This window comes from Lucilia sericata, unplaced genomic scaffold, assembly GCF_015586225.1.
Source record: "Lucilia sericata isolate MDLA Ls3-8-SP2 unplaced genomic scaffold, ASM1558622v1 Contig000357F_arrow, whole genome shotgun sequence".
Lineage (NCBI taxonomy): Eukaryota > Metazoa > Arthropoda > Insecta > Diptera > Calliphoridae > Lucilia > Lucilia sericata.
The window spans coordinates 1-255,000 of record NW_023994377.1 but is presented as its reverse complement, the minus strand read 5'-3'; the positions used below and the strand labels follow the sequence as shown (position 1 = coordinate 255,000).

Here is a 255,000-nt window from a genome sequence, read left to right as displayed (position 1 = left end):
ATATGAAAATTGTGTCTCCAATTGGATTTTCAGGAATTACTAGAGGAAAAAGTAAGAAGTAAGGTACCATTGTACCTTACTTTTATGAAGAAAATCTCGGGTTCAACTTCATTCTCAAAATTGTATTCCGTCATAAGGGTACTCTCATACTAAATTATCAGACTTCCCACAAATAAGTCAATTTTAAAGTTGATGAAAATTTCCTTAATAACACAAAAACATGAATGGAAATGTTAATTGTTGTAAATATGTATGCATTCCTATAGTATGGGTTCATTGTACGATTTGTAGGAAAAATTGCATTGTAATCTATTTGAGGCCATAATACTAAAAGGAACCAAGTAACAACTGGAAACATTGTTTCTCAAGTGTGAAAATGAAAAATTTACAAAAGCAAATAAAATAAACTGAATAAAAGCAAAAAAGAAAATAAAACAAAGCAAAGAACAGAACAGATCAGAAGTAAATAGAATAACACAAATGTTAATAAGTCCTTTAACCTCTTTTTCAAAACCTGAGATTATTTGTTGAAAGTATGTATGTATTTCCCTTTTAAATTTTATTTCCTGTATTGAGTAATTTTAAATTTTGTTCTGTTTTCAATTTTAAATTGAATGAAATATTTTTACAATGAATACTTTAAATGTTGGAACAATCGGCGTATGGGTATCTCAGTATCTGTGTGTATTTTTAACCTCTAATAAAATTTAATTGTTTAAAATGTTTTATAAAAGTGTTTTCGTTTGCAAGAGTTTGAGGGTATGTCTGTCTGTCTGCTCGAGTGTGGCTATTGAATGTATGCCATTTCTATTGACAAATCTGCGGGTACTTAAATACTTATAGTTCCTCCGTCCTAATGGAGTGAGTGTGTGTGTGTGTCTCAGTGTTAAGTAGCAAAAGTTACTATAACAGTAGCGGCAGCCCCTTTTACTCTATTAAGGATTCCCTATTTGCTTCTATGCGACTATCATCCACCACATAATTTTTCTTTTTATTGAATTTAATTACTTTAAAGCAAAAAAAAAACTGAAAAGAGGTCGTCATTGCCTCCGGTTTTTTCGAATGTAAATTGATGATCTTAATTGTTGTTTTTTTTTTGTTCGTGCTCGTAATTTGGGCAAAGGTTTTGCACGCGTCGTTAAAAACGCATATTGTATCGTGTAAGAAATATGCAGGATCTATTAAATGAAATTTAATATAAATTAGTAAGGATAAGGGCAGGATCAATAAAATTGTGCCACCGTTATTTATGATGTTAAAAAGAGGAAAATTGAAAATGAATCTAATAATTTAAGGCAATTGTTAAAGGAAGTCATGGGAAAAGTTTTATTAAAACAACATAAACCTAGAAACTGAGACAACTGAGAAACTGTCTTCCTAATCATAATGTATAAAATGGATTGGATATGGCAACAACAGAGGTTCATATTTTTCCGAAAACTATTTGGACAATACTTGATATAAAGGAGAACTAACCAGAAATAGTGAACCTTACGTATAGGCGTCAAAGTGGTTTTGTTGTCGATAGAGTAAAATAATCCAAAGAAAAGGTCTTACTCATCGAGAACACAAAGTTATAAGTCTGGTATACTAATACCGGGACAAAAGAACGTCTCATTCGACACATTTAAAATGTGAGCTGCAATCGTACAGCTCATTCTCATCGGAAAATCACAGTCACTCCTCCGTGTGATACCTGCTGTCTTTTTCGGCAACCATGCATCAGTCTTTAAATCCTCATACCGCCATTTAGGTCCAACAACAGCTACCACATCTACCCCAAAGGGACTAACAAGACAAAGTCCAAAACTCTTTCTTTCAGGCCATCGGTTCGCATAATACCACATTAGATTTGTTCTATAGCTTAATCGCATGTCAACGTTCTTTTCCCAAGATTTGGGTCCAACCACAGACACCACATCTACCCCGAAAAGAGCTCTCCAATAATATCACAAAGTACAAAAACTCTTTCTTCTAGGCCATCGGTACCAATGGTACCAGATAAGATTAATTCTATGGTTTGATCGATCCAAGAAATAGCCGAGGAGTTCTAGTTCAGTTCTAGTTCAGTTCAAGTTCAGTTCTAGTTCCGTTCTAGTTCAGTTCTAGTTCAGTTCTAGTTCAGTTCTAGTTCAGTTCTAGTTCAGTTCTAGTTCAGTTCTAGTTCAGTTCTAGTTCAGTTCTAGTTCAGTTCTAGTTCAGTTCAGTTCTAGTTCAGTTCAGTTCTAGTTCAGTTCTAGTTCAGTTCTAGTTCAGTTCTAGTTCAGTTCTAGTTCAGTTCTAGTTCAGTTCTAGTTCAGTTCTAGTTCAGTTCTAGTTCAGTTCTAGTTCAGTTCTAGTTCAGTTCTAGTTCAGTTCTAGTTCTAGTTCAGTTCTAGTTCAGTTCTATTTCAGTTCTTGTGGGATAGAACTTCGAATAAAATTACAACGATCTATAATAAGGACCAACAGATTGTAACGTTTTTATTCACTAATAGGAAATGTTAATCCGAAACAAATACATTGTTGCAAAACTCTAAAAATTACTCCAACACTTTCATATAAAACCACACAAAAACTACTTTCACTTGTCACTATTGAAATTCGATAATATTTTGTAAATAATCCTATTCCCTACTTTTCACACCAATCCTTTTCCAAAAACTCCAAAAAACAACATGATTAATTCCTTTTTCTTTTCATGAAAACAAAAAACTAACAAATCATTTTAGTGGTAAATCTTTGACAAATACTGCTGATAATTTAGTATCGAGTTACTGAAAAAAAATTCAAAATTCTAATCTAAAAAAAGGCGTATTTGTTTTCATTATCAGGCCTACAAACATTTCACAAAAATGAAAAACAACGATTAACAGAAAATTCTCTTAAATAAAAACAAAAGAATAATTATCCTTTGAAAAATATTCTTAAAATATTTCCAAGAAAACACGTGTACGAACACTTTTTGTTTTCAAAACTAAAAATACTTCGTACAAGTAAATTAAAAATAGTTTTTATGTTTTTCTTTTAATTTGTTTTTTGTTTGGCAGGCATGCAATGTTGCGGTAGTCCTACTAAAATTGTATTATCCTTTTAATGTTGAAAATACATACAGTTGATGATTTGTTTTTCGAAAACTCTTTATAGAATTCAGCTGAGGTTAAATGTTTGCTTTTTGTTTGTAGTTGTTGTATAAAGGATGGTGTAACGTATACAATGAAGATAATGATCATCATCATTATTATGATCACCATCCTGTTTTTGTGTATCTACTGTGTTGTACTTCTTTGTGGCTAATTCTTTTTGACTCTCACTCTCTCTCTCAGTTTCTCTCTGTAGAGAACATTTATATGGAATTACACTTTTCGTTATTATTATCGCTCTGTGTGTGTAAGTAAGTGTTGAACATTTCAGAAAGGGTCTCCGTTTAAAGGCTTAAGAATCCAATGATGAATTCTCCGAATATCCTCATGTGTTAAGCTAAGATCGCCCTGAATTAAAATAAAGAAAAATCACACAGACTCTAATTCACAATTATGGATCAGTACTGAATTGGATTTGGAAATAATTTCATTATTTTTAAGTTGAGATTTCACAAAGATTGCCATATGCGTGTTATTGTAGTAGATCATTATCCCCAAGATCATTATTGCCGAGTTCTAGATCATTTCAAAATTACTTCAAGACTTCATACTTTCTCCTACTCAACATTATACTCACACCTTTATCTAGGTTTCGAAAAATGGTAATGACATTTCATATTCTTAGCTGTTCTATTACTCTCCTAGTTTGTACGATCACTAGTCAATATGGTGTTGCCTAAAGATACTTATCTCTATTTGAGCTCAACAGAGCTTTATAGCCGATTTCATAATTTAAATGTTTCTATCCATTCTAGCACTCCCTTCGTTCTAAATAAACTTTTACATCAAACTCTCAAGTCTATTTATCTTGACTATGGTTGCCATTCTTTTTCATTAAGTTGTAGACAAATCTAGAAAATCTCAATAGATTTTCTCGATCCTATTCAGAGATTATTAGAAGATCCTGGAACAGAATAAAATAATGCAATATCAAAACTCCACAACCATCTTGCGCAGTTAGTGAAGGAACCAACACATATCTCATGTGTTGAAGGGTACCAACATAATACCCTCGATCTTTTTCTCACTTCACACCATGACAAGTATGAAGTTGTGTTCTTGCACCTCTCGGAAATTCGGATCACTGCACCATTTCCGCCTCCTTTTCGGTCTCTGAACATCGCAACGTTTCCCAAACAACTACGAAACGCTCAATTTTTATCTATGAAAAGGCTCGTTTCGCAGAGGTCGCTCTACGTAATGGTGTCATTATATTCACCATTTTGGCGAAAGTAAAGTGGTGGCTTTAGATATTTACAAGGGGTTTGATAGAGTGTGACATGGTGCACTTGCATTTGGTGTCGGTAATAACTTCACTCGATTTATTTCGAGCTTTTTCAGAGATCGCACTATACGAGTTGTTATAGATGAGTTCAAGATTAAAGCAGCGGTACCGCAAGGCTCCGTTCTTTCCCCTAACCTATATCTTATCTTCGATGGACTAAACCCCTTTTTTAACTGTCGAAAGAATCATTCAAGTGTCTCGGTTTTTTCAAACGGTATAAAACATATTTCATTCCATCTGATCTTCTTATTATTTACACCACTTATATCCGACCGAAAATGATATTCAACTCTCATGTATGGGCCGGAGCTTCGAAGTCTATTTTGAAGCTACTCGACCGCGTAGAAGAGAGGGCTGATGTACTTATCGATGTCAGTAGGGTATCCAACTCTATTGATTCACTGGATCGCCGCCGCAACGAGGGGTGTATTTCACTGTTTTTTCGATACTATAATGGAATGTGGTCCCCTGTAATTAGGGAACTCGTTCCCAATATCTATACGTATATTTTTACTCAGCACACCACTCTCATCATGAACACACCCATTTGTGGTCGATGGGCCAATGGATCGCACAGCTCATTACAGGGAAAATTCATTCTTCAGCCGCATTGTGTTCGTATGTGGAACAAACTTCTTGCAGAAGTATTTCCCGCCACTTTCGATGTGAAAAGTTTTAAATCAAATGTCCACAAACACTACTCCCTCCCACAACCTATTTTCCTAGTTCCAGCACAATGCACCTGTCATCCCCTGGTCCAAGAACGAAAAAAGATTTCGTTTCAGGATCTTATGACAATCTTTGAATACAATCATGCATATAGATCTATAAGTGATTTGTAGGAATTTGGAATTCTCACGTCAGGTCACTCTACCATACTTAATTGCCTGGGAGAAATCCTAGACAATATTGACTATTGCGCTCCTGGACCATCTCTTGAAAAAGGTTTTTCAGTTCTGATTCAACACGTTGCAAATATGAGCGAATCGATCCTCCGTACTGGGTCATTTAAGATCTATACTGATGGCTCCAAAACAAAAAACGCTTTAACAGAAGTTTTCTTCAAACTTCCTTATCAGTGTAGCGTTCTTCAGGCTGAACTATCAGCCATAAAACAGGCTGCATACTGCCTCATGTTCTATCGAATATACAAACATTAAAACGAGATGGCGATATATTCCACAATAGGACTGTACTGGATTTCAGGCCATTAACAGATATCTGGCAATACCTTTGCGGATTCCCTTGCGAAATGAGGCTCCTCACTAGCATTCCGCTTTCAAGTTGAAAACGCTCGAAACGTGATAATTTCCACAACAACGGAACATTATTGCAGTGGTAACTGGCCAGTGAAAATTTGATCATGCTAGAAGACAAAGTATTGACTTCTGCAGAAGCTGCCAAGATAAAAAGGATGTGAATATAACACACTTCATCTATCAATACCCTGCTCTGGCTGGACACGACAGGCAGCAATTTTTTAAACGACTTAACGGATCCATCCTTCATTTGTGCGACAAAAGGTATTTCGGATAGGAATCCAGAGTTTTTCAGATCAAAGTGTTCTAATATCCGACCATTCTCTCTTTACGAGTGTCAAAAAGGGATATACATGATGACCCACATGTGCCTCCAGTGATTTAACATATAACCACTTTAATGTACAGTGCTTTAGTACATTTTTGGGATCTTGATCGCTACATATAAGAGAGCATAAAAGATAGCTTCGTCGAAACATTCATTACAGATCGGCTTGGAATTAACTATTACCAAAAGTTTTTCTTGTTACTTTCAATAAAGGAAGTTTAAATGAAATGCAATTCTCATTAGCCTCCATTTCACAAAACATTTTCGTAGTTCCAATTCATAGTGTGGTATTTCTAAGCCGATAGCTAATATAGAGAGAGAAAAGAGAAAAATTAGGAAGATTTCTTAGATCTCATTCCTATAATCAATTTTCTTTCCAAAATCTCAAAAACAATATATTCTCAATTCTATCCTAGAACTTTCAAAAACTACCTTAAGTAGACAACACTGTTGCAAGATCATCATTAGTCTTTCAAAGTTTCTATGGACATATTAAATAAGATTTCTATTGCTACGTTTTATTTGATCCCCTTTCTTTGCTTCATTCTCTAGACTCCGCACTTTTATTGTTGTTCTTTTAGATTGTAATATTTTTTTGTTTAGAATAAAACACAAAAAAAATCTTTTAACTTTATGACGTTTTGACTCAGCATGTTTCTTTTATGGTTGAATTCATACACACGCACGATCACTTTGTCCCTTGATTTCCCTTTGTATAACAATTCTGCGTCTATGTGTGTAAGGGAACGTGAGTGTATGAGAGTATGTGGGTATTTGGAGTGAATGTTCGTTTGAATCTTTTACTTCTATAAGGTTGAGGATCAGTTTCTATTGTTCATATATGGTTTGTGTTGATTGTGATAATGATGATCATCATTATGTTCTTCATTATGATGTAGATATTGTCGTGTGTAGGGCAACATCCTCATTGTTTACACTCACTCACATTTACGCACGCACACTCTTACATTATGGACTCTTTTCTTATCCAGTTTACATTTTCTTTGTTTATTGTCTGGAATACATATTTTCTTTAGATTTGTTTTTATTTTCCTCTCTATCTTTTCCTTCGTTCCAACTTACAGTTTTCCTGTTGTGTAGGAAACTATGATTTGTTTTTTGTTTTTGTATTTTCTTTTTCTTCGAGGTTCAATGAACTTTTCCTGATTTTCTCTTAACTAGACTTTATTTTAACGTGGGTCCTACACGTGTGTTTTTTTATGATGAAAAGGGTTTTCTACTGCTCTTCATAATTTGTTTTTTGTTTGAATATTTAGAATGTCATTAAAGAAATTTAAATGTTCATTTAGAAATTTGAAAAATTAAATTCAATTTGTAATCCCTGGGAAAAGGCGAAGCAATTAATGGTTTTGTAATGAATGCGTAAATGCTATTTAGAGATAATAGATTGTTCAAAGGATTTCAGATTTAAATATTAATGCGGTTAAATTGCTAAAAAATTGGAGGCAGGAATGTTTAATGAATGTTAAGGGATATTAACATAAATCAGTTTCCTTGGCAAAATAGAAGAACACGATTGATTTTGAAATAGTAACTTTTATTTTAAACTTATAATAAAAATAATATACATATGTACCTTGACTATCTTAATATATAGTGTACAGTACTACGCGCGTAGGATGCTCGGAACTTTAGTGGACTATCTCGATGCCATAATATGATCAAAATTATAGAATCACAAGAATCAGAGAAATGGATACAATATAACAAGCGTGTAACATTTTTAGACGATATCTGACAAAACTATTTAGAAGTAACTACTACCGAATTCGATACCGATCGAATTCTAAACAAATTTTATACTTATGTTTAAGTTACGAATGATCTATACGAACGATTATAGAATTTAAAGATTGCCAAAAGAAGATGTTACTTGATTTTAGTTTATTTCAAATTCTGTAGGAGTGCTTTAATCACTTGGATTTTTAGTCAGATCCTTAACATTTGCTTCAAAACCTACTTGGTTTAAATATTAGCTTGAGCTCCGTCAAAAGTGAAATGACTTCCACATCTGTTCTAATTCAGTTTTGTTAAGTTCTAGTTCAGTTCTAGTTCCGTTCTAGTTCAGTTCTAGTTCAGTTCTAGTTCAGTTCTAGTTCAGTTCTAGTTCAGTTCTAGTTCAGTTCTAGTTCAGTTCTAGTTCAGTTCTAGTTCAGTTCTAGTTCAGTTCTAGTTCAGTTCTAGTTCAGTTCTAGTTCAGTTCTAGTTCAGTTCTAGTTCAGTTCTAGTTCAGTTCTAGTTCAGTTCTAGTTCAGTTCTAGTTCAGTTCTAGTTCAGTTCTAGTTCAGTTCTAGTTCAGTTCTAGTTCAGTTCTAGTTCAGTTCTAGTTCAGTTCTAGTTCAGTTCTAGTTCAGTTCTAGTTCAGTTCTAGTTCAGTTCTAGTTCAGTTCTAGTTCAGTTCTAGTTCAGTTCTAGTTCAGTTCTAGTTCAGTTCTAGTTCAGTTCTAGTTCAGTTCTAGTTCAGTTCTAGTTCAGTTCTAGTTCAGTTCTAGTTCAGTTCTAGTTCAGTTCTAGTTCAGTTCTAGTTCAGTTCTAGTTCAGTTCTAGTTCAGTTCTAGTTCAGTTCTAGTTCAGTTCTAGTTCAGTTCTAGTTCAGTTCTAGTTCAGTTCTAGTTCAGTTCTAGTTCAGTTCTAGTTCAGTTCTAGTTCAGTTCTAGTTCAGTTCTAGTTCAGTTCTAGTTCAGTTCTAGTTCAGTTCTAGTTCAGTTCTAGTTCAGTTCTAGTTCAGTTCTAGTTCAGTTCTAGTTCAGTTCTAGTTCAGTTCTAGTTCAGTTCTAGTTCAGTTCTAGTTCAGTTCTAGTTCAGTTCTAGTTCAGTTCTAGTTCAGTTCTAGTTCAGTTCTAGTTCAGTTCTAGTTCAGTTCTAGTTCAGTTCTAGTTCAGTTCTAGTTCAGTTCTAGTTCAGTTCTAGTTCAGTTCTAGTTCAGTTCTAGTTCAGTTCTAGTTCAGTTCTAGTCAGTTCTAGTTCAGTTCTAGTTCAGTTCTAGTTCAGTTCTAGTTCAGTTCTAGTTCAGTTCTAGTTCAGTTCTAGTTCAGTTCTAGTTCAGTTCTAGTTCAGTTCTAGTTCAGTTCTAGTTCAGTTCTAGTTCAGTTCTAGTTCAGTTCTAGTTCAGTTCTAGTTCAGTTCTAGTTCAGTTCTAGTTCAGTTCTAGTTCAGTTCTAGTTCAGTTCTAGTTCAGTTCTAGTTCAGTTCTAGTTCAGTTCTAGTTCAGTTCTAGTTCAGTTCTAGTTTAGTTCTAGTTCAGTTCTAGTTCAGTTCTAGTTCAGTTCTAGTTCAGTTCAGAGCGATCGTTGTAAACCTTCTGTGGAAATTTCCGATGACTATTCCTGAATACGATCATGCGATTTGAGTCTGTTTTAAATATAATCGATCTCACTTCGTTTATGATCTTTGTCCTTATTTTTGTTTAAACACCGCCGTTCGATTTTAAACCCCTTTATATACAATATCTGTAAAGCTTGGTGATCCACAGATAGTAAGTTCTCATAGCGTTAGGTGGTACAGTGACTGATCTGATGCTTTTCTAACGTTGTGAGCTGTTTGGGATTGACCAGAGATATAATATAATCCGAAAGTCTAAGTAGATTAAAACGATAAAATTGATAATTCAAAAGAAAGCCACTGAAAATCTGATTCTGTAGAGTATATCTGTTAATTAAAACTACAACTATAAAATCGCCTTAATCTAACGACATCTCAGGGGGGTGTTCATGCCACTATGTTGTGACATCAGTAGCAATAAGTGGCGAACACCCCCTGAGTGAGTATTGCCTAGACAGATCAGAAGCAATAAACTATACATTGAAAAGCAATGTACTTTAATTTAAATGACAGCATTTCTGTTTAGCTGGTGACTCAAGACTGCGGGTGTAAATGCTGGTATGCGCTACTCCTACTATTATTTAAGAGGCAATTTTAAGCAATTGATCGATTCACACATACAACACATCTTTGAAACGAAAAACAAGGGAAGGGTGAGATTTCTCTGTCATACAAACTATTAAGACTTTACAAATGAAAGTCCTTTTTGTGTGCCAACAACCCTTGAAAAACAATTATAGACTGAGTGTGCGTGTGTTAGATAGAAACAAAAATAACTTCTGGAATTTATAAGGGTGCTCTTGAAGTCTTGAACATAATACGGTTGTTTGAGAATACATGACTTTCGGTTTCGAATATATCTTGCTTGATTTGCTTGAACTGTATTGAAAAAAAAAAACTTTATGTGGGTCCTTTTTTCTTAATTTAAATATGAAAATAGGAAATTTATATGTAAAATATACCCGCACTACTAATAAATACATTTGAATTTCAAAAAGAAAGTCCTGACGGTCTCACACAAACTAAAAGCAAAAGGATAATAGAACCCCTATGGCTTAACAATCAGGAGGATTATTTATTAACAACAAAGGTCAATAATCAGTTGTCAGTTATTTAACATTAAGAACATAATGATAAACGAATATTTAATTTAACAAAATGTTTTTTATTTTAAATATGTAATAAAATATCCTTTTGTTTTAAACTTCTTTTTTTTTCTTTATCTAGATCTTTTAGTTCATTTTTCAACCACTACCAAAATCAATCAAATATGTTGTGCTTAGCTGTCATTTCAATTGAGTGTTTCTTTGCTTGAGTGTGTGTGTTTTGTGTAATAATTGTTAATAATAAATCAATGTTTCTTTTAAACATTTAGTTGTTTTTGTTACATTTATTTAACTTTAAGATAAATATCTTGTAGTTTCTTTAAAATTTCAGTTCTTTTCTTGTGTTTTCTGTCTCATTGACAGGCAGATTGATATCATTATTTCTGTTTTGTTTTATTTGATTGTGTTCTCTGAGGACACAACTGTTGATTATGAAATATTATCAGCAAATATTGAGTTATTTTTTATCTTGAAGTTTGATTAGTCTGACGAATTCCTTTATCAAACATGCTGAACATTTAAGTATCCTGTTTATTTAGTAATGTTTTCTTTATTTATTTAAATATCCTGGTATTTATTTCGTATTTCTTATCATAAGAACATTTTTATTAGCATTAAGAAAACATTCAAAGTCAAAGATAAACGATTAGGGCCCTTATTGCTTGTTACTTTAAGATCGGTTATAAAATTCTATGTTAGCTTAGGGTTTTAAAGGGACTACTACTGTTCGTTACTAGTGTGAGTGATAACAAAATAGGACGTCAACCAACAGCCAGTAGGTTATTGGGGGGATATCAAACGATAAGGTTCAAACTAAGACTGTATTTGGTTGTAAAAAGGCTTAAGCGAATAGTCTCTCAGGAATAAACTTTACATCATAAGGGTACTACGCCACTCGGGCACCAGATCACTCGGCAGTAGTCGGCAACGAAAGAGCGAATGTTTTAAAAGAGCGCATGTTTTAAAAGGAAGGGAGCTGATGGAAGTTAACCTACTGAACGCAAAACCATAAGGGTACTACGCAACTCGGGCACCAGATCACTCGGCAGTAGTCGGCAACGAAAGAGCGCATGTTTTAAAAGGAAGCGAGCTGATGGAAGTTAACCTACTGAACGCGAAACCGTTCGATGCAACGAGAGCTGAGAGAGAATCCTATAAGGCTACTTGGCTGGTAGAACAACAAATATCCCATGGGGCGACTGTTACGAAGGCAGAACGAGGGACTTCCTCAGAATAAGCATGTCTGAGGTTAATATGATGGTAATTATTATAATTGGGCACACAGGATTACGGGTACAACTGTACAAACCTGGAAGTGTGGATTCAAACGAATGTAGAGCGTATTGAGAGGAAAGTAAAACTCTGAAAAACATTCTTTGTCATTGTCAGGCTTTCGTCGAACTTGGATCTGAATATAGTATGTTCACACGGCATCTCTGCCAGCAAGACGAGGGAACTCCTCAAAATAAGCAAGTCTGACTTTAGCATGACGGTACGTATACTGAGTGGCGCACAAGATTACGGGCACAAGTGTACAAACTTGGAAGTGTGGATTCAAACGAATGTAGAGCGTATTGAGAGGTAAGTCAAACTCTGGAAAACATTCTATGTCATTGTCAGGCTTTCGTCGAAATTGGATCCGAATATATGTTTACACGGCATCTCTGCCAGGAGAACGAGAGACCTCCTCAAAATAAGCAAGTCTGAGGTTAATATGAAGGAACGTATTCTGAGTGGACACAACTGTACAAACTTGGGCGAGTGGAGTCAGACGAATGTAGAGCATGCGGAGGGGAAAGTAAAACTCTGGAAAACATTTTATGTCATTGTCGGGCTTTCGTCGAAATTAGAACCGAATATATGATCGCGCGATGATGGTATGTATACTGAGTGGACACACAGGATTACGGGCACAACTATACAAACAAACACGTGTGGATTTAGACGAATGTAGAGCATGTGGAAAGAAAAGTCAAACTCTGGAAAACATTCTATGTCACTGTCAGGCTTTCGTCGAAATTGGATCCGAATATATGTTCACACGGCATTTCTGCCAGGAGAACGAGAGACCTCCTCAAAATAAGCAAGTCTGAGGTTAATATGAAGGTATGTATTCTGAGTGGACACAACTGTACAAACTCCTTTCTGTGGAGAAAAATGTAAGCCTAAACTTCACTTTGGCCAACAAGTCCAGAGATTTGAAAAAGTCTTAATACATTTTTCCAAATCTCTAATAATTATGAGGTGACGCGTAGAAATTAGAAAAGTCTCAAAAGTCTTAACGAATGATAAATGAAGATATATCGCATTTGTAGGATTTTCTGTGAAACTATAATTTTATATTAGTTGTAATCATCTGAGGTCAGTTGGTTACAGTTCACCCTTGTTAAACTTCTACGTCACGATGCTCAAGGTCTTCCTCTACATCGAGCTTTTATTGGGTTCCATGTTAGTGCTTGTCTGGCGATATTATTTAAATGTTTCTGCAATGTGTGCTCAATTAATGTCCCCTTCTTGCAAGCAATATCTTTTTCAATTGGTAGTATTTTATGTATTTCAGAGTTAGAGATCCAGTTATGGAGCCACCATATACTTAGAATGTTGTTTAAACTGCGGTTTATGCCTCAAGCGGATAAGAGTTATATTACGCATCCGTATAAAAGTGTTGATTAACATTGTATTTGAAAATTCCCATTTTCTATGGATTTGATAGCAAATGGCTCCTTTTACTTTAGAGGGCCTAATAGCGATATCGTCCTTATTAAGCCAATCTTTTGTTATTTGAATATCACGATAAGTAAAGTTGTAGGTTTCTTCCATAACTCCATTTGTAGGTAAAATTGCGATATCATCAGCATACGTTGAATCATTTAGATGTTTCATATTTATTGGATATCTCTATTTGTCTGCTTATCGATACTTGAGCAGAGTAACTGATCTATTACAACCAAAAATATAAGAGGGGGAAGGTTACATCCCTGTCGAACACCAACTTAAAGCATTATGGAGCATTCTACTCTGCAAGCCTGTACATTGTGCCCTTAATATATTAGCAACTTAGTCTTGTACTCTCTTTCATATGAGGACTCCCCAAATTCTTTGATGGCTTTGCGGCCTCCGGTAGGTTAGTGGTTAGTATTCTAGTCTACCAGTCCGGAGGTAGTGGGTTCGATTCCCACTTGAAGCACTAGTAAAAGAAGCGCACAACAGGTCCGATAGAGGCCTAGGTGTATTTCTTTGGATTTGATGTATGTACATCCTTCTTTCAAACTAACCAAGTGGCCAACGAGGACTGTAGATACGGGGTCACCATGCTGGTAAGTTCGAGGGTAAGCACGTTTAGTCAAGAGTAGCGTCAGTACTTCTTTGGACCGGCTAAAAATGTCGTCTGTTTCCCCACGGTGGAAACCATGTTGTAAGGTCTTTTCGTCTAAGTCTCTGAGGTACGTACCTTCTGATTTTGGTTAGGAATAGTCACTTTTTGAAGTTCAGATGATTCTTGGGAGTGTTTTTTTTTTATTTACTACAACTAGTCCAATAGTTCAACTAAACCTTTTGAAATATTTCCACATTCCTTTCAACATCTGCTGCTGCACAAGTTTTATACAAATTAAAGATATTTGTTAAAGTTTTACCCTTTCTAAAGTAAAAACAAAAATGTTTTTTTTTGGTTTAATTTTAAGTTTAACACATTTCGAAATGCTACAACAAATTCCCTAATGATTTTTGTTTATTTGTTAAAATGTCATCGAAACACAAAAGTACAACTTTTTTTATATCTTTCAGAAAACACTCCTTTCACATTTTGTATTTAACACTACAAACACATGTATATTTACTTAAATAACTCCAGATACATTCACTCACACTAGAGAGTGTAGTTATTATAGTAAAATGAAAATTATCATACAAATTTGTCAACAGTTTCAGTCATATTTTTAAAGAAATTTATCATCATATTGATGTCTTTATTCCCATTTCAAATGACAGATGGTCTGAGTTTTTTAAAGTTTAGAAAGATGGAAACTTTGTAGGGGATTCGAAAATGCTCTACGAATGCTTAAGAAACTGTTTATTAGAACTGGAAAGGGATAAATAGAGACTTCTCGAAGTTACAGCTATACATTTGGGTCAAACATATTGTTATTTTAATTGAATCCGGAAATCCCAATTTTATAACCTGTAGTCCCAAAAAATATGTACTTGATACCCACTACTCAATACTTAAACAGCACTACTGCCTATCTGAAACATGTATCAGCAACATGTATATAAACTGCAAGTTTCCCAAAGGCCAAGCATTTAAAACCTGACCTTGTAGTGTCCCCTTAGGGTCGTTCTTAGCCATAAATACCATCTAAAACATGTACAATAAACATAAATATTTTTCTTTCAGTATTTGTCACTTGTTCTGCAATTTATGTGCTGGAAATTTTTTTGCATTTACTTTTTTCTTTTCGTTTTGTCTTCATTTCTTTGGTTTTTCAAAGGTTTTTCTTCAAAGACCCTCTAATTTTCTCTCGTATTTAACACTTGAATAACCTGGAAAATGCGGCATAAATGAACACAAATGCAGTTTATGTTATTTGTTTTTTTCCTTTTCTTACGTTTTCGAGTTGTAGGAATGAATTGAAAGGTTTTACATTGAGCCACGGCGTATGAGTGGCATGCAACGCAAAAGGCTTTTGAACTCTTTTTATTGTTTGTGAAAAATCAGTTGTTTGCGCATGCGCAAATGTGGTAAGAAAAATGTAGCTTTATGAGTGGAAAAAAAACAGAAAAGAATAACAGATGCACAAATATCTATGAGTATTTATTTATGTAAAAAACAACTGGGGAGAAAATCTTTTAACCAACAACGATTTACAAGGAAATTATTGTGTGAACATTTTACTACATTGTATGTACGGTTAGAGTAAGCGGGTACTCGTGTGCCCTCAAAGGGGTATTGACTTAACATTCGTTTTCTTTTGGTTGATTAGGTGGTAGATCTTAATTTCTTGGCAATAATCAGAAAGTAGAAGAAGTAAAAAGAGGATTTGATCTGTGTGTAAAATGAAAACAGTGAATCAATAAAGTTGAGTGTCTAAATCTCTTCGATAAGTACCTTTGGCCTCTCCATTTTTTTAGTTTTAATCCAGTCGGAATACTAGAGTTTAAAAGAATATGTTTGGCATAGTTACTAATACTCTTCCAAGTTCGATGTGTGATTGCTTTTCGGCAAAAGGAAGTTACTTTTGAATAAAACAGCTAAGACGTTATGTTTCTTAATCGGGTCCATCAATGTTTGGTCATTTTGAGTGAAAAATTGTAGGTGAAGAACTAGCATTATCCTTTACTATTTTGACTTTTTTTGACGTTTCTAATTCTATCTTGCGAATGACTCGAAAGATGTTAAGCTTAAGTTTGCCAATGCTTTCTAGATTATTCGCATAACATCTGACTTTATCATTGAACCCAGTGCACAGAAGATCGGTAATTTTATGAGTAGTGCGATTTTTATACAAACCTTCATTACTGATCTTTAACCATGACAATGTCAATAAGAGATGACTGGACTTCTACAATCGAGAAAATTTGCGAAAATCTGGTGGCATATTATAAAATCTTTTAGGCGAAACACCCTTACCTTGATGGAACTGCAGTACCAGTTATTCGACTAGTGTCCGGCCAGAGAAGTATAGAGAAGACTACCATGATATAAGGCGGTTGTTCACGTAAAAGCATATCGGAAGTTATGCAACAGAGCTGGAATAACACAAATTAGCTTTGTTAGGGTTCGTCTGTATAGTTAGTTAGTTAGTTAGTGTAGTTAGTTAGTTAGTTAGTTAGTAGTTAGTTAGTTAGTTAGTTAGTTAGTTAGTTAGTTAGTTAGTTAGTTAGTTAGTTAGTTAGTTAGTTAGTTAGTTAGTTAGTAGTTAGTTAGTTAGTTAGTTAGTAGTAGTAGTTAGTAGTAGTTAGTTAGTTAGTTAGTTAGTTAGTTAGTTAGTTAGTTAGTAGTTAGTTAGTAGTAGTTAGTAGTTAGTTAGTTAGTTAGTTAGTTAGTTAGTTAGTTAGTTAGTTAGTTAGTTAGTAGTTAGTTAGTTAGTTAGTTAGTTAGTTAGTTTTTTAGTTAGTAGTTAAGTAGTTAGTTAGTTAGTAGTTAGTTAGTTAGTTAGTAGTTGTAGTTAGTTAGTTAGTTAGTTAGTTAGTTAGTTAGTTAGTTAGTTAGTTAGTTAGTTAGTTAGTTAGTAGTTAGTGTTAGTAGTTAGTTAGTTAGTTAGTAGTTAGTTAGTTAGTTAGTTAGTTAGTTAGTTAGTTAGTTAGTTAGTTAGTTAGTTAGTTAGTTAGTTAGTTAGTTAGTTAGTTAGTTAGTTAGTTAGTTAGTTAGTTAGTTAGTTAGTTAGTTAGTTAGTTAGTTAGTTAGTTAGTTAGTTAGTTAGTTAGTTAGTTAGTTAGTTAGTTAGTTAGTTAGTTAGTTAGTTAGTTAGTTAGTTAGTTAGTTAGTTAGTTAGTTAGTTAGTTAGTTAGTAGTTAGTTAGTTAGTTAGTTAGTTAGTTAGTTAGTTAGTTAGTTAGTTAGTTAGTTAGTTAGTTAGTTAGTTAGTTAGTTAGTTAGTAGTTAGTTAGTTAGTTAGTTAGTTAGTTAGTTAGTTAGTTAGTTAGTTAGTTAGTTAGTTAGTTAGTTAGTTAGTTAGTTAGTTAGTTAGTAGTTAGTTAGTTAGTTAGTTAGTTAGTTAGTTAGTTAGTTAGTTAGTTAGTTAGTTAGTTAGTTAGTTAGTTAGTTAGTTAGTTAGTTAGTTAGTTAGTTAGTTAGTTTAGTTAGGTTTTTAAGTTAGTTAGTTAGTTAGTAGTTTAGTAGTTAGTTAGTTAGTTAGTTAGTTAGTTTGTTAGTTAGTTAGTTAGTTAGGTTATTAGTTAGTTAGTTAGTTAGTTAGTTAGTGTGAGTTAGTTAGTTAGTTAGTTAGTTAGTAGTTATTTGTTAGTTAGTTAGGTATTCGTTAGTTAGTTATTAGTTAGTTATTTAGTTAGTTGTTAGTAGTTAGTTTAAGTTAGTTAGTTCGTTAGTTAGTTAGTTAGTTGTTAGTTAGTAGTTAGTTAGTTAGTTCGTTTAGTTAGTTAGTTAGTTAGTTAGTTAGTTAGTTAGTTTAGTTTAGTTAGTTAGTTAGTTAGTTAGTTAGGTTAGTAGAGTTAGTTAGTAGTTCGTTAGTTAGTTAGTTAGTTAGTTAGTTAGTTAGTTAGTTAGTAGTAGTTAGTTAGTTAGTTAGTTAGTTAGTTAGTTAGTTAGTTAGTTAGTTAGTTAGTTAGTTAGTTAGTTAGTTAGTTAGTTAGTTAGTTAGTTAGTTAGTTAGTTAGTTAGTTAGTTAGTTAGTTAGTTAGTTAGTTAGTTAGTTAGTTAGTTAGTTAGTTGAAAATTGTATACATCCAAGAGAGTTAGAGTCATCTGATTGAGAACAAAAATTTTAATTTTTAAGAATTTTAAAAACTTTAAACATTAGGAGGATTATGATGTTCTACTAAACAACCAGAGAAAAACTTCGCATTTGTTGATGATCATACTGCAATATAAAAAAAGTTTTCTTTTTAAACCCTATTCTGGGTGATGAGTGAATTGAAATGACTTGAGATGAGATGGTTTACCAAGCAATTTGTCTTGCATGGCTTTTTAAACATGCATTAAAAATGTAAATAATTATAGAAAATTGGATGTGAAACATGGTGTTGCATGCAACGAGTCTGGCAAAAAGAACTTGGTAAATAGAGGAAATATGTCATCTTAGGAAACACAACCACAATAAACCATGACTAGGATGGATGAATATCAGTTTAGATACACATTGCCACAACCAAAAAAAAGTATAGAAAACAGAGTAAAACAACAGTGAGAGTAAGTATATGGCAACAATCGGCATTTTTGTGTTACAGAAAGGGGGGAAATAGTTGAGAAGGGAACTCTGGGAGGATTTTTGAATGACTAACATTTTTAATTTATATGTACTAGCAGCAAAAAATCTAAATGCTACAAATGGAACTGTAATATAATGCCACAAATGCTACAAACCAAATGCCAGTAGACGACATAATGGCTGAGCTTGATTTGAAGCTTTTAAACTCTCTTCCATATTCTGTTGCATGAATGAGCCTGTGTTTAGATTGTTGGGAATGCGATACTAACTGGGAGGTATTTGAAGCAACAAAAAAACCGTTTTAATTCTTATAGTTTTTCTTTTTTGCTCTACGCTTCACATTTTCATTTTATAGGATGTGTTTTATTTTAATTTGATTTCATTTCTGCAACATGAGCCTTATTTTGCAACATGATTATACATGTATGATGACTATAACGATGACGACGTTGTAGTTTATGTAGCAAGACTGATTTTTGCTGTTGCATTACGATTTTCTGTGTCTGAAAATGAAATCATTTTGAAGTTGTTGTTCAAAGCTTATTTGAGCTGCTGTTGTTTCTTGGAAAGGATTTCTTCAATTTTGATTTCTTAGTTACACTTTTCTTTTCCTTTTTTGCCATTGTCTTTATTATTCATATTACATATACTTATGGACACATACATTTGTATGTATATATTTTTTAATTTGATGATGTCGTTGTCATAATCATGTTGCAGTTAAGTTTTGTTTCCAACTTCAAATATTTTGGAATTTGTCTGTCCATGTTAGGGTTTTCCGTTTGTGATACTTTTTTGGTTTGATTTAGATTGTAACTAGAAAATTGAAACACGCATGATTACTTTCACACCAAGATCATCTAAGTTTGGAATTCGTGTTATTCGAAGATTAAGGACATAGCGTTGCAAAACAACTTAAAAATTGAGGAGAATTCTGTTAAAGCTAAAATACTTAGCGACAAATATTATTCTAGTTCTTCTTTATTAAAGCGGTTCTGGACTACATTTCTAGGAAATTAATGCCAATACAATAGTTAAAGATATAAGGCAAGGGGTTAAGATATGTTTTGTGTGGGCTCTTAAGATTGGCTCCGCAGATTATTCCTTGATTCACCACTAAGCACTATACTGTATTATTATGGTGTACCGGATCAAAGGAACACGTTTAACATGAACCCTTGGTTACTGACTGCTGTATTCCAGAATTCAGTATGTTGAACTAAAACCTAACAAAAACTGCTATTGGGCTATCGTTAAAGTCGCACCCGTCCCGATAAAACCTGACAAACCTTAAAGCTATGTATGTATGTATGTCACACTTAAGTTTTATAGGATTAGTTGATTTTGTTCTGATCAGTGTTGGTCCGGCTCTGAGTCCGCAAGGTCCTGCATCAACCCTTGAATGACCTCCAAGGAACCATGAAAGTCAACTAAACTTACATAACGGCTTTGAGTTGTGACCTATTAAAAAATGAGTTTTTCCTGTAATTTTCCCTTATGTAGGAACACAGAAATTGACCGGAAGACTTTTCGGCTGATCCCTAATATAGAAGTTGGGAAGCAATCAGACATAGAATATGAAATCGATCCCTGCGTGATAAGAACGAACTCCTTAAATCTTCAGAGAAAAGATCAGTAAAGGACAGCTGGTACAAATGACAAATTAATGTCGAGTGCTTTACGTGAACACCGGCCGTATTGGCCTATTTCACGGTGGTCTTTTTCAACCGTGACAACTCACCATCGCTCCATTTTGTTTAATGGAAGTTCCGGTCCAGTATACGTGCACTTTGCTCAAGTACTTGAGTTATCTAATCTGTGACAATTGCTGCCCCGTTGCTTAACTTCCGAGATGCAAAAACATCACTTCCGTTTACAACCACACAGATGGGATGGCCTCTGGTGAGTCGGCAACAACACCTAGTGACGTAACTGGTAGAGTACGAATCCATCAAATAAGCCGATACTTTGTTCTTATTTACAGAGGGCACACTGTGGGAAATCTGGTATAAACAGAGTTTGCTCTGAACATACCTGGACAAGGAAGGAAAATTCAATGGTATCACTTGTATAAGATACCTTTCATTCATCACCATTCAACCCTGCACACTTCTCATTTATCCGACACACTTATAAGAGAACAACATACGACAGACTCACTATAGGTATACGGACGGATGAGTTCCGTGTACCCCTACATTCATCCTGTATCATATATATTTAGCGCCAACTCATTTCCAACGCTTAGTCCCATAATCACTCCTCTGGGGTATCTGTTGTCGTTCGGCAACAGCGCCGAACTTATCCCGAAATATAGATATCACCGTACATCAGTCTTTTAACCGCCACTAATTCTTCCCGCGAATTTGGGTTTCAACTACAGCCACAACGTGGATCCGAGGAGTAAATTGACATCACCAGTTCATAGTCCAGGCAGATTGCAATACATCAAGGGCGGATACAAATGACAGCATAAGCAGATACCAACTCACTCATATGTATAGAGACATATGTATGTGTCGATGTTGGATGTTGTAACAAGCCTCTATGGTGATCCGCTAAAGCATGCATATCAATCTCCTAGCATGGTCAACTATTATATAATGTCCTATCTACACAACTGCCCTAAACGCAATCGGTCTCGTGAAAGTTTCTTTAAGGCTGACGACCTACAGTCACGTGAAACGCTTGATTACTTGATCGTCAATTTTTACATTTATGGAGGCAAAACTAATTTTAACAAGTTGACGGTATTATCACCACATAAGAGAGTAGCACTAGGTTCCATACGTCATTATGTTAAGTTTAACTGTCGGTACAGATTAAAAGTTTTCTTTACCCAGTTTTGCGTTTTGTTGTGGCTGAAATCTTAGTCTAAATTACGCTTCAAAGATCGTGTACCATCAATTTTAGTTTCTTTCTTATGCTAGACTTAAGTCCCTCGTACAGATATCGGACATGTTAACCCTAAAAGAGATGTTGCATTCGTTATCCATACAATTAATTATGCTTTAAGGAAAGATATATAATTTTTGGATTATTTAAATTTAATCGGTTTGCAATTCGATTTGACCCGTATAAATGGGTCAAATATGTATGTCAGATTGTTAATAAAGTTATCTTGGAGCTATTATAACGACTCAAAATGGGCCATAAATTACTTTTTTCAAATTTCAGAACACAATATCTCAAATCGCAGATTTGATAGAGATAGTCTGTTAGATTCGGGTTGAGTTGGGTTATCTGGGTTAAACATTTGTCGGTCTGTGTTATTATCCATAACGAGGAATCTTCTACCTCACCACAATGTTCAGCGCGGTGTAATCCTTAAGAAAAGTATAACTTGGTCTCAGGGTTTCGATTTTTTTTTTTCAAATTGTTATCCTGAGACTTTTAAATCGGAACTATAGTTATAAAGCATTGATAGTAAATTATCATAAATAAAGTTGGATTACAAAGAGTTAGGAAAATGCAGTTAAGACTTCTGATTTCTGAAATTAGGCAAACTAACAATGGCAACCCCTAATAATTCAGACTAAATGAATTTTTCTTTCCTTGTTGTCATCCATTTTTGTATGCAACCAAAAAACATGCATACAAACTTAATGCCTGACTGATGGATGAATGGATGAATGTTCATTTACTTGTATAGAGATGGATAACTGGATAAATGTTTTATTAGCTGTTTTAAAATCATATGAAGCTGGACAAGGCATACATATACTATAACAATTTCACTGGCTTCTGGTTATGAAATTCAATTCCTTAAACATTTAAGAAGTATTTAAGTTGTTTTAATGTTTAACTGCAGATTTCTCACTTGTAATTTTTGAACCATTTATTTGTTTCTTTTCTTTAAAAAAAATTTTATTTGTAGTTTGTGTTTTATTGCGCCTTGTTTTGTTGTCGATGTTGCAATTGTTGTCATTTTGCTTCTGTTGTATATATATTTTTTATAGTTTTTGGTCAGAGCAGGAAATGAGTTTTACAAATAAAATAATTAGTTTAACAAGGAAATGCATGTTGTGGCATCTTTATACCATTTAAAGATATAAAATATATATTTTTTTTGATAAAAGATTTAAAATCTTAATTAAAATTTAATTCTAGTTTATCTTAAGTTAAACTTTTGTTAAACAACAGTTGTTGTAAGTGATAAGGATCTTATTGGTTTATAGGGTTTATAAATGGTATAATGTGCGAAGAATGGTGATTTAAAATGTGTTGAAAGATTAATACTTAAAGGGCGTTACAAAAGGAATAAATTTACAGAGTTACAAGTGCATGTTCTAGTGTTGGAATGAATACATTTCGACAACTTAGCATAATTTCGGTTTTATAACCGATCGATATAACTCCAGATCAAAATGTCGAAACAATATATTGCCCTGTGATAAAGTAAATTTAAAAGCAGACCTGAGAAAAGCTGGATGGATTACATACCTCTAAGAAGTCTTTTCCAGGCCACAATTGCGTACTCTCCGACATCAAAACTTAAAACATGACAATGAAAATAGTCTATAGAAACCGATTCGTTCAAGTATAATGGTATCGTGATACACAGGCTTAAGAATAATCCAGTTTATTAGAAAAACTTTGGAAGTTCCCTGCCAAATAATTAAGGAACGCTTCCCCCAATGGTGGAAATCAGAACTATGTTGGGAAACATATAGAAACTTTGTTGGGAAACACATAGAAACTTTAACATTAGACAGGTTTTCTCATTTTTAAGTCAACTAGCTTCTTAAAATATTTTCGCTCTACTACTCCCTTAACTATATTCCGGTCAACTGGGAAAAAATTTGACAAGAGACGTCATTAAAATGCGAAAGATTCCATAAAAGTCTTTCGCATTCTTATGACGCCTAGATTTTCCTCTTTTGAACATTAAACCTTGGAGGAGCATATAAGGCATCAACTACAGCTGGATGGATTACATACCTCTAAGAAGTCTTTCCCAGGCCACAATTGCGTTTTCTCCGACATCATAACTTAAAACTTGACAATGAAAATAGTCTATAGGAACCGATTCGTTCAAGTATAATGGTATCCTGATACACAGGCTTAAGAATAAATCCAGTTTATTAGAAAAACTTTCGAAGTACCCTGCCAAATAATTAAGGAACGCTTCCCCCAATGGTGGAGATCAGAACTATGTTGGGAAACATATAGAAACTTTGTTGGGAAACACATAGAAACATTAACATTAGCTACAACATATCATGGTCAATTAAGTCAACTGGCTTCTTGAAATATTTTCGCTTTACCACTCCCTTAACTATATTCCGGTCAACTGGGGAACAAATTGGGCAAGAGACGTCATAAGAATGCGAAATATTCTTATGACGTCTAAATTTTCCACTTTTGAGCGTGAAACGTTGGAGGAGCATATAAGGAATCAACTAGAAGTCACATCGCGGCTTTCAAAAAGTCAACATGCGCATAGACGTGTATGCCTATCTTAAGGATCGATCTATAGAAACAGTTCTAAACGAGATTCTAAGAGTTGCAGAAAGATTTTTCATATTAACACTGTACAATGTGAGAACCCCCTCGGGACATGTTCTATTCATGATTTTCCCTCATCTGGGTGTCATTGCAATCCGGGGGAAAACTGGTGCTACTAATACCTATAGTCTGCCGGAACTATAAACTGATAGAGTCAAATGTATTCTTTTGCTTTCCTTAGAATGATTTAACCTGGCGTCGAACCAGGGAACCTTGTAATGTGGCACCACGGAAACCGATAGCCTACTGGGTAGAATTCCCGACATTGTCTTGTCTCGGTTATTGGAGAGGTCCCCTCGTGATGTACATGGTGGCTGTAGTTTAAATCCAAACTCACGGGAAGAAAATATTGGTTAAAAGATTGTTAGAATGTAAAGTCTACAATTCGGGATAAGTTCGGTGCTGTTGCCGAAAAGACAACAGATGCCCTACAGAGCAGTGACTGAGGGACTCTGCGTTGAAAATGAGTTGGTGTCAAATATATATCATACTGCATAGATCTAGGAGTATGTGGGCCTCACCCAATGAGTATGTCAGATGAATGAGAAGTGTTCTGGCTTGAGTGGTGATGGATGTAAGGTATCTTATACAAGTGATACCATTAAATTTTCCTTTTTTGGCCGCGTATTTTTATGGTTTACTCTGTTCAAACCAGATTTACCACTGTGTGTTCTCTGTGAGTAAGAATAAGACGGCTTATTTGATGGATATGTATTTCGGTGTACCGATTACGCCTGTAAGTGAATATAGGTGAAAGTCATTCCATCTCATCTCGGATGTTAAGTAACGTAAAGGTTCGAGATTAGATATCACGAACCGTCAAAAATAGAACTACAACTGTTCACTACAAAGGCTCAGATTCCAAGCTTTAATCTGCGGCCAAATTTCCATCAGACAATGCCAAATATCTAGGTATAATTCTGTACTCTAAACTGTCATGGAAAAGTACAGTTTTGAACCAACCATGTGACTAAATATTTATATAACCCCTATTGGATGTTGATAGATAATTCAGCGTCAGAATACCCTTAGAATCTGTACATACAATTCAAAAATAGACTGGGTCTAACATCACCATAGAGACTACTATGACAATGAGTAGATGTATAGGCTATTAAGAATGGGTTATGGAGATTTCCGATGAGAATTCTGTTGAAATTCCGCTGGGATTCTTTCTTCAAAAGGCTGAAAATAGATGGAATAACCACATGCTGAGTGACCAAGCAAATTTGGCTATCTCTCTCTCAATGAAAATCATACTATGGAACTAATAACCCGTAATTGAAAGGATATATCGGGGTTGCTTGAGGTAATAACAGGGCATTGAATGCTAGATAGACATGTAAGTCGTCTTATGATCATCTTCAAGGAATACTGAGAAAGTTACTAAAATAGGAAAATGGAAGAAACTGTCTAACCCCTACTCTGTGAATGCCCGATACTAATCCCCAAGAGAAATAGATTCTTTGGCAACTACATAATATCCAACTTTGATCAGTTACTATCAGGGTCTAAACTTTATGATACTGAGATTTATCTCGGCTATAGACTGGAACCAATATATGTTTAATATGTATAAAAAAGATTCTGAATACATAAAAGATTCCAAATTCCTAAAACATAGAGGAAGTATTTCAATAAGTAGGTGGTCTTTTCAAATGTCAAGTATATCAATCGAAACAAATAAAAAATAGTTGGAGTGAAAGTAAATATAAATTTATACACAATATCCTTAAAATTCAATAAATCCAAAAAATTTTCATTGAAAATTCCCCATATTATCTAAAAATTAATTCTTTCACAACACACAACTAAATAAAATATTCAAATCATGAAGTAGAAATCTAATAAAATAAAAGTACAGTCCATACCAGACGACACTATATGAATACACAAAAATTTACTTAAAAGGATACCCTCGATCGTTCGTATACATACGAACCTTTTGGCCAAATCAAATAAAATAACAAGTAAAGAGCGATAAGAGTCCATAAAAGATGGAGAAGAATATTTAATCAAACAAATGTAAGGTAAACAACATTCAAAAGAGAGAAAAAAATTCTGAAAAAAGGAATCACAACATTAAAAAAAGGAAAAAAGAAACAACGATAAAAATGATAAAAAGGACAGACAGGGATGTGTGCAAAGAACAGGCAACACAATCATTCCATTAACTCCAATCTTTTCCAACCAGTCATACATCCATATATTCAATCACAAAAACCAAATTCTGCTTTTATCCTCTTAGACGGACGACCCTATATTTGTTAGTTGGATGATGATGATGGTTGGTTGTTGGTTTCTTTTTGTTGTTGTTGTTATTTATCTTGACAAAACGATCCCAGTTTTGTGGATATAAAAGCAACACGTTTAACCATATAAACACTACTTCGTATGCCATACAAGATTTTTATTTTATGGTAGAAGGACATTAAAAACGCCAACTCATGATCAACACAAATATGTGTTCAGATCAATGAGTGTGTGATTGTGATTTTGTCTTTGTATTTGTATAAAATAAATGAGGATTCGAAACTGCACAATATGAACCTTCAGAGTCAAACTGGTTTCTTCTTGTGTTAGTCAACAAATAAAACAACAGTCAACAGAAATAAGAAACTCCTTTGGCCGCAAACAGCAACAGGAATACGTTTCTTACTTTTGTTGGCCGCTTTCAAACCAGTTTGTTTCGTTTACTTTTCACTTTATTATTATTCATTTGAGTTTGAATTCATTTCTGTTTCAGTTTATGTTTGTTGTGTGCCATACAATACCAATATTATACAATCTTTACCTGCGCTTACAACACACATTCGAGTGGACTAAAAAATATCCAGCTCGAAGGGTCCCCAAGAGAAGATTTTTACTTTTTGTCTGGTTTTTGTAAGAATGTGTGTGTAAAAGTATTTTAGGCTGTTTTTCTTGGGGAGGATTTGAGGACGTTGGTTGTTTATTTCAAAAATAAAAGAATACAACTTTTGTATCTTTTCTTTATTATCAATATTGGGGTAATGGGTTAAAATATGTACGAGGATGGTGCAAGAAATTGTAATTGACGATATTTTGATTCCTTTATTTATAATAGTAAACGTAACGCTACTCCGTAATTTCGGTTTGGTAGATGAGGGACAGTTGTTCCAACTAGGACAACGCACGGGGACTAACTAACTAACTACTACTAACTAACTAACTAACTAACTAACTAACTAACTAACTAACTAACTACTAACTACTAACTAACTAACTAACTAACTAACTAACTAACTAACTAACTAACTAACTAACTAACTAACTAACTAACTAACTAACTAACTAACTAACTAACTAACTAACTAACTAACTAACTAACTAACTAACTAACTAACTAACTAACTAACTAACTAACTAACTAACTAACTAACTAACTAACTAACTAACTAACTAACTAACTAACTAACTAACTAACTACTAACTAACTAACTAACTAACTACTAACTAACTAACTAACTAACTACTAACTAACTAACTAACTACTAACTAACTAACTAACTAACTAACTAACTAACTAACTAACTAACTAACTAACTAACTAACTAACTAACTAACTACTAACTAACTAACTAACTAACTAACTAACTAACTACTAACTACTAACTAACTAACTAACTAACTAACTAACTAACTACTAACTAACTAACTAACTAACTAACTAACTAACTAACTAACTAACTAACTAACTAACTAACTAACTAACTAACTACTACTAACTAACTAACTAACTAACTAACTACCTAACTAACTAACTAACTAACTAACTAACTAACTAACTAACTAACTAACTACTAACTAACTAACTACTAACTACTAACTAACTAACTAACTAACTACTAACTAACTAACTAACTAACTAACTAACTAACTAACTAACTAACTACTACTAACTAACTAACTAACTAACTAACTAACTAACTACTAACTAACTAACTAACTAACTAACTAACTAACTAACTAACTAACTACTAACTAACTAACTAACTAACTAACTAACTAACTAACTAACTAACTAACTAACTAACTACTAACTAACTACTACTAACTAACTAACTAACTAACTAACTAACTAACTAACTAACTAACTAACTAACTACTAACTAACTAACTAACTAACTAACTAACTAACTAACTAACTACTAACTAACTAACTAACTAACTAACTAACTAACTAACTAACTAACTAACTAACTAACTAACTAACTAACTAACTAACTAACTAACTACTAACTAACTAACTAACTAACTAACTACTAACTAACTAACTAACTAACTAACTAACTAACTAACTAACTAACTAACTAACTAACTAACTAACTAACTAACTACTAACTAACTAACTAACTAACTAACTAACTAACTAACTAACTAACTAACTAACTAACTAACTAACTAACTACTACTAACTAACTAACTAACTAACTAACTAACTAACTAACTAACTAACTAACTAACTAACTAACTAACTAACTAACTAACTAACTAACTAACTAACTAACTAACTAACTAACTAACTAACTAACTAACTACTAACTAACTACTACTAACTAACTAACTAACTAACTAACTAACTAACTAACTAACTAACTAACTAACTAACTAACTAACTAACTAACTAACTAACTAACTAACTAACTAACTAACTAACTAACTAACTAACTAACTAACTAACTAACTAACTAACTAACTAACTAACTAACTAACTAACTAACTACTAACTAACTAACTAACTAACTACTAACTAACTAACTAACTAACTAACTAACTAACTAACTAACTACTAACTAACTAACTAACTAACTAACTAACTAACTAACTAACTAACTAACTAACTAACTAACTAACTAACTAACTAACTAACTAACTAACTAACTAACTAACTAACTAACTAACTAACTAACTAACTAACTAACTACTAACTAACTAACTAACTAACTACTAACTAACTAACTAACTAACTAACTAACTAACTAACTAACTAACTAACTAACTAACTAACTAACTAACTAACTAACTAACTAACTAACTAACTAACTAACTAACTAACTAACTAACTAACTAACTAACTAACTAACTAACTAACTAACTAACTAACTAACTAACTAACTAACTAACTAACTAACTAACTAACTAACTAACTAACTAACTAACTAACTACTAACTAACTAACTAACTAACTAACTAACTAACTAACTAACTAACTAACTAACTAACTACTAACTAACTAACTAACTAACTAACTAACTAACTAACTAACTAACTACTAACTAACTAACTAACTAACTAACTAACTAACTACTAACTAACTAACTAACTAACTAACTAACTAACTAACTAACTAATAACTAACTAACTAACTACTAACTAACTAACTAACTAACTAACTAACTAACTAACTAACTAACTAACTAACTAACTAACTAACTAACTAACTAACTAACTAACTAACTAACTAACTAACTAACTAACTAACTAACTAACTAACTAACTAACTAACTACTACTAACTAACTAACTAACTAACTAACTAACTAACTAACTAACTAACCTAACTAACTAACTACTACTACTAACTACTAACTACGACTAACTAACTAACTACTACTAACTAACTACTAACTACTAACTAACTAACTAACTAACTAACTAACTACTAACTAACTAACTAACAACTAACTAACTACTAACTAACTACTAACTAACTAACTAACTAACAACTAACTAACTAACTAACTAACTAACTAACTAACTAACTACTAACTAACTAACTAACTAACTAACTACTAACTAACTAACTACTACTAACTACTAACTAACTTAACTAACTAACTAACTAACTAACTAACTAACTACTAACTACTACAACTAACTAACTAACTAACTACTAACTACTAACTAACTACTAACTAACTAACTAACTAACTAACTCAACTAACTAACTAACTAACTAACTAACTAACTAACTAACTCTAACAACTACTAACTAACTAACTAACTAACTAACTACTAACTAACTAACTAACTACTAACTAACTAACTAACTAATCTTTTGTGTAGCCCGTGGGTTAACCATAACAGGTTTAGTTCATGTATGAAAACAACGGTTTCGTTGGTCTGAGGTTTAATATATCCTTCGGGGCAAGTGTCCGATCCAGTATCATCATCATCTATGTGTTTGGACCCGTCAGTAAACCAATTTTTTTCCTCTAACTAACTAAACCACAAAGATCCTATGCGATGACCCTAACGAAAGCAGGACGAGGAGTCTGAGGTTAATATGATGGTGCATATTTTACTACGTCAGTAGTTTATATGAAAACTAGCTTACATGACAAAGTCGGTAATAGAATCCGTAATGGTTACTTAAATTCCGTCTAGTATAAACTAAAATGATCACATTACATGCTATGGGTCTAAAACAAGTGCCACATAACCAATTCTCCTGCAATTGTATTTATTGGAAAACTACTTCCTAGAATTAGACAAACTTCGAGCCAGTAAACAGGATGTCTGTTTGAATCATTCTTAATCTTCACAGACGCTACGGCAAAAACTCACGTTGTGAGAATTTTTCGAAAAATGTGATATATTCCGATTCCTTAAAATCTGTAAAATTATAACAATACTTTTAAGCGTTATTACTGATAAAAAACCTCGTACGTGATCACATACTCGTATTATGGAGACAATTCCTCCGATGTATATATAAATATGTACATAAGTACAAACATACATGGAACGAATGACTACATTCCCATTAACGAATCTGTACAATCCTTTCGTTTGCTGGGGATCATTCTGGATGATTGCTTGACTGGCTGGTTCTTTGTTCTTTATATTTGTTCTTTTCTTGGATTTTTTTCTTATATTTTTTACAAAGATTCTTCCTTTTTTATGTTTTAATATTTGACTTTTGTACACAAAAGTCATTTTAAAGTACCTACTTTGGGTTGAAATAAAGGAATAGAAGGAAAAAAAGTAAAACTAAAAGAACACAGGAATAAAGTATATTTACCTTGTGTAGTTTATTTAAGTTTTGTTTAAGTCTTAAATAAATAAATGATGAAATATCGCACCCATGTGTGGAATAAATTTTATTTGATTTTAGTCTGCCGCTAATACGCTGTGTCCCTTCCTAGATATTTGTATGTGTAGGTTTTAGAGATTTTAAAGAACAATTTTTTATAAAAGATTGGACTTTGATTACTACTACATAGACTCCAAAATAAGTGAAGAAGTTCAGGACTAGATACGGAATTAGATCGTGGTTTAACGCTTTATATGAATTTTAACTGTAAACTTGGATCTGAACTAAATGCTTAAGCAATTGAAAGACCATTAGATAAGTGCTCGGTTAATGTCCAATCCATAATACATATCTCTACATCTAGAACATTAATACATAATGTATTTCGTAGCCTTTTTGAAAAAATAAAACTTTGATGTATTCATAATTTAGTCCCAGCTGTTCTCAAAACTGCTGCACGAATTCCTTTAATAGTTTTTTTAGAAACATTTAATTTATTCTTTTTTCCTTTCCTACATTAAAAACATCTTGATTTGATTTTTATTATGCAGCTTTATAGATTTGGATCAAATGCCTCATAAGTATAAAAATTGTTTTTGAAATGTTTAATGAATCAAATTGACTGTTTTCTAGAAACGGAGCAGAAATTTTGAAATAATCTTCTTCTCCACATTAACAAGAAATCAAAATACATACAAACTAACCCCATCTCTATAAAAAAGAAACACATTTAAATTAACGTTTAAAAAATAAAAACAAAAACACATTAAAGATTCCTTGAAAATCCTCTTGAGTTTGGTTAAATCAAAACACATACACTAACTCACTCACACTCACTCATAACGTAAGTTTAAAATCTTAATAAATACACAAACAAATCTTTAACGGCGACAAGAAAATTTCAAAAGAATTACGAAAAAGGGATACGCGCGGATCGACAACAACAACAACAGCAACAAAGAATAACAACACAAAGTCAGCGAACGGATTCCCATAAATGTTGAAAGTTGTGTGAGATGACGAGAAGTCACATGATAATGATGATGTATGAAGTTTGTAATGATGATCATATAATACATTTTACAATATGAAAATTATTATTGTGATCATTATGAAGTTTATTGTGAAATTGAGGATGATGATGAAATGTTTACATTTCCTTATAAGTTTTTTTTTTCTTGCATATACAACTAAACACTTAACTGAATTTGGTTAAAGGTTTTGCACCTTCTGAAATCTTTAGTTATATATATTCTGAAGTTTTGTGGCTGCTTTCGTGCTGTTATTCTCTGTTAAGCTCTATTTGATTAATCATGATCTAGTTCTAGTTCAGTTCTAGTTCAGTTCTAGTTCAGTTCAGTTCAGTTCTAGTTCAGTTCTAGTTCAGTTCTAGTTCAGTTCTAGTTCAGTTCTAGTTCAGTTCTAGTTCAGTTCTAGTTCAGTTCTAGTTCAGTTCTAGTTCTAGTTCAGTTCTAGTTCTAGTTCAGTTCTAGTTCAGTTCTAGTTCTAGTTCAGTTCTAGTTCAGTTCTAGTTCAGTTCTAGTTCAGTTCTAGTTCAGTTCTAGTTCTAGTTCATTCTAGTTCAGTTTCTAGTTCAGTTCTAGTTCAGTTCTAGTTCAGTTCTAGTTCATTCTAGTTCAGTTCTAGTTCAGTTCTAGTTCAGTTCTAGTTCAGTTCTAGTTCAGTTCTAGTTCAGTTCTAGTTCATTTCTAGTCAGTTCTAGTTCAGTTCTAGTTCAGTTCTAGTTCAGTTCTAGTTCAGTTTCTAGTTCAGTTCTAGTTCAGTTCTAGTTCAGTTCTAGTTCATTTCAGTAGTTCTAGTTCAGTTCTAGTTCAGTTTCTAGTTCAGTTCTAGTTCAGTTCTAGTTCAGTTCTAGTTCAGTTCTAGTTCATTCTAGTTCAGTTCTAGTTCAGTTCTAGTTCAGTTCTAGTTCAGTTCTAGTTTCAGTTCTAGTTCAGTTCTAGTTCAGTTCTAGTTCAGTTCTAGTTCAGTTCTAGTTCAGTTCTAGTTCAGTTTCTAGTTCAGTTCTAGTTCAGTTCTAGTTCAGTTCTAGTTCAGTTCTAGTTCAGTTCTAGTTCAGTTCTAGTTCAGTTCTAGTTCAGTTCTAGTTCAGTTCTAGTTCAGTTCTAGTTCAGTTCTAGTTCAGTTCTAGTTCAGTTTCTAGTTCAGTTCTAGTTCAGTTCTAGTTCAGTTCTAGTTCAGTTCTAGTTCAGTTCTAGTTCAGTTCTAGTTCAGTTCTAGTTCAGTTCTAGTTCAGTTCTAGTTCAGTTCTAGTTCAGTTCTAGTTCAGTTCTAGTTCAGTTCTAGTTCAGTTCTAGTTCAGTTCTAGTTCAGTTCTAGTTCTAGTTCAGTTCTAGTTCAGTTCTAGTTCAGTTCTAGTTCAGTTCTAATCTCTTTCTAAATTGTTTTAAATTTTTGTGAATAGACTTTCAATCATAGGCAATATCTTCTATATTTCCAATAAAACACCTAGCTTTTATTCAAATATCATCGACTGTTTCCTTACAAATACAAATGCAAACATTGAAATTAAACAAAGTGAAATCTAAAGCCTCCCAAAGAGTTGAAAACAACTACAACATCAACAATAACAAAAGAAGAAAACAAAAAAAAAAACAACAACAGCGAAAAGACTACGCAAAGAATTATTTCGATTTCGATTCCTGTTGCTCCTTTACAGTTGAGACGAGTATTTACACAATTTGACTTTGTTGTAATTGTTGTTGTTGTTGGTGTTGTTGCCGTGATACTTTAAGCTGCTTTGGGGTATAGGAACGAGTATCTGTTGGGTTGGTATGTATCTGGTTGTTCTGTAACAGGCAGGCAACAGGCTGATAGGCAGCCAGGCTGGATGACTGTTTCTTATTATTATTGTTGTTGTAGTTTTTGTTGTAATGTAAGATCCCAGGCGGTTGGTTCTCTATGCCATACAATTACACACATTCATACAAACAAACAATATAAACAGCAACAACAACAACAACAAAAAGCAACAAGTCACTTGAGAAAGGGGGAGATCGTAAAAATGCATTTTACTGAAAAGAAATGAAAAGGATTGTATGGCTGCCTTATTTTTCTGGTATCTTTCTTTCTTTACAAGAAAAGTGGATGGATGCTGTGTTGTTTGGATACACGTACACACACACACATACTTACACTCTGTGTTACATTACATCCAGAGAAACTGAGGTAACTTCAGTACATTGAACTTGTTACGTGCTGGATGAAAGAAAAAAATTATAAAAAAGAGATACAAAACATAAAACTATTTCAACACAAAAGGAGCACACAACACACAAGTTTTTCTTGTATAGATTTTCCTGCCATTAACTCAACTCTATCGTTTGCAAGAAGAAGGCATGTGTACGAGTACCAATGCCATAACTTGCCACATTGTTGTTGCCATTCAGTCATTCAGCCTGCCTGCCTGTTTTTCTTGGTTATTATCCTCTTTTCTTTTATTTTTTTTCTATTTTGTAGAAAATGATTTAAGTAACGAAATCGCCTGTATTCCCTTGAAGCCACCTGGTTGGGTTAAGTAACATTGGTAAAATAAACTATTAACTCAAGTACAGGAAGGAAATCATCAGCTGTTAAGAAAATTGTATCAAGGAAATTTAACTCTTTATCTTTAATAGATTTTCAATATTTTTCATAATTATTTGTACTTTAAATAATGTTAATGGAATTTATTCATAGATTTAAAAAAAATATTATATCTTTTTGTCAGGGGTTCCAACATGGTTACTTACATGGAAGAGTTTGCATTTCCAGCTACTTTTAAGGAATGTTTCCCAACTATCCTGAGAAAAAGATGGGGCCTTAAACCATACTTTGTGCACTGGATGTACACCATGGTCATAAGACCTATTTTGACCTACGGAGCTTTTTGGTGGAGAGTGGTGGATACCAAGACTTACCTCACTATTCTAAACAAGGTACAAAGATTAGCATGTCTTGCAATTACTCGCTGTTTGAGCTCCACCCCTCAGGCTAGTCTAGAGACGATGCTGAATATAACTCCTATTGATACATATATTAAATGCATTTCAGCTAAATCTGCTCTAGGGATGATTGGGCCGCGAACACTGTCTTAAGGGACGACGTGATCTCAATCTATACTGATGCCTCAAAGACAGAAAGGGGCACGTAATCGTGAATCTTCTCCGAAAAACTAAATCTTCTACTGTCTCTTCGACTACCAGACACCTGCACGTTCCTTTAGGCAGAGATATATACCATCTATACAGCCACGAGAAGAATCCGGGAACTAAATCTCGAAAATTCTACTATACATATGTACATACTTGGACAGCCTTGCATTAATCAAGGCTCTTAACTGTTATTAAGTCGAAACGTTTTCTCAATTGTGTTCAATCATTGTTAATATGGGTTCCAGGACATGAGGGCATCCGGGGATATATCTGAATGCGCAACAAAAGGGTCGTCCCTAGACTTAACCCTTGCGCAAAAGGATATTCACACTCTCGTCAGGGGATTGATAGATAAATGGGCTTTGAGTGAGACGGAACTTAGGTGGTCAAATACACCACTTGTACAATATCGAGACTGCTCTGGCCCACTCTGACAACATATAGGGCTATCTTGTCTCTTAGTAGGAACTCGATTAGGCTTCTAACTGTTATAATTACTTGACACTGTATGATTGGACATATGTCGGAACGTATGGGCTTGGTAGAGCTCTTTTCCATGATCTGGACTGTTTCAGAGTTGCGTCAATAGTAAACATAGTCGGTTTTATTAGAAGCACCGGCTGGTTTTCACGGAGATGGAACGAACGAACCAAGTAGTTAACGAAATTAGGGAGGGAAATCATTCTCTCAATATTCGGGAAAAGCAATTCTAACGGTATCACAATGGGCCATAAGGCCTCCGAGTGAATTCGTTTAATAGCGAGCAACCGAATTCCTAAGAGTTCAAAGCGAATAACTTCTAAATCAGGGCAATGATAAAGAAGGTGTTCGTTATATGGTAGACCAAGATTCTTGCATGGTTACCAAGTATACAGTGCCATGATGCAGGTAGGCTCGTTGTGCCATCTTTCCTGGGAAATTCCATAGAACCTTTTGTCGAGTCTTTGTTTGCCAAATCGGACATTGATGCTTCCATTTTCGCTAATTAATCAGCTGCACAATTGCCCCTCAAATCCCCGTGTCCCCGAACCCATTTAAGTACGACTGTTAAATGTATCGCCATCCTATTTAAGGATGCCCGGCATTCCTGGACTAGTGTAGATGTAGTATATACAATTAGAGATTTGATGGCAGCTTGAATATCAGTACTTAAGCGCTAATTATCTGCCCAACAAACCAAACCACCCCCGCGGCATGTTTCCTTGATGATAGATCCCATTTTGGAGTATTGCAATCCCGGGGTAAAGATCCTCAAGTCTGCCCACAGGCCTTATCCTGGCTGGTCAGTTGGTGGCTGTGGTTTAAACCCAAATTCGCGGGAAGAGATTGTTGGTTTAAGGGCTGATATACGCTACATATAATGCGTTGGCTGATTCACTTTTCTTTGGATTCCTGTACCTGATCGGTATTTCTTACCGGTCGTGTAGTAGGGAGCCGGTGTATGTTGGGGAATTGTCAGATTAGCGTTCAGTAGTTGCCTGTCATTCCGTAGAAAGATCTTTATGATCATGGAAATGGAACTGATGTAAAAATTGGTGAAAGATTGGGAAAGTCTCCATATATTGGAGACTATATGTATGCCTTTTTACGCTTCGGGGAAGTTTCTCGGTGCTGTTGCCATCTCAACAGGATATATTGATTCATACTACGCGACTATTTGTCGGGGCAATTATTGGGTTCAGTTGACTTTGGAAATTCTTACATCCTTTCTTACAGATCGGTCCATGAAGAGGGATTCTGATTTATTATCTTGGATATTTCGGGCTACCAAATACGTCTCTAGGTGCTGTTGCCAAACCAACAGAAGCCATCTCAGTAGTGTGGTTGAGCGACTTTATGAGGTCCAGGAATGCACTGGGGTGAATCTTTAGATGATGAGAACGTTTGTAGGAACAGAGCATTTCTCATAACATCAATAGGGTGATTTCACCTGATGTTGGGTCCGCCCTTTCTATTGATTCTAACCAGTGATTGCCTTTTCCTTTGTCTGGGTTAGATTGAGCTTGCTCATGACACCTGTCCTTCCCCAAAGGGACTACTATGGCAAGAGATTAGATCAGCAAAGTGCTGATTTCTTCATTGAAGAATTCAGTGTCGATACTAGACCGTTCTTGCTTGCTCATGACACCTGTCCTTCCCCAAAGGGACTACTATGGCAAGAGATTAGATCAGCAAAGTGCTGATTTCTTCATTGAAGAATTCAGTGTCGATACTAGACCGTTCTCAAGGCTACCCAGTGGATGAAAAAGACCACCATAAAATAAGGCCCTAGGGCAGGTGTTCACGTATAGCACTTCGACATTCGTTGGAATCCAGTTTAGCAATGCAAATAGAGATTTGATTGATGTTGTTCTTAATGATACTGTTATAAGGATTGCCATTCTGCTTAGAACCTTGTCAAGGCACCATAGATATTGGCCATTGGTGTCGATTCGGACGATTGGCCGTGCTTCACTTGTTATTATAAAGCGATTTCAGGAAATTAAAATAAATCCGAGATTTGTAATTATCTAGTTATATTTTAAGTCCATAAGAAATCCTCTGTAAAAAAAATCTATCACAGCAATACATTACAATGTAATTCTTAGTGACATTATATTGCTACTTAGATAGTTGCAACATAAGTAAGAACATTTTTATAAAGAAAAAAATTGCATAAATTCAATTTACGATCAGAGACCTCAATTCTATTATACACACACATACACTTAACTCAAATGACTCTATTTCGCTCACCGTTCCTGTACACGAATCTGTTGTCATTAGAAATTGTATCTATGGATACATTTTTATATCTTTTACTCTTTTTTCATCTTTTGCGCATCTTTAGTGGATACGCATACATTTTACGATCACAAAATGTTGCTACCACAAGAGCGGCTATTGCTGCATAGACAAAGGAACAGGAATTTTTCGATCTTTTTGACTATTTTTAGAGTTTTCTCTGTTTATGAGTTATTTTTTATTTTTCGTTCAAATTTTATTATTGTGTTTGCATTTTTTGGAAAATTTTAAATTTTCTTCTATTTGTTTTTAGGTGAAATTGGCATGTGCCACCTATAGACTAGAGTTTGTATGTGTATAGCTTCTGTTAAGGTGTGTGTGTTTTCTAAATTTAAAAGGAATTTTGCTTTAAAAATAGTCTTGGTCATATTTGAAAAATACCAGATGCTGTTTAGTTTAGCACATACTTATGTATATAATGAACTTAATTTCAAAATGTATTCTTTCTTGTACATCTGAAAAGCTCTTAGGTCCATAGTTCATTTTTAACACAAATAAAATAACTAAAGATTCCTTCAGATGCCGTCAAAAGATTCCTTTTTGACGGCATCTATCAAAAGTACCGCAATTTTCACGGATGTACAATTGTCCTACTTTTATGTAACTGGTTAATTTCACCTTGTTCTTTACCGACTTTCTTAAAATGACTCCTTTTTTGGTGGTCTAAATTTAATGGGACAAATGTTTTGTTCTATTTAAAAAGAAACAAAATAGCGAAAACAACATTAAACTCTTTTTGTATTTTTTGGAACATAAATTGAAATTTATCTAAAATTACTTTAAAGAAAAAAGAAGTCATTAAAAATGTTTTTACACATAACCTTTGTTTTCCAAGTAGTTATGAATGGATGGAACTCGTAAAAGTATATTTTTATGACATTAGTGTTTTTCTTAAATGGTTAATGTTTTTTTCTGGATTTTAAGAAATTGTACTTGTTTTAAGGAAATAAAAGACATAAAATATGAATGGGAGTACAGGTGAGAGTACTTAAGCTACTGTTTAATGACTTTTTTGTTGGTTTTCAAAAGAAACATCACCAAATGAATTGATCTTAATCTTGCTTGGAAAGAAAACACTTGTTGGGTTTGAGGAAAATGTCAAAGTTTTATTAGTTAGGTTAGGTTGATAGAAGGATGTATAGTACACTAAATCCGAAGAAATATAAACACTGTCACGCCTTTTCATAGCATATTTTTGTTATATAGTAATCATCATTCGTCTGAGTCTGCATGCCCAATTTGGTATAGTTTGTGCCCGTAATGCTGTGTTTCCACTCAAAATATGTACCGAATAGTTAGTTAGTAGTTAGTTAGTTAGTTAGTTAGTTAGTTAGTTAGTTAGTTAGTTAGTTAGTTAGTTAGTTAGTTAGTTAGTAGTTAGTTAGTTAGTTAGTTAGTTAGTTAGTTAGTTAGTTAGTTAGTTAGTTAGTTAGTTAGTTAGGTAGTTAGTTAGTTAGTTAGTAGTTAGTTAGTTAGTTAGTTAGTTAGTTAGTTAGTTAGTTATTAGTTGTTAGTTAGGTGTTAGTTAGTAGTTAGTTAGTTAGTTAGCTTAGTTAGTTAGTTAGTTAGTTAGGTAGTTAGTTAAGTAGTTAGTTAGTAGTTAGTTAGTTAGTTAGTTAGTTAGTTAGTTAGTTAGTTAGTTAGTTAGTTAGTTAGTTAGTTAGTTAGTTAGTTAGTTAGTAGTTAGTTAGTAGTTAGTTAGTTAGTTAGTTAGTTAGTTAGTTAGTTAGTTAGTTAGTTAGTTAGTTAGTTAGTTAGTTAGTTAGTTAGTTAGTTAGTTAGTTAGTTAGTTAGTTAGTTAGTTAGTTAGTTAGTTAGTTAGTTAGTTAGTTAGTTAGTTAGTTAGTTAGTTAGTTAGTTAGTTAGTTAGTTAGTTAGTTAGTTAGTTAGTTAGTTAGTAGTTAGTTAGTTAGTTAGTTAGTTAGTTAGTAGTTAGTTAGTTAGTTAGTTAGTTAGTTAGTTAGTTAGTTAGTTAGTTAGTTAGTTAGTTAGTTAGTTAGTTAGTTAGTTAGTTAGTTAGTTAGTTAGTTAGTTAGTTAGTTAGTTAGTTAGTTAGTTAGTTAGTTAGTTAGTTAGTTAGTTAGTTAGTTAGTTAGTTAGTTAGTTAGTTAGTTAGTTAGTTAGTTAGTTAGTTAGTTAGTTAGTTAGTTAGTTAGTTAGTTAGTTAGTTAGTTAGTTAGTTAGTTAGTTAGTTAGTTAGTTAGTTAGTTAGTTAGTTAGTTAGTTAGTTAGTTAGTTAGTTAGTTAGTTAGTTAGTTAGTTAGTTAGTTAGTTAGTTAGTTAGTTAGTTAGTTAGTTAGTTAGTTAGTTAGTTAGTTAGTTAGTTAGTTAGTTAGTTAGTTAGTTAGTTAGTTACATGTTTTTAATTTCTATGGAAATAAACTATTTTCATTATAGCTGTAAACCATTGAACGCCACTTGATACTTTTAAACCACCACATTTTAACACTTCCATTTCAAAATCAAACCTACATTAACTCTTGAAAACTCTCACCCATTTCACCATGACATTCTGGATCTTATTTCCCGCGATTTGAAAGTTGTGATTGCTTAATTTAAATTTAAAATTTTTCAAATGACTATTCAGCTCCAAGCTGCATGACGACTATTATGGGAAATAAACAAAATTTTTTTAGTAAAAAATATAATACAAAAATATCCTTAAATATCCTTCTTCTCAGCCACAGGTGTTTCATGTTGCTTTTCTTTATTCAATTTAGTAGTTGTGGGTTTTTTTTATTTTAGGGGTGTTTTTTTCATTATTCAGGTGCTAAATAGCGTGAAATAATATGCAACAATATTATTTTTTTTAACTGCTGGGAAAATATTACACACAACTTGTTCTACTTTGGGCAGGTTGTCCTTAATTTTCTAATCAGGATATAATAATGTTGATTTTATGGTAATTATTTATGATTTTTCATTTTAAAAAAGGATTTTTTGAAAATATCACACACAAATTAATAGAGTGTGAAGATTTTTAGAGGCTTTGAATTTAATTCTTAATTTTTATTTACAAAATTAACAGGATTTAATGAAAAATTCACACAGAACTTAACGGAGTGTGTAGAGAGAGGTTTTAAATTTAATTTTTAATTTAAAATTGAAGATCCAAGCACCCTTTTGAGTTAGATTTGTTTGTTTGAGTTTGAGGAAACAGGTTCATGATTCTTAGATAATTAACTTCCGTTTTAGTTTTTGGTTTGTTTTTCATAATTTTATTTGGTGGGGAGAAATTTAATTTTGATTTTTGATGTTCATGTGTAAAAAACACCTTGTGTTTTGTGTAAAAAAACTAATTGTCAAAATTCTGGTTGTCATTTGTATGAAAATAGTATTTTTTAAAAGCGGATGTTCCCAAGATGATTAATTTTGTTATTAGTAATGAACGCAATGATGATGATGACGTCAATGATGACTTTGATAGAATTATCTTGAATACTGCGAGAAGCTATCGTTGTTGCTGGATTTGAAAGAAACGGATGTGAATAAATATAATTACTGCAAGGAAATTAAATTTTCTCAAAACTTTGAGAAAAGTGTAATATTGTGGCGTTTGACGTAAAGAGTAGAATAAATCTGTATAAGTATCAGTTAGATCTGATTCCGAGTTGGAAGTGTTCCAGTATGCCCGGGTGCGATTTCGATCAGAGGTATCTGGGAAAGTCGTGCACAACTGGCCGAAAACAACAAGCAACGAAAACGAACGAACGAAAACGAACGAACGAACGAACAACGAATAACGAAAGAAGAACGAACGAAGAACGAACGAACGAACGAACGAACGAACGAACGAACGAAGAAGAACAAGCGAAAACAAGACGAACGAACGAACGAACGAAGAACACGAACAACGAACGAACGAACGAACGAAGAACACGAAAGACAACGAACGAACAAACGAACTAACGAACCAACAACGAACGAAAACGAACAACGAACGAACGAAACAACGAAAGAACGACCGAACGAACAAGAACGAACGAACGAACGAAAACGAACGAACGAAACGAACGAATCGAACGAAACGAAACCGAACGAACGAACGGAACGAACGAACGAAAACGAACGAAACGAAACGAACGAACAACGAACGAAACTAACAACGAACGAAGAACGAAAGAACTAACGAACGAAACTAAACTAACTACAACTAACCTAAATAACAACTAAACTAACTAACATAACTAACTAAATAACTAACTAACTAAACTAAACTAAACATAACTAACTAACTAACTAATTAACTAACTACCTACCTAACTAACTAACTAACAACTAAAACTAACTAACTAAACCTAATACCTAACTAACTCTAACTAACTAACTAACTAACTAAAACTAACTAACAACTAACTGACTTACTAACTAATATGCAGTTATATTCAATAATTTTTCTCAATATCATATAATTTCCATTTTGTAACTTCTTTGCAACATATTTCTTAAATCAATTACGAATTCAGCTTAAATCAAACAAATTTTGGGTTTAATTTCCTCATCTATATATTCGTTCATCTATACATATACATATATGTATTCGAGCTTAAGTCTAACCGAAAATGATCAAAATAAAATAGACTGTAAAATCACTTTGTCCCTAAAAACAATTAAATTCGATTTTTGGACCCATACTAGAATTAATTAATTACTATTGATACTGCTCCGGATTGGAAAGATCCGGAAAGATCTAGCCCTGGACTTTTAAAATACAAAATACTTAAAAAAAATCTTTAAAATCTTATTAAAGTTTTTTAGACACAAAACACCAAATTATTTCAAAATTTCTTTTCAATGTTATACATACATATCCTAATATAAAAAGTCATATCAAAAGTACTTTTAGACATTAAAGAAATTGTTACCAAAAATGCATTAAAAACTAAAGAAAAAAATGTTCTTATCATCCTAAATAAATAACCAGGTGTTTTCAAATAAATTCTATTCACAAACAATAGAGTTAAACAAACGATAATAATGTAAAAAAATCGTGAAAAGGATAATTGACAGCAAATACAAAACGTTAACGAAAACGAAAAATCCCAGATAATATTTTTAGTTTTTTTTTTTTTTTTGTTAAAATACGACAGAAATATGTATAAACGTTAAATCAACGTCACAACTATAAATATCCTTGCGCAACTGCAACTGCAACTTTCAATGTCTGTGAAAGACCCTTTTTGCTTGGGTTTATTTTTATGTACATACATATGTATGTATGTGTGTGTAAAAAAAACACATTTACTCAAAAAAAAAAAGGATTCACTGCAACATCCCCCGTCTTAATCAACTTGTTGATGGAGTTAAATGATCAAACCAGCAACAGGATTTTTTTACTCCTTTTTGTTGTTGTTTCTTTTAGAAAACCCACTATAAAGCAACAGTCTGTAAGTCAACCAACCAGCCACATACAGTGAGTCAGTCCAAGAGGACGATGACTTGGAAAAAAAAAACGAAGTTTGAATAACGATTGTTTGTATTGGGATTTGTTGAAAAAATCGTGTACAGTAGAGTGTGATGAGTGTCCCGCCACGCCGTTTATCTTTGGGTGTATAGATGTGTATTGGTAGTGAGTGGGGGTTGAAAAAAAGAGTAAATAAAACAACAACAAAAACACACAACAGGAGTTTTTAAAAATAAACCAGAAAAACTTGTTGAACTTGTAGGGAGAATTGTTTATGGCATATAATAAGTACAACAACAAACATGTATACCACAGGAATAATCATCATACAACCCCGCTTTAGTCCGAGAGTTAGACAGACTTATAATGGGGGGATTTTTTATGTTTTATGATCGTTTTAATGGAGGGAGCAAATAAAATCCTTTTTTCGTTGATATTTTTGGATATTTAATGCGAATGAGGGTTAAAAATTAAAGGATTTTATTTTGAGTTTGAGAATAAAAACATGAGAATTTGAACCAGAATCTCACAAAATATGGGAAGAAATAAGAAACATTAATAGAGGTTTGGAAATGTCCAACTTTAAACGTAATGTAATATTATGTTGAGGTATTATAAACTATTTTTAAGACTTCAAGAGTGAGTTACACACAGAAAGAAGTCAAAGTCTTTCAATTTCTGATATAGGATCGCACTGATTTTTTGAGGGGACCTAAGTTTAGAAACGTTTTATTTTACAAATAAGTGGATTACCGTTACCATCGGTTGAATAGGAGCCAATTGGTGACTCGCCGAAGTTTATTACATCAGGTATAATAATATTTTGTTCTAAATATTTTAAAGAAATAGCATCTGTACGGAAATATGGGAACAACAATTCAAAATTACATCTTTAAGATCCAACAAATCTCCTGGACTCGAGTGCTCCTTGACTCGACACATCAAAAAGTGCAATAGTTAGTGTCCAAAAGTGTCACAATGTCAGTAACAAATACTCCATATATCGAGAAAAAGCTGGTGTTCAAAATATCCCTGAGTTTAGAAACCCTAAGCCTTGTCGAAGGCCGGCTAAACAGGATATTTGTTGAAGTGAAGCCAAAGTGCAACATATACCAAAGATAGGAGGAAGTAATCCCGCAATATCATACTTCTTTTTGAAGTCCCTCCGTTTTATTATAGAAAGCCTTGAACACAATTGTTCAGTGAAATATGACAAGTCCGTAAATGCAAAGGAGTAACTCGCAAAGTAGTCTGATCACTTTTGGGTAGTATGTATGTGATCGAGCCAGCTCTTGCATAAGTCAGTTGTAGACTGATCAAATAACGTTTCAAAGTGTCCAATAATGATGTCATGAGCAGCAACATTGGAGACCTCTATTAGAGCAGGTCTTTAATCAAATCCTAAGATATACATCTAGGCCTATCGGAAAATTGTCCGCTCTTTTACATTGAAATGTTATTATTCGATGGTCGCAAACTCAGTTTCCTGGACTTAATTCCCTAAAATTTTCCAATCAATGTTCATAAGCGATTTTGTGATCACAACAAAATCGCTCCCAAGTTATATATGTAATTTCGACAAAAACCTAGCAATGGCCAAGAAAGTGTAATATTGTCCTCTCCACAAGCTCTCCACATTCATGTGAATTCGACCCAATTTTGTATTGTGGTGCCCGTAATTCTGAGAATAAATATCATTCCACAAACCTTATTCTGAGGATGTTTTTCGACATCTTTTCGTTAGGGGTACCCAATAAGATCTTTGTAGTTCCACCCACTGTAACATTATTCAATTAATTAAAACATTAACTCTTGAGGATCACATCATATTCTATGGCGGATTATTGCCAAGCAATCAGTCGAATTGTGAATTCCTCATAACATGATTTAATAAACTTAAGAAAGCTTCCACCACAATTGATCAGAGAGAGAAATGTCAAGTCCTTAAACTCTTAAAATGCTATAACTTATATGCACAAGATATGATGTTGCATAAGGACAGCTGTGGACTGACCAATAACCAATAAGTAGTCTGAAACTATAGTACAATATCTTGAAGTTTTTAAGATGACACTTCTTTCTTATCAGACAATCTGATCTATACAAAATTGTGCATAGCTTGAAGACGTTAACTGTAATTTTGAAGCTAAAGCCAATCGACACTCATTTTGCTCTCAGAACACAAGCGCCAATAGAGGATCAGACGCTACCATATTTTGCTTTTAGGATAGGTTTATAGCAGAATGTACATCAAACCCTAAGATATGCACCTAGACCTATCAGAGCTGTTGTGCGCTTTTTCATATTGAAAACGCTGTTGGATAAAACCTTATATAATGATTTATAAATGTGTTATAAATCATTATATAAGGTCGGTTTTTACATTTATAAGGATAACTTCCTCAAGTTCCCTTCCCTCTACAGCAAGTACATTCGACCTTTCGTTGCCGATTATTCCCAAGTCACCTAGTAAGCCTTACGATGGAAATCTTACCTCTGGAAGAGTATTCGGTTAAGGCTCTCTAACAGTCCAATACGTTCTTATATTCAACTCTAATACGGCCCCAAACTGCCTTATGGTGGTAGGGATATATATTAACCTCTGTTATCATCAAATTTGTGCGATTTCTGGGTTTTCAATATAGATCATTTTGTCTCCCAGTTTAGAGCCATCCATGTAACTACGATTTCCTACGGGAATTTGCTCTAATGTTTCTCTTGAATAGTGTTTAGAAAATTCCCGACAAATTTTGTGTAAGTGATCGGTCAATCAGTCCAGTAATATTGATGACATTTTCTATAATCGAATTTGGTCAATTAAAGTTAAGAGGCAACTAGATATCAGTTCAAGATTTCAAGATTTTAGAGAATCTAAATTCCAGAATTATTTCTCTATTATATACTCAAGAGTATTCAGATATTTGACACAAACTAGTATCAGCAGTAAACTCTATAATAACAGCATTTAATATGTATATACCGATCCATGAAACAGATCCTTAACATTGCCCTATAGGAAGAGTTTTCGTTTAAGTAAATCCTCTGTTTAGGACATGTTATATCGTGCAGATGAAAGATTCTAACTAATACTTTCACAAAACGGCGGACAACTTTAAAAAGAATTTAACTTCAATCCCTTAACTGTCAAATATAAATGACACATTAGTCAGGGATTAGACTAAAATCAAATCCAGCTATCCATTTATTTATTCCTGTATGTTTGTCTGCATGTTGTTGACATTTATTAACAATTCCTTGTTGTCTTCATAATATTCAAAAAACGGAGACCAAACCACAGACAGACGAACCAGCAAACTATTTCTTTAATACAGTGTATATTATGAAAAGGGATCACACGTTCGTCATGGTCACATGGGCTGGGCTCCACGAAGATGTTGTTGTTTGTTTGTTTGTATTTTGAATGCTTTTGTTTAAACAATATGTGCCTTTGAGAGTGAGTATGTGTTTTTTTGTTTTTTTGTGAAAAATATACACTTTGGAATGCAAATTGCAAATGAAGTAATATCCTCTGAATTGACTTTAAATCATACTCAAAATACTTCTTATATATAGTAACAACCAGTCAGTCAGTAAGCCAACAATCCCATCAACCAAACTCTATCCAAGTGTATACAATGTTGCCTTCGACAGCACTCTTTGAAAGCAATCTTAACCAATGTTTGAGTAGAAAGAAATAAACCAAAGTTGTAGATTTGATTTTTTGTTTTTGTAACGATCGTTAATTTTAAATTTTATTTCTCCCCCTTTTTCCAGTTTCCTTTCTCAATATAGTAAAGTTGACTTTATGTACAAGAATTAAGGAGCCCAACAACAACAACTGCTTGCCACTACAAGGCTGTGAAAGAGCAGTCATGAACAGCACCCTGTGGGGATTTTAAATAAAACGTACAAATGAAATAAATTCCTTTGATAGACATTGACTTGGAACAGCTCATAAGAAGGGGGTCACATACACACATAAAACCCAAAACTATTTTCGAAAGCAACAGAGGGAAGACAAAAGCATATAGAAACGATTGCTACATTAAGGGACGTGTTTCAAATGCACGATCGAAAGAGAAGACACAAAAATAATCCAAAAACAGAATGAAGCAAATATGATCAAGGATAATTTCTTGAGTGTTTTTGGTAACTAAAATAAAATGCATGTATGTATATTTAAGAGGAGTATCGTATACATGTGAGTATAGAAATATGTATTTTTAAGATACAATTTGACATGAATTTTTAAAAATTATGGTTAAAAAAATCTCTGTTAAAAGTAAAATTTTCAAGGGTGCTTTCGTATTACGTGCAGGCAACTCTTGAAACTTAGTAAAAAGGGGTTCTTAATATGTATATAGGAATTTTAATCTTAACTTTTGTTATAAAAGATTTTGTATTAAATTACAAATAAGATTATTCTGATACGAGATGATCAAAAAGTCTTAAAATGCTAAGAAATTTGTTTACATCTACTTTTGTGTGAAAGTATACCAATCAGTCTATAATGTAGTTGATAGTCTAGTCTATAGTCTAGTCTATAGTCTAGTCTATAGTCTAGTCTATAGTCTAGTCTATAGTCTAGTCTATAGTCTAGTCTATAGTCTATAGTCTAGTCTATAGTCTAGTCTATGTCTAGTCTATAGTCTAGTCTATAGTCTAGTCTATAGTCTAGTCTATAGTCCTAGTCTATAGTCTAGTCTATAGTCTAGTCTATAGTCTAGTCTATAGTCTAGTCTATAGTCTAGTCTATAGTCTAGTCTATAGTCTAGTCTATAGTCTAGTCTTAGTCTAGTCTATAGTCTAGTCTATAGTCTAGTCTATAGTCTAGTCTATAGTCTAGTCTATAGTCTAGGTCTATAGTCTATCTATAGTCTAGTCTAAGTCTAGGTCTATAGTCTAGTCTATAGTCCTTAGTCTATGAGTCCTAGTCCTATAGTCTAGTCTATAGTCTAGTCCTATAGTCTAGTCTATAGTCTAGTCCTATAGTCCTAGTCTATAGTCTAGTCATAGTCTATAGTCTAGTCTATAGTCTAGTCTATAGTCTAGTCTATAGTCTAGTCTATAGTCTAGTCTATAGTCTAGTCTATAGTCTAGTCTATAGTCTAGTCTATAGTCTAGTCTATAGTCTAGTCTATAGTCTAGTCTATAGTCTAGTCTAGTCTAGTCTATAGTCTAGTCTATAGTCTAGTCTATAGTCTAGTCTATAGTCTAGTCTATAGTCTAGTCTATAGTCTAGTCTATAGTCTAGTCTATAGTCTAGTCTATAGTCTAGTCTATAGTCTAGTCTATAGTCTAGTCTATAGTCTAGTCTATAGTCTAGTCTATAGTCTAGTCTATAGTCTAGTCTATAGTCTAGTCTATAGTCTAGTCTATAGTCTAGTCTATAGTCTAGTCTATAGTCTAGTCTATAGTCTAGTCTATAGTCTAGTCTATAGTCTAGTCTATAGTCTAGTCTATAGTCTAGTCTATAGTCTAGTCTATAGTCTAGTCTATAGTCTAGTCTATAGTCTAGTCTATAGTCTAGTCTATAGTCTAGTCTATAGTCTAGTCTATAGTCTAGTCTATAGTCTAGTCTATAGTCTAGTCTATAGTCTAGTCTATAGTCTAGTCTATAGTCTAGTCTATAGTCTAGTCTATAGTCTAGTCTATAGTCTAGTCTATAGTCTAGTCTATAGTCTAGTCTATAGTCTAGTCTATAGTCTAGTCTATAGTCTAGTCTATAGTCTAGTCTATAGTCTAGTCTATAGTCTAGTCTATAGTCTAGTCTATAGTCTAGTCTATAGTCTAGTCTATAGTCTAGTCTATAGTCTAGTCTATAGTCTAGTCTATAGTCTAGTCTATAGTCTAGTCTATAGTCTAGTCTATAGTCTAGTCTATAGTCTAGTCTATAGTCTAGTCTATAGTCTAGTCTATAGTCTAGTCTATAGTCTAGTCTATAGTCTAGTCTATAGTCTAGTCTATAGTCTAGTCTATAGTCTAGTCTATAGTCTAGTCTATAGTCTAGTCTATAGTCTAGTCTATAGTCTAGTCTATAGTCTAGTCTATAGTCTAGTCTATAGTCTAGTCTATAGTCTAGTCTATAGTCTAGTCTATAGTCTAGTCTATAGTCTAGTCTATAGTCTAGTCTATAGTGTAGTGTATAGTCTAGTCTATAGTCTTGTCTATAGTCTAGTCTATAGTCTAGTCTATAGTCTAGTCTATAGTGTAGTGTATAGTCTAGTCTATAGTCTTGTCTATAGTCTAGTCTATAGTCTAGTCTATAGTCTAGTCTATAGTCTAGTCTATAGTCTTGTCTATAGTCTAGTCTATAGTCTAGTCTATAGTCTAGTCTATAGTCTAGTCTATAGTCTAGTCTATAGTCTAGTCTATAGTCTAGTCTATAGTCTAGTCTATATTCTAGTCTATAGTCTAGTCTATAGTCTAGTCTATAGTCTAGTCTATAGTCTAGTCTATAGTCTAGTCTATAGTCTAGTCTATAGTCTAGTCTATAGTCTAGTCTATAGTCTAGTCTATTAGTCTAGTCTATAGTCTAGTCTATAGTCTAGTCTATAGTCTAGTCTATAGTCTAGCCTATAGTCTAGTCTATAGTCTAGTCAATAGTCTTCCTCCCAAAAATTTCTTACAGTGTCTTCGATATATGTTAGAAAATATGTGTGAACTGTTTGTAAAAACAACATACGTTTTTACACAACATTAACTCCCATTGTTCCTTTTTCTTCTGACATTGTCTGCATATTGCACCCATACGGAGGGAGAGAGATACCTTAAATAAATTACATTTTATCTAATAGTATACGAACGAACAAGTTGAATACGTACTTTTATTGTATCAGGTGTTTTTTTTTATTTTCATCTTCGTATCTTTAGATCAATCTATAATCTATTGACTGTTCAATACCAAATATATTAAGTTGATTAACACACAAAATAAGATACATTGACTCTGAAATATTTTTAAATGTTGAGATCCAAAATATTTAAACAATGGTAGGAGAAAAAATCTTTTAAAATAAAATCAGCTGGTTGTTAATTTACTATTTGATCGTAGATTCATGCACAATACATAAGTAGACTTTTGTTTGTGAGCAAATAATTTGTTATTATTGAATGAGTTTATTGTTTAAATGAAAAAACTTGTTCATAAAATCTTTACTTTGTTCGATAATAAGTTTTTACTAAAAAAATCGATATTAATATGAATCTAGGGATTTAAAAGGCTGAAAAGAAGTCATCCTCTCCTTTATTATGAAACTTAATAATTTACTTAACTGGATTAAGGATGTCAGAAGTTCTTCTAAATCAGAAACTTCATTCTATTCATACCTGCAAATTGAAAAGTGGGAGTTCACAAGAAGTTCCAATGTTTATGATCTGTTTTCCGTGAAGTTTCCATTTTCTATAGACTAGACTATAGACTAGACTATAGACTAGACTATAGACTAGACTATAGACTAGACTATAGACTAGACTATAGACTAGACTATAGACTAGACTATAGACTAGACTATAGACTAGACTATAGACTAGACTATAGACTAGACTATAGACTAGACTATAGACTAGACTATAGACTAGACTATAGACTAGACTATAGACTAGACTATAGACTAGACTATAGACTAGACTATAGACTAGACTATAGACTAGACTATAGACTAGACTATAGACTAGACTATAGACTAGACTATAGACTAGACTATAGACTAGACTATAGACTAGACTATAGACTAGACTATAGACTAGACTATAGACTAGACTATAGACTAGACTATAGACTAGACTATAGACTAGACTATAGACTAGACTATAGACTAGACTATAGACTAGACTATAGACTAGACTATAGACTAGACTATAGACTAGACTATAGACTAGACTATAGACTAGACTATAGACTAGACTATAGACTAGACTATAGACTAGACTATAGACTAGACTATAGACTAGACTATAGACTAGACTATAGACTAGACTATAGACTGACTATAGACTAGACTATAGACTAGACTATAGACTAGACTATAGACTAGACTATAGACTAGACTATAGACTAGACTATAGACTAGACTATAGACTAGACTATAGACTAGACTATAGACTAGACTATAGACTAGACTATAGACTAGACTATAGACTAGACTATAGACTAGACTATAGACTAGACTATAGACTAGACTATAGACTAGACTATAGACTAGACTATAGACTAGACTATAGACTAGACTATAGACTAGACTATAGACTAGACTATAGACTAGACTATAGACTAGACTATAGACTAGACTATAGACTAGACTATAGACTAGACTATAGACTAGACTATAGACTAGACTATAGACTAGACTATAGACTAGACTATAGACTAGACTATAGACTAGACTATAGACTAGACTATAGACTAGACTATAGACTAGACTATAGACTAGACTATAGACTAGACTATAGACTAGACTATAGACTAGACTATAGACTAGACTATAGACTAGACTATAGACTAGACTATAGACTAGACTATAGACTAGACTATAGACTAGACTATAGACTAGACTATAGACTAGACTATAGACTAGACTATAGACTAGACTAGACTACTATAGACTAGACTATAGACTAGACTATAGACTAGACTATAGACTAGACTATAGACTAGACTATAGACTAGACTATAGACTACTATAGACTAGACTATAGACTAGACTATAGACTAGACTATAGACTAGACTATAGACTAGACTATAGACTAGACTATATGAATTTATTATAGAAATTTCAAATGGATTGACTTATATGTAGGAACCCTACTTATTTCCAAAGTGGTAGGGTAATCCTAATAAACTTCTAATTTCAATAAAGACCAGAATTGCATGGAAATCACATCCATCATTTGGTTAAAGCAAAGATAAACTTTTACCAAATCTATAGCCTTTGCAGTTATAACCCAATTACTTGCTTTCACAAAATAAACATAAAGTAACGCTTTATTAATTAAATCAAATTACCGCTTAAGTGTAACAAAATAAAAATATAATTTTAAGCTGTATTTCCGCTACCGGTATTAAATTTGTTACGTTTGTACCTTCCAAAGGAAATAAATACATGCACGTGGAAGTTGAAGAAAAGAAACACAAAATGTTCATGTCATAATTTCAGGCCAACTAGTGAATTTCACAACATTGATACAACAATAACAACAAAAAGACTCCAACCAAAAACTCCTGTTTAATTGTTGACACTAAAAATCGTGTAAAATACAAAAGGCAACAACTGCAGGTAAATGTTGCTCTGCTTTTTTAAACGTAATCGTTAAAAAAATCTGTTCCAAAACTAAAGAAAACACTGCGAGTAATAAAGGGCAAAGACCTTCAGTCTTCAGTTCCAATATGATTGTTGCTTTTGTGTTTTTTTTCTTTCATGGTTCTCGTTTTTGTCTTTTGTTGTAGCAAAATGGGTTTAAAACAGAGAAATACTCTTACACGTGTTGGACATTAAATTTATTTACCTTTTTTCCCTCCATCTTGCATAGGATGTTTTTAACAGTGTTTTTTTAAATTTTTTTCTAAAAAACAACATAATGTTCTGTGTTTAAATACAATTTTGAAAGTTCAGTTTAATTTTAGTTTAGTAGTAGTTTTTGGAAAGTCCATAAAAGTTGAGAAATTTTTATGTTAAATTTCGAGATGCATTTTTTTTTTGATTTACACGTGTGACCAAATGCAACTAAAGGTCAAGTGAAGACTTCAATCAGTGAAATATGTACTTGGTTTTGTCAATCAAATATTATGTTACTTTATAATTGTCCAGATGCATTGAACAAAAGTGACCTAAAATAAAATGAATGAGTCAACCTGTATGAGTTTAAGAAGTAAGAAACCGGAAAATTTATATAGAAACAGATATATGTATATAAACAAATAGGTCAACTTACAATTATAACTTTTACACACAAATAAAAAATATCCTAACACAACAACATACCCCTCAAGTTATTCCATTACTCTTTTCCCACTTTAAATAAACAATGTTTGCAACATTTCCTTAATTATGATCATTATTGTTCACATAAACAAAACGATTAATTAATTGAATGAATAAATTAATTAAATAACAACAACGGTATTTCGCCAATGCACAACAGACATACAAACACACACACACATGCATCAGGCTCCTCTCACCCCAAACAGTTACCTTGGGATCAATCTATACAAGTGTTGTGAGAGCGTTTACAAATCGAAATAACTCAAATAAAATGGAAATTCTCTTTTTAACACTGTATATTTTAAATCACTAGTAATTAACTTTGTATAACGTTAATGATATTAAATTAAATACAATCAATTCAAATGATAATTATAAAATTATGTATTGATTGTAATTGTAATCATGTTCATGTGTATTGATTAGTTTTTATGGTGAAAACAACAATTTCGTTTCGCCACCATGATCATTTGCATGGCACTTGTTGTTATGTATTTTTTAAGTAACCCGTTAGTTTTGGTGGCTATAGCCGAACAAGCTTTTTATGTGGTTTTGGATGAATTTAAAAGTCCTAACCTAGAGTTTTTATCCAAATCTTCACTATTTCTCTGTTTATGCAACAATTATCCATCAAATTCTAATGGATTGTTTTTAACCCATACGGTCACTTAAATGAAACGGTGGGTACGATCACAAAAATCCTATACGGAAGCTTCCTAATAAGTTCCAGGTTAGTATGATAGTACGTATTCTGAATGAATCCACAAAAGTCCTATACGGAAGCCTCCTAATAAGTTCCAGGTTAGTATGATAGTACGTATTCTGAGTGAATCCACTGATTTATATTAGATTAGCAGGTTGTCCATAGGCAGTCATCACTGGGGAAACGCTTGCGTTCATTACGTTAATCGCATTGTGATACCTTTAAAGAGAATGTATTCAGCGTATTAGTATACTTCGATTCGATTACTCTGGATTCTGGATCGGGTTAAACTCAAATAAATCCGTTAGGTCATGCAGAGAATTGCTACTTAGCAGAATCTTTAGTATATGCTAAGCTAGAGCGGGACATTGTCAAAGGAAGTGAGTGATGCTCTCCTCTTCGTCTTGATAGCTCCTTCAGAAATCATTACTGAGTAAATTAATGTCGAAGTGCTTTACGTGAACACCTGCCGTGTGGTCTTTTCAACCACTGTGCAAGCTATTGTAACGACTCACCACCTCCCCATTGTGCTTCTTACACGCAGGTGGCAATTTACGTATATGGAAGTTTCGGTCCGTGCACTTAGAGACATAACCGGTAAACTGAAGTATGAAATAAGCCGAGACTTTGTCCTTACTCACAGTGACACACTGTGTTAAATCTGGTATGAACAGAGTTTACTCTGAACATACCTGGACAAGGAAGACAAATTCAACGGTATCACTTATATAAGATACCTTTCATCCATCACCATTCAACCCAGCACACTTCTCATTCATACGACACACTCATAAGAGAATAACATACGATAGACTCACTCTTGATATACGGGCGGATGATTTCGTATACCTCCTGTATCATATACAATTAACACCAACTCATTTCCAACGCTTAGTCCCACAGTCACTCCTTTGTGGAGTGAATTTGGGTTTAAACCACAGCCACTACGTGGATCCCGAAGGAACCTCAACCAACTGACTAGCCAGAACAAGTCCTGCGGGCATCTGGCATCGGGCATCTGGCTAACCAGAGAACCAGATTATGTGGTTCTCTGGTTAGAGCCCAAATCATTCCAAGGAAAGTCCGAGAAGTGAATTGACATTACCAGTTTATAGTCCCGGCAGACTAGAGTCACTGGTAGCACCTCTTTACCCCAGGATTGCAATACACCAAGATGAGGGTCTTTCATCAAGGAAACATGCCCGGGGATTACTGGGTAAGTTTAGTCTTCTTTCATGGAGAAAGTCGCGTTCATAACTGCGTTAAGTTTCGCAGATTTGCTTTCAGGCATGACAGCTACAAGATCCTTGCCAGTTTACCGGTGGTCTCAATCGATGTAGGTCTTCCTTTCAACCTAACCTAAATTCATATACATTTTGTATACGACTGTGTAACTTACACAACTTTTAAAATGTTGTCTATAAAAATAACTTGATCTCGGGGGAACCCAATCCCTCGGTACAGTACCTAATCTAATCCTAATCTAATACATGGCTCGTGTACTTTGTATGAGATTTGTATGTGATTTTTCTGTTCATTATGTGACAATGGGAGGACAAACAATCTTAACCTTTAAATACAGGTGACGGTTCAGACTCGGTACGAAATCCAAATAAGAATGAAGTAGAGCAAATGGGGTATGAGGTGAATGATAACATATCTAAGCCATATACAATCTGTTATCTGAGGTATAGAGGATTAAATTGAAGAAGATGTTCCATAAAATCTTATGAAGTCAATCTCAACACGCTCCAGAGAATAAGCTGATTACTGAAACAAGGTATAAATGAAGGCTAACCGACAAATCAACCAAGAAGCGCCTAAAACGAGGAAGCAGGAAGTTGGACACTGCAGACGTGCTTAAAAACAAGGATAAAATCACCATCTCACCACAAGAACATTGGAAATTCTGTTATCGCTAGTGATGAAAAAGGCACCGACATCTTGGCTTGGGCATCTTGCAGGCTGCAGGGTAGGGGTTTCTCTCGTTTATTTAGTGTTAGGTGTACTAAGCGTTTACAAACATATGTACTACCTATAGTGTATCAATAAAATGTATGTCAGATACTGTTTTTATTAAAATTTTTGCCCATTTAAAAAAAAATTCTCTTGTTGACGACTTGCGTATTGTATTAAATAAATACAACATCATTCTAGGTATAAATAAATAACATCAGTGATGTCAACTAATCCAAAACTATAACATAATTAACAATTTACATGAAAGGATTTTCTATAGAGATTTCAATGCATAATGAAATGATAATACATATATATTTTATAGGGACTACTAGTGATATTTCGTTTGTTACAAACGGAATGACAAAATTATTTTGTTTCGATTAGGTTGATAGAACGATATCGAGCGTTAGTTTGGTGTAAAATTCTTATATAGCGATTTATGAAAGGAATTATAGTTCAATGTTCAGAAACTAAGTTTCCTGAACATAATAATTTATAATTTTTCAATCAGTATTCCAGAAGGATATAATTTCTGTAATAACATCGCTCCCTATGTAATTGGTTCTAATTTCGTTGAAAGCCTGCAATGGTAGAGAATGTGTTTCAACATTTCTTCTGTAACCGTTCGTCCATTTTTTTATTGTTCTTCCTGTAAACCTTTGTATCCACTAAGAACTTATTTATACTGAAGAGGCTTTTCCTTCTGCTTTAGTTGTGGTGAGCTGCCCCATAGGATTTTAGCGGTTCGAGACAATGTTTTTAATTCAACACGAGTTTTCATTAGTAAATGTTTCTTCCTTTGGGAAAGGCCCTTTACAACAAGTACATTCGCTCCTTCATTGCCAATTATCCCAGATTGATCTGGTACCCATATGATACAAACTTCAATGAAGTTTTACATACATATGTATAACCTTATCGGCCAATATTGCCCTAATTGCCTTCTGGATGTGGGAAAACATTTAAAGATCTGTTGGTCTCATCAACATTCATATATCGATCAATATATTCCCATCTTTTTTGATGGAATGTATAATCGTTTGTACCATAATAACAACAATTTTAAGGCACTAACTAAGAAACTAATTTTCATTATATCAAAAGCGCTAAATTGGCAAAAGATCGCATTTTTGTTAACCTAAAAACAATCTCTTTTTCTTTGTATTTTTATTTCTTTTAGTTTCGCTCAAACTCTCTTAAAATTACGACTCAAAAACAAACCCTCTTTAAAATTTACTCACTTGTTGTAAAATTCTCTGTTTTGGTTTGAACGCAAGTCTCCATTACAAAAAAAGCTTTTATTTTTGTAGAGTTTCCTACAAACTCTCTTCTAATTTTGTTGGATTTTCTCTTTTCATTCATTATGAATGAGTGTTTTTTGTTGTGGTTGTTTTCTTATAAACAAGTCAAAAGGGGTTACAAATTCTGTCAAAAAGCCATTAGAGAACGAAATATATAAAACAGGAACGCCTTTTAGCACGCATTTATTATGGTGGAATATTTAGTGCTGCTGCTGCTTGTCTAATACACAACAACAAGGCGAAAATTACGACAACCAACATTAGCAGCAGCAGCGAAAACAGCGGTAGCAGAGATGCCAATAACAACCACTATTTTTGCCTGTTGACTACGAGTATTTTTTATTTATTAATTTTTTAAGTTGCATAGTGGGACATTTTTCTATTGTATTGTAGTTGTCAGCGCAATGAAACTGACTCCAACAAATCAATGCGTTAGATTATATTTTTGATCAATAGGCTAGTCCACTGACTGTCGATAGGCTCGTCCGTAGTCTACTCAATATGCCAATCCATAGACTAATCAAAAGGATAGTATATAAACTGGTCAATAGAATAGACTATAGTCTAGTCTATAGTCTAGTCTATAGTCTAGTCTAGTCTAGTCTATAGTCTAGTAGTCTAGTCTATAGTCTAGTCTATAGTCTAGTCTATAGTCTAGTCTATAGTCTAGTCTATAGTCTAGTCTATAGTCTAGTCTATAGTCTAGTCTATAGTCTAGTCTATAGTCTAGTCTATATTCTAGTCTATATTCTAGTCTATAATCTAGTCTATAGTCTAGTCTATAGTCTAGTCTATATTCTAGTCTATATTCTAGTCTATAGTCTAGTCTATAGTCTAGTCTATAGTCTAGTCTATAGTCTAGTCTATAGTCTAGTCTATAGTCTAGTCTATAGTCTAGTCTATAGTCTAGTCTCTAGTCAAGTCTATAGTCAAGTCTATAGTCTAGTCTATAGTCTAGTCTATAGTCTAATCTATAGTCTAGTCTAATCTCACTCAATCTATACTCTAGCCTAGTGTATAGTCTAGTCTATAGTCTGGTTTATAATCTAGTTTATAGTCAAGTTTATGGTCTAGTCTATAGTGTATTCTATAGTATATTCTATAGTATAGTCTATTGTCTGGTCGGTAGTCTATTCTATAGTCTAGATTGTAGTCTAGTCTAGCAATCTTTGGAGAAAATGGTGTCTATATTCTATAGTCTATATTCTAGTCTATAGTCTAGTTTATAATCCAGTCTATAGTCTTGTCTATAGTCTAGTTTATAGTTTAGTCTTTAGCCTAACCTATAATCAAGTCAATAGTCTATTCTATAGTCTAGTCCATAGTCTAGCCTATAATCTAGTCTATAGTTTTTTCTATAGTCTAGTCCATACTCTAATCTATAGTCTAGCGGAAAATTAGTTTAGTACTTTAAGTACTGAAATAAATTTCCATGCCTGGTATGTTACACCACTGTTTAGGCTCAGCTTATGGCAAGCAACACACTGTAACATCATTATCATCCTCAACCATTAGAATGTCGATGATGATCATGATCATCATGTAGTTGTTTATGTTTTTTGACGCTGTTAATAACGAAGCAACAGTAAAAAGGGTTCTTGAACTTAAAAGGGGTCAAAACTTAAGTTTTAAAGAAGAAAAAAGAAAAAATAAGAAAATAAACGGAGCTTTCTTGCATTAGAAAAGATTTGTTATTATAGATAGAAAAGAAAAAAGGAGTTGAGTTTATTTTTAGTAGGGGTCTTGTCTGTCTTATTGTTGTTGTTGTTTTACCTATTCATTATATTAATATCTGTTTGCGTCTTATGGTTTTGATATTTCTTTTATTTGTTAGTGATAAGAAACTTTCTTTTTTATTACATGTTGATTTGCTGAGGATTCTATTACAGAATAGATAAAATGAAGACAAATAAAATATAGTAGATCCATATTGAAATTAATAATAAACTGATATTTTTAAAAACAACGATAAATGGATTTTTAATTATAAATTAGGATGATATTCAAAAGTCGCCATAAGCTAAGTTCGTAGGTATCATCATAAAATCATAAAGTTGTATGAATTTGATAAAGTTCCCAGGAAAATTGTTTAACCCTAACAAAGATTTAATTAACCCTAAATAATTACCGTATTTTTTAAGCACTTAAATTTTTTGTCTGCACACAAGATGACAAATACCACCACAAAAAATCACAGAATTTTGAAGATATATATTTGACTATTGCTCGTTCTGATTTAAAAGATGTAAGTTAAGTTAGGTTGAAGATAGAATGTATACTATATCAGATCTGAAGAAATACACCTAGTTGACTGTCAGGTCTCCTTTACATTGAATATGCTGGTGGGAAAAAACCTTATATAGTGCTCTATAAAGGCATTATCGTCCGATGTTCATTTCTCAAAGTTTTCTGTATGTTGTTCCTTAGAATTTTCCAATCAATGTAATATCAGGAATGTTAATTAGATCTTAAAATATTTGGATTAAATTTCGACGAAAGCCAGGCATTCCCCAAAAGATCCAAATGTTTCACTATCCTCTATGAATCCGTTCGTCCACTTTTTACTATTTACTATATTACGAAAATTTTTCTATAAAATCATGACATCACTATCACCAAACCATCTAGTCGCTCTCAATATAGTCTTATAAGATTTGACTATCTACAACTATATGTATCTGCCATAAAAACTCCTTTATATTCTAGCTTACGAACTTTTTACACAGCGCAGTCACTGTTATCTAAACTTCCAGCCGCTCTAACTATAGCCTTATAAAATCCGCCGATCTGCGACTATCATAAAGTCAAGTCATCATCTAAATTAATCATAAGGTCGAGGTTAAAGACCTATAGATAATATCTTGAAGATGAACCCTAGTCTACAGTCTAGTCTATAATCTAGTCTATAGTCTAATCTATAGTCTAGTCTATAGTCTAGTCTATAGTCTAGTCTATAGTCTAGTCTATAGTCTAGTCTATAGTCTAGTCTATAGTCTAGTCTATAGTCTAGTCTATAGTCTAGTCTATAGTCTAGTCTATAGTCTAGTCTATAGTCTAGTCTATAGTCTAGTCTATAGAGTCTATCTATAGTCTAGTCTATAGTCTAGTCTATAGTCTAGTCTATAGTCTAGTCTATAGTCTAGTCTATAGTCTAGTCTATAGTCTAGTCTATAGTCTAGTCTATAGTCTAGTCTATAGTCTAGTCTATAGTCTAGTCTATAGTCTAGTCTATAGTCTAGTCTATAGTCTAGTCTATAGTCTAGTCTATAGTCTAGTCTATAGTCTAGTCTATAGTCTAGTCTAGTCTATAGTCTAGTCTATAGTCTAGTCTATAGTCTAGTCTATAGTCTAGTCTATAGTCTAGTCTATAGTCTAGTCTATAGTCTAGTCTATAGTCTAGTCTATAGTCTAGTCTATAGTCTAGTCTATAGTCTAGTCTATAGTCTAGTCTATAGTCTAGTCTATAGTCTAGTCTATAGTCTAGTCTATAGTCTAGTCTATAGTCTAGTCTATAGTCTAGTCTATAGTCTAGTCTATAGTCTAGTCTATAGTCTAGTCTATAGTCTAGTCTATAGTCTAGTCTATAGTCTAGTCTATAGTCTAGTCTATAGTCTAGTCTATAGTCTAGTCTATAGTCTAGTCTATAGTCTAGTCTATAGTCTAGTCTATAGTCTAGTCTATAGTCTAGTCTATAGTCTAGTCTATAGTCTAGTCTATAGTCTAGTCTATAGTCTAGAATTACAATTCAAAGTTTTCTTATTATAAGGCAAGAGATTTTTGATTTTTGAAAAATTCATATTATTTTCAACTCTTTATAGCACTCTTTAATTTATAGCACTCTTTAATTTCCTTTAAAAAAACTTGACCCTTAAGTTTTTAATTTATGATCTTTTTGATGATCATCATCATTATCATATACATACATACATATGTACGTGTTGCTCAAACTATGAATTATTAATGAAATTTTAAATCAAAAACACCTGACTCAAACCTAAAAGAATGTGATCCCACACTAAAAGTTAAAATCAAAACAAACGTTTAATATGGAATGGCAAAAGACTCATAAGTAAGCGGACTATGAGTTTAATTAATGAAAATACAAGTTAGAAATTTAGCTATTTTAATTATAAAAGCTTAGCACAGGTGAATAAAAATTTTAAAAAGAGAGGGAGAGAGAGAGAATAAAAAAGAGAATTTAGAAATTATTATGTAAATTTTGTTTATTTCCCAAAATTTCTTTTAATTTAACGATCATTAGTCAGTAGCTGTCTATACATGCCCCAGACTGTTTAGAAATTCCAGAATAATAAATAAAAACTTTAACTGTATATGATTTTAGAAGTATAGCTGTTTCCTATTGTAATATGCCTTAAATTATTTATAGATTAGATTTAGAAAACAAAAAGTTATTTAATCATCTTGCAGCTGCAGGTGTCATCAATTTTAAATTAAACAATAACAAACACAAAAACAAAAAACGTGGGTAAAAAGTGATGTGATTTCTCATTATTTTTAACTTTAGGAACATTTTCAACCGTTGTAGTAGCAATTGTTCCAGTATTTTATTATGCAAAGATATTTTTCTAATTTTTTCTAACATTCAAACAAGTTAAATTCCTTAAGATCCACTTAAAGCTTAACGTTTGTCCATTAAAAGCACAGCAAATCATTTCGAAATACAAATAAAAAGCTTCCAAACAGCCTTGAACTGCAAAACCTTTCAAATTATCAAAAAAAAATATAGAAAAAACTCATCCGCAATTGAAATATAAACAACTACCAATACAACAATCTATTACAACAACAAAGAGTCTCTTTACTATATAAAAGAATTGTTGTAATAGTCAGGCTTTTTAAGAAATACAAACAAATACAAGCCATCAAAATTGATCTTTTGTACCCAGCCGGCTTGTGTCCATATAACTTTTTGAATGGAAATTGCAAAAAAATCAGAGATGTCCTAAGTGCATTTAGAATTTAGTGCCGGATTTATTCCTTAAAACTCCATGAAATTTTACAAAAGTGAATGGTTACATATTAACTGCTGATAACGTTGAATCTTATCTAATTGGCATTCGAAATGGAACTTCTTTATTTCATTCAATTTTCTAAATCCTAATTCAGTTCTAGTTCAGTTTTAGTTCTAGTTCAGTTCTAGTTCAGTTCTAATTCAGTTCTAATTCAGTTCTAGTTCAGTTCTAGTTCAGTTCTAGTTCAGTTCTAGTTCAGTTCTAGTTCAGTTCTAGTTCAGTTCTAGTTCAGTTCTAATTCAGTTCTAGTTCAGTTCTAGTTCAGTTCTAATTCAGTTCTAGTTCAGTTCTAGTTCAGTTCTAGTTCAGTTCTAGTTCAGTTCTAGTTCAGTTCTAGTTCAGTTCTAGTTCAGTTCTAGTTCAGTTCTAGTTCAGTTCTAGTTTAGTTCTAGTTCAGTTCTAGTTCAGTTCTAGTTCAGTTCTAGTTCAGTTCTAGTTCAGTTCTAGTTCAGTTCTAGTTCAGTTCTAGTTCAGTTCTAGTTCTGTTCTAGTTCAGTTCTAGTTCAGTTCTAGTTCAGTGTTCTATCCCTCATAGCGCCGAAACTAAAGCATTTGTTGGAGCCATTTTTAAAGTAAAACTAACCATACTCTATGGCTACGTCCATATCCAATCGGACCAGCGGTTAAAAAATGTTAGATTTATTTCCATGTAAAACCATTTTGTACAACTTCTTATAAGTTGGCACAGAGATTTAACAAAAACTTGAAAAGTTATTTCGACGTTGAAGTTGAGAATCTTAATAGAAACAAGATGATCTACCATTATATATTTCTATTCTACTCCCCTTCATATCGATGGCAAGTGTCAGGAAATCCTATAGAGAGCAGGAGTTCAAGCTCATCGATGAAAATTTCGAGCATATAAATCGGCTAAAATACCAGGAATTTCGTTTCGATGTTGGACTGTCAGACCAACGATGGTCTGGATAAAATCGCATGTCTGTTGGTCGGCTTAGACGACTCATCCGCATATTGAACATATTGAAAAATCCGGTATTGTAGAACCCGTATATTGCACGAAAAGCATCCATGCACCTGACTCTGAGTCTGAGATCCATTGATAGCGCATCTTTTGATAAACGATTAAAAACCCCGTTACATGTCATGTAAAGACACTTTACCGAGACCATTGTAATTCATGTTAGTTGCCTCCAGATTCCTTCCAAAGGTTGGACATTTCTTAGCTGTAAAAAACATCATATAATGTAAAGATCCGTTTGTATTCATTATCGTTTTAACTCTTCGTCTTATAATCATTTGCCATTTAGAAATGATCTTGTATGCCAGCCAATATGTCTGTCTGTCCGTCTGTTATGCACTGGTACTAGTGCATCTCAGTCTCATCTAACAACGTTAACATCCGTCTGGGCAAAAATTTCAATTTCAGTTTCATTTGCAATAAGTTGTTGTTCTTGTTGTTGTTAGTTTTTTCCAGTTTCATTTTATTCTTATTTGATTTTAAGCAAAATTATTTCGATAAAAAAGTTATTCTTCTGTATGGTGGGCGTTTTCTTCAGTTCTTATTTTTTAAAAATTCAAACTACATTAAGGAGTACAACTTTAATGGCATCGTATACAACCGTAAATAACATGATTTTGCTGGCATTTTCACTAAAATCGTTTGTAAACTACACAGCTGAGGCTGAGTTCTTAGCAGGGAGGGAAAGAATTTATTCATTAGATCACACCAGTGTAGACTAGACTAAAGACAAGACAATAGACTAGACTATAGGACTAGACTGGTGGACTAGACTATAGACTACACTATCGACTAGACTGGTAGACTAGAGCTATAGACTAGACCGTAGACTAGACTATAGACTAGACTATAGACTAGACTATAGACTAGACTATAGACTAGACTATAGACTAGACTATAGACTAGACTATAGACTAGACTATAGACTAGACTATAGACTAGACTATAGGACTAACTTATAGACTAGAAGACTATGACTAGCACGGAGACTATAGACTAGACTATAGACTAGAGCTATAGACTAGACCGTAGACTCGACCGCTAGACCTAGACTAGATAGACCGTAGACTAGACGATAGACTAGACCGTAGACTAGACTATAGACTAGACTATAGACTAGACTATAGACTAGACCGTAGACTAGACTATAGACTAGACTATAGACTAGACTATAGACTAGACTATAGACTAGACTATAGACTAGACTAGACTAGACTGTAGACTAGACTATAGACTAGACTAGAGACTAGACTAGACTAGACTATAGACTAGACTATAGACTAGACTATAGACTAGACTATAGACTAGACTATGACTAGACTAGACTATAGACTAGACTAGACTATAGACTATAGACTAGACTATAGACTAGACTATAGACTAGACTATAGACTAGACTATAGACTAGACTATAGACTAGACTATAGACTAGACTATAGACTAGACTATAGACTAGACTATAGACTAGACTATAGACTAGACTATAGACTAGACTATAGACTAGACTATAGACTAGACTATAGACTAGACTAGACTAGACTATAGACTAGACTATAGACTAGACTATAGACTAGACTATAGACTAGACTATAGACTAGACTATAGACTAGACTATAGACTAGACTATAGACTAGACTATAGACTAGACTATAGACTAGACTATAGACTAGACTATAGACTAGACTATAGACTAGACTATAGACTAGACTATAGACTAGACTATAGACTAGACTATAGACTAGACTATAGACTAGACTATAGACTAGACTATAGACTAGACTATAGACTAGACTATAGACTAGACTATAGACTAGACTATAGACTAGACTATAGACTAGATAGACTAGACTATAGACTAGACTATAGACTAGACTATAGACTAGACTATAGACTAGACTATAGACTAGACTATAGACTAGACTATAGACTAGACTATAGACTAGACTATAGACTAGACTATAGACTAGACTATAGACTAGACTATAGACTAGACTATAGACTAGACTATAGACTAGACTATAGACTAGACTATAGACTAGACTATAGACTAGACTATAGACTAGACTATAGACTAGACTATAGACTAGACTATAGACTAGACTATAGACTAGACTATAGACTAGACTATAGACTAGACTATAGACTAGACTATAGACTAGACTATAGACTAGACTATAGACTAGACTATAGACTAGACTATAGACTAGACTATAGACTAGACTATAGACTAGACTATAGACTAGACTATAGACTAGACTATAGACTAGACTATAGACTAGACTATAGACTAGACTATAGACTAGACTATAGACTAGACTATAGACTAGACTATAGACTAGACTATAGACTAGACTATAGACTAGACTATAGACTAGATTATAGACTAGACTATAGACTAGACTATAGACTAGACTATAGACTAGACTATAGACTAGACTATAGACTAGACTATAGACTAGACTATAGACTAGACTATAGACTAGACTATAGACTAGACTATAGACTAGACTATAGACTAGACTATAGACTAGACTATAGACTATAGACTAGACTATAGACTAGACTATAGACTAGACTATAGACTAGACTATAGACTAGACTATAGACTAGACTAGACTAGACTAGACTAGACTATAGACTAGACTATAGACTTGATTATAGACTGGACTATAGACTTGATTATAGACTGGACTATAAACTAGACTATAGACTCCATAAATGCTTATTCCCAAACGAATTAATCCTTTTAACGAACTGGACCTTTGCACTTATTTCTAAAAAAGATCTGGCAACTGAAATGCCGCAAAGAAAATATTTTAACCGAATTACAGTTGAAGTTAAAAGCATTAAGCCCTCATCGTGGTAGGAAAACACACAGAAAAAAACACCTTAAAAAGCATTTGAATATAAATCGTAAAAAATGTCACCTTTTAGCATGGGAAAATATTCTACGAGCACAAACTATTTCTACAATGGAAAAGCACACAAAAAATGACTATGGAATAGCAAAGAAACAAATGGAAAAACAAAAAACACAAAATCTGCTGGAGAATTCATACATACAATAACTAGCGCGAGTATTTCTCAACCTCAATCATCATGGTCAACCCTAATTGCATTATCCAATCCAACCAGCACCAACAACAAGAAAAATCCAAACCAAAACAAACTGTCCAATCATTCATTTTTATCCATGAGTCGTCCGTCGACATTGTCTCTGCTGCAAACGTAACGAAATGAACAAAATTGTCTTTTATGCCGCTGCTCATGCGTGCTTCTTGCCCAAGTTGGTCGGTCGGTCGTACGATGAAGTTGTTAGACTGTGTTGGAAATATTGTGTCATAGATACAAGTACAACTTGTAGATGTGGTTGCTAGTGGTTGAGTGTGTATGTACATTAATAGTAGAATTACAACTGTAGTATGAGTACAGCTATTTTTGCGGTGTTAACTCATTACCATGTCATGTGAAAAATCCATTCATTCTTTTTTTGTAGATTTGTTTTGGGCTTTTTTTGTTTGTTTGTTCGTTTGTTGACTTACAACAGCGCTACTATTACTATGAAATGTTGGGAATACGAGGGTGAATTGATAAATCACTCTGGTTTAATAAGACAATCATGATATTGTCTCTTGATCCATATAAGGTCCCCTCGGAGGCATGTTACCTTGATGAACATTTCCCATCTTGGTGTTATTGCAATCCCGGGGAAAATAAGTGCTAACAATACCCCTAGTCTGCCGAGACTATAAACTTGTGATGATCCTTGGAATGATTTGACCTGCAGGGCTTTGTCCTGGCTGGTTAATTGGCTGAGGCTTCTTCGGGATCCACGTAGTGGCTGTTGTTTAAATCCAAATTCTTGGGAATGGAGGTACAAACCGGAGGGTAAGGCTGTGGATTAATAAAATGTTGGATTTGAGCTGATAATTGAAAGATCGAATGAAAGTATCTAATTGATGGGGACGATTCAGTGTTGTAATTGTGGTCTGGTGCTGGAGTTGATGGTTGTGAGATGGTTGGTAGAAACAACAGAGCCATCTAAGTAATGCGGATTAAAGCGGTTAAGGAATGCACAGGCGTTAATCTTTGGATGATGTTATATAATCTGATGTTGAGTACGCCCCTTCTATTGGCTCTAAACCAGTGATTGCCTTTTATTTGTCGGGGTATTTATTAGGCTTGTCTGATGATACCTGTCATTCTGCACCGGGACTTCTATCGCAAGAGATTATATAGCTCGAGTAATTGAGCAAAGTTCTTATACATGGAGCCGCAGAAAATTGTCACTGGCGTGTAAGAAAAACAATGGGACAGTGGTGTTACAAATTACCACGTAAATTCAACATATTGACCCATATAGAGGTAATATTCGTAATAGCCTTATATAAACCCTCCCTAATGTGGACGATCCTATTAATCATGTTGTACTCGAAAGAACCACATCTTCGAGATAGTATAGATCATGTTAAAAAATCTTAATCTGCTGCCATAAAGATTGCACGTTCGTCTAGCATCTTCGAATCTGAGACCGGAGGGATGTAAGTATTTTTTTGGGAAACTATTTGACAAATGCATTTCCCCGTGTACTCTATACAAATTGTACAAGGTGTCCTATTTTTTGGGATGAGAATGAATTAGAATACTTATTACGTAGCAGCTCAGAGCCTTGATAGATTGAATACTATCCAAGCCGATATTACTCATCAACGTTTCGTACATCACTACTTGGTCCCTACGATCGTTTGGATCTGCCTACCCTGATAACAGTGCTGAAAACCCAATAGTGTTCGTTTAGCACTCAGATCGTCAAATTGCACGATGAATCTTCTGAGTTCAGAGTTCTTTTAAAGCTTTTGTTTTCGTGGACTGGATGAAGCATTATTCCAGCAGATCTGATGTCTCTTTGTCGTATTGATATTAGCCGAACCGAACATTTCACATTTACCAAGTTAGCGAAGAGTATTTGACTTTAAAAGTCAGTCGCAAAGTATAAATAGTCTAATAGCTGATTACATTTATATTAAATTTTACTATTATCAAACACTTATCAATTGACCCTCCACAAAAACAAGTGGTAGATGTGAAACAGAAACTATAAAAATAAAATAACCATAAAGAACTACAAATAATGAAAAAAATACAGATTTGTTTCTTTAATTTCATCATTGTATGGGTAAATACCCTGCAGTTTTAAACTTAACAGAAATCCAGAACTATCATTAGTTCCACTAGTTACTCCAGTAGTTTATTTTAATAACTTAAATAGTGATTGCAGCATACTTCCCGACAACAATAGATTTATATAACCTGATCAGACATTTCCCCTAGTTTCAACTATTTCATAACACTGCAGGGTATTTAAATGCATAAATATGTGTTACTAATGCCAATACATACAGCCGTTAGTGCTCTGCGAGCAGATTCTTAATTCAAAAATTCTCACACATAGAAAGACCATTAGACGACACCCTCTTCTATGATTTTCACTTCATACAGTTTCTTGTTAATTATTAATTTGTTGCGAGGTTTCAATAAATTTTTCCCTGCACCCACCACTATTTCCCACCATTAATGACCATGGTGTGGTAAAATTTATTATGACACTTTCGAAGTTTTGATTAATACAAGTATATATTTTCCTATGAATTGAATACGCAATTAGTTTTTTTTTTTAACTTAGACATTATTATTGAAAATTTTCTTATGGACTATAGTCGAGCTAGTAAAATAGAGCCAGACTGTAGTATACACAAATCCAGACTACAGCAAAGAAAGGACGACAGTTCATAGCAGAGTAAATCGAACAGATTACTTACCGGCCTATATACCAGACTGTGGTTAAGTCCATGGTCCAATTAAGAGCTTAGATTATTATATAGTATACACGACCGAATATAGTCTAGTCTACAGTCTAGCCTAGTGTATAGACTAGTCTATAGTATAGTTTATAACATAGTCTATAGTATAGTCTATAGCATAGTCTTTAGTCTAATCTATAGTCTATATTCTAGTTTACAGTCTAGTCATTAGTCCATTCTTTAGCCCCGTCTATAGTCTAGTCTATAGTATAGTCTATAGTCTAGTCTATAGTCTAGTCTATAGTCTAGTCTATAGTCTAGTCTATAGTCTAGTCTATAGTCTAGTCTATAGTCTAGTCTATAGTCTAGTCTATAGTCTAGTCTATAGTCTAGTCTATAGTCTAGTCTATAGTCTAGTCTATAGTCTAGTCTATAGTCTAGTCTATAGTCTAGTCTATAGTCTAGTCTATAGTCTAGTCTATAGTCTAGTCATAGTCTAGTCTATAGTCTAGTCTATAGTCTAGTCTATAGTCTAGTCTATAGTCTAGTATAGTCTAGTATAGTCTAGTCTATAGTCTAGTCTATAGTCTAGTCTATAGTCTAGTCTATAGTCTAGTCTATAGTCTAGTCTATAGTCTAGTCTATAGTCTAGTCTATAGTCTAGTCTATAGTCTAGTCTATAGTCTAGTCTATAGTCTAGTCTATAGTCTAGTCTATAGTCTAGTCTATAGTCTAGTCTATAGTCTAGTCTATAGTCTAGTCTATAGTCTAGTCTATAGTCTAGTCTATAGTCTAGTCTAGATCTAGTCTATAGTCTAGTCTATAGTCTAGTCTATAGTCTAGTCTATAGTCTAGTCTATAGTCTAGTCTATAGTCTAGTCTATAGTCTAGTCTATAGTCTAGTCTATAGTCTAGTCTATAGTCTAGTCTATAGTCTAGTCTATAGTCTAGTCTATAGTCTAGTCTATAGTCTAGTCTATAGTCTAGTCTATAGTCTAGTCTATAGTCTAGTCTATAGTCTAGTCTATAGTCTAGTCTATAGTCTAGTCTATAGTCTAGTCTATAGTCTAGTCTAGTCTAGTCTAGTCTAGTCTAGTCTAGTCTATAGTCTAGTCTATAGTCTAGTCTATAGTCTAGTCTATAGTCTAGTCTATAGTCTAGTCTATAGTCTAGTCTATAGTCTAGTCTATAGTCTAGTCTATAGTCTAGTCTATAGTCTAGTCTATAGTCTAGTCTATAGTCTAGTCTATAGTCTAGTCTATAGTCTAGTCTATAGTCTAGTCTATAGTCTAGTCTATAGTCTAGTCTATAGTCTAGTCTATAGTCTAGTCTATAGTCTAGTCTATAGTCTAGTCTATAGTCTAGTCTATAGTCTAGTCTATAGTCTAGTCTATAGTCTAGTCTATAGTCTAGTCTATAGTCTAGTCTATAGTCTAGTCTATAGTCTAGTCTATAGTCTAGTCTATAGTCTAGTCTATAGTCTAGTCTATAGTCTAGTCTATAGTCTAGTCTATAGTCTAGTCTATAGTCTCGTATAGTCTAGTCTATAGTCTAGTCTATAGTCTAGTCTATAGTCTAGTCTATAGTCTAGTCTATAGTCTAGTCTATAGTCTAGTCTATAGTCTAGTCTATAGTCTAGTCTATAGTCTAGTCTATAGTCTAGTCTATAGTCTAGTCTATAGTCTAGTCTATAGTAGTCTATAGTCTAGTCTATAGTCTAGTCTATAGTCTAGTCTATAGCTAGTCTAGTCTATAGTCTAGTCTATAGTCTAGTCTATAGTCTAGTCTATAGTCTAGTCTATAGTCTAGTCTATAGTCTAGTCTATAGTCTAGTCTATAGTCTAGTCTATAGTCTAGTCTATAGTCTAGTCTATAGTCTAGTCTATAGTCTAGTCTATAGTCTAGTCTATAGTCTAGTCTATAGTCTAGTCTATAGTCTAGTCTATAGTCTAGTCTTTAGTCTAGTCTAGTCTAGTCTATAGTCTAGTCTATAGTCTAGTCTATAGTCTAGCCTAGTGTATAGACTAGTCTATAGTATCTTACAGCGTAGTCTAAAGTCTAGTTAATAGTCTACTCTATAGTCTAGTTTATTACCCAGTATATAGGACTTGTCTGATATTCTTTCATATAAAAATTATCTAAAATACTTTGAAAAATCTATTAATTACAGGATCCTAATATTAGAGGAATCTTTTTTTATATAAAATGTTAAACTTTAATAATCCACCACCTGCTTTTATCCACAAAATAGACCTCAGATTTATGATACAACTCATTATTAAAAATCTATTCTAAAATGCAAGTCACACATAAATTACAACAAAAAAAAACACTAAAATCTAAACTTGGTTTTTATAAAAAAATGTCACACATTCTAACAAACATAGCATAGGCTTTACAAGGTGGGAAAAAATCCTATAAATTTCTATACTTTTTGTATTAATGTTGCTGTTGGCAAACACCCCGTACATACAAAATATAAGAAAACAAAACGATCATAAACCGTCATAAACAAAATTATCAACAGGTTCCCAAAAAGAACTGAAATAAAAAAAATGAAAAAAGTAATCAAAACTATACAAAAGGCTACAACAACAATAATGTATCTGGTAGTTTGTTAGAAATGTTGAACTTCTAGGTTTTGGTTTAATTGTTGTTGTTGCGTTTTAAGGTGTTTTTTCACACACAAAAAAATAAATCCCGTGAAGGTTCATTCAACAGGTTCATTGACCCGAGTAGGGGTTTTTTGTTTTCGTTAAATTTTTTAGTTGTTTTAATTGTTTGTTTTTGTAATTTTTCTACTTTTTTAGTATTTTATTATGTCTTCTATATTTTGAGTTCCTTGGTGCTTAAAAGAAGAGGACTTTTTTGGTTACCAAAAAAGAACAGGTCTGAAATATTTTGCTCGGAGGCATAAACACTATTGAAGTACTTCTATAAAACTTCAAAAGGAACATTTCATTAAAAAGAGAAATAATTGTTGCAAAACAATTTCGTCCAATGAGGGATTCAAGACCGTATAAGCAGATAATAATTGCAGATATTTAGAAATCGTAAATCACGTAAATTTCCAACTTTTCTACGCTGATACAGGGTCTCGACCGAGAACATGTATCTTATGTCACAAGAACTTATAATTTCTCATCACAACAGGATTATCCACATCGGATGCAAAGGTGCTGAAGCAAGGTCGTGGCAACATATACTTTGCATCTGTTTACCTGCCTTTCGATTCTCCGATACTACCACCAACGTCGGATCTGATGAAACTGGTTGAAGAGGCACAAAGGAAAAATAAGAAAATTGTAATTTCATGGATTTCCTAAAGACTTAATCACATTTAACTTAGGTAATAAAGTTACCTTTGTCAATAAAATCATAGAAGAAGTATTAAATATAAGTATATGTTCAGAAGAGCTTATAAACGAAATTCAGGATTGGAAATTTTCGGATGAGCACTCCTTTTCTGACCATCGGTACATAAGATTCAAAATACTACGGCCGCCTACAAAGCCAATAAAGTTTCGGAATAAGTCTAAAACTAATTGGACAATGTTTGGTACCTAACTAAAGAACCGTATATGTCAGGACTCTTTTTCAATGTCGAAATAAAGAGAACAGATACCAAAGTAGAAATGCTCACAAGTGCCCTTGTTGAATCATTTGAGGACAGCTGCCGTCTGCCAAAGCGGAGATCTGCCCATGAGAAACCCTGGGTAACAGGGAGATCAGGAATCTTGATAAGACTATTTAACCGGGCACGGCGTAAAAGACCGCAATATACTGGGATGAGTATTGTAGTAAACTTGGTGAATATAAGAAAATTGTTCGAAAAGCTTAACGAGACTCCTGGAAACTTTTCTGTGAATAGGTAGACAGCGTAAATGACTTATCGAATATAAAAAATTCCTATCCAAAACTCATGTCCAACCGGAATCTTTGGTTAATGACACGGACAGGAGGCTGGATGATATGGAGAAAACAGTGAAACTCCTAATGGACTCTCATTTCCCACCCGGTATATCGAATGACATAGATGAACCGATAAAGGGACGGCCGAGGAAGGGGCGGCTAACACGGAAATTGTAATTACATCTGATATGGTTAAAGGGGCAATCAAGAGCTTTGCTCCCTATAAAGCTGTAGGGCCGGATGGCATTTTCCCGGCACTTTTACAGATGGAGGCGGGACTGGTTTACGTACATATATCTGAGATATCCACTGTATATTGACATATACTCCCATTAAATGGCAGGATGCAAGGATAATATTTATACGCAAACCAGGGAAACCATGCTGCTTGGGTATAAGTGGTGCCATACTTCAACCAAGGCTCTGGAAACGTTGCTAGATATTCTACCCATTGAAACATGTTTAAGATATGAGACGGCGCTTACATCCGAACGGCTCTTTACTTTAGGCGAACTGGCCAAAAGCGGTTACTGGACACAGTGGAAGGTTATACACAATCATCAGATGTGCCTGATCGCACACCAGAATCAGAATATGTCGGAAGCTTTGAAATGCTGATCCCAGATAGAAAGCGGAAAACTAGAGCAAATACCAGTAGGAATCCGTTGTTACACGAATGGCTCTAAATTGGGGGATAAAGTGGTTCTATATTGAAGACCCAGAAACAGAAATATTCTACCGTTTACCTAATCATAACACAAGCTTCTATGCAGAAGTCCGAGCAATAATGGAAAATTGAATTAGTCTAGTCCATAGTCTAGTCTATAGTCTAGTCCATAGTCTATTCCATAGTTTAGTCTATAGTCTAGTCTATAGTCTAGTCTATAGTCTAGTCTATAGTCTAGTCTATAGTCTAGTCTATAGTCTAGTCTAGTAGTCTAGTCTAGTCTATAGTCTAGTCTAGTCTATAGTCTAGTCTATAGTCTAGTCTATAGTCTAGTCTATAGTCTAGTCTATAGTCTAGTCTATAGTCTAGTCTTAGTCTAGTCTTAGTCTAGTCTATAGTCTAGTCTATAGTCTAGTCTATAGTCTAGTCTATAGTCTAGTCTATAGTCTAGTCTATAGTTAGTCTAGTCTATAGTTATTAGTCTATAGTCTAGTCTATAGTCTAGTCTATAGTCTAGGTCTATAGTCTAGTACTATAGTCTAGTCTATAGTCTAGTCTATAGTCTAGTCTATAGTCTAGTCTATAGTCTAGTCTATAGTCTAGTCTATAGTCTAGTCTATAGTCTAGTCTATAGTCTAGTCTATAGTCTAGTCTATAGTCTAGTCTATAGTCTAGTCTATAGTCTAGTCTATAGTCTAGTCTATAGTCTAGTCTATAGTCTGTCTATAGTCAGTCTATATTCTAGTCTATAGTCTAGTCTATAGTCTAGTCTATAGTCTAGTCTATAGTCTAGTCTATAGTCTAGTCTATAGTCTAGTCTATAGTCTAGTCTATAGTCTAGTCTATAGTCTAGTCTATAGTCTAGTCTATAGTCTAGTCTATAGTCTAGTCTATAGTTTAGTCTATAGTCTAGACTATAGTCTAGTCTATAGTCTAGTCTATAGTCTAGTCTAGTCTATAGTTTAGTCTATAGTCTAGACTATAGTCTAGTCTATAGTCTAGTCTATAGTCTAGTCTATAGTCTAGTCTATAGTCTAGTCTATAGTCTAGTCTATAGTCTGTCTATAGTCTAGTCTATAGTCTAGTCTATAGTCTAGTCTATAGTCTAGTCTATAGTCTAGTCTAGTCTAGTCTAGTCTATAGTCTAGTCTATAGTCTAGTCTATAGTTTAGTCTATAGTCTAGACTATAGTCTAGTCTATAGTCTAGAGTCTAGTCTATAGTCTAGTCTATAGTCTAGTCTATAGTCTAGTCTAGTCTATAGTTTAGTCTATAGTCTAAACTATAGTCTAGTCTAGTCTATAGTCTAGTCTATAGTCTAGTCTATAGTCTAGTCTATAGTCTAGTCTATAGTCTAGTCTATAGTCTAGTCTATAGTCTAGTCTATAGTCTAGTCTATAGTCTAGTCTATAGTCTAGTCTATAGTCTAGTCTATAGTCTAGTCTATAGTCTAGTCTATAGTCTAGTCTATGGTCTAGTCTATAGTCTAGTCTATAGTCTTGTCTATAGTCTAGTCTATAGTCTAGTCTATAGTCTAGTCTATAGTCTAGTCTATAGTCTAGTCTATAGTATAGTCTATAGTCTAGTCTATAGTATAGTCTATAGTCTAGTCTATAGTCTACTGATTTCACTGATTTCAACATACATACAGACATACATCCATATGTATATACGGACTGACCAATGGCTAAATGACTCGGACTATATATAGTTTGTGCTTTCCTAAAAGAATATTGGAGACATTACAAACGGAATGACAAACTCATATCTCTCACTAAAGTGATCCCAACTATCACAGTTCCACCGTTACATTCAAAAAATCAAACAAATAATTCCTTTTAAAAATTTCAATCATTTTCATAACATAAAAAATCATTTAAAAGATCTCCTTTTATAACGCTATAATAAAACAATATTTGAAAAATAAATAAACTCTAAACAATTACAGTTCATAAACAAAAATATTATGCACCCTCTACTATTTTACGCTTTTGACTTTAATGGCATTATTTCCTGATCATTTCCGTCCCTTTGTTAAACTTACTTGCCTAAACAATAGCAACAAATATGAAAACAAAACTCACCTCCCCCCATACTGATGAGTGCAACAATTTCCTTTCTAAAATTCAAATAGTTTTATTTAAACATTTCGTTAGTTAGTTTTTTCAAAACAATTGAAAATAACTTTAGACCCAAGTGTCCGGAAATGAGATGCAAATTTTATGTGGGATTCATAACAATGTCCTGCTTACACGTAAATAACAATTAAATGTTAAAACACAAATAAATTTATAAACAACCACCACCAAAACAACATAAGAAATTATTAAGCCAATCCAGCCCATTTATTCGACATTTTCTTTACTCCCTTAATAAGTTTGCTTTAGCGGCATTTAAAGAAGAATTGTATTTTCCAAAAGGGTGTTTTTTTCTTGTATGTTCTTGCACTTCTTTAAGACGTTTAAGGGAAGACCAGGATCTTTACCATTTTTATCGTAACGTCTTTAGGCCAAGAAATTTCCTTGCTTGGCTGCTTGCAGTTATTTTTCTAACGAATTTTCTTAATATGTGTGTACGTATGTTTTTGTTTAATTTAAATAATTATAATTGTTAATTTTATTCACTTGTTTGTGTCATTTGTATATGCACATGTAGTGTGTGTGTGGGTTCGTGTGCATGTAAATTTAGGGTGTTATTTAAATGAGTTTTTGAGGAAAATTTTAAGAAAACTTAGCTTATTTGCAGGAAAATTCTCAGGTGAAATTTTCTTTAAGAAAATTTGAAAATTTATTTAAATATTTTCCCACGTTTTTTGGTTGATAGTTATAATAAATTACAAGTTTTTGTGACAACAATTATATTGTACAGGTGGCTGAAGAATGTGCCTTTTTTGAGAATTTAAAAAATATATATTTTTGGCGGAATTTTTACGATTTCAGCAGGCATCTATACAAGTGGTCACGGAATATAGTTTAAACGGTCATAATCTCTCTTACAAGTTTCATGAGAGCAGGTCCATAATTAACCCTACTTCCCTATATAAGATCCCCTTCGGATAATGACCTTAATTGGCTCATAACTGGCAAAAAATTCCAGTATAGTAATAAAATATGACATAATCGAGTTTTATATCAACCGATATGCCTACCAAATTGTACAACGATCGGACCCTAATTGACCCTATCCTCCATAATAACTAAATACTATTCCAGTGGTAAACTCTGGATCATATAGATATCAGGCCAATCGGTGATAATCGCCAATGAAAGTGCGAATAGTATACATATTGCAGCAAGAGTAGGACGAGATGCATCCTCAGAATAAATAAGTCCGAGGTAAGTATGATGATACGTATTCTTACTGGACGATCGATTTACGAGCATAATTATATAAAATTGGACAAACATGCAGAATGGACAGTAAAACATTTATCCGTCTTCGGCAAGCCTCCATCGCAATTAGATCCAAATATCTTGGGTATTATAGGAACACTGATTCTAATTATGATTCTAATTGATTCTAACTATATCCAGGAATCGGAGTAGAAGTTTACGCTTTCCAAACAAAAGATAAACAAACTGAAAGGAGCTTACACCAGCCTAGACTATAGACTAGACAATAAACTAGACTATAGACTAGACTATAAACTAGACTATAGACTAGACAATAAACTAGACTATAGACTAGACTATAAACTAGACTATAGACTAGACTATAAACTAAACTAGACTATAGACTAGACTATAGACTAGACTATAGACTAGACTATAGACTAGACTATAGACTAGACTATAGACTAGACTATAGACTAGACTATAGACTAGACTATAGACTAGACTATGGACTAGACTATAGACTAGACTATAGACTAGACTATAGACTAGACTATAGACTAGACTATAGACTAGACTATAGACTAGACTATAGACTAGACTATAGACTAGACTATAGACTAGACTAATGACTAGACTATAGACTAGACTATGACTAGACTATAGACTAGACTATAGACTAGACTATAGACTATACTATATACTAGACTATAGACTAGACTATAGACTAGACTATAGACTAGACTATAGACTAGACTATAGACTAGACTATAGACTAGACTATAGACTAGACTATAGACTAGACTATAGACTAGACTATAGACTAGACTATAGACTAGACTGGACTATAGACTAGACTATAGACTAGACTATAGACTAGACTATAGACTAGACTATAGACTAGACTATAGACTAGACTATAGACTAGACTATAGACTAGACTATAGACTAGACTATAGACTAGACTATAGACTAGACTATAGACTAGACTATAGACTAGACTATAGACTAGACTATAGACTAGACTATAGACTAGACTATAGACTAGACTGGACTATAGACTAGACTATAGACTAGACTATAGACTAGACTATAGACTAGACTATAGACTAGACTGGACTATAGACTAGACTGGACTATAGACTAGACTATAGACTAGACTATAGACGACTATAGACTAGACTATAGACTAGACTATAGACTAGACTATAGACTAGACTATAGACTAGACTATAGACTAGACTATAGACTAGACTATAGACTAACTATAGACTAGACTATAGACTAGACTATAGACTAGACTATAGACTAGACTATAGACTAGACTATAGACTAGACTATAGACTAGACTATAGACTAGACTATAGACTAGACTATAGACTAGACTATAGACTAGACTATAGACTAGACTATAGACTAGACTATAGACTAGACTATAGACTAGACTATAGACTAGACTATAGACTAGACTATAGACTAGACTAGACTATAGACTAGACTATAGACTAGACTATAGACTAGACTATAGACTAGACTATAGACTAGACTATAGACTAGACTATAGACTAGACTATAGACTAGACTATAGACTAGACTATAGACTAGACTATAGACTAGACTATAGACTAGACTATAGACTAGACATAGACTATAGACTAGACTATAGACTAGACTATAGACTAGACTATAGACTAGACTATAGACTAGACTATAGACTAGACTATAGACTAGACTATAGACTAGACTATAGACTAGACTATAGACTAGACTATAGACTAGACTATAGACTAGACTATAGACTAGACTATAGACTAGGCTATAGACTAGACTATAGACTAGACTATAGACTAGACTATAGACTAGACTATAGACTAGACTATAGACTAGACTATAGACTAGACTATAGACTAGACTATAGACTAGACTATAGACTAGACTATAGACTAGACTATAGACTAGACTATAGACTAGACTATAGACTAGACTATAGACTAGACTATAGACTAGACTATAGACTAGACTATAGACTAAACTATAGACTAGACTATAGACTAGACTAGACCAGAATTCAAACTAGACTATAAACTAGACTATAGACCAGACTATAAACTAGACTACAGACTAGACATCTATCTATCTAGTCTTACCATTTTCAAACTATAAGATCGGTGCTAAATTTACTTTTCAAATATTTATAAACTGACTAATATTTATGTAGACTATTTTCACTCTTAATCTAGTTCTATTAATTCTAATTTACGTGTGCGAAATATCAATTATAAACATAAATAACTTCTCATTAGTACAGGAACCATAAAACAAACAACTCCTAACATGTTTAAAACTAGCAATGAAAATATTAATTAAAACCTCAGCAGCAAATCGTTGTAAATTTGCAACGTCCAAATACTTTAAAAACATTGATAGAAATTATCTTGCTGGACAAACCCCCAAAATAATATTTGTCATGCATTAACAAAAACAAAACTCTAGTAGATAATGTGGACTAACATCACCAGTACAGTGTCTTCTTCCATATATGTGTGTGTATAGTAGTTGTAGATAAATGATCAAGAAATCGTCATCGCCTTGTTGATGATGATCATCATCATCATTATGATCATCATAATTATTATAAATTTAATAGTCCAGCCACATACAAAAAGTTCAACGAACTGAATCAAAACATTCATAGACGTGCCCAGATTGCGTCCACGCGCGTGTTTTCTTTCTTTATGTCTGATCTCTATTTTGTATGTTTGTTTGTATGTTCGTTTTCCTTATTCTGTCAGTTCTAGTATTCCATTCCAGTAGAGTAATCAACAACATGCTAGGAATTAAATAAATTAAAAAGATAACAACCAAGAGTACAACTTAAACCGGGTGTGTTTTGGGGTAAGTAATAGAGAACAATAAAGAGAGACAGGGAGAGGGAGTATACACGATTTGTTAATAAAAAATTTAAATTTTATTCTGGAGGAGCCCAAAGGAGCTTTTAAATTTAAATTCTACAAGTATGATCGTGGTTTATTTTTTGTTATTAAATATTTGTTTTACATTTTCTTCTTTTTTTATGATTTTTTTCTTAAATTAAATATTCAAAAAACGTGTCGTTTTGGGGGGATTTGGAAATGTGTGTTAATTGTAACACAAATAAACATTTCTGGAGTGGGTACAACCAGAGTTTGTTTGACTTATTTTATTGTTATAGTATTTGTTCGTTCGGCTGGCTGATAAGCCTCAGTGATTGTGAGAGGATCTGGTTTTCTTGTTGTTGTTTTCAATTTAAAATAGAGGGATCTTTCTGTTGTTGTTTATAAAATTGTGAAATTTTTTACGTGGATAAATTGTTAAGTGATTTAGGAAGGTTTTAATTTAGCCTATAGGAATAACTTGTGACAAACTCTTGACTAGACTATAGACTAGACTATAGACTAGACTATAGACTAGACTATAGACTAGACTATAGACTAGACTATAGACTAGACTATGGACTAGACTATGGACTAGACTATGGACTAGATTATAGACTAGACTATGGACTAGACTATAGACTACGCTATAGACTAGGCTAGATCACAGAATAATTTTGTTGCAAATTTGCAATACTTTACAACAAACCCTCGCAAAATGAAACATCTCTGTAGAAAGTTGTAAAATACAAGTCCAACAATGAGGATTCTTTAGTGACTGCATTTTTTTAATTTTTTTCGAAAGAATCCCATTATTTTTTGTTTTCAGTCTGTTTCCACTGCCATAGAGGGAAGATTTCCACATAGCCAGTTGCTAGAGCTGCTCATGTTTTTATTGTTGTTTGGACTCTTATGGACAATGGGATCATATAAATAAAGGAAAAATGTGTATAAAAGAAAACTAAAGGAGAAACACAAAACCAAGTGGAGGAATTGCAATTTCAATTAGCTCTTATACGGGCGTGTGTGTTTTATTTGCTTCCTGTCAGGCCAAACATCCAGTCAGCAGCCAGCTAACCAACCATCCAAGCAGCCAAATAATCAAACAGTCATTAATTCAGTCATCTAGTCATACATGATAGTAACCATCAAGCAAAGTTGACGGTACTTTTGTTATTTTTTCTTTTTTTTTCATTTTCAGTTTTGGTTTTTACAATTGTTATTGCCAGCCTGGATGTCTGTTCGTATGTCCGTCCGACTGGTTGGCTGGCTGGTTGCCAGTCCATATATACAAATTTTTGCATGTGTGTTTGTTGGTTAGTGTGTGTGTATGATTGGGACGTGCTTGTCCATAGCCTGGCGGTTGATCACTGTTGATTATCATCCACTTTGTCGTATTCTTGACTCGATCGCCTTTATACACTTTATTTTACTTCACTTACAACAAACAACTACAAGTGCAACAACAATACCTACTTATTCAAACATTTCCTTTTGTTGCTTTCTCTTCATCAGCAATACACCACGAAAAAGAATTGAATCTCCTCAATGCAATTTTTTTTGTTCTTGCCACAACTTGAATCATGATCACTTTTTTCCCACTTCTTGTTGTGCTTTTTCAAAATTTTCAATTGTTCTGATTTCTATGTGTGTGTGTGTGTGTATGTGAATAACGACTCCGTGAGTGTATGTTAGTTTATGTGGTTGCACTGTAAGTGCCTGGAATTTCCAAGTGGTTGAATTTGTTGGTTGCCTTTGTAGGCTCCTTTTCGTGCTAGGGAGTTCACAGACCCTTATTATTGTTCTACGTACTCAACAAAAAGCGAAAAGGCAAAAAAAAAAATGCAATAAAATTACAATAATTTCAAAATGTGTTTGTAGTTGTGATGAATTTTAAGTAACAAGGGAGTGGAGTCACTTCATTCATTCATTCCACACTCTTAAGAGGATAAAATTTATGATTTCAAACTGTTACTGATGACAAACAAGGAGGGCATTCAGATCGAGTGCATGCATTTGCTGACTGTCTTATGGAAATACTTATTAAGTAGTTTTTAATTGAAATTCATTTGATTTAGAATGAAATATTTCGTATAATAGAAGAATTTTTATCAGGGTTGTTGCATGGGGCTTTGAAGATATGTTTTATGCTATTGGACTTGTTCATAGGTCAGTTCAAAGACTAGTTAATATACTAGTGAATATACTAGTCCATAGAATAATTCATATACTAATTCAAAGATTATTTTGTAGTCTAATGTATACACTAGTCTTAAGACTAATCAAAAGAGTAATCACTAAACAGTATATAGAAAGAACCATGAACTAGTCGATAGACTAATCATTAGAGTAGTTCATTGACTAGCAAATAGACAAGTACTTTAGTCAATATATATTTATATGTATATTTATTAGTCCACATTCATAAACCGATTCATAGACCAGTTCACATATTAGCCAAAATATTAGTCTATTGATTGCTCCATAAACTAGTCAATAGACTAATAATTAGATTAGTCCATGGACTAGTCAATAAACTAGTCCATAGTCTAGACTAAAGATTATTCCAAATAATAATCCGCACGTAGTATATATTCTAGGCTATAGACAAAAGATTAGTCAATAGATAGGAGATCGTAGTAGAAGGTAGTTAGGACCGTAATTCGAAGACCTTATAGGACTGTAAGAGTGCCATAACCGAATACTCTACTAGTGGTAAGCTTTAACACGATACCACTCGAGGAACTAGACAATGAAAGAACGAACGTAGACAGGGAAGGAAGCTTAAGGAAGTTAACCTTAAGAATGCAAAATCGAATTAGAAACATGGGCAGGAGAAGCCCATAAGGAGTAATGGAACGAAAATCATACTTTTATGATCTCAAAGAGAGAGCCTCCTCAAAATATTTAAATGACTTTCTAATCTCAGTTCGATTTCTCTTAGATTCCTAAGTTCTTAAGAGTTTATAGACAAAAATATAGTACATTGATTTGCCGTACAAACCGGCCATAATAATCGCAAAAGTTGCGGTATTTTACGGGATCAGGATGTTAGGATTAACATCTACAGGATTGTAAGTTTAGAATATTCGTTTAATAAAAAGTGTATAGATAGTTTAGAATCTAGAATATCTAAAATGTAATTCCTTACTTTAATCAAAGTTTAGTTCCTTAGAATTCTTCTAAAGTTATTTAAGCCAATTATAAAAAAGTAACCGTTCTTATTAACTATGTATGTATAGACTTTAATAAAATTTTGTGTTAGTTTCCATGTATAACAAATTTGTATCATCATTGTAAAAAATAATTATGTTCATTATAATGTTAACTACCCCTTAAAAGGCTCATTTATCATTCCCCCTGCAAGGTTTCCGATATCTTCCACCACCACAAGAAATAGAAGCAACAATTTAAATATTCAAATGATGTTCACACTTGAACTATTAACAGCCAGTGTTTACAAATTTTACCTGTAGAGTTGACATGACTCGCCTAAACGCAGGCTCTACAGTGATTCTTTTTGTTTTACTCCAGGGCATTTTATGTAACGTCTTTTTTGGAATAACTAGATTAGGGATGAGTTTCAGGGTTGTTTTTTTATGTTATGAAACGTCTGCTTCTTTTTTAATTACCATTTAAAGGAATTGTTAAGCTTCGCTGAATTAGTTGTTAGAATGTCTGTATAAATTTGTTTATAGTTCAGGTGTTCAACAAGGATTTATGGAGAGGATCATCATCATACAGGTGTCGAGAAAGTACACTTAGACAATTTTTAGACATTTTTCTAATATATTTGTAGAACATATGTTGCACTGAGGCTTAGAGAAGGTATGTTTTGGGAAATAGTTCGGTATCTCGGGAAGATATCTATCTGAATTTCACATAATCAGAGCAGATGTGGGTTCGACTAACTAACTAACTAACTAACTAACTAACTAACTAACTAACTAACTAACTAACTAACTAACTAACTAACTAACTAACTAACTAACTAACTAACTAACTAACTAACTAACTAACTAACTAACTAACTAACTAACTAACTAACTAACTAACTAACTAACTAACTAACTAACTAACTAACTAACTAACTAACTAACTAACTAACTAACTAACTAACTAACTAACTAACTAACTAACTAACTAACTAACTAACTAACTAACTAACTAACTAACTAACTAACTAACTAACTACTAACTAACTAACTAACTAACTAACTAACTAACTAACTAACTAACTAACTAACTAACTAACTAACTAACTAACTAACTAACTAACTAACTAACTAACTAACTAACTAACTAACTAACTAACTAACTAACTAACTAACTAACTAACTAACTAACTAACTAACTAACTAACTAACTAACTAACTAACTAACTAACTAACTAACTAACTAACTAACTAACTAACTAACTAACTAACTAACTAACTAACTAACTAACTAACTAACTAACTAACTAACTAACTAATAACTAACTACCTAACTAACTATAATATACCCACTTTTTGGTCAGACATTAAACTTGAATTTCAGAAAGTCGACCTATCGATCCTTGATCCCAGTGATCAAGGTATTCATTTTAAAGTAGTGTGTTGCACAGTAACTGTATCTGGTCGGCCTCACATTCCATTTTCGTGACACCGTGCCCTAAATTTGGAAAAAAAATGGTTGGTCATATTTATTTCAAGTTTATTTACTGATGTGGAGAACTTCAGAGGCCATATTCTAATATAGCTCTATCCTTTAGAAAGTTATACTTTGGTGTCTGGGCTATAAACTAATTCTCAGGTATATTCACTAATTTGTGGACTAGACAAAATACTAAGCGAAGCTGAATCCTTTAGAATATATGTAATACGTTGATTTCTGATCTCCACTACTAACACAAATCTTGATTAGTTTATAATATATAGAAGGTTATCGGATTTACCTTTCAAATATATAGACATATAATGTTTTATATATTTTTTAAGTGTACATCATGATCGTTAAGTTATCCTAAATGTTCTAGGTCATCAACTAAATACAAAAGTAACGTCTTCAGTTACTTGACTTTTTTGTTATCTACTATGGCGAAACTAACCCCCTAAACGGGACTATAGGAATTATTTGAATAATTATAATAAAATTTAAATTACAAAGAACATAGCTGAAGTTGCAAAGCAAACGACCTGTTTGAACAACTTGAGCAACAATTCGGGGTTGTAGATTCATTTACCAACTACTCTAAACACAATAATGTTACACTTGATGGATTTTTCAAAAATAATCACTGTTGAATAAAGAAGGAAATGTTAACAAACCATTGTCCATGAAATAAAGTTAAAAGTATCCTGTCTACACAAGCAGCCAACCATAAAACAGGATGCAATTGAACGTTTAGGAAATATAAATAAAGATATAAAGAAAAACCAAAAAAAAACAATTTCAACTTGTTTGATTGAATGTTAAATGTTTTCAATAAAAATAAATCATTTCCTTTTTAGTGTTTATTTAAAAAAAAAGGAAATAAAAATAATTGTTTACTCTTTGATATTAGCTCTTTTTTTTTTGAGAAAGCTCCTGGCAAAAGTGCAACACTTACGTTTTGCAAAATAATTATGCTAAAATAACTTTAAATTATTTATTTACATTTCTGTTTTGTTTTTCAAAATTGTGTGTTAATAGTTTATTTTCCATTGAAATTACAAATGCCGTCAACAAATACAGAAACAGGGTCAAAACGTATTAAATTTCCTGTTTGCAACATGCAAACGTAGAAAAAAAAGTTGCAAAAATACAAAACAAAGAAAGTGAAGAATTGGCCAACCTAAGTCTAGTCTGAAAACTATAGACTTAACATTTTAGTGTGTCTTGGCACACAAAAAATTAAAGAAAAAACATAAAAAAATACGCACATAAACAATAAAAATAATTGACAAGTATTCATTTTGTTTTTTTTTCAGTTTTTACACTTCTGTTTTTCTTTTACCAAAACGAAATAAGGTGTGTTGTATGCCACATTGTAAATGCCACAGCCTAAAAGAAGAAAAACTTCAGTCAAATTCTCCGTAAATTCAAGACTTTATATACATAAGTCGCACTTGTAATGCAAATTATTTAGGTTTAGCATTGCAGCCCGTTGAGAACTGCCGTATGATTACACAGGGCAACGAATTTTTAAGCCAAAGACCAAAGTATACCTTTCTAGGGGATTGAGCAGCTTTGTATTCGAATCTGACCTTAAAATGTATGCATTACATCAGTTCTTTTTTCAGATAGCATGTCATAAAGTTTGAAATACTGCTCTGGGTTTCGACATTTTTTATATTTTGTTGGCCTGTGTTATTTATATTTGGGTTCTATAGAGGAATTAGGGAATTCTGAGCCCAAACATCAGGAAACTAATTACATTTTCCAATTTCTATAATAGTCAAGTTCAATATCCTTGATCCTTATAGGGAATTTCCCCTTATAAAGGGAATTTCAGAAAGTGGACCTACATACATATGTATATATGGTTCGATCCTTACCACATTTACACACATCTACGGAAAAATCAAAATCTATTGATCAAAATATACTTTTTTAAAGGAGTTGCACTTAATCCGAATCTGGCCCACGTCACCTCAGATTTTCATGATATCGTGCCCTATCTTTCGTTCTTCTTCGGAGGCCAGATTCGGAGACCACTACAGGTCATGCTGCTTAGGTATAAGTAGAGCCAAAAGCACTACATCAACTAAGATATTCTTCTTATTGAATCGTATATACGGTATGAGGCTTATCGAACGTCTCTTTTAAATAGAAGACGTGCCCGAAAGCATGCCAAAATATGTGGAAAAGTTTGAAACACTGATCCCTGATAGAATATAATGATCAAGCGGAATATTATTGCAAATATCTGTAGGAATCCATTGCTACGCGGATGGATGGCTCTTAACTGGGGGACAAAATGAGTCTGGAGTTCAACTTTAAAATCTCAGAAACAGAAATATACCAACCTCTAACTAATCACAACAGTATCTACCAGGCTGAAGTCCGCTCAATAACGGAACAAGGGGTTAATATATTTACCAACAATCAGAAGGTAATTGGAGCGACATCAGGTGGGTGATAATGTTAAATCTAAGACCGTTTTGGGATGTAAGGGAGAGAGCAGTCTTGCAGAGATAATCTTTGTGTCATTGGGACACACGGACATTAAATAATCGGCAACGAAATGGCGAATGTACTTGATTTAAAAAGAAGGGAACTCGAGGATGCAATTGAATTAAAAATATAAAAACCTGACTGCGCCTCCTGCCTTTTGTATATTGGCATCAGGGTTTACAGAATTAGAAAATAGCATGTTAGGCAAGAACCCCTACATCATCATCCTCATCTGTTAAGATGATAGTAAAGTGCTAAATATTGTGGATATGAATATGCTTTAAAATGTTAAATAACTTTATAACATCTCAATAACATCTCTCCCCAAACGCCATTGATTCAATTAAATTTTTCTGTGTTAATTCGTTCTTTTAAAATTCCATTTCAAACTTTGGCTTAAACTAAAATCTAATTTGAATAATACAATTTATTTAATTTATTTGTTTACTGGTATTTAATTGAAAACAAGTTTGAAATAACCTTGACAGATATGCTCACAAGGCGCTCATAAATCTGTTAACGGATGTCTTGCATTAGATTTGTCAGAATGAAGTAAAAAATAGAAAAATTAATCAAATATCATACTCGTACAGCGAAAAGGAGACACACACAACAAAATCGACTAAGGCAACGAGAATTTAGGTGTCAGCTACAGATTTTAAATAATAATATGCAAACATGTTGCAAATAGAAACAACAACAACAACGGCAATAAGAACAGTAGATAGACAAACTGTTAGTCATGACAAGTCTTTGAAGAAAAAAATATTAAGAACCAGTTGACTGTCAGTCAGTCATCAAATGTATTAAAGTCGTATAAGAATCGTATTCTTAGGCCTAAGAAAAAAACAACAACAAAACTGCCACAACATGTTGCCAACAAAGTTTAAAGTATTAAAATCAAAGTGCGTAATACTCACTCTCTACTCATACGTAAGTTCTGTATGTGTGTTGCAAAAAAAAAAAACAAATAATACAACGTCAGAGCTTAAAATACAACACTGTTCGTCTGGCGACTATAAAATTTTTGCCACATTTAATTGGGTCATCAGTAAAAGCCATCCAATCCAGTCGGTTAGCCAGGCTGGCCTGCCAGGAATATAAATTGAAGAAAATTATAAGTAATAAAATCAGTAAACATGTCGAGTAACAGGGCATATCTGGTCATTTAATACCCTACATAGCGCGTAAGGTTGTGCTAAAGACTTATTGCGACTAGAGTAGTCCGTAGTTTAATGACTTACAAATTAATGGGTTATATACACCTTAGGCGTGCCGAATATAATAGTCGTCTTTGAGCAGGACGCTTCGATAACCGAATGTTCTTTTACACTATTTTGAATATATCGTTTCTTTATCCTGGCAAATCCTTCATCTAAGAGATCTTTCCGTTCTACATATTTTTAGAATTGAAAAACTTTGAGTATATTGGTCTTTGACTTCTCTAAAGGATTATGCAGCGTCGAATCTGTATCACAAAGATACGTCGAAGAGAAAACGGTTGGACTTGCAGATGACATAATGTATTTAATAAATAAAGGGGCTATTATGGTCTCGAATATGGCCAAAAATTTATCAAAATACATAACATGATATCTGGAAAACCTGAGGTCAGTTTCGGATTCAGAGTTGCTCATTACTTTAAAAAAGTATACTTTGGACGTTAGGTTTCGATATTTTTCAAATTTTGTTGGCCTGTGGTATTATTCCTAGTCGATTAATCCTGACTTAAACGTCCAGACTAAAAACTGGGGCTTTATCAGACTCTTGTTAAGTTCCACATTTCAATATTTGTAGGAGGCTGTTGAATTAGCTATGGTGACTTTTGGTTGTATGTAATTGAGGGGTATTTCTTCTTAGGATGCATCCATCCATCTGATCTAGGTCCTTTCATCAGAGTTTTGCACACACTATGAACGGATTTTCCTTTTCCATGTTTTCTGTAATAACGTTAGAACTCAAATCCCAAAACCGATTATCCATTTCAATTGGAATATTTCTTATCAATTCTTAACGAGATCTATAGAACCTATTTTGGACTTTTATCTGAGGAAATAATGTTTATTAATAGGCAAGGGAGTCCCTTTGCAGTAGATAGGCAAATAAGATGCAATTGTCCCAGTTCAACACGTTACTCATGATAACCGAGATTATGAGTTTTTCACAAGCTTTCCCTCTAGCAGTATGTGATCTATACACGGTCCGTTATTGGAACATAATGAACTTTTAGCATAGACTCACACTTCTGAATAATTCTTGTTTAAATCACAACTGACAGAATGTCTGCATACACGAGAAATATCATACGTTTTCAAGGACTTCTCAACACTCCTCAAGACTCCAACCGATGTTTCTGTTAACGTTAAGGCTAACATCCATCCGATTACAAGGATATTTACTTGATATAGGAAATAGTGCAGCCAATGACGCAAATTACTCAAAGAAAGAGAACTTATGTCATCAGAAAAGTTACTCCATTGTGGATTTATTGGTGTAAGAGATCAGTTCTACTTATATTTTTTCATTTTATTTTGTACTATTTCCCTTATATTTGGGGGAGGAAAATGGGAAAGATTATGGAATTACAAACATCTGGGATGCCAACTTCTTTTATCAACCAAGTCTACCGTTCCATTCGTAGCGCCTGGTTGTAAATAAGGAATAAATAAGAAATCATCACCACGATCATCTTAAAATTTAGAATGCACAATTTATACTTTTTAAAGACTTTGGAATTAAGAAAAAAACTGGAGACAAGAAGACAAACCAACAAACAAAACTGGCTTAAATCCCTGACACGCAGTAAACCATTAATGTCCTCCTTCTTGTTTTACTTAGTTGTTGGTTGCTGAAATATCTGTTGTTGTTGCCATTTGCGGTCACTGCTGTTTGAGAAGGAGAAATTGTGCATAAACGCACGTTTAAAACATTTTTCACAGCAATGCCTGTATGCCTGCCTCAAGCCCTTCTATCTCCTGGGTTTCTGAAGTACATACTTAAGTGGTATCTTTATTTATTTATTTTTGCAACTGAACAAATCATCAACTCCTCCCTCTCTTTTATGAATTTTATGAAATGTTGTCGTTAATGTAGTTGTTGTTGTTATTATTTCTTTTATCAGTCATTTGGAATGCATTGAATGTATTGGATACAAACGTGGAAATGTATGTGTAGATATGTATCTATGTATATATCAGTGCATTTGTAAAGTAAGTATTACATTACTTCTTAACCTCAATTCATATTTGCAGTCATGCCGATTACCACGAAGCCAACAATATTTGGTTGAAATACATACAAATACACAAATACTTACTTACTTTATTATTTACTTGTCTGTATGTGAGTACATTTAAATATATTTTTTGCAAACTTGGTTACAATATAAATGTAAGCCTAGAATTGTTGAGTGGATTTCTTTGCGTAGCTGTATGTATACAGTATCCTGCAAAATTATGTTTACATTATTTATCTTGTTTCTAAAACATTACCGATTAGTGACGTAATCGCTAGACCGGAACACAAATCCATCAAATAAACCGAGTACTTTGTTCATAATCACAGAGAACACACTGTGAACATACCCGAACAAGGATGGAAAATCATCAATCGACCCTGCAAAATTTTCATTCATCCGACACACTCATTGTGAAAAATATCCGACACACTGACTCTTGGTATAAGGCTAGGTGAGGCTCGCATAACCCCACGTCCATCTCGTATCATATACATTTGACACCAACTCGTTGCCAACGCTTAGTCTGACATTCACTCCTCTGTGGGGTATCGTGTTGTTGGGATTGTTGTTGTTTCGGCAACAGAACCGAACTTTTCTAAAATTATAGACTTTACTTTGTATCAGTCTTTAAATCAACGTTCTCATCCCCCGAATTTGGGTTTAAAACACATCCAGCACGTGCACCCCGAAGGGACCTGCCCTGCGGGGTACCGGTTCCTGTGGCACCAGATTATGTTATTCTCTGGTTCGACCCCAGGTCAAATGATTCCAAGGAAAGACCGAGGATATATTTGATCATCACCAGTTTATAGTCCCTGCAGACGAGAGATATTGGTAGCACCCCGGGATTACAATAAGACCAAGATGGGGGAAGATTCATCAAGGAGGGCAACTCACCCAGCTTAACATGTCAGAAACACCACCTTCGCCAATGGAAACATATTTACCAGTTACCAGATAAGGAACTCAGATCAGACAAGAGATAGAACTTCTCGCACTACGACAACATCAAGGTTCGCAAGTTCCAACAAGATAATACTCCCAAAAATCCTGTTCAAAAGATCGATTTAAGAAGCATTAGGAAAAATCGTATCATCCTGCTGTAACCAAAGGACCATAAGGTCCATTGAAGAGAATAAAACATTAGAAAATCAAAAAGAAAAGAAGAAAATTTATCATTCTTCGAATCCCAAAGGTTTCAATATGGAAGTTATACCGAATCAGTTCCCTTAAGAAGAAGAAGAAGAAGGTAGGTAGGTAGGTAGGAGGATGTATACTACATCAAATCCGAAGAAAAACACCTAGGCCACTATCGGGCGGGCCTGTTGTGCACTCCTTATCATGAAAAAAAGGGAACTAAATGAATTATTTTTCAGTGATTCATAAACTCAGTTTCCTGAAAGTAATTCCTAAGAATCTTCCAATCAGTGTTAGTCAGGAATGTTATTTCCGGAATAACATCACTTCCAAGATACTTGGATCTAACTTCGACGAATGCCTGGCAGAGAAAGTGATCCAGAGTTTCACTGTCCTCTCAACATGCTTTACATTCGTCTGAATCCACACGTCCAATTTTGTATAGATGTGTGTCCACTCAGAATACGTACCATCATACTAACTTCAGGCTTGCTCATTTTGAGGAGATCTTTCGTCTTGCTCTCATCAAGGTCACCCCATAGGATCTTCGTGGTTCTACCCACTGTTTCATAAGGGATTCTAAATCTCTCTATAAAATCTAGTCGTAGAAATAACTGATTATCCGAAAAAGCCTGGTATGTAGACTGTAAGGGTTTAGACCACCAATTGTCCTCAATTTGTCACATATTTTTCATCCATTTCAACTTTAGATTCTGTTTCTCTGCATTTTCTCTATCCCTATTAAAGTTATATAGGTATCTTGGTTGCCCACCCATAAGATAGGTGGATTCACACTTCTTTCTTTTATTACAAACTAACTTGCTTGATTACAAGTTCGTTCGTAATCTCATTACATTGGACATTTCAGTTCCCTGACATCCGATACCGTCTAATACTTAGTACACAGTCTCACAATGTTCCTAAGAGCATTTCTAAAATCTACAACCAGGTACGAATGTAACGTATGACATGCCAATGATCTAAGAACAGGAGTCATAATCGATATCAGATCGATATGATTTCCTATCAGTTCCTTCGCTTTCCACATCGCTAGGATTTATGCTTGGAAGGCACTGCATTTGTCAGGGAATCCGAAAGATCTATTTATATCAGTATCAGCAATTAAGATACCAGTATTCCTGCCGGTATCCAACTTAGACACATCTGCTATAATTTAAATGTCAAAATAAAAAATAAACGTACAAATACTTAATGAACACACTGTACAAAAATACAAGATTGTTAAAAATGAATTCAGGCAGAATTATTTGATCGAAGGTGACGCAATGTTCATTATTATAACGGATCCTTGTTTGTTTTATTGTTTCTGTTTAAAAACAACAATTCTCTGCACCTACTGACACACACTCCCATTTAAAACCACAAATAAAAAAACTTTCCTGAAATGAAAAATAAATATCTTATTTTTAATAAAATGAAAAAAACATCTTTAGATTTTTAAATTTTATTTCATGTTGTAATGGACTTAAAAAAAACCTGATGACATTTAAAATTCCTAGAACCAAATACAATTAAAATTAAAAAAAAAAACACACAAAATGAACATGTTGCAAACTTAATAAAGTTGCTACAAATCTAGATTTATCTATTACAAAAAAAAAAACAAATCCTTAAGAGCAGCCAACAAGCTTCTAAAGAAAAATTACAAAATGTAACCTCAGCTTGGCATTATGCATCCAAAGATCAGTGACCTTTATGTTGTGGGAAAAATCTACTTGAAATTTCATCACAGTTTAGAATTCAATTCAATTTACTTTAATTTTTTTTGCAGTGTTTTGTTGTTATTGGTTTGTTTGTTTGTCTGTCCGTCTTTTTTGCCTGTTTATGCCACCTTCTTTTTGTAGATCAGTGATCTTTTAATCATCATCGTCTACCATAATTCAACTCTCAATTTCCATAAACTGTATTTTATTTTTGTTTATTTTATTTAGTTTTTTTCGTTTGCAATTTTTATATTTGGGTAACGTGCATCACGTTTTGTTGTATCTCCAAAAAAAAAATAAACTCTAAACAAACCGAACATATTTCTTTGAAAATTTATAATTAATATGGTCGATCTATGCCGACTTTGGGATTCTTTATATTGTCTAAATGAAAGCTTAAAACTGATTTTAGCATATTCGGTTTTGTTCGTACTATTTTCAGTTGGAAGTACATTTGCCGAAGAATAATGCATTTCTCCACAGAAGTATGTTTATATTCCCCTAGTCAGGGTATCAAAGATATTTGCGAATAGGCAGGGAACTCTGGTGAGCCATCTATCAATACTTGTACAACATTTGGTTCAGTGTTCCAGTTATGGAAAAATCAATAGTTTTTGACCAGTCAATAGACTAGTCCATATACTAATCGACAGACAAGTACATAGTACATAGATCTTTAAGTGGACTAGTTCATAGATTACTGAGAATACTAGTTCATAGATTAATCAATAAACTAGTTAATGGACCAATCCATGGACTTGTAAATAGGCCAGTCCATAGCATAGTCCATGGACTAGTCTATAGACAAGTCCATTTACACGTTCATTTATTAGCCAATAGGCTTAGTAATAGACTTACCAATTGACTAGTTTAGGAAATATGCAAGTCAATGGACTATAATAAATATATAATAAAGTCCATAGACTAGAATAGATAATAAAGAAGAGAACTGCAAAACAAGTCTTTTAATCTCAAAAAGTACTTTTTTCATAATTCATAATTTCATGTCTAACTATAATACTTCCATAAGGCTCCTACTGGATTATCCTATAGCATCATGATTTCGGTAATCACAAAGAAAATCAGAGGGATCTACTTAATGGATCATACGGGAACCAAAGGGATTATAGATTAGATCGAATTAGAAAGGAATATACTTATTTTGGAATATCCAAGAAGATGTAGAAAATGGCTAAAATTATTGACAGATTTGTATTGACTGAAGACAAACATCATCAAAGGCATTAGATCTGAGGGGTTTCTAAATCTTTCTGAAAAAGTTGTATCAATACGTATGAAAATGAAAAAACGAGTTTACACAAATCTACAGACGCGAAAATTCTAAAGAAACCGAAATAAACCGAAATTTTGTCTTCGGGAAAGAACTCTGTACATTGATTTTAACGACTTAGGACTGAAACTATTTGATAAAACTGAGAATCAGACTACTTGTTAAACTGAAGATGCGAATTGGGTCCATACTTATACCATTATATAGAGTCTGCAATGCAGTTTTTAATTCCATCCGGGTTTTGTTGTGTATCTTAGGGGTACGATTGTGTCTTCGTGGGTGGACGAGATCAACTCTTTGGCTTTCAGTCGGCTAAAGAATAATTACGAGGTAACAGCTACTGAAGCAATCCGATTAGATGAATCGATCAGCTATATTTGGCTAATACCTCACCTGAGTTGATGTCAGAATGATAATGAATACATCAGGAGTATATAGACCTTGTTACATCTATACGAATGTATCGAATGTTTTCTCTTGCACATGTCGGATGATTAATAAGTGTGTGGAATCATTTAATTTCCTTCTTTGTCAGGGTATGTTCAGTGTAATCTCTATCCACACCTGACTTACCACAGTGCGTTCTCTATGAGTAAGATCTTGTCTTTGGTTTATTTGATTTGTATTGGCGAATCATCGGAGGATATTCCGGCTACGTGTTTGAAACGGAAGTGATGTTTTTGCTTCTCGGAAGTTAAGTAATGGGGCAGTATACCGCCATTATAATGGTCAGAGATTAGATAGATAATTGAACTCGAGCAAAGTACTTGAAATTGCAAGTCTCAAAAGACTGTGTTGGGTCGTGTCTACCTCACCCTGTGGTTAGAGTACCATCGTGAAATAGGCCTATGATAACTTTGTCATATTTAGAGCCTAATCTCGACAAGGGTGATCTATATTAAAAATTAGACATACCTGAAGTACCTTAAAAAACTTGACATACCCCAGATGGGAATAAAAACTCCAACTGTAGGGTGCTTAAAAAAAAAGAGTATAATTTGTAAAGAAATCAAAACACAACAACCAGACAATAAGACTCTACGTCTCCGTCGTCGTCGTCTGGTCGTATCATTGAATGTTTATGAACTTGTGCGCGCACTTGATCATCATGTTAAATTTAATGTTAATGTACACAAGATTGATCATACAACTGGTCAAAAAGCTCCACCAAGCCAACAAATGCAGTTGGTAGTAGAATCAAACTGCGACAAACAGAAACCAGTACTGAATAGCAGTCCATCGACAAATATGATCACTAGACGCGTCTTGAAATCGACAAAACATGCAGTGATCACTGATCACTATGTGATTGTATTTTAGTGGACAACTGGCGATAACGATTGCGAATCTACGACTATTTAAAACACGTATTACATAATATTCCAACGATAAACGATGAGAATTGCTAAGCGATTTGAGATAGAAGGATAGACAAAATACTTAATGGATTTTATTAAATATAAAATAAATAAATATTAAATTTTAAGTTTAGAAAATCAAAGGGGTATTGTGAATTTAATAATGTATTGATTTGATTAAATTTACCTTCGACTTTAGTACCCTGCGTGACTTTTGTTTAATTATAACTATAGTATATATCGTGACTTTTATAATAAAATTTTGTGGCATTTAGTACAAATTATATGTTTAATATACTATGTCTTTTAATTGTATACACACATCTTTAATGGGGCTGATCTATAATTAAATTAAGGCAGATAAGCGGTTTTGGAAAAAAGTCTCATTCTTCAAAAGATCTATAAAACCAAATTCGGATTTAGCAATTTGCTTAATGGAATGGGTTTTTTTTGTTCAGAATTCTTGTTTGGTTAATTAAAGTGGTAGTTTACAACTCTCAAACTGTCAAAAAGAGTCATAAGGACCTTATTTTGACAAGACCCACAACACTCACGTAGTGTATCCGCTTAGGAATTTAATTATCTTGACAGCTAGGGCAGGAGATTCGGTAAAAGATAGTTACCTCTTTATTCTTGTCATAGCAGTAGTGTCAAAATTCCTTAAAGGGGAGGCCAAGCCGACTTGAATGTCTGACTAGCACCCAGTGTCTAGTAATTACTGCCAAAAACTTTGATATATCCAATCTCTTTTTGGTTATAAGTTGCCTAGTGCGTTTTTCATTGAAAGAAAGCCACATTATCTTGCCCTCCCCACATGTGTCTAGATTATTCCATATATATTCAGCATTTGAAAGATGGAACCTGCGGATGCTACTTTTGATAAATCACAAATGATGTGCTACTCGTTTACATAGTAGTCCCTATGCGCAGCGACCCAAACTTTGGTGTCTGACATTACCATAGTTTGGGTCGCTATCAGGCTATCATTATCGCATATATTTCAGCCTGAGAGGTTCTCAACCAAGCTTATTCGCTGAAGACACCATAACCAATGCTGCAGTTCATTTTAGAACCATCTATATAAAACCTAGTTTTGTTTTCGGTCGGTAAGTTACCCATATACCTTTCATTTCAGGAAGGAACTCTGACTTGGAAAACTTTATCAAAGTCCATGAATAGGGTAGAATAATCAGAGGGTTGGCTCAAGATTGGCGACACTAGACTTTAAATTCTAGCATGTCCATATGTTCTTTATCACCAATATCCAGATGAGTTAAGTCTCCCTGCAATACAGGCAGTTATGTCCGTTATAAGAAGATCTGTAGGTAGAATATACAATATAGGGTTCAGAGCATCTGAAGTACTAGTGCTTAGAGCACCTGTTATTCCAATGAATAAAACATCTTAGGCTAAATGTATTTGGCGACCGTTGCTTTCCTAACTCTGTGTTGGTTTGGATTTTCATAAGAATTTAGAGTCTAGGATCACTCCTTCGAAATCTAAAGAATCTAGCCTATAAATTAATCCACCTTAAAAGGGTTTCTACCTAAAATTACCCTGATGTTCACATTAATATTGATATAACCCTGACAAACTGTTATTGGTGGCTATACAAAATTCGGTATAGTCGAATATAAGACTCTTACTTGTTAAATATTCGATATTCGAAAACTTTTTCTAGTTATTAACAATAAAGCGTATTTTGAGCAGGGCCTTAAATAGGAAATAGGCTCAACAATGGCCCTATCTCTCCAATACAAAACTAACCTTAAGCTCCATTGAGCTTTTAATAGAACGATAGAGCCACATCGTAAAAATATACTTTAGTGGGAAAAATGGAATAAAAAAATCAATACAGGTTTTAAAATTTGTATACATACCTACATATACATATATGTATATGGACTTAGTACTTTATTATGACTCTGTATTAAGTCTACGTAAAGTAAGTTTTTTTGACATATTGCACTCTGAAATACAATTTAAATTTTTAAAATTGGGCACTTAAAAGTTTTAATTAAAAGATATAATTTTATAATTATTCTAAAGCAAATCTTAATTAATAAAAATACAGGCCTGTCACAGAATTCATTCCGATTAGAAATTATTGCAGTATTTTGTTTCTTCAGAAAAAAGAAAAACGGCAACTTTTCGGAATTAAAACACTTTCAATTTCAAAAGTGGAATTGAAAGACGTTTGTAATAACACTTTCCATCGGAATAGAATTCTGCGACGGGCCCGATGGATATATATAAAATTTAATTTTTTTGTTAAATATTCAATTATATTATTTTTTTATTAAAGTGCAATACACTTTTGCAAGTAACGGCATATGAATGTTTCAAAAAGTATACACGTACATAGATTAAGTATAAATCTACATATAAATACAGTAATGGACAAAACAATTATATAAAACTTTATGAAATTATTTTTTAAATACCGTTTATACCTAAAGTTTTAAAACATTTTTAATAAAAAATAGCTTGTAATGAAATTTAATAAAAAATTTCGAAAAATATAATTTCACCTTGTTTTACCTCCCACTGTTTACATGATCAGTCGAGTCGTCAGAATTTAAAATGACATGATATGAAAGTAATGCATTGTATTGTATTTAGCTTTTTTTCGTGTATTAAGATAGAAACATTTGATAAAACCATTAAGTGCAACAGGTTTACTAAAATATAAAACATCATTTAGAATTTAATATAAAGACGGCAGTTCAAACGTTTATAACGTTCCTTTACTTAGCTCCAATTAAAAAGAAATCTCTAAATATATTACTCGGATTTTTTAAAAATTAATTTACAATTATGTTGAAATATTTCGATTTAGAAGAAAGTTATTCACGTTTTCCCGAAATTAAACGTGAAGAAGTACAAAAGGTCCAACAATGGATACATGCCCAACCGCATATGCCCAATTTGAACGAGCACACCGTTTTACTAGTCTTCTTTGCGTGTCGTTATAGTACAGAATATACGAAACAAGTTATCGATACAAATCTAACATGTCGTACTCATGTTGAGGAGTTTTTTGCAAATTTGGATTGTGAACGTCCTGAAGTTAAGTTGTGTATGAAAACTATGTGGGTTTTTAATAAATATTGAAATTAGGTTCCTTTATAATAATTTGATAAAAAATTTTAATACAATTTTAGCTCAATTAGTCCACTACCGAAATATACACCAGAAGGTTATGGAGTCATTATTGGTAAACTTGCTGACACGAATGCTTCCAATTTCAGTTTTGCCGATACAATGAAATTGTAAGTAGTTTTATTATAAACACAATCAAATCAGATGTTTCAAAATTATGGAATGGTTTATAGTCAAGATAAGTCTATATTAGAGACTATAGATCGGTCTATAGTTAAGTCTACTGGCTGGTCCATAGTCAAGACTATAGACTGATCTATAGTCGAGACTATAGACTGATCTATAGTCAAGACAATTGACTGATTTATAGTCAAGTCTATAGAATGATCTATAGTCAAGACTATAGACAGACCTATAGTCAAGACTATAGACTGATTTATAGTGAAAACTATAGACTGATCTATAGTCAAGACTATAGACTGATCTATAGTCAAGACTATAAACTGATCTATAGTCAAGTCTTTAGACTGATCCATAATCAAGACTATAAACTATCTATAGTGAAGTCTATAAACAGATCTATAGTCAAGACTATAGACTGATTTATAGTCATGCAATAGATTGATTTATAGCCAAGACTATAGAGTGATCTATTGTCAATACTAAAGACTGATCTATAGTCAAGACTATAAACTGATATATAGTCAAGTCTACAAACTGATCTATAGTCAAGACTATAGACAAATCTATAGTCAAGACTATAGACTGATTTATAATCAAGACTGTAGACTGATTTATAGTCAATACTATAGACTGATCTATAGTCGAGACTATAGACTGATCTATAGTCAAAACTATAGACTGATCTATAGTAAATACTATAGACTGATCTATAGTCAAGACTGATTTATAATCAAGCCTATGGACTGATCTATAGTGTAGACTATAGACTGATTTATAGTCAAGCCTATAGACTGATCTATAGTCAAGACTATAGACTGATCTATAGTCAAAACTATAGACTGATCTGTAGTCAAGACTATAGACTGATTTATAGTCAAGACTATAGCCTGATTTATAGTCAAGACTGTAGACTGATTTATAGTCAAACCTATAGTCAAGACTATAGACTTATTTATAGTCAATGTTATAGACTGATATATAGTCAAGACTATAGACTGATCTATAGTCAAAACTATAGACTGATCTATAGTCAAGACTATAGACTGATCTATAGTCAAGACTATAGACAAATCTATAGTCAAGACTATAGACAGATTTATTGTCAAGACTATAGACAGATCTATAGTTAATACTATAGACTCTTTTATAGTGAGGACTATAGACTGATCTATAGTCAACACTTCAGAATAGTCTATAGTCACAGGGTTTACAGAGGCGTCACGATCAAAAAACTCTTTCTATCTCTTTCTACACAAGTTTCATACTTTTTTAAACGTCAAAGATGACACCTCCGTATACTTTGTGTTATAGTCAAGACTATAAACTGATCTATATTCAAGTCTATAGACTGATTTATTGTCAAGACGATAGACTGATTTGTAGTCAAGACTAGTCTATAGTAAAAATGCAGCTACTTTCACTAAAAAACATAACCTGTTATTTAACATTCACAGGACAGTTTGACATTTAAATTACTATTTAAATAAATAATAAACAATTATGGAATAATTTAATTTGTTTCAAAAATTGCATTTTAGTACATACATACACACATATGTAGATACGTATGTATGTATGAACATTTAATTATTAAATACAAAGATTAATTATATATCTAATCGAACGAGTATTTTTGACATGCTAGATTTGTTAGAATACAAAAAATTTAACACGCAATTGCAATTTAATTGAATTTGATAAAAAAAAAATTCTTAAAAGTATTCTTAATTTAATTAAAGTTAATAAAAAATACTTTAAATGTTATTATGTATTAATATAACGATTTTGTAAAATTATTTTCTTTTAATTTTTTTTGTAGATATTGTCTAATATTTGATGTTTGGGTGCTGGAAGATGGTTTACGTCCCGGTCATATAATTGTCATCGATCTTAAAGGTTGTACACTGGGTCATGTGGCACGTGTTGGCTTATTGCAAATGAAAAAGTTTTTGTTCTATTTACAGGTAAGGTATTGTGTATTCCTTTAATTGGACTTTGAGATCCTGAGCAATCGGAATTTCTTTCGAAAGTGTTACAAATTCGAACAGTTTTATTTTCGAACTGAAAGTAACATTCTAATCATAATGCTAATTTTAACATGATATGAATGTACAAAATAATCGTTATTCCATTACATTATAGGACGCTGCTCCTGTACGTTTGGTGGGCTTCCATTTTATCAACATTGTACCATTTATGGATAAAATTTTAGCCTTAATGAATCCATTTATGAAAAAAGAACTGCTCAGTATTTTACATTTACACAATACTTTGGAAGATTTTTATAAATTTGTGCCAAAAGAAATTTTACCCCAAGATTACAATGGACCCGAACCGGATATGCTTAATATGAAAGGTTAGGTTTTTGTTACAACTTTATTATAACTAAAATTTATAATATTCATTTTACAGAGGTGTATTATCAAAAATTACGCGACAATCGTCAGGAAATTTTAGAGAATGAACGTTTACATCGTATTAATGAAAAAATGCGACCGGGTAAACCTAAAAATGCTTCTGATCTATTTGGTATAGAAGGTAATTTTAAGAAATTGGATATAGATTAAGTACATTCTAATTTTCCGAATGTGAAATATGAAACTGTGTTTTAATAAAGCAAAATATGATGGGGTGTTTGAAATGTTAAGCAGGGTTTCTTTAATTAAGTAAATTTGGTTTGAAATCGGTTGAACAAGAGCCGAATGAATGAAATTGTGTTCAAATTGCAGCAATATTATAGAAAATAGACTATATTTATAAAAGAGAAAAACTACGACCACAAATGATCATCCCAGATTTTGGTTAATATTGCACTTTTCATGAAACCTGTGGACGTAGTGAATCAGAATTGTTAGAAAAATTTAATACGTAGAGTTTTTTTGGGAACCCAGGACCACATTATATTCATAATAGCTGATTGCCATGCCATATTAGATGTGCCTTGACGATTCTTGTTTTTTTTACTAGACAATAGGTTTCGACGTTTGCGAGTAATGTAGAAGAGATGAATGGCCCTAACAATAGTGGGCCTTATTAGTGGAGGAAACTTCTTAACTATATTAAACATAGACTGACTCTTCTGGTGGCATCTCCGAATAAACTTATGCATTATCATGAAGTTTAGTTCCTTGACCTAATAAACATTTGTGACAACATTTTGTACGCTCTTTGATAAGTTAAGTTTTACCTGTTTCGTGGTCGCCAAAAACTTCAGATTAGGCGCAATGAAGAAATTTTAAACTTTTAACGTTTTTGTTGGACTATGTTGGCAGCAGAATGTTCCAAAACAGTGTGATGAGTATGACAAGTGTCGTGAATGAAATCCCTTAAACTGCCGAATAAATCAGTCTGAATTTTGCTGCTAAAGCTTAAGAAAACCTTACATGAAACTGGATCAAATCGCTTTATCTTAGTAGCCAATTCATATTATCTCCACGAGAGTTGACGATGTCCCTAATGGCTCATGCTGAATGTTCAGTATCGCATAAATTATTTGCACGTAGCAACGCACTGTTGATAACAAGTTGTTTGTGTCAATATCATCCAATTCGGGCCTATTAGACAACTCTTTACTTCTTAGATCCAAATTTATACACAACAGGTGGTAGATAACTGATTATGTATTTCGGTTGCCACTTAAGTTGCGTTGCCAGTTGCCAAATTGATGAGATTACTGAACGCTTTTTGATCAATAACTTGGAAGCATTATAATAATGAATGTTTTAATTATTAATAATATTCGTCCAATGAGTTTTCGGTTGATTTGAGCCAACGCAATTGAAGTTGCCATACATAATCGACCCATACATTTATTGTTGTCTCTTGTAAGAATCCACTGTTTTAAACATGGAATCGTTCAACTGAATATAATTAGCAGTTATTGGACTACTCGCCCTTGGGAGTTTATATTTTTAATTATGGTTCTACACCGTTGAGATAAAAGAAAAAATATTGCTCCACTTCAACAAGACGAAGATCTTTCACCATCTACGGAATGGAGTGAGATGGCATTGATTGAAGTGTGAATATGGTTTTCGACTGTACTAATTGTCAACCTCCAAGTACGAAGTTGCAGCTGATTATTGTATATCGTTAAGTGGCGAGAAGATGTTTTCTGGCGTTCCTCAAGAATGATTTCAACGACGGTAAAATTTTTTGTTTTAAGAATATCTCTAGGCAACCTGTAACGGTCCTTAGGGCAGCATTTTAACCGCACTGGAATCACCAATCCTTATATAGACATATAGAACGATTGGCAGTAAGCATCAAAAGGCCAACAATATTAGAAAGTTTTGCTGTTCTTCCGGAACTTTAGCTTATGATTAAAATAATAGCATTTTCCAGACTTATATATGTATATTGTAGATCCGCTACGTTATGGTGCACCGTCCTTCTTTGCGGTTTATTGTGACATCGAACTGTTGATCATAATCAGCAAGTTATTATTTTCATCTTCGAGTCCCAATGCTTTAAATTGATCCAAACTACGGATTACGTAAATTTCACAGAATTTCCTCTCAGCTTCTTATGTTTTGAAATTTTACGAGACATTATTGTTGTTGCGATAGTTCCACTGTTATTGAGCGTTCATTTCTAAAAAGTATGCAGAATTACTGTATGGAAACTGAAAAAACTATGGGGACTGAAGTTTGAAGTATTTATTGATACTCCAAGAAGTGTCAGCAAGATTTTTAAGCACCTATTTAAGAACTTTCGGTTGATGTCTGCTGCGTGAGAGAAAAAGTGAAGTTGTCGTAGACACCTATGGAAAGGATAATTTAATCATTTACGTACGACACCATTGGGACTTCACAAGGTGATATATTTCTTATATATAAGCGGGTTTGTTTGGTTTTAAAATAATACTAATAATCACACCTGAACACAGCTGAACATGATTGAAGCTACAGTCTGTAAATTCTTTGAAAACATGAACATTTGTTTAACAAAGTTTTGTTAAATACCACATCATTTAGTTTAAAATTAAACAAAATATATTCGATTTAAATCATAATAATTAATATAATTTATAGTAACGCTTAATCTAATTTTAAAGAAAACAATTTTATATTATAAATATTTTGAATTCATTTCATTTATTCTTGATGCTGATAACCAATACCTTAATGATAAGGTACTGTATATTCTTTTTAATTTTGTTTTTTTTTTTATTATTTTAAAGTTGTTTCATTAAAAGCTTATAATAACAGTTCTAGCTTAAATAAAATACATTAGATATTAATAGTGTGTATACGCATGTACGTGTGAATTTAAATTTTTAAACAAGAAAATAAAAAAAATGTATGTATGTATATGTAGTATGTACAAAGTTATAAATAGTTAATGGAACGTTTATGATATTTTTCCTTTTGAAATAAACACAACTTATAATTATAAAACGTATGATAAAATAATAAGGGGCAATTTTGTAGATGACACTTGCAATAGAGAGATAGAGATATTAAATCTTGTGCTTCAAGGCAATTTTTATACAAATTTTTAATAACAGGATCTGATTTTATTTTCATGCTCATTAACATATTGTTAAAACGTTTGTTTTATCATTCGTTTTATAAAAACAAACTGTGAATTTCTTTCAAACCTTTAAGTTAATAGTTAAATATAAAATAATAACAATAAAATTATAAAACTAATTACTTAATTAAATATTATTATAAATTATATATGTACAAAAAAATGCTAGCGTTTTTTTCAAAGAAAAATCGTTGCATGTTTCTTTTTTCTCATTTTTATGATTCTATACTTTTTTTAAATATTTGTATTAACATACATAATAGTTTATAATTAAATGAATTATTTACAGTGAAGTCAACACTTTTGAAATTGTATGCAGTTAGCCGGCAAACGAATTTTATATCACAATTTTTTATTTTATTTTTTTCACATATTTAGAGTCTGCAATAATTAAGTAATATTTAGTGGCTGTTATATGGATGCTACCGTTGCATTTATGTTAAGTTATTTACACATGTTAAAAAGTTTTTAATGATAACGTATTTGTGTTTTTTGTGATTTATTTGTCATTATGGAACCCACACTGTTGCCAGCAGAGCGTTGCTGTCCTGGAACTTGTGGTACATTTGCAATAGGTGCTGCTATTGTTGCTGAATTTGTAGCAGAATTATTGACGTTATTGCTGTTACTGTTGCCATTATTGGGTGTACTGCTCATTACCCAACTATTACCCTGCTGTACAATCGTATATGTTTGTGCATTATTGCTGTTGGCAGGTGTTGAAATGGGCATCTGAAAGGAAAAAAAGAGTTTTTGTTAAATAATATTACAAGGCAATGTTATGGATGGATCAAAATTTTTTCAAGTCGAGACTTTAGATGGGACTATGATCAAGAGTGTAGTAGGGACTATAAGCAAGAGTGAGGTCGGGACTATTGACTTGAGTAAAGTCTTGTGTAAAGACTTATACTATAGTCGGGACTATAAGCTAGACTATAGACTAGACTATAAACTAGACTATAAACTAGACTATAAACTAGACTATATACTAGACTATAGGCTAGACTATAGACCAAACTATAGACTAGACTATAGACTAGACTATAGACTAGACTATAGACTAGACTATAGACTAGACTATAGACTAGACTATAGACTAGACTATAGACTAGACTATAGACTAGACTATAGACTAGACTATAGACTAGACTATAGACTAGACTATAGACTAGACTATAGACTAGACTATAGACTAGACTATAGACTAGACTATAGACTAGACTATAGACTAGACTATAGACTAGACTAGAATAGACTAGAATAGACTAGACTAGGCTAGACTAGGCTAGGCTAGACTAGACTAGACTAGACTAGACTAGACTAGACTAGACTAGACTAGACTAGACTAGACTAGACTAGACTAGACTAGACTAGACTAGACTAGACTAGACTAGACTAGACTCGACTAGACTAGACTGAACTAAAATGTAGACTAGACTGAACTAAAATGTAGACTAGATTACAGAGTAGACTTCGGACTAGACTATAAAAAGTCCATAGTCGGGAGTAAAGAAAAGACTAGACTATACTAGGGAATCAATACAAGTCTATAGTTGGGAGTAAACTAAAGTCGGACTGCAGAAAAGACTAATGTCTAGACTATAGACAAGTCTACAGTAGGGACTATAGAAAATACTGAAGTCGGTACTAAAGAAAAGACCAAGGTTGGGACTACAGATTAGATTATATTCGGGACTATGGAGTAGGCTTTTGTCGAGATTATTAACTAGACTATAGTCTGGACTACAGATTATACTATAGTCGAGAGTACGGACTGAACTGTAATGGGGACTATAAACTTTAGTCTGTAGTATGGACTAGACTGTAGTCTATACTATAGACTAGGCTATAACCGGCACTATAAACTAAGTCATAGACTAGACTATAATCGAAATTGTAGACAATATTATAGTCAGGACTACACATTAAACTATAGTCAGGATTATAGAGTAGACTATAGTCAGGACTAAACTAAAGTTGGGACTATAGACTAATATACGCTATACAAATTTCTGTTAAATTCATTTGCGTTCTTTTATATAAGTAGGTATTTGAAATATATACATGTACACATACATGTATATTCAATACATATCAAACCGTTAGTCAGATTGTTTACACGTTTTTGCTATTTCTCTTCTCTCTCTCTTTAAGGTTATCAGTTCAATTATTTTTACTATTATGTAGCATTGTTAGTTCTACTCTCAATGAAATATTTGTGTACGTTATTTTTATCATTAAAACTTACCGGTGCACTAAAACGTTGAACCGGTATACTGTATGTTGTATTACAACGCAATGTTTGATTATTTAGATTATTTGTTACCGGTCTTAAATATGTATTCGTTGGTAGTTTTAATACTTCGGTATTCGAACGTGACGCAGAGGCTGGTGTGACTGATGATATTGTTGATGACATCATATGATTTGCTGAATTCTTAGCACTATTACCCTTCTCTTTCTTTTGACTAATTGTTGTTGATTTATTAAAATTAGCCGATGAACTCAATGTTATGGTGCTATTCGATTTAGTGGGATGATGACGCTAAAACAGAAATAAATAAATAAAATGTAGATAAATTGAATTTTACTAAAGCTTACCTCTGGTGGTGTTGTATTTGTGGTGGCATTGGTAGTTTCATTTAGACCAACACGAGTTTGTGCACATGTGTGTGAATGCCGTGACCAGTGCAATTGCTGGCAAGGATAATCACAGTATGAGGTGTTCCAACAACAATAGAAATTTGCTTCTCTAAAACAGTTTGCACACCATTGTTTGCGTTTTGTCTCCTCTACCGAACGTATACGTTCCATTTCACATTGTTTGCGTATTTCAATTGCTAGTCGTGTCTTTTCATTCTCCATACTTTTACGCATTTCACATAACATTAGATCAGAAGTACGTTTTAGTTCGGCAATTTCTTGTTCATATGCCTGTTTACTACGTTCCAATTCCATTGTGAGCAGAGTAACTTTTGCCTGAAGACTTGCATCGTCTCCTTGGGCCATTTCACCCATTGTATCTTCCACAACCGATATAAAGAAATCCGTTAGCTGAAAATTGAGGAATTTATATTGCTTATTATTTGAGTTTATTGCAAAATTTTCATAATTTTCAAATTCATTGACTAGACTATAGACTAGACTAAACTATAGACTAAACTATAGACTAGACTATAGACTAAACTATAGACTAGTCTATAGACTAGACTATAGACTAGACTATAGACTAGACTATAGACTAGACTATAGACTAGACTATAGACTAAACTATAGACTAGACTATAGACTAGACTATAGACTAAACTATAGACTAGACTATAGACTAGACTATAGACTAGACTATAGACTAGACTATAGACTAGACTATAGACTAGACTAGACTAGACTATAGACTAGACTAGACTAGACTATAGACTAGACTATAGACTAGAATAGACTAGACTATAGACTAGACTATAGGACTAGACTATAGACTAGACTATAGACTAGACTATAGTAGACTAGACTACTATAGACTAGACTATAGACTAGACAATAGACTAGACAATAGACTAGACAATAGACTAGACAATAGACTAGACTAGACTATAGACTAGACTAGACTAGACTAGACTAGACTAGACTAGACTAGACTAGACTAGACTAGACTAGACTAGACTAGACTAGACTAGACTAGACTAGGACTAGACTAGACTAGACTAGACTAGACTAGACTAGACTAGACTAGACTATAGACTAGACTAGACTATAGACTAGACTATAGACTAGACAAAATCTAGACTAGACTATAGGCTAGAAGACTATTGTCGGAAGTATATTTTAGATATTGGAGGCTATAGTTTTATCGGTAAAATATCCCTTTCGCTTACCTTATGGACATTTTCCACCAAACGTTTGCACACAGGTCCCGCCTGCGATGGAAACATAGGATGACCTTCTGATTGTAGCGGGCCACTTGGTCGAGCTGCTAACTTTGGCGGACCCCTACAAATAACATCAGTAATGGCTGAGGCTAACGTCGGAGTAACCAGGCCACCTAATAGATGTGTATCTGTAGAAGGCTGTTGAGTTGCTGGCGAAGAAGAAAGTGTTGAAGTATTATTTGCATCAGTAATACCATTTGTTTGGGGTGTTCCAATTAAGCTGCTGTTGGATAAACCTGCTAGAGGCGGTGGTGTAGTCATAGTTAAGGGATTCAATGTCGTTGGTAACGGTGTGGATGATAATGATGACGACGATGTCGTTAATGGTGCCAGTAGAGATGTCGATGGTACAGTTATAGGGGAATTTCTAATGGCGCTAGAAGAGACTGATGATACTGTTGTTGTAGAGGTTTTAGCTTGTGCCAATATAGAGGGTGTTGTTAGACTGCCAGTTGTTCCTGAAACGGTTATTGTGGCAGGAGAATTGCGTGCTGTGGAATTGTGTGCCATCGTTGAGGGCACTGACTTGGAGACTGCTGTTAAAGGCGGTACTGGTATGGAACCAATAATGATAGTGCCCGCAGATGTGGAAGCACGATTTGTGGCCACATCTACCGGTATGGCTACCATGGTATTTTTCGACATTGTTCTCTTCTGATCCAAATGTTGGCCGATTGATTGTGAGGGCATTTGTGTGGCGGCATTTTGATTATTGCTGGGTCTTAGTTTTTCCATGGGCGGAGAATGTTGTGGAAAAGATTTCTTAGCTCTAGGCTGTAGGCTAATATCCGATTGTTGGAATGATTTGTTAGATGTTAAGGATTTTGGAAATGCTGAGGCTGGTAGTGGACCATAAGGAACACCCTTTAAAGAGGAACGTTTTGTATTACTGCTGTTAACATTACTAGTACTGTTAGTATTATTAGCGGTAGTTGAGTTGGTACTGTATATATAATGTTGATTTTTAGATAATTTTTGTATTGTAGTATCACCCACAACTCGTATATCCCCTCCTGCTGTGGTGGTAGGAGTTTGTTTATCATTAGTATTGCTGCTGCCACTTTGAGTAACTTTAGTTATTAAAGTCGATTGATTAACTGTAGTATTTGCATTTACATTTGCCTCCTCTTCATCTGTTAAAACCTCTTCTTTAACTTGGGTTATTAAACCAATAGTTTCCTCTTTCTCTAAAGGTTTTTCGTTAGTTTTGATTTCTGTTTTATTATTATTGTTATTCTGTTTCTGTAAATTATTTTCTTTTGGATCTTGTGACTTTTGTAAATTTTCATTGTTATGATTCTTTGCGGTTTCTTTATCCAATGTTTTATCTTGCTGTGGTTTTTCAGCTTCCTCCTCATTTTCGGAAAGAACTTCCTGTTTAACTTCTACAAATGGCACTAATCCCTTTAGAATATTATTAACTTTTTGATTTTCTCTTGCCTTTTCCTCTTCACTTTTTTGTTTATTACCTTCTTTTGGCATTTCTTTAGAATTATTCAGGGAAATTTGTTCTGGACTATTGGAATTTTGTTGCTCTTTAGCTACTTTCTTTATAGTTACTCCCTGCTTATGTTTCACTAAACTTTCCATAACTTTCTGTGTATTACAAGTTGTTTCTTTTTCTTGTTTTCCGATTTCCTTTTCATTCATTTGTAATTCTGTCATAGATTTTGCATTACTTTCGTTGGCACTAACACTGTTTAGTTCCTTTGCTACTGAAGTCTTAATAGTCATTATGGGTATTTTAGGTTCTAATTTTGTATGTTTAGCTTTGGGCTTTTCCATACCTTGAGCTTCTGCTTTACGTTTGGCATTTAATTTGTTAACATCTTCCTCCATGGACGGCTGATCTTCTATTTTTGTCATTTTGGGTAAAGGTAAATCAACCGTTTCCTCCTCATTTGTTTTCTTGGAATCGCCATTTACGGACTTTCGTTTTAATATAACTGTACTTAGCTTCGAAGAATTGCTATCATCAGAACTAACTTTTGTTACAACTTTATATTTGGGAGGCGATGTTATAGACTCTTCTAATTTCTTAATATCACTGCTGTCGCCTGATAACTTTTTCTTCTTATCCTTTTCCTTATCTTTATCCTTGTCATCACTATCATGAGTGTTGGTAGGTAATTCTGGCGTAGGTGAGGCTTTTTGTACAATAGACAAGTTATTATCGGCAGTTTTATAGATTTTAAACTGTAAAGGAGGTTTTATTATCATGCCTTGTTGTTTTTTTATAAAATCCTCTACTCCCGGCATCATTTCGGCCAATTGTTTCATTTCTTCTGCTGGCTCATAGGGTGTCTTAAATGGGGCATATTTAAAACCTCCCACTTTTGTTCTAATTTTTTCCACATGCTCTTCCACTTCCTTAATACAATCGGCCAATTCTCTAGCCGCCCTCTTGCCCGTAGCTGTATTAGGATCTTGTTCAGAATAAAGAAAACAATCCTTTAAGGGCACAAATGCCCTATCGTGCTCGCCAAAGAAACGTACATTTATTAAAGAGTTCTGGCCCAAACCCATAGCTTTGGCCGGCCAATAGGGAAAACCCTTTAGCTTAGCCCACAATAGTAAATGGGGCTGTGAGCACACATCGACAAACCAATCAGTTCTGGTATTAGCATTTAAATAACATTCTGCACAGGTTTCAATTTCATTGGCTTCCTGACGACATATTTTAAATATTGATTTAGCCGCTAATACAATTTTTGTATTATCTGTAATATAAAGGAAAAATAAATAAATTTATCTTGTTGCTAACTGGTTTTACGTTTAAACTTACTGCGACTACTTAGTATGTAGGCATTGTGTAACATCCACTTAGTTTCATTAACAAATTCTTCGGCACAACGAAATTCTTTTGCTTCGATTTTCGCCTGCAATTCTGTTAATGTTACCGGATTTACTATGTATTTTTTATAAATTGTTGACTCCTCATAGGGCATCACAAAGTTATAGTGCTGAAATGAGAATAAATAATAAGTATGAGCTAATTTATAATAGAGAAAAAACAAGATTGTTAAAGCTACTTTAACATTGCTTGAGTACTGCAGCAAGTAGTATTTCTTTCTATGCAACGATTTGTGACTATAAGGCATTAGAACTTTTCAATCCCATCTACTCTCCTAGGACTGGTTGATAGTGTCACATAAGATGTATGTCAGAGATCATCCAGTAACGTCCTCCCTCATGTCCCTTCTTCTTTGGTCTATATTCGAAGTTTGTCTTGGCAACCATCACAGACTTTTTTCAGGAACGCAAACTCAGGTTATATGTTTCAAAATCCTCGTTACCGCTTTTCACATCTTTTACCAAAGAAGTAAGGATTCGCCTAACATCTTCGTCAAATTATCTCAGGGTTCACAACCCGAAAACATTAGTCCTTAGCATGAACCAAAAGGTTCGTAATAGAAATAAGGTTCTTAAAGCTCTTGGGTCATCGATAAGAAGGCGATTGTAGCGACATATAAGGCAATTGGTCTCTCACTTATCAATTATGCTGCTCCAGCTGCTCCTCTCTCCTCAGCAATACCCAGTGTTAGTAAGCTTTAGAAGCGGCAAGAATAATGCACGAATTTGGATCACCTACATGAGATCAGCTTACTGTCAGTAAGACAACATAATGAGTTGTTGACCAGACTGTTGGCATGCCATCTGCTTAGTCACCCCGACCACCCTTAGTCACACCGACCCCCCTCCCAGGCACATCCGGATGAACTTCCCACACTTTTGCTGTCAATTGCAAGCTCCCGAAAAATGTTGTATCTAATGGCGATCACTGAAGCCATTAACGGCTACATGTGCAACAGATTCCTAAATGAACTACCCCCTGCGATATCAGATTTTGAGAGACAATTACCCAGCATTCGAGAACCATCTTAGCGCAAGTAAAAGCTGATTGGTGCACTTTAAACCGTCTCCCTGCTTGTCATCAAAGTCCTCACGACAATATGCTTTTATTTGTCCCGCTAGGTCTACAAGTTTGCGCCGCATAGTCCTATGATTAAGACCGACTGAGGTGGTGCATTTTCTCCAGCTCCCCCCTCTACCCTCAGACACACAAAAAAATCAGCAATTCAACTCAAAAATGATTCGAAACTGATCATTAGAGAGGCTAATAACAGTATAAATTATGATCCGAAAATAAGCGCATAAAAGACTCGAATTTGATTAAAAAAAAATAAAAGGATCGAGACTCTTCTGGGAATTGTTCCTGTTGTAATAATTCGTCTATTGCCGATAGTTTTTTCCTCAAACAGTTCACTAGATTCAAGGCAATTTTCCCAATTCGGAAAGTGTACGTTGTCACTCATTGATCTAGATTAGGTTCATCAGGCTGTAACATCACACAAAGTGTCACAGATACTCTTGGGTCCAAAAGGACGCTTGTGCTTGTTTGTAAGAGAATAAAGAATATATACAGAGGGAGGAGGAAATGTAGAAGACTAATAAAAAACCGAAAGGATAAGAGGGAGAAATACGTTCTCTCTTATGCAAATACGATCCCAAGACAATCAGTTCTTAGCACCGGAACAACTCGGAGTTATACGAACAACGATCAAGAATTGTTAACTCAGCACGAGCGAGTTTACACGTGACAGTGCTACAGTAACAACAACAACAGAAGCAAAATAGTAGGAGATTGAACTAGAAGAAAGAATCGAATTAAGACGGTAATTTTACATCCCTATTAAGTATGATTTTATCGTCATACGCAATACAATAACATTCTTCAATTAAACATTCGACAGATCAGAAAAATAATCTATCTTAAATAAGTTTGCTAATAGGAACTAGTAAACTTATTAAAAATATATGTATATTACGCACAAAACACTTTCTTTTTGTGTAATATTTAACAATTTAAATAGTTTTTTTTTATTTTATGCTCTTCTAGACTAGATATTATAGAGTTAACACTTTATGAATATAGGCTCTCGATATTTTTCTATTAGAGATAATTTCAATTTTGCATAATATCATAATTTATATTTAACAATAATCTTTATATTACGCTATAGTTTTATAGATAAAAAATGCGTAATATAATGAACACAAGAAAAAAATATGTAATTCTTTGTTCAATTAAAATAAAAAATAGCAAATAAACATAACCTCAATTTGCTTTATACGTACATATACTAAAATTACAAATTAATTATTGACATGAATGTAAAAGTACAAACAAACATTCACGTACGAGTGAATATGTTTGAGTTTATGTGAGAGTAAAAGAAAAAAGAGGGCGAATTTTAATGTTTTTGTTTGAGAGCAATTTGTATAATGAGAAAAAGTAAAAAAAGAGAGTTATAAATAAAGAAAATATATATAAAAGAAATCGCTAATTAAGCAAACAAAAGTAGGCATACGTTATTTATACAAATTTATTAATTATTTATGTTAAGGTAGATACTTTTAGTGTTAAGTTTTTCTTTAAGGTTTAATTTTTGCATTAGAAACTACAGAAACTAAAAATTAAGTAAGAAATATATTTTGCAATATTTTTTATATATTAAAGTTTACGATTATTATGTTTTAAGAAAAACATTAAACACATTTGTAAACAAATAAAAAACATATGTATGTAACAGAGGTGCTGTTAAAAAAAAGCATTCTCTTTTAGATAGTTTTAATAACAAATCTCTCAAGGACAAAGTTTTGCAAATGCTATCATTTTTTTCCAACATTAATAGAAAATCATAAAATTTGAAAACCAAATTCAAAATAAATACATATTTATTTTATAAACAACTTACCCCTTTAGTATAACGCATACGTTTTAAAGCAAACGATAGTAATTGACTTAGCAAATCCAAAGATAGTTCATTACGTCGTGACCTTTCAATAGATATTAAAAAAAGGTTTTAAAAACAAAATTAATGTTAATATTAGGAAATGCAATTTACCTTTTTGGATTATTTAACATATTATCAACAGTGGTACATTCGGGACACAACCATATATTATCAAATTTATTAATTTTAACACAGGCTGCATGAAAACTACGTATACATTTGCAGCAACACAGATTCACTTCGGTTTCGTGGCATTTCCAGCAAAAGCTGTCGTAGCCGGGCTATAAAATAAAAAAAATTAAAGAAAAAAATATGACGTTTGTTAAATGATAAATACAAAAGAAGAAGAAACAAGAAGATGAACATTTAAAAAATGTATTTGTTTAAATTTATATCGCATGAATCATCATGGGGAGTAGATAATTTGTTTGCTGTTTCTTAATTGTTAGTTGTGAAATTTAAATGTGAGAATAAAATATAAATTTTCGCAATCTTAGCAAAATTTCTGAAAATAATATTACAATACAACTTTTATGTTATTGCTATTGCGTCAACCGGGCCATTACAGATAACATCGAAATTCCCTATTTACTCTGCTCAATTGAATACCAACAAATCTTTTGGAATATTAAACACTTACAACAGCATCTAGGTTAAAACCTAACAGATCTCACGCACATGCGAGCATTACAGACGACCAAGCCAACCTTCTAGAACAGGCATGGAAAATCGAAATTTTTAAATAGAGAGAGATTAACTTCATGTGAATCTGGCACATTACTTTCATTATTAATGAAAGTAATGATGAAGGTTCTTCTCTAGATTCTTTTGTCATGTCATGATCCGAATCTGAATGTGCATTCTCATTCATTATCTTTTTCCTTTACTACATAATCATTTAAATTGACTTATGATTCCACTGTCTGGTTTATACAATTATTATATTATTGTATTATAGACTATAGACTAGACTATAGACTAGACTATAGACTAGACTATAGAAAAGACTATAGACTAGACTATAGACTAGACTATAGACTAGACTATAGACTAGACTAAAGACTAGACTATAGACTAGACTATAGACTAGACCAAAGACTTGACTATAGACTAGACTATAGACTAGACTAGACTAGACTAGACTAGACTACTATAGACTAGACTATAGACTAGACTATAGACTAGACTATAGACTAGACTATAGACTAGACTATAGACTAGACTATAGACTAGACTATAGACTAGACTATAGACTAGACTATAGACTAGACTATAGACTATAGACTAGACTATAGACTAGACTATAGACTATAGACTAGACTATAGACTAGACTATAGACTAGACTATAGACTAGACTATAGACTAGACTATAGACTAGACTATAGACTAGACTATAGACTAGACTATAGACTAGACTATAGACTAGACTATAGACTAGACTATAGACTAGACTATAGACTAGACTATAGACTAGACTATAGACTAGACTATAGACTAGACTATAGACTAGACTATAGACTAGACTATAGACTAGACTATAGGCTAGACTATAGACTAGACTATAGACTAGACTATAGACTAGACTATAGACTAGACTATAGACTAGACTATAGACTAGACTATAGACTAGACTATAGACTAGACTATAGACTAGACTATAGACTAGACTATAGACTAGACTATAGACTAGACTATAGACTAGACTATAGACTAGACTATAGACTAGACTATAGACTAGACTATAGACTAGACTATAGACTAGACTATAGACTAGACTATAGACTAGACTATAGACTAGACTATAGACTAGACTATAGACTAGACTATAGACTAGACTATAGACTAGACTTAGACTAGACTATAGACTAGACTATAGACTAGACTATAGACTAGACTATAGACTAGACTATAGACTAGACTATAGACTAGACTATAGACTAGACTATAGACTAGACTATAGACTAGACTATAGACTAGACTATAGACTAGACTATAGACTAGACTATAGACTAGACTATAGACTAGACTATAGACTAGACTATAGACTAGACTATAGACTAGACTATAGACTAGACTATAGACTAGACTATAGACTAGACTATAGACTAGACTATAGACTAGACTATAGACTAGACTATAGACTAGACTATAGACTAGACTAGACTAGACTAGACTAGAGACTAGACTATAGACTAGACTATAGACTAGACTATAGACTAGACTATAGACTAGACTATAGACTAGACTAGAATATAGACTAGACTAGACTATAGACTAGACTATAGACTAGACTATAGACTAGACTATAGACTAGACTATAGACTAGACTATAGACTAGACTATAGACTAGACTATAGACTAGACTATAGACTAGACTATAGACTAGACTATAGACTAGACTATAGACTAGACTATAGACTAGACTATAGACTAGACTATAGACTAGACTATAGACTAGACTATAGACTAGACTATAGACTAGACTATAGACTAGACTATAGACTAGACTATAGACTAGACTATAGACTAGACTATAGACTAGACTATAGACTAGACTATAGACTAGACTATAGACTAGACTATAGACTAGACTATAGACTAGACTATAGACTAGACTATAGACTAGACTATAGACTAGACTATGACTAGACTATAGACTAGACTATAGACTAGACTATAGACTAGACTATAGACTAGACTAGACTAGACTAGACTAGACTATAGACTAGACTATAGACTAGACTATAGACTAGACTATAGACTAGACTATAGACTAGACTATAGACTAGACTATAGACTACACTATAGACTAGACTATAGACTACACTATAGACTAGACTATAGACCAGAAGACTTTAAGCCTATTGCATCGAGATCTCAGTTATGCTACTCTGGTTTCAAATTCAAAGCTGCCCTATACGAGGATCGGTCTAACGTATCCTATACACAACTACGTAAATTTTCTTCGTATATATGAAGATCCTTCCTAACATGACTTAGGAGAACAACCATCAATGTAATGTTAAAGTTATTAGGCCTCCTCTGGTGACATGACAGGAAGGACACATTGTTCAAAATGCCATAGCATTCCTTGACTGGGGGAACCTACCTGCAATCAACTAGCTTTGAATCTTTCTCCTCTGGTTATAACTATGCGATGGTAGCCACACTGAATCGGGCAATCGTTTTATATATAGCAAACAAGGTTTCTTTGTGGCCACCTTATGACTACTTTGAAATTTGTGTGTGATTCCATTGGACTGAGCTGAGAAATTAAAAAGTCTGTTAAAGTTGATCGCCACAATGGAAATGGTATTGCGCATAAAAAAAGCAGCAAACAGGCTTTGATATTACAGAATAATATTTTAAAATAAATATGTTTTAAATTCTTGGTTCGTTAATAACCACTCTTGATTACACTCTACATGGTATCTGTTGGTATCTTTGACTCTCACCCTAAAATTGTTTTTATTTCATGTCTACACTGCACTAACTTACTACAACACTACCTCAACTCTCTATTACCCGCTTATATTTTTGTTTTCATATCCTTTCAGATATCACAACGAGACCATAAGGACCCACGTATGGTCAATATTCCTTAAAGGTTTAGTATTTTTTTTTTTAATTCAAATTAAAAAAAAACTTATCAATGAAACTTTTCTAGTTTTTTAAGCTTTCAAAGAGCTTTTTAAGTTTGCGAACAGCTTCTTCAGAAAAAAGTTTTGGAAGAAAAGAAAAGCTTCTTAGGAACTCTGATTTATTTCAACAATTTCAAAAATAACTTCAAAAGCTTTTAAAATAATCTCTAAATCATGAGGACTTATAAAAATATAATTCTACTTTTGTTCAAACTTATAATCAAGTTCGAAGAATTTTGAACGTAGTTTAATAATATACGTTTTTTAATATATGATAGAAAATTCGAACTTATGTTCGAAAAATTTTTAAAACTTTTAAAATAATTACAAAATCGTGAAAATTCATGAAAACATAATTTTGAAATATTTTGAATGTAGATCATAAGCTTTATACTATATGTACGAAAATTTTAAATTAAATTCGATAATTCGAACTTATATTCGAAACAATTGTAAAACTGTTAGAATAATCTTAACATTCTTACGTGTTTATGGAACAGAATCTAAAATTTAATGGAATTTTATTTGAAGCTAAAAAGCTTTTATAATAAAAATTAAACTATTGAGCATTTTATGAATCCTTGAAAATTCCTTACCTTAGGTGCCGGTTGCCAAAGCGATTTCAAACGTGCTTCCACCTCATCATTATCCCCCAGCGTGGCGTCGCCCAATGAACTGATGCCCATCAGTGAAGCCTGGCTTTCATTAACCGACTCATCATCGGCCGGTTCATTGACATTTTCTCCCAAAAGCTGTGACATCTGTTGCTCGTCATTTTCCGAACTCATCTCATATTTATTACGTTTCGAATTACGATCTTTACTACTACTTTTATGAGTTTTTTGTTGTGGTTGCTGCTGCTGCTGCTGTTGTACTGCACCACCAATGCCCGTTGTTGTACCTCCTGCAAAAGTTAGTTCATTAATTGAGTTAGGAGTTTTTCTACCATTTGACATTGATTTACCATCTGAACGTGAACGTGATCTTGAACGACTACCGGGATTTTCGCACGCATGAATGACACGTTGTAGAAATTCCATTTGTTTTTGAGCAAATTCCGAGTTTTCTGAACGCATATTTGTTCGTTTGTGTATACGTTCCTCTGAGGGCCATTTCTTAAGTTTTTTATGTGAACCCGTCTGATTTAGTTCAGTATTGTGCATACTTTTGCTGCGAGATCTTGGCCTTAAATGAGAAGAGGAATCTGCATCACAATCACTTTCCTTAAGGGGCACAAAACGTTTGCTATGCTGACGTTTACCCTGTGAAGGACTAATACTATGGTATCTATCATCTGGATGGACTTTTTCCGGGGTCAACTGATTACTTTTTCTCACTGTTGTTGAATACGAATGTTCCGCCGTGGGTGTTGTATCCTTAGATCTTACTTTACGCGGTTTTTCATTCGCTACTTCAGTAACAAATTCTGTTAATATTTTTGATTCATTTACTGATCTTTGTAGTGCTAAATATTCCCTTGACATGGGAGTACTACTGCGCGGCTGTAGTTTTGCGTTCCCTTCAATTTGAGAACTATTTAAAGATTTTTTTGTTTTAATTTCTGTCTTATCATTGGCTACATCTTTTGATGTATTGCAGATTTTAATTTTCTTAATCATGCCATCATTACCCTGTACTATTAAAGGGTCACTACTTTTATTATCGGCTGTAATATGTTCTACATAGGCTTGTGAACTCTCTTGAGCAAATTCATCACACATATCTTCCTCTTCATCATATTCCAAAGAGAAATCTTCATCCTCAATATGATGATTGCCTACATGTGAATCTGGCACATTACTTTCATTATGATGGGTGCGCGAGGTTGTCGTTGATGAAGGTTCTTCTTTTGATTCTTTTGTCATGTCATGATCCGAATCTGAATGTGCATCTTCTTTAGATTCTTTTTCCATTTCATGATCTGAATCTGATTGACCATCATCATCATCATCCTCATCTTCATTGTCTTTTTCCTCTACTACATAATCATTTAAATGGACTTCTGATTCCATTGTCTGACTTATACTATTACATTCTTCCACATCTTCGGCTTCTCCTAAAGCTTCGTATGTTGGTTGTGGTACTGAATCAAGACTTTCATCTGCCGTTCTATCGATATTGTTTTCCATATTGTCAATGTTTAGTGTAAGAAATAATCTGTAAGTTAAGAGTAGAGAGAGAGTAGTGTGAGATTAGAAATTATAATTGCAATTTCTTAATTATTAATTAAATTACATAAGTTTCGAAGGTGTCGTGTAGTAAGTAGTTGTTGCAGAAAGTATTTTGTTTCTATTATAATGTCAGCCCACATTAATCCACTTTTTTTCATAAGTTTTCTTTTATATTCGCTCGCTCGTAAGTGCAATTTGTTATGCAGAGACCACAACTAAAATAATGCCGACATACGAACGTACGAAGAAGAATGTTATTGAAATTATAGGTATTATAATGTACCGACCGAATCGTGGGTTGTCAGTGTTTACGCTTGTTCTACACTACGAGAATGTACTAACACTACAACTAGAGGAGTGAGTACGAGTGCAAACAACCAGCAACCAACAACATCATCATCATACATCAACATTATTATACTCAAAAGAAATGAAACGAACAAACGAATGAATAAACGAACGAATGAACGAAAAAAAATATAAATAAAACAGCAAAAAAAATAATAAAAACAAAATTTGTAAAAAGTAATATACAAAATAAATACGCAAAATGGGAGCCAAGCAATACCAACCAAACACAATCTTACTCTGAGTGACTGCCTGACTGGTCGTGGCTCGTTGGCTGTTTATACCAATACCAAGAGTAACAAAAACAAAAACTACCACATGGCATACAAAATTTGTAGACTTGATAGATAGAATAATAATATTCGTTTGTAGTATTTGTTGTTCTTGTTGTACAAGTATTTGGAGATTCTTGTTGAATACTCTTTTGTTTTTAGTGAGAGCTTAATATAGAATATTTTTTTAATTAGTTGTTGGTAGTGGAGAGTTAATTTTCTTTTAATTATGATAAAAAAAATTTCGAATTTTTGTTAATTGTAAAGGAATATTTTTTGTATCTAAAATTTATTTAAAACAATATCATAGGTATATATTTTTTTAAAATATACAAAATTCAGCTTACTAAATTTCTTATTTAGATAAACACAGGATATGTGTTAACGTTTAGTATTATATTACAAACTTTTTTCTATAAAATTTTGGATTTATTATTTTTGAATTAAATTATTAATATGTATGTACTTTATTATTTTCAAAAATTTCTATATATCTCCCCCTCCTGATAACCTTTTGAACTTTTTGAATATATTCCGAATCTGTACCAGTTTATTTTGTGATAACTTTTGAAAGCTTTTTTGGGGCTTTTAAGCTTTAAAGGTAGAAAATAAATTTGAACTTAATTTCTTAAACTTTTTAAAAATAGAAATTTTGCTATAAAAACTGGGAGCTTTTAAAAAGTTGATGAATTCTTTAGGACCCTTAGTATAGGGTCTAAAAAAATATTCCTATTTTTATAACCTTCGCCTTCGTACAATTTCCACAATATAATTATCCGATCCTGTCCGTATGTTTATTGAAACCAATTTTCTAAAAAATCCAGATATCCTAGCGAATCAAACCTTCAATAATTCGATCAAACATGCTTTCTAGACTTTTGTTTTTGAACATTAGCAAAATCGGAAAGATAGACAATATTTATATCAAATGAAAGATATTCATTTAGAAAAAGTACGAGAAAATCTAATTTTATAAATTTTAATTCAGTTTCAATCATATTTTTAAAGACTCAAAAAGTAACAATTGAAGAACAAAAAGTACCAAAAAATTCACCGTCATAAGTTTTCAGTCTGTTATCAGATTAGACTATAGTCTAGTCTATAGTCTAGTCTATAGTCTAGTCTATAGTCTAGTCTATAGTCTAGTCTATAGTCTAGTCTATAGTCTAGTCTATAGTCTAGTCTATAGTCTAGTCTATAGTCTAGTCTATAGTCTAGTCTATAGTCTAGTCTATAGTCTAGTCTGTAGTCTAGTCTATAGTCTAGTCTATAGTCTAGTCTATAGTCTAGTCTATAGTCTAGTCTATAGTCTAGTCTATATAGAATATAAAATATTCTACAAAATATGAAGTTTTAAGTAAATAAGATAAATTTAGCCGGTTTAATTTTTAATTTTTTTAATTATTTTTTTATTTTTTTATTTTGTGCTAAATTAATGTCCAAATTTATTATTATTTTTATATACAACAAAGTAGTGGAACAAAATGTAATGCGTCGTGATCTTCGAAGGATATGTGTTACGCATAAAAAAAAGAATTTGTTAAAAAAGTTACGAACTATAGCAAATATTTGATGTTCTATGTAACTGATACCAATTGTTCTAAATTCATAGCCGCCACTGTATATACATTCAGTTTGTCCCATGAGTTATAAAAATAAAATGGCAACATATTGTTTTTATTATGAATAGTCCAGATGGATATTATTATTATTTGTAATATTTATATCTTATTCGTATACATAACTGGTATTGAAGGGTTTCGATGTGAGAGCGCAATATTTTATAACATGTGAGCTTCAATTTCTTTCATTTAGAATGAACTATAATAATTATAAAGACATACTTAAAATCGCTTTTTCGCATTTCTCTAATAACTTTGGACTAATGACAAAGACATTTCAAAAATATAATGCCTCGATCCATATCTCTAGGGCTCTGACCTAGGTTAATAAGGATATGTGTTTTGGGGATTTTACTTATACATATTTTAACAATTTGTGTAATGAATATTAATTATGAAGGGACCTACATATTTGTGTAATATTTGAAAACCTTTATTTTTAATTTTTAGAATGTTCCTTAACAAATGCCATGTGCTATACATTGTACATACTAAGTACATATGTACATACATATGTATATTCGTTCATACGGGAAATTTGTATTTCAATGTAACTTCGGTAACTTTTAGCATCTCAAAATATGATGCTAACTACAGAAGTTACAGAAAAAATTTTCCGACATAAAGCAATGTCAAATGTGCTTTTTGGCGAACATAATTTGTATTGTGATGCAATACTACTAAATTTATAAACAAACCCCTGTTTTCTAAACTTGTTAGAACAAATATCAAAATCTAACCTAAAAACGATAATTACAATACAGAATTTGTTTGTGGACATGTGAAAGTTTTTTTTAATTAAACATAAAGATTTTGATAATACCACAAAAATTAGCTAAATTATATAGAATAATTGTAAAAATCTTTTAACCAATAAACTAAAGGTATATGAGATTTGTTAGGATTTTAAAAGTCTTAAGTGCTTTGTCTAAGGAACCTTTCATAAAAACGAAATTGTGTGCTAAAAGTCAAATTAACAAGTTAAAATTGAAAAGTAAATTATTATTTAACGAATGCGAAAAATATTTAGACGACAGACAGTCAGATAATCCGACTTATAAACGAAGACCCCTCCATATACCTACATTAATACCAAACAAATGTTGTGTGTACAACAAAATTTGTAGTCAAAGATACTAACCCAACAATGCGACAATAGCGACGACCACTTACTCACTGTTCATATTGTACTCTGTTACATGTTGGCATCGTTGGAAGAGTGCAACCAACAGAGCACAGATTTGCCCATTAAGATATAAATAAAAAGGAAAAACAATAAAGTTTAATTTTAGTAAAATTCAGAGATAATGAGTAAAACATACCTTCTAATTATATCATATGGCCTGTAGAATGTTTCCAATAATATTGAAGAACACTTCCTTGGCAAAAATAAAACTCACACGTCTTAAAATTCCTTTACAAGATGTGGACAAGAGTTCTTGTCTTAAACTTGTTAATCAATAAAAACGTTGCTATCTACTTCACTTTAGCAACTTTTTTCACTTTAATTAATTGTAAAAGTTTGTAATTAATTGCGTGTATCTATCTAAATAACTTTTGTGGACCAAAAATGAACCAATAAATACATTTTTCTACGTTATTTGTCGTCTTCAATGGCCATTTGCTTTTAAGACTTTTGTGTGTTGAATATTTCCTGTTTTATGTCTTTTCTGCTGCTTCTTCTTCTTGTTCACACTCTTCTTGTTTTATTTGTATTTTCTTTTTCATTCCAATGTTTTCTTCGTTTTGAACGAATTTATTGAATATTTGCAAATATTTAATTTATTTTTGTTAATTTGCAATTTGGTTTTGTTTTTATGCTTCTTTTTGTAAAAAATTGTTTGTTTTATTGTTCAAATTTACATTTTATTTAATATTATTAAAGAGCAATAATAGAGTTCAAATACGATGCTGTTTATAGTGCAGAGACCTGCGCCGACCAAAACTTAACACGGCGTTTTACATTAAACATTTCGGCTGCGGCTTAAAATCCATTTTCTACATTTTAATGAAATAGCGGTTTTTATTGCAATTTTGATTCATTTTAACAAATATTAACGGATTTATGTAAAAAAATACTTGTTATTAAGGCGGAGCATGTACTTTGCTTTGTAATGTGCACATTTAATTACTACATGGCATTTAATTAAAAAGAAAACCAAACAAAATTTTAGTTGACAGACAAATATTCAGCATATTGAATCTTTCTAAATAAATTAAACATTTTCAATGATTTCTTTAAAATCTTAAAATTTGAATCCCAGATGTTTAATATAATCAGGATTGGCATCGCTAAACCACTTCAAAGTGTGTGGTGAATTTTCATTTAGCGATGTTTCACCTCAACGAATTATGGTAAAACTTGCAATATATGGGAACATAATCCGAAGCTATGGACTGGTTTAACTACTCTATGGTCCAATCTATGGACTAAGGATTACTATATAGTCTAATCTATGGATTAATATATTTTTAGTCTATGGACTGGTATATAAATTCGGTTTTTGATAGATTAGTTTATTGCTATGGTCCAATCTATGCACTAGTTATAAGTTAGTCTGTTGACTAGTATATTGTTTAATCTCTTGACTATTCTTCTGACTAGTTTATCGACTAGTCTATGGTCCAATATATGAACTATTCTATGAATTACTCTATAGTCTAATCTATTGATTAGTCTATTAACTACTCTGTTGTGTATTGACTACTTATTCTATTTGAGAAATAGTTTCAACAAAAGCACAATTTCTAACATTTTTATCTTAAATCGCACCAAATAAATAAAAGAATATTTTAATAACATCTGTCAAAAATTTATTTTATATTTTTATGTAATCATTTAAGTAAATTATGTACTACATTGTTATAAATATTACAGAGTAGTTTGGAATAGCTAAAAAATGTTTTCCATAAAATATTTTGAAAACAAAAGAAATAAAATAAAATTGTTTAACAATAATATGTGTGTAAATTTAATAGTGATCACAATTTATTGTTGTTGTTCATTAAGCACATTATCATAATAAAATGTTTATACTAATGAAAGGGTATTAGGATTTTCTTTAATAATTTCTTGTAATGGCTTAGTCTTCTCGACAATTGATTTTTATTATAGGTATAGTAAACTATAGTGTCATTTGTGTCATTGTTTGCTTCTAGAGTTCAACGTTATTTAGATTTGAACCAGACGATGAGGGTAAATCAACATCACTTGGTGGTATAAATGTTCCTTTACTCTGTACCGATTTGTTCTTTTCACTTAATTTCAACATTTCACTGCGTAATTTCTCCAATATGGCATGATTTGGTTGATTAATGGCAGCTTTACTTTGTAAAACGGTAATTTCTTGTTCCTCTTGTTTCTTTTCTTTAAACGTTTTAATGGAATTATTGCCATACAGGCGTAACAGAGAACCCCAAGTTTTAATGTGTGGATGTAAAATCTAGAAAGATGTTCAAAATAAATTGGTGGAAAAAAGATATGTATACACATTTTTTGTTTAGCATTGTGTATAGTTAATTTACCTGTAGTATGGCTTGGGAGGCTAGCTGTTTACCTTCACGTTTATTTTTACACAAAACCTTTGCGGTGTGTTTACCCACAGTCATGGTGAATTCATTCTTTTTGTTGTGAGTACGATTTATTTCATAATTTATTTGCACATCTTCGCCTAAACCAAAGTTTCGTTGCAAACAGGTCAAGAGTATGGCATGCGGAGAAGGTTCTGTGGTTTTATTACAAAACTCCGTAACGCGAGGATCTTCTATTCGTATGTCATCGAAGACCTGCAAAAAAAGATTAAACAACTGGTTACTTATCATATTACAGGTAAAATCCGTCTCTTGACTAGTCCATGGTCCAGTCTACGAACTAGTCTATGCATTAGGCTATAGTCTAGATTATTGACTAATCTATGGACTAGTCTATTGATTAGTGGGTCTATAGATCAGTCTGTGCACTTGTCTATGGAGTAGTCTATGTACTAGTCCATTGACTAGTCTATTTACTGAACTAAAGATTATTATATAGACCTGTCTATTGATTCGTTTATGTACTAGTCTATGGTTTAGTCTGTGAACTAGTCTTTTGACTATTTTATTAACTTGACTAGTCCATGGTTCAGTCTATGAACTAGTCAATGCATTAGACTACAGACTTGATTATTGACTAATCTAGGGACTAGTCTATTGATTAGTCTGACTATAGATTAGTATAAGTACTAGTCTATAGATTAGCTTATGTACTAGTTGTTTGACTAGTATAGTCACTAATCTACGGATTATTCTGTGAACTAGTTTTTTAAATAGTTTATTAACTAGTCTGTGGATAAGTCTATAAATCGGTCACTTGACTATTCCATGGTGCAGTCTATGCATTAGTCTATTGACTAGTCTATGAACTAGTCTATTAACTACTGACTATTCACTAGTCTATTGACTATTCCAAGGAATAGTCTATGGACTAACTACGGACAAGTTTATGGTCTAATCTATGGTCTGGTCTATTGATGCTGTCTAGTCTAGTCTAATTCTAACGCTGGTTTCTGTCAATAACGTCTTACTTAATATATTCATTTCACTTACCGATAAATCTTTTTGATTACTTTTCGCCACCGCACTTTTATCCTGTTTCACACCGGTTATTTTATCCTTCATTTCGGGTATTAGAATTTCAAGTGTTTCTCTGGCTGCCTCGGACTTAGCCTGTCGTTTGCTAGTACCATAACCAGTACCATATTTTAAATCATTTATTGAAACAGTGGCAGCATATGGTGTGGCAGCATTTTCCAATTCTTTAAACTCATAAGTGGGTTGCTTCTTCAAAGCATGCTGTACATATTCGTGCAAAATACAAACATAACTTTTACCACTTGGATTCATAATCCATTCGCGACGAGCGCGAGGATTTGATTTACCATCACCAGGTACTAGAACAGGAAACTTAATGAGTTTTGTACCATCGGGTAAAGTGGGTCTTTGGATATTTTTAAGATTTTTGCGATTTTTAGTAAATTTACGTCTAGCATTCCAGGAACGAAAACGTAAAACGCGTATAACGCGAAATTTGAAGAGTTTTTTGCAATATTGATTAAATTGGTCGGGTGTAAGAGATTCTTTTTGTATGTTCTCATTGACCGTGACAATTTTGGCAGCTGGTACTAAACTACGTAATTTATCTTTGTCAAGAGGATTGGTTGAGCTGTCTTGGGTTGTGGTGGTGGTGGTGGTGGTATCAGTGGAATTTTCTTTATTACCATTTTTTTCTGATAGAGTATTTGTAGAAGTTTCTGATGAAGAAGTGGCTGCTGGTGTTTGTGTGTTAGAGCTAGCGTTATTATTTGCAGTAAAACCAAAAGGGCAACGTGCTGGCGCTGAGTTAGTAGTACCTGCTGTAGTGGATGAAGTAGTTGTCACTTCTGTAGATGTAACTTCTGTTTGATTTGCTTCTTTTTCAGCATTTTCTGCTTTTCTTTTTTCAGCTTCTGTTTCCTCATCTAAAGCTCGCCGATAGTTAAGACAGGGTATAGAACCCACTGGTATGGCATGTTTCTTTTTTATTTAAAATAAAATCATGCTATTAAAAAAAGAAATGTTAAAATGTATATCACAATTTACCCTGGCACTTCCGGTACCCAAAAAATATGGCCTAGCTGTGGTTATAACCCTAGTCTTTTTATGTAAGTACAAAGGCATGCCACTGTTGTGTGTGACTTGTACCCAACCTTCTGGCAGTACTTCAAAATGATTTATACGTTTTTCTTGTTATAGGAAAAGTTAAATGTTAAAAACTCCTTAGATGTTTTTTATGTATTGAGTTCATTTATGTTTTACCTACCTTCTAAGACAGTTTTAAAACGTTCTTCATATTTAGGTTTCTTGGAACCCTTTAAATCGTCTGGTAAATTTTCATCTAGCAAATGTTCAATTTCTTCATCATCTAAATCCAATTCTGATGATTCATCTCCACCATCATCCTCGCCATTCTGTTGACCATTGTCATCGCCAATTTCACTGCCATTATCTAAATTTTTATTTAGTTTTGTTAAAATATTAGTGGTGGTTTATTTTAAATAATTCATTTCTCGAAATCTTATCTTTTTGTAAGCTGATAAATATGTTTAGAAGATGTGTATATAATTGCATAAGGATAAATATTTGAATAGTTGCATTGAAAAAGATAAAAAAGATTTTTGCTTGAAGTGTTCAAAACTTTGAAATTAAATTATAAAAAATTAAAAATGTTAAAATATTATTTATAAAATTCGAAATTAAAAATTTTCCCATAAATCTCAAAATTTTTATTAATTTTAAAGTATTTTCCATGTTTTTTTGATAATACATAAAAACTTCTTAGGATATTTTCAAAAATTCGAACTTATATTCGAAAAATTTTTATTATTTTGCAATTTTCAAATTCATAATTTTACAAAAAATTTAAAATTTCCATAAATTGTAAAATATATTCGAGATTTTTTCATATTATTAGCTTTTTAGGGTATTTTTGAAAATTCGAACTTATGTTCGAAAATTTTTTTAGCGTTTAAAATAATCTCCAAATTATGAGAATTTATAAAGACAAAATTTTATCTATATGTATTTGTGTTCAATTTCTGATATTTTTCATTTTCGAAATTAAAAATTTCAAAGTTTTACAATTTTGTTTCATAATATAAGTATTTTAAGATATTTTCGAAGATTCGAACTTGTGTTCGAAAAATTTTTTAATTTTACCTATTTCTAATTTTCTGATACTCATAAATTGTAAGGTATTTTTATACGCGTTTAGAGTGTTTTCGAAAATTCGAACTTATGTTCGAAATCATTTTAAAACTGTTAAAATAATCTTTAAATCTCGAAAATCTCGTATTTAAGTTTGAAAACACTAAAAATGTTTTATTTTTGTTAAAAACTACAAATAAAATTTCAGCAACAAATAATAATAACATTTCGTTCTCAATTAGAGGACCAGGGTCTTAAGCAATAACAAGTTTTTTAAACATTACGCAGAAATTTCATTTAAAACTCTTCAAAACTTTTTTTTAATATTTTTATCTTAAAAGTCCCCAATGTTTATCACACAATTATACCCAAATATTCACCTGTTTTATAATGATAAAATGGTTCGCTTATGTCCATACGCAATATGGGTAACATACGCATTTTAAATAAATTTTTTACTTAAATAAATTGTTTAATTAATTATAATTTTGTCATGCACTTTTGTAAAAAAGAGAGTTTAGATTTACGCATTTGTCTTAATTTTTAAACTACATATCTAACGAAATTCGTTACACGATCTTAATCTTTAGAAATCACACCTTTAACTGAAATTTACTTCATTTGCTAAAATGTTTTTACACAACCAGCTAAAAAAGATACAGCCTCTTTAGTTAATTTCTTATCTTATTATTGTTAACAAAAAAAACACAATTGTGAATTTATTTGAGTTTGTGTGTTTATATATAACAAATGAATGCAGGCATGTTGATATAACGATAAGAAATTTAGATTTGATTTCTCAAGATTTATAGAAACGATAAAATGTAAAAATATTAACAAAAACAAAATTATTCGTAACAACGGAAAAAGTTAAACACAAACAATTAAAAGCATTTAGATTTTAAAAAGCATTTGTAATGAGAAGTTTTAAAGAGTCTACAAGTTCTAATTATCGAATACAGAGGGATTCACACCAACTTCTTGTATAAATTCACTGCGATAGTAATCTTTGGTGTTAAAATGGTAATTGGAGAATATTGATAATGCTATAGTCCAGACTATGGTAAAGTCTATAATCAAGACTATATAAAAGTCTATAAACTATTCTCTACTTTATAGAACTATCTATAGTGAAGACTATAGAACATCATTAGAAAAGTCTATAGTCGAGATTATAGAACTGCCTATAGTCGAGGCTATAGAACTGTCTATAGTCGAGGCTACAGAACTGTCTATAGTCGAGACTGTATAACAGTCTATAGTCGAGACTGTAGAAAAGTCTATATTCGTGACTATTAAACAATCTATAGAACAGTCTAGAGACTAGAGAGACAGACTACAGTCTATAACAGTCGAGGCTATAGAAAAATCTATATTCGAGAATGTAGATTACTCTATATTCGTGACTATTACTCTACACTCGGGACTATAGAATAGTCTATAATCAAGCCAATAAAACAGCCTATTGTCTTGACTATACAGCAGCCATTAGTCAAGACTACAGTTTTACTTGCACATTATAGATAACCTAGCATATATATTTAAGCCCTCTAGATAAATAATCTGCTAAACTCCTTGCATGGTAAGTAGTTACCCAATATTATAATTATTTCTAATCAACATGCCACTTAATCTTTAATTTGAAAACATTTAATACAACTTACACTCTTCCTCATCGTCCGAATTAGAGCCAACTTCATCGAGAACTTGAAAATGACGCAATTGTTGATCCAAACTTTGACTATTGCTATCGTCGTCAGCACGATTGCGCATTTCTTCAATGGCACTCAGAGAAAAACCCGCCACTTTCATGGCTTTGGCATGATCATCCATTGCTGAAGATGGTGATGTTTGTAATTTGATTTTCTTACTCTCCGGTCCGACCATATCAGAGCTAGCCGCTTGTTTCTTATTGTTTGCTTCCGGGGCATCCATTATTTTAGTATTAATTTCCAGAATAACTTAAAAACTAACAGTTTCTTTTTTTCTCTATTTGTATTTACTACTATAAATTAAAATTACGTAGCTTATGGGATAACTCGTTTTTATAGCCAATTATGATTAAATCCAACTTAGTTTGTTTTCCTTGAATGCTTTTCGGATAAATGCAAAAGCATAAAAATGGATTAAATCAAATTGATTATGTTCGAGCACCCTTTGACATTTTTCTTTTTTGTTAAAACACTTTATGTTGTATATACATACAAATTAATTACTTAATTATTTTACTAATTTTAATTACTTTAGTTTTCCTGGCGAGTCTTATTGATTTTTGTGCAGGTTTTTTCTTTGAGACGAAGCCACTTTCACAATGGTTTTTGATATCTTATAATATTTTGTTTAGATAAAATCGACATAAAACCTATTGCAAAAGTACTTCACTTTTTTCGCTATACAGATTTCATAAGTATATTATGTTTATTTAATTTATTTGCAAAACTTAAAGAATCACTTAATAGCCAAAAAGAATTGTTGCTGCCGTACGCAAAAATGTTCAATTATTTTTGGTTTTTGCCAAATGCTAAGTGTTGTCAATATGTTAACAAGAAAATATACATTTTAATTGTATCTGAAGTTTGTAAATACATTAATTGTCAACATTTTTACAGTCATTTAATAAAATTCAAAAATAAGGAACTAATTAATATAACAAGTACATTTTAATAAAAATTAAATAACACAATGGATATTATTAAAATAATGTAAATTCTTTATATTAAAGCAAGTTAGTAAGCCACACTTATACTTGGAGTATGTTCAGTGCACAACACCACCAACAAGGAGAATTTAATACTATTTTTGTTTTTAGCGCTGCCATACTAGTTTTTTAGTAAAAAATTTAGAGATATATTTAATTAATTTATATTTACATATTATTAAAAAAAAGTCACAAGTTATAAAAAAGTGATAAAAATAAGCTTTTAAATTGTTTGAAATATTAAATATCACCATTTTTATTGAATGGTGACATATTGAGCACAAACAAAAACTGGCCGAACAGCTGTACTGGTTTGTTTACATTTTTATAAACAACAACAACAGCAACGTTGCTATTGTAGTCACCATGAGATTGAATGAAAAAATCAAAATCCTGGGAAAACGTGTCATCCTGGTACCTTACGAAGCCAAACATGTACCCAAATACCACACCTGGATGCAATCGAAAGAATTGCAAGAACTAACAGCTTCCGAGCCCCTAACACTGCAGGAAGAATATGATATGCAACGTTCATGGCGTGAAGATGAAGACAAATGTACATTTCTCATACTCTGCCGTGATACATACGATAAAACCGGATATGAAATTGAATCTTTGGTAGGCGATACCAATCTATTTCTAACCATAGATCCAGACTCCAATGAAAAAGTAGCCGAAGCTGAAATAATGATAGCCGAAGCAAGGGTACGGGGAAAAGGTTACGGTTGGGAATCTATGTTGTTAATGATGAAATATGCTCAACAAAATTTGGCCATCGATAAATTTGAAGCGAAAATTGGCATGGACAATGAAAAATCCATTAGAATGTTTGAAAAAATGCAATTTAAAGAAGTGCGTAGAGTAGAAGTTTTCCGCGAGGTAACCCTAGAAAGATTGGTAACGTCCGAATGGATAGAATGGTTAGATGATCAAGTAAAATTGGAAATAGAAGATTATTTAAGTTAATATTAAATAACGTGATTTACTGTTTATTATCATTTAATAAAAAACACAGACGATGTATGGAAAATACTTATATATTGCTTTGTTAACGGTAAAATAAGTTTTGTTAAAACATTAGTTTTTAAAGTTTTGTGAGAATTAGTTCATTGTAGTTCCTACTTTCTGATTATTCTGGACGAGGGACATTGTATCAGAAAATAAGTTTCCTAAAAAGAAATGTTGTAACAATTTTAAATCGATTAACCCATCTAGTGACCCCTTCCGTATTAATAAAAGCCTTTTGTTTATATTGTTATATATTCAAATACTTGTATTTGGTTTAAATCCAATTGAAAAAATAGAAATAAACAAGTTAATTTATTGTTAAAAATTCGTTAAATAGTTTTTTTCTAACAAAAATTAAATAATAATTTAATGAAAGTTAAATAAAAAACATGTATACAAAACTTTTTTTAAATTTTTACAAAATTTGTTTAATAGCAACTTGTGTATTGTTGTCTTTTTTACTTTTATTTTAATAAAAAATAAAAAAGAATCATATTTTGGGGTTTTTTGTTTTTGTTTTTAATTATAAATTTAAACTTTTTTGTTGTTTAAGTTTACACTTTTTTAAAGCATTAATCAAAGGCATTATTTTAAAAATAATAAACTAAAATTAAACAATAATTAAATAAAAAAAATATATAATATATGTATTATTATGTTATGTTTGCATGTATGTTTTGAGTTATGTATCTAAGTATGTACGTATGTAATTTTTGATTAAAAAAACTGAAACTTATATATTTTCTACGTTTTTAAAGAATCGCAAATCATTTCCTTTCAAATTGCAAGTTAAAACAACAACATTCGAAAAGAAGAATCTCTTTTGTTTTTGTTTATTACTAGACATTAGATTTAGTTCCTTTTTTAGTACTTAAATTCTAAGCAAGAGCACGAGGGCCGTCTATGGGCATTGCATGCAAAACTTCATCCAATAATTGTAGAGCACGATGCAAATGTACCTCAATCCAACAAGGTGTTTCTTTGATCGATTGTCGTGGATAATCAGGTCCCCAACCCTTAACAAAACTTAAACGTAAAATGCATAAACGTCTTAAATCATCGACACCTATGCCAGCGGCCGCAGAAATATCTAAAATATTATATAAAAATACATATTTATTTAAGTTGTAAGTTTTACGCGTAAAAATACTAACTTCTTGGTGGTGCTCCCAATTGCGAACTTGGTAGACCGGCAACAGCGGCTGCTTGAGCGGCAGCAGCTGCCTGAGCATTACTAGCTAGTGAGTGCATTTGCTGATGACATTGTCGCAAATCAAATACCTAACAACAAACAATTGAAATAATTAGTATTCATTTAGAAGTTATCTTCACCAAATTGTTTTAATAATCACCTTTATACAGGCAGCAGGATATATTTTATGTACAGCATCACCAGGTGTACGACCAGCCTCACGATCTAAATAGTAACTTTGTACAAATACAGAATTATCGCTAAGACAACGTAACCAAACATCACCTTCGCCACGTAAATCTAATTGGACACCCTTACCAATGTGTAGTCTAATTAGAAAAAGAGAGAAACAAGTTTCAGTCAGAAATATTGAAAACTTCCTACTGTTTTTACATTTACCTTGCCCTTTCCGATTGCTCCTGACGATGCACATTACTGAGTGCACCCAAACAAAAGCGACTATCACCGGAGGGATCCACATAACCATCAACTTTAACATTTGGTTTGGCAGAGGGTACTTTAAACGTTTCACCCACTTGAGTGTCTAATTCGAAATAAGCAATGGAACACCAGTATTCGGGAGGAGGTTGACGTGACAATAAACGTGGTGGTTCTTGGGGTGGCATAACGTTTATATTGTTCCCTGTCCGAAAAGAGGGGAAAATAACACTTGTCAAGAATGAAATCTAAGAGGAAGAGTATTACTTACAGTAGCCTCCTGGTAGTAACGTTCTGGGATCTGGCGGTTGCATGGCCTGTGTGTAGGTTAAAGTACTTGATCCTGTCCAAGTACCAGCGGCTGGTGCATTATTACCTGGTACTCCACCCGGAGCATTCGATTGATTAGCATTTTGAGCACTATTACCAGACACTTGTTGGCCATAATTTGGTTGACCGGGCGGTTGTCCAGAGACATAACCGTTTTGTTGCATATGAGGGGAGATGGGTTGCTGGCCGCCGCCACTGTTGAGGGCAGCATTAAATTTGGCTTCCGCTACATTGGGTATTTGTGAAGTTGTAGGTGAATTGTAGTAGCCATCCTGTTGTCCTCCGTTGGGGGCCCCGCTTTGAGGACCAGACTGTGGAGGCTGTTGCATACCTAGACCAGTAGGATCGTTGGGAGAATTCGTTGGACCATGACCATGTGGTGGACCACCATGACCATTGCCTTGAGGATTCTGAGGTTGTGGTGGCGCCATAACAGCACCTGGGTTCATGGATCCCGCCATTTGCATAGCATGACCCACTGCTTCAAATAAAGTTAAGAAAACAATTGTATAAATAAGAATATTCTTTGAAAGTTGTAAAATTATCAAAAAATTAATGTAAAACGAAACTTTTAAAGAAAATAAAAACAAAAATCTGCCTTACAAAGCGAATGTTGTTGAGTTTGTGCAGTATGTTGTTGTTGCTGCTGCTGCTGTTGTTGTTGAGTTGCGGTTTGTTGTTGCTGCTGCGAACCGGGAGGTTGGGATTGCTGTGTAGACTGCTGTAAAGCCTGTGGTGGCTGAAGTCGCGGCGGTGGTGGCACCATCCAGGAATTACGTACTCCACCACCGCCTTCATTTGGTTCAATTTTTGGTATCGCACGCCCGGCCACAGCAGCAGCAGCGTACATAGCAGCAGCATTCATGTGATTTGGATCAGTAACTAAATCATTATCATAATAAAAACAACATAAATAAAAATCAAAACAAAAATTTAACAAAATAACAGAACTAAAGAAAAAAACTCGATAAAAAGCTAAATGTAAATACCATTAGAAAAAATTGACGCACCTGGTCCTGGTGGATAACCATAACCGCCACCTGGTGGTCCCACCATTTGTGAGGGATGATGCTGTATTGTGCCAATATCATTGCCATCTATATCCATGCCACCCACCAATGGTCCAGCTGAGTATTCATCTTTAACGAGACGACTTGGTCCCGATTGTAAACTAAGACCAGATAAATCAATTCCCGGCGATACAACACGCTCATAATGATAAGGATTAACACAAACTGAATCACATTTGAGATCAAAAGCGAATGCACAATATTTAACATGTTTCAATTCATTTTTATGCAAATCCGGCCAACGCCATATACGAGCATATATAACATGCGGGAAGCCCTTGCGACCAGCAACCTAAAATTGTTAAAAAATAATGGATTAACCAACTTTATGTGAGCTCATTTATGGTTAATATTAGGATCTTCGAAAATTTTAGAAAAATTACAAGGAATTTTAAAATTTTGAGAAAAACAAAATTAAAAGCCTGTTAAAGGAAGTACAAATTAAATATGCATTTAAATAGTGCCCTTAAGTAGGCATTACACACGCATTCAAAGAATGCTAACCGAACGTGATCAGCATAAACATAAACATATGCAGTAAAAAAGTACCGACATTAAATAAACAAACAATTGGAAAAATTATAAATAATGTTTGCTACTTTTAATAAAACATTCTTTTCGAAAAATTATTTACAGCGGGGATGGAAAATTCAGTGCTATTGTACTTTTTGACATCGAATTATATCTATCACAGGTTCCCTAAGAAAAAGTGTATTTTAAAATGTTAAACGTTTGTTAAGTAGTATATAGAGTAGTTGGTAGACTAGTGTATAAATTAGTCAGTACACTAAGTATAATACATATGGTGATTAGCAAATGAATCCATAGACTATTCCTTGTTCATAAAAAAGTCAATACATCACTCCATATACTCTCCATAGACTAATCCTTAGACTAAATAAATCCGTAGTCTATTGACTAATATTAGTTTAGCCCCTAAATGATACTAATTAATTTACTACATATTCCATGGATAAAAAAACAGAAACGTAATAATTCCCCTTAAAATCTCCTGTAAAACATTGAATGGAAATTCTAGACATAAATGTATACTCTACCCCTCTATTGGAAGGAAATAATAGATTTGTGTTGATGTTTGTAATATATAAGTAGATTTTTACTCCTTCATCAATTGCCTGAGAATTATTGATTGCCCATAGCTTCCTTAAAATCTCATTTACTGAAATCATTACATTACAAAATAAAGATCCAGCTCCGAAAAAACTACTACTTAACAGTATACAGTATCATATAGTCGAACATGATCGTTTATAATTTCTCACTTATTTTTATTTGTAGAATATTTTTGTCTAGACAAAATGATCGTGCAATACGATATGCACGCATATGTACAGATGATAAGAAAACGTAAAATAAATAGTATTTAGAATTAAAATACTACAAACGGAAATGCTTTAAATGATTGATTGAGTCAATATACTGCACTCTCTCTCACCTGTAGACGTCCATCTAATGTTCGCTGTATGGTAACACATTTACTAGGATGGGCCCCATTTGTGGTAATGGCAGTGATAAGGGAATCTAATTCATCGCGTTTTTCTTTTAGCTTTTTCACCAATGACTCAATGGCACGCTTGGCAAAGCCTTCACTTTCACCGCCCTGACGATGACACATCAATGAATGGACAATACTAAGACAAGCATCTGCTGATGTGGGTGCATTAGAGGGTGGCGGCGGGGGCATTTGTACAATATCACGTACTAAAAAAGATAAAAAAATTAAACTGTTCGCCCAGATGTTTTAAATCAAGCACACAACATCACTTACTATCTTGAGGACCCACGGCGGCATACATATGCCCCGGTCCCACACCACCTGGACCTACGGGAGACACTCCAACACCTGGGCCACCATTTGTAACGCCACCAGCACTACTACCAGGCATACCCACCATGCCTGCGTAGTCCTGGGGCCCTAGGCCACCACGGCTATCCACTTTGCCGGCGTTTGTATTGTCGCCGTCACAATAACTGTAGCCCGTCGAAGCCCACAAAGTGATCTTGTTTTCTTACTCTTTTAATAAAAACAATACAATGTTTACACTAATTTCCTTTCTGCCAAGTCTTTTTCACCAATTATTAAATAAAAAATTAAACACGCGAATAACAGAACAAAACAAAAACTTGTCAAACCCTCTCCACACTTTTCACAATTCCACACACACACTCATACACACAATTTCCAAAGTTTGTTGATGTCAGTCTCAAACAAGAAAAAGGAATTTTACAATTTGTTATTTCTTAATTATTTTCGCTTTACAATTGGATTTTTCTTTTTTTAATTTTCCGTTTTATTTATGCTTTGTTGTTATTATGCTGCTGCTGCTGTTGTTGTTATTATTTGTTTAGTGTTGAAAGAAAAAACAAAATAGACAAAGATTAGTCAAGAATCTGAAGCATAGAAAGAAATGGAAAAAACTTTTTTTACACATACACAAATTATTATATGCCGCTCTTTTTCGCACTTATACTTTGATAGGATTTTCTTTGTTTTACACAATCTCGCAAAAATCTATTTTTATGCACAAATTAACGCAGCTTGTGGCATTTTCCTGCATTTTCAAACAATTTTCCTTAAATTTTATGCACATTTTTACACAATTTGTTAAACAATTCCAATAGATTTCACAATTTCCTGAAAATTCTTTGGGGCTTCATCATATATGGTATAAAAAAAATCCAATTGGTATAAATTTCTTTTCACCTCTTCCTCCTAACAGGTTTAATTTAAAACACTTTTTAACTTTATTTTATGGTAAAAATACAAGTAAATTCTATGCTTTACGTAAAGTAGTTAAGGAAACCTTTAAGGAAATTACTTTTTATTTAATTAAACTAGAATTTTTATAATAATTTTGCACAATTTTTTTACAACAAGCGGCCAAAGACCTGCGCCGACAACTATTAACGTCGTCAGACACCCAAAAATTCGGCGGCGACTTAAAGACGGCAGTAAGCCGGCAAAATCTTCAGCTTTGATTTTAAAATTTTCAATGTATCGTCACAAAGTATACAGAGGTGTCACTTTTGACATTTAAAAAAGTCTAAAATCAGCTTTTGTTTGATTTTGAAATTGTTTGGTGAGAAGAGATATATAAAATACAGCTAAAAAAAACATTAAAATCGTTTTGTGCGAAAGAGAGGGAAATAGTTTTTTGCTCGTGACGCCTCTGTATACCCTGTGGTATCGTTTTCCATTATTACATTTGAAAGCCATTTTTGTGTATGTTTAAGCCGGAGGTCCACATACGCGTCAAAGTATTATGCGCTTTTCATACCTACTTCGCGTTCTACGCGTTTTAATAAATAAACATTAAATAAATAATATAAAATGTCAAAATCAGCTGACATGTTCGTGCGCCTTCTGTGACGCTTATAAAAGTAGGAATTCTACGCGTCAAGGCATCCTACGCTTTTGTGCTTGTAACTTGTAGCATACAAATACATTGATTCTACTTTTTTGACAGACGCATAGAATGCGAGAAAAAGCGTATAACGCGTGGTGTGGACCTCCAGCTTTAAGCGCCTTGGCGACACATCAAATTGGTTGACAAACGTGTACGTAAAAAATTGTGTACGTAAAAAAACTCACACCGCATATATACTTACCGTTTGAGTCAACAAATTTGATGTGTGGCCATGTCGCTTTAGTCACTTTCAGAAGAAGATCTCATATGATTTTCAGGTGAATTATGCTTCGATTGTCATAAAATTTGGTAGACATATTTACTTTTTTGAGAAACTTATTTAAAATGAAAAAAACATTTACTTTTAAAAGGTTTGCAGTAAAATAGAAGCATTATTAAGTTGATATCTTTTGTTTTGGAGTTTAGACTAATTTTGATATTATGTAAATTTTTAATAATAACTATTTCCATCTGTAGCATTAAAAATCTGATTTTAATTATGGTTTATATCGACTTACCGCCTCTTTTTGAACAAAATTGTACATGACTTCGAATTTTCGACAAAAATAGAATACATTCAGTGTTGTTAAGTTATCAGGACTGTTATTTTTATTATGTGGTGTTTTACAACACTAAATTAGTACACCATATGTTTTTGACAGTTGTGACGTCATAAATAAGCTAATAAAAATAAACTTACAAAACTACTCAAAAAAAAAAAACTTAAAACAATTTAAAATATTTTAAAGGAAATGTTATTTCTAGAAATTTTTAATAAAATTTGTTCATAATCAAATGTGTATAAATGTTTGCTAAAAGGTATAGTTGGGGAAAATTGATAACATATGAATTTAATTGATTTTGTGTGCCATAACCATTTCTACAAGTATAAATTTTGCTTTCTTTTTATTAATACAGTTTACAAAGCATACGGCGAGTTAGTTTATCATTTGCATTATTAAATAACGTACACAATAATTTAACGCGCTCTTGTCTAAAGCCAACAACAATAGCAATTGGTGGTTATCAACGTAAATTTTGTCATAGAACTGTGTGGACTTTTGATTACAGTTTGCCAGAGATAACATTAATTAACAAAACATTTTGCATCATCAGCAGACGCGTGTCGTCACAGTTAAGTAGTGGCTCTAAGAAAATGTTAAATTATTTGCCATTTTTTACTTGTGGTGAAATTGTTGCCGGATTTGGTCGTGGTTCCAAAGAGTTGGGCATACCAACAGGTTAGTTTTACAAGGATTTTTTGTTAATAAAACTTAATGTCAATTTATGTAATATTATAAATATTATTTACAGCTAATTATCCCCTGGAGGTGGTTAAATCTCTGCCAGACTGTTTTAAGCCTGGTGTTTATTTTGGCTGGGCCAATGTTGACAATGGACCTGTTTATAAAATGGTCATGAGCATTGGTTGGAATCCTTTTTATGATAATAAAGAAAAAAGTATAGTAAGTAGTAAAATATTACGTATGTATATACATGTTGTTTTAGCATGAAATGTATAATTAAATGATTTGGCAGATTCACGTACATGCAAACTCAATATGACACTCAAGAATTTATTGATGAAAATATACTTATTTGTTTGTTTTCAATTTAATAGATACAATCATTCTTCCCCCTTATGTCGTGTTTATCATATCGTATGTAAATGTGTGGTTGTAAGTCTATTACCCAGCGGTACTATAAGCAGTCTATGTATCGCTTTTCGATGTAAAGTTTTTCCTTAAATTTCTAACTAATTAGTTGAAGAAATTTTTTAATTTTTGGGACATTTGACATAATGTATTCTTTATAATACATAAATTGACTCAATTGTCATTTTAGTGTCCCCAAGTAATCTAAAAGGTAATCACTTGAAACTTGTTCTTTCTACACTTTACTAAGTTGTTTTATTAACCAGCAGTAGTAAGATATGGCTGTGTATATTTCTATTGTCTATTCTATGTCGAAGGGTAGTGTAATTAATAGTGGTAGTGTAAATAATGCTATAACCAGAGTTGATTCGGAACAGACACTCTGCTCTGCCGGGAAATTACATTTTATAAAGAGTTACCAATCTTATCAATTAAAAGCGTGACAACATTCAACTGATATTGTTAATTTCCATAAGTGTCATTTTGCAGGAATATTAATTTTTACATTGCAATATATAGTAAGATCGATTGTTTTTTTTACGTAAACTTTTATCTAAGACGTAAATTCAAAATTAATGTGAAATTATTTTGAAGGTTATGGTTCTTACTTTAAATGTGACAAAAATATTTTGAAATTCTTAATGTAACAAAATTGTATTGAAAATTTTAAAAAACCAATTAATAATTTAAAGTCAGCAGTTTATTAATTAAATGTTCTCTAATAGATTCTACAGATTGACAGTTACGTGTTAGAGTTATTATTTCTTCGCAATTTTGTGAATTGGTATAAAATATTTTTCTATAAATAAATTGAAAATAAGTTATATAGTGCAAGTAATTGTATTATCAATACCTTTTACTACCACAACTTTTTAAACCAATGAGCAAGTTCATTATCTTTTAAGATTAAAGCAGTTTCCTCATGATATGTTATCTGTTGCGATTATTTTCTTTCGTTCCTGTCCTTGACTTTTAAGAGAGATAAATTTTAAAATATTGTCAGCATATTTGTAAATACAAACTCAGCTGTTTTTAATCGTAAAATATCAAAGTATATATATGTATACTTTGTGGTAAAATGAAAGTGTATTAAATATAAAGAATTTTTGTAATAAATTCCATATTTACTTTTAAATTATCTTTACTTTATTAAAATATTTCCTCTAATGCCTACTTCTTCTTTTAGGAAACACACATTTTACATGAATTTAATCGTGACTTATATGGCTGTTTACTTAAAGTTTGCATTGTCGGCTACTTGAGGCCAGAACAAAATTTTAAATCTCTAGAAGATTTAGTTGCCTGCATTAAGAATGACATAGCTCATGCTGAAGATGTACTCGAATCGAATGATGTTTATAAAGAATTAGAAAGTCATCAATTTTTCCTAGAACATAATCACCAAAACAATGACAATCATATAAATAATACAACTAGTAAAAGTAATAATAGTACATAGAGTGTTTGTGGTTGTAGTAATGTTTTTTTTTATTTTTATTTAATTTATTTTTTTTTTATAATATTACCTCATAATTAATAATTGGTTTAATTTAATTTTAAATTTGTTTTAGTACTTAAGAACTCGTTTACACCTATTTTACTTTATTCTTTTTTATTCAATTATACTATTGTAAATGGAAAAATAGTGCATATATATTTGTAGATAAATACATATTTGTGAAACAAATTTTATTTGCATGTTTAATTTACTTGTGTTATTTTTTTAACCAGTTCTCAAGGAATACGAAAATAGCAATACATTTTCCTAATTCCCAATCGGTTGTTGTTGTAGCAGCGACACGTGTAAAGTCGGTGTGGCTGAGTTGACAATCCTTGGTCGTTGTTCGTTGAACTCCGAGTCGTTCCGGTGCGAAGAACCGATTGTCGTGGGAACGACACTGATTCCCAATCGGTGTTGTATGTGGCTTACGGCCTTACGTGAATCGATCTGACTTACGTACGACTTACTTACTGTACGGACGGACGGACGGACGGACGGACGGACGGACGGACGGACGTACGGACGGACGGACGGACGGACGGACGGACGGACGGACGTACGGACGACGGACGACGGACGGGACGGACGGACGGACGGACGGACGGACGGAGGACGGACGGACGGACGGACGGACGGACGGACGGACGGACGGACGGACGGACGGACGGACGGACGGAAGGACGGACGACGGACGGACGGACGGACGGACGGACGGACGGACGGACGGACGGACGGACGGACGGACGGACGGACGACGACGGACGGACGGACGGACGGGACGGACGGGACGGACGGACGGACGGACGGACGGAAGGACGGACGGACGACGGACGGACGGACGGACGGACGGACGGACGGACGGACGGACGGACGGACGGACGGACGGACGGACGGACGGACGGACGGACGACGGACGGACGACGGACGGACGACGGAGGACGGACGGACGGACGACGGACGGACGGACGGACGGACGGACGGACGGACGGACGGACGGACGGACGGACGGACGGACGGAACGGACGGACGACGGACGGACGGACGACGGACGGACGACGGACGACGACGACGGACGGACGGACGACTTACGACTACGGACGACTTACTTAATCGACTGAACGGACGTACGACGACTTACTACGACTACTTACTGAACGACGGACGACTACTTAATTACTACTACTACGTACTACTGACTTACTTACTTACTTACGTACTTACTTATTACTTACATACTTCTTACTTACTACTACTTACTTACTTACTTACTTACTTACTTACTTACTTACTTACTTACTTACTACTTACTTACTTACTGTTCTTTTTTTACTGTCAAACCCATTTATAACGAACTGCGGGGGACCAGTTAAATTTGTTCGTTAAGAGGGGTGAAGTTATTGAAGATCCAGTGTCATTTTCCGCAATTAAACTAATATGAATTTATACATTTATTTCATATTCTTCATAAAAAAAACATCACTGATTTTATTTGTTCACATACATATTTTGAACAAATTACTGTTTTTTTAAACAAAGCGAAATAGTTTCTTATTTTAACACATACTTTTGAAAGTTTGTTATAGGAAACTAGGAAAAATTTTATGAAATTGTACTTGAGGGGCTGAAAAAGTACGAGGATTCGTGATAAGAGAGTTCGTTATAAGAGATGTTTTTTGTATGAAAATAGTTATCAAAATATCGGGACTTGAGAAATAGTTCGTAATAACCGAGAATTCGTATTTTTAATATTTTTTTATTAAAATCCTTTTTCCGTTTTGTTTGGGATTTTTTTTGGGGGGAATGAACATTTTTCTGGCAGCACTGTTCTCAACACTATTTTTAATTTCCTACGTTATAAGACCGTTAATATAAATAATTAATACTGGCAACACTATATTCTTAACATCATTGCCATAATGAAAAACCTTACACGAATGTCAATGCTATTTGCAACAATTTAAATTTGAACCAATCACACAACATAAATTATTAATGTAAGCACTTAAATTTATAATAAAATAAAAGAAATCATTCACATGTACATACATATGTATATATACAAAAATTATGTATTACTAGAAAGTAATAGAGATTTGTCCATAAAAGAAAAAGAAGAAAACTATTTATAGATTAACAAATAAAGTCAAGGGCAACAACAAGAGCACCTAACAACAGATAATTAACAGCGGAGAAGATATTGTTTTTGTTGTAGTACATATGACAGGCAACCCTTTAATTGGAGTTTTGATAGTTAGGGAAAGCAGTGTTGCAAAGTAAAGTAATAAAATAAAAACGGAGTAAAAATATTTAAATAACAAGTAGGATGATGTTATCAAAATTAAAAAGTTTAATGTTGAATTATTTTTAATTAAATATTTTATTTTATTACTTTAATTTAGTAAAATAAATAATAGTGTTTACTACTTTTTAGGTTTTTTCTTTACTTTTTGCTACATGTGTAGTTTGTATGGACAAATGTGGTGTTGGTATTAGTGTGGTAGACGAAAACGAATTTATACGAGTTGTTGTATGTTCCGATTTCATTCTCTTTTACTTAGGGAGTTTGACAGTTTTGGTTGTGGGATTAATTTTTTATATAAAGAGTTTGACAGTTTTGGTATAGATTTTCATGAACAAAAAAATTATCAGCTGTTAACATAATTGAAACTTGTACTAATTCGCCCTGGTAGTATGAATGCGCGTGCGAGCGTTTAATTTTAGTGTGAGTTTAGTGAGTGTTTAGTAGTTGTTGGGTGTCTGGTGTGTTTTGGGTTATTTTGGCTGCGTAGTATAATAGTTTTGCGAAATTTTTTAATAATAAATTATTAAATAAGCAAAACGAAGATCGTGAAAGAAATTGCGTAAATTTAAGGTTTGTTATTTTAGAATTTCAATCTGCGAGACAATTTTAACGAATATTTTCTATTTAATTTAAGAAATAACGAAACAATAGCAATTTAATTAAAAAACACATGGAGGGATTCGTTGATACAAACACCTGTAGAGCCAATGAAAGTGATTTGGAAGTAGTAGTTGGGGAAGCATGTTGTTCAACAACAACAACCACAACTACAACTGATAATTGCTGTAAAACAAATGCTGCTACTGATAGTGCGAGCATGTCACCAGTAGTAGAGTCTAATGAACAGCAATTACAGCCTGTGGCGGGGTGCGGTAAAGAGGTAACCGGTCTAACACATGAGTGTGGGGTTTTTGGAGCCATTGCTTGTGGTGATTGGCCTACACAAATTGAAATCGCACACGTGATATGTCTGGGTTTGGTGGCCTTGCAACATCGCGGTCAAGAATCGGCTGGCATTGTGACTAGTGAAGGAAAATGCTCAAAAAGCTTTAATATGCACAAGGGCATGGGCATGATCAGCACATTGTTTAACGAGGATTCTATGAAAAAGCTAAAGGGCAACTTGGGTATCGGTCATACCCGTTACTCTACCTCCGCTGCCTCAGAGGTGGTTAATTGCCAACCATTTGTCGTGCACACAGCTCACGGTGCCATGGCTTTGGCTCACAATGGTGAATTGGTAAACAGTGAATCGTTGAGACGTGAAGTCTTGGGCCGTGGTGTAGGCTTGTCCACCCACAGTGACAGTGAATTGATTGCCCAGAGTCTTTGCTGCTGTCCCGAGGGCATATCCGAAGAAGATGGACCCAATTGGCCAGCTCGTATACGTCATTTTATGCAATTGGCTCATTTGTCCTACTCTTTAGTTATTATGATCAAGGACAAAATCTATGCTGTGCGTGATGTTTATGGTAATCGTCCATTATGCTTGGGCAAAATTGTCCCCCTCAACTCGGGCACTACTAAAGTGGAAGATGCTTCAGCCGAGGGTTGGGTGGTATCCAGTGAATCTTGCGGTTTCCTGTCCATAGGTGCTCGTTATGTACGTGAAGTTGAACCCGGTGAGATTATTGAACTTACCCGCAATGGTTATCGCACCGTGGATATTGTTGAGAGACCCGACTTTAAGAAAATGGCCTTCTGTATTTTTGAATATGTTTATTTCGCTCGTGGTGATTCAATCTTCGAGGGACAAATGGTGTATTCGGTACGTATGCAATGTGGCAGACAATTGGCTAGGGAAGCTCCCATTAAGGCTGATATTGTCAGTTCCGTTCCCGAGTCGGGCACAGCAGCTGCTCATGGTTATGCTAAAGAATCCGGTTTAGAATTTGCTGAAGTTTTGTGCAAGAATCGTTATGTGGGACGTACTTTCATCCAACCCTCTAATCGCTTGCGTCAATTAGGTGTTGCCAAGAAATTTGGTGCTCTTTCGGAAAATGTTGCTGGTAAACGTTTGGTTTTGGTCGATGATTCTATTGTTCGTGGTAATACCATTGGCCCTATTATAAAACTTTTACGTGATGCTGGTGCCGTAGAGGTGCATGTGCGTGTAGCCAGTCCTCCCTTGCAGTATCCCTGTTATATGGGTATTAATATACCTACACATGAGGAATTGATAGCCAACCAAATGAATAATGTACAATTGGCCCGCAAAGTGGGAGCCGACAGTTTGGAGTATTTATCCGTTGAAGGTTTGGTGAAGGCGGTTAATTTAAATCGTGAAGCTATGAATCCCAGCAAGAGTGGTCATTGTACTGCTTGTTTGACAGGCGAATATCCCGGAGGTTTGCCCGACGAATTGAGTTGGTAAAAACAAAAGGAAACCAACAAAAGGATTGCATTTCAATATTCATTCATTGTCTTTTAAAAATAGTTTGGGTATAAGGGACTTCCTTAAGGCTAATGGTAGGGATATGTTCTCTTTACCACTTGCTTGCCTGCATTTTCAAATAATTTTAAATAATTGCTTTACAATCCTTTTTTTAATTTTAAAAATTGCATTTAACTTTAAAAATTCTTACTAAAAATAATGTATAATATACCTCAATTACATACAAAAATAACTAAACTGCCTTAAAAATTAGAAAAAATACATATATTTGGATTTAAAACTTTTTATTAAATAAAAAGTTTTAAAGCTTTTTAAGCTAAGTGCTTAAAAGTTTTTAACTTATTTCTCTTTATCTAAACTGTTGTGTCTGTTAATAATTTACACCTTTTTTTGTAATGTTTATAAAAAAGAAAAACCTCAAGAAATATTTACATATCAAACAAAAACATAACTCATACCCCGTATTATAATAAAACTTTTTAACTTTTTTTTTTAATAAAAACATCTAATTTTTGCATAAATTAACAAAACTTCTTATTACAAATAAGTAGGGCCGTTACTTAATTAAAGTTAAACAAAACAAGTTTATATTTAATTATACCATGTACATTTTTTCTCTTTATTAGTTTTTAAGTTTAAGAGAAAATAATAAATTTAAAATAAAAAATCAAAAGGCATTTAATTTACTATATTTTATTTGTTTAAACTTAATATAAACATACTAACAATTTATTTAATAATTATTTTGCATTTTGAATTCGAATTCTTGATATACATAAAATATGTTTAAATAAAATTTAAAAAAATGTATAATTTTTAATGTTTACTGAAAATGTTAAAATAAAGACACCAAAAAAACGTAAAATTTGAGTTTTATTAATTTTAGATTTCAATTCGAATATGAAAAATTCTTTGAAATATAAATTTTGTTAGAAGTTTTTATATACTCAAGTTCTAATATGGATTTTTGGTCTAATTAATTTCGTTTAAATTGTATTTATGTATGTATTAAAAACAGAGTTAATTATTGAATAATTAACAAACCGTTTAAGCATATTATTAATAACCTTATCACCATGGTGAAGGGTTTAACAACAAAATTTGTCTAAGCATATTCTTTAGATTACAGTTTTGTTAAAATTTGATTTTTGTTTTTTAGCTTCCTTGTATAGGTTATCATGATTTTGTTCATTTGCCAAAATACTCTTATACAAATATGCCTTTAATCTATACATATTATTTTTTTAAAGAAAGAAATATAAGATTTTGTTTATAAAGTATTCCAGCAGAGATAGTGACGAAATACTTCGACTTGGGAGAATTATGTATAACTTTAACATTAGCGTGTAATTGGAGATTATTTATTTATTTTTGCGACTTTTTCTTGAATCGTCAACACAATGCAAATTTGGTGATTCAAAAACGATCCTAAATAAGTGATACCATTTTTCTTCTACCTTTAAATTTTTGAGTTATACTTTAAATTTCTCAAGAAATTCAGAAAGTAGAAAGTGAGGGTTTTATAACGTTATATATCGTATTCCTGGTTATACCGCATCCGTGGTATAAACACCATGAAAGCAAATGTTGTAAAGTTAGTTTTGGAAGAGAGTCCTATATATGGACTTAGAAATAAAATTGAATCTTGCATTAATTATGGACCGGGCTCTACAGAATTAAAAATAGTGAAATGAGTATACATTGCCAATTTGCTAATGAGTATTCTAATAAGATTAAGTTTGTACTATTTTCCCACAAAATCATCAAACAAACACTTTTTGTTTATTTATAATTATTAGCAAATTTTATTTTCATTATTAAAATAATATTAAACCAAAACTACTATAGCATATTTTCATAATCTTTTAATTCCAATTCCTTTTCTACCATTTGACTGGCCAAATTGTCTACGGTTTCTTGCATACGTTGGCGTAATGTAGGATTTTGTATGGACGTAATTTCCTTAGCCTTTTGTGAATGTTGTGCTTTAATTTCTTCCAACTGACGTCGTAATTCCGATATTCTGCCATGTATTTGTTCGACACGCATTTGGGGTGCAGCATCATTTGAGGAGTCATCATCAGATAAAGTACGTTTACGTTCTTCAAAATAGCCAGGAGCGGCCAAATTTGAATTAGAACCACCATATTTAGAATGATCATCATCACCGGCCTTGGGACTACCAAATAAAACTTTACTATAATCATTTATATCTTCCTTAGAAGTATTAAGACCCATATTGCCTCCCAAAGTGGTATTATTGTGACCCATAGAGAAATCAGACATGCGCGAATCGTCTGCTGATAGACGTGAAGTTTCGTCCAAATCTCGTAAATGCGAAGTATTATGATGTTTGACATCATCATCGTCGTCTGAAGAGGAAACTTCCTCACCGAAAATATCATGTTCTCCCACACCACCCATGGGTGCCGAACCCGACGGTCCATCATCTTCATCACCATCCGATTCAACATTAATGTCTTTTTGCGAAGAGGCATCATTAATAGTCTTATCACCCATATTAAGTTGTTCATCATTGTAGTCATCTTCACCTTCACGTTCTTCTTTCATTTGGGAATCGGATAATGATTTTGTTATGTCTTCATTGATAATTTCAAATTCCACTTTAACAGCATCATTGTCTACGCGCAATAAACGTTTAACTTCTTTTTCAATTTCAGGCGCTTCGACATTTTTCTTTTTTAATGTCTTACGAAAACGTCTTTTGCGTACATTTTTACAGGGCGGCGTTATGCCATGAGCCCACAAAAATTTCTTATCGACCTTATTGGGATCTTTCTTTTTGCCCTTATTTGGTGATTCTTCTTTATCCAAATCTAAAGGCTCTTCTTTGCAAATCATCTAGAATAATGTTTAAAATATTTTGAATTTTTAATTGTATGTAGCAAATACATGTGGGCTTGGTGCTATAATGAACCGATTCTTATAGAAAGTGATTATTACAAAAATTCTATACAAGTTAGGATTTTATCAGAATAACGAAAGTATTACAATATTTATAAGCTATAGAAAGCTGAAGGAAGGGGACACTTTATGAGAACAGATTTTCGAATTATTTCTTTTTGTATGTGGCGACCTTAAACTTCATTCAAGTTTCGCATGACGAATGAAGAACAGGCAGTGAATGTACATGACTTAATTGACAACAAATTATTCGTTACAAACATTAGACCCTATCCATAACATCCTTAAACTACTATACTGCTTGCAAGCTAAAAAAAACTTACCATTTGACAGATATCGGCCGATTTGTAAAAACTTTTATTGTCTATCGTTTTGAGACACTCGATGACGGTGGGTAAATCTACAATTTTGGCATGTAGTAGCCAATGATCAAATCTTACTTCTCCATAACGTAAATCATTATCCAGTTGTATGGTCATGCGATCTTTTAGATTAGAGTTGGGCTGTTGGATTGCCTCCCTTAAAACTTTGGCTGGCTCCTCGGGCATTCTCAAAATAAATTGATTTTCAAGTTCAACACCATCGTCGCGTGGTTTTTGTTCCTGCTTATTTTTATCTGTTTTCTTTTCAATCATTTTGAATGATTTCTTATGAGAAACTATAAGATTTTCAGAAAATTTTTCTAAACTTTTCACAAATCTACTTCTAGAAAATTGTTTTTTGTTTGTTTATTTTGATTTCAGTACTAGTGTTGTAAAGTGTTAAAATTTCTAGAGAGAATTTTGATGTTTTTGACATTACACTTTGCACTGCGAGAAATGTATTCTGAAACAAACAAATAAAAAAAAATATTTTCTTAAAAGAAATAAAAATTATAATCTTTTCATGGTATCTGCAAATAATCCGTAGTCCTTTTCTTATTATAGCATTATTTTAAAGATTATATCCTGCCGTGCACAACAAAAAACAAATAATTTTCAGTGTATTATTTTTAAACTACCAGATTTTTGGGTAGTTAATTGAATTAGTATGAATGATATGGTAACATTAAAACAAATTTGACAGCCGCACATTACTTTTTTTTCTTCATCTCATCCCCGATTTTTTTTCACGTTTGGAAATGAAGAATTTTTAATTATTAATTAAAATAAATTCTAAAAATTAAAGTAAATAGTTTTAAAGTATATTTAAAAGTTAGTTTAATAGACTAATACACAAAATGCACATTCTAAGAAACAGCGCTTTGCAGCTGTTGGCTGTTTTTATGCTGGTAGCAATAGGTTCTGTAAATTCCCTTTACGAAGATCAAATAAAAAAATTTGATTGGTAAGTAGAGCAAAGGTGTTCTTTTTTCGCAGACACGTAAGTTTTTTATAAATCTAACGAAAATATTTACAATTTGTCCATTTTGAAGGAGAACTTTACAAATCGGTGGTGTTAATCAGGCATTTTTAGAGTTAAATGGTTTTCAACCCCGTCTGGTGGTCAGTACCCGGGAAAATGTAGTGGCCTCATTATGCCCTAAAACGGGAGAAATTTTGTGGCGTCAAGTTTTTGAAAATGGAGCCAGAGGTAGTGTTAAATTATTGCAACTTTCTTCGGCCTCTGCTACAGCTGATTCTACTGCTGCTGCTAGAGCCGGTTCTAGTCATGGTTTCGATATGTTAACTGTGCAGGGTCATGCCCCTGCTTTAGTTCGTGGTTGGAATTCTAATACGGGCCATTTGGAATGGGAGTGGTCTTTAATGCCTCTGCAGTCTGAAAAAGCCATCAATTCTATGTGGTTTTATCGTAATTCCCTGCTCCATCATGTTTTACCAGTTTGGCACAGTCATCTAGAAGTAACACAATATTTTGCTACTTCTGGTCAAGCTACCGGCAATACCGCCAAAATTACAGCTCCCTGGATTTCACAAGAAAAATGTATTTTAACTGGTGTTTACTTCAGTTGTCTAGAAGGAGCAGAATTGATCTCTTTAGATTTAACTGCCAATCTGCCTCAAGTTATTAAGAAATCTTTAGGCAGTATACCAACACAACCTATAAAGGCATTGGAGGTAAGTTAAACTTTAAACACTAAAATATGTGGTAAAATAACAAAAATATTCCTTGACAGGGTCTTAATGGCATCATTGGTGTCGATGGAAAACTTGTAGCCATTAAGGATGATATTCAAACTTGCAGCAATCTAAACAGCCAAAGCTTTTCAATGGGACGTTTTAAAAACCAGAACGTTATTGTTACCGCTGAAGTTAAAGACAAAGTATGAAGATTATTTAACAAGTATTTCTAATTTTTTTTTACTTTTAAACACTTTTGTTTTTCGTTCTCCTAGAATCTCTATATTGAAGGTTATTTGGCTGAAACTTGCCAGCCTGTCACAGAATTATCCAATTCTGTTGCCTATCCCGAACATTATGGACCACCCACTTTAAGAACATTTGATTGTAAAGCCAATCGTAACAACGATGGCAAAGGTTGTCTTTTCATATTTGATACCACAGACGATAGTGTCTTGGCTGTGCAACAATCGAAATTCCGTTGGACTAGATCTGAAGCCTTGGCTAACGTTATAGCTAGTGAATTTATCGATTTACCTTTGGCCGATAGTGAGGGTGAATTAGAAAATGAAATGAAGGGCAAAACTGGTGAGTACTTTTAAATTATAGGGGCTCTTTATACTTTATTAATATAAAACGAAGTGTGATGGGTTCAAATTCGATGTATTTTGTGTGTACTATACGGTTTTCACTAAATTATTAATTAACTACATATCTTTGGCTTATTTAAATTTTACTTTTTTTGATAAAATGTATGCGTTCAAATGACAATAATGTGTTCTGTTCCGTTTAAAACAAATAATAAAGGTGTCGATCCTAGTCTGGAGAGTAAGTAAAGAGTTTTAATTTTTTGTCGAATGTTAAGCTTGATTTCTTTTAGTTTTTTTTTTGCTCGATGTATTTTTATTTTATTTCTTTTTTTTAAATTTTTTTAGTAAAAATTACTTTTTAACGAAAAAAAAGCTTTATAAAGGGAAAAAAGCGTTTTCGTGAAAAGAAAGCTTTTTAGCATTTTGTGAACAAGTTTTTTATTATATAAAAAAGCTTTTTTACAATGATATAAAAGCATTTTAAATGGAAAAAGCTTTTATTTATACCATTTTTACTGAAAATGCTTTTTTAGAGAGATAGCTTTTTGGTGAAAAAAACTTTATTGCGGAATAAGCTATTTAGTAAAAAACTTTTCTCAAAAAGCAATTTGAGTGAAAAGAAACTCTTATTATGTTAAAAAGTACTTTAATGGAAAAAGCTTTAAATAAAAGCATTAAACAAAAATATGTATTATATTTAATAAATTATTGTTAGATTATTACCCTTCCAAACCATTCCATAGAGCAAGCTTTCCACAGCAAGCTTTCCATAACAAGCTTTTTTAATTTCTTTTAGCATTAAAATAAAACTTTCTTTCGTTCATTATATTTTGTTTCTTTCGTTTTTTGTCTTTGTATATTTGTTGTTGTTGTGAATAAATTTTGGTTTTTGTATTTATTTTTTATTTTACTACATAATACACTAAATAATTTTGCAATTAAATCTCTCCTAACAAACATAACAGCCGACATAATAAGCGCTTTCATGCACCGTTTAACCTCTCAAATGTTACACTTCAAGAGTGTCTTTCTACATGTTATGGGTTTGGGTCCTAAACCCTCTGATACTCAAAAAGCCGGTTTGGTACGCGATTCCTTTGGCCTACACAAAATGTTGGTGATTTTAACTAAAAGCGGCAAAGTCTTTGGTATTGATAACATTAGCGGTAGACATCATTGGCAATTGTATTTGAATAATGTTGAAGAATTTGCCAATGGCGAACAGATGCGTTTACTCATCCAAAGAACTAGTAAACATTTTCCATTACAAGCTTTATGCACCATTGTGGCCAGAGATAAGATGACGGGTAATGGTGTTCTATACCGTTTTAATCCCATTACTGGTGCCCCAGCTGAAGGTGGTCTTTTGAAATTGGATCATAAAATTAAACAACTTTCTTTGTTGGCCGAAACAGAAACAGATTTTGTTAAGGGTATTTTAATAATGGATGCTAATAATAAGGTTAATGTTTATCCAGAACATGCTAAATCCAAGGTAAGCTTGCAGTAAAGACACATTTCGTGGATAATAAATTAAATTTATTTAATGTTTTTATAGGCTGATGGTTTATATTTGTATACTGCTGACAAATCGAATTCCCAATTAAACGGTTTCTATGTTAAATTTGCTAATAATGTAAGTATTTTTTGGAAATTATTTTGTGTATAAATTATTTCATATATTCTTTTTTAATTTAGCATTTATCTACCCTGCCTTTGTGGAATGTTGACTTAGCCGGTCATTCTGGTGATCATAAAATCATTACTGTGGCATCTAAAAATCCCATCGAACGTGTACATTCCCAAGGTCGCGTTATGCCCGATCGTTCTGTTTTATATAAATATATTAATCCCAATTTGGTGGCCGTTTTCACTCAGGCTACTGATAGTATACATAAACGTAAGTTTTTTAAGGAAATTTTCATTAAAGGGAACTAACTCTTTACTCATATGATTGCTGTTATCTCTTATTTTCTAGATTTGCTTAATGTTTACTTAATCGATGTTGTCTCCGGTTCTGTTGTTTTCTCTATGATGCATCGTAAAATTCGTCCTCCTCTACATGTGGTTCATTCTGAAAATTGGTTGGCTTATGCTCACTATAATGACAAAGTTAGACGCACTGAAATAAGTAAGTAAATTGTCTTAGAAGAGCTTTCTTGCCTCTTTTTATTTAAAAAATATTTCAATACAAAAATCTCTTAATATAAAATGGTTAACAAGAAATTAAGTATATTTTAGAAAGATTTTTTTAGTGTAAATGTTAGGGATATTGTCTAAAGAACATTTCTTTATTATAGTGAAATGTTTTAAAGAAAATTTCTCTCAGTCTAATGCAATTCTAGTTCAGTTCTATTTAATTTCTAGTTCAGTTCTAGTTCAGTGTTAGTTCAGTTTTAGTTCAGTTCTAGTTCAGTGTTAGTTCAGTTCTAGTTCAGTTCTAGTTCAGTTCTAGTTCAGTTCTGGTTCAGTTCTAGTTCAGTTCTAGTTCAGTTCTAGTTCAGTTCTAGTTCAGTTCTAGTTCAGTTCTAGTTCAGTTCTAGTTCAGTTCTAGTTCAGTTCTAGTTCAGTTCTAGTTCAGTTTTAGTTCAGTTCTAGTTCAGTTCTAGTTCAGTTCTAGTTCAGTTCTAGTTCAGTTCTAGTTCAGTTCTAGTTCAGTTCTAGTTCAGTTCTAGTTTAGTTCTAGTTCAGTTCTAGTTCAGTTCTAGTTCAGTTCTAGTTCAGTTCTAGTTCAGTTTTAGTTCAGTTTTAGTTCAGTTCTAGTTCAGTTCTAGTTCAGTTCTAGTTCAGTTCTAGTTCAGTGTTAGTTCAGTTCAGTTCTAGTTCAGTTCTAGTTCAGTTCTGGTTCAGTTCTAGTTCACTTCTAGTTCAGTTCTAGTTCAGTTCTAGTTCAGTTCTAGTTCAGTTCTAGTTCAGTTCTAATTCAGTTCTAGTTCAGTTCTAGTTCAGTTCTAGTTCAGTTCTAGTTCAGTTCTAGTTCAGTTCTAGTTCAGTTCTAGTTCAGTTCTAGTTCAGTTTTAGTTCAGTTTTAGTTCAGTTCTAGTTCAGTTCTAGTTCAGTTCTAGTTCAGTTCAAGTTCAAGTTCAGTTCTAGTTCAGTTCTAGTTCAGTTCTAGGTCAGTTTCTATAGAAAAATTTTCTCTATTTTTTTATAGAAAATTTTTCTCTATTTTAGAGACATTTTATATAGAAAATGTCTCTCTATTTTCTTTATAGAATTGTTCGTTGAACTTTTTCAAATAAACAAATATTTCATTGTTTTTATTACAGCAACTATTGAACTATATGAAGGTAAAACTCAAGCTAATAGCACCGTTTGGAGTTCTCTTAACGCACCACCTATGCCCCTAGTAGAACGTCAATCCTATATTATACCCACAAGTGTGGCAGCTATGCGTGAAACTATTACCGAAAGAGGCATTACCAGTAAAGATGTTTTGAGTAAGTGCTCCATCAAATAAGTTTTCATTTTCAATTTAAACTTTTAGTTTAACAACAAAATCTAAAAAATTTCAGTTGGTACTACCAGTGGTTCCATCGTAGAGTTGCCTTGGGCTTTACTAGATCCACGAAGACCCATTTCATCTTCATCGAATGGTCGTGAAGAGGGAGCTATGCCCTACATTCCAGAATTACCGCTGCCCACAGAGAATATGATTAATTATAATCAAACTATAGCTAGATTACGTTATATCTATACAGCTCCTAGTGGTTTGGAGAGTTCCTGCTTAGTGGTGGCGGCAGGTTTAGGTAAATTGTTTTAATGTGTTATTGTATTTTTACAAAAAGTTTTAAATAATTTATTTTCATTTACAGATTTATTTGTTACACGCATTGCACCTTCAAAAACGTTTGATTTGCTTAAGGAAGATTTTGATTATATCTTAATTTCCATTGTTTTGGTAGTTTTAACTTCTGGTTCTTTGGTGGCCAAACATTTAGCATCGCGCAAATCCATTAAACAAGCATGGAAATAGTTTATTAATATTTTAAATTTAAATAAATGTAATTGAAAAAAAAAAGAAAACAAACAAAGTAACAAACAACTTTGTAGCAGCATTAAAATATTAAATTAATTCAGATTTTATATATATATATTGAAAGTTATATAGGAAAATTATAATTATTTTTGTTTTCTTTTTAATTTCTATTTCATGTTTGTTTTATCTTCTTTTTTCTTTACATACAATTGTTAATTGTGCGTTTTAAATTAATTGTTTTTTGTCACACAGAAAAAAACTTTAATTTTTGTAAAGTTTTTCTTTATTTTTGTTTAAATTAAATTCTTGATTAATATTTTTTTCAAATGCATTTCCGTTTAGCAGTTTTTTAGTTTCTTAAATAAAGTTTGAATTATTTCTTTTTCAAACAAAAGAAGGTCAAAACACAGCAGTCATTAATAATATTTAATAAAGTTTGTATAGAGTTAATTTAAATAATTATATAAAAAAGTGAAAAATATATAAAAAAATAAAACATAAAGGGGAATGTGTAAAACCAAAGTAAAATTGGGTTGTCAATAAGTGTTTTTATAAAGAAAAATAAAGGTGGAATTAGTTAAAACGTTTAAGATCTTGTTTCTTAACCTCTGGTTATAGTTGAAACCTGTGCTTATCATTTAATAGGTAGAGATTCTGAAGGTTGATAAAATTTGTGTTCCTTTGGATCGTTGACTGCACAATAATCTATTTTCCTCGAATTTGAAATTTTACTTTCCAAAAATGTTTCTTTTCCAAATTTCTAAACACACAAAAGTTGTTTAAAGAAAAAGCTTTTTTACATGAAAACTCGTACACTGATAAAGCTCTTACAAAAATCATATTTTAAAGAAAAGTTTAAAACACAAAGACAAATACAATTAATTAATAAAATCGTTTTATTTAATTAATTTTAAATTAAAACTATAAAAATGTCGAACAAATAAAATGCAATGAGATTCAAAAAATCATAAATAGGTGTAGAAAGTTACTAATCATATAAAGAAAAAAATCGACTAATTAAACAAGTAGGTATATACCAGACTAGAGATTACCGACATATTTGTTGTGCTTCATAATCAATGGGAAAAGAAGGAAGACTACTAAATCAAGTATCACACAACATTATTTATAAACAGAAGTATACAATTGTTACTTAATTTAGTTTTCTTATTGTTATTATTATTAAAAGTCTGTTATAATCTCTCCTTCCTCATGACGCCTAATGGGATCACCTTTGAGTAGAGCAGAAATCATGCTAAAACAAGAATAAATGTTAAATTTACAAAAAATATTACAACAAAAAACTAAATTACTTACAAATACAAGGCTATGAAGAACATAATGAAATAATAGGCCAAATAAATCATGGTATTCCTAAGATGAATCTTTAGCAAACCCCTGCTATGTATATCGACCGGGTCATAGACACCCAGACTATCCCGGGGTTGTTTATATAACTCATAACCCAACCAGCTGACCATGGGCAAATTAAAGAACAACATTAGCCAATGGCCACCCAATAGCAGTAAAATGCATAATATTAAATGTGAACCAAATTTGGGTATGACCCAAAAATTTAAACGGCTGCAGCATTCTTGAGCATTTAAATAATCACACTCTAAATCGGCCAAAGTAAGCACCTAAATAAATAAATTTCGATTTGTTAAAATATTGGCAAAAATCTATTTTGTCTTTTATCTGGTTAAACTTACATAGTAAATCAATAAAAATAATATGGCTCCATAAACAATTAGTGTTAAAGCGAATGTTACTGTTTCCGGTAACATTTTTTAAACTGTAAACTTAATTATTTAATTTAGTTAGTTTTTACTACTCTCTTCTCGGTGCTGTTTTTGCCAATTTGTTTATGTACAGTTTATTAGTTTCCTGTTAATTAAAGTCAGAGATCTGTGTCGACAAAACATAATATTGGCGGTAACTGCCACTAAAAATTTTTGTGACGGCGTTAAAATTAGCTGTAAGCCGGCTATGTATAATAAATATATTTTTTATATTTATATAGCAAATTAAAATTTGTGTTTAACCATACAAAATTCACTATCAACGAAAAAAAAAAAGAAAGACTATTTTTGATTCTCTTCTATTTCGTACTTTTAAGATGAATATTTCTTAACTTTTGTTTACAAAGTACAAGTTTGACGTATTGATTGAGTATATTCATATATAAACACATACATTTAAGTCAAACTATTAGTTGCCGTTTGACACAAATTATTGTAATTTATAGAGCTTTAAATATCGCTAGTTTTAAAAAAATCACCAAATTAACATTATTCCCAGCTGATTGTCATTCGGTCTCTTTTTTTTTTGGGGAAAACAGCTGCAGACATAAAGTATCCAATCGCAAAAATGGCTCTGCGTGTTTTTGGTTTAAATTTTTTAAAAAACAATAAAAATTTAACACAAAACCTACAGCGTTTCAATAATGCCGCCTTAACCAATACAGTAAGTCTTAAATAACACATAAATTCCATAAGTTTCATAGACAATTTTCAAATGGAAGACTTGCATAACCTCTCTTCTTTAATTGTGTGTTTTGTTCAGGTGCTCCAGCAACAAAATGCCAATTACAGTACTGAGGTAACGGTTCAAGCTGCCCCTTTAGTGGTCAAAAAACAAAAAGTAAGTAAAGCTATGAAAGCTTATTTGGAACGTGCCCAGGAACATGATGAATTCATGAAAACTCAACAATTGGAATTTCAAATTGGTAAACGCCATTTGGCCAATATGATGGGTGCAGATCCAGAGACTTTTACACAAGAGGATATTGATGTAAGTTTTCTCTATTAAATTTATAAATAGTTGACAATAAATTGTGATTTTGCTTTTTTCATAGAATGCCATTGAGTATTTGTTCCCCTCGGGCATTTACGATAAAAAAGCCCGCCCCATTATGAAAAGTCCCGAAGAAGTATTTCCAGCACGTAAAGCTGCTGAATTCGATGAGACCGGTAGACCATTCCATAGTATGTTTTACACTGGCAATCCAAATTTCTTTAGATTATTATATGTAAGTGTTCTACTTAGTATGCGATTTTATTTTGGAAAACGAATCTAATGTTTTATTTATTGAAGGATATTGTTGAAGAACTCAATAAATTGTATGATTTGGAAGAACGCATGATGCGTCGTGGACAAAAGCCTGATCCCAATCAGAAAGTGTAAGTAACAAACTAATTACATAGTTTTTTAAAAGAAAGTTGGGAAATTATAATATACATCTGTAGTGGCCATACAGAAAACGAAATTGAATTCCTAATTCTATTTAATTTTTTTGTTTTACAAATATTTAATCTCGTTTTTCGCTTTACATCCACAGCGATTTAACTGGTTTCAATTGGGTCACCAAAGAACAAATGGAATTAGATTTGGTTGAAAAAATCTCAGATATTGAATTCAATAGTTTCATTACCGCCATGGAACGTCTTGTATCGCATCCTTATTCGTACAAATGTAAAGAATTTATTGATAAATACACAAAACCTTTAATGGACAAATCGAGTCAATTGGAAATACCAAAACCACAAATCGATGAACAGGGTCGTCAATATATTACCACCTATGGTAAGTATTGAGAAAGCATTAAGGTACATATTTAGAATAATGTTAAAATTATTTTTTATGATTTTCAGAATGTCTACGTAAAACAGCACGTGCTGATGTAACTGTTCGCGTGCCTGGTACTGGAAAAATTTCTATAAATGGCAAAGATATTACATATTTTGATGATATACAACCACGTGAACAGGTAAGTCGAAGTGCAAGTTCTTATTTAATAATCATTCGAAACGGAAATTAAAAAACTACTGATCGGTAAAATATTAAAAATAACGTTTAAATGCAATTTATGCAAAATATTGAAAACCCAAAATTTTTTACAAAAGTCAAAGAAATTATTTTTGCCAGAAAATATACCAGTAGTTCTGATTAAAATACGACTGATATCCAATTAACCTTATAGACTTAGTGATGCCTTAAACTTTCTCCGAATTATCCCTACAATTGATCCATATTTTGTCAGTTTACTTCCAATGTTTAAACTGGATATATGATAATGTTTCCATACGAAAACATGCCCATCATATAATGAAAAATTTGTATGAGCTATCTGGGATATGCCTTAAAAATATCCTAAACTTTGTGAATCAAACGAGCTGTTTTAAATCTGGAAGTAGAGAGTAATACTTAAATGAACTCCTATGATTGATTCTTACCTAAGCCTAAAACATGTGAATACTTAAGTGCGATGAATCCAATAACCCATGTTGACTCCCCCATGGCAGACGGTTTGTAGGGCGAGTGCGACACTAAGAACTACCCTTCCAACTGAATCGCTTCTTCTATTATTCTGGCAGTCTAATTCGTAGAGTAGTTGGTTTGAATCCATAGGATTCCAGCACTTAAATGACCAAAATTCGTTTTGAATTCAGCAGCTTGAAGATCTGTTTGCTTTTCCAACCCCCAAATCAAAGCCGCCGTTAAACCTGTTTCCCCCTGTTTTCGTCAAGCTACCATTCGATGTCGAAAAGGCCATTGGAAAAAACATTGTCGAGTGACGAAAAAAAAGTGTCCTAAGTTATGTCTTCTCCCTTGTAAAAGCTCTCTGCAGAAGTGCTGGCATAAATAACTACGCAGAACCCCATTTTCCATGATTCAAGCACACAAATCGGACGAAACTTTCTATGTGGTATTTTAGCTCCTATAATGTTGACGGTTTGATGGCTTAGACCAGCGATTTAATATAAGAACAAAGAAGAAGTCTAAAGGGTTTTAAATCGGATGATCGAGTATGTGATGTATGCTTCATGGCATGTTGTTTCATTCTGTTCGAACCACATGTTATTTAAGTTCCGAAACATACTTCGATATTATGAACCTGTTTCTGTAAATGTGCACACTGGGCCTAAGTAACATGAAATGGTTATTTGAGGTTGTAATCAAACCAATAATGTTGTATGTAGTAATCGTCTTCAAACAGATAACCTCTTGAAAAGGTTCTGAATCCAATCAAATATCACCGAGGCAATAATATTGCTGAATTATTGATTAGAGCTGAAACCATGGTGGCAGAAACAGAAATTGACTAATTCTGTGGTATTTTTCTCTCAGCCATTAAAAAACATATTTCTGAAATATGCTTTATTAATGCTTAGAACCGATGGTATCCATGCTCGATCACTAGATCATTGTTGGCTTGTATTGATGGATACAAAACAGTTTAACTTCTAGGTTTCACCAAATTCTAGATTACTGCAACTTTGGATCATTCATACAATAACTTCTGCAAAAGTTGTCAGTTGATCTTGATGATGAAGAAAAACAAAAAATAACTCATCTTTGCAATTGTCTAGCTCTAAAAGCTATACCTTATTAGACAATTGCTAACAATGACTACTGCTCTCCTACCCTTCTTTATTAAGTAGATAGATCGATTGATGTCTACACGGACGGATCGAAGTCAGCAAGGTGTGTGGGAGGCGGCTTCCACATTAATAAAAGGGTGATCTTTAAGCTGCACTAACAATGCAGCTGAAATCTCAGCCATAAAAAGAGCGGCAAACTGGATGAAGTACTATAGATTATTCAATGTCAGTAAGCATGCAATAAAATTCGTAACTAGAATCTATAGGACTTCCAGACTGGTTCCCGAATGTCGGGGGTCTCTTAACGAGATGGCGAACCATTAGAACTTCTCTGGGTACCGGGACATGCGAATGTTCCAGGGAATAATGTTGCGAATGCAGTAGCGAAGGCTGGTACTCGCCTACATATCAACGATGCTGACACAATTGTTGATGTTCCACTTTCCTGCTGTAAATCTATAATTCAGCAGGATCTTCGTATGATGATATGATGGTTGAAGGTCTCACAGTTTGTTGGGGCTTCCGTAGATGTTGTTATGATGAGGATGAGAAGGAGATTATTGAACATTTCCTTTGAGATTGTCTCTCCCTCTCGGCTATTAGAACTGCAACCTTAGGGCCTACCTAAGGTTGTTAGGGCCTACTTAAGGTTGTTCCACGATACAGTGGACCTATCCAGGTTGGATATGAATAGGATAATATCTTTTGTTTGTGCATCAGGTCGGTTTGATTCCGCACTGAAGGTAGACACGTAATGTCCCATGGGTGGGTCGAAGCGTGATCCGTTTCAGGGTATCATAACGGGACCAGTGAGCCGACTCTCTTGTCGATTGACTCAATAATCTAGACACTGAAGACGAGGTAAATTTCTGATCTATCCAATGCTTAATTAGTACGGTTCACTTGTATTTTTGAATTGTTTAATTAAATTGTTTATTATCTCATTAGTATAGGATATATCTGTTTAACAACTGCATTACAATGGGCGTTGGGAACGACATGCCCAGCTTATGACCGGGTTCTTCATGAGATCTACCACATATGTAACTGATCAGCCAACCCTTCTTCACTTTTTGAAAATTGGGGAGCATCCCATTGAAATTGCACAATTTTTAGATCCCCGGATTAGATTCGGATTTATTACTCTTTAACTAATTGTTATGCTATTTTTAGGAAATGATTTCAGTTTTAAGTAAAATATTAAGAAACTAAGCATCTATCTATCTCTGTCAATCTGAACCCTAGTGAAGCTTTTTCAAAACGGCCTGAGTACCACAGAACTTAAAAAAAGTCCTTTGTGTTACTTTTAAAATGTTTTTTTTTTTTTTAATCGTCATTACAAGGAACTTTGACAAACTAAACTATCTTTTAGGGAGATCTCTTGTTACGGTAAATGGACAACTTGTAAGCATTCTGCGAGACAAACTTGTTTCGTTAAATGGAAAACTGTTCAAAAATTATTTTTGTAAAATTGTTTATAAAATTTTCCCTGTATTTTTAGAATATTGTAATTGTTCCATAACTTTTCAAAGTTTTCTTTTAAAATGTATGATAGATTTTCGAAAACCTTATTAAATAAGTCCATTCTTAACTTTCTCTTATATTATGATGACTAAAAAGTTTCCATTATAACATTATAAACTTGATTTCTACTTATATACATATGTATGTATTTGTTTTCACCAATTTTTTGATTGACTTCTTTTCGTACTTGTATCTATCTCTTGTGACTACTCACCAGTACTTTTCAAAAGTCAACAAATAAAACAAATATTTATAGCTTTATGTACATAACGATAAAATATAAATTGTTTATTTTAATTATACACATTAAAAAACAAAAGAAAACAAAGAATAGATTTTTTGTTCAACTTAATCAAAATCTTAACTGCTAGCAAAAAAAAAAAAAAAAAAAACAATACACATTAAAAAATGTTTAGCAAACTCTGTCGGCAAAAACACACACAGCCTTAAAAAATAATATTTATAGAAAAATAATAGAAATTATAGTTAATCATAAAAATAATAATTTAAATAATTGATTTAAAGAAAAATATATATAGATTTTTATTATAAATTAATTATAATAAATAAATTTATCATCAAATTTTTATGATTCAGTGCTATAATTTTGTATATTAAATACTGCAAATATTATTTGGGAAAATATGCTAAAAATGTGTACTTTCTAATGTAATTTCTAAAAAAAAGTTAAAGGTTTTTGTAAAATTTTTAGTGTGTTATAGAGTTTTTTCTCTAAATGTTAGTTCTAATGCTATAAAAATTATTTTCTTTAATTTCATGCTTTAATTTTGGAAATACACTGCATTATCGATACTTTAAAAGTAATATTTTCAAAAGGGAAAAGTTCATTTTCTTTAAATTTTTATTAAGAAACTGAAATGTCTTCTTAAAAATTGGCATAAAAATTACTTCCGACGTAAAAAAACTATGTTGTTGTAAAAGCTAAAATTTTATCTAATCAAGGGGGTCTAAAAATTGTGCGTCCCTAAATCCATTGTCATAGCTGTTGAATATGTGCTCAATCGCGATATCAGTTGGGCCAGATCTTTTCTGGTTGTTCGCGGCAGATTTTCTTCAATGTCTGCTATAGGCTGTAGTTGATCATCAAGTACCTACGACAGTTATGCGGTGTCATGTGAGCGCGGTATTGAAGGAGTCTCTATGAATGTCGATCAAAGCAACCGTATAAGAGGATCGATCTTAGGCACACAATAACGTATGTTTTCTTCGTATACTCGATGGTCCCTTCTGACATGCCTCAGGGTGTCATTCAACTGTGAGATGTTAAGTTTTTTTGTTAACATGAAGTGTTCCTTGACTGGGATAGACTTTGGATCCTCGTGTAGTTGATGTTCTTGGGTAATTTGCAAGCAGCCCAAAACAGTCCTTAGAGAAACATTTTGTATGCTTTGAATGTTTCTACACTAGGTATCACTACGTGAAGGAGACCACACTGGATCAGCATAATTAACCACTGACCGGCCAATCGTCAGTGCCAACAAGGTTCATTTATGCATTGCCCAAGTGATGTCAGCCAGCGCTTTGAGCATCATTTTTCCTCTTGCTAATTAGTGCCTGGAATAAGTATGGTGAAGGTTCGAAACTATACATCAAGCCTGTGATAAAAATCATTGCTTCTGAAGTTCTTTTTCAGTACTTCTATGTATTAGAGTTAAACCAACCGGTTCGATTCACGAAATTTAGCATATTCTTTAGATTTATCCCTGATATATCCTCCATACAAGAGAGAACAGCAGATTCAAAATAGATCTCTTTGTTCTCATTAAATGTCGGACAGTAACAGACGAGGGGAGTTATAGTCTTCTTCTCGTTGTGAAAACTTCTGCAGTAGTCATTGTACTGGAGGCCCATTCTTCTGGCATGATTGCCAATAACACAATGTCCCGTTATTATCGATAGCTGTGTTCTTACTTGCAGATCCAAAATGAGCTCTGTGTTCCCATTAAATGTCGGACAGAGGAGAGGAGTTAAAGTCTCCTCCTCCTCCTCATTGTGAAAACTTCTGCAGTAGTTATTGTACTGGAAGTCCATTCTTCTGACATGATTGACAATACTACAATGACCCGTTATTACCGATAGCAGCGTTCTTATTTGCTGTCTGCGAAAGCTTAACAATAAGCTAGACTTAGGGGCATCATCAGACAGGTGGTTTCACTAGACCATCTGATCTGAGCCATTGCATATAGTTGGAACAAGTGCCTTACAGTTAGGGAAATATTAGTGAATGCGTCGATTTCATCCTCCCTTCCCAGCGCACCGAGTATGACTGTTCGTTTCGGAACGAAGAAACAATTGTTAACGATGTACAGTAAACATTTGAAAGCTGTAAAAATACATTTCAGACAAATTCTTTTAATTGCTAAAAGATCCGATTGGAATCTAAACGAAACTGCAAAACCTTTTCTGTTATGAAGATTATTCTTATATAACCTAAGGGGAACTTTTTCCACTTTGTATTCAAATTCATTATCAAGTATTTCCCTCATCAACCGGTAAATGAAAATCTGAGTATTCCTTTTCGCTTATATTGGGTTTAGATACATTTAAAAATCTCTTAAACACTGGGTTTTAACTCAAAAAGGTTGCTTCAAGAGGATGGTGTTAGAGCCATTTGACTTGAGGGAATTCCTATTCCACGAAATTTTGGTAGTTAAAACGAAATACCTTAATCTTTAAAAACATCCAAAGATCTGTTACGTTTATTTCGGTGCTATAAGAAAGGGTTTTAAAAGTAATTAATAGAATTTGAAACTGATTTATTTCTTTCGAATCCTATAAATAGATGATAAAAATCAATTGACTCAGTTGGGTTAGTTCTAGTCTGTCAGTCCGGGGTTCATGTGTACGATTCCCATCAGAGACTCTGATAAAGTAGCTCTCCAAAGGTCCGCTAATGGTCCATGTGAATGATGTAACATACATTTTCCTTTCAAAATGAAGTTATAGAAAATAACTTTAACTAAATTCTAGTTTCATTAAACAATTAAAATATATTTAAATAAATATTAAAACAAAATTTCAGAAAATAATTTTAATTAAAAAATAAATAAAATAATTTTTATAAAATTATACAAACTTAAAAACTTCTATATAAATTTAACATAAAAATAAAATTCTTATAAATTTCTACTAAAAAATGTTTGTGGAAATATTTTAAGATTACATTTTTTTTGGAAAGTAGTTACTCGTAATGTGTATATAATTTCAAAATTTTCTCAGTTTTTTATACAAACTATTAATGTTTTATAAAATTTTTTTAAAAAGGACACTTTTTTACTTTTGCTTAAGGAAGTCACTTAAAATCTAAAGACTTAATTAAAAAAATTCTTTGTTCGTTTTTTATTTTTCTTAAAAACTATTTTCTTAAATTATTTTTCTGTTGATTCGATATGACAATCAATAATTTATCTATAACTTTGCTAGCCTGTTGTTGTTGGGTTATTAAAGCCTGTTTCAGCTCTTGAATTTCTTGTGTTAAATACTCAATACGTTCACTATTATCATCGATTTTAGTATTGATATTTGACAAAACGGTGGCTTCGAAATCCTCTGTCGCATAGGGTGTCGTAGGTGTTTGATTGCTTTCGCTATTGTATTTGTTTTTATATGAAAGATAAGTAGCATCAGATGATTTGGCCGATATGGTGTGACCAAAATGTTTGCGCATTTTACCCACTTCATAGGCTTTCATTAGTATGTCTCGCGGCAAACGTTTTTCGCTGGGATTTAAAGGTTTTACACACAATACTACGCGATAGGCTTGGGGCGATACTAAAGCTGTGTAGTGCAGCAAATTGCGCAGCCAGGTGGGTAAATAACCATTAAATAAAGCCGATTCTATATAAGAAATCAATTTGGTTTGCCTAACCAGTTTAGAAAGGCCAGCGGTCTTTTTAAGGCCTTGTATATCATGGACCGCTATACCCACCAGCAAATTCATCAATATAATTGTAACGAATAGCAAGAACAGCACAAATGTTATTTGAGCACTAACTTCCAAAAGAAATGGTGGATCCTTGCCATCGGGATCATTGATGAGTAGTGATAAATCCTGCTCTCCTATCATCATTACCAGTACGGATATAAAACCCATAAATGGATTAGCAAATGATGAGGAGGAGGGAAATATCACACAAAACGATATAGTAAAACCAATCAGCATACAAGAATAGGCCATAAATAGTTTGGCAAATTCTCCTTGCACCCTAGTGTACATTGCCACATAAACATCGAATACCGGCAATTGACCAATCATTAACATGAGATTGGTCCAGCCCAACAGCACGGCAAAGGCTCCTATGTGATTTTGAAAGGTATATGTTTGTTTGGTATAAATATACGAAATAACAAATACACTCGTGATGACAAACCATTCCATTATATTCTCCACCTGCGTGACATAATGTTTGAATGACGAATAACCCGTTATGCCATACAATTTTCGAAAGATTTCCACTACCGTAATGGCCACCAGAACCCACCATTGCATTTCCATGACAAAGGGATTGTTGCGTAACATGTCACCCAAAATAGATTGTTTCTGACACAGTTCCTGAGCTTGTATGGTGGTGTTGTCATCTTTACTGCCGTTATAGCAATTGTGGGCCAGGGCAGTGAGTACGTATAGGGTTAGGAAGAGTATGAAGAAGAAACAGAATATTAAACGTCCTATATAGTATTTTCTTATCTTGCCCCACTTAATGTACAGGAATGAAGAACATAAAGGATGCTCTAAGATTTCCTTTTGTCCTTCATCCACAAAAGTATTCAAATAGCTAATTTCTCTAGGATGACAATGCTGCAAGAGTTGACGAAAATCCAGCTCCAATTCCACTTCACGATTCACGGGATCTTGAGAATGATGTAAAGTAATAGCGGCATCTAATTTTTGTCTTATCATAGCTACAGAAGCGGGTGTTTTGCGTGTAATAACATTTAAAGCAGAAGTGCCTTTTTTCGACTTTGTCGTAACATCAGCTCCATGGTAAATTAACATTTCCACACACTGGGCCAGACCATCCAAAGCGGCCAAATGTAGGGCTGTAAAACCATAAATATCCTTATGATTAACATTGGCTCCCCATTGTATTAGTAGTTCTAAGATATCAAAAGCATTTTCAGATTTTCCCACCGCCGCGTGTAAGGGAGTTCTATGATCAAAGTCTTCAGCATTGGCATCGGCATTACCATTTCTCAGCAGAGATTCTACACACTCTAGACTAGAAGTGCGTGCTGCTAAATGTAGTGCGGTAAAGCCTCTATGATTCTTTAGTTTAGCATCGGCTCCTTTGGCCAATAACAAATCTACACATTCTACATTTCCCTCATCGGCTGCTAAATGTAAAGCTGTAGATTCTTTTTCACGTATGCATATTCTAACATTAGGATCTGCTCCATTGGCCTTGAGTAAAATCTCCAGACACTGAGCATTACCCAAATCAGCTGCCAAGTGTATAGCATTAGTGCCATTTGGCTTAAGGGAGTTTACATCTGCTCCCTCGTCTATAAACAACTGCAAACACTCCAGAGCATTAGCTCTCACCGCACAATGCAATAGACTTTCTTCACAATTGGGCTTATTTGTATCTATTGTCAATTGGGCACCATTACTAATTAAATATTTCGCCGCCTCAGGCGAATTACCAAATGCTGCACAATGTAGGGGAGTATAACATTTCGGCTGGAAATTAACATTCATGCCCTTGCCCACCAGAAACGTGAGCGTTGACAGGCAACCACTAAACGCACCCAAATGCAAAGCGGTAATACCATTTTGATCACAAAAATTCAATTCAGCTCCTATATCCAATAGACTCTGCAAGAGATCCCATCTCTTAAGAAATGCTGACCATAGGAAACATAAATTCTTCTCTATTTGCGAGGCGGATTCAAAGTGTGTTTTTGTATTTTCACCAATCACATTGCCCTGTTCGATATCCTCAAAATAGCGTATGCGACCGGCGGCATTTTTCATTTGATCGATTAGACTTATGCGCAAAGTGTCGTTGCATATTTGTACACTTAATTCACTGGTTGGCTCTTCGAAACTATCATACATACTGGGTGCACTTTCAGCTGGTGGCGATGGACCACATTCCATATATTCAAATTCTCCGGGTGTTGGATATTGAGCTTCTATCATAGCATCCGTATTGTTACGCCATCTTACCATAAGATTAGGCGGTATTGATTTGAATCTGTTTTTTTGGAGGAAGAGACAAAACAGTTAAGGTTTTAGTAAAGCTTGACATAATTTTTATAGAAATATGTTTTTAAGCAATTAATTAAATAACAAGTGCGCTGAGGTGCAATATTAAGCTTTTATAAAATATTTAAAAGATTTAGCTTTATTTGTCGGTTTAAACAATTTTTGTTAAAAACTATTATTTTACGTAATATAGAGCGAATTGTGTTTAAAATCACGTTTTATTAAATCCATAAAGTTGTTTAAATGAAATTGTCTTGAGTATATATACTTTGCTCAGACTGGTAGTGGTGTTCTAATTTTAACACAACATGAATTTAGTTCTTTAGACCAGGATCCGCTCCTAGTTATCATATTGGAAGTATTCATCATCTTGCCGTGGACAATGCTAAATCTGAAAATTTCCAAACAATTCTGTTGACAAACTCCCAGAGACTATAGACTAGACTATAAATTAGACTATAGACTAATACTAATATAATAAGTTAAATGTGATCCTAAATTAGACTAGACTATAGACTAGACTAGACTAGACTATAGACTAGACTATAGACTAGACTATAGACTAGACTATAGACTAGACTATAGACTAGACTATAGACTAGACTATAGACTAGACTATAGACTAGACTATAGACTAGACTATAGACTAGACTATAGACTAGACTATAGACTAGACTATAGACTAGACTATAGACTAGACTATAGACTAGACTATAGACTAGACTATAGACTAGACTATAGACTAGACTATAGACTAGACTATAGACTAGACTATAGACTAGACTATAGACTAGACTATAGACTAGACTATAGACTAGACTATAGACTAGACTATAGACTAGACTATAGACTAGACTATAGACTAGACTATAGACTAGACTATAGACTAGACTATAGACTAGACTATAGACTAGACTATAGACTAGACTATAGACTAGACTATAGACTAGACTATAGACTAGACTAGACTAGACTATAGACTAGACTATAGACTAGACTATAGACTAGACTATAGACTAGACTATAGACTAGACTATAGACTAGACTATAGACTAGACTATAGACTAGACTATAGACTAGACTATAGACTAGACTATAGACTAGACTATAGACTAGACTATAGACTAGACTATAGACTAGACTATAGACTAGACTATAGACTAGACTATAGACTAGACTATAGACTAGACTATAGACTAGACTATAGACTAGACTATAGACTAGACTATAGACTAGACTATAGACTAGACTATAGACTAGACTATAGACTAGACTATAGACTAGACTATAGACTAGACTATAGACTAGACTAGACTAGACTATAGACTAGACTATAGACTAGACTATAGACTAGACTATAACTAGACTATAGACTAGACTATAGACTAGACTATAGACTAGACTAAAGACTAGACTATAGACTAGAGTATAGACTAGACTATAGACTAGACTATAGACTAGACTATAGACTAGACTATAGACTATACTATAGACTAGACTATAAACTAGACTATAGACTAGACTATAGACTAGACTATAGACTAGACTATAGACTAGACTATAGACTAGACTATAGACTAGACTATAGACTAGACTATAGACTAGAATATAGACTAGAATATAGACTAGACTATTGACTAGAATATAGACTAGAATATAGACTAGAATATAGACTAGAATATAGACTAGACTATAGACTAGAATATAGACTAGACTAGACTATAGACTAGAATATAGACTAGACTATAGACTATACTATAGACTAGACTATAGACTAGAATATAGACTAGACTATATGCTATACGATAGGCTAGTTTATAGATTATACTATAAACTAGACTAGACTACAGACTTGACAAGACTATAGACTGGTCTATAGACTAGACTATATACTAGACCTTTGACTAAACCTTGGACTATAAACTAGACTATAGACTAGACTATAGATTGGACTATAGACTACACTATAGGATATACTATAGATTAGACTACAGACTAGACACGACTATAGACTGGTCTATAGACCAGACTATAGACTAGACCTTAAACTAGACTATAGATTACACAATAGGCTATACTATAGACTATACTGTAGTTTATACAATAGAGTAGACTACAGGCTAGACTGTAGACTCGACTTATAAAAAGATTTATGAAAAGTTAAAAGGTTAGAAAAAGTATAGAAAATTTGAACGGGTTAGAACGGTTTTTTCAATATTAAAAAGCACTGAAAAAAAAAGTACCAAAGTACTGAATTTTCCATGTCTGGTCTATCAGATATTGAGCGAAATTTCAAGCCGGTTTGAAGTCGTCTAAACTAAACAATAGAAAAAGTGATGACAAATTTCATAAAAAATACACTTGTTGTGTGATTGGTGAAAGAACTTATCTACTGGGACACTTTCACAATTTCCGTTCAAGATTTAAGAAGTTCTTAAAAACACACTTTTAGAAATATCTTTAAACATTTGACCTTTGTCATAGTATCTAGTCAACTAATAGCATACATTTTCTTAAAACGTTAGTTAAATAATTGAGCTTAAAAGATTTTTGAATTTTATTCAAAAATATCTTCAATGAAACAACTTCTTCTAAATATGACCTTTCGAAATATTTCATAAATTTGACCTTTAGCTAAAAACGGCCAACTAGTTCCAAACATTTTGTTTAAGTTTAAGTTTATTGAACTCAAATTGAAAAATTATTTGTTTAAGTTATAAAACTCAGGGTCTGATCAGTCAGTCTAACAGTCTGGTTACAAAACAAACCAAAATCTACATTTTATTATATTTTCTTGAATTAATTATTTTTATTTTTAAACAAATTAAATTATGTAAAATATTTATAAATATAAATTTTTAAGCAACACACCACCACCAGTTCCATAATAATAATAAATACATTTATTTGTTACAATTAAACTTTTTCTCATTCTTATTGATTGAATAATCGTACTTTTCAAATTCTATTTGAACTTCAAATTTTGTTTTTTTTTCTTCTGTTTTTGATATTTGAAACACAGTTTTTTCCACTTAATTAATTGCTAATTTAAGCAATTTTAGCCAAGATTTTTTTTGAATATTTAGTTAGTATGTTATAACAATACTTTTGTGTTGCAAATGTTGAGTTAATTCAACAAGAAATTTTTTTAATTAGAAACAAAAAAGAAAATTAACAGATGCAAGCTCTACTATGCCGCTACTACTTAAGTAAATGTTAAATTTTTATAACTTGAGAATTTCAATTTAATTTAATCTTTTCAATTGTTTTTTATTAAAATTATTATTTGGGAAATTAAGATTTTTTTTGTTTAGTAAAAAATGACACTATACACTGTTTCCAGCCAAATCCATGGATGCTGCCAATTTGATAAAGTATTTTCTAATTTCATTTCATATATTATTTATTCTTTCTATATTTTATTTATTCTTTCTTGTTGTCTGTAGTTTGTTTGATTTTTAAAAACACTTGGTTTCAAATTTCGTTTTAATTAACTGTTTTTTTCAAAATCTCACTTTTATTATTTTAAAACTCTCGTTAATCGTGCCATTTTTATAAAGACAACCGTATTCATTGTTAGTTCAAATTAAACTGAAATTTAAATTTTAAAATTAAAACTAATAATAAAAAGAAATAAAAAAAATAACTGAAAATGATCAACGATCGATGTTTCGTTGATTTTTAGCAAGCAATAACCAAACAGATACAGCGCCACAGCTGTTGCTGTGGTAGTGTTAGTAATGGTGGTTTATGTGTTGGTGATAGATTCCAAAAGTTGTCTCTGAACAACTTCAGCAGCTTTTACTAACTTGGTTTGAAACATCAGTCATTTAATGTTTAGTTTTTGCTTGGCGTGTAATTTTTTATGTTTTGCATCAGGCATGGAAAATATAGTACTTTAGTACTTTTTCCGGTACTTTTAGATTTTGTAAAATACCGCGGAACCCTCTAGACATTTTCGATAATTTTTCTAACTTATAAACTTTGTTAAATAGTCCACATAGTAGTCAATAGACTAATCTAAAGTGTAGACTATAGTCTAGTCTATATTCTACTCTATATTATAGTCTATAATCTAGTCTATAGTCTAATCTATAATCTAGTCTATAGTCTAATCTATAGTCTAGTCTATAGTCTAATCCATAGTCTAGTGAATATTGTAGTCTATAGTATAGTTTTTCTGTAGTCTATAGTATAGTTTTTCTGTAGTCTATGTCTAGTCTATAGTTTAGTCTATAGTCTAGTCTATAGTCAAGTCTATAGTCTAGTCTATAGTTTAGTCTATAGTCTAGTCTATAGTCTAGTCTATAGTCTAGTCTATAGTCTAGTCTATAGTCTAGTCTATAGTCTAGTCTATAGTCTAGTCTATAGTCTAGTCTATAGTCTAGTCTATAGTCTAGTCTAGTCTATAGTCTAGTCTAGTCTATAGTCTAGTCTAGTCTAGTCTATAGTCTAGTCTATAGTCTAGTCTATAGTCTAGTCTATAGTCTAGTCTATAGTCTAGTCTATAGTCTAGTCTATAGTCTAGTCTATAGTCTAGTCTATAGTCTAGTCTATAGTCTAGTCTATAGTCTAGTCTATAGTCTAGTCTATAGTCTAGTCTATAGTCTAGTCTATAGTCTAGTCTATAGTCTAGTCTATAGTCTAGTCTATAGTCTAGTCTATAGTCTAGTAGTCTAGTCTAGTCTATAGTCTAGTCTATAGTCTAGTCTATAGTCTAGTCTATAGTCTAGTCTATAGTCTAGTCTATAGTCTAGTCTATAGTCTAGTCTATAGTCTAGTCTATAGTCTAGTCTATAGTCTAGTCTAGTCTAGTCTAGTATAGTCTAGTCTATAGTCTAGTCTATAGTCTAGTCTATAGTCTAGTCTATAGTCTAGTCTATAGTCTAGTCTATAGTCTAGTCTATAGTCTAGTCTATAGTCTAGTCTATAGTCTAGTCTATAGTCTAGTCTATAGTCTAGTCTATAGTCTAGTCTATAGTCTAGTCTATAGTCTAGTCTATAGTCTAGTCTATAGTCTAGTCTATAGTCTAGTCTATAGTCTAGTCTATAGTCTAGTCTATAGTCTAGTCTATAGTCTAGTCTATAGTCTAGTCTATAGTCTAGTCTATAGTCTAGTCTATAGTCTAGTCTATAGTCTAGTCTATAGTCTAGTCTATAGTCTAGTCTATAGTCTAGTCTATAGTCTAGTCTATAGTCTAGTCTATAGTCTAGTCTATAGTCTAGTCTATAGTCTAGTCTATAGTCTAGTCTATAGTCTAGTCTATAGTCTAGTCTATAGTCTAGTCTATAGTCTAGTCTATAGTCTAGTCTATAGTCTAGTCTATAGTCTAGTCTATAGTCTAGTCTATAGTCTAGTCTATAGTCTAGTCTATAGTCTAGTCTATAGTCTAGTCTATAGTCTAGTCTATAGTCTAGTCTATAGTCTAGTCTATAGTCTAGTCTATAGTCTAGTCTATAGTCTAGTCTATAGTCTAGTCTATAGTCTAGTCTATAGTCTAGTCTATAGTCTAGTCTATAGTCTAGTCTATAGTCTAGTCTATAGTCTAGTCTATAGTCTAGTCTATAGTCTAGTCTATAGTCTAGTCTATAGTCTAGTCTATAGTCTAGTCTATAGTCTAGTCTATAGTCTAGTCTATAGTCTAGTCTATAGTCTAGTCTAGTCTAGTCTATAGTCTAGTCTATAGTCTAGTCTATAGTCTAGTCTATAGTCTAGTCTATAGTCTAGTCTATAGTCTAGTCTATAGTCTAGTCTATAGTCTAGTCTATAGTCTAGTCTATCTATCTAGTCTATAGTCTAGTCTATAGTCTAGTCTATAGTCTAGTCTATAGTCTAGTCTATAGTCTAGTCTATGAGTCTAGTCTATAGTCTAGTCTATAGTCTAGTATATAGTCTAGTCTATAGTCTAGTCTATAGTCTAGTCTATAGTCTAGTAGCTATAGTCTAGTAGTCTAGTTATAGTCTAGTATATAGTCTAGAGCTACTAGTCTATAGTCTAGTCTATAGTCTAGCTATAGTATAGTCTATAGTCTAGTCTATAGTCTAGTCTATAGTCTAGTCTATAGTCTAGTCTATAGTCTCGTATAGTCTAGTATGTCTAGTCTATAGTCTAGGCTATAGTCTAGTCTATAGTTCGTCATAGTCTAGTCTATAGTTAGTCTATAGTCTAGTCTATAGTCTAGTCTATAGTGTAGTCTATAGTCTAGTCTATAGTCTAGTCTATAGTCTAGTCTATAGTCTAGTCTATAGTCTAGTCTATAGTCTAGTCTATAGCTAGTCTATAGTCTAGTCTATAGTCTAGTCTAGTCTAGTCTATAGTCTGGTCTATAGTCTAGTCTATAGTCTAGTCTATAGTCTAGTCTATAATCTAGTCTATAGTCTAGTCTATAGTCTACTCTATAGTCTACTCTATAGTCTATAGTCTACTCTATGTAGTATATAATCCTGTCTAATCTATAATATAGTATATTGTCTTGGCTATAGTCTAGACTAGTCCACAGTCTAGTTAGTAATCTAGGCGATAGGCTATTCTATAATCTATTCTGTAGTCTCTGTATCTATTCCATCTGAAAGTTAGTTTAGTATTTTAAAACCTAAAAAGATACTCTTTTTGGAATAAGTTAGTACTATTGTAGTATTTCAATTTTCCATCCCTGATTTGTATGTTTTTTCAAATTTAGCTGTTTTTTAACCAAAATAGAATTCTGCGAACATCTTTTAGAAAATTGGAATTTAATCACAACATTTTGAATTGTTGTTTTTTATTTGATTTTGTTGTTAAGCGTAGTCTAAACAAATAAATTAACAACAAAAAATTTATTTAAACCTCTTCATGTCGTAGTTCGCATTTCATTTATATTTTCAATATTTATTATAAACAAATTTCTGTTTTTTTTTTTGTCAAATTAATTATTAACATACAATTAGAGGTTTGCGTTTTTGTTGCTGTTTTGTTTTCATATTGTAAATTATATTAATTTTGGACTTTATTTTTGATGATTTATTTGTATTATCATGTGTGACATATATTTATTTAAGTTTTTTTCTTATGGTCCAATGAATTAGCCATATACGAAAATGTAAATTTGTTTTTTCACACAAAAAGATCGGTTTTTAGTTAAATATTTGTTTAGAGTTTGATCTCTATGTCTGCCTTAAAAATAGTTTGTTATTAAGTGTTAGTTATATGATTTCATACATAAATAATTTCCCATATAAATTAGTTTAATGAAATTGGCAAAATTGGTTATAAAAACTAAATCAAATAAACAATATTTAAATTTTATTCGTTAACCACGAATATAAATTACTCTTCAATAGGATGACAAAAAGGTTAGACTTTCTTTATAATAGCTATAAAATATTTTAGTACTTTGATCTTTTAACCTAGTAAATTAATAATGTGTTTTTAATATCGTACTCGTACAATGGTAAAAATTAAGTCTTTCTTAATTTCAATATCATTTGAGTTTTTCCTTGATAAAGTTTTGAAATGTTCTTCAATAATTCAAATCACTTTGTAGAATAAATTGCATTCTTTAAAATGAATATTGTTGAAACCAGTTTGTTTAATTTATGTTAAAATAAATTATTAATTGTATAATACCAGTGACAAACGTCTCTTAAGAACTCATAACTGCAATCTTTAGAATTATGTAGTTTTTAGTTAATGGATGCAATATAAAGAATTTTCTTAAGTACAACTTTTTTAATTTATTAATTATTCGAAGATCTAAACTATACAACTTGTAAATGTTTTTATTAATTAGAAATCATTTAACATTTTATTAAACATTTTACTGCTATTTATAAAGCAGTAAAAAGTATGTATTTCTCTTCACCGATATGATCTTAGACGGGGTTTAATTAAAAGTCTTTATGATTTTCTGCAATAAAGTAAATTGATACACATTCTAATTAAGAGTGGATTTAAGTCCTCATTCTTATCAGACAGAGTTGTAATTGCTCAAATTAGTTTAGAGTAGTTATCGGCAAAGAGATCTTTTCATCACTCTCTACCACGACATTTTCGGTACTTTTTATAATTATCTATAGTCTAGTGTATAGTCTAGTCTATAGTCTAGTCTATAGTCTAGTCTATAGTCTAGTCTATAGTCTAGTCTATAGTCTAGTCTATAGTCTAGTCTATAGTCTAGTCTATAGTCTAGTCTATAGTCTAGTCTATAGTCTAGTCTATAGTCTAGTCTATAGTCTAGTCTATAGTCTAGTGTATAGTCTAGTCTATAGTCTAGTCTATAGTCTAGTCTATAGTCTAGTCTATAGTCTAGTCTATAGTCTAGTCTATAGTCTAGTCTATAGTCTAGTCTATAGTCTAGTCTATAGTCTAGTCTATAGTCTAGTCTATAGTCTAGTCTATAGTCTAGTCTATAGTCTAGTCTATAGTCTAGTCTATAGTCTAGTCTATAGTCTAGTCTATAGTCTAGTCTATAGTCTAGTCTATAGTCTAGTCTATAGTCTAGTCCTATAGTCTAGTCTATAGTCTAGTCTATAGTCTAGTCTATAGTCTAGTCTATAGTCTAGTCTATAGTCTAGTCTATAGTCTAGTCTATAGTCTAGTCTATAGTCTAGTCTATAGTCTAGTCTATAGTCTAGTCTATAGTCTAGTCTATAGTCTAGTCTATAGTCTAGTCTATAGTCTAGTCTATAGTCTAGTCTATAGTCTAGTCTATAGTCTAGTCTATAGTCTAGTCTATAGTCTAGTCTATAGTCTAGTCTATAGTCTAGTCTATAGTCTAGTCTATAGTCTAGTCTATAGTCTAGTCTATAGTCTAGTCTATAGTCTAGTCTATAGTCTAGTCTATAGTCTAGTCTATAGTCTAGTCTATAGTCTAGTCTATAGTCTAGTCTATAGTCTAGTCTATAGTCTAGTCTATAGTCTAGTCTATAGTCTAGTCTATAGTCTAGTCTATAGTCTAGTCTATAGTCTAGTCTATAGTCTAGTCTATAGTCTAGTCTATAGTCTAGTCTATAGTCTAGTCTATAGTCTAGTCTATAGTCTAGTCTATAGTCTAGTCTATAGTCTAGTCTATAGTCTAGTCTATAGTCTAGTCTATAGTCTAGTCTATAGTCTAGTCTATAGTCTAGTCTATAGTCTAGTCTATAGTCTAGTCTATAGTCTAGTCTATAGTCTAGTCTATAGTCTAGTCTATAGTCTAGTCTATAGTCTAGTCTATAGTCTAGTCTATAGTCTAGTCTATAGTCTAGTCTATAGTCTAGTCTATAGTCTAGTCTATAGTCTAGTCTATAGTCTAGTCTATAGTCTAGTCTATAGTCTAGTCTATAGTCTAGTCTATAGTCTAGTCTATAGTCTAGTCTATAGTCTAGTCTATAGTCTAGTCTATAGTCTAGTCTAGTCTAGTCTATAGTCTAGTCTATAGTCGTCTATAGTCTAGTCTATAGTCTAGTCTATAGTCTAGTCTATAGTCTAGTCTATAGTCTAGTCTATAGTCTAGTCTATAGTCTAGTCTATAGTCTAGTCTATAGTCTAGTCTATAGTCTTGTCTATAGTCTAGTCTATAGTCTAGTCTATAGTCTAGTCTATAGTCTAGTCTATAGTCTAGTCTATAGTCTAGTCTATAGTCTAGTCTATAGTCTAGTCTATAGTCTAGTCTATAGTCTAGTCTATAGTCTAGTCTATAGTATAGTCTATAGTCTAGTCTATAGTCTAGTCTATAGTCTAGTCTATAGTCTAGTCTATAGTCTAGTCTATAGTCTAGTCTATAGTCTAGTCTATAGTCTAGTCTATAGTCTAGTCTATAGTCTAGTCTATGTCTAGTCTATAGTCTAGTCTATAGTCTAGTCTATAGTCTAGTCTATAGTCTAGTCTATAGTCTAGTCTATAGTCTAGTCTATAGTCTAGTCTATAGTCTAGTCTAGTCTAGTCTAGTCTATAGTCTAGTCTATAGTCTAGTCTATAGTCTAGTCTATAGTCTAGTCTATAGTCTAGTCTATAGTCTAGTCTATAGTCTAGTCTATAGTCTAGTCTATAGTCTAGTCTATAGTCTAGTCTATAGTCTAGTCTATAGTATAGTCTAGTCTATAGTCTAGTCTATAGTCTAGTCTATAGTCTAGTCTATAGTCTAGTCTATAGTCTAGTCTATAGTCTAGTCTATAGTCTAGTCTATAGTCTAGTCTATAGTCTAGTCTATAGTCTAGTCTATAGTCTAGTCTATAGTCTAGTCTATAGTCTAGTCTATAGTCTAGTCTATAGTCTAGTCTATAGTCTAGTCTATAGTCTAGTCTATAGTCTAGTCTATAGTCTAGTTCTATAGTCTAGTCTATAGTCTAGTCTATAGTCTAGTCTATAGTCTAGTCTATAGTCTAGTCTATAGTCTAGTCTATAGTCTAGTCTATAGTCTAGTCTATAGTTCTAGTCTATAGTCTAGTCTAGTATAGTCTAGTCTATAGTCTATGGTCTAGTCTATAGTCTAGTCTATAGTCTACAGTCTAGTCTATAGTCTAGTCTATAGTCTAGTCTATAGTCTAGTCTATAGTCTAGTCTATAGTCTAGTCTATAGTCTAGTCTATAGTCTAGTCTACAGTCTAGTCTATAGTCTAGTCTATAGTCTAGTCTATAGTCTAGTCTATAGTCTAGTTAATTAAAATTAATCAATTAAGTTTTTTCTATTTAAATAACATGTTGCAAACTAAATACTGTATTTAAATGTTAGTTAAAATAAATTTAGCCCACTTCTATATAACTTCTCTACAAGAGTTAATTTGATAGTCATCATCAATGTTTACTTTTATTAATGAATATTACAAAAGATATTTATTTTATATATTTTGTGGTATAAAATTTTCCATAATTTAACAACTTTAAAAGAATAATAACTGTTAATCAATACTCAGCATTTTAAAATTAATTGTTAAATGTAGTTTCACATAAATAATTCAATAACTCAAGGACGAAAAGAAAATTCTGGATCGCATTCGTATATGAATGAGTTTTTAAATCGAATAGATTCTGATTCGTTAATGAATAACGTTAATGACATAATCATAAAAAGGGGAAATTTTGTTTATCAATTTCTGATTTCTAGTTTAAATATAATTTTAAACCCACAACTCTTTAAGATTATATATTTTTCGCTTTTAAATTTAATTAAAGCTAAATTATTTACTAGGAATTGTTAATCAATATGCAGCTGTTTTTTTTCTTTTACATTTTTAAACAGACTTTTTTGTTTAAAACTTTTAAAAAATCTTCCATTGCAATAATCAATTCTGGTTTCCTATATATATAATATAGTAATATATATAATATTAAATATAATATTTAAAATTTTGCTATTAATAGAGTATAATTAAATTGTAATAATAAACAGTTGTTTTTTTATATAAAATAATTAAATAATTTTATAACAATAATATAAAAAAACAATTTTGTTATGTTAAAGTTAAATAAAAGCTTAAACGAAATTTAACTAGATTTTTTTTAACAAAAATTATAATTAAAACTTTGTCTAAAAACAAATATTTTCTGGTTTAAAGTTCAGTTTTATAAAAAAATTTAAACATTTGAACAAAACTGGTTCTAATAAAAGCCAATTTAGCAAACTATGAATCGGATTCTATAAGTCTGATGATTTTTAAGAATTGTTTAGCTTTAAAAAACGTAGTTAAACAAGTTTAATAAAAACAAGATCCGGTCGTATTTTTCTGTATGAAATATTGGCGAAATTCGTATAAAAAATCCCCCAGACTGAAAAATTCTTAAGGCAACTCAATATGTATATAATTTCGATCGCCTTTATCAAACGATAAAAGCTATACAGACTATACTATAGAATAAACTATAGACTAGACTATAGACTAGACTATAGACTAGACTATAGACTAGACTATAGACTAGACTATAGACTAGACTATAGACTAGACTATAGACTAGACTATAGACAAGACTATAGACTAGACTATAGACTAGACTATAGACTAGACTATAGACTAGACTATAGACTAGACTATAGACTAGACTATAGACTAGACTATAGACTAGACTATAGACTAGACTATAGACTAGACTATAGACTAGACTATAGACTAGACTATAGACTAGACTATAGACTAGACTATAGACTAGACTATAGACTAGACTATAGACTAGACTATAGACTAGACTATAGACTAGACTATAGACTAAACTATAGACTAGACTATAGACTAGACTATAGACTAGTAGACTGTAGACTAGACTATAGACTAGACTATAGACTAGACTATAGACTAGACTATAGACTAGACTATAGACTAGACTATAGACTAGACTATAGACTAGACTATATACTAGACTATAGACTAGACTATATACTAGACTATAGACTAGACTATAGACTATAGACTAGACTATAGACTAGACTATAGACTAGACTATAGACTAGACTATAGACTAGACTATAGACTAGACTATAGACTAGACTATAGACTAGACTATAGACTAGACTATAGACTAGACTATAGACTAGACTATAGACTAGACTATAGACTAGACTATAGACTAGACTATAGACTAGACTATAGACTAGACTATAGACTAGACTATAGACTAGACTATAGACTAGACTATAGACTAGACTATAGACTAGACTATAGACTAGACTATAGACTAGACTATAGACTAGACTATAGACTAGACTATAGACTAGACTATAGACTAGACTATAGACTAGACTATAGACTAGACTATAGAATAGACTATAGACTAGACTATAGACTAGACTATAGACTAGACTATAGACTAGACTATAGACTACACTATTGACTAGACTATAGACTAGACTATAGACTAGATTATAGACTAGACTATAGACTAGACTATAGACTAGACTATAGACTAGATTATAGACTAGACTATAGACTAGACTATAGACTAGATTATAGACTAGACTATAGACAAGACTATAGACTAGACTATAGACTAGACTATAGACTAGACTATAGACTAGACTATAGACTAGACTATAGACTAGATTATAGACTAGATTATAGACTAGACTATAGACTAGACTATAGACTAGACTATAGACTAGACTATAGACTAGACTATAGACTAGACTATAGACTAGACTATAGACTAGACTATAGACTAGACTATAGACTAGACTATAGACTAGACTATAGACTAGACTATAGACTAGACTATAGACTAGACTATAGACTAGACTATAGACTAGACTATAGACTAGACTATAGACTAGACTATAGACTAGACTATAGACTAGACTATAGACTAGACTATAGACTAGACTATAGACTAGACTATAGACTAGACTATAGACTAGACTATAGACTAGATTATAGACTAGACTATAGACTAGATTATAGACTAGACTATAGACTAGACTATAGACTAGACTATAGACTAGATTATAGACTAGACTATAGACTAGACTATAGACTAGATTATAGACTAGACTATAGACAAGACTATAGACTAGACTATAGACTAGACTATAGACTAGACTATAGACTAGACTATAGACTAGACTATAGACTAGACTATAGACTAGACTATAGACTAGACTATAGACTAGACTATAGACTAGACTATAGACTATAGACTAGACTATAGACTAGACTATAGACTAGACTATAGACTAGACTATAGACTAGACTATAGACTAGACTATAGACTAGACTATAGACTAGACTATAGACTAGACTATAGACTAGACTATAGACTAGACTATAGACTAGACTATAGACTAGACTATAGACTAGACTATAGACTAGACTATAGACTAGACTATAGACTAGACTATAGACTAGACTATATACTAGACTATAGACTAGACTATAGACTACACTATAGACTACACTATTGACTAGACTATAGACTAGACTGTAGACTAGATTATAGACTAGACTATAGACTAGACTATAGACTAGATTATAGACTAGACTATAGACTAGACTATAGACTAGATTATAGACTAGACTATAGACAAGACTATAGACTAGACTATAGACTAGACTATAGACTAGATTATAGACTAGACTATAGACAAGACTATAGACTAGACTATAGACTAGACTATAGACTAGACTATAGACTAGACTATAGACTAGACTATAGACTAGACTATAGACTAGACTATAGACTAGTCAAAAATAGTTGTTAAAAAAAATAGTTAACAAAAAAAGTAAACATGATCCATGTCGGCATTACATAAGACTACTATACCGATCATGAACTGTAATATGTTTAGAGGGAAGTAGTTTTGGGATTACCCAAATAAATCGTGTACTTCAATTGTTTTTTGCAGGGTAGAGATAGAATACTGAAATTTCGCTTAAAGAATTTTGCCATATAAATATGGCGAGGGCGTGGCACCTCCCATATGAATTAAATACAATAGAGCGAGATTTTTAAAACAAGAAGTAAATATTATAGTTTATTATATAGGAGAATTGCATATGGAAGGGGACCATTAGCCTTTGGGCAATATCTACCAACAACGATTGGCTTAAAACTGAGTATTCGATTTTCCTAAATTATCTACTTTTATTTTCATTTATCAATCATTGAGCGTATGTCAAAATTCAACAGTTTTATTAAACAATTCAAAACCATGCCCTTCGCGAATTTACCCCATTGAAGAAATAAATAAGTCTGTTTTATAGAAACGTTTAAAAATTATATATTAAGAAGAGATAAAGTTTTAATTAAAGAACGCAAAAGAGGGGCTTAGGGTTTCCCTCCAACCTATTCTAAAACTTATAATGAATATTATCAGATTTTTGGTGTAAAATCTTCAATTAAAATATACATACCGATTTGTATTATTCTCAGCCAATGGCTGTTCAGCTTCACTTTTTGTAACAACACTAATGGAACGTGTCATACGTCGCGGCTTGGTACTGCCTTCTTTGTAACCAAGATTTTCCATGTTGAATATACTACTGGTCGCGTTGTCGTTGTTCCTGACACTTGTTGTCCTTCACTTATAAGATCGTATGGTGGAATATGCATTCAAATTTATGCTTGAATTGTTGCTGCTTATGTTGTTGTTTATTAGAAATATTATCTGGTTATATTTTTTTAATAAATATAAATAATTTTGGGTTATAAAAAAAAAAGTAATTGAATATTTGTTGTTATAATAAAATTAGTTTTTTTTTTAATAATAAATATATATTTTGCGAGAATTTACGTGCCAATATAGAATTAAAAAAAAAATCCGTTACACTTCTGATTTTCTCACAATTTCAAATATTTGTTAGTTGTTTTTTTTTTTTTTTTGCAATAAAAACGTATATAGTATTAAATAACTTTGGTAGGTGACACATTCATAGGTTTTGCTTTTTTTATAAATAAATAATTATATTGGTAGTTGTTTTGTATTATTTTTTAGAAAAATTAAATTTTAAACTTTACACATGATTGCTTTGCTGCTTGTTTTTTTATTTAATTATTTTTAACAATTGTCATTAAATAATTTAATTTTATTACATATCAATGTAGTAATTAAATCGAGTTGATAATATAGCACCTTTGAACAACTTATTTATTCCCTTCTCTACGACACTTCTTTTATTTTTATTACTTTTTAAGCGTTAAAACATATTACTCCTACGACTTCTAAATATAAAGTATTTTTTTATTAATTATATTTTATTTTAATCAACATTATTTATAATTTTTTTAATTCATTCTTAAAATTTTGTTTTTGTGTGTATTTTTTTGCGTCACTATAGAAAGATTTCAAATTACAAATAAAAAATTTTCTTTTTTTTATTTTTGCAAAAAAAAAAAAAAAAAACTAAAGAAAATCTTATCATTTCTCATTTTGTATCTTAGTTAGTTAAGAGATAAGCAGCATCTTTCAGATTTTTTTTGGCGTATCTGCAGAATTTGTTTTGTTTTTATCTTAAGATTTGATAATCAGAATTGAATTACGAATGATTGTTATAATTATAAAGTTATTAATGTGATATTAAATTGTTTGTAACATTTGCAACAGTTTGCAAAAGGTCCAACATTGTCGAAAATAGCTAATTCTTGAAATAACGAAATACTTCCAATGGAAATACATTATCATCAATTTGAAAGTAGCTCAGAGTGCCAAATTTTAACTGCTGAGGAAGTTATGTTTAATCACATCCATTCAATGATTATTCTCTTACCACTTCTCTACTTCCTGGCAGAGTAGAGTAATCTGGTCCAATTTTAATTTAGATAACAATAACTCTGTTCAAAAATTACCTTGCGCAGCTAGGAAACAAGGTTCTTTGAAACTGTATAACGGTTATTTAACATTTCTCATATAGAAGTGAAGTTGACTTGACAATTCTTTAACAGTTTGAAACGTCAATCTATGTCTATTCTTCAATCATATGAAAACGATGAACGAAGAGAACAGTGACACATTTTTTTCGAAATATGTATCTTGGAAGCGATGTAATATGGCAGATATAACATTCCACAGGAACACTGATAAAAAATTCAATAGAAATACATTCTTTCACATATCGCTATATAAAGGTTTTGCACCAATCTTTTCCAAGAAAAGCAGAGTACTACGGGGTCGATATTGTCCTAATTGCACTTTTTACGGATCTGAGTTTCTTAACATAGAACGATAATTTCTTTCAGATATCGCTATATAAAGGTTTTCTACCAATCTTTTTCAAGAAAAGCACAGTATTACGGGGTCGATAGCGGCCTTATTGCACTTTTTTCCGGATCTGATGTAGTACAGCCTCCTTTCAACCTAACCTAACCTTATCTTTATACGATGGGTTATCAGTCCATTTTTTTGAGGCAAAAGCCTAATAGAACAACTAGACACTATTAACTAAAGTTTCATTTTCTCATGTAATACATTTACATCGAAAATATGAGCCTTAAAAGCCCATATCTTGATGTTATTGCAATCCTGCCGGGATTATAAACTGATGATGATCAAATGTATTCTTGGTCTTTCCTTGAAATGATTTGATATGAGGTAGACTCAGGTAACTGGTAGCCCTCAGGGCAGAATTTCGGACTTTGTCTTGTCCCTGTTATTGAAGAGGTCCCTTCAGGGTGTTCGTGGTGACTGTCCTTGAACCTAAGTTCGCGGGATAAGAATTTCGGTTAAAAGACTGATGCACGGTAAAGTCTATAATTTTGGATAAGTTCGGTGCTCTTGCCGAGACAACAGATACCCCGCAGAGGAGTCGCTCCGGGGCATGTTTCCTTAATGAAAGACCTTGGTGTATTGCAATCCCTTGGTAAAGAGGTGCTACCGCTACCTCTAGTCTGTCAGGACTATGAATTGGTGACGTCACTTCACTACTCGGCTAATCCTTGGTATGATTTGATATGGGGTCTAACCAGAGAACCCCATAATCTGGTACTACGGGTGGCCAGTTGCCCGCAGGACTTGTCCTGTCTGGTCAGTTGGTTGAGGTTCCTTCGGGGGAAAAGTAAGTTGCGGTTAAAAGACTGTTGTACGGTGAAATCTATATTTCGGGATAATTTCGGTGCCGAATGGCAACAGATACCCCACAGAGGAGTGAATGTGGGACTAAGCGTTGGAAATAAGTTGGTGGTTATTGTCTATGATACAGGATGAATGCAGGGGTATACGGAACTTACTCGCCCGTATACCTAGAGTGAGTCCGTCGTATGTTGTTCTCTTATGAGTGTGTCGGATAAATGAGAAGTCTGCTGGGTTGAATGGTGATGGATGAAAGATATCTTATACAAGAGATTTTTTTTCCTTGTCCAGGAATGTTCAGAGTAAACTCTGTTCAACGGCACAGCAATGGTCAGAGATTATATAGCTCAAGTAATTCAGCAAAGTGTACGTATATTGCGTGTAAGTAGCACAATGGGGCGGTGGTGAGTCATTACAAAAGCTCACCCAGTGGTTGAAAAAAAAAAAAAAACACCTTGAAATAGGCCAACACGGCACGTAAAGCACTTCGACATTAACCCTGCAGAGGTGCGACTGTGTGATTAAGCGTTGGACATGAGTTGGCGTCAAGTGTTTATGAAACGGGTGTGATGTAGGGTTATGAGCACTTTACCCTCCCGTATTAGATCAACATTCAAGGGATGATCCCTAAAAATGCAGTGCATTGTGTAGGAACTAGGAAAATAGGTTGTGAGATAAACGACATCGGGTTAGAGAACATTCGATTCGAAAGTGACAAAAAAGAAATCTCTTCAGTTTTCCCTTTTTAATGCATAGTGGATTTTGATATATAATGGAGCAAGTGTTAATAGTATCGCGAAAAAGTTCCCCAACTTCAAAGGAACACATTCCATTCGTTAGAACAGAAACACACGCCTTATAGCGAAGGTGCTCCAGTCACCTTACTGTCACCGTCAACTAACAACATTACATGATCACACTTTACGTTCGTAAAGTCTAATGAAAAAGTAAAATAAAATTCTATACGTATGACAAAAAAAGCGAATAAAAGTAGTGTTTACACGATTGGTATAAAACAATAACAAAGTAAGATGGAAACAGCTGTTTCACTTTTTTTGTATGTTTTTACATAAAAATACATCCCTGATCTAATGCGAGAGGGCTTTAGCTGTTAAAATATATCATTCCGGTGCATAGAACTTTCTGCCTTAGTAATTTTTGAAATAAAATCAAAAATGTTTTAATAAAAACATTTCTTATCTAATCGTTTTTAAAGGGTATTTCTTAAGTCGTTTTGTATCTAAATGAAACACCTAACCTAGTATATTTAATTTAATTCCTATCGCCGTTTTGTTATTGTTTATAAATTATATTTAAATATGTCACTGGCGTGTCTATGACAAATGTTAGTTTTTTATCTTTATCTTTTTAAATAACTTCCCATAATTATAATTGTAATTTTAAACAATTTTAATTCATGTCTAGAAATTCTGCTCTTTTTTTTTTAATTTAACACTTGTTAACAAAATTCTCTTATACAAATTAACCCGAAACATCAAAATTTGATTTTAATATTAATAGGGTTTCTAATGAAAAGAAAATTTTACGCCAGATCTTCTTATTTTGAACACATTGGAGATATTGGTGTGCTTCTTTACTAGGCCTTGAATAACTGCTTTGTATGCTAAAATTTTCGATAATTGTAAAAAGGTCATTGTATTGCAATGTTTATTAAATATTTTAATATAAAATTTTGCGTGATATCATCAAAGATCACATTTTAATCATTTATCAATGTTGATATTTTGAAATATTGTGCTTCATAAGCACGTGTTTTTTTTTTCAAACTTCTAAAATTGTTTTAAAAAAATGTTTACAAAATATTTTTAATTTACAATTTTGCACGTTACGAATATATAGCAAATATATTACAATATTTATTCAATTCATTTGATTTTAATTATTAAATTTTTTGTGCATTGTTTTCGGTTCTATAATCACCGGTTATTTGTTTTAATATGAAATAATACATAATAATAATTTAATATTATTATGTTACTCAATTCAAAATTAATAATATTACCTATCAAATAACAAAATGTTATAAAATTATCATGAATAATTATAAATTCCGTATTATTTATTATTATTTAAAATTTAAAAAACCCACTATGTTATGATACTATGACATAGTAAGGCACGAAAAAAGCTAGACTATAGCCTAGACTATAGCCTAGACTATAGACTAGACTATAAGACTAGACTATAGACTGGACTATAGACTAGACTATAGACTAGACTATAGACTATACTATAGACTAGACTATAGACTAGACTATAACAAGACTATAGACTAGACTATAGACTAGACTATAGACTATACTATAGACTAGACTATAGACTAGACTATAGACTAGACTATAGACTAGACTATAGACTAGACTATAGACTAGACTATAGACTAGACTAGACTACTATAGACTAGACTATAGACTAGACTATAGACTAGACTATAGACTAGACTATAGACTAGACTATAGACTAGACTATAGACTAGACTATAGACTAGACTATAGACTAGACTATAGACTAGACTATAGACTAGACTATAGACTAGACTATAGACTAGACTATAGACTAGACTATAGACTAGACTATAGACTAGACTATAGACTAGACTATAGACTAGACTATAGACTAGACTATAGACTAGACTATAGACTAGACTATAGACTAGACTATAGACTAGACTATAGACTAGACTATAGACTAGACTATAGACTAGACTATAGACTAGACTATAGACTAGACTATAGACTAGACTATAGACTAGACTATAGACTAGACTATAGACTAGACTATAGACTAGACTATAGACTAGACTATAGACTAGACTATAGACTAGACTATAGACTAGACTATAGACTAGACTATAGACTAGACTATAGACTAGACTATAGACTAGACTATAGACTAGACTATAGACTAGACTATAGACTAGACTATAGACTAGACTATAGACTAGACTATAGACTAGACTAGACTAGACTATAGACTAGACTATAGACTAGACTATAGACTAGACTATAGACTAGACTATAGACTAGACTATAGACTAGACTATAGACTAGACTATAGACTAGACTATAGACTAGACTATAGACTAGACTATAGACTAGACTATAGACTAGACTATAGACTAGACTATAGACTAGACTATTGACTAGACTATAGACTAGACTATAGACTAGACTATAGACTAGACTATAGACTAGACTATAGACTAGACTATAGACTAGACTATAGACTAGACTATAGACTAGACTATAGACTAGACTATAGACTAGACTATAGACTAGTCTATAGACTAGACTATAGACTAGACTATAGACTAGACTATAGACTAGACTATAGACTAGACTATAGACTAGACTATAGACTAGACTATAGACTAGACTATAGACTAGACTATAGACTAGACTATAGACTAGACTATAGACTAGTCTATAGACTAGACTATAGACTAGACTATAGACTAGACTATAGACTAGACTATAGACTAGACTATAGACTAGACTATAGACCGGACTATAGACTAGACTATAGACTAGACTATAGACCGGATTATAGACTAGACTATAGACTAGACTATAGACTAGACTATAGACTAGACTATAGACTAGACTATAGACTAGACTATAGACTAGACTATAGACTAGACTATAGACTAGACTATAGACTAGACTATAGACTAGGCTATAGACTAGACTATAGACTAGACTATAGACTAGACTATAGACTAGACTATAGACTAGACTATAGACTAGACTATAGACTAGACTATAGACTAGACTATAGACTAGACTATAGACTAGACTATAGACTAGACTAGACTATAGACTAGACTATAGACTAGACTATAGACTAGACTATAGACTAGACTATAGACTAGACTATAGACTAGACTATAGACTAGACTATAGACTAGACTATAGACTAGACTATAGACTAGACTATAGACTAGACTATAGACTAGACTATAGACTAGACTATAGACTATAGACTAGACTATAGACTAGACTATAGACTAGACTATAGACTAGACTATAGACTAGACTATAGACTAGACTATAGACTAGACTATAGACTAGACTATAGACTAGACTATATACTACATTTACATTCATAAAATCAAAAATATAATCTATCGGCTGTACTTAGAGTGAAAATCTTTTTAGATTAAGAAATCAAGTTCTATCACCAATATTTTAATATGTTACAAACAGAATGACAAATCTTTATGTCATATTTCTAGTTTTAAATTATTTATGCTTGATTTCAAACATTAACTCTAAGGAAGTAAAAAATCATAATAAATTTTTTCCCAAGCGGTGTCTTCTTTCTAAGTTGTCTAAAATAGTTTATAAAAAAATAATTAACGCCTACATATTTATGACCATTTTTAATTATAATAATAGTTTAGTGCGAGAAAAAAATACTAAATATCAAATAGAAATTTGTAGAAAAGATGAAACTGTAAGAATAAGAAAAATAAATACAACAAAATTGACAATAACAATAATACAAAAAAAAAAAACAAAATTCAAGTGTGAAGATCGTTTACAAATCATCATTATCATCATCGCATTTTTTATTATAAACAATTTTTTCAGTATTGTTATCGAATTTAATCTGTAGAAGAAAAAAATGAGTGCAAAAAGTATTCAAATAAACAAACATAATACTCATATGTCTGTACAGTGTGTCACACAATTAAACGTACATTTCTTTACAAACTTTAAGAAAGGGGTATGCCATAGTTTTAAAATGTGTTAATCTTTGCACAACCTTAAATTATTTTATTCGATTAAACAAAATCTTTAAACTAAGTTTATTTTTTTTAATATTTTAATGTCTCTTTAATTTTTTACTTCACTGTATTTATAAATAAAAATAAAATCAGTTATTCTATCGTTTATTTTCTTACATTCTACAATTGAAATAAATGACAGTTACTTTTAATTGGTCTTATTAAATTGTATGTAAAAAGTCTGTTACTTAAATCTGGCACCTGACCTGCCTTCTCTGAAGTGCAAAAAAATAAATTTTAAAATCAAGACTTTCTTAGATTTTAATTATTACAACAATTAAACCTGTAAATTGTTTAAATAAATATACGAGTGACATTTAAGCACTGCAATAATTTAGTATAATATTTTAAAGAATTTATATAGACATTTTTTAAATAAAGAAATTATATAATTGCTAAAGATTCTAACAAATATGTAGATTTATAGTTTTATTTAAAAGCAGAGGGACATGATATTTTACATTGTTTTGCTGTTCGCCCATTACCATTTTTACCATTTAACTCAAGATTCTGGTTAACACTTTGCCACTATTTCTTAATACCTTCCAACTTCACTAAGACGACTTAGTCGTTAGAGCACTATAACGCGCCTAAACGGAGTTAAATTAACACTCCATCTCTCTCCCTCTCTTAGCAAAATATTTAGACACCGTCTACTAGTTTTAAACTATCATGAATTCGGAATAACCAGGCGAGAGCTTCTAAGGAAGCTAAATCTATTTATCCATTCAATGAAGCCATTTTCTAAGAAATACAAGAATTTTCCTCTCTCGCTACCACGCCTGAACGGAGTTAAATCAACTCTCTATCTCTTTCTACAAAATATTTATTTACTAATTCTTAACTATCATGGAATCTGAATATCCATGCGAAAGCTAAATCCATGCAGAGAAGCCATTTTCTAAGATATAAAAGATTTCTCCTTTTCCGCTACCATCCCTGAACGGAGTTGAATAGACTCTCTTTCTCTGCAAAATATTTAGGTATCATCAAATACTTAATTCTAAGCTTTCATGGAATCTGAATACACATGTGAGAGGCAGCTAAATTTACATATTTATCCAGGACTGCGAAATGACGAAAAATGGTGACACTACTGCAATGCACTAATGATCGCTGGTGCTATTCGGAGCACGCCATCACATGCACTTTTTGTTCTTATGCATTAGCTACCTGTTTACCTCATGTTCCAACAATTGACCTTAATCTCGGTAGTTAGACTTAACGCTCTAGACGCCTGTAAATCGAATATTTTGGAAAACATGGCTAACATTCCGATTAACATTGACTGTTCTTCTCTCACTCATCTTCCTAACAAGTGAATCGCAATGTGATTCAAATAATGGATCGCTAGAATTCTGCATCGGATGTGGAAGGCATCTTATACATTTCTCCCACATTCAAACAAAGATAGTATATTATCTTACAGGGTGAACTTTCGGTCACAAAAGGGGCGATAAACAAGATGAAGTACTAAATGATATATGTATTTACAAGAGGAATATAGGAATCTGTACTGAAAGTAACCCTCTATTTGGTGTTTACACAGGTTCGAGAATGTCGGACTTCCGACATTATTCAAACCTAGAATTGCTCTGCATACTGGTGAAATTGAAACAATGGATGGCGTTTCTCTTTCATGCATAAACTTTGCAGGTCTGCTCAGATGGTTATCCCAGACTACTGTCGCGCCAACGAGACCGAAGGTCGCCTAACTTGTTGGAAATTTCAAAAGAAAAGCTATGTTTGCTGGTGGCCATCCTGACATGAATATATCTTGCGAGAATAAATCTTCTATAAAACGACTACAACAGATGATATCATAACGATGTCTCTGCCCTCCTTTGTCGGGTATTAAAACTGGAATCTTGGCTAGTTCCATACTGCACGTTATAGCAGATCTAACTGGTATTATCTTCAACAAGATATTGTCGTTCATTCGTGCCGCGGAATGTTTTGATTTCTTGCCGAGCATGGACATATAATAGTCCTATAGGTAGATCGAGATAGCGCGAAACAACAGGAACTGCCCATAGACCCAAGTGAGTAGCACTTTAGCTCGATGACCTAAAATGTGGGCGAGTGTTGTTATAATAAAAGTATTACGGGGATCTTGGCTAGTCCGAAACTGCACGATATAGCAGATCTAACAAGTATTATCCTGAACTAAATAGAGTCGTTTATTCGTGCCTCGAAATGGTTTGATTCCTTGCTAAACTATAACATATAATCGACCTATAGATAAATCAAGGTAGCGCGAAACAACAGAAGAGCCCATAGACCCAAGTGAATCGGACTTTAGCTCGATAACCTAAAATGTGGTCGAGCGTTTTTATAATAAAAGTGTTACGACTTCATATTTCGTCGCATATTCTCGCCAATGATCACGTACAGATTCTTTTTGAATGTGTTGTTAAATTGGGTCTATCAAGACCCCCCCCCCATTACACCAAAATGTTAGTTCTGATATATAAACTTTAAATTTCAAATCATTTTATATTGAATCTAACACAATTCTTGAATTGTATGATATTCTTAGTGTGGCCTCCGATAGGTTAGTACTTAGGGTTCTAGTCAGATAGACCGGTGGTCGTGGATTCGATTTCCACCTGAGGCGCTGCTAAAGTAGTGCCCGGTAGAGGACTAGGTTCACATATTTCTTGGGTTTTAATGTTGTGTTCTTAATATTTTTCTCATGACTGTATATAAACCTCTTTCGTATCTAATTTTTATAAAAAAGTGTGTCATTGGGACGATTTGTTTGGATAAAAGATAAAAAGAATTTACAATTCCAAAATAAAAAATATTCAATATTGTTGAAATATGCAAATATCATACATAAAGAATGCTTTTAAAAGTTAAATTTACTAAAATTGTTTGTATTTTTGGTTAATTGAAGCAAAATGTCCGACTGTCCTTATTATTGAGTATGTTAAATAAACCTTTGTTTATAAAATTATAAGGTTTTTGTTAAAAAATTAACTCATTTTAAATAAAAGCGCACTTGCTAAAAACAAATCGAACATTATCTTTTGTATATATTTGTTTGTGTGTTTGTGGTATTTTCATTTTAATGACATAAATAATTATTTTAGCCGGCATTTTTTGTAATCAAAAGCTACAGAAAAAAAGAACAAGCGAAACTACAAAAGCGCAACGGAAGTTTCAAACTATGACGTTTTTAAACTGTGTTTTGATGTTTTATTATTGTTTTTTGTTTATACTTTTTTTTTTTGCTCAAGCGCCATTTTAACTTGTTTTATGCTTTCTTTTCTATTTATTATTCAATTTTGTTTTCGTTGTTTATCAAATTTTCATGTAAATTTATTTAAAACGAACCTGAACATTCCTTAAGCGATAATTCTTGTTTTTTTCTTTAGCTTTTTTCTAAAAGAGAAAGGTTTCATATTTTTATATTTGTGTGTATTTCTTTTTATTTTGTTCTTTTCATTCTATACCTATTCGTAGGTATAAACACAGTATTTTTCTTTTTATTCAATTACAATTTAAATCAATTGTTGTTTGTAGTTTATGATGGTTTTTGAACGTCTTCGTAAGAAGACTCTCTTTTCGTAAGATGCTTTACAGTGTGACAAAGGTTGAAGGAAACAAACAACTCTCTTATCGAACTATATGAAATATCTAGGTATTATTCTGTACTCTAAATTACTTGAAAACTGAACACCTAACATACAGTAAAGAGGGCATCGGAGGCCTACATATGGATCTTTGGTATTGTAGACTGCAACTTAAAAGATTTTGTCGTAGTCCAACTATATAAATTTTAGAGATCAGCATACATTGGGGTATACTAGGCGTACTAAAATCGGTCCTTCAGAGTGCATATAGACATACCAGGATCTTAAGATCTTGATCCAACCATCCGATAATGTCGCATTTCATATCCGAAGTGAATAGTTTAAAGGTAACCTAGTAATTTAATGTAACACCAGGATATGAAAGAACTGTAATGTCTTTCCGTCTTCCAAACGTTTTTCAGGTTGAACTATACGTAATATCGGCATCCAGTATAATACGACCGTAACATTCGTGGTAATATTAGAATTGATGTCGATCTCTAAAAGTCGGACAGTTTAAGAATAAGTTATCAAGGTTGGGGTGTCGTCTGTTTGAAATTACTTTAGTTTGGATCCCCCCGCGCATAGGCATTATTATGATAATGAACAAGAAGACGAGTCATTCAAAAGAAGTTTCTTCAGGCTCTTTCAAAACGGCGTAATCTAGACTTTTGATGAAAAGCTCACTATTTAACGGATAACCTGTAAGGGATGGGACGGATTGAGTGCTAGGGACGTTGACTTGACTCCCATTTAAAGACTATTATCTCAGTTGCTATAACAGGGAAAAAGAAGAAACATTCTCTGAATATGATCGGCTATAGCTGCTAAAAAACGGATTTCTTCACAACCATATACAATTCTACCTTTATGAGTTAATTGTATTAATGCTTAATGACCTAGTGAGATATCTCACAACTACCGGTTGGATCTAATACCTTATTAGTATACATTATAATGTAAATTACAATGTATCTGACGAGTTTTGTGGTCTTGTTATAATGGAGTCTTTTCGATTCTAGTTGAGTGTTTGCGTGAAGTAACTTTAACCCACCCAACATTGGAACTACTTCTATAAGCATTCCCGGAACTTTTCTTGCCATAGCAACCAACCAATTATATATATGTTTTGTAAGCAAGACAATGAGCTCTTGATCCACTAGTATTAGCTCCAATACATAATCCATTTGCACCTCACTATCTCCCAAGAACAACTCGCTAATTGCCCTATAGTCTGCATACTATTTTCCCCCAAATCCCAAGATTTAATTCTCAGATTCTTATCGCGTAGTAAGAAGTTGAAAGGAATATATTTTTGCATTAGCAAGCAATTGAAGGTGAAGTGTTCTTCATTTGGTGGAACCAGAAGGGTCACATTTATTATGAGCTACTGAAATCGGTCGAGACTATAACAGGAGACCTGTACCGAACTTAATTGATACGTTTTAAGTGAATATTATCCGCAAAAGGCTCGGTATGAGTAAACAACTATTTGGTTAGGAAGTCTCTTTACAGTCCAGATCTTAGAAAATTATTAAAATCGCACCATAATTTAACGATGTTACCCTAAAAATGTCCCTCTGAAAATTGATAAATGTCTCAAACTCACATAAATTTAATACTTTTTTAATAATACTATGTGATCCTATGTAACGCAGGCCATGGACCAAGATGCTTTTAGCAAATTTACAGGGTCCATACATTTATCACATAGGATTACTGAACGGATTATGTTCTCCATTAATATTTGAAGGGGAGTAACTTTAGGATTACCTAAATGGATCATGTATTTCAATAAATTGTTGTAAAAGTTAAAGGTGGGTCCATTACACAAGAATAGTTGGATTGATAGATTTTTCAGAATAACCATTTCCGATTGATATATTAGGAAATTTTGGAATTGGCCAACAATATTAAACAATCTAGCATGTCTATTAACACATAACACAGTCGATTACATGAAAAAGAATAATGGTGAGCGCGAAACTAAGAATTTTTGAAATTAGTTTCCAAGATCATCATCTGATTCAAGCCCACGATTAACAACTTGTAAGATGATATATCATACCGTCTAAAATAACAATACATACACTATATAAAATCAAAAATATACACATACACAAACATAAAACGATCTGCTAAGATCAATGAGAGATTTTTCTACTCAAATTCATATAAAATATGAATGATCATGATGATGATGAGATAAATAAATGTCTCATGCTTAATGTTTCTGATTATTTTTACGTTGATATGTTTTTTTGAATTTATTTATTATTATGGCGATGGAGACTTAAACTACTTGCTCTACAACAACTACTACAACTAACTAAATCTGCCCTTGAACCTGAGCAAAAAAAAAAAAGAAAATATCACAACAAAATAGACGACGACTACTGACTAACTTTTTATCTTCTTTTGAAAAATCAAGAAAAAATATTTTTTTTCTTTTTTTAGAAAAGCAAAAAAGAAAAGAAATATTTTAATAAATTTATGGTTTACTAGGTTAATAAATGAAATAAATATGTTTATTAAATGCTCTTTATTCAAATACTTATACTGCATTTATCTCATCTCATGTCTTGCCTTCAGATCTAAAATCTTCTTTTTTATTAATGGTTTTTTTATATCTTCTAGTTTTAATTTCTTAGAATTAATAATATATTTTTATTTGTCTATTTACGTTTGTTTATTTTGTTTAAATTTATAATTTATATTTATTTTATTATTTATATTTATATATTGTTGTTTTAAGGTGATTTTAAAATTTTGTTTATTTTTGTTTCAAGTTTATTTTTTGTTCAAATCTTGTTATTAATCAAAATCTTTTGCCTTAACTTCGAGAACCTAATTTTAGGGGATTTTTTTATATATTTTATTTTCTTCAAAAATATTTAACAAACAAACCTTCGTTTAAAACGAATCACATTCGTTTTAAGTCCATTACCTTAAGCGTTACAACTCTTATTTTAATTTACACAGATAAAATGTTATTTGTCCGTGAATTTAAAAAAAAAATGCTTAAATTCAATGAGCCGCGTTTACTTTTACAATTAAGTAACAATTGTTTATTTATATTTGAAATTGTATTTTTTCTCTCTTAAATGATAAGTTTTTAAGCAAAAACAAATATTTTCAAAATAATTTATTCAAAAATTAAAAAAAAAATCATATCCGTACCCACAAAGTAAATATTAACCCTTTATTACTGTCATTACAAAATAAAACAAAAACAAATTTTGTTTTAAAAACAAAAATGTTCATAGATATTAAATCTAGTAATTAAAATGGAATAACTACAAATGTCTATAGTCTATTCTTTAGTCTAATCATAAATCTAGTGTATATTCTAGTATATAGTCTATAGTCTAGTCTATAGTCTAGTCTATAGTCTAGTCTATAGTCTAGTCTATAGTCTAGTCTATAGTCTAGTCTATAATCTAGTCTATAGTCTAGTCTATAGTCTAGTCCATAGTCTAGTCTATAGTCTAGTCTATAGTCTAGTCTAGTCTAGTCTATAGTCTAGTCTATAGTCTAGTCTATAGTCTAGTCTATAGTCTAGTCTATAGTCTAGTCTATAGTCTAGTCTATAGTCTAGTCTATAGTCTAGTCTATAGTCTAGTCTATAGTCTAGTCTATAGTCTAGTCTATAGTCTGGTCTATAGTCTAGTCTATAGTCTAGTCTATAGTCTAGTCTATAGTATAGTCTATAGTCTAGTCTATAGTCTAGTCTATAGTCTAGTCTATAGTCTATAGTCTAGTCTACAGTATAGTCTATAGTCTAGTCTATAGTCTAGTCTATAGTCTATTCTATAGTCTAGTCTAGTCTATAGTCTAGTCTATAGTCTAGTCTATAGTCTAGTCTATAGTCTAGTCTATAGTCTAGTCTATAGTCTAGTCTATAGTCTAGTCTAGTCTATAGTCTAGTCTATAGTCTGGTCTATAGTCTAGTCTATAGTACAGTCTATAGTCTAGTCTATAGTCTAGTCTATAGTCTAGTCTATAGTCTATAGTTAGTCTATAGTCTAGTCTATAGTCTAGTCTATAGTCTAGTCTATAGTCTAGTCTATAGTCTAGTCTATAGTCTAGTCTATAGTCTAGTCTATAGTCTAGTCTATAGTCTAGTCTATAGTCTAGTCTATAGTCTAGTCTATAGTCTAGTCTATAGTCTAGTCTATAGTCTAGTCTATAGTCTAGTCTATAGTCTAGTCTATAGTCTAGTCTATAGTCTAGTCTATAGTCTAGTCTATAGTCTAGTCTATAGTCTAGTCTATAGTCTAGTCTATAGTCTAGTCTATAGTCTGGTCTATAGTCCAGTCTATGGTCTATAGTCTAGTCTATGGTCTATAGTCTAGTCTATAGTCTGGTCTATAGTCTAGTCTATAGTCTAGTCTATAGTCTAGTCTATAGTCTAGTCTATAGTCTAGTCTATAGTCTAGTCTATAGTCTAGTCTATAGTCTAGTTTATAGTCTAGTCTGGTCAATAGTCTAGTCTATAATCTGGTCTATAGTCTAGTCTATAGTCTAGTCTATAGTCCAGTCTATAGTCTAGTCTATAGTCTGGTCTATAGTCCAGTCTATGGTCTATAGTCTAGTCTATAGTCTGGTCTATAGTCTAGTCTATAGTCTAGTCTATAGTCTAGTCTATAGTCTAGTCTATAGTCTAGTCTATAGTCTAGTCTATAGTCTAGTTTATAGTCTAGTCTGGTCAATAGTCTAGTCTTTAGTCTAGTCTATAATCTGGTCTATAGTCTAGTACATAGTCTAGTCTATAGTCTAGTCTATAGTCTATATATAGCCCTATTGCCAATCAAAACAAAAATTTCACTTTTATTGGCGATAGGGGTGAATCAATCAAAATTTCATGTGAAATATGTCCCCTTTTCACTTTTTTCGTTCACTAACTTGTTTGGCGTAAAACAATTTCCCCTGTTAGAATTTTGTAAACAATGAACAGCTGTTGCATACAAAATTAACTATTGTGAATGAATTGCATACGACAAGTTCACGATAGCAAATTTTTCCTTCGAGGGGAATGACAATTTCAAAGGAACAACAATTTCACTTCTCTTGGCACTGGGGGTAATAGTATCTTCCTCTTTAACCTAATCTAATCTAATTTTTTTCATATATACACTTTTTTTGGCGTATTATCCAATGAGAATATTTGATATATACATAATAGTATTTGCAGTGTCATCGGCCAATTTAGCAAATATGACCAACATTTTATGGCTAAAATAATATAATTACTTTTCTAATTAATGATTTATTTATTCAAATTTATAATTGTGTGATTAAATTTTTCACATCTACTGGAAAGCAGATATTAGGGACTTTTTTATAATATTATATTCAAACGAAAATAACAAAGTTTTTTTTTTTTTTTTAAATCAGAGAAAAATTTTATTAGTTCCACAGCTAGTTTAAAAACACATCAGATAACAATTGTAAATGAGATTTATCATTTGATGTTCCAAAAGACCAATAATAAAATTCGATTATCGGAAAAGCTTAAGATTTTATTTCGGTTTCAGAAAAGCTAAATTATTTGAAATTCCTAAAAGAAATTGTAATTGTTTTAAATTTATTAATATTTATCCTACACCACTATAGTGCGTTTGCACCCAAAATTTTTGTTCCTACAACCACCTTAAGTATACCAATCGACTCGAAATCACTTTCTGAGTCCATTAATCTATGTCCGTCTGTTGCACTGTACATTTGGCACATACTTTTCTCCTGGTCCAACCTATTGAAAATGGTTAAAATCGATCCATTATTTCATCTAGACCTCATACAAGGTTTAGGGGGGTAGAATAATTATATTAAATGTTTTAGTATCTTTACAAAAATCGTTTAAATTTGGTTTTATAAAAGTCTAAATGATACTGCCAATTTTCGTAATGATCAGCCCCCATACAAAGGTCCCTCTAGAAAATCACTAGAAGGTCAATAATTCACTTATAAACTTAATGAAATTCTGCATAAATAATTTAAATGTAAATCACGCTACCATTATTTATTAGGCCATATACATATAGCCTTTCCCCCATATAACAACTCTTTCGGAAAATCACTTTTTTTGTTAAAATAAATTTGAAATATTTCAAAATTAAGGTAAAAACCACATACTGAAATGCTTTGTTAGAAAAAATAATCCAAATTATTAATATAACCACTGGTATAGGTCGGACATGCCCGACTATACATTCTTACTTGTTTAATTCTATTTCGAATTCGGAAGAGAACAATAGTTGTGTTTTTTATAATAAATAAATTTAATTTTTATTTGGAACTAGTATTGATGCGTTCTTTTGGAACCAATACTGTGTCCGGCAACATTCTACAATAAGTCCTGCCGCTCCCACGACAATTATGTAGTTCATGACTACGGAACGACCCGATTCTTTTCACTTTTATTAAAAAATTAAAAATTTTAACTTTTATTAATTATATTTATTATATTCCAAATTTCATAAATTTATTAGTAATAAATTTAAAAGATCCTTCTTTAATTTTAAAAATATTATAATAAACACTTTTTAAGTCTGAATCTAGTGTTTACTTCTTTAAAAAACCATCGATCTATAGTGACTCGCAATTTTACAGTTTTGGCTTTCCTTTGGCTTAATATTAATATTATTTATTTACTTTTTATTACTATGTATTTTATTTATTATTTATATTATTAATAAAAATTTTAAATTACTTTTTGATAAGAAAATCTTTGCAACACATTTTCTCTCAAATATCTCTAAGGATAATGATAATATTCAACCGTTATCACGCATACAGAGAGTAATCGTTTTCGTTTTTGTTTATTTCTGTTATTATAAATTGAAATTTCGTTCGATTTTTTTTTTAACACAAATAAATTAATTGTTTTATATATTTTCTTTTAATTTTAATATTATTTTATTATAAATAACGCGTCGTAGTGATATATTTAAAAGATTTTCTTTTTTCTCCAAGTTTAATTTTTGACCCGTACGAACTTTTCGCCACGACGTTGATCATTCAAATATTGAAACGGTTTTTTTTCGGATGACATAAAAGTTCGTTTGCAAATACACGGTTCATCTGTCTGCGTCTCCAAACTATTGTATTTTTTTCGAATAAAAAAAATATTTGATTTTTTTCCATCATATACAGTAGGACCTTGATTAACCGTGATTCGATTATCCGGCAACATCAATTATCCGGGATGGAAAAATAAATTTTTTTGCATCGACTTAATTTTATTTTGGATTGACTTAAATTTTTCTGCATCGTTTAACCGTTATTACCTCTATTATCCGTGATTATAAGCAAAATTCTATTTTTTAACAACCATGTACAATTAGAACAAATCCACTGTTTACTGTTTTCTGACAAAATAATTTTTTTTTATATTTTTAAAACATGTATGAATATAAAATCCTTGAATTATTTAGTTTTTATATAAATATACATATACATTTATTAATTAATAAAAATATCTATTAAAAAACTAGCCAAAAATGTCACTCAATTAACCAGGAAAATCGATTATACAGAATGCTTCCGGTCCCCACCATCACGGAAAATCGAGGTCCCACTGTACATACATTTGCCCATACATTCTTATGTATGTTTGATAGTATTTATATGATCGTAAACGATTTTTTATTGTATTATAACTCGACAATTTGTTTTTATTTAAACTTTAGTCGCATTTTAATCCATCGCAATACTTGTTTTTTTGTGTAAATTTTTCTCATTTTCGTTGATTTTTCTTCATTTACATTTATTTAGACAAACATCATCAACGAATACTACGAGAAATTTACTACAACAAAAGTAAAAAAAAATGTTGCACAGTGGGACTACGTTCTTTTAGTTTTTAGATTTCTTTATTATCGAAAGATTTATATTCATATACAAAGCTTGAAATTGTTAATCTACCTCTTAGCTTGGACTAAGTGTGTCATAACAGGGATTTTTAATAATTTAAGTCTGTCTCCAATGTATTATATAAGGGGGTTTGTCTTTGAAAAAGGCTGATCTCATCGATTAGACTTCCTTCAAATAGATGTGGACGATCTGCTCTGATCCTTTCCACCAAATCGTTACTACCACTAATCAATATAATTAACATCTTCAACTTTTATGGGGTTTCGTAAATGGAGTCTATAAATCACAATTGATTTTAGAACTAAGTTAATCTCCAATATTAACTGCGGTACCTTAGCTCAATCTACGGCCTTTTTATTTTATCTGGTTTGTCGCTGAAAAGGTGTAATATTATCACTTCAAGAATCCAAATCGTTCCTAAACGCAAACAAATATGGAGATAAATAAACATTCAGCCTCATCGACTGAATATATTTTTAAACCCTACACCACTATAGTGGGGAGGGGTATTATGCGTTTGTGCTAATGTTTATAACGCACAAAAATATTGCTCCTACACCCACGTTAAAGTATACCGATCTGAGTCGATTAAGACTGTCCGTTCGGCTGGCTGGCTGTCCATGTAAACCCACAATTTTCAAGATATTTTCATAAAATTTGGACCATACGTTTTTTTTTTGGGTACAAGGACGATGCCTGTTAAATTGTTGAAATCGGTCCATTATTTCCCCTAGCCCCCATACAACCTGGCCTTCCGATTTGGAGTTTTTAACTCATAAATACGTCAAATATATTACTATCTCATCAAAAATTGGCACAACTATGTTTTATGTAGGCATAAATGGCCATGCCGATTTTTGTAATGACTTGTAAACATAACTAACCTTTATATTAAATACATCCCTCCTCCCAATTTGTTGAAGATCTGCCCATATTTGACCCTAACTCCCATATATAAAGCCTCTTTTAGAAATTTTGTGTTTCAACAATAAACTGCTTAAATACATCGGAATTAAGGTAAAATTCAACATAAAAATTTCTATATGAAAAATAAATAATTTTTAAAATATACTCATGGTGTAGGGTATCATATAGTCGGCCATGCCTATATATATATATATACTTTCCCACTTTTTTATCTTGAAGTCTGAGGATATAGAAGTCTAGAACTTCTTGGAGGTGTCCAAACGAGATCTTTACAAATTTCACTTAAGGAATGATTTCCTTGACACCACTAAACTTCTGAAGTTAGTAAGTTAGGTTAGTTAGACAGTTAGTTAGTTAGCTAGCTAGTTAGTTAGTTAGATAGTAAGTTAGTAGTAGTTAGTTAGTTAGTTAGTTAGTTAGTTAGTTAGTTAGTTAGTTAGTTAGTTAGTTAGTTAGTTAGTTAGTTAGTTTGTTAGTTAGTAGTAGTTAGTTAGTTAGTTAGTTAGTTAGTTAGTTAGTTAGTTAGTTAGTTGTTAGTTAGTTAGTTAGTAGTTAGTTAGTTGTAGTTAGTTAGTTAGTTAGTAGTTAGTTAGTTAGTTAGTTAGTTAGTAGTTAGTTCGTTAGTAGTTAGTTAGTTAGTTAGTTAGTTAGTTAGTAGTTAGTTAGTTGTTAGTTAGTTAGTTAGTTAGTAGTTAGTTAGTTAGTTAGTTAGTAGTTAGTTAGTTAGTTAGTTAGTTAGTTAGTTAGTTAGTTAGTTAGTTAGTTAGTTAGTTAGTAGTTAGTTAGTTAGTTAGTTAGTTAGTAGTTAGTTAGTTAGTTAGTTAGTTAGTAGTTAGTTAGTTAGTTAGTTAGTTAGTAGTTGTAGTAGTTAGTTAGTTAGTTAGTTAGTTAGTTAGTTAGTTAGTTAGTTAGTTAGTTAGTTAGTTAGTTAGTTAGTTAGTTAGTTAGTTAGTTAGTTAGTTAGTTAGTTAGTTAGTTAGTTAGTTAGTTAGTTAGTTAGTTAGTTAGTTAGTTAGTTAGTTAGTAGTTAGTTAGTTAGTTAGTTAGTTAGTTAGTTAGTTAGTTAGTTAGTTAGTTAGTTAGTTAGTTAGTTAGTTAGTTAGTTAGTTAGTTAGTTAGTTAGTTAGTTAGTTAGTTAGTTAGTTAGTTAGTTAGTTAGTTAGTTAGTTAGTTAGTTAGTTAGTTAGTTAGTTAGTTAGTTAGTTAGTTAGTTAGTTAGTTAGTTAGTTAGTTAGTTAGTTAGTTAGTTAGTTAGTTAGTTAGTTAGTTAGTTAGTTAGTTAGTTAGTTAGTTAGTTAGTTAGTTAGTTAGTTAGTTAGTTAGTTAGTTAGTTAGTTAGTTATTTTAAAAGGAGAAAGCAAGTGGAAGCCGGTCTTCGAGTACTATAATATGAACAGGGATGCAATATTGTAGTCAATCGGGCTAAAACTGATACTGGCACCGTTTAGCTGAAGATATAAAATCATAGAATTTCGACCACTTCCATTCGATGCTACAGTTTACAGTTTTCAAAGGAAGCTAACTATTTTCGCGACATTTTGGATTTTAAATTCTCGTGGAAACGTAATGATCACGATCGAAATTCGGATAAAGGTAGAGGCTTAAACCTTAAATTGTTCGCTGGCTATACACAGCGGTCATAAGACCTATTCTGACCTACATATGTTTTACTAGTCAGGTGAAAGCCAAATTACATCTAACTACTATATACCAGGTACATGGTCTTGCTATTACAGGCGCTATTACCTCAACGCTTTAGGTCAGTCTGAAGGTAATGCTACAAGATGCGATCTCATTCTACATCGAGGATTTCGTAATCGTCGGTATTACAAGGAGAAATATTCTAATGTCTGTACTATTTTCAGGCTGAACATTCGAAAACTCTCGAGACAGTCTTGTAAAACTAAAGGCTCTCGTCTCGAACATAGAAATATATTTTCAATTGCCTTGGCGCTCTGTCGAATTGATTTGGGTTCTAGGGCAAGAGGGAATTCATTGGAAAAAATTTCTAAAATATCATCCTTAGACAAAACTGTTTAGCAAAATAATATGGCTATACTCACGTGGTTCTAGTTTTACAGAAAAATACCTTGACTTGAAAGAAATTCATTAAGGCTCATTACTGGGAACGTAACAGTTATAGCAGAAGTGGTTTAGATGAGGAAAATATTGTCCGCTCCACAAGAGTGCAGACTGAGATAACTTATGACAAGCTTCTTTCGTGATCTGGACTGTATCAAGGATGTTTCACTAACAAATCTTAACAAAGTCGTTATAGGTACCGGATAGTTGTGTCTGAGACCGTAGGAATAAAATTACTGATTAGATTCGGAATAAAATTACTGACAAATCGCGAGCTTTCCACACAGCCTAACTTAACTCCTCTTTTGTTAATTTACATGGTAATTACTGAAGTGTCCTTTAATTTTATAAGATTTATACTTAATATATAATTTAATATATAATCTTATATTTAATATATAATCTGTGCCACAGTGTTTCCACACACACACACGCACACACACATATGTATACATTTCTATGTATCTTATTAAATAGTTGTTGTTATTATATTTTCATATAACGGTAACAAAAAATAACGTTTTTTTTTCTATACGATCATTTGTTTATTTTTTTGTTATTATTGTACAAGTATTTAAAATGTAGCGGTATATAAATTTCCATTTATCTCTTTTGTATGTCTGTCTGTCTGTCCGCATGTCGCCGCTTCTTAAACTCCCCCACTTTGTTTTATCTTCATCCTCTTGTAAGTACAATGTCTGTCTCAAACAACAATTTAGTGAAAACAATTACACTTAGTTTTTGTTGCTGTTGTTGTTTTATTGCAAATTAATTGTTTAAACATGTGAATTTTTGTCAATTTTTATCAATGTTAAATATTGGAAACGAACATAAAAAAATTTAGTTTTCATTCATTAATTAAGTTTTCAAAAAGTTTATGCAATTTTGTGTTGTAAACAAAAATTTTTAATGAACTTCAAACTCATTTGAATACAAACCAAATTTGTTCGTACAAAATTTGTTTTTCTCACCTAAAAAAGATGTTTAAAATAGAATTAACATGATTGAATCTTGTTTTTTATTTTTAATTATTCTAGATTTTTTGCAATAAATATTACATTTTCCAATTAATTAAAATGCGGGGAAATTTAGAAAATTCTATTTTAAATTGTTTATCTAAAAACTTTTGTAATGGGAAAATTCAGAAATGTTAAGAAAAATTTGTAAAACAGATTACATGGATGGAAAGTTCTATGTCCTAATAATGAAATTCTTATTATTCTTAGTACAGAATCGATCTTGTGTTTTCTTTGCTGTCCCAGTTTACTGTCGATACTATGGCGACGCTCAGTACTCTGCGCGTTTGTTTATCGGTAATTCTGTATTGAAATAGGTCATTTCCAGAACATAAATTTGCCATAAAATTCTGTAAATTTAGTTGGGTCCCGAATGTTGGGTCACCAATGTATAGTTTCGGAATTCGAATGATGACCATTGTATAGTTTCGGAATTCGAATGATGACCAGTGTATAGTTTTGGAATTCGAATAATGATCAATGTATAGTTTCGGAATTCGTATGATGCCCAATGTATAGTTTCGGAATTCGAATGATGACCAATGTATAGCTTCGGACTTCGAATGATGACTAATGTATAATTTCGGAATGTATAGTTTTGGAATTCGAATGATGACCAATGTATAGTTTCGGAATTCGAATGATAGATAGATAGATAGATAGATAGATAGATAGATAGATAGATAGATAGATAGATAGATAGATAGATAGATAGATAGATAGATAGATAGATAGATAGATAGATAGATAGATAGATAGATAGATAGATAGATAGATAGATAGATAGATAGATAGATAGATAGATAGATAGATAGATAGATAGATAGATAGATAGATAGATAGATAGATAGATAGATAGATAGATAGATAGATAGATAGATAGATAGATAGATAGATAGATAGATAGATAGATAGATAGATAGATAGATAGATAGATAGATAGATAGATAGATAGATAGATAGATAGATAGATAGATAGATAGATAGATAGATAGATAGATAGATAGATAGATAGATAGATAGATAGATAGATAGATAGATAGATAGATAGATAGATAGATAGATAGATAGATAGATAGATAGATAGATAGATAGATAGATAGATAGATAGATAGATAGATAGATAGATAGATAGATAGATAGATAGATAGATAGATAGATAGATAGATAGATAGATAGATAGATAGATAGATAGATAGATAGATAGATAGATAGATAGATAGATAGATAGATAGATAGATAGATAGATAGATAGATAAGATAGATAGATAGATAGATAGATAGATAGATAGATAGATAGATAGATAGATAGATAGATAGATAGATAGATAGATAGATAGATAGATAGATAGATAGATAGATAGATAGATAGATAGATAGATAGATTGATTGATTGATTGACTGACTGACTGATTCATTGATTGATATTATATTAGAGATATCTCTGAAGCAACAATTGTATAGCCGTTTCTCTAAATTAAATTTCCTTATAAAATCCAGATAATATTAATAAAATATCAGATGAATATAGTTTAAAATCAATTCAAAAGTGAAGATAATAAATTTGAAAATATCATATTTGGAACGATGACTAAACAGTATTTAAAAATAAGACAATACAAAAATCGACACCTTTCCTTTTCGAAAAAGACTAGTCAGACAATCATACACACAATTAAAGCAAAATTTAAATAATGATGTCGTCATACATCAAAGAAGTACAAAAACGAAACAGGCTTTTTTGATAAATTATATATCATGTAAAACACTATAAATCATTATATGGGAGAAATGTTAAGATTAAACCATTTATGGCCTTCAATATTAATTAAATCATTGCTTATTTTGTAAACAAACGCTTGTAAAAATTTGTTTATACAAAATTTAAAATAATTATGAATTAGCAAATAACATTTCTTAAACGCAAAACAGCATCTGATCATGACCTAAGTCATGTTTATTCCTTAGTCTACTGAAAAACATAAATACTTATTCGTTTTAAAATGATGTAAAAAAAGTTCTGAAACAAGTTTTACATAATTAACCCCTTTAAAAAAATGCGTAAATTTGTTTACGAGCATAAATTAAAAAATCTAGTAAACGGAAAATAAACATTTATTTGGCCAATAAACATTAGACAGCAAGCAGCACTGCAAGAAATTATAAACGACGTTATAAGAAATATTTTGATTACGTTTATGTTTGAAAAAGTCATTATGATTGATTGTCATTAACATATAGGGGGGGTTTTAAGTTGAATAGCTGCGAAATTTGTTTGGTTGTCGTTTTGCAAAGCAACACCAAAATAAAAATAAATACATTTTTCAAAATCAGGTTTTTACGCTTTTTGTTTTTATTAATACTCAGTATGTCACTAGTTAGAAATACTTTGTACATTGAATTTCAAAAATTGGCCAATAAAATAAAAATCCTACGCTTGAAAATGACGTTGTTTTTGACAACACTCTATAAGGCACGAGTTCGTATAAGTATTTTGAACTTTGTAATATTGTAAAATGCAAAGTAGAAAAGAAATTTGGAGAATTTGTTTATGGTAAGGCAAATTTGTTTGGCTTATGAAACAAATGATTGATATTATTGCTATAAATCAAATACTTATAAATTGATAGAGTACATTTAAAATTTTCCCAGCAAAAACTTTCCATTTTTTAATATTTTTTTCTTTTTCTTTATAGGTTTTGTTTCCTTTGATCTTTGCCGAAATGCTGGGTAAATGTGATGTGGAGGCTAATGTAGAGGGTGGTGGCAGTTCTGGTCAAGCTGGCGCTATACGTTGGGGTATCTCCATGTGCTTGCGCAGCTTTGTTGATCAAGAAATGATTGAATCGATGCGCTTAGGTAAATATTGTATTTTACAAATAATTTTGTTTTATTTCTACTTTTTATATTGAGAACAAAAATTTATTGACTTTAATTAAAATGCATTTTGCATTATTTTTTGTGTAATTTTAGCTGGTCTTCTAACACGTGATTATCGTCGCCGTGAACGTAAGAAGTTTGGCCAAGAAGGTGCCCGCCGCAAATACACCTGGAAGAAACGTTAAATTTGTTTTTGTTTTGTCTGTGGTTTATGTATGTTGCAAAATGTTGTTAATAAAGTTTACATTTTATTTAAAGGTTTTAAACCCAATATTTCCATGCCTTGTTTAAGTATTGTTTTAGAGGTTTGAAAGAGTAAGAGACGATGTTGTTGTTTCTCGTAGTTAGTTTCTGTTTTGACGGGCAAGCATTTAAGGGCACGACTGGTGGTGTTGCTGAAAAGAAATTTAGTTAATTTAATATTTTTAAGAAAATAATCAAATTCTCTTATTTTGGTATATTTACCTTAAGGAAAATAAATAGTTTACTAAAATGCAAGCTTCCAACTGCTCTTTAGCCTGCCATAGTATTTGTGGAAATCTAGAAATTTCATTTAGCAGTTCATATGCCTCTGGTTCGGCTAGATTTTTCCATGAAAACTGTAAATTGTCGATATTTATATTACAGTTTTGTTCGATTAAGTTATTTAATCTACAGTGTGTATATTGAAGTTTTATGCCCGTATCACCATTAACTTGTAACGCCTTATCCCAAGAGAACTCATAATCCCTCTGACGTCTTTGTTTTAAATCATTTATTATAACAGCAGATACTCCCAAGATATCAGCCACTTCTGATGAGGTTATATCAACCTTTGTAGCTGTAAACAGACAATAAATACATTTATTAACACATTTTAAACATTATTTTTTTAAACAAAAACATCTACTTACTAGGACTTTTTAGTTGTTTTTCATGCATAATATCTCTTGCTTCATCCAGCAAATCTTTAAGAAACACCGCTTGTCCCTTGCGCGTACTCATGCCATGAATACGACCAAATTTTACATGTTTCACTTTAGATTCTTTAATTTCATCACTCAATCTCGAAGTGGTTTGAAAACAAGCCTTAAAATGATCCGTCTGACCATTTTCCACAATATAGAAAATATTTTCAAATTTAAATCGTTGCCATCTATCCAAAAGAGCGGCAATATCTCGAGCTAAATACAAAGTAGAACCATCACTTTTTATAACCGGTACACGACGTTTATCTACCAACACAACTTTACGACCATCTTTTTCGGGTAACAATAAGTTTTTCTCCTCTAGTTTCTGCAAAACTGCTGAAATTTGCTTCTGACTGTACTGAGACTCCCAATCATAAACATCGAATGTGACACCCAAACGTTGATAAACTGCTTCCAGGTTTTTAATTGTGTACTCCCTATAATTCTGCCACTGTTTGCTGAGCTCTGTTGACTGTTGGTCACTTTCCAATTCTTTGAAATAATCTCTCGCCTTCTGAGCTATAGAAGTATCTGTTTCTGCCTCCTTGTTGGCCGTGACATAAGCTTTATACAAAGTTTCTATGGGATTTTCTTGCATTTGTTGTTCTGTCACCTGTAGTAATTCTACGCCCACCTGCAGCAAGCCAAATTGTGTGCCCCAATCACCCAAATAGTTCATTTTTGTCACAGAATAACCCAGATTTTGATGCAGATTAGCTAAAACATTACCTATTATTGTGGAACGTATATGGCCCACATGAAATGGTTTAGCTATATTGGGAGAACTATATTCAAATACCATATGTTCAGCATGTTTAGGTTGATCTATAAAAACATTTTCCCTTAATAACGTTTCCATATATGCCGATTCTTTTAAAGTAAATTCTATTTTGGCTTGAATTTTACCATTTGCTGGTATAAATTTTGTACTTTCCACCAAATTCTGGTCATAATTTAAATTTCCTACTTCTTTTAAAAGTTCTTCATTGTGTTTTGCGTTACCCTTTAATGACCACTGCAATGCCGGTTTTCCATTGGTGGCTGCAGCTTTCAAAGGAACTTCTAGCTCATAGTAGACATTGTGGTGTTTTACTAATTGCGTGATCTGTTTACAAATGTAGATAATAATTTAATTATTTATTGTAATTTATTGGTATTATTTATAAATTCTTTTTAATTTATAAAATCATTAAAATTACCTTATCACTTATGGACTTACGTATTAAACTTGACATTTTGCTGTTGTTTTTTGTCGCTATTTTGTTGGCCAGCTGTTTTTGACAGTTGCATTGAGTTATTTTGAGTGAAATTTTGCATTGTTGTTGCATTGAGTGCTTTTTATAAAATAGTTGGGATTTTAAGGGAGATGCCAGATTGCTAAATTTTCTACATAGAGGGTTAAGTCCAATGAATTTATTTAAGAAATAGAATTATTTATTAAACAAACCAGGACTGATTTTTCTAATAAAGATTCGAAATAATTCTTTAATTATTTTATATAATAAGTTTGCTATTGTATTAGATATGTAAATAAGACATTTCTGTCTCGCTGACTGACATAAAATTTTATAAAAATAATATAAAATTTAATATAAAATAACGGTATCAGAATTGTAGCGATAACTTATTAAATATATTATTTTTAATACTTTTGTGTTAGCTTATATTTGTTTGATGTGCGAGCAAAAACAAAAAATATTAACAAAAAAATAATAGAATGACGTTTTGCATATTTCTATTAATAACTAATACGAGCAAAAACATGGCTATATTTATTTATTGTTATTTTCGATGCAAAATGAGTACGGGTTGTTATTTTTATTTTAATAAATCCCTTAAAACTAATAACGGATTACATCTGGCAACACAACATTCTCGAAATTTAATAAAAATGAGAGAGAAATTAATAAAAGTGATGCCAAGTTATTGTATCTTGAAAAAGAGACCTGTGCCGATTCGGCTTAAAAAACGCCGTTGAAAATGTTTCAGGCTAAGACGGCTGGAAAATATCTGGCACATTTTATAAAGTTTTACTAAATTAATGGAATTTTACTATATAAAATACATTTATATTAATTCAAGCAACTTTTACTATTTCATATAATAAGCAGCTTCGTTGAAATTTTGCCGGCTTAGTCCAAAAATTAAAATCATATATATCATACCTATATCTGTATACTTAGCCGACTTATAACCGTTTTGGCCAGCCGCCGGAGTCTTTTATATCAGAAGTAGGGTTTTCAAATTCGTTTTTTGGTTCGCGGAATCGGGGAAAATATTAACATTGCCGGAAAACCGTGAATTCCCGATAAAATAAAAAAATAAATTAAAAAAGCTAAAGTTTCCGAGATGTTTTATTGAATTTTTTAACTTTTAGATAACTTTGCTACCCTAAAAATAATTTGTAATTTATTCATATGGGAGGTGCCAAGTTTCCATTGATATTCCATCGATTTACTTCAAAATGTTCACATTGATCTCAAAGTTTTAGTGTAAAGTTTGAGGATTTCTACTTAATTCATATTAGAGGTTCCTACCCCCCTAGTAAGAGTCACCCCATTTTCCCCAAAATGTTCAAATAAATGTTAAATTTCTTCCTGCAAAATTTTAAGATTTTAGGTCTAATAGTTTCCCAGACAAACGAAATTGTGTATTTAATTCATATGGGTGATGCTACGCCCCCTATTGCTAGTCCTCCAATTTATTACACAAATGTTCCCATTGATCTTTCTCAGATATACGAATTTTTCTATTTAACTCATATAGTGTTGAATGTCTACTTGAAATTTTTAAATAAAAAGTATCCTATAGCTTCTTCCAGACACACAGGAAGAAATTACAAGAAAATCACATTCATTTTTATATATATAGATAGAAGATAGAAAATAGATATGTAAAAAATCTCCACTAAGTGGAGTCCACTTTTTAAATATTTCCCTACAAGAACAGTGACAGTCATTTGATAGGTCATTTGACTGGCACTACTGATGTATTATTTCTATCACAGCGTAAAGCAAAGTTTCTATCAGTTTCTTAAGGCAAATGGACAAAAGTGATGGAAACATTTGTGTACATGTGATTTTTCTTCTCCCTTGCACTTATGAATTCTATCGACTTTAAAACATATATTTGAGGAGCTCACTCTTTTGTTGTTTACTAACCAAGGATGACATAAATATTAGTCAGGATTGACTGATCATGCTTGATGGATATATCCATCACAGTTAACAAATTAAAAATGATGTATTTATCGGTCATTGTTGACTAATCATATGTGATGAATATATCCGTCAAATGTGACGGCTATACCAATTTATAATAAAACACAATTTATTATTATTATAAGATATATATTTGTTAATTTTATTAATATAATAAGCATGTACATAAATTAACAATCATTTCACCATTTTACATACCTCGCAGGATCTTAAATCCGCTGATGCTCCTTTTAATTTGTGGAAATAAGTTGTCTGTAAGAAATACATATAAATATCGAAATATAAAAATTAAAAGTAAGTAATCATGTTACCATAGATTGATTAAGCTCCGAAGTGTTTATCTTCAGCTCCACTTCCTGCACTATTTTTAAATTCTGTTTATAATAATTCTCTTTATTTTCAATAATTTATAGACTTTGTAAATTTTGAGATTTTTCGCTTCATGATCTTTGGCTTTTACAGAAATAATTAATTTATAACGTCGAAATATATAACTCTAAAACACAGTACAGTCAAATGTAGTTGTTTCACTCTTTCATATGCAAATGAAACCCTTTACCACACATTGGGTACATTAACAGTCATTTTACCGGTCATTTGACTGTCATTATTGATGGAATTATCCATTAACTATTTTTTTTTAGCAATTTTATAAAAAAAATGTTGCAAGAGTGTTAGTGAAATCATTTTGTATGTGTTAGTTTCGGTCATACATTTCTTGTAGGGTTGCTTCCAAAATCCCAAAAACATTTAGCCGGCTTAAAGCCGATTTTATGCCGCCGCCGAAATGTTTAACGTAAACCCCCGCCGCCGTTAATGTTTGTGGGCGCAGGCCTCTGTTACTTTGCGCAAATAAAATTGGGAAAAATCGAATGAGCAGAAAAGAACTCCTGAAAAAAGAAAGAAAACTTTTTTAAATTAAAATATCTTGTATAATTACACAAGAATTTTACAAATAATTTAAAATTTATTAAGCAAAAGGCAATTGAAGAATAATTATAGCAAAATTATAACACTAGAATAGAAAAAATATAAAAAACAAACAGCGGAGTGAAAAAATCTGTATAAAACGAAAAGAAAAATTCCTGTAAGAAAAAAATTTTACAAAAGTAGTAAAAATACTAACAAAAAGTGATAAGAAAAATTTAAATACTAGAAAAAAAGTGAAGTAACTAATTATTACGTTAAAACTTAAGCAATTTATTGTTTAACGGTAAATAAATTAAACAATTTCGTAAAATTTGTTGTTTTAGAAGCCACGTATTGAGAGCACCCAACAAATGAAAAAAATATTGGATACCAAAAAACCAATATCAAAGAAATAGGTTCTTAAAAAAAGCAAAAAAGTGTAATGAATGAGAAAAATCAAATGAGAAAAAAACAACAAAATTGACAATTCTGTTGTCAAAAACACTCATTCACACACACAAACACATACTAGTGCGTGTCAATTAAAAGAAGGGAAAAAATCTGTAAAATAAAAATCAATAATTCTCAATAAGAATTTGTATTTATTAAAAATAAAAGAATAAATAAAAGCAATACAACAATAATAAGTGTAAATTAGTCAAGTAAATTTTGCAATAAATCAATAATTCCCACATATAATGGTTGTCATTTGATTTAGGGGGCGTGTGTGTATGATTTTTTCTTTCTCCACAACATGGAACCTTGATTTAATGGGTCATCACCATTACTTCTCTGCTTAAAAAATGCTGTGATTACATTTAAGTTAATTAATTTAGTTTTTATTTTATTTATCTCTCTCTCTTCCCATTAATTTTAGTTTGTAATCAAAGCTGGTACTTTGTTACGCGACAAAACAAATTGAATCAAAAGTAAAAAAATAGTGTTAAAAAAAAAACAATTTTGTACAATTTTTGTGTGTTTTTTTAAATAGAAGTTATAAAATAAAGCAGATTTCATCATGTCCATGGCTGGGCAAACAATCAACGACAGACTGTTGGCTGCCAGGCACAGTCTTGCCGGTCAAGGTCTGGCCAAATCAGTATGCAAGGCCACAACGGAAGAGTGCATTGGACCCAAGAAGAAACATTTAGATTGTAAGTAGAAACGTACATATAATTTCATTGCAAAAAAAGAGTAAACAAATTTACAAAGAAAATTTTGTTGCAAAATAATGAAAACATTTTCAACAATTATTTGAAATCAATTGATATTTATTAAATTAGTTTACATAATAGAAACTGTATTGCAAAAATGTGACTATTTTTCTGTAAATATTTTCCTTCTGTGGACTATTATGACGTTTTGTTGGTATTGGAAATGGAATTTTTGAAATTATTTTTACATTTTGCTAATTACCTATATGAAAATTAAGAAACAGAAATATCTAACGACAGTTAACGTGTTTGCTGCTTCTAAATTACAAAAGTCCATTTGTCAGTAATTCAGTCCATTCGTCTAGCTGTTAGTGTTGTATTCATGTAACCAATGTTATCAAAGTACAAGTTTCAGCATTAATTAGCAGAATCTTCAGGTTTTTATATGTTCTTTTCACCAAACAATCGACAGATTTGTTTACATATATATTCTGATGGATGTATGTATATATATGTATCAGTGAATGGGTTTAGTGGTGGTATGTAAAATTAAAATATTTCGGTTTAAAATCCCTTTAAAATCCAATGATGATTTTAGCATTTTACCATGCCGTACAAGCCGTTATTGACTATTAGAATCATGCAAGCCACATACATACATAGTATGTGGTTCCATATAAAGGCTCCTCTAAAAGATCTCATAAGAAGATGAGGAGGAGGTGATTGCTCATCTTTTATGTTATTGTCATGCTCTGAAAACTGTACGTTTATGGACACTAGGCAGGACATATTCTATATCTAGTGTGTGCATCCTTAGTTTTGTCAAATAAGATTTAAATAAATTAATTTAGAGACACGCTGTAATACGGTATTATTAAATTACACACCCAATAATTTTTATATAATAAAAAAATCTACTATAAATTATATATTTTACTGATTAAAAATATGTAGAGGCTATTGTATAATTACAACAATTATTATTCATATAGAAACTTTTTTTGATATACATATGTATTTTAAAATAATTCTTATTATTTTATTTATAATACATATAAACAATAATTTAAGATAAAAACAAAATTGATCATTATTATTTAAATATGACACGGACATATTTTTTATGTTCTATTATTATTATTAAATTAAAGGGCGTTCTAAAACAAATCGCATTAGCTAATTCATCATAAACACTGTTTTTGAAATCACTATTCACACATTCAACATTTTATTTTAGAAATTATGGAATTTGAATTATTTAATTATTTTCCAATATTTTTTTAAATCAAAAAAATCAGCCAAGTGAATATCAGGGGATATCTTTAGAATATTATTGTAATGAATAAAATATTCTTATCAGATAGAAATAGACTAGAATAGACTAGACTACAGACTAGACTATAGACTAGACTATAGACTAGACTATAGACTAGACTATAGACTAGACTATAGACTAGACTATAGACTAGACTATAGACTAGACTATAGACTAGACTATAGACTAGACTATAGACTAGACTATAGACTAGACTATAGACTAGACTATAGACTAGACTATAGACTAGACTATAGACTAGACTATAGACTAGACTATAGACTAGACTATAGACTAGACTATAGACTAGACTATAGACTAGACTATAGACTAGACTATAGACTAGACTATAGACTAGACTATAGACTAGACTATAGACTAGACTATAGACTAGACTATAGACTAGACTATAGACTAGACTATAGACTAGACTATAGACTAGACTATAGACTAGACTATAGACTAGACTATAGACTAGACTATAGACTAGACTATAGACTAGACTATAGACTAGACTATAGACTAGACTATAGACTAGACTATAGACTAGACTATAGACTAGACTATAGACTAGACTATAGACTAAACTATAGACTAAACTATAGACTAGACTATAGACTAGACTATAGACTAGACTATAGACTAGACTATAGACTAGACTATAGACTAGACTATAGACTAGACTATAGACTAGACTATAGACTAGACTATAGACTAGACTATAGACTAGACTATAGACTAGACTATGGACTAGACTATAGACTAGACTATAGACTAGACTATAGACTAGACTATAGACTAGACTATAGACTAGACTATAGACTAGACTATAGACTAGACTATAGACTAGACTATAGACTAGACTATAGACTAGACTATAGACTAGACTATAGACTAGACTATAGACTAGACTATAGACTAGACTATAGACTAGACTATAGACTAGACTATAGACTAGACTATAGACACCCGATATTCTTGGAGAATTCTTGAAGCGGGCTCTAATGACCGTTTACTATCAGTATATAAGAGAATATACACGCCCAATGTCTTCTGCTAATCAATTTGTTCTGTAGCTACTTTAATTATAATAACTTTAGACTAGATTATGCTACAGTTATCTGGCAACCAAATTGTCAGTTTTATATACATACATATATCCCATGTAAATTTGGATGGCATCTTCCCTAATGTAAGGAGTATTGTCATGGTAGGATATCTCTAGGATATACATATTTCATAGTCCATCGAAAACAGGAGTCTATTTTTAAAATGTTTAAGTGCAATTACCAAGAAAACCTATTTAACTAAAGAAATACTTTCCTAAATAACATCGTTTATAAATGTCATCAGTTTTAATTTTTTGTAATATGTTTGTACTTTAAATTGTTTCTGGCTCCTGCTAAACACAAAAAAAAAAAAATATAATCATTCAAGGATACTTAAGGAATTCCTTTATAAAACCTCAATTACAAACATATTTATGTAATAAACATACATACAGTTTTATTAATGGGAGTATACACATATCGTCACCTAAAATGCAAACGGCTCTATCTAACATTTTTAAAATTTTACAGGAGAAGCAAAAAACTATTTAAATTGAAAAGTTTGTTTCTATCAATGCGATTTATTTGTAGTAAATAAACAAATTGTTTAATAGTGAATCCTATCAGTTGTTATAATAGTTGACAATGGCGTATATAAAAATGGATAAATTGGACTTTTTACCTTTAATATTTAAATGTTTTTGTAGATAGGGCCTTTTGTTTTTTGTCAATACAATCGCTAATTTTGGTCGGAGGAGTCCAATTTTTTGTGTGTACATTTGTTTTGATGCAATACATTATAGTCAACAATAAAATCGATTTTGAATTTTTGGTTAGTTAGGGCCGTTTTAGGTGACGATATACACTTGTATGTATTTATATAATCTCACATAACAGCTAAATGTCCATTAGTCATTTCAATGGCCATACATCATCTTGGTCTGTCAAAGATTCTATTGTATACTAACATACACATGTTTGTTTGTGTTTGCACTTGTTAGTTTGTTTGTTTATTGGGCGAATTGCAGTCATATCATTTACTATGTATATTTATTTTTCCCTTTTTTTATACATCCATTCATTCATTCGACCAACCATCCATCCATCTTTGCTCTCTAATCGCACAGAGTGAAGTGTTGGTTCTTTTTATTATTATTATTATTTTTTTTGTAAAGTGTAAATGAACTTAATAAATACTTATCGTTAATACTTTGTTGCTCTTGTTGTAGCTGTTGCTGCCTTCAACAATTTTGTCGTTGTTGCTGTGGATGTATGCTTCGTAATAATTTAATTATCATCGAATTCTTTGTTAAAACAACAATGCAACAAATTTCACTTTCTTTAAACCAGCTGATGTCGTCGTCGCCGTCGTTTTATGTACTTGTACACTTTTTTTGTTTACAATATGTATTGTGTAAATAAATACACATATAATTGTACATACATGTTAAGTATGTAAACAATTTAATTCAACTCCTAACGGTATTTAGAAAAAAAATAATAATCAACAAAATTAATTCATTAAACAAAATTCACTCTTATGTACTCTTTTCATATAAATGAAATACAAATATACAAGTTTTTATATTTGTATACATACACTCTTTCTCATGTAATTGCGACAGAGCTGGAAATGTATAAATTATTTAATTACGTATGGGCAAACAATTTAAATGATTTATATTTATAAACAACTTTGCAATTACCATTATTTTTATATCTGGGGAGACTAATATACATACATACGTTTGTGCAGACGCTTGCAATGTTTGTATCCCCAAGTGGGACTCGAACTCGAGCCTGAGTTAATAAACTAACAAATTATGCAAATTTACTTTAAAAATTATACAAACTAGGACTTAACTGGTCTGTTGATAGAAAATTTGCCGCATATGGAGTAGAATCAATCCACGACAGGTCCTACACATTCCATTACATCTGTGCTGCTTACACGATATTAGCACGATCAGACTTTATTTGATAAAAATTAGGCCGGAGTTCGCGTTACGGTCAATGGATATTTTTTCCGCATCATGATCAATGTTTTTTGTTATAAAATATGGATCACATTCGTCCCTATTTATTTAAAAATAAAAGCAGAGTTTACGGTGCGATCAATGGAGATCAGTACTGCTCCATGATTCATTCAATTTATTGAGCATAATTTCTCTATAACTCAATTTCGAGAAATGGACCTTTCAATTGACATCCAAGGTTGTATAATTTGATATCTTTCGGTCCCTCCCGCAGGGAGCATGTTACCCTGAGGTGCTACCAGTACCTCTAGTTTGATGCGGATTATGAACTGGTGGAGTTAAATGTATCCTCGTCCTTACCTTGATAAGATTTAACCAGAGGTCGAACCAAAGAGCCTTTTAATGTGGTATCACGAAAGCCGGTAGAACGTAGGGTAGAGTTTCGGATTTTGTCTTGGTTATTGGAGAGGTCCCTTTGGGGTGCACGTGGTGGCTGCGCTTTAAACCCAGATTCGTGGGAAGAGAATATAGGGTACCAGATATAAAGTGTGTTCTATTTGTGTAAGATGAAAGGCTTATTTTGCAAAAAGACTAAAGGGCTCATGCACGGTAAAGTCTTTAATTTGGTATAAGTTCTATACTGTTGCCGTGACAAGTGTGACTGTGGGACTAAGCGTTGGAAGTGAGTTGGTGTTCAGTGTATGTATATAATATAGTGAAAACTTTGTTCTCTATGAGTGTGTCGAATGAATAAGAAGTGTGCTGGGTTGAACGGTGATGTATATAGGGTATCTAATACACGTGATACCATTGAATTTTTCTTAATTATCCATGTATGTATGTCCAGGGTTTACTATGCTCATACCAGATTTAAAGGGTGTTCTCTTTGAGTATGATAAAATTTCGGATTTGTGTTTCGGTATACCGAATACTTCTCTAGGTGCTGTTGCCGAAGCGATGTTCTTGCATCTCGGAAGTTAAGCAAAGGGGCAGCAGTGGACAGTGGTTAGATAGATTGAGTACTTGAGCAAAGTACTTGGGGACCGGCAGAACCAGAATGCTCTTCGTCAAGAGCAGTCGCAGTGGCCGTACACTCGAAATTAGTTTTAAATGTTAATTCCATAATTGCAAATGTTATTACTGAAAATTTTGCAATTTCTTTTCATTCTTACTTTCCCAATGTATTAATTCTTTTAAATAATTTCAATGATTTTTTGTAAACATTTGTTTTTGCCAATTTTTTCTTTTATTATTGGGAACATGAGTTTATTTGTGTGTGTGAGTTTGCCTACATTAAATCTACGTGTACAAGTCCAAGTAGTTGCATTTTAAAAATATTCAAGCCCTATGATTCGTCTTCTTCTACATTCATACCAATAACAGCAACAACTAACAAAAGCAACAATAGTTATCATCACATTGTATTTCTTCTTCCTTGTGCTTCACATTAACATTGCAAATACTACACACAATCTTAGAGTGCATTCAATATTCATACATACATATGTATATAATATATAGATTGGATGCATAAGTATTTTAAATCAAATGCCATGAAACTAAAGATATGAACGGGTGTGTGAACAATTTTCTTTTTAAAGAACAGAGGCGTTGCTCATTTTTATTATTTAAAAACTGGGACAGTTGTGTTTAGTTTTTGGCAGTAAAAATGCAAGTGTGTGGAAATTTAGTAGTATATTTTTATGCGTAAAATTTGTAATATTTTATTATAGATTTTTTAATGGGATTACCAAATATATGGGTTATAATTATTTGTATTTGATGTCATCTTGTAAACGTATGATTGATATTTGTTTCTTTTTGGTAATATTACACATACGCTACGCAAGTTTCCCTGGATAATTAATCATCCATTGTTATTCACTTTAAAATAGGAAATAAATAGTAAAACAGACAGAAGAAAGAGAGATATAGAGAGGGCGCTATGATGAAAAGGGGTGTGGGCGATTTATGCGGAGAAATAAAAGAAAAGTCCGTTATTGTGCTAAAATCTAGCAGATTGCATAGGTTATACTCAGCAATGCTCCTCAGTGCGTCATGGAACCTATTCGCTAGCCACTTCTATCTAGAACTCTGTATGAAAAATTATGTGCTCAAACGTCTCGAACTTTTGTAGCATATGCATGCATAACCTAAAAATGTCCGGAACATTGCCCATTTAAACATCTATAAGAGTATTGTCTAGTATCTTGGTTGTATCCTATCAAGTCTTGTCCTAATGACCTTAGACTAGTTGTAATCTGTTATACTATTCCAGGACTTATTCGAGGAATCTAACAGAGATCATTCTATAGTAATGAAATAGGGTTGGTTTTACACCATGTTATTTAGGTCTAGGTAAGAAACATGTATGGCAAGTTCTTCCGTAACACCAAAATAATGTGATTTATTATCAATTCCGTTGCTTTCCATATCGCTAGAATCTTCGCTTGGCCTTGTGTAGTGATATCAGATTAAATCTACATATCTATGACGAATTTCTTGGACCAGCATTCAGGTGATGGCCCCTACTTATGTGGAGCATTGTGTTGCCACAAGGAAAATATGTTCTGGGAGTGAGTAGTGTTTGTTAACAATTGATTTAGATCTTCTTACATAGTAAGTGGAAAGGAATACTTCTGCTAGAAGTTTATTCGAAATACGATTGTGTTGTGTGTTATGCGGTTCACTGGACAATCTACCACAAATGTGTATGTTATCGAAGAAAAACGTGTGTTGCATAAGAATATGCTTTTCTCGGTAACAAGTTCTACGTTGGTACTGTCACCGGTAAGTAACTTCGACGTACCTTCCGGCCCATGTATGATAGTTGTATTCCATTTAAGTAAAGTTAAGCATTTACACCGTTGTAGAAAACCGAGAGATTTGAAGGCTTCTTTCGACACTTGAAAAATGTGTTTGGTTCAGCGGACATCGCACTGTATTTTCATGTTCAGATCATTAAGAGTTTTTGATTCCTTTAATAAACCGATAAATATATGTAGATGAAACATTATTTGCCATGAACTTGTGTGTTAGAAAACAACATTCAGTCTAGGGGTGTCCCTATTAACACAACTCCATTCAGAGATTGTTATCAATTCGTGATTAAGGGATTAATTTCATCGGTAAAAGATTAGACAGATTGGGAATGTTGGCATAGGAGGTAGGGTGGGGAAAGATAGGTCAACATTCTTTTTGTGTAAACTTTGCAATACATTTTTCTGTGTTTATCAAAGGCTTATGTTACAAATGATTGGATTCGGTAAAACTTTAGATCTTTTGCTATGTTTATGAAAGTCAGTATTGATTTTTTAATATAACTTATATACTTAGTACCCTGTATTTCTTTACTTTTTGTATAACTGTTATTAACCATATTTTCTTTACTCTATTTGTTGGCATTGTATTCCTTTAGTCTCCCATCTCCCAAACAAGACATGAATGCACCCACTTTTGCTTTTTTTCCCAAACCTAGTAATCGTAGTAGTAAATGTGGTTGTGGAATCTTTACAATGTTTTTCTTTAATATTACGTCACTCATACATGTACATAACGACATTTACATAAAAATGTAACTGTTGGCATAAATATGTATACGATAGACTATAAACTTTATGTAAATGTGTGAGTGTATTGCATTTTTTTTTCATTGAAAATGCCAATTTCTTTTAACCTATTTATTTCTTATAGCAATATGTATGTATATATTTCACTTTTTTCGTGGTTATTGATGAGACAACAATTTACATTTTGTTTAGTAATTTTTTTATTATTCATAAATTTATTTAGATGTTTTTATTTTTGGAAAGATATTGGGTTCACACCAAAACACCAACAACAAGAAAAATTAAATAAAATTATTTCCCTTGGGTATTGTTAGAGTTGGTTTTATTTGCATAATTTTATGTCGCCTTTTTTACTCCTTTTTTAATGCCATCATTTATTTGAAGTACACTCTTATATAAATAAGCAAATAAAACCAACTGCTCCTAGAGCATAAATACATCCCTGCTAAGTAAAACATATCTTAGAGCTTAGTGGGGTCTTTAGAGCATGATGACTCATTTTACATAAATGTATGTATTGTATGCCATGATATACATTCATATTATAAAATACATAATGTAGACGTCGCATGTCTGCGGTCATTTCATTGTGGGACTGGTTGTAAGACAAAAACTAGCCGGTTCCAATTTTGTATGTGCGCGAGAGATAAACAAACAAACAAAAAAAGTACTCGTTCGTTTATCAGTGCATATTTCAATGTTTTGTTGTGTTTTTTTGAGTATGATTGAATAAAGTGTGTTAAATTTTGTTTATTTTCTTTAAACAATTTGACAAGAACATAGTCGTTCCTACATGTAACTTGCAAAAATGTACTTTACGAGGGTTGTTTGGCAAGTATGCGTGATAAATACATATTTTCTTTTTAAGTTAATTGTGTGTATATAACAGGTATATAACAATTTTGACTTATAAGGAGTCAGTTATTGCTGGTAAATCGGCATCAACGATTAACTTTACGTGGCCCCACAGGAAATTTGTCCGCTTGGTATAGGATGTTGAAAAGATTAGCTAATGGAAGAGCACTGTTTGTTTCAAGACAGTACTGGTATGCCATCATTTTCAGGAGACTTATTCTGAGATCCGCTAAAACCCTTTTAATAGCACGCGCTTGCAAGTATATATTTGGCATAGTTACTGTAACCCCTTCGAGTTCGCACAGTGGTTGATCGCTTTCCGGCAAGCAATAATTATTTGCGAATAACCCAGCTAAAAGGTTAGCTTTATCAACCCGGTCGTTGAATGTTTGATCTTCCTTTACACTTTTTACGAACGACCAAAAGGTTTTGTTGTCTCTAGAAGCAGCAAGAACCTTAGCAAGAAGGCGTTCCTCGCGCAGAGCTTTTTCGCGTCTAAGCACTCTGCCACACGAACATCTCGCTTTTTGCGTTTTTTTTTTGAAGTTTTGACGCAGTGAATGTTTTCATTCCCAGCATAATTATATTTTGAATAATTTTTGCCATGGCATTGACATTATCGTCTGAGAAACAAAGTTTCCAATTGAATTGCGAAAAGAATTTGTTCAGCTCAACCCAACAAGCCTTTTCCTAGATTAAAATTGAACGTTTCGTATTTGGCTGTGAAACGTTGCGAAGTTCTGAGAGCGAAAAGTGAGAAAAATATCAAGGGTATTATGTTGGGGCCCTTCAATACATGAGATATGTGTTGGCTCATCACTAATTGCGCAAGATGGTTGTGCGCGGCGAATAATTCAACATATTGGCCTACTGGAGTTGTTCTTACGCTAATCCTTAAAATACGTACCATCATACTAACATCGGATTTGCTCATTCGTAGGAACCTTCTCATCCTGCTCACTTTAGGGTTATCCCATAGGATCTTAGCAGTACTATCACATAACGATTCATTATTCTAGGTGGTCTTAGGGAATCCTTTTGTCCATACTTTTAATTCAGGTCTCGTTGCATCGAACGAGTACCTCGAGTTCCCTTTCTTTTAAAGCTTTCCTCTCGAGAGTATTCGGTCAAAGCTCCCTAACAGTTCTAAACAATCTTGGATTTAACCTTATCATCTGATATCGTCCTAATTTCCTTCCTTTCTTATTCATTCAATTATAGGCCAAGTCCTTTGGAGATTGAGTCAATAAGGCAAAACATAAATGTCTCACCTATTCAAGATCTAGTAGCAATCTCTGAATGGGGTCGTACCAATAGAGTCGATTTTAATGCTCACAAGACTCAATGTCGGGCATAAACGCGCGACATATCATGTTGCTTCATCTATATTTATGGGTGGTATAAATATTAAAAAATCAGATGTTCTTAATCTTCTAGTCATGAGATTACAGTGCGATGTTCACTGGCATAAACACATATTTGAAATGTCAAAAGAAGCATTCAAGTGTCCCTGTTATCATAAATGGTGCAAAACATAATTCCCTCTGATCACCTTATTATCTAACCACTTATATCCGAACTATAATGGAATACAGCTCTCATGTATGCGCCGGTGCTTTAGAGTCTTTTTTGCGCCTTCTCGCCAGGAGAGAGCAAGAGGTACTTATAGGTGACAGTAGGGTATCCAACTCTATTGATTCACTTCACTTCTGGTACGTTTCACAGTTCTTTCGATACTACAAAAGAATGTGTTGTTTTGAAATTATGGAACTAGTTGCCGAAAACTTCATATTTAGACGCAACACAGGTAATTCATCAAGAGCCCATCCAATTGTGGTCGATTAACATACTGTCCGTGGAACAATCTTCCCCTAGAGGTCTTTCCTCTCATTTGATTTGATTTAAAGCTAATATCCAATAGGGTATTCAACTCTATTAATTCACTGGAGGGTGAAGGTAGGTACTTATCGGTTACTGTAGGGTATCCAACTCTATTGATTCTCTGGAGCATCGTCGCCATGTAGGGTGCGTTTCACTGTTCTATCTACACTGTTCTATACTACAACGAAATGTGTTATTCTGAAATTGTGCCCGAAAATAGGATATTTTCACACAACACATGTCATTCATCAAGAGCACATCCATTTGTGATCGATTAACATACGGGAAGAATTTGTTGTGGTATTTTCTGTGATTTGATTTTAATCTATTACCCTGGATCCCAAAATCTATCTAGCCTGAAAGCTAGTGCCATGATTAGGTATACTGAAGTATATTTCTGTTTCTGGGTTTTCAATGTAGGATCCCTTAGGCCCTTTTTCCCCCGTTTAGAGTAATTTGTTTAGCAACGAACTCCTATTGGTAAATGCTCTAATGCTCCCCTTGACCGTTATTTTCTATCAAGGATTGGTGTTTCATAGTTCCCGCGGTCGGACACGACCGATATTTGTGTATAACCTTCCAATGTGTCCAGTTTGATTACGCCTTTGTTCAGTTCGCCTAAAGTTAAGAGCTATTTGGCTGTAAGTGTCGCCTTATATCTTATACATGTTTTAACATTTCCAAAGCTTTGGTTGGCGTAGTGCTCATGGCTTCTGTTATGCCCAAGCACTAAGTACGCTAAACTATAGTGGTCTAGCTTATCCTACTGACCACTAGTAGTTGCTATAGTTGTAAACGTCCAAATTTTAGATATATTACAAAAGAAGTACCTTAGTGCAGCACCTCCTGATGCCAGGTGCTAAAGAAAGTGTATGAAAGGTTATGGGCCGGTTTCATAGTTCATCCTAAGGGAATATATTTTGCTGTAGAATTTATCATATCGATAAATTGTACAGTTGTTACTGGAATATTAAACCATTTTATTTTTAACAAAGTATTCCTACTTTACAATTGAAACGCCCCTTATAAATAGGAATTCGTTATTTTCTCATTTTTATTCAATAATGCCAATGGATTATCAGTAACAGTAAATTTTATTTAATATGTGTTTTACGATTCTTTTCGCTTATTTTATCAATATTAATTTAATTATTTAAGCTGTGCATACAATGCATGAGTTGGCCCAAATTGTTGTCAAGTCAAGTACATTGAAATTATAATTTTCAACGCAAAAATAACTGATGATATCGGCAGAAAAATACTAGCTTTAAGCTGAAATTAAAAAAAAAATTAAAAACCAGCTTTTTTAAAAACATACTTTATAAAAATAAATGAATTTTTGTGAATTACTATAACTAATTAAAACACCGGTTTAACAAAAGATTTTTATTTTAAAATACTCTGGAAGTAGAATAATAAAATATTTAATTTGCTAGAACTTGCATAAGTACGCAATATATAAAAAATAAAAATTGATTCCATGACGCACAATTTAATAGATTTTCTATTAAAAATAAACTAAAATGTTTTCTCAGAATATATATTTCAATATATCCAAAGGGGTTTAAACTTTATTGATATTTAAGTAAAACTTAATCCAGCTTGCAAACTGTTGATTTATGCATTACTCACAACTCTCTCTCTTTCAACTCTCTCAACAAATGTCAAAACGTGATAAGATTTTTTATTTAAAAAAATGGTTTTAAATTAAAACAAAAATTTGCTGTGAATGATGCAAATTTTAATAATCTCTTAACTTTTGTTTTGTGTTTTTAAGCAGGCTTTTTTTTTTTAATTATTTTCTATTAATTTTTATATTGTTTTTATTTCAAATGTCTGGTATTTATATATTTTTTTTGATAAATATTTCTATAGATTTAATTGTTTTTATGAGGGCATATGTTTGTAACCGATAAGTAGGCAAACGACTGCACTGCATATTATTATTTATTTTATGATCTTTAATTGCGAATGTTTAATATTACGAATGGAATGGAAAGTTTGGAATTTCTAATATTAAAACGCAACTTTGTAGGGTTTTTTTGGTGACTGAGTAACTGAGGTCAAATTATTTATAAAGATTTTATGGATAACACAGACCGATAACATTTGGACTTGGAATTTTGGTCTTTGTTGTGAAATGTATCAGTTCTATTTGGCTTGGATTTACTTGTAGATCACTCTCTGTGGCCCAGAGCATTAGACATGATATCAGTAATCACGTCTTGTTTTGTTGCTTGTTGAATTGCCTTCTATGTCTAAAAAGGCTTCCATAGTATATTTTTTTTTTAATTCGGAAGACTTTTCTATAATTCGGACTATCTCATGAAGATCGGATTATGGATATTCTGTGGAGTCATAGGATCATGTACTATTTTGTGGTGTTGTGGTGACCTAAATGGAAAGCTGTTCATCCCGTCTGGAGTTCCCCTTTCATTTCTCTTTCCCTGACTAAATATGTGCAGAAAGGGAGTATTCAGTAGAGTATTAAGAGATTCTGCTAATGATTCCGAAAAAAATCGTCTTTCCTTTTATATATATTATAAAATTTAATAGACCCTTAGCAAGAATTTTGCGGTGTCTAGCGGAATCCTTTGTGTTGTCTATAGATTCGCAGAAGATTCTCTATGAGGCTGCTTTTGCGATTGCTATAGCTTTCTTATATGTATTAAGATTATCTCGGTGTGGCTGACACGATTTATTATTGTAGTTAGTATTTAAGACTCTACGTAGCTTAGATCACTCCAAGATCCACCATGCAGGAAAGCTTTTCTTTGGCTTACTGATTGGGCAGATAACTTCGAAAGCTGAGAACGATTTTATGTTGTATACCCTCCACCTGTTAATATATCTTCTCTCGCGCTATAGCTGCCTGAACTTAGAAAGATAAATATTGTTGTGTTAGTATTAATGAAATGGAATATTGACTCACCCCTTTTATCAATTTCACTGCTGCTCCACATGAAACTATCTGATATCGCAGCCATTATTGGCTTCGAAGACCGTCATTGGATGAGACAGAACAGACCGACGTCTGTTTTCGAGCATTCATCTGCGATGTTGTTGCCTATTAAATCACAGTCATTCTGTTTAAGAATTTCTGACATTCCAGGACTAATCTTGATGTGGTATACACCCTTGTTAAGGTTTTTACTGGAGGTAAATATTTGAACATCTCTGTGCGTCAAGGCTAAGGCCATATAATAGGCATCACTATTTTTCGCTGATATTTCAGCTTAAAGGATGACTGCATGATTGAGTCTTTATTATATTTTAGTCCCAAATTCTTCAATGATGATGCCACCATCAACTCCTTTCGTTGTCTTGGGGCAATGTGTATAAACACGGAAAGAACTATCTAACGGAAGGAGGGAGACTTCTTAGAGATATGATATTGGAATTGTTGAGATTCCGGGATACAATAATCAATGGCATTTTAAGGTATAGGAAGAAGATTCAGCGATTTTCGCGTGACACCTGAAACAATTATTCCATTTGACAGTTAAACTCAATCTGACATCAATGTACATTTTCATTTGGAATCCAGTTGAGCATAGCAAACAACCGCCTTTGAGGGAGTTGTTCTTAGAGAAGTGGTAATGAAAAGAGCAGAAGATCTCATTGTATTTTCGAGATGTTGTCTGTATAAAGAATTCTTTATTCCAATTTCTTTATATTATATATATTTTAGTATTTAAATTCTGATTTCTTTAAATATACTAATTTCTTGCATTTTCTTTACTTTTATTACAGATTTAGTACATTGTACAAATGAACCCAATGTCTCCATACCACATTTGGCCAATTTACTTATTGAACGTTCACAAAATGCCAATTGGGTGGTAGTGTATAAATCTTTAATAACCACACATCACTTGATGGCATATGGAAATGAGGTGAGTTTAACGACACACTATACAAACCAGGCATGGGAAATTTAAATTCTGAAATAGTACTAACTTATAAAAAAAGAGTTCTTTTTAGGTCTCAAAGTACAAAACTAATTTTCCGCACGACTACAAGCTATATTATAAAGTAGACTATCGACTAGACTGCAGTCTAGACTATAGACTGGACTACAGACTGGACTACAGACTAGACTATAGACTGGACTATAGACTACACTATAGACTACACTATAGACTATACTATAGACCAGACTGTAGACTAGACTATATACTAGACTATAGACTAGACTATAGACTAGACTATAGACTAGACTATAGACTAGACTATAGAATAGACTATAGACTAGACTATAGACTAGCCTATAGACTAGACTATAGACTAGACTATAGACTAGACTATAGACTAGACTATAGACTAGACTATAGACTAGACTATAGACTAGACTATAGACTAGACTATAGACTAGACTATAGACTAGACTATAGACTAGACTATAGACTAGACTATAGACTAGACTATAGACTAGACTATAGACTAGACTATAGACTAGACTATAGACTAGACTATAGACTAGACTATAGACTAGACCATAGACTAGACTGCGGTATTTTGCGATATTAAAAAGTACTGAAAAAGTACTAAAGTACTGAATTTTCCATGCCTGATACAAACAACGAAAAAAAATTAAACACTCAATTAAAATCAAAGTGACATTTCATCAAAATCATTATTAAAATTGACAGTTGCTAATTGTTATTTGTTTTTTTTTTTTCTCAAACAATTTATAGCGTTTTATGCAGTATTTAGCTTCATCAAATTCAACATTTAATCTTAGTAATTTCTTGGATAAGGGTGGAGTTCAAGGTAATTAGAAATAAAACAGTTGAAATTATTATTTCTCAACACACACACAAACACTCAAACAGTCATTTTTACAAAATAGCAAACAAATTGCCAACAGGGATTAAAATTTAATTTTTACAAATTTGTTTAATTGTGCAAAATTTTAATTACATTTTTTTTCATTAAATCATTAATCTTTCTCATTTTAAACATTCATTTATTTTTACCAACTAATATAATTTTTACATTGTTTTTTCTTTTTTTCTTAATTTTGTTGTTCTTGTTGTTGTGGTAACAATATGATGCTTTTTTATATTTTTTTTTCTTTTATTCTTTTTTTTTATATATAAAACTCAACACTCTACACTACCAAAACTACAATTTATATTCTTCATTAACTTGGATTTATTTTTGATTTCTTCTCACAACTGCCAAAATAAAATCAACATCATCATGAACTTATCAACAAATCATACAATTTTAATCAACTAATTACAAATTGCTAAAATTTAATCATTTATGGCTTAATTAACTTTCTCGTTTTGTTTTTTGTTTAATTTGTTTAACAATTATATTTTTGTGAAATTCTATTTATTTTATGTTAAAACAAAAAAAAAAAAACAAACCAAAAATATCCTTCCTAATACTCGCTTTACTACTTCTTCTTTGTACTACTTTTACCTTGTTTCGAACTCATCCCTTCTAATCTAAAAATAAACAAATTACAAAATCAAATTATAAACAAAACCATGTAAAAATATGCTTAAAACAAGATGGTGGTATGTCGGTACCTGGTGGCAGAATGGGTGAGTAAAATTTTTGCAAAATAAAAAATAAAAAACAGAAAATTAAGTATTTTAAAAGTAGTTTTGTTGAAATTAGTTTTTAAGACAAACGACAAAAAAAAAAGAGTTTTTAACAATTTCATTATAGATGTTGACAGATACTATTGTTTTGTTTTATTATTGTTGATAGAAAAGAGAACATTTTGTAGCGGTAGTGGTGGTTAGAAATCTACAAAACTCTATGAGTCTTCGTTAGTCACTCCTTCGTGCGACAATCATACAAAAATTCTGTACGAAATAGGTCTAGGGACGATGGACTTGTATCTGATAGACTGTTTGATGCGTGTGTAGTTTTTACCAAGATGGATATCGCCACGGCTGCCGTTGTCTATATGTCTCTGATGCCGATATAATAAGGTACTTCAGACTCCCTGACGAATGTAGTGTCTTCCAAGCAAAGATCCTTGCGATTTGAAAGCGATTGAACGGAATACGGAATCTTATCGATCTAGAGATAATTTATGTTGATACTCAAACTGTTCTTACAGCGTTGACTTGTCATTCGCTCCTGATTGGAGATTGTAGATCTTAGGGACAAATCCATCTGTTTGATGGGAATGCAGTTTTTAACGACGAGTTCTTAGAGCATTGGCATGTCATACAATACTTTCGTTCCTGGTTATAGATTGTAGAAATGCTCTTAGGGACACATCAATCTGTTTGATAGGTGTTCAATTTTTACCGACAGGTTCAAGATGCAAGATATAAAAAGTTCATTCATACTCCCTGATGAAAGTAGTATATTCCAAGCATAGATCATAACGATTTCGAAAGCGACAGAGCTGATACGGAATCATATCGATCTAGAGTCGGTTGCGTTGAAAGTCAAGTCAAGTTATAGAAATGAACTTAGCGACACATCCATCTGGCTGTTCAGTTTTTAACGACGAGTGGAAGATAGATATCGACACGGGTGCCGTTGTCTATTTCTCTAATGCCGATATAATAAGGTCCTTTAGACTCCCTGACGAAAGTAGTGTATCCCACGTAGAGATCCTAGCGATCTCGAAAGCGACGGAACTCATACGGAATCATATCAATCTAGAGTCGGTTGTGACTATTTATGTTGATAATCTTAATTTTAGGGATATTGCATGACTCAACATTCTCAGTCTTCTAAGTTTTATCAAGGTAATAATTATTCATTTGTTCGACTGGGTTCTATAGAGAGATTTAGATTTTCTCATAACTCTTTCTTTAGTGAATCGATTCGGTAAAACTTCCAGGTTAAAACCACCTCAGGAATCGATCTGTTTTTATTTCTCTCTCCATTTTACTTATGTTCTTTTTGTTCTCTTTCTTTGGATCTTCATATTCTACGAAGGGAGTCGCAATGGACTTACTAAACAAGTAAAATTGCTATGTTCGTTAATTCTGAGTTGATGACTTGATGACTTCACGTCCATTAGCGTTATTCAATTTCAGGCTAAAGAGAGGTGGCTACCAATGGATATTTGTGGGGCTCTTTGAAGATCAAGTGGATGAAATCTATTGTTGCGAATTGAGGATGTTCCCTGTGTTTGTCTAGTTGTTCTCATCTATTGTCTATGGGCGCATATTTGTAGACATTGTGGGACAATTTAATAAATGGAACGTGTCGTGAGGACTTTGATGACAGGAGGGGCAAAGTGCCAAAAACGATTCGGTCATGATAGCATTTGAGGAATCTGCATCAACCGGCTATAATTGGGCTAATATGGTCCTCTCACTATCCGCGATCGCTGGGGGTTTTCTATAAGGACTCAGCTGTATTCTATAACAACTATTTAGCTGTATCAACTCAGTAGATTGCTATAACAACTATTTAGCTGCATCAACTCAGTCGCTTGCTATAACAACTATTTAGCTGCATCAACCGATTTTCTTTCCACTTTAGTATCTGCAACATCTCTTTAAATAATGAAATAAATTTATTAAAAATATATTTTGATAAATAACTTGAACCACGTAGCGTAAATAATTGCTTTTAACGTATTAGTTTTTGGTCATCAGAAAAAAAGAATCACATTAAACATTAATATTTGAAAAAAATGTTTTCATTTGTTTTTGATTTAATTGAATGTAGGTTATGATATGTCACCATTTATCAGACGCTATGCCAAGTATTTAAATGAAAAATCTTTGTCTTATCGTGCAATGGCTTTTGATTTTTGCAAAGTTAAAAGAGGGTAAGTTCATTCATTTCCAATTTAATAAAACAAAAATTATAAAATAATCTTTACTTAATAATTACAGCAAAGAAGAGGGTTCATTACGTACCATGCATGCTGATAAATTATTAAAAACTTTGCCCGTTTTACAAGCACAATTGGATGCTCTATTGGAATTCGATTGTCAATCAAATGATTTAACAAATGGTAATATATTTTGGAAAATATTTCTTTTTTTAAATTCAATATAAATAATTTTAATTTTTTATTATTTTCTTTTATCTCTTAAAAGGTGTCATTAACATGTCATTTATGTTATTATTCCGTGATCTCATACGTTTATTTGCCTGTTACAATGATGGTATTATTAATTTATTGGAAAAATATTTTGATATGAATAAGAAACAAGCACGTGATGCTTTGGATTTGTATAAAAAGTTCTTGGTGCGCATGGATCGTGTGGGGGAATTTTTAAAAGTTGCAGAGGTTAGTTGATAATTTTTATTTTTTTAAATTAAATTACTTTGTTTTCATCGAATGTTTTTATATTTTAATTATAGAATGTCGGCATTGATAAGGGAGATATACCTGATTTAACTAAAGCTCCCAGTTCTTTGTTGGATGCTTTAGAACAACACTTGGCCACACTTGAGGGACGTAAAGTTTCAGCTGCAAATACTCCTACACAATCAGCCAGGTTTGTTTAAAAGGGGAACTTTTACAGTGTAAAATAGCGATTATAGCAAGTTTAATAAACTTTCGTGAAAGATGAAAGTCTATAGTCTAGTCTATAGTCTAGTCTATAGTCTAGTCTATAGTCTAGTCTATAGTCTAGTCTATAGTCTAGTCTATAGTCTAGTCTATAGTCTAGTCTATAGTCTAGTCTATAGTCTAGTCTATAGTCTAGTCTATAGTCTAGTCTATAGTCTAGTCTATAGTCTAGTCTATAGTCTAGTCTATAGTCTAGTCTATAGTCTAGTCTATAGTCTAGTCTATAGTCTAGTCTATAGTCTAGTCTATAGTCTAGTCTATAGTCTAGTCTATAGTCTAGTCTATAGTCTAGTCTATAGTCTAGTCTATAGTCTAGTCTATAGTCTAGTCTATAGTCTAGTCTATAGTCTAGTCTATAGTCTAGTCTATAGTCTAGTCTATAGTCTAGTCTATAGTCTAGTCTATAGTCTAGTCTATAGTCTAGTCTATAGTCTAGTCTATAGTCTAGTCTATAGTCTAGTCTATAGTCTAGTCTAGTCTATAGTCTAGTCTATAGTCTAGTCTATAGTCTAGTCTATAGTCTAGTCTATAGTCTAGTCTATAGTCTAGTCTATAGTCTAGTCTATAGTCTAGTCTATAGTCTAGTCTATAGTCTAGTCTATAGTCTAGTCTATAGTCTAGTCTATAGTCTAGTCTATAGTCTAGTCTATAGTCTAGTCTATAGTCTAGTCTATAGTCTAGTCTATAGTCTAGTCTATAGTCTAGTCTATAGTCTAGTCTATAGTCTAGTCTATAGTCTAGTCTATAGTCTAGTCTATAGTCTAGTCTATAGTCTAGTCTATAGTCTAGTCTATAGTCTAGTCTATAGTCTAGTCTATAGTCTAGTCTATAGTCTAGTCTATAGTCTAGTCTATAGTCTAGTCTATAGTCTAGTCTATAGTCTAGTCTATAGTCTAGTCTATAGTCTAGTCTATAGTCTAGTCTATAGTCTAGTCTATAGTCTAGTCTATAGTCTAGTCTATAGTCTAGTCTATAGTCTAGTCTATAGTCTAGTCTATAGTCTAGTCTATCTAGTCTATAGTCTAGTCTATAGTCTAGTCTATAGTCTAGTCTATAGTCTAGTCTATAGTCTAGTCTATAGTCTAGTCTAGTCTAGTCTATAGTCTAGTCTAGTCTAGTCTATAGTCTATTCTATAGTCTAGTCTATAGTCTAGTCTATATAAAACAAATTCGCGCTAAAATTTTCGTTCCATATAAAGCACAATTAGGATAATGTTTTGCTTCAATATTTATTGAGAAAAATGTTTGTATCTAAAATTATCTTTTGAATTTTGACGCTATTTTTTGTAAGAGATTTTTTTAACCCATTAGATTTTTTTGCTAAAATCCTTTTTAAATATTGATTTTTTTTAGTAATTTTTGAAGTCACACAATATTTTTTTAGATATTTTATTTTTAGTTAATTTTTTGTTCCATTTTAATTTTTTTTATTTTCTTACTTTCTTCCCCTTTTTATTTCCCAACTAATTTTCTCAATTTCTTACTAAAATTAAATTCCTTATTTTCCTAAATTGCTTCTTTTTTGTGTAAAATTTTAAATTTCTCTCTCTATCCTTTAATTTACTTAAAAATTTTGGTTGCTCTTTAAAACAATTTAAAATGAATTTTTATTTTGTTAAAATTATAAACAATTTTGTTAATTAAAAAAAATAAACAAACCTAAAAGTAGCAACCAAAAGAATGTAAAATCCGCTGTTTCTGCCCTATCTTCTACTAGCTCTTCGTTTGGCACAGCTGCCGCTTCAAGTAAATTTGACACTACCAATGGTATCGATGAACAACTAAAGGCCCAAGCATTGGCTGAGGAAGAGGCGGCAATGAATCAATATAAGGTTTGTTTATTCCTTATTTAAATTACTCTTATATTTATAAAATTTTCTTAACATTTAATTAACCTGTTTACCTTTTCTTTTTGTGTGTTTTTGTTTTTATTTTTTTTTTCTAATTTTTAAAATTAAAGCAACATAAAGTTTCTTCACCCACCAGCGGCGGTGCTGCTGCTAACGCTGCATTAACAAATCCATTCTTATCGTCTCCACCAGCTTCAGCAGCTGGTCAACCGATAGTTGATTTGTTTGGTGCTGCCTCAGCACAGCCAGGCTCTGGCTCCACCGCTGCTGCTGGTACCACTAAAGCTTCTGATGATTTACTACAATTGGGCAATCCATTTGCCGATATGTTTGATGCTCCCCTTGCGAGCGGTGCTGGCGGAGGCGTTGCTACAGGTGCTCAAAATTCAAATAATATTTGGATGAATAATAATGGTAGCAATTCTTTTGTTTCTTTTACTTTTAATTTTGTTTTGTTTTGTATATTTTTAAGCTTTAAGTATTTTTGAAGTATTAATTAGATAGAGATAGATAGATAGATAGATAGATAGATAGATAGATAGATAGATAGATAGATAGATAGATAGATAGATAGATAGATAGATAGATAGATAGAATTTTCTTTAAATTTATTATTTTGTTCAATTAGTTTGCTTTGTGATTAAATGATATATTTGTATTTTTATTTAACTTTTTCGCCTTTACTTAAGCCTGTAAATTATTTTTAAGTAAAACTTGATTTAAATTTATTTCGATTATTTTTAATAATATTTCTAATTGTAATTTTAATATTATTTAGCTACCTTTAAGTTTAGCTTATTATTAAAAATATTTTTTATTTGTTTTTATTAGACTGATTAAACTAATTTGTCACATTTCTCTTAAAGGTTTCAATGGATCTGCTGTACCTTCGGCTGCGGCAAACGCTTTTGTTTCCGACAGCAATTTCTCTTCGGTATTCGGTAATACTGAACCAGCCGGTAAGTTTAAGTTTAACAAACGGTATGTTTTGTTTAAAATATAACTACTTGTTCTTTTGGTTACAATTTTTTTTCTAAAAAAAAAAATAAAATTACTGGTTCTTGTTTTATTATTCTTCACTTTAAATATAAATTCCGTCCTTTAATTTCAATTAGTCTTTATAAACTATTTACCAATATGTGTATAAATATTTAAAGTCTGTTATAAAAGAAATCTCTTATTAAACTAATTTTTAATATAATAAACGATTTTATAAAAATCGTAGAATTTTATTATATATTTTTTTAAAATTTATTTTGTTCTAGTATAACTTTTGTTTAAATTGTTTGATTTTGGTTTTTTTTGTTTAATAACTAATAACACATACTAATTATACATAATTAAGCATGTAAAGCGCCGTTTTACTATTAACTCATTGCAATAGTTTAAATAATATTAAAGTTTTATCTTTTTTACTAATGTTCTACTAATTTTTAATTTTTTTTTTGAAAGAAAATGTCAGTCTTTGTATATTATTTTTAAGATTTTTTTAATTTAATATTTTCTAATTTAGTTATTGCTTTGATTTTTCATTATTGTTTAGTTTAGTTTTTAGTAATTTATTTGTTGTTGCCCTTTATTAGTTAAGTGTAAAAAATGTTAAGAATTTTTAGAATCTGCTGTTAGAAACCCACAACACACAACACACTTTAATAATAAGTTTTTAGTGAGACTAAAGACTAGACTATAGACTAGACTATAGACTAGACTATAGACTAGACTATAGACTAGACTATAGACTAGACTATAGACTAGACTATAGACTAGACTATAGACTAGACTATAGACTAGACTATAGACTAGACTATAGACTAGACTATAGACTAGACTATAGACTAGACTATAGACTAGACTAGACTATAGACTAGACTATAGACTAGACTATAGACTAGACTATAGACTAGACTATAGACTAGACTATAGACTAGACTATAGACTACTAGACTAGACTATAGACTAGACTATAGACTAGACTATAGACTAGACTATAGACTAGACTATAGACTAGACTATAGACTAGACTATAGACTAGACTATAGACTAGACTATAGACTAGACTATAGACTAGACTATAGACTAGACTATAGACTAGACTATAGACTAGACTATAGACTAGACTATAGACTAGACTATAGACTAGACTATAGACTAGACTATAGACTAGACTATAGACTAGACTATAGACTAGACTATAGACTAGACTATAGACTAGACTATAGACAGACTATAGACTAGACTATAGACTAGACTATAGACTAGACTATAGACTAGACTATAGACTAGACTATAGACTAGACTATAGACTAGACTATAGACTAGACTATAGACTAGACTATAGACTAGACTATAGACTAGACTATAGACTAAGACTATAGACTAGACTATAGACTAGACTATGACTAGACTATAGACTAGACTATAGACTAGACTATAGACTAGACTATAGACTAGACTATAGACTAGACTATAGACTAGACTATAGACTAGACTATAGACTAGACTATAGACTAGACTATAGACTAGACTATAGACTAGACAAGACTACTAATAGACTAGACTATAGACTAGACTATAGACTAGACTATAGACTAGACTATATAGACTAAGACTAATAGACTAGCTATAGACTAGACTATATGACTAGACTATAGACTAGACTATAGACTAGACTATAGACTAGACTATAGACTAGACTATAGACTAGGACCTATAGACTAGACCTATAAGGACTAGACTATAGACTAGGACATATAGACTAGACTATAGACTAGACTATAGACTAGACTATAGACTAGACTATAGACTAGACTATAGACTAGACTATAGACTAGACTATAGACTAGACTATAGACTAGACTATAGACTAGACTATAGACTAGACTATAGACTAGACTATAGACTAGACTATAGACTAGACTATAGACTAGACTATAGACTAGACTATAGACTAGACTATAGACTAGACTATAGACTAGACTATAGACTAGACTATAGACTAGACTATAGACTAGACTAGACTATAGACTAGACTATAGACTAGACTAGACTAGACTAGACTAGACTAGACTAGACTAGACTAGACTAGACTATAGACTAGACTAGACTATAGACTAGACTATAGACTAAAATATAGACTAGACTATAGACTAGACTATAGACTAGACTATAGACTAGACTATAGACTAGACTATAGACTAGACTATAGACTAGACTATAGACTAGACTATACTAGACTATAGACTAGACTATAGACTAGACTATAGACTAGACTATAGACTAGACTATAGACTAGACTATAGACTAGACTATAGACTAGACTATAGACTAGACTATAGACTAGACTATAGACTAGACTATATACTAGACTATAGACTAGACTATAGACTAGACTATAGACTAGACTATAGACTAGACTATAGACTAGACTATAGACTAGACTATAGACTAGACTATAGACTAGACTATAGACTAGACTATAGACTAGACTATAGACTAGACTATAGACTAGACTATAGACTAGACTATAGACTAGACTATAGACTAGACTATAGACTAGACTATAGACTAGACTATAGACTAGACTATAGACTAGACTATAGACTAGACTATAGACTAGACTAGACTATAGACTAGACTAGACTATAGACTAGACTAGACTATAGACTAGACTATAGACTAGACTATAGACTAGACTATAGACTAGACTATAGACTAGACTATAGACTAGACTATAGACTAGACTATAGACTAGACTATAGACTAGACTATAGACTAGACTATAGACTAGACTATAGACTAGACTATAGACTAGACTATAGACTAGACTATAGACTAGACTATAGACTAGACTATAGACTAGACTATAGACTAGACTATGACTAGACTATAGACTAGACTATAGACTAGACTATAGACTAGACTATAGACTAGACTATAGACTAGACTATAGACTAGACTATAGACTAGACTATAGACTAGACTATAGACTAGACTATAGACTAGACTATAGACTAGACTATAGACTAGACTATAGACTAGACTATAGACTAGACTATAGACTAGACTATAGACTAGACTATAGACTAGACTATAGACTAGACTATAGACTAGACTATAGACTAGACTATAGACTAGACTATAGACTAAAGTATAGACTAGAGTATAGACTAGACTATAGACTAGACTATAGACTAGACTATAGACTAGAGTATAGACTAGACTATAGACTAGACTATAGACTAGACTATAGACTAGAGTAGAATATAGTCTAGATTAGATAATAGAGTAGACTATAGACTAAACTTTAATAGAGACTAGATTAAATAATAGACTATACTATAGACTAGACAGTAGACTAGACTATATGCGAGACTATAGACTACACTACAGAGTATACTACAAACTAGACTATAGACTAGACTATAGGCTAGACTATAGACTACACTATAGAGTATACTACAGACTAGACTGTAGACTAGAATATAAAACTTGATTTACCCAAAATCTATATTCCCCTTGTGTTGTGGGTTTAAAACAGTAGAACTAATAAAATTAAGTTCCTTTATTAAACCCCTTTAAGTATATTATTTTTAATTTACCCCTTTTTTCTTTTTATTTACATATATTTTTTTTGTAAAATTTAAAACCTCAACGATTTGATTCTAAATATCTTAATATGTGTGCAACAAACAAAAATTGGTATTTTTCAAAAAAAAAAAAAATATAACGAAAAACAAAACAAAAATATATTTAGCAACTGGAGCAGCATTAGCAAATCCATTTTTTGATTCAATGGAACCACAAACTTTATTCGATACCACAACCTCCACAACATTATCATCATCGTCGTTAACATCAGCAACAATTAATAATAATGTAGCAAATGTAGCCAACAATTCGACTTCCATTAACTCCAATACAAATCTATTTATGACGTCGTCATCACAACCGACTTCTCTGACAACAGGTGAACTAAATTAAATTTATAGAAAACAAAAAACAAACAACTTTTTTAAAAATTATTGCTTTTCTACCAAACCAAACAAACAAATTGAGATAAAAAAGAAGCGTACAAGTACATGTAAAATCCATTTAAAAAATTAAACACTTTTTCACTCCTTTTATTCACTTCACTCCACCGTGTAATCTATGTGTTCAGCTCAGTAGCCGTGTATCTTTTTAGAACTACTTATTATGTAACGAATTATTTCGTAAATCATATTTTTGTTGTTTGTTGTAGTCTTTATTCTCAAACGAATCTTGTAAACTACTTCCAAAAAATATATATATTTTTTGTACGCTGCTTGTTTTTATATCTACTTACTGCTGCGCTACAACTGCATACATTCTTGCTTCCCTGAGTATTGTATGGGATGTATGGTTGTATGTACTAGTATGTGTGTATTTCTATTCATTACCAGAATCCTTTTTTGGTCCTTGAATAATTCTTAATTTGTTTATTTATTTAGTTTGTTTTGCTGCTTCCATTTGTTTTGATTTGTAGTTAAGAAATGATTTTGTCCAGAACATTTAAACTAAAATTTTGTAAACCTTTTTTTTTTTTTTGTTGTCCTTAATCTTTGGTGGATTTTTTTTGTTTAAATTTTGTTTTTGTTTGTATTTTCTTTATAAAATATTTTGCTTAATTTTGTTTGAAATGTTTTATTTTTGAAAATGTATCATAAGCCTATTTAATTGTGCGCGTGTGCCTAGTACTGCTATTGAATAAATAATTAATTTTATTCTATCTTTTAAGTCCGTATTATTGAGAAATGAGAATTTACTGATTATTAGGGAAATTTAGGCGGAAATTATGATATTTATATTTAGTAACTTTAGACATAGGTTTAATGGTTTAAATCGTCTTCTGTTAGGTTCTTTAAAAATATTATTTTTATGGACAATTTTTTTATAATTTACTCGCAGTTCTCAAAAATATGTGTTTCACAATCTTTATAAATTAGTAATGACATATATAAAGACAAGTAAGAAATTATAGTCAGTCGAGGCCGGCCATATAATACCCTGCACCGGTTACAAAAATAAAATAAGATTTAGTTTTCATAATAAAGCATTTAAGTTGAATTGTATTATGAACTTAAAAGCCCTATTCGTCGGGTTCATTTGTATGGGGGCTAGGTGAAATAATGGACTGAAATAGGTTTCTTCTCCGGTACCATAGAAGATCATTTACCAAATTTCATTGAGTTATCTTCAAAATTGCGATCTGTAGTTTGATTAAAAGGTTTACAAGCCCAATTCAGGGGTTCAGTTCAAGGTTCAGGGACAATAGAAAATCATGTACCAAATTTCATTGAATTATCTTCTAAATTGCGATCTGTAGTTTGATTAAAAGTTTACATGGACGAACATAGCTAAATCGACTCAGATGATTCTAAGTCGATTGGTATACTTTAAGGTGGGTATGGGACCAATATTATTGTGCGTATACACCACTAAAGTGGTGTTGGGTATAAATAGTTTATGATATTTGAGGATTATAACTTTAATAGTTTCCGAGATATAGGATTTTGTGTATTTAATTCATATGGGAGAACTCACGGCAAGTATTGTCCATTTTTTCCCAAAGATTTCAAAGATCTTCGTGCAAAATTTGGTTATTTCGGCTATAATAGGCTCCCAGATATACAAATTTTGTATTCAACTTATTTGGAAGGTGTCACGCCCCCTATTGAAAGTGCACATATATTTTTACAAATTAGTCTTCCAGTTGTACAAATTTTTCTATTAAATTTATTTGGTAGATGCCACGCCCCACAGTGGTGTAGGAAAAAAAAAGAGGGAAATAATTCGGTAACTTCTAAACGGTTAATCCGATTTTGATGAAATTTGGTATGCACAAAGAGGAGGTGTTGTCGAGTTTAGGTTTTGAATTTGGACCTTATAGGCCAACCAGGGGCCCGGCGGGGGGTCCTCAAATTAGGACACCTCGGCTATGTTAAATTTTTAAAACGATCCTATTTCTTCATTTGAGTTCCGATTTAAAAAAAATTTCGTATATAGAATCTCCTCATCGAGCACTATAAAAAATGTCGTCGTAGCAGTAAATTATCTCTTATAGTTTAGGAGATATTCGCATTTGAAAATGAAAATTTTAAAATTTTTACCGTCCTTACTTTAGTTTTTTGATAATAGCGGGTCCAAATATTCCCGATTTTCGCCATATTTTTTTTATTCGCTTAACAACAAGTTTATATATCAAGCAGTGAAAGAATTATGTAAAAATCATGACTGAGTCCAAAGTTATAGGCATATTAATTTAAAAAATTAAAAAAAGGCCATTTTTTTGGGAAAAAAGTATCTTTTTCTTTTTAAGTTATCTAAAAAGTTTCTAAGAAGATGTATATAAAATTTATACTTTTTGGAAAGCTGACTTTACATAAAATACGATAAATGAAACAGAATCTAAAAATTTTTAATACCGAGGGGACCAGGTCCAATTTTCCAAAAAAAAACCTATTTTTTATGGAAAATTCAATTTTGAGCAAAAATTCTCAAATCGCATAGTCGATATCAAATTATAGTGACCTGTTTTATATGACCCAATATGTTCTTAATCATTTTGTAACGGGTTTCGATAACCCCGCCCCTGGTATGGATAAAATAGGCAAAAAACCAAAAAATTCCATTTTTGGGATTTTTTAAAACTTTTTTGGGAATTCCGGGATTTCTAATAAGAAAATTCGAAATTTTTATTTAATTTTGGATTTTAAGTAAAAAAAGCTACCTAACTGTAAAATTTCATCAAAAAATATTCATAAATAAAATTTTTATTGCAATTTGAAAAATTTGTATCTTCGCAAAAACTGAATAAAAAACATTTTTTAATTTTTTTTTAAAAAAAGTATTCCGCGAATTTTTTAATTTTCAAAATTAATTACAGTTTTGAAAAATAGACAAAATTACCTTTCCATTGATATATAACATGCCTACCTAATGTTTTTTAAGTGACAAATTAATTAGGGAAAACTAAACATCTTTTAGAAAATTTACCTAGCACTATTATTTTCATCCATATATGTAACAAATTTAAGAGTTAACCTTATGGATGAAAATAATAGTGCTATGTAAATTTTCTAAAAGATGTTGAATTTTCCCTAATTAATTTGTCACTTAAAAAACATTAGGTAGGCATGTTATATATCAATGGAAATTTTACAGTTAGGTAGCTTTTTTTACTTAAAATCCAAAATTAAATAAAAATTTCGAATTTTCTTATTAGAAATCCCGGAATTCCCAAAAAAGTTTTAAAAAATCCCAAAAATTGGATTTTTTGGTTTTTTTGCCTATTATATCCATACCAGGGGCGGGGTTATCGAAACCCGTTACAAAATGATTAAGAACATATTGGGTCATATAAAACAGGTCACTATAATTTGATATCGACTATCGATTTGAGAATTTTTGCTCAAAATTGAATTTTCCATAAAAAATAGGTTTTTTTTTGGAAAATTGGACCTGGTCCCCTCGGTATTAAAAATTTTTAGATTCTGTTTCATTTATCGTATTTTATGTAAAGTCAGCTTTCCAAACAGTATAAATTTTATATACATCTTCTTAGAAATTTTTTAGATAACTTAAAAAGAAAAAGATACTTTTTTCCCAAAAAAATGGCCTTTTTTTAATTTTTTAAATTAATATGCCTATAACTTTGGACTCAGTCATGATTTTTACATAATTCTTTCACTGCTTGATATATAAACTTGTTGTTAAGCGAATAAAAAAAATATGGCGAAAATCGGGAATATTTGGACCCGCTATTATCAAAAAACTAAAGTAAGGACGGTAAAAATTTTAAAATTTTAATTTTCAAATGCGAATATCTCCTAAACTATAAGAGATAATTTACTGCTACGACATTTTTTATAGTGCTCGATGAGGAGATTCTATATACGAAATTTTTTTTAAATCGGAACTCAAATGAAGAAATAGGATCGTTTTAAAAATTTAACATAGCCGAGGTGTCCTAATTTGAGGACCCCCCGCCGGGCCCCTGATTGGCCTATAAGGTCCAAATTCAAAACCTAAACTCGACAACACCTCCTCTTTGTGCATACCAAAATCGTGCATCAAAATCGGATTAACCGTTTAGAAGTTACCGAATTATTTCCCTCTTTTTTTTTTCCTATACCACTGTGCGCCCCCTATTGCAAGTTCACCTGTATTTTGTCAAACGTTTATATGTATCTCAATGTTATCTATACAAAATTTGTAGTCTAATCCTCTGGTAGTTTCCCAGATAGAAGATTAAGTTCATATGGGAGGTACCAAGACCCATATGACAAATACGCACATAAATATACCCCCAAGTTAAGAGCCATTTAGCTAAAAGGGTCCCCTCATGTATGAGTTTTAATTGGGGGAATATTCAGGAAATTTTCCATAGTTTTGGTATTTATATAAGCTTTATTATTAAAGTTTATGTGTCATGTTGCGACTTTGACCTCAATTCGGGCTAGAACCGTTATTCACCATAATTTATGGTATAATTCCTGAATGTGTAAAACTAACTAGGTCGAAATTTACCATGATTTGTACACAATCAACATATTTATGACAATAAACTCTGGACCAATATTGTCCATTTCCTATAGCGAACAAATATTATAAACAGAACATATTTGTGGACATTTTTAATCGGTTAGCTCCTTCCGTTCAAACCTATGGCGATTTCAATAGACAGTCAGACGGATTTTAATAAGGAACTCGAATATAAAAAAAGAAGAGAGATTCTGCTGTAAGCAGAACAGAAAGTCAGTGTGTTTTGTTGCTAGTGAGAAGCCCACTTTCTGAAGAGAATCCGCAATGGTATTGCCAGGTATCTGTTGATGACCTGGAATCAATTACAGTCTTATTGTGGAATGTTTCGCCATCTTATTTAGGGATGTCGGGCATTCTATATAGAAGCCACCACCTAGACCAACTTTCGATTTGGAGTCATCGATGAATATCTAATATACAATTAATAAATCATTCGTATAAGGAGATTCCTGCATCAGAAGTTTTAACAATTTAATTTAGAACTAAGAAAAAGCATTTTTGAGAACTGCAAGATTATTGTTTATTTTCTAAGTATACATAATATAATTTAATTGTTAAGTTAGTTTTATCAAGAACTTCTTTAGGAACCAACAACTAATACAAATTGTTAAAGTTTAAAAAAATGTTGTAACAATTTGTAATAGCTTATAATAGTGTTATGTTAATTTGTTTCAAATTAAAATTTCTTAAATTGATTGACAATTCGTAAAGTTTATTTTAGTGTAAAGTTCTTACGGTGGTGGTTATATTTCTTCTTGTATATAAACACAACATTTATTAATTAATTAATTCTGCTTGCTTATTAAAAACAATATTTGTTTTTTGTTTATATTTAATTTATTTTACTTTTAATACTTTCACTAACAAGGGATGTATGATAATTGTCCAATTCACAATCAGCATTGTAGGGTTGTATTGTTGTATAATAACACAATTATCAAATACAATGATACAATACTACAAAACTGATTGTGAATGGGCCAAATGTATTGCAACTAAATTTTGAAACTGAAATTATGAAATTGTAGTGATTCTATAGTACTAGACTATAAACTAGACTGTAGACTAGACTATAGGCTAGACTATAGACTAGACTAGACTATAGACTAGACTATAGACTAGACTATAGACTAGACTATAGACTAGACTATAGACTAGACTATAGACTAGACTATAGACTAGACTATAGACTAGGCTATAGACTAGACTATAGACTAGACTATAGACTAGACTATAGACTAGACTATAGACTAGACTATAGACTAGACTATAGACTAGACAATAGACTAGACTAGACTAGACTATAGACTAGACTATAGACTAGACTAGACTAGACTATAGACGAGACTATAGACTAGACTAATAGACTAGACTATAGACTAGACTATAGACTAGACTATAGACTAAACTATAGACTAGACTATAGACTAGACTATAGACTAACTATAGACTAGACTATAGACTATAGACTAAACTATAGACTAGACTATAGACTATACTATAGACTAGACTATAGACTAGACTATTGACTAGACTATAGACTAAACTATAGACTAGACTATAGACTAGACTATAGACTAGACTATAGACTATAGACTAGACTATAGACTAACTATAGACTAAACTATAGACTAGACTATAGACTAGACTATAGACTAGACTATAGACTAAACTATAGACTAGACTATAGACTAGACTATAGACTAAACTATAGACTAGACTATAGACTAGACTATAGACTAGACTATAGACTAGACTATTGACTAGTCTATAGACTAAACTATAGACTAGACTATAGACTAGACTATAGACTAGACTATAGACTAGACTGACTAGACTATAGACTAGACTATAGACTAGACTATAGACTAGACTATAGACTAGACTATAGACTAGACTATAGACTAGACTATAGACTAGACTATAGACTAGACTATAGACTAGACTATAGACTAGACTATAGACTAGACTATAGACTAGACTATAGACTAGACTATAGACTAGACTATAGACTAGACTATAGACTAGACTATAGACTAGACTATAGACTAGACTATAGACTAGACTAGACTATAGACTAGACTATAGACTAGACTATAGACTAGACTAGACTATAGACTAGACTATAGACTAGACTAGACTATAGACTAGACTAGACTATAGACTAGACTAGACTATAGACTAGACTATAGACTAGACTATAGACTAGACTATAGACTAGACTATAGACTAGACTATAGACTAGACTAGACTATAGACTAGACTATAGACTAGACTATAGACTTGACTATAGACTAGACTAGACTAGACTATAGACTAGACTATAGACTAGACTATAGACTAGACTATAGACTAGACTATAGGCTGGACTATAGACTAGACTATAGATAAGTTAGAAGCGGTATTTTTCAGAATTTTCCATCCATGCTTACAAATTCAGCTTCCCTTGTTATTTTTTCTCTTTCTCTTTATTTTTGTTTTTTTTTTTATTATTTATAATTATTGTTTTTATTATTTTTTTTTTAAAACCATACGTTTTCTCTATCTCTCTCTTTCTATTCACATTTTAAATTTCCTTTTTAATATTGTTTTGATATAAAAAAATACAAAAATTAATATAGTCCAACAACAAATTCATCAATATTTATTTGCAAATATATTTTTTTCTTCTTCTCTTTTTATGTTTTATTTTATTTAAACAAAAAAAAAAACATCCCATTTATTTGTCTAAAAAAACTGTGGTGGCACAAATCTTAATAAATAAAACCGTTAAAAATATAAAAATGTTAATTAAAACAAACGACAATTAATTAATAAAATAACAATAATTATTAAAATGTGTAAAAATAATGGTGGAATCTCATATCTAAAAAAATACCAAAAAAACAAAATGGTGGTTATCATTTTACTTTTAACATGTGTGCGTGTGTGTATGCAATGGTTTTGGTTACAACAAAAAAATCACAATTCATTTAAAATCTCATTTGTAAAACTCTCCTTTATCATTCTCTTTATTCATTATAATTGTAATTATATTTATTTTGTTTTATATATGTGTGCGTGTGCCTTTATGTGTGCGTGTTTTGTATTATTATTATTATTGTAATAATTCTAATTAAAAATTCGCTGAAAATGCACCAAAAATTCAAAATACACCATATTTTAACACGCAAAATATCACAAATCAATTTGTAATAAAACCAAAATTGAACGTCCAAATTTTTATGCCAAAAAAAAAAATCTCTTAAAAACCACATACTTTTTTTGTAAAAAAAAAACACAAAAATTTTGCATTCAATTAAAAAAATAAACAAAGGCTTTGATGCTTTGGGTGATGTTTTAAAACCCGGCATAACGTCTACTACAACAAATACTACTGTTGGCAAACCACCAGCAGGAAATCAAACAAATATTAATACTGCAGGTATTGCCTCACAAGATCAACTACTCCACCACCACCAACAACAATCGCAACAGCAGCAACAGCAACCACCAGCCAGCACTGGAAAACTCTTAACTGGTGATTTGGATAGTTCTCTCATGTCTCTAGTTGAAAATTTAAATATTAATAAATCAGCTACAACAAAGTGAGTAAAAAAAAAACAAATACAAAAACAAACAAGTAAAAAATCATATCACTCAGAATTAGCAAAAAACATTTTAATCCTCCAACATTTCTCTCACGCTCTCCTTAATCCTTTCGAACGTTTAATCCAATATGTTTGTTATAAAAATGTCGTTAATTTAGAATTCGTATATTTTACTTCAAAAATATGCACAAATTTCCGGAAAAGTATTTTTAAAAATTTTGCTCTATTGTTGTTGATTTAAAGCAGTGATCGGCAGAGAGTGACGAATGTGTTTGAAAGCCAGAGATCGAAAGAGATTAATATTGGTTTGGACTAGTTTACAGACTAGTTAGTAAATTAGTTCATAGTTTAGTAGACTAGTCAGTAGACAAATTACACGTCGATAGACTAATTAGTAGACTAGTCTATAGACTAATCAATGGACTAGTCAATAGTCTACTACCACTCTACAGTCTAGTCAATAGACTATTCTGTAGACTAGTCCATATACTACTGAGAAGTCTAGTCCATAGACATGTCAACAGGATAGTCAATAGACTAGTGCTTAAACTAGTCCATTGACTAGCCAAGACACTACTCTGCAGACTAGTCCATATACCACTCAATAGACTAGTCAATAGACTAGTCCACGAACTAGTCCACAGACGAGACAATAGACAAGTCCATAGACTAGTCAGTAGCCTAGTCCATAGACTAGTCAATAGCCTAGTCCATAGACTAGTAAATAGACTACTCTGTAGAATAGTCAATAGATTTGTCCATACTGTCAATACAGTACTTTGTAGGCTAGTCCATACACTAGTCTACTAGACTACTCTGCAGTCCATAGTCTACTCAATAGTGTAGTCCATAGACTAGTCAATAGACAAGTCCATCAACTAGTTAATATAGTAGTCCATGGACTAGTCCATATTTTAGTCCATAGACTAGTAAATAGACTAGTAAATAGACTACTCTGTAGAATAGTCAATAGACTTGTCCATAGTCCTGTCAATAGAGTACTTTGTAGGCTAGTCCATATACTAGTCTACTAGGCTACTCTGCATAGACTAGTCCATAAACTACTAAATAGACTAGTCCATAGACTACTCTGTAGAAAAGTCAATAGACTAGACTTGTCCATAGACTATTCAATAGACTAGTCAATAGAATGGTTAATAGACTAGTCCATTGACTAGTCAATAGAATAGTCAATAGACTATTCATAGACTACTGTGTAGGCTAGACAATGCTTGTCAATAGACTAGTCAATAGACAACTCTGTAGACTAGTCCATAGACTACTCCGTAGACTAGTCCGTAGATTATTCTGTAGACTAGTCCATAAACTAACCATTTAATAATTCAGTAGATTAGTTAATAGTCTAGTTCATAGACTAGTAATAGAACAGTCAATAGACTAGTGCTAGCTTCACGCTTATATAAAATAACTGTTTCATTACACAAACAACTTATTTGCCACTCTCTGTCGATATCTGATTAAAGCATAAGCAATATTATTTTGGATTAAATATCATATTGGATTAAATATAAACTTTCTTTCTCTCTTTATTGGTTGATTAGAAAAGGGAAAACAAATTCCTTAAAAATTAGTTCAAAATTCTTAACGATAAATCCTGATCCAACTAAAAATCCATTAGCTCAACTCCAAACTCACTCTCCATTTAAAACTTTCCTGTCTTTCTATCTCTCTCCAACTCACTGTCATAATCTCTTTCTCTCTTTCATACTCATACTATTTAATCATTGTATTTGTATTATATCATTCATTCATTACAACCAAAAAAAAAAAAAAGAAAATAAATCAAAGCAGAAAACAAAAACTTCTTCCCATTATATTCATTCCATAGACCTGTGCAATGGAATTCACCTAAAAATACTGCGAAACCTGGTGCTAATTGGACACCTCAACCAATGGCTGCTACTACGGGTGCTGGCTATCGTCCAATGGTGAGTGTCTTTGTCTCTCCTCTATATCTCTCTCTCTTTCTATATTCAGAATTATAAGAAAAAAATACAAAAAAATGCAAAAAATTTTGAAAAAAGAAGAACAATACCAAACTTCAGTGTTATTATTCTACTATTTTGCTTCTTATTTGTTTTTAAAATATACAAAGAAAAAGCTTTATAAATTTGGAAAATTTTGTGTTTTTTTCTTTGTTTTTAAAACATTTAAAAAAGCGGCCATTTTAAGCTTAGTTAAGTTTTTTTTTAAGCAAAAAATTAGGCTGTAAACGTAAATTTAAGAGATTATTTATTCATTAATAAATAATATATTGTTTAATTGAAATTTGTGCCAATAAGGAAGGTTTTAGGTTTTGATACATTCAACTTTTTTTGTTTGTTTAATTTTGTTGCTCTTTTTGTACTACACAACCTCACTTTATCTGACACTTTTATTTTATTTTTTTAAAAATATTTTTTCTCTTCTTTACACCGTAGTTGAGTTTAAAGTTTTTTTCATATTTTTTTTAATTTATTGTTGATTATTTGTTAAAAATTTTGATATTTTTGTAATTGTATGTTTAATGTTTTATATTAATTTATGATCTTGCTATATGGTTACATTTTTATATTTATCTTTGTAGTAAAATAATAGTTGAAAATTTTCAGCAAATTAATGCAATAACAACGAATGAACTTACACAGAATTAGTTATGTAACTAATTCCTTGTGAATAGAAAAAGAGCTGTTTTAGGTTAAACTAAAGTTCTTCCGCCAAATTATAGAAATGTTAAGACTTCGTTTGTATTGAAGTTTGTAACGCACTAATATAAGTATTGGTTCTATTAAAGTATACCAATCAAATCCAAATCACTTTCCGGGACGATTATCTTCAAACTTTTTACAATTGAAATCGATCTTCATTTCAGGAATTACTTCTTTCAAATGTAAATATTAAACAGGCCGACAAAATTCGATTTTTGGCCTATTGATTTGATTGAAACAATTATATAGTGGTACTCAGACTCTCCTAGAACACCTAGGGATTGTTCCAAGCTTGGTCCAGGAACTAAGATATGGATTTTTCAAATGTCGGTCAAACGTCTATGCACTTTCCTATAGCGGAAGATTTACTGTGGGGACAACGTTTATGATATTGTCTTTCAAGAATCACGCGCCCCTGAACTATACCAATGAATCCAAGTCTCTTAGAGAGAGATCTTAGATATTAAGCTCGTACTAAAGAATACTAGTTTACTGTATACCTCACATTAAACCTTAATCTGGGGTCTGAGCGACATTTAACGGGAACGTTGTATGTATTCCAACACGGAGCAGGTTACTTTGACATATTAGCTGATAATATTGCAGATGAAATCGTTAAAACTATTCCCCCAATAAAAGTGAGGTTTACGCATTATTGGGAAGTTCGATGTCATACTATAATACAATTAACAGAAACGGTACGGTTCTGTGATTGCTGCCAGCTGGGTTATGACTTCTGCTAAAGTTGCAACTTCAAGGATGAAGAATTTCTGTGCCTATGTATTGCATGATACTTCAATCAGCCATTTTGGTACGAATTGGCGGATCTCTCCCTCGATATTCGCAATATTGATTTCTTCATTTGCGTCAAATGTTGGTTTTAACATCGAACATTGGGGCACTTAGATACCCTGAGTAGAGAGTTGAGTTTATCATCTATTTCGGAACCATTCGTGGATCTTTTAGAACCTATATAATCTAACCTAAAAATTTTCACTTTTTCGGAATGTAATAAGAACCTTTGCAACAAGACTATATTTAAAGCTTCTTTCAAAGAATTTCTACATTTTCGGGGTGTATTTCGTGGTGTGACTGACATCCCTAAACATTAGTGGAACGTCATATTGATAAATTTCGCAATAAATTCTAGCGATCTTCAGTTCTAGTTCTAGTTCAGTTCTAGTTCAGTTCTAGTTCAGTTCTAGTTCAGTTCTAGTTCAGTTCTAGTTCGTTCTAGTTCAGTTCTAGTTCAGTTCTAGTTCAGTTCTAGTTCAGTTCTAGTTCAGTTCTAGTTCAGTTCTAGTTCAGTTCTAGTTCAGTTCTAGTTCAGTTCAGTTCTAGTTCAGTTAGTTCACTAGTTCAGTTCTAGTTCAGTTCTAGTTCAGTTAGTTCAGTTCAGTTCTAGTTCAGTTCTAGTTCAGTCAGTCTGTTCAGTTCTAGTTCAGTTTCTAGTTCAGTTCTAGTTCAGTTCTAGTTCAGTTCTAGTTCAGTCAGTTCAGTTCTAGTTCAGTTCTAGTTCAGTTCTAGTTCAGTTCTAGTTCAGTTTAGTTC

The 255,000-nt window shown here is 32.3% G+C and overlaps 14 protein-coding genes across 63 annotated transcripts; 7 read left to right on the top strand and 7 right to left on the bottom strand.

Annotated features, from left to right (window-relative positions):
- The first annotated feature begins 98,373 nt into the window (after positions 1–98,373).
- On the top strand, positions 98,374–101,635 carry LOC119604066 (clavesin-2). Its single transcript, XM_037956483.1, has 5 exons — positions 98,374–98,795; positions 98,868–98,975; positions 100,808–100,952; positions 101,131–101,344; positions 101,401–101,635. The coding sequence occupies exons 1-5, from the start codon at positions 98,521–98,523 to the stop codon at positions 101,553–101,555; spliced, it is 897 nt and encodes a 298-aa protein (XP_037812411.1). The 5' UTR covers positions 98,374–98,520; the 3' UTR covers positions 101,556–101,635.
- A 3,203-nt stretch (positions 101,636–104,838) lies between these two features.
- On the bottom strand, positions 104,839–124,232 carry LOC119604056 (protein kinase C-binding protein 1). Of its 3 annotated transcripts, XM_037956427.1 has the most exons (11): positions 123,625–124,232; positions 123,444–123,494; positions 118,854–120,046; positions 118,486–118,793; positions 114,359–114,528; positions 114,209–114,290; positions 111,235–111,412; positions 108,396–111,169; positions 107,125–107,577; positions 106,772–107,068; positions 104,839–105,255 (listed from the first exon to the last, which is right to left on the bottom strand). In XM_037956427.1, the coding sequence occupies exons 3-11, from the start codon at positions 120,016–120,018 to the stop codon at positions 104,992–104,994; spliced, it is 5,691 nt and encodes a 1,896-aa protein (XP_037812355.1). In that variant the 5' UTR covers positions 120,019–120,046; positions 123,444–123,494; positions 123,625–124,232; the 3' UTR covers positions 104,839–104,991. The 3 variants fall into 3 exon arrangements, with proteins under 3 accessions (XP_037812355.1, XP_037812354.1, XP_037812357.1); XM_037956426.1 differs by lacking the exon at positions 123,444–123,494; XM_037956429.1 differs by lacking the exons at positions 123,444–123,494; positions 123,625–124,232 and adding an exon at positions 120,125–120,421.
- An 870-nt stretch (positions 124,233–125,102) lies between these two features.
- Positions 125,103–131,543, bottom strand: LOC119604054 (microprocessor complex subunit DGCR8). 5 transcript variants are annotated; one of them, XM_037956421.1, is made up of 7 exons: positions 131,265–131,543; positions 130,687–131,027; positions 128,139–128,324; positions 127,919–128,061; positions 126,887–127,852; positions 125,828–126,088; positions 125,103–125,745 (listed from the first exon to the last, which is right to left on the bottom strand). In XM_037956421.1, the coding sequence occupies exons 2-7, from the start codon at positions 130,955–130,957 to the stop codon at positions 125,458–125,460; spliced, it is 2,115 nt and encodes a 704-aa protein (XP_037812349.1). In that variant the 5' UTR covers positions 130,958–131,027; positions 131,265–131,543; the 3' UTR covers positions 125,103–125,457. The 5 variants fall into 5 exon arrangements, with proteins under 5 accessions (XP_037812349.1, XP_037812350.1, XP_037812351.1 ...); XM_037956422.1 differs by having other exon boundaries at positions 130,687–131,024; XM_037956423.1 differs by having other exon boundaries at positions 130,687–131,011.
- Positions 131,544–131,811: 268 nt separating this feature from the next.
- LOC119604055 (N-acetyltransferase 9-like protein) lies at positions 131,812–132,750 on the top strand. The gene has a single exon (XM_037956425.1). The coding sequence runs from the start codon at positions 132,087–132,089 to the stop codon at positions 132,684–132,686; it is 600 nt and encodes a 199-aa protein (XP_037812353.1). The 5' UTR covers positions 131,812–132,086; the 3' UTR covers positions 132,687–132,750.
- Positions 132,751–132,971: 221 nt separating this feature from the next.
- On the bottom strand, positions 132,972–138,703 carry LOC119604053 (mothers against decapentaplegic homolog 4). Of its 7 annotated transcripts, none has more exons than XM_037956416.1 (10): positions 138,214–138,702; positions 137,548–138,104; positions 137,215–137,480; positions 135,699–136,050; positions 135,292–135,570; positions 134,630–135,169; positions 134,320–134,563; positions 134,081–134,249; positions 133,883–134,009; positions 132,972–133,818 (listed from the first exon to the last, which is right to left on the bottom strand). In XM_037956416.1, the coding sequence occupies exons 2-10, from the start codon at positions 137,672–137,674 to the stop codon at positions 133,607–133,609; spliced, it is 2,316 nt and encodes a 771-aa protein (XP_037812344.1). In that variant the 5' UTR covers positions 137,675–138,104; positions 138,214–138,702; the 3' UTR covers positions 132,972–133,606. The 7 variants fall into 7 exon arrangements, with proteins under 7 accessions (XP_037812344.1, XP_037812345.1, XP_037812347.1 ...); XM_037956417.1 differs by having other exon boundaries at positions 134,630–135,166; XM_037956411.1 differs by having other exon boundaries at positions 133,252–133,818; positions 135,678–136,050; positions 138,214–138,703.
- Positions 138,704–139,843: 1,140 nt separating this feature from the next.
- LOC119604065 (putative riboflavin kinase) lies at positions 139,844–142,528 on the top strand. The gene is made up of 4 exons (XM_037956482.1): positions 139,844–140,005; positions 140,105–140,427; positions 140,501–140,652; positions 142,028–142,528. Exons 1-4 carry the CDS (start codon positions 139,992–139,994, stop codon positions 142,298–142,300), a joined length of 762 nt encoding a protein of 253 aa, XP_037812410.1. The 5' UTR covers positions 139,844–139,991; the 3' UTR covers positions 142,301–142,528.
- Positions 142,529–144,919: 2,391 nt separating this feature from the next.
- Positions 144,920–147,898, top strand: LOC119604062 (amidophosphoribosyltransferase). The gene is made up of 2 exons (XM_037956479.1): positions 144,920–145,214; positions 145,279–147,898. Exon 2 carries the CDS (start codon positions 145,315–145,317, stop codon positions 147,016–147,018), a length of 1,704 nt encoding a protein of 567 aa, XP_037812407.1. The 5' UTR covers positions 144,920–145,214; positions 145,279–145,314; the 3' UTR covers positions 147,019–147,898.
- Positions 147,899–148,797: 899 nt separating this feature from the next.
- LOC119604063 (transcription initiation factor TFIID subunit 7) lies at positions 148,798–150,721 on the bottom strand. The gene is made up of 2 exons (XM_037956480.1): positions 150,288–150,721; positions 148,798–149,901 (listed from the first exon to the last, which is right to left on the bottom strand). Exons 1-2 carry the CDS (start codon positions 150,597–150,599, stop codon positions 148,882–148,884), a joined length of 1,332 nt encoding a protein of 443 aa, XP_037812408.1. The 5' UTR covers positions 150,600–150,721; the 3' UTR covers positions 148,798–148,881.
- Positions 150,722–151,002: 281 nt separating this feature from the next.
- Positions 151,003–156,635, top strand: LOC119604059 (ER membrane protein complex subunit 1). 2 transcript variants are annotated; one of them, XM_037956474.1, is made up of 12 exons: positions 151,184–151,290; positions 151,379–152,021; positions 152,081–152,227; positions 152,300–152,612; positions 152,832–152,852; positions 153,580–154,109; positions 154,173–154,250; positions 154,313–154,514; positions 154,593–154,745; positions 155,884–156,054; positions 156,130–156,363; positions 156,430–156,635. In XM_037956474.1, the coding sequence occupies exons 1-12, from the start codon at positions 151,184–151,186 to the stop codon at positions 156,588–156,590; spliced, it is 2,760 nt and encodes a 919-aa protein (XP_037812402.1). In that variant the 3' UTR covers positions 156,591–156,635. The 2 variants fall into 2 exon arrangements, with proteins under 2 accessions (XP_037812403.1, XP_037812402.1); XM_037956475.1 differs by lacking the exon at positions 152,832–152,852 and having other exon boundaries at positions 151,003–151,290.
- An 822-nt stretch (positions 156,636–157,457) lies between these two features.
- Positions 157,458–158,503, bottom strand: LOC119604060 (protein cornichon homolog 4). The gene is made up of 3 exons (XM_037956476.1): positions 158,306–158,503; positions 157,911–158,233; positions 157,458–157,848 (listed from the first exon to the last, which is right to left on the bottom strand). Exons 1-3 carry the CDS (start codon positions 158,378–158,380, stop codon positions 157,776–157,778), a joined length of 471 nt encoding a protein of 156 aa, XP_037812404.1. The 5' UTR covers positions 158,381–158,503; the 3' UTR covers positions 157,458–157,775.
- Positions 158,504–158,810: 307 nt separating this feature from the next.
- Positions 158,811–210,614, top strand: LOC119604052 (28S ribosomal protein S9, mitochondrial). The gene is made up of 8 exons (XM_037956410.1): positions 158,811–159,059; positions 159,159–159,386; positions 159,451–159,624; positions 159,690–159,775; positions 159,934–160,178; positions 160,247–160,362; positions 210,160–210,322; positions 210,437–210,614. The coding sequence occupies exons 1-8, from the start codon at positions 158,964–158,966 to the stop codon at positions 210,526–210,528; spliced, it is 1,200 nt and encodes a 399-aa protein (XP_037812338.1). The 5' UTR covers positions 158,811–158,963; the 3' UTR covers positions 210,529–210,614.
- LOC119604050 (transient receptor potential channel pyrexia) lies at positions 164,165–202,569 on the bottom strand. Of its 5 annotated transcripts, none has more exons than XM_037956404.1 (3): positions 185,244–185,332; positions 184,525–184,778; positions 164,165–169,719 (listed from the first exon to the last, which is right to left on the bottom strand). In XM_037956404.1, exons 2-3 carry the CDS (start codon positions 184,638–184,640, stop codon positions 166,878–166,880), a joined length of 2,958 nt encoding a protein of 985 aa, XP_037812332.1. In that variant the 5' UTR covers positions 184,641–184,778; positions 185,244–185,332; the 3' UTR covers positions 164,165–166,877. The 5 variants fall into 5 exon arrangements, with proteins under 5 accessions (XP_037812332.1, XP_037812334.1, XP_037812335.1 ...); XM_037956403.1 differs by lacking the exon at positions 185,244–185,332 and adding an exon at positions 202,276–202,569 and having other exon boundaries at positions 166,600–169,719; XM_037956406.1 differs by lacking the exons at positions 184,525–184,778; positions 185,244–185,332 and adding an exon at positions 173,246–173,332.
- On the bottom strand, positions 210,560–212,569 carry LOC119604051 (probable arginine--tRNA ligase, mitochondrial). Its single transcript, XM_037956409.1, has 4 exons — positions 212,493–212,569; positions 211,237–212,398; positions 210,809–211,163; positions 210,560–210,738 (listed from the first exon to the last, which is right to left on the bottom strand). The coding sequence occupies exons 1-4, from the start codon at positions 212,526–212,528 to the stop codon at positions 210,585–210,587; spliced, it is 1,707 nt and encodes a 568-aa protein (XP_037812337.1). The 5' UTR covers positions 212,529–212,569; the 3' UTR covers positions 210,560–210,584.
- Positions 212,570–215,342: 2,773 nt separating this feature from the next.
- Positions 215,343–252,762, top strand: LOC119604058 (phosphatidylinositol-binding clathrin assembly protein LAP-like). 33 transcript variants are annotated; one of them, XM_037956442.1, is made up of 16 exons: positions 215,343–215,601; positions 216,301–216,352; positions 216,415–216,577; positions 230,976–231,118; positions 231,920–231,995; positions 232,748–232,780; positions 234,885–234,987; positions 235,055–235,176; positions 235,262–235,455; positions 235,530–235,666; positions 237,407–237,572; positions 237,701–238,004; positions 238,457–238,549; positions 242,344–242,556; positions 250,468–250,738; positions 252,591–252,762. In XM_037956442.1, exons 3-16 carry the CDS (start codon positions 216,442–216,444, stop codon positions 252,745–252,747), a joined length of 2,148 nt encoding a protein of 715 aa, XP_037812370.1. In that variant the 5' UTR covers positions 215,343–215,601; positions 216,301–216,352; positions 216,415–216,441; the 3' UTR covers positions 252,748–252,762. The 33 variants fall into 33 exon arrangements, with proteins under 33 accessions (XP_037812370.1, XP_037812369.1, XP_037812371.1 ...); XM_037956441.1 differs by having other exon boundaries at positions 215,343–215,727; XM_037956460.1 differs by adding an exon at positions 215,768–216,072 and having other exon boundaries at positions 215,376–215,601; positions 216,301–216,577; positions 237,458–237,572; positions 237,701–237,965.
- Positions 252,763–255,000: the final 2,238 nt, after the last annotated feature.

Coding starts and splice junctions, on each gene's coding strand:
- LOC119604066 (XM_037956483.1), top strand. CDS start 98,521: ATGTTGAAATATTTCGATTTAGAAGAAAGTTATTCACGTTTTCCCGAA. Junction 100,953..101,130: donor AGTTTTTGTTCTATTTACAG/GTAAGGTATTGT, acceptor ATTACATTATAG/GACGCTGCTCCTGTACGTTT. Junction 101,345..101,400: donor GGATATGCTTAATATGAAAG/GTTAGGTTTTTG, acceptor TTCATTTTACAG/AGGTGTATTATCAAAAATTA.
- LOC119604056 (XM_037956427.1), bottom strand. CDS start 120,018: ATGGAAAACAATATCGATAGAACGGCAGATGAAAGTCTTGATTCAGTA. Junction 118,794..118,853: donor ATCACGTTCACGTTCAGATG/GTAAATCAATGT, acceptor TAACTTTTGCAG/GAGGTACAACAACGGGCATT. Junction 111,413..114,208: donor GTATGCGTTATACTAAAGGG/GTAAGTTGTTTA, acceptor TTCTCATTTCAG/CACTATAACTTTGTGATGCC.
- LOC119604054 (XM_037956420.1), bottom strand. CDS start 130,957: ATGGATGCCCCGGAAGCAAACAATAAGAAACAAGCGGCTAGCTCTGAT. Junction 128,062..128,138: donor TTTTAAAACTGTCTTAGAAG/GTAGGTAAAACA, acceptor TCCTATAACAAG/AAAAACGTATAAATCATTTT. Junction 126,089..126,886: donor GTAATCAAAAAGATTTATCG/GTAAGTGAAATG, acceptor CTTTTTTTGCAG/GTCTTCGATGACATACGAAT.
- LOC119604055 (XM_037956425.1), top strand. CDS start 132,087: ATGAGATTGAATGAAAAAATCAAAATCCTGGGAAAACGTGTCATCCTG.
- LOC119604053 (XM_037956411.1), bottom strand. CDS start 137,674: ATGGTGGGTATGCCTGGTAGTAGTGCTGGTGGCGTTACAAATGGTGGC. Junction 135,571..135,677: donor TGCGTCAATTTTTTCTAATG/GTATTTACATTT, acceptor ATAATGATTTAG/TTACTGATCCAAATCACATG. Junction 134,010..134,080: donor ATCCTGCTGCCTGTATAAAG/GTGATTATTAAA, acceptor GTTTGTTGTTAG/GTATTTGATTTGCGACAATG.
- LOC119604065 (XM_037956482.1), top strand. Junction 140,428..140,500: donor AGAGTTGGGCATACCAACAG/GTTAGTTTTACA, acceptor TATTATTTACAG/CTAATTATCCCCTGGAGGTG. Junction 140,653..142,027: donor ATAATAAAGAAAAAAGTATA/GTAAGTAGTAAA, acceptor TTCTTCTTTTAG/GAAACACACATTTTACATGA.
- LOC119604062 (XM_037956479.1), top strand. CDS start 145,315: ATGGAGGGATTCGTTGATACAAACACCTGTAGAGCCAATGAAAGTGAT.
- LOC119604063 (XM_037956480.1), bottom strand. CDS start 150,599: ATGATTGAAAAGAAAACAGATAAAAATAAGCAGGAACAAAAACCACGC. Junction 149,902..150,287: donor CGGCCGATATCTGTCAAATG/GTAAGTTTTTTT, acceptor ACATTATTCTAG/ATGATTTGCAAAGAAGAGCC.
- LOC119604059 (XM_037956474.1), top strand. CDS start 151,184: ATGCACATTCTAAGAAACAGCGCTTTGCAGCTGTTGGCTGTTTTTATG. Junction 154,251..154,312: donor ATGTTAAATTTGCTAATAAT/GTAAGTATTTTT, acceptor TTTTTAATTTAG/CATTTATCTACCCTGCCTTT. Junction 156,364..156,429: donor AGTGGTGGCGGCAGGTTTAG/GTAAATTGTTTT, acceptor TTTCATTTACAG/ATTTATTTGTTACACGCATT.
- LOC119604060 (XM_037956476.1), bottom strand. CDS start 158,380: ATGTTACCGGAAACAGTAACATTCGCTTTAACACTAATTGTTTATGGA. Junction 158,234..158,305: donor TATTTTTATTGATTTACTAT/GTAAGTTTAACC, acceptor TTATTTATTTAG/GTGCTTACTTTGGCCGATTT. Junction 157,849..157,910: donor TTCTTCATAGCCTTGTATTT/GTAAGTAATTTA, acceptor TTCTTGTTTTAG/CATGATTTCTGCTCTACTCA.
- LOC119604052 (XM_037956410.1), top strand. CDS start 158,964: ATGGCTCTGCGTGTTTTTGGTTTAAATTTTTTAAAAAACAATAAAAAT. Junction 160,179..160,246: donor TCAATATATTACCACCTATG/GTAAGTATTGAG, acceptor TATGATTTTCAG/AATGTCTACGTAAAACAGCA. Junction 160,363..210,159: donor ATATACAACCACGTGAACAG/GTAAGTCGAAGT, acceptor TTTTCTTTATAG/GTTTTGTTTCCTTTGATCTT.
- LOC119604050 (XM_037956403.1), bottom strand. CDS start 184,640: ATGGAAAATCTTGGTTACAAAGAAGGCAGTACCAAGCCGCGACGTATG. Junction 169,720..184,524: donor GCTGAGAATAATACAAATCG/GTATGTATATTT, acceptor CCAAAAAAACAG/ATTCAAATCAATACCGCCTA.
- LOC119604051 (XM_037956409.1), bottom strand. CDS start 212,528: ATGTCAAGTTTAATACGTAAGTCCATAAGTGATAAG. Junction 212,399..212,492: donor GTAAGTCCATAAGTGATAAG/GTAATTTTAATG, acceptor ATTTGTAAACAG/ATCACGCAATTAGTAAAACA. Junction 210,739..210,808: donor AACTATTTATTTTCCTTAAG/GTAAATATACCA, acceptor ATTTCTTTTCAG/CAACACCACCAGTCGTGCCC.
- LOC119604058 (XM_037956443.1), top strand. CDS start 216,442: ATGTCCATGGCTGGGCAAACAATCAACGACAGACTGTTGGCTGCCAGG. Junction 231,119..231,919: donor TGATGGCATATGGAAATGAG/GTGAGTTTAACG, acceptor AACAATTTATAG/CGTTTTATGCAGTATTTAGC. Junction 235,177..235,261: donor ATCAAATGATTTAACAAATG/GTAATATATTTT, acceptor ATCTCTTAAAAG/GTGTCATTAACATGTCATTT.